Source organism: Seriola aureovittata, chromosome 23, assembly GCF_021018895.1.
Source record: "Seriola aureovittata isolate HTS-2021-v1 ecotype China chromosome 23, ASM2101889v1, whole genome shotgun sequence".
Lineage (NCBI taxonomy): Eukaryota > Metazoa > Chordata > Actinopteri > Carangiformes > Carangidae > Seriola > Seriola aureovittata.
Window position 1 is genome coordinate 14,080,283 of NC_079386.1, and position 279,855 is coordinate 14,360,137.

The 279,855-nt window shown below is 38.7% G+C and overlaps 22 protein-coding genes across 46 annotated transcripts; 19 read left to right on the top strand and 3 right to left on the bottom strand.

The window, feature by feature from the left end:
- Positions 1–13,495: 13,495 nt before the first annotated feature.
- Positions 13,496–34,360, bottom strand: arhgef11 (Rho guanine nucleotide exchange factor (GEF) 11). Of its 7 annotated transcripts, XM_056368586.1 has the most exons (42): positions 32,301–34,359; positions 30,565–30,579; positions 30,174–30,265; positions 29,977–30,081; positions 29,550–29,599; positions 29,385–29,442; positions 29,071–29,270; positions 28,908–28,979; positions 28,528–28,635; positions 28,361–28,409; positions 27,984–28,021; positions 27,734–27,826; positions 26,851–26,919; positions 26,605–26,709; positions 26,279–26,377; positions 25,957–25,999; positions 25,641–25,737; positions 25,356–25,478; positions 24,830–24,853; positions 24,488–24,614; positions 24,055–24,148; positions 23,544–23,573; positions 23,239–23,365; positions 22,897–23,103; positions 22,587–22,634; positions 22,150–22,298; positions 21,884–22,024; positions 21,262–21,338; positions 21,018–21,143; positions 20,503–20,620; positions 20,263–20,411; positions 20,049–20,124; positions 19,779–19,961; positions 19,565–19,646; positions 19,387–19,467; positions 19,123–19,178; positions 18,864–19,016; positions 18,469–18,702; positions 17,911–18,012; positions 17,469–17,776; positions 17,076–17,208; positions 13,496–16,980 (listed from the first exon to the last, which is right to left on the bottom strand). In XM_056368586.1, exons 1-42 carry the CDS (start codon positions 32,333–32,335, stop codon positions 16,931–16,933), a joined length of 4,326 nt encoding a protein of 1,441 aa, XP_056224561.1. In that variant the 5' UTR covers positions 32,336–34,359; the 3' UTR covers positions 13,496–16,930. The 7 variants fall into 7 exon arrangements, with proteins under 7 accessions (XP_056224561.1, XP_056224565.1, XP_056224562.1 ...); XM_056368590.1 differs by lacking the exon at positions 27,734–27,826 and having other exon boundaries at positions 32,301–34,360; XM_056368587.1 differs by lacking the exon at positions 30,565–30,579.
- A 511-nt stretch (positions 34,361–34,871) lies between these two features.
- myadma (myeloid associated differentiation marker a) lies at positions 34,872–39,069 on the top strand. Of its 2 annotated transcripts, none has more exons than XM_056369959.1 (2): positions 34,872–35,088; positions 37,444–39,069. In XM_056369959.1, the coding sequence occupies exon 2, from the start codon at positions 37,581–37,583 to the stop codon at positions 38,430–38,432; it is 852 nt and encodes a 283-aa protein (XP_056225934.1). In that variant the 5' UTR covers positions 34,872–35,088; positions 37,444–37,580; the 3' UTR covers positions 38,433–39,069. The 2 variants fall into 2 exon arrangements, with proteins under 2 accessions (XP_056225934.1, XP_056225935.1); XM_056369960.1 differs by lacking the exon at positions 34,872–35,088 and adding an exon at positions 35,438–35,614.
- A 1,859-nt stretch (positions 39,070–40,928) lies between these two features.
- Positions 40,929–46,012, top strand: LOC130164767 (GTPase IMAP family member 7-like). The gene is made up of 2 exons (XM_056369714.1): positions 40,929–41,555; positions 44,156–46,012. Exons 1-2 carry the CDS (start codon positions 41,549–41,551, stop codon positions 45,241–45,243), a joined length of 1,095 nt encoding a protein of 364 aa, XP_056225689.1. The 5' UTR covers positions 40,929–41,548; the 3' UTR covers positions 45,244–46,012.
- A 51-nt stretch (positions 46,013–46,063) lies between these two features.
- Positions 46,064–49,519, top strand: LOC130164765 (GTPase IMAP family member 4-like). The gene is made up of 2 exons (XM_056369712.1): positions 46,064–46,482; positions 47,710–49,519. Exons 1-2 carry the CDS (start codon positions 46,476–46,478, stop codon positions 48,978–48,980), a joined length of 1,278 nt encoding a protein of 425 aa, XP_056225687.1. The 5' UTR covers positions 46,064–46,475; the 3' UTR covers positions 48,981–49,519.
- Positions 49,520–50,057: 538 nt separating this feature from the next.
- On the top strand, positions 50,058–56,824 carry LOC130164764 (GTPase IMAP family member 1-like). Its single transcript, XM_056369711.1, has 2 exons — positions 50,058–50,168; positions 54,135–56,824. The coding sequence occupies exons 1-2, from the start codon at positions 50,162–50,164 to the stop codon at positions 55,577–55,579; spliced, it is 1,452 nt and encodes a 483-aa protein (XP_056225686.1). The 5' UTR covers positions 50,058–50,161; the 3' UTR covers positions 55,580–56,824.
- A 2,084-nt stretch (positions 56,825–58,908) lies between these two features.
- Positions 58,909–62,600, top strand: LOC130164768 (GTPase IMAP family member 7-like). Of its 3 annotated transcripts, XM_056369717.1 has the most exons (5): positions 58,909–59,062; positions 59,601–59,840; positions 60,323–60,446; positions 60,869–61,326; positions 61,699–62,600. In XM_056369717.1, exons 3-5 carry the CDS (start codon positions 60,440–60,442, stop codon positions 61,912–61,914), a joined length of 681 nt encoding a protein of 226 aa, XP_056225692.1. In that variant the 5' UTR covers positions 58,909–59,062; positions 59,601–59,840; positions 60,323–60,439; the 3' UTR covers positions 61,915–62,600. The 3 variants fall into 3 exon arrangements, with proteins under 3 accessions (XP_056225692.1, XP_056225690.1, XP_056225691.1); XM_056369715.1 differs by having other exon boundaries at positions 58,913–59,062; positions 60,869–62,600; XM_056369716.1 differs by having other exon boundaries at positions 58,913–59,062; positions 59,601–59,835; positions 60,869–62,600.
- A 1,597-nt stretch (positions 62,601–64,197) lies between these two features.
- Positions 64,198–74,942, top strand: LOC130164411 (E3 ubiquitin-protein ligase TRIM47-like). Of its 2 annotated transcripts, none has more exons than XM_056369138.1 (7): positions 64,198–64,437; positions 66,213–66,587; positions 66,708–66,803; positions 67,311–67,544; positions 67,867–68,029; positions 73,153–73,212; positions 73,319–74,942. In XM_056369138.1, the coding sequence occupies exons 1-7, from the start codon at positions 64,201–64,203 to the stop codon at positions 73,771–73,773; spliced, it is 1,620 nt and encodes a 539-aa protein (XP_056225113.1). In that variant the 5' UTR covers positions 64,198–64,200; the 3' UTR covers positions 73,774–74,942. The 2 variants fall into 2 exon arrangements, with proteins under 2 accessions (XP_056225113.1, XP_056225112.1); XM_056369137.1 differs by lacking the exons at positions 73,153–73,212; positions 73,319–74,942 and adding exons at positions 68,117–68,176; positions 68,283–69,578.
- Positions 70,375–89,642, top strand: LOC130164410 (E3 ubiquitin-protein ligase TRIM47-like). Of its 2 annotated transcripts, none has more exons than XM_056369136.1 (7): positions 70,375–70,664; positions 86,041–86,415; positions 86,602–86,697; positions 87,187–87,420; positions 87,743–87,899; positions 87,991–88,050; positions 88,152–89,642. In XM_056369136.1, the coding sequence occupies exons 1-7, from the start codon at positions 70,428–70,430 to the stop codon at positions 88,682–88,684; spliced, it is 1,692 nt and encodes a 563-aa protein (XP_056225111.1). In that variant the 5' UTR covers positions 70,375–70,427; the 3' UTR covers positions 88,685–89,642. The 2 variants fall into 2 exon arrangements, with proteins under 2 accessions (XP_056225111.1, XP_056225110.1); XM_056369135.1 differs by lacking the exon at positions 70,375–70,664 and adding an exon at positions 84,895–85,220.
- Positions 76,766–83,488, top strand: LOC130164409 (protein mono-ADP-ribosyltransferase PARP14-like). The gene is made up of 7 exons (XM_056369134.1): positions 76,766–77,049; positions 77,753–77,892; positions 78,026–80,035; positions 80,337–80,573; positions 80,701–80,916; positions 81,131–81,173; positions 81,463–83,488. Exons 1-7 carry the CDS (start codon positions 76,875–76,877, stop codon positions 82,569–82,571), a joined length of 3,930 nt encoding a protein of 1,309 aa, XP_056225109.1. The 5' UTR covers positions 76,766–76,874; the 3' UTR covers positions 82,572–83,488.
- Positions 89,643–90,460: 818 nt separating the features above from the next.
- On the top strand, positions 90,461–96,432 carry LOC130163991 (leukotriene B4 receptor 1-like). Its single transcript, XM_056368332.1, has 5 exons — positions 90,461–90,555; positions 92,913–93,458; positions 94,869–95,069; positions 95,223–95,266; positions 96,115–96,432. Exons 2-5 carry the CDS (start codon positions 92,922–92,924, stop codon positions 96,416–96,418), a joined length of 1,086 nt encoding a protein of 361 aa, XP_056224307.1. The 5' UTR covers positions 90,461–90,555; positions 92,913–92,921; the 3' UTR covers positions 96,419–96,432.
- A 23-nt stretch (positions 96,433–96,455) lies between these two features.
- On the top strand, positions 96,456–101,593 carry ltb4r (leukotriene B4 receptor). 3 transcript variants are annotated; one of them, XM_056368329.1, is made up of 4 exons: positions 96,456–96,756; positions 99,176–99,723; positions 100,293–100,572; positions 100,702–101,593. In XM_056368329.1, exons 1-4 carry the CDS (start codon positions 96,715–96,717, stop codon positions 101,065–101,067), a joined length of 1,236 nt encoding a protein of 411 aa, XP_056224304.1. In that variant the 5' UTR covers positions 96,456–96,714; the 3' UTR covers positions 101,068–101,593. The 3 variants fall into 3 exon arrangements, with proteins under 3 accessions (XP_056224304.1, XP_056224305.1, XP_056224306.1); XM_056368330.1 differs by lacking the exon at positions 96,456–96,756 and adding an exon at positions 96,865–98,574; XM_056368331.1 differs by lacking the exon at positions 96,456–96,756 and adding an exon at positions 96,865–98,301.
- A 7,126-nt stretch (positions 101,594–108,719) lies between these two features.
- Positions 108,720–123,194, top strand: LOC130164513 (solute carrier family 12 member 3-like). Its single transcript, XM_056369296.1, has 27 exons — positions 108,720–108,906; positions 109,115–109,271; positions 109,797–109,934; positions 110,081–110,156; positions 110,944–111,039; positions 111,623–111,762; positions 112,182–112,292; positions 112,408–112,519; positions 112,805–112,935; positions 113,032–113,116; positions 113,846–114,003; positions 114,155–114,262; positions 114,511–114,634; positions 114,855–114,956; positions 115,562–115,717; positions 115,876–115,975; positions 116,244–116,355; positions 116,456–116,590; positions 116,891–116,997; positions 117,192–117,274; positions 117,402–117,470; positions 118,473–118,577; positions 118,821–118,932; positions 119,349–119,435; positions 119,980–120,115; positions 120,277–120,344; positions 121,392–123,194. The coding sequence occupies exons 1-27, from the start codon at positions 108,725–108,727 to the stop codon at positions 121,528–121,530; spliced, it is 3,129 nt and encodes a 1,042-aa protein (XP_056225271.1). The 5' UTR covers positions 108,720–108,724; the 3' UTR covers positions 121,531–123,194.
- Positions 123,195–124,936: 1,742 nt separating this feature from the next.
- On the top strand, positions 124,937–127,851 carry LOC130164885 (C-type mannose receptor 2-like). Its single transcript, XM_056369878.1, has 3 exons — positions 124,937–125,351; positions 125,916–126,257; positions 126,705–127,851. The coding sequence occupies exons 1-3, from the start codon at positions 124,937–124,939 to the stop codon at positions 127,049–127,051; spliced, it is 1,104 nt and encodes a 367-aa protein (XP_056225853.1). The 3' UTR covers positions 127,052–127,851.
- Positions 127,852–128,192: 341 nt separating this feature from the next.
- On the top strand, positions 128,193–144,427 carry LOC130164886 (macrophage mannose receptor 1-like). Its single transcript, XM_056369879.1, has 14 exons — positions 128,193–128,499; positions 133,603–133,651; positions 134,326–134,366; positions 134,727–135,101; positions 135,666–136,007; positions 136,455–136,798; positions 138,596–138,857; positions 139,029–139,306; positions 141,487–141,657; positions 142,167–142,242; positions 142,455–142,832; positions 143,079–143,411; positions 143,631–143,943; positions 144,221–144,427. Exons 2-14 carry the CDS (start codon positions 133,632–133,634, stop codon positions 144,261–144,263), a joined length of 2,976 nt encoding a protein of 991 aa, XP_056225854.1. The 5' UTR covers positions 128,193–128,499; positions 133,603–133,631; the 3' UTR covers positions 144,264–144,427.
- A 520-nt stretch (positions 144,428–144,947) lies between these two features.
- Positions 144,948–148,194, top strand: LOC130164637 (secretory phospholipase A2 receptor-like). The gene is made up of 5 exons (XM_056369494.1): positions 144,948–145,241; positions 146,080–146,118; positions 146,324–146,701; positions 146,948–147,280; positions 147,500–148,194. The coding sequence occupies exons 2-5, from the start codon at positions 146,085–146,087 to the stop codon at positions 147,835–147,837; spliced, it is 1,083 nt and encodes a 360-aa protein (XP_056225469.1). The 5' UTR covers positions 144,948–145,241; positions 146,080–146,084; the 3' UTR covers positions 147,838–148,194.
- Positions 148,195–149,926: 1,732 nt separating this feature from the next.
- On the top strand, positions 149,927–159,760 carry LOC130164496 (protein mono-ADP-ribosyltransferase PARP14-like). Its single transcript, XM_056369272.1, has 15 exons — positions 149,927–150,200; positions 151,126–151,289; positions 151,585–153,708; positions 153,833–154,069; positions 154,206–154,430; positions 154,695–154,761; positions 155,268–155,414; positions 155,571–155,630; positions 155,921–156,097; positions 156,553–156,691; positions 156,828–156,883; positions 157,773–158,489; positions 158,601–158,734; positions 158,837–159,014; positions 159,189–159,760. The coding sequence occupies exons 1-15, from the start codon at positions 150,026–150,028 to the stop codon at positions 159,467–159,469; spliced, it is 4,881 nt and encodes a 1,626-aa protein (XP_056225247.1). The 5' UTR covers positions 149,927–150,025; the 3' UTR covers positions 159,470–159,760.
- A 1,599-nt stretch (positions 159,761–161,359) lies between these two features.
- si:ch211-63p21.8 (kelch-like protein 33) lies at positions 161,360–167,251 on the top strand. The gene is made up of 4 exons (XM_056369273.1): positions 161,360–163,238; positions 163,340–164,288; positions 164,413–164,583; positions 165,844–167,251. Exons 1-4 carry the CDS (start codon positions 162,416–162,418, stop codon positions 166,361–166,363), a joined length of 2,463 nt encoding a protein of 820 aa, XP_056225248.1. The 5' UTR covers positions 161,360–162,415; the 3' UTR covers positions 166,364–167,251.
- A 3,501-nt stretch (positions 167,252–170,752) lies between these two features.
- LOC130164988 (uncharacterized) lies at positions 170,753–176,621 on the bottom strand. Its single transcript, XM_056370012.1, has 4 exons — positions 174,141–176,621; positions 173,100–174,039; positions 172,841–173,008; positions 170,753–172,417 (listed from the first exon to the last, which is right to left on the bottom strand). Exons 1-4 carry the CDS (start codon positions 176,287–176,289, stop codon positions 171,895–171,897), a joined length of 3,780 nt encoding a protein of 1,259 aa, XP_056225987.1. The 5' UTR covers positions 176,290–176,621; the 3' UTR covers positions 170,753–171,894.
- Positions 176,622–179,295: 2,674 nt separating this feature from the next.
- si:ch211-63p21.1 (uncharacterized) lies at positions 179,296–185,899 on the bottom strand. Its single transcript, XM_056368387.1, has 7 exons — positions 185,663–185,899; positions 184,296–184,397; positions 183,629–183,718; positions 183,273–183,347; positions 182,218–182,288; positions 181,943–182,114; positions 179,296–180,960 (listed from the first exon to the last, which is right to left on the bottom strand). Exons 2-7 carry the CDS (start codon positions 184,362–184,364, stop codon positions 180,751–180,753), a joined length of 687 nt encoding a protein of 228 aa, XP_056224362.1. The 5' UTR covers positions 184,365–184,397; positions 185,663–185,899; the 3' UTR covers positions 179,296–180,750.
- A 2,828-nt stretch (positions 185,900–188,727) lies between these two features.
- On the top strand, positions 188,728–192,861 carry si:ch211-63p21.2 (FH1/FH2 domain-containing protein 1). The gene is made up of 9 exons (XM_056369073.1): positions 188,728–189,794; positions 190,151–190,291; positions 190,441–190,623; positions 190,957–191,076; positions 191,176–191,337; positions 191,576–191,829; positions 191,937–192,159; positions 192,282–192,399; positions 192,516–192,861. The coding sequence occupies exons 1-9, from the start codon at positions 189,318–189,320 to the stop codon at positions 192,542–192,544; spliced, it is 1,707 nt and encodes a 568-aa protein (XP_056225048.1). The 5' UTR covers positions 188,728–189,317; the 3' UTR covers positions 192,545–192,861.
- Positions 192,862–193,469: 608 nt separating this feature from the next.
- LOC130164389 (heterogeneous nuclear ribonucleoprotein C) lies at positions 193,470–203,619 on the top strand. 12 transcript variants are annotated; one of them, XM_056369079.1, is made up of 11 exons: positions 193,482–193,586; positions 194,088–194,172; positions 195,622–195,655; positions 198,667–198,915; positions 199,762–200,054; positions 200,991–201,063; positions 201,156–201,203; positions 201,559–201,722; positions 201,850–201,963; positions 202,367–202,518; positions 202,656–203,619. In XM_056369079.1, the coding sequence occupies exons 4-11, from the start codon at positions 198,911–198,913 to the stop codon at positions 202,746–202,748; spliced, it is 942 nt and encodes a 313-aa protein (XP_056225054.1). In that variant the 5' UTR covers positions 193,482–193,586; positions 194,088–194,172; positions 195,622–195,655; positions 198,667–198,910; the 3' UTR covers positions 202,749–203,619. The 12 variants fall into 12 exon arrangements, with proteins under 12 accessions (XP_056225050.1, XP_056225052.1, XP_056225049.1 ...); XM_056369082.1 differs by having other exon boundaries at positions 198,866–198,915; XM_056369075.1 differs by having other exon boundaries at positions 193,470–194,172.
- A 16,677-nt stretch (positions 203,620–220,296) lies between these two features.
- Positions 220,297–250,450, top strand: ndrg2 (NDRG family member 2). Its single transcript, XM_056369338.1, has 16 exons — positions 220,297–220,745; positions 240,450–240,535; positions 242,455–242,496; positions 242,574–242,679; positions 242,779–242,899; positions 243,599–243,661; positions 243,940–244,000; positions 244,249–244,335; positions 244,623–244,679; positions 244,824–244,927; positions 245,018–245,056; positions 245,156–245,207; positions 245,325–245,372; positions 245,453–245,488; positions 246,377–246,428; positions 247,211–250,450. Exons 2-16 carry the CDS (start codon positions 240,461–240,463, stop codon positions 247,372–247,374), a joined length of 1,107 nt encoding a protein of 368 aa, XP_056225313.1. The 5' UTR covers positions 220,297–220,745; positions 240,450–240,460; the 3' UTR covers positions 247,375–250,450.
- The last annotated feature ends 29,405 nt before the right edge of the window (positions 250,451–279,855 follow it).

The following is a 279,855-nucleotide window of genomic DNA, read 5'->3' on the forward strand; positions in this document are numbered from 1 at the left end:
AGTATGGCAAGGAAACAAAAAACAAAGTAAAGTAAGTCATAAAAATAACAAAAAACGTCATAGTGTAGTATGGCATAAAAATGCCAAAAAACGTCATAGTATACTATGGCATAAAATGTCAAAAAAAACATCATAGTATATTAATGCATTAAAGGTCATAATAACATCATAGTATGGCAAGGAAACAAAAAACAAAGTAAAGTAAGTCATAAAAATGCAGAAAAACGTCATAGTATAGTATGGCATAAAAATGCCAAAAAACGTCATAGTATAGTATGGCATAAAATGTCAAAAAAACTTCATAGTATATTAATGCATTAAAGGTCATAATAACGTCATAGAATGGCAAGGAAACAAAAAAAAAAGTAAAGCAAGTCATAAAAATGCCAAAAAACATCATAGTATAGTATGGCATAAAATGTCAAAAAAACGTCATAGTATATTAATGCATTAAAGGTCATAATAACGTCAAAGTATGGCAAGGAAACAAAAAACAAAGTAAAGTAAGTCATAAAAATACCAAAAAACATCATTGTATAGTATGGCATAAAAATGCCAAAAAACGTCATAGTATAGTATGGCATAAAATGTCAAAAAAACTTCATAGTATATTAATGCATTAAAGGTCATCATAAGGTCATAGTATGGCAAGGAAACAAAAAACAAAGTAAAGTAAGTCATAAAAATGCCAAAAAACATCATAGTATATTATGGCATAAAATGTCAAAAAAAACGTCATGGTATATTAATGCATTAAAGGTCATAATAAGGTCATAGTATGGCAAGGAAACAAAAAACAAAGTAAAGTAAGTCATAAAAATGCCGAAAAACGTCATAGTGTAGTATGGCATAAAAATACCAAAAAACGTCATAGTATACTATGGCATAAAAATGCCAAAAAACATCATAGTATATTAATGCATTAAAGGTCATAATAACATCATAGTATGGCAAGGAAACAAAAAACAAAGTAAAGTAAGTTATAAAAATGCCAAAAAACGTCATAGTATAGTATGGCATAAAACGTCAAAAAAACTTCATAGTATATTAATGCATTAAAGGTCATAATAAGGTCATAGTATGGCAAGGAAACAAAAAACAAAGTAAAGTAAGTCATAAAAATGCCAAAAAACATCATAGTATAGTATGGCATAAAATGTCAAAAAAACGTCATAGTATATTAATGCATTAAAGGTCATTATAACGTCATAGTATGGCAAGGAAACAAAAAACAAAGTAAAGTAAGTCATAAAAATGCCAAAAAATGTCATAGTGTAGTATGGCATAAAAAGGCAAAAAAACGTCATAGTATAGTATGGCATAAAATGTCAAAAAACGTCATAGTATATTAATGCATTAAAGGTCATAATAACGTCATAGTATTATATTAGGAGTATAGTATGGCAAGGAAACAAAAAACAAAGTAAAGTAAGTCATAAAAATAACAAAAAACGTCATAGTGTAGTATGGCATAAAAATGCCAAAAAACGTCATAGTATACTATGGCATAAAATGTCAAAAAAACATCATAGTATATTAATGCATTAAAGGTCATAATAACATCATAGTATGGCAAGGAAACAAAAAACAAAGTAAAGTAAGTCATAAAAATGCAGAAAAACGTCATAGTATAGTATGGCATAAAAATACCAAAAAACGTCATAGTATACTATGGCATAAAATGTCAAAAAAACATCATAGTATATTAATGCATTAAAGGTCATAATAACATCATAGTATGGCAAGGAAACAAAAAAAAAAAAAAAAAAAAACAAAGTAAAGTAAGTCATAAAAATGCCAAAAAACGTCATAGTATAGTATGGCATAAAACGTCAAAAAAACTTCATAGTATATTAATGCATTAAAGGTCATAATAAGGTCATAGTATGGCAAGGAAACAAAAAACAAAGTAAAGTAAGTCATAAAAATGCCAAAAAACATCATAGTATAGTATGGCATAAAATGTCAAAAAAACGTCATAGTATATTAATGCATTAAAGGTCATTATAACGTCATAGTATGGCAAGGAAACAAAAAACAAAGTAAAGTAAGTCATAAAAATGCCAAAAAATGTCATAGTGTAGTATGGCATAAAAAGGCAAAAAAACGTCATAGTATAGTATGGCATAAAATGTCAAAAAAACGTCATAGTATATTAATGCATTAAAGGTCATAATAACGTCATAGTATTATATTAGTAGTATAGTATGGCAAGGAAACAAAAAACAAAGTAAAGTAAGTCATAAAAATAACAAAAAACGTCATAGTGTAGTATGGCATAAAAATGCCAAAAAACGTCATAGTATACTATGGCATAAAATGTCAAAAAAACATCATAGTATATTAATGCATTAAAGGTCATAATAACATCATAGTATGGCAAGGAAACAAAAAACAAAGTAAAGTAAGTCATAAAAATGCAGAAAAACGTCATAGTATAGTATGGCATAAAAATGCCAAAAAACGTCATAGTATAGTATGGCATAAAATGTCAAAAAAACTTCATAGTATATTAATGCATTAAAGGTCATAATAACGTCATAGAATGGCAAGGAAACAAAAAAAAAAGTAAAGTAAGTCATAAAAATGCCAAAAAACGTCATAGTATAGTATGGCATAAAATGTCAAAAAAACGTCATAGTATATTAATGCATTAAAGGTCATAATAACGTCAAAGTATGGCAAGGAAACAAAAAACAAAGTAAAGTAAGTCATAAAAATACCAAAAAACATCATTGTATAGTATGGCATAAAAATGCCAAAAAACGTCATAGTATAGTATGGCATAAAATGTCAAAAAAACTTCATAGTATATTAATGCATTAAAGGTCATCATAAGGTCATAGTATGGCAAGGAAACAAAAAACAAAGTAAAGTAAGTCATAAAAATGCCAAAAAGCATCATAGTATATTATGGCATAAAATGTCAAAAAAAACGTCATGGTATATTAATGCATTAAAGGTCATTATAACGTCATAGTATGGCAAGGAAACAAAAAACAAAGTAAAGTAAGTCATAAAAATGCCAAAAAATGTCGTAGTGTAGTATGGCATAAAAATGCCAAAAAACGTCATAGTATAGTATGGCATAAAATGTCAAAAAAACGTCATAGTATATTAATGCATTAAAGGTCATAATAACGTCAAAGTATGGCAAGGAAACAAAAAACAAAGTAAAGTAAGTCATAAAAATACCAAAAAACATCATTGTATAGTATGGCATAAAAATGCCAAAAAACGTCATAGTATAGTATGGCATAAAATGTCAAAAAAACTTCATAGTATATTAATGCATTAAAGGTCATCATAAGGTCATAGTATGGCAAGGAAACAAAAAACAAAGTAAAGTAAGTCATAAAAATGCCAAAAAACATCATAGTATATTATGGCATAAAATGTCAAAAAAAACGTCATGGTATATTAATGCATTAAAGGTCATTATAACGTCATAGTATGGCAAGGAAACAAAAAACAAAGTAAAGTAAGTCATAAAAATGCCAAAAAATGTCATAGTGTAGTATGGCATAAAAATGCCAAAAAACGTCATAGTATAGTATGGCATAAAATGTCAAAAAAACGTCATAGTATATTAATGCATTAAAGGTCATAATAACGTCAAAGTATGGCAAGGAAACAAAAAACAAAGTAAAGTAAGTCATAAAAATACCAAAAAACATCATTGTATAGTATGGCATAAAAATGCCAAAAAACGTCATAGTATAGTATGGCATAAAATGTCAAAAAAACTTCATAGTATATTAATGCATTAAAGGTCATCATAAGGTCATAGTATGGCAAGGAAACAAAAAACAAAATAAAGTAAGTCATAAAAATGCCAAAAAACATCATAGTATATTATGGCATAAAATGTCAAAAAAAACGTCATGGTATATTAATGCATTAAAGGTCATTATAACGTCATAGTATGGCAAGGAAACAAAAAACAAAGTAAAGTAAGTCATAAAAATGCCAAAAAATGTCATAGTGTAGTATGGCATAAAATGTCAAAAAAACGTCATAGTATAATAATGCATTAAAGGTCATAATAAGGTCATAGTATGGCAAGGAAACAAAAAACAAAGTAAAGTAAGTCATAAAAATAACAAAAAACGTCATAGTTTAGTATGGCATAAAAATGCCAAAAAACGTCATAGTATAGTATGGCATAAAATGTCAAAAAAACGTCATAGTATATTAATGCATTAAAGGTCATAATAAGGTCATAGTATGGCAAGGAAACAAAAAACAAAGTAAAGTAAGTCATAAAAATACCAAAAAACGTCATAGTATAGTATGGCATAAAAATGCCAAAAAACGTCATAGTATACTATGGCATAAAATGTCAAAAAAACATCATAGTATATTAATGCATTAAAGGTCATAATAACATCATAGTATGGCAAGGTAACAAAAAACAAAGTAAAGTAAGTTATAAAAATGCCGAAAAACGTCATAGTATAGTATGGCATAAAAATGCCAAAAAACGTCATAGTATAGTATGGCATAAAATGTCAAAAAAACTTCATAGTATATTAATGCATTAAAGGTCATAATAAGGTCATAGTATGGCAAGGAAACAAAAAACAAAGTAAAGTAAGTCATAAAAATGCCGAAAAACGTCATAGTGTAGTATGGCATAAAAATACCAAAAAACGTCATAGTATACTATGGCATAAAATGTCAAAAAAAAGTCATAGTATAATAATACATTAAAGGTCATAATAACATCATAGTATGGCAAGGACACAAAAAACAAAGTAAAGTAAGTCATAAAAATGCCAAAAAATGTCATAGTGTAGTATGGCACAAAAATGCCAAAAAACGTCATAGTATACTATGGCATAAAATGTCAAAAAAACATCATAGTATATTAATGCATTAAAGGTCATAATAACATCATAGTATGGCAAGGAAACAAAAAACAAAGTAAAGTAAGTTATAAAAATGCCGAAAAACGTCATAGTGTAGTATGGCATAAAAATACCAAAAAACGTCATAGTATACTATGGCATAAAATGTCAAAAAAACATCATAGTATATTAATGCATTAAAGGTCATAATAACATCATAGTATGGCAAGGAAACAAAAAACAAAGTGCAGTAAGTCATAAAAATACCGAAAAACGTCATAGTATAGTATGGCATAAAAATGCCAAAAAACGTCATAGTATAGTATGGCATAAAACGTCAAAAAAACTTCATAGTATATTAATGCATTAAAGGTCATAATAAGGTCATAGTATGGCAAGGAAACAAAAAACAAAGTAAAGTAAGTCATAAAAATGCCAAAAAACATCATAGTATAGTATGGCATAAAATGTCAAAAAAACGTCATAGTATATTAATGCATTAAAGGTCATTATAACGTCATAGTATGGCAAGGAAACAAAAAACAAAGTAAAGTAAGTCATAAAAATGCCAAAAAATGTCATAGTGTAGTATGGCATAAAAAGGCAAAAAAACGTCATAGTATAGTATGGCATAAAATGTCAAAAACGTCATAGTATATTAATGCATTAAAGGTCATAATAACGTCATAGTATTATTTTAGTAGTATAGTATGGCAAGGAAACAAAAAACAAAGTAAAGTAAGTCATAAAAATAACAAAAAACGTCATAGTGTAGTATGGCATAAAAATGCCAAAAAACGTCATAGTATACTATGGCATAAAATGTCAAAAAAAACATCATAGTATATTAATGCATTAAAGGTCATAATAACATCATAGTATGGAAAGGAAACAAAAAACAAAGTAAAGTAAGTCATAAAAATGCCGAAAAACGTCATTGTATAGTATGGCATAAAAATGCCAAAAAACGTCATAGTATAGTATGGCATAAAATGTCAAAAAAACTTCATAGTATATTAATGCATTAAAGGTCATCATAAGGTCATAGTATGGCAAGGAAACAAAAAACAAAGTAAAGCAAGTCATAAAAATGCCAAAAAACATCATAGTATATTATGGCATAAAATGTCAAAAAAAACGTCATAGTATATTAATGCATTAAAGGTCATTATAACGTCATAGTATGGCAAGGAAACAAAAAACAAAGTAAAGTAAGTCATAAAAATGCCAAAAAATGTCATAGTGTAGTATGGCATAAAAATGCCAAAAAACGTCATAGTATAGTATGGCATAAAATGTCAAAAAAACTTCATAGTATATTAATGCATTAAAGGTCATAATAACATCATAGTATGGAAAGGAAACAAAAAACAAAGTAAAGTAAGTCATAAAAATGCCAAAAAACGTCATAGTATAGTATGGCATAAAATGTCAAAAAAACGTCATAGTATAATAATGCATTAAAGGTCATAATAAGGTCATAGTATGGCAAGGAAACAAAAAACAAAGTAAAGTAAGTCATAAAAATAACAAAAAACGTCATAGTTTAGTATGGCATAAAAATGCCAAAAAACGTCATAGTATAGTATGGCATAAAATGTCAAAAAAACGTCATAGTATATTAATGCATTAAAGGTCATAATAAGGTCATAGTATGGCAAGGAAACAAAAAACAAAGTAAAGTAAGTCATAAAAATGCCAAAAAATGTCATAGTGTAGTATGGCACAAAAATACCAAAAAACGTCATAGTGTAGTATGGCATAAAAATGCCAAAAAACGTCATAGTGTATTAAGGCATGAAAGGTCATAAAAACGTCATAGTATGGTATGGCATGACATAGTATAGTAAGGCATAAAAATGTAAAAAAACGTCATAGTATATTAATGCATTAAAGGTCATAATAACGTCATAGTATGGCAAGGAAACAAAAAACAAAGTAAAGTAAGTCATAAAAATACCAAAAAACGTCATAGTTTAGTATGGCATAAAAATGCCAAAAAACGTCATAGTATACTATGGCATAAAATGTCAAAAAAACATCATAGTATATTAATGCATTAAAGGTCATAATAACATCATAGTATGGCAAGGTAACAAAAAACAAAGTAAAGTAAGTTATAAAAATGCCGAAAAACGTCATAGTATAGTATGGCATAAAAATGCCAAAAAACGTCATAGTATAGTATGGCATAAAATGTCAAAAAAACTTCATAGTATATTAATGCATTAAAGGTCATAATAAGGTCATAGTATGGCAAGGAAACAAAAAACAAAGTAAAGTAAGTCATAAAAATGCCGAAAAACGTCATAGTGTAGTATGGCATAAAAATACCAAAAAACGTCATAGTATACTATGGCATAAAATGTCAAAAAAACATCATAGTATATTAATGCATTAAAGGTCATAATAACATCATAGTATGGTAAGGCATAAAAATGCCAAAAAATGTCATAGTGTAGTATGGCACAAAAATACCAAAAAACGTCATAGTATAGTATGGCATAAAATGTCAAAAAAACGTCATAGTATAATAATGCATTAAAGGTCATAATAACATCATAGTATGGCAAGGAAACAAAAAACAAAGTAAAGTAAGTCATAAAAATGCCAAAAAATGTCATAGTGTAGTATGGCATAAAAATGCCAAAAAACGTCATAGTATAGTATGGCATAAAATGTAAAAAAACGTCATAGTATATTAATGCATTAAAGGTCATAATAACGTCATAGTATGGCAAGGAAACAAAAAACAAAGTAAAGTAAGTCATAAAAATACCAAAAAACGTCATAGTTTAGTATGGCATAAAAATGCCAAAAAACGTCATAGTATACTATGGCATAAAATGTCAAAAAAACATCATAGTATATTAATGCATTAAAGTTCATAATAAGGTCATAGTATGGCAAGGAAACAAAAAACAAAGTAAAGTAAGTCATAAAAATGCCAAAAAACGTCATAGTGTAGTATGGCATAAAAATACCAAAAAACGTCATAGTGTATTAAGGCATGAAAGGTCATAAAAACGTCATAGTATGGTATGGCATGACATAGTATAGTAAGGCATAAAAATGTAAAAAAACGTCATAGTTTAGTATGGCACAAAAATGCCAAAAAAACGTCATAGTATAGTATGGCACAAAATGTCAAGATAACATCACCGTATATTAAGGCATAAAAGGTCATAAAAATGTCATAGTATGGTAAGGCATAAGATGAGATAATATAGTAACGCGTAAAAATGCCAAAAAACGTCATAGTTTAGTATGTCATTAAAATGTCAAAAAACGTCATAGTATAGTATGGCATAAATTGTCAAAAAAACCTCATAGTACATTAAGGCATAAAAGGTCATAAAAACGTCATAGTATGGTAAGGCACAAAACGATGTATTATCATAAGGCATAAAAATGCCAAAAAATGTCATAGTTTAGTATGGCACAAAACGTCAAAACAACAATATAGTATATTAAGTCATAAAACGTCATAGTGTGGTGAGAAATGAAAAGACATAGTATAGTGAGGCATAATACATCATAGTAAAATAAATCATAAAAATGTCATGTGATAGTAAGGCATAAAAACATCAAAAGACATCATAGTATGGATTAATCACACTTTGCAATTATGTGCTTTGTATGACCTAGCTTTTTACAACCCAAGGATTAAATCTGTCTTTACACGTATGCATCCTCTTCTATTATTGCCTGGTACGAACTAAGGAGTTTCTTCTCATTGACCACAAAGATATTTCTCTTTGACAGGTAAACACTTTTGATGGCACCCAGAATTGCTCACACAGACACACATCTTGACCCTGTCTCCTTCATTCCTTTTTCTATAAAGTGCTCCTTGTTCAACATCAGTCTGCAATTACACTCTGTTGTGACTGTAGCCTGATCTTTTGCAAAGATCTTATTAAAATACACAAAGACATCTTGATCATTTTGTCAACTTTTTATTTTCAGATTTCCACCACAACATTGAGGCATAAAATTTCATAAAAATATCATAGTATATTAAGCGATAATACAACATAGTATAGTAAGGCATAAAAATGCCAAAAAAGTCATAGTATAGTATGGCATAAAAATTTCAAAAAACGTTATAGTATAGTATGGCTTAAAACGTCAAACAAACATCATAATATATTAAGGTATAAATAGTCACAAAAATGTCATAGTATGGTAAGGCACAAGATGACATAGTATAGTATGTTATAAAAATGTCAAAAAACCCTATAGTATATTATGACAGAAAATGTCGTAAAAACATTGCAGTATATTAAGGCATAAAGGATCATAAAAACATCATAGCATGGTAAGGAATAAAACAACATAGTATAGTAAGGCATAAAAATGCCAAGAAACATCATAGCATAGTATGGCATAAAATGTCAAAAAAACATCATAGTGTATTAATGTATAAAAGGTCATTAAAACATCATAGTGTAGTAAAGCATAATACGTAATTAAAACATCATAGTATGGTAAATCATAAAAATATTGTGTGACAGTAAGGATTAAAAACATCAAAAGACGTCATGGTATAGTTTAATAGAACAATCACACTTTGTAATTTTATACTTTGTATGACCTAGCTTTATACAACCCAGGGTATAAATCTGTCCTTACACGTATGCTCCTCTTCTGGTATTGCCTGTTGTTCACACACACACATCCTGACCAGGCCTCCTTGATTCGTTTCTCTATAAAGTGCATGGCCACTCTTTGTTCAACATCAGTCTGCAATTACACTCAGTTGTGACTGTAGCTTGATCTTTGCAAAGATCTTATTAAAATACATAAAGACAACTTGATTAGTCTGTCAACTTTTTATTTTCAGATTTCCATCACAATATTGAGGCATAAAAATGTCAAAAGATGTCAAAGGCATATGGCATAAGAAGTAAAAAAAAAAAAAAAGTCAAAGTAAGGCATAAAACGTCACAAAAAACATCATAGTATATTAAGGTATAAAAGGTCATAAAAACGTCATAGTATGGTAAAGCATAAAACAACATAGTATAGTAAGACATAAAAATGCCAAAAAATGTCATAGTATAGTATGGCATAAAACGCCAAAAACATCATATTATATTAAAGCATAAAAGGTCATAAAAACATCATATTATGGTAAAGCATGGAACGACATAGTATAGTAAGGTATAAAAATGCCAAAATATGTCATAGTATAGTATGGCATAAAATGTCAAAAAAAACATTATTGTATATTAAGGCATAAAAGGTCATAAAAACGTCATAGTATGGTAACGCATGAAACGAAATAGTATATTAAGGCATAAAATGTCAAAAAAACGTCATGGTATGGTAAGGCACGAGACGAAATAGTATGGTAAGGCATAAAAATGCCAAAAAACGTCATAGTATAATATGGTTTAAAACGTCAAAAAACATCATAGTATATTAAAGCATAAAAGGTCATAAAAACGTCATAGTATGGTAACGCATAAAACTAAATAGTATATTAAGACATAAAACGTCAAAGAAAAGTCATAGTATAGTATGACACAAAATGTCAAAAAATGTCATAGTATAGTATGGCATAAAAATGTCATAAAAACATAACCGTATATTAAGGCATAAAAGGTCATTAAAATGTTATAGTATGGTAAGGAATAAAAGGATGTAGTATAGTAAGGCATAAAATGCCAAAAAATGTCATAGTATAGTATGACATAAAAATGTCATAAAAACATAATCGTATATTAAGGCATTAAAGGTCATAAAAACGTCATAGTATGGTAACGCATGAAACGAAATAGTACATTAAGGCATAAAACGTCAAAAAAACGTCATAGTATGGTAAGGTACAAGACGACAAAGGATAGTAAGGCATAAAAATGCCAAAAAATGTCATAGTATAGTATGGCATAAAAATGTCATAAAAACATAATTGTATATTAAAGCATAAAAGGTCATAAAAACGTCACAGTATGGTGAAGCATAAAATGACATAGTATAGTAAGGAATAAAAATTCCAAAAAACGTCATGGTATATTAAGGCATAAAATGTCAAAAAACATTATTGTATATTAAGGCATAAAAGGTCATAAAAACGTCATAGTATGGTAACGCATGAAACGAAATAGTATATTAAGGCATAAAACGTCAAAAAAACATCATAGTTTAGTATGGCATAAAACGTCAAAAACATTTTAGTATATTAAAGCATAAAAGGTCATAAAAACGTCATAGTATGGTAAGGAATAAAATGACGTAGTATAGTAAGGCATTAAAACGTCACAAAACCTTATAGTTTAGTATGGCATAAAACGCCAAAAACATCATACTATGGTAAAGCATTAAAAGACATAGTTTACTAAGGCATAACAATGCCAAAAGACGTCATAGTATAATATGGCTTAAAACGTCAAAAAACATCATTGTATATTAAAGCATAAAAGGTCATAAAAACGTCATAGTATGGTAACGCATAAAACAAAATAGTGTATTAAGACACAAAATGTCCAAAAAAACGTCATAGTATGGTATGGTACAAGACGACAAAGTATTGTATGGCATAAAAATGTCATAAAAACATAACCGTATATTAAGACAAAAAAGGCAATCGAAACATCATAGTATAGTAAGGCATAAAAATGCCAAAAAATGTCATAGATGGCACAAAATGTAAAAAAAAACATTATTGTATATTAAGGCATAAAAGGTCATAAAAACGTCATAATATGGTAATGCATGAAACGAAATAGTATATTAAGGCATAAAAATGCCAAAAAACATCTTAGTATATTATGTCAAAAAACGTCATAAAAATGTCATAGTATGGTAACGCATGAAACGAATTAGTATATTAAGGCATAAAACGTCAAAAAACGTCAAAGTATAGTATGATGTAAAATGTCAAAAAAACGTCATATTATAGTATGGCATAAAATTGTCAAAAAAGACCTCATAGTACATTAAGGCACAAAAGGTCATAAAAACATCATAGTATTAAGACAAAATAGTATATTAAGGCATAAAAATGCCCAAAAATGTCATAGTAAAGTATGGCATAAAAATGTCATAAAAACATAATCGTATATTAAAGCATAAAAGGTCATTAAAAAGGTCATATTATGGTATGTTACAAGGCGACAAAGTATAGTAAGGCATAAAAATGCCAAAAAATTTCATAGTGTAATATGTCATTCAAATGTCAAAAAACGTCATAGTATAGTATGGCATAATTTTTCAAAAAAATATCATAGTATATTAAAGCATAAAAGGTCATAAAAACGTCATATTATGGTATGGTACAAGACCACAAAGTATAGTTAGGCATAAAAATGCCAAAAAAACATAATCATATATTAGGCATTAAAGGTCATAAAAACATCATAGTATGGTAACGCATGAAACGAAATAATAATGTCACGTTAATGTATGGCATAAAAATGCCAAAAAAAACGTCATAGTATAGTATGACATAAAAATGCTAAAAAACATCATAGTATATTATGGCATAAAAATGTCAAAAAACGTCATAGTATATTAAAGCATAAAAGGTCATAAAAACGTCATAGTACGGTAAGGAATAAAATTACGTAGTATAGTAAGGCATTAAAACGTCACAAAACCTTATAGTTTAGTATGGCATAAAACGCCAAAAACATCATACTATGGTAAAGCATAAAACGACATAGTATAGTAAGGCATAAAAATGCCAAAAAACCATCATAGTATAGTATGACATAAAAGGTCATAAAAAAAGTCATAGTATGGTAAGGCATAAAACAAAATTGTATATTAAGGCATAAAAATGCCAAAAAAGGTCATAGTTTACTATGGCATAAAACGCCAAAAAACATCATAGTATATTAAAGCATAAAAGGTCATAAAAACGTCATAGTACGGTAAGGAATAAAATGACGTAGTATAGTAAGGCATAAAAACAAAAACGTCATTGTATTGCATGTCATTAAAACGTTGAAAAACATCATCAGCATAAAAATGCCCTGGCATAATAAGGCATAAAAAAGTCATAGTATTGATATTGACATTGTCATGGGATTTTTTGACGGAAATTAAACTCTAAATTTATGTTTACTCCTGCTAGCAACCTTACTCCAAACAGTCCGAACAAGTTCACTCGAATATTGGTAGGGACAATTCTGTCCTCCCAAAATATTGGTAGGGACATATTTCTACCGTCCATATGCAAACCTCATGTTTTAGTATGATTTGGCTTATATACATAATTTGATTAAGTTCTACTTCATGCTTGGGTTGAGACATGGTGATTTCATTCAGCACAGTGGATGATTGTAATAGTTATACTTATAGCAAAAAGGATTTTAAAATGCATGAGGCTGAACCAGAGCCAGTCTAGCCTTTCCGGTGGGCTGCTCGCCTGGAGGACTATCAACCAGTTCTGTCAGTCTCTTTAATGGAAACCGTGATCAGTGTGTGTTACAGATATGGGCTCACTGACAAATCACAATCAAGTTTCAACCCCAGAGGGTGGGGTATGTTGTGAAGTGGCTGATACAATATATGCATTGAAGACTTTGAAGGAATACAAATTAAGTATTATTTTAAGTGTAGAAACTCTTGAGATGTGGCCAAAAACATGTCTTGTCATACATACAGTGAAATAATCAAGAATCACAATTAACAAGTATTTTTTCTTTATCCAGTTTCTTTTAATCTCACAAAAACACATGAATCTTAAACATGAGCTCGCTCCTCTTTGCTTCTGTGCAGCTAACAATCTCACCAATTTTAAAAACAAGGGCAAAGAAAATAATTTATACATCCTTTTTTTTTTAATCATATCTACAAAAATAAAATCAAATACAAGGACTAAGGCTTTACAGAAAAAATTAACATATATAAAACAAGTGGGTCTGATTTCTCTATATTACATGAGTGAACACGATTTTTTTTTTTTTTTTTTTAAAACAAAATAAAAAGACAATGAGATGAAAGTTAAAGATGTGTGTATGCATACAGTAGTTTGCACTGTGCAGGGAAGTTTTATTTGTGCAATATTACAAAAAAAGGGAAATCAGTTATAGCTTCTTTACAGCCGGTTAGGGCCAAACGCTGATGTCAATGTATGAGATAAATGTAAAAAAGAAAAGAAAAATGAAAAAAGGAGATAATTGAAGATACAAAGAAACTGAGGTGTAGAGGTAGAAATTGGGGATGAAAATTCTGTAGTTAGAGGTGAGTGAAAAGAAAAGGAGATGCACAGATAGATTTTTAGAGAGAGATTGTAATTTTGATTCAACCGGCTCAGACCAAGTGATAATCCGATACTCCTAATTTCTTTTGTGAAACTATGGCCAAAAACTAATATTGCATGTGAGGACATGGAAGAATGTTAATATTTAGGAATATTTTTCTTTTCAGAGAGAAAACTTCAGTTTCCTGGTCTGAGATGCTTGAAAAACAGCAGCCAAAATCTGACTACAAAAAAACAGTTCCCTTCAACACCTCTGAAAAGATATTTCACTTTGGTAGAACATTTTTACATTTTAGCACAAATTCTTCTGCGAGTTCATACAGGTTCAGCTGTGAAAATCAGCCATCCTGTCGTTCAGTAGCACTGTTGTTTTTTTTGTTTTTTTTGTTTACATCTGTACATATGTGAAAGTCACACCTCTTGATGAACTCCTCCTCCTTAGGGTGTGCTGGCTAAAGAGTGAAAACCTTCCTCCAGGCAGTGAAACATCATTTTAGTAGCAGACTCAGTGGCTGATAGTGTAGTTCAGTTTGGTGGTGTAGTGTCAGGTCTGATGCTGGTAAAGAGGCCGGCTAACTAACTATAGCCCTCCCCAATTAGTATTTGAAACCAGCTCAAATAAAATTCAGTTCAGTTTGATTCTGCCCAGCTTGATTAGAGAGAGAGAAAGAAGCTATAAACAAATTTAAAAAAAAACATTTTAACTGGTACAAGCCAGAACTTCTCATTAAGATGTTCTTTCCTTGTAGATGTTTAAATACATATTTTCTATCAAGTGTGTATTTAGATCCATAGAGATGGACTTTGGGAAAAAAAAAAGATCAGAGACAAACTTGGCTTAAGTGTCAGTTTTTGCTGGTTATACATGCCTAAACCAAGGCATAAACAAAACATTTCTCAATGTCAAGGACGATAAACACCTTACATATGATCCGAAAATAGTAAGAAGAATAGTTCGACATTTTGGGAAATACGCTAATTCGATTTCATGCCAAGAGTTAGACGAGGAGATCAATGCTACTCTCATGTCTGTGTATTAAGTACAGAGCTGAAGCCAGCAGCATGTAAGCTTAGCTCTGCCTAAACACTGGAAACAGGGGGAAGAAGCTTTGTCTGGCTCTTTTCAAAGTGACAAACTCCACCTGCCAGCACCTATAAAGCTGACTAATTAACAAATTTCATCTCGTTTTGTCTAATCTATACAAACAAGATGTAACATATTATTTAGCGAGCTTTAGAGGCAGGTTGGCCGTTTCCTTTTGCTTCCATTGTTTACGTTCAGCTAAGCTAACCAGCTGCTGGCTGGAAAACTCTTGGCAGGAAAGCAGTTAAACTCATTTATCAAAATGTTGAGCTCTTTCTTTAAATGCATTTTTGCTTCGTCAACTGAGAGGTGACCTTGATGTGAAATTTAATAATTTTTACAAAGCCTTTCATATCTTTGAATAAATGTAAGTTGTTCAGTTCAGGGAGGTCTCACATTGCAAAGCTACTTGGTAAAGGGTCATGGCTTGAGGGTTATATATAAACACTGTATGGCATGACCACTGGATGGGAGAGGGGAGAAGATGCTGGTTCACAGTATTTCCTGTGGTTTTTCCACGCACGATACACTGGAGACAGGCAATGTCAGCGGTATTAATTGGCAGCAATGTAATTGAGTAACAAACAGGTTTTCACTGAAAATTCAAGTTTCTATGTTTGAATCTGTCATTGTCTTGTTTCCTCACACTCGTTGCCCGTCTTAAAACAGCCCAAAAGCATCCAAAATCTCCCAAATGTTTAACCTTAACAACTCTACATGTTCAAAACAGCTGTGTGAATCCGCTGAGCTTGTTATTTGAATCGCTGAGATCCCTGTACGCCTCTGAAGCAGCGCTGAAAATAAAACCTGCCAGCATTTCAGTAGTAAACAGCGCAGTAGTGTTTCCAGAACTTAAAAAACAATCAATACCAAACATGTAATGATCAATACGTTGCATTGATGGATAGCCATCTTGTAGCTTAAAAAAAAAAAGGCTTAAGGATAAGACAGCATGCCTGCAACTGTTCCCATAGATAATAACTACCGTTTCTCCCACAGTGGGGGGACATGAACATCTGAGATGAATAATAAGGTTAAAGGATGCTTGTGTGTTTGTGATATTGGTTTCCTTACCCAGTGCAAATAACCTGAATTATATAGACACAGTCCTTCGGCCTAAGTGGCAGGTGAACTCAGTGTAAAGCAACCAGTGGAAGGGGGGAGGGGACCCCCAGAGGCCATCTTTGCTTAAGTGTCGGCCCCTAAATGAAGCCCAAGGCATGTCCAGTCCCTGATCTGTCCACTGTAGAAGATGTACATGACAGAGGGATGCATTGTGGGTAAAGTGCTGGGGTGATGGGTCCCTCGGATTTTTCCTTAAATTAACATTTCAACACTTTTCTGCTCCGTTCCTTCAACCAGCTCTTAAAAGCAAGACATACAAATCACTTTCCTTCACAAATATCCAACTTGGTCATTTTTCCAGCTCTTCCAACTTTTCCTTTTCTCTTCACTAGTCAACTTGTCTTCTGCCTTTTTGTTCCTTCATACTTTTGTCCTCACTTGCCCTGGACTCCTCCTCATGCTCTGGTAGAAATCAGAGGTTGCGTTGACCTCAGAAATCCTGATGAGTCCGACCAGTTTTTTGGTATCCCAGGGAACCAGAAAAACAAAAACGGCTACAGTCCTTAGGCTCTGCTCCACTGGTCGGTGCATGCAGGGATGTGGGGCAAGGGGAGGCGGGGCTACAGTGCCCGAGTCTGACAATAGGTACATATGGGTGTGTTCATATGCCATCAATCAAGACTGAATGACTGCAAGTAAATCCACTACAGAGCGACATCAGAATCCAGTTGACTGAATCTTGGGTTCTGCTGGACTTCCTTCTTTACCTGGAGGTGTTCCAGGAAAAAAAAAATTAGTATGCAAAACAATTAAAACTGCATTGTCAGCCATTATTGCAAATGATAATTCAGTGCCCACTCACCGTCTCCTGAGCCGCGATCCAGAGATGGCGTCCTGGAGACAGTTGCCGAGTGATTCTTTTGGTCGCCTGATTCCTGATTGACAGAGGGCTCTGTGAGGGTTTTCAAAAGCTTGTGATGAGCCTTCTCTATTTCCTGTAAAGGGATAAAGATGCAGAAGAGACAGATTTAAAAATTAGAGTAGGACATCAATAATAAATATGCTAACTTCATGGGTTAAATCACAACAGTATACTGCTGCTTAGAAACGGTTCTCCCAGTCAATCACTTTATTGATTGTTTTTGGGGACAATTTTCCTGAAACACAAGACGACCTCCAATTTTTTAAACCTAATTCCCAGAAAAACAATGAGGGGGATTCTCTGAGGTATGGATGGACACAAATAGATAATCACCTTCAGCTGGCGCAACTTGCTCATCAACCCCTCGATTGTGTGGAAAATCTCATCCACATTTTTGATCACGTGACTCTGGTGCCCAGCCTGTGATTGACCCGTTTCTTCTTCCTGTTCCGGTTGCATAGCCTCTGATTGGTTGGACTCTGAACCGCAGGCTGGCGTCTCCTCCGCAGGCTGCGTCTGCGGTGCCATCACTTCCTCCGGAGGCTGAGGGAAGTGGCTGGCGGTGGGGGTAGGAGGGTCGTTGAGGTCATCAGTGACGCTCTCTCCCTGCTCTGTCGGCATTACCAAGTAGAAAGTGTTCCCTACAGCAGAGAGGTGATGACAAACACAATTTGTATGGTGAGTGATTCCACAGAGAAAAGTAACAGCAACCCTACGATTATAGATTATAGATTATAGTTTGTATACAGCTCTTGACTAAATTGGTCATCATTACCCTGCGTAGTGGCCTCGCCTCTCGGCTTGGATGATTGGTCGGGGGCGACATCATCAGTGATGCCATCAGGGACAGAAGAAGAAGAAGGACCCGCAACCACAGCTATGCACAGAGGACAGATGTGTGACAAAGAAAAGAGTGTGTGGAAGTGGAGTGAAAGAAGAGTGTGAGGGAGTGAGGGAAGAAGTTGATCCAGGAGCCAGTGTAGAATCAGTTTGTCGTTGTGTTGTGCAGGGCAAGCACACGAAAGAAGAAGAGAGGATAAAGTGTGTAAGAAATAAAATAAATGAATCACAGAGTGCAGAGAAACATGCAAAGGAACGCCACCATCAAAGGTTTGATCCATAAACAGACAGAAAGCACAGTCAGCTGAATTCACCATCAGTTCAAGCAACACCACATACACCGGTGAGTTTATGCTTAATAACTGCAGTATCTTGAAAATTATGGTTTCAAATTTGAAATGATCTGAGAATTGAATGAACTCAGAGTGATCAGCCAACATGAGAAAGAGTTTAAGATAATATCTTGAAAATTTTTCTCAATCTGATCCGTTACCTTTCCTTATGACCTGAACGCTGGGCTGTTCAGTGTCTGAGGGCGGAACCTCCTCAGGTTCAGCCTCCAGGTCGTTGGTGCTGAAGTTGAGGATGGTCTCCAAAGACTCCGGCCGCTGTCTGTCAGAGAACGAGCTCCCCTCATTGGCCGTCTCGTTGGTGGGTGTGTCATCTGAGTCGTGGCTCCATCCGTCCTCTTCCAGGTCTCGTGATATGAGCCGCCGAAGTGTTTCAACTGTAGAGGTGTGAAAACAACAGAGAAATTATGATCTTTAAATTTTGCAAGGATTAATGGCTGATTCCTCACAGGAGAAAAAAAGCCATTCATTTTAAGCTTTTTGGTCAAACATCCAGAAGTTTGTAGAGGTGATGCTGCAGTTTCTGCTCTTTTCTCACCATCTTGTAAAGCGGCTTCTGCCACACCAACTGCTTGCCTTTCACCACAGATAAAAGCGCCTGATTGGTCCACAGGTGTGTTGTCAGAGAGCACAATGTCGTTGTTGGAGGAATGAGTCTCCATGGAATCTGACTGCTCTGTCATCGAGTTGTCTGGAAGGTTTAAAATAGTTGGAGAGTCTTTAAACGTGCAGTTAGGTGACGAACATTTACTGAAAGTTTACATATTGAAGCTAAATAATTATAATGCGGTTATTACCTGCATCGACATTGCTGCCAGTTGACACTGGGGAAGCGCTGCGTATACTGGGGGAACTATAGAAAATTCACACAAACACAACACACACTAAGCAAAGTACCATCCAGTTTATGACTTCTTGAGATCCTTTAAATTTCTATGAGGATCAAAGTAAATGTATAAAAAGAATACACATCTAATAGAATAATGCACAGCCTGACCTGCAGGTAAAGGATTCCTAACACATTCCTTAATTCATTATTCATGGACAGCAAATTTACTCACGGTAGTGGCATGGATCCATGATTGATCAGGGGTGATGAGCCATCCGCTGACGAGACAGTCTTCTCAAGTAAATCTTTCCAGCTGTTTAACCAAAATCCGGACAAAACATCTTTAAAAATGTACAGTAATGGGAAATGTATGTTCCTGTGGTAAATATGGACTCTATAAAAGAGCTTACGTGTTTTTTTCTGATGATGTTCCGGCCACCAGCTCGTAGATCTGCCTCTCTGTGGTGCTGATGACGTACAGGGCTTTATTGTCTATAGAGAAATTTGATCAGATACACAAAAAAGCAGAAGAGTGGTAAATGCCATGTCACGTATCACAATTATTCACATGATTAAAAGCCGCAATTTTACATTTTGCTTCTCTAAAAGACACTACAGCTGTACCTGTAGCTACTGAGCGGACCAGCAGTGAGTCCAGCTTCACCAGAGGGCTGAAGGAGGTCTTGCTGTCTCCGCTGCCTCCTCCGCCTCCACCCAGCCAGCGGGATGGATATCGCAGCTGCAGCCGGTCATCTGGACCCCTCTGAAGGAGGACCAGGCAATCTGACAGCAGCAGCGCTTGGATCTCTGATGGATGTATACAGAGACATGTGTTTAGACGGTATGAAACCACACTGATCAGCTAGTACGTGTCATACACAGACTGATACTGACCTATCTGCTTATCTTTGCTCACTTTCCAGGTGAGAGGACCTTCATGAATCATTCTCTTTGTGGTCAGGTCCAGACTCTGTGAGAAAGAAAAGTAAAACAAAACAAAATTTGATTAAAAAAAGAATAGTTGGCAGCCTTCATTACAATATGAACAAAAAAACAAAACAAAACAAAAAAAAACAGGTGAAGCAATTAAACTAAACTATTCTGTCACCTTGAATTGAGGGGCAGCATCTAGTCTGCGTTGGTATTGGCTGAGACGTTGCCGATGTTCTGTTTCCCTGACGTCCTCGTTGACAGCCTGCAGTATCCCTCGGCAACAAGCCTGGGCCCGCTGGAGTGAGGGGAGGTCCGACGAACCAGCTGAAGGAAAAAAACAAGAATATGTCTTGAAAGTTGCGTCACAGAAAACTTAACAAACACGACCATCCAACACGAAGTAAACACTCCTCACCCTCTGTGTGTTTAATGATGTTGTCCAGCAGCAGAGGGTACTTGGTGAGTCTCTGCATCTCCGACACCAGCAGGTCTTTCAGCTGCAGCCTCCGACAGTGAGGACTCGCCTCACACTCCTGAGCAAAAGTCAAGCAGGTCAACATGTTGAAAACAAGACTGTGGAACTATCAGGGCAAAGATAAACATACAACGAACACGCTTTAAGCCTTTTCCTTCACTTTTTTATAGTGGATCATCGACTCTCAAACAGATGGTGGCAAAAACTAAAACAAATCAAGTTGGGGGAAAAAAAGGCAGCTACAACACAACTAAGACTATTATTATTTATAACTAATAATTATAACAAATACTATTATAATGCTCATCTTGTAAAACCAGAACATCCACAACAGAAATTACTGCTAAAAAACGTGCTGTCTGCATGAGGCCATAAAAGGCACACGGAGCATGCAAGCATAGGTTTTATGAAAGTTAAATATGTACCAGTAGGTGTGTGTGTGTGTGTGTGTGTACCTGGATGATGTGAGCGAAGCGAGGGTCTTTACGTTGTTTGTTCTTGATGAGCTCCAGAGCCTGAGACTGCTGACTGCACAGCTGGGATGCCTGTTCCTGAAACTCGTCTCCAGCTGCACCTTCAAACTACAAACGCACACCACAGTTTACCTACTAAATACAGTGTACTGCACATAAACACATTGCCATAGAGATGAGAGGACGAAAATGGAGACAAACTGATGGCATTGATTATTAATCTCACCCTGGCCAGCATCACGTCCCCGATGTCCTGAACGATGGGAGTTTCTCTTCGCTTCTTCATCGCCTCACACAGACTTGCTGCAAAGACAGAGGCAACAAAAACTTGGCATTAAAATAACCTTAATCTCAATACCAAGTAATTATGTAATCTGCTAAAATCAGCCTTAACTGGATGTTCAAACTGACATTAATCATAAATTCAGTTCATCCACTAATATGGCTAAAACACAAAGAAAATGAATGATATGCCTAGTCGAGTAGGATGGTAATGTGACACCATGTACCTCCTTGGCTGAAAATTAAGGCCCAGAACACATATTGACACAGTGAATCTGCGGGCTGAGATTACACATAACAGTTATCACCCTTGCTTAGTATTTGCTTCACTTATTATTATTTACCTAGCAACATACAGCCCTGAAGACACGCTGACTGCAAGTACAACTCACTGTGCAAACAGAAATACCGGTAGAAGAAGCCACAAGCAGTGACACTTTTTTTTGTAATTGATGAACTGAGGCTGAGAGATTCTCATTTTTGATTCATTTCTGTACTGCACAAAAATTTTGACTTTCCACACATATGAAACCCTCTGACACACACAGACACACACACACACACACCGTGGAGTTCGTAGACCTGGGGCAGGTTGGGGAAGATGCAGGCCAGCTCATCAGAGTTCAGCACAGACCTCATCTTCTGGAAAAAGACCTGGTCCAGGACCCGCAAGGTGCGCAGGTGGGACACCTCGGTGGTGAACAGCTCTGAAGAGGAGGATATACAGGTGAGCAAATGAAGAATGTAATCAGTTAACATACTGTTGAACACAGGCAGACATTTTTAAATATTTTATTCATCATGATTGATCGTTTGTGAATTTAACTCGTACCATATATAACAGCCTGTCTGTCCACCTCCCTCGGGCTGAGTGTGGCGAGCAGCTGAGGAGGCACCGTGTCCTGCCAGTTCTGACCGTCACACACCTCCTCTTCCAGCGCCGCGGCGTCCGGTAGCAGGGCAAGGGGTGAGTCCACGCTCCTGTAAAATCACACACATGCATAAACGCGCATGGGCAGATGGAGGGATGTACAGGCAGCAAAAGAAAAGAGATGCATATGGATGGAGTGACAAACAAAGAAACATGTCCAGGATGATTAAATATCTACCGACATCTTTAGATCTGGTTTTAAATGTGAAACTTCTGTTCAGTTATGCATGTGGGAAAGAGGTCAAGCATTTTTATTTCTATTCTCTATCAGACAATTATTTACTGATTACTGATTATTCTACTACATCAATCACCTGTGGGGCAACATGGAAACTCACCTGCGTCTAGACCGAGGGGTGTATGGGGGTGTAGGGTTCTCTAGAGACCTGAGTTTGAGAGAGAGTGGAGAGAGAGATGGCATGAGGTGAAAACCTACACTTCCAGGGGTAACGCTGGGGTGTTTATGTTGTCTGGGGTTTAAATCCTTCACTAAGGGGGTGAATCTTTTATTTAAAGGGATGCATTTTTAGTATCCTTAAGGTATCTGACGATCATCTCTGAGAAATTAGAAGAATCTGTGTGCAAATGTTATCAACACTATCAGGAGGCAATAAAAGTTGTGGCTCGTGTAGTTCACAGAATCATTACCGCGCAGAGCTGCTGGACGCAGACGATGAGGCGCTGTGCTGCAGCAGCCTGAGGCCAGGCCCCTCCCTCTCCTCCCCGCAGTCCTCCATGTCCACATCACTACGAGAGCGGGGGACAGACTCCGTTCCTGAGGCAACACCCCGCCGCCGCCCTTCTCCCTGAGCCTTCAACGACTCGCTGCGTGCCAGACGCACCGAGACTGTAGGGCTGCAAAAAGAAAGCATACACTTAGCATACACAGCATCAAACACTTTCAGCTGCACCATCCAGGTGCTGTTAACTGGTATTGAGTATATACTACAGGTGATAATGCAGTGGAAGAGAGGAGAACATCAGAGCTACCTGTCCATGCTGTCTTCTCCCAGGCTGCTGGAGGAGAGCCTCTGGGCGTCGTCACCTCCGTCCTCTCCTGTCGTCTCCGTGTGATTCTCAAACTGCTGAATGATGTTCCTCACACTGCCAGGACGGACTGCACACACACAGATATCATTCAATAGTACACATACTTTCAGCAGAAAGGGCTAATGTGTATAAATTGAGGTGGAACACAAGCAATGTTCAAACTACTAGATTTCATTAAGAATAATTTAGTCAGGTACGTTTGATGAAAAGGAAAATATAGGAGTAAAAACAAAAGTGCGATGTACCTTCGTTGGGTGATAACGGGACATGGAATGCTACAAAACCAAAATGAACCAAAAAGAAACAATGAAATCAGAACAATAATAATAAAAATAACACAATGAAAACTCCATAAATCAATAAACAAACCTGCAGTAACAATAAAAGGGCAAACAAAGGACAAAAAGAAATCAATGGTATATAATGAGTGAGAGCGTGTCATCATGTGAGCGTGTGTTTATTTGCGTGCTTCTAATGTGGTGTGACGGCAGACCAATACTGTCAGCTGATAATGACCTTTGAGAGATAAGACTCACATTTGCAGTTTAAATGCTAATAATAAAAACATGAGTTTTAGAAAACTCACATTTCAGCATCTGTGCTGCTTTTTAGCGTTGAGACCATGATTATTCTTTACAGACAAATAAAAATATCTCTAAATTAAACCAGTAGCATGAGTCATCATTTTATATTAATTTTCACATTTCCTTCCCCAGCTTTATCCCTGAATATAAGTGTGTGTGTGTTTGTATTTACTGGACTGCGATGTGGTTCGTGGCTTGCCGATGTACTTCAGGATGGGATTTCTCTTTTTATCCTCTCCATCTTTCTCTTTCTTGGTACCACTCAGCTGCGGAGACAGGAACCATAAAAGTCGTGTCATGCAATCAATGCATATACCTGATTCTTCTTTACCCTTCATTTCTTTTCATCTTCATTACGAGCTGCAACATTTCATTTTTGTTTACCCAAACCTTCTGCTAAAGAGTTACGTTTAAATGGCATGAAGAAAAGGTTTTAGAGTTTTGGTTATCATCTCTATGTAAAAACACACAGATCATTGCAGCTACAAACATTTACTAAAAATTGGTTTGTTGAAGTGCAGTTTCAAAATAACAGTAGACTTCATTATTTAGATAATCACTTGTCAGATCACTCCCAGAGGAAAAACAGAGGCTGCCAGTCTTACCTTTTTCGTCTTTAAGAAAGCAAGCCACTTCTCCTTCTCTGTACTCAGACCAGGGAATACCTTGGAGTCTCTTAGTTTAATACCAGAATGACGCAGGTATAGGAGGACCGCTGATGCCAGAGGAGAACTGTGGTAAGACAAGCGAAGGGGTGGAGACGGAGAGAAGCAGACGGAACAAATATGGTGGTGGAGTGGGGGGGGTGAGGAGAAGAGAATCACAGGGGGAAAGGTGGGAAACAAACAAAGGGAAGATGTGAAGAATAAGTAAACAAATCACCAAGATGGGTGTTGCTGTTAAATGGCATTTCACTCCAAAAGACAAGACCGATATTTTCTTTTTACCTTCTGTCCTCTTCGTGCTTTGATCTGGAGTGGGGACAGAGAGAGAGACATAAAAAGGCTGTTAACTCCCTCCACAACAGATAGCAGGCGTTCAAATAGATATCCGAGAGACTTCTTTGAGATAAATCCAGTTCATTAAGGTGCAAACACCGGTCTAAGAAAGTGAATGTAGTGCTACAATCATGTGACGGGAAGCCGGCTGTGTGTGTATAAAGTCAAAGGAGTGAACGTCATGTGGTTTACAGGGTTTGCGGCTTTGGTAATGACCTTTGTTATTATAGCCTGGGTGAGCTACATCTGTCACTTTGTAATAACAATTTTATTGGGCCCCTAACAACAGCTCCTGTTGCTCAGCAGGAAAACAAAACTGATCTTCTCTATTTTGTTGTTATTTAGATAAAGACCACCATAGCCTGAAAATGAACCCTTGCCCTCACCATGAACCAAATTTCTTGGGATTTTTACAGTTTTACAGTTGCAGTCTGCAACAGGAAAAACCTGATGAAACAGCAGAATCAGTACTCACAATATCTCCCAGAGGGCAGTGACCTGTCTGTCCACCACCTGTCTCTCTTTCACTGGGTCTCCATCAAGGTGCTGCAGATCTCCTTCTCCAAACAGAGAGCCAAGACCCATCATCTGCTTGTTCCTGTGAAACACAGAAAGACACGCTGAACAGGTTAATGTGAGCTCAAGGAAAACTTAAATGGGAGACAAACCTTAACTTAAGATACTTTAGCTGAATACGTCCCACAGTTAATGATCATCAATGTTATCATTGTTACACAGAGGAATATCTGAATGTGTGTACCTGTAGTCCTGTATCTGGTCCTGAATGTCCGGCAGCACCTGCTGCTGCAGCTCAGACAGGGGTCCTCTGATGTCCTCCTGGGCGTGTAATCGACTCTCTGATGGAGAGGACATGGCCCGACAACATTTAGTCAGTGGATACAAACCCTCTCAAACAAACAGAAGAGCAACAGTGCTGCCACCTGGCCACGTTTTACAATAAATCATCAACAAAATGTCTTATCACAGCTCAAAATTTCAGTTGACAGATTTTTAGTCTCACGTGAACAAAACTATAATACACATGTAATAACTCAACTAGCAATTAGACTTCTTACCGATATCTGTGAGATACTCCTCTCGTACTTTGATTTTCAAGGGCTGTAAGAAAAATAATTGATTTTTTTTTCACGTTTCAGATACTGAGAATGTGATTTGTTACTGCATGACCCTACAGGATATATGGTAACAGTGGCATCTGAGATAAGTCATATTACTTTAACTAAGGATTAGAAGAAAGTTTATCCTTTAGTTTCTGTAATGCAAAATTTTTAAAAGTATCAATGTGACTGCAGTGATTAAACAAATCTGTAGCCAATAATGGAATATAAGAGATAGAAGAACGTAAAAATAAAATTATTAAGTAATATTGGTACATACAGCATCTGGGTCCAGGTAATGCGAGCAGATCTGAGGTGCAAGTGCTCGGGCATCTTTAGGACTGGAGCCCAGGTAGGCCTCCACCGAGAGGTAAAACAGCTATTGTAGACACACACACAACAATGAATGTGAGAGAGCAAACCAAGATAAACACATTGTACTGTTTAAACTCAGTGCTTGTGATCAGAAAAGCTTTAATACAAAAAGATAAAGATATAGATACGATTTTTGAGTATCTGCATTTACTATAGATGACGATGTTATCCAAAATATCTTTGTTTGATTATATGTGTTTAAATCTAGCACAGACTATAACTTAGACTGACCAGAGGGTTGGGGTCAAGAAGCTGAGTGAAGACATATCTCATGAACACTGTCATGTGTGCTGGTCGTGATTTCAGCAACTCAATGTCCTGGAATGGACCATCCATCTGAGATTACGACAGAGGAAAAGAGGAAAATGTGAATAATTGTGCAGATGGAGGAAACAGCAAAATGTAGAAAGCGAAGAGAAATACAAAGAAAAACAGCTGAGAATCACAGATATGAGAGGCACTAAATGTCCTTCTCACCTCATTAAATGCATAGCCGTCATCTTCTTCGTCTTCTTCCTCAGGGCCAATGATCTGGGCCTTTCCGCCCTTTGAACACAGACGCACACACACGCAGATTTCAAGAAATGTAAAGCACTCTGTCGCACACTGGAGGACACTGACAGCAGGTCCAAGCATATCTGCTATTTTCACTCGTATGCTGTGCATGCAGTGATCGGTGCAAAGGAACTGGATGATGTAAAATATGAACTGAGGGTTGTGGTGATAAATGATCTTTTCATTCTCGCCGCTTCGTCTCATACGTCTTAAGACAACTTTGCAAGTCACATTGGTGCATGGCAGGAATGGAGAGGAGCAGGTGAAGAGGAGAGAACAGAGCTGCTTCTCTGAACAGGCAAAGTGATACGCCATAAATATGTAGCTGGTGCTGCAGGCTTTGTCTGTGCATAAACTAAAAATACACTGAAAATTTAGTCGACATAATATTTGCAGTTACTGAATCCTGTAAAATCTGAACAGTGGAAGTACAAAAATTAAAAATAAATACAAGTACTTTGCAGATTTCCTTGTGGTTCAACTAAGGTTGAATTCAATTAGATTTGGTAACGTTCACGTTACAATAATCTCTTTCAGTGTGTGTGTGTCACTCACTCTCTCTCTCTCTTCCTCCCTCTCAGAAATAATCTGTACATATTACTGTATGTATTTATACCAGTGTGAATACATCCAAAGTTTTGTCAGGAAACAGTTTTTGTCACCGTGATCGAGGAGACAAAAAGTCACTATCAGACTCCGAATAACTCCTTTGACTGTTAGTCAACGATAGGGTTCTGTGTGTTCAGTATAACCTCGACAAAAACGTCTATCTTAAAGTGAATGCAAGTGCGTGTGTCCATCTCACCGAGTCGGAGAGGGTGTGTGTATCGGAGCTCTGCCGTCGGTGTAGGGGGGTCCTGAAGGAGGATGAGGGGGAGGAGTGGGGACTCTCAAAGGCCTGGGGAGGAGGAGGAGGAGCAGGAGCAGGAGGAGGAGGAGGAGGAGGAGCAGGAGGAGGACGAGGGGGGACGGGATGAGTGGGACCATCACATACACAAACACACGACATACACAATCTCACCGGTTTATGAAAAAAAGAAGATGTGCAGGCCTACCTCCATGTCCCCTTCGCTTGAGTCCACTGATAGTCGACCTGATAAAGCACAGGGCAGTTTTAAACCACTTATACTATGACGAACGGTTAAAGTTTAAGTGTATATGGCATTAGAGGTCAGTAACCATTGACCTAGGATGGACGGATTTAAAGAAAAAAGGGGCAGATAATTTAGGGTAGTTAAGTGTGATATTGAAGTGTTGTTTTCAAATCACAACTTGTACTAATATATGATATATAATATGACTTATGAGATCTGCCTTCATTCTACAAAAATTTCAGTGTAATTTTGGCTGATCTGCTGACTAATTAAACCAGAAGCTACAGTATGCCTTTGTTGTACTGAGAATTAAATAGAAAAAATAAGGAGATACAAACCTTCTCCAGCTATGACGTAGCTTGTGATAGATTCTGATCGCGTTCCCTCCTGGACAAGAAGCATCAGTTAATTTTCAGTAAAATCAAACAAAAGGTTAAATACACAGTGAAGATATCCGTGAGTGTTGAGAATCTGTAAATGAGAAAAACAGCCACGTCCTCCTCACCAGATCTTGCTGAATCTTGACCCTGACTTGGTGAGCTCTCCTCTTCGCGCTTTCTATCCGCTCCTCCAGTGACGGCGACGGGTTCCTCAACCGCTCCTCCATCAAGTCCTGTAAATTAGCCAGGTCTGGTTATCAGCAGCAGATTTTAGCTACAAGACATCATCGTCACTAATTACACAGGCAGTATGACACAACAAGGTGGTCAGGTAGAACACCACAGTATATAACATGTCAGATAATATGGATCTTTACATGGACGTTTTCTATTTTATTTGCATCTACGGAAAAAGATCAGGAAGTGGTCTGCTGTGTACAGTTTCATTTCCAAGAAGTTATCTAAATACTGGAACAGCTCATTTGTTTATATACGAGTGTATCACCTGCAGTTCAGCTTCTTCCTGCTCCAGCATTTTCCTGAGTATCTGAGTGGCATGTTTTTGTACTTCTGGGTCCTAAAAGACATGTTAACAACAGAAACTGTAAATTATTTTGATGATGTACACTTGAACAAGTACTATATATATATTATACAATTTCACTCACCTGTAGTGGTTTAGGTCCAGTGATTCTTTGGGAAGGGTTGCTGCTCAGTCCAGAGGGCAAGGGTGGAGGAGGAGGGGGTGGAGCCTCCCCGCCCAGAGACGTTCTTTGATTGGGTGTGAGGTCAGTGGGGAGGGGCTCTAAGGGCAAGGAAGCAGCTGATGGGGGAGGTCCTTGTAGTGTCAAAGCTACATATGTTCCAGCTATCAATCAATAAAAAAGGGCATGGTATGATGTTATCAGGAAGACAAACATAGAAAGCACATTAAATATAAAGAGGCACTTCAATTCACCAATTACACTTATTTAAAACTCACATTTGATGAGCTTCACCACCTCCTGATGGGACATGGAGGACACCAGCGAGCCGTTCACCTGAGAGAGAAAGGTAGATGGGAGAAAGAAGAAAATCAGCAACATGGAAAACAGGGAGAAACCAACAACTCGCAGATTCAGTCTCTTCAACGTAAAGTAGTAAAAACCTTTATGATCCGGTCCCCCTCTTGGACCCCGGCCTTGACTGCTGCACCACCTGTAAGGAGTGAAACTGTATGACTATCCATGTCATCGGGGTCACATATTTGAAAAACAATGTCCAAAATAAGATGCTATTAAAGTGTGTAATTTGACAGTGGACCTTCAAATCAATAAAATGTGTAGTCGTGTGAACTGGGAGAAAATAATATTTATTTTTCTTCAGTTTTGCTGAGGTTGGGTTTGATTCTTTTTCAATGGGAATAGACTTTAACTTTCTAAATGTATGGACACTGTATCAAAACACAAACTCTGTCAATTTAAATGTATGAAATGAATAAAGCAGGAAAAACAACTACACTGCTTTACACAGTATCTGTGTAAAAAAACAGGGTAATATTTAAAAAAAAACAAAAAACAGTGCATGTGTCTCACCTGGTCGGACATTCTGCACTAGCTTGACTCTCTCTCCACACACTGTGAAGCCAAAACCGAGCTGGTCCTTCTGCACGACCACACATCTCTGAACAAGACCAGGACCTGGGAGAGGATGACAGGAGAATAATGAGGATGTTTGGGGAATATTAAAGGACTTAAATTGTAGTGCAATCCTACATCAGTCCTGCAATCACCTGTGCTCTCAGCGGGGATATCGGCCGTTGGCTCCCTCTGCTGGGTGGCAGAGGATTTGCGATCCGAGTCCCCGATGGTCAGACTGCTGAGCCTGGGTTTGAGGGATATGAGAGAGACACTTAGCCTGAAAAAATATATAACATCTGATGTGAAACAATGAACAGAGGGAGGATCACTGAGAGAGAGAAATATATAAAAAGTGATGGAACAGGCCAGAGTGAAAGAAGGGACGCTTACGATGGGACACAGACCAATGATAGAGGAAGGGGGGGGGGCTCAGGAGAAGATTCAAGGGAAGTGCGGGGTCAGAAGTGGGTTAGAAAGAGCAAGAGGATGAGTATATCATAACAAATAGGAAGCAACAAGAAAGCAGTCGACAGGAAAACTCACCAAGCAGCAAAAGGGCTGAAAGCGAAGCATGACGGAAAAGAGGGAAAAAACAGATAGAGAGGAAAAAGGGACAGAGAAAAAAGAGAGAGGAAACTCAGAATGAAGCCCAGTCCTGATACAAAAGGGCAAAGAGAAACTGACCAAAAGGAAATAGCCTGAAGTTCAAACGATCCCCACGCCCTTTATACTCTTACAGATTGTAAACACTGAGCGCAGCCATGACTTCCAAGAATATATTTATCTAAGGGTGAATGGCACAAGAATTCAAAGTGTAAACACTTAAATGATTTTGTATTATTCCAGACGTCGAGTGACTGTTGGGCTTTAAGGAAAAAAAAAACTTCACCCAAAACACAATGAAACTTCTTTTAAATATGACTCAGAGTGTAATTAATCCATCCAGATTGACTTGTTGTGATTTACTAAAATCCAGAGATAATTAGCTCTTGTACCTGCACAGCCAATTCATGCTACAATGATTTGTCAACTAATGGAAAAGTACATTGATAGACAACAAAACAGATGGTTGAGTTGTCAAATAAAAATGTGGATCTTTTCCTGGTTCTTGAATGTGAGGATTTGCTCCTCATATTCAGTACTTTTGGGGTTTGGACTTTCTGGTCTGAAAAAAAACAAGCAATTAGAAGACTCAACCTTAGATTCTGGGAAACTAAGATTAATCAAAAAATTAATTAAAAGATGAAATGATCATGAAAATGATTAAATGTAGCTCTATACCCATCTAAATGGATGGATATACTCTGAGTAAATGGCAAATGTGATTTGAATGTGTTTTTTGCTTCAGAATAAAGCTGAGCTTGTAAGTGCACTCAACACTTTATATAATACAAGAAACTAGGAATGCACCAAATCCAATCCGTCAGTATCAATATCAATGCCAATATTGACCCGATTAAGTGGATAAGGTAACAATCATAATTGAACATATACATATGACCTGCATTTTATATGTATACGAAATTGTTTCTCACGCAAGCGCATGAGAGACAACTGTGCCTGCACATCAAGTCAAAGTGCCCTGAAATAACAAGAGCAGCCACTGAGAAACTTCCTGCCACAGCTGTACAATCTGTAGGTGTCAAACCCCCCCCCCCAAAAAAAAAAACCTTGACACAAGCTCTTACTGGACAGCTGTCCTACCTGAACAGGTGTGCGTTTTTCTTATTGGCTGCCCTGCTGTCACATGACACACAAAGACAGTGGTGGGCACGTGCACAAAAACATACACACGGAAAAAGAGTTGACAGCAGGAGAAACAGGAAAGACAAATGATCAAGACAAAGAGGCATCAGACAAACGATCACAGAAGCACAGTGTAGGGCTATGTGGTCAATATGGTGATGAACAAAACTAACAAACAGGATGAACTACAGTACGTCAAGTGTTTTAGGCGAGGTAGAAGCTAGACACAACAGGTGAAGAGTCACAACATGACATTCAGGCAACAGACAGACACTGAAACTTACTATGAAATATCTACACGATTGTGAAATCTTTTGCATACAGCATTTTGCCCTCCCTTTGCTTGTTTTTTTTTTTTTTAAATCACCTCCCAGTAAACAGCCTGTCTGACTCGTTTTTAACTGACCAGACTGGGAAGTGAAATAAAGACATATCTATTGGCTGATCTGGAAGCCCTACATTTTTGAGCAAGCCTTTGAGGTGTACCACAGAAACAGAGACTGTCTGGGTGTATGGGTTTGTGTGGCTCCTACCTGTCCAGTGTAGAGGTGGGTTGGCGAAGACTCATGTCTGCAGCCTTGTGACAACTCCTCTGCTTCCTGGTGCGGGATCAACGCTGTCACTGGGCCTCTTTTATCATCATCCCCATCACCATCGTCATCTCGTTCCTCCTCAGTTCTTAGTCCACACAATGGGGCTGTCTGTTGTGCTTTGATCAGATCTTCTAGCTACTTGGAAGCTGGTTCAGATCAGACAGAGCGCTCCTCATGTTCCCATCCACCCATGAGGTTCCAGTTAGGTGTCAGTAGGATTATAAAAGAAAGTGCTGCTAAAACTAACATTCAAAACTGACTATCTCCTCAGTACCCAGGTTGCATTAGTGGTTCAAAATAAATACTAAAACAAAGGAAGTTAGTGGTTTGGTGCAGTGGTTCAGTCGTAGTGGAAAATGGATAAAGGATAGCCTGCTTCCTCACAGGTCATCAATCATGAATGAATGACTGATGTGTCTCGCTGTGCTGCAGGAAGACAACAACAGCCATGCGTTTTAGTGTCTGTGTAAAGCTAATTCATTGAAGATAAGCTCAAAGTAACAGAGATTATTTGATGTCAACTTGCAATGAAATACTACCTTGTTTACATGTGTGGCTTCAACAGCTGTGCCAACCTAACTAATCCCGTACAAGCTAAGCACTACCTCAATGTCGTTCGTTTCTCAGTCATATGCTTGCATAGATTATTTTAAAACCTAACATGGATGTTCAAAGTGATTTTCATAGAGATATTGTCCGTATTGGTGTGGCTAGCTAATGCAAAGTAGTCCACACACAAATAAGCCGTACCTCAGCTTGATATGTAAAAAAAAAAAAAAAAAAAAAAAAGACCACTCCAACACGCTCCCAGGCTAACTGTAACTGGCATTAATTTACATGCTATCACACTGTAAACAACAACCAACCCAGACGCTATCGTTGGCTTTGCATTGCTCCCTAACGAACTAGCTAGCTAATTAGCAGGTTACCCGGCATTAGCTAGTTCTGTCGGCTGCTGAGTTTATAAAAATGGAAGCACAGTGCAGGGTGAAAGCTAAATGTGCTTTTCTATTTGAGTTGTGACTTATCTAATAAAATGACTAGGGAATGATAACGACCATCTGAAGCGGCCTGCTGTGTCCATCTAGCGTTAGCTTGCTGAAGTTAGCTCTACGAACAGGCCGATTTCAATCCGCGGCATGGCGTTGGTGCTCAAGCCGACCGAAAGCGCAGCGTATTCGGCTTTCAGCTGTGCCAGCGAGTCGGTTCTTCCGAGCTAGCTAGATAACCAGATAGATGTGCAAGACGAAAGGCCAGTATAACTTAAACTGCATGCGAATAGATGGAGATTAAAGTGGTTGAGATGATGGAAGTCCGTGCAAATTCCAGCTCGATATATCCCAGTTTTCGTGCAAATTCAGACACTAAAGCTGCATGTTAGCCAGCTAGCTAGAAGGCAATACGATTCCAGTAGAGCTCCACCTCAGGGTCTTCTTTCCAAAACAAGTCACAGAATTTGGATTTGCTTCTCTCTCTCGTGGTCCGCCAGAAGACTCGGAATTTAATCACAATCTTCGTTGCATATTTTTATTGCCTTTTTGGCCCCGGTTCTCATAATAATGATCTCTGCTGTGTTGTTATTCCTGCTGTCTTGACTGGCTGCTGATCCACCACCATGTCCTCAAAAGATCATACGGACAAACACGACGCAACACCGCCCTCGTCTGGCTGGACTGCGGTATTGCAGGTAGTTCGCCCCCACCGCAGTGTCGATGCTAGTGGCCTCCAGGGGTCCATGCAGGCAACCGTAAACTGGAAAGTAAAATGACTTATGCTAAAACTATACACGATATACAAAATGCAACAATACAAGTAAAAGGTAAAGTTGTAAAATTTTATCTAAAAGAGAGAAACTTGAGAGTTCATTAAGAAATAAATGTCCTTTTAAACCTTGTTTGTTTTTCATCAAATAAAAATACTAATATTGCGTGTGTACTTATTGTATTGTCTTATTCTTATATATAATATAATATAATGTAATGTAATATAATGTCATTTATAATATAATTTTTTTTTTTTTTTTTTTTTTTTTTTTTTTTTTTTACAATAATTCTGCTTACTTTTTGAACTATAAAATCTCTCCAGACACGATAGGGGCTAGTGCTCCCAATATTTTCTTTCTGGACTTTGCCATATACTTTTTAATGCATTTTCAGATCAGACTTTATGACCTTTTGGAGTTAGTTTGGACTGGAAAAAAAATGCTAGACTTCGAATCACATCTATTTTCCATATTTTATATAAAAATGAATTATCACTATTAACTATATAACAGTAGATAGTTTAGTAAAGGCCAACACTTAAGACAACAACAAAAAAAAAATCACTTCAGTCTGGTAATACTACTCTTCCAGGTCCTGTGAATCCCAAGTACAAACAGATGTGGGGAAAAGTGGGCGAAACCAAAAAAAGTCAGTCCAACATCTTTACCCAAAAGATCTTTCTGGTTTTGCATTTGACACAGCCTCACGAGTATAGTTTTCTTTTTATACTTAGCTTTATATGAAAAGCACTTGAGAAGAGGAATTGCCATGACCTCACTGAGGCTTGGAGAATGTTTCAACTCTTTACCAAATATGGCCAGTGCGGGGCGTGGGAGACGTTGTGCTGGGAGGTATCGGTGGATGAGATGAGGGGGATGCGCCGCCAACTACGCACTCCGTTACAGGAACTTTAAGCTTATTGAAGAAAAAAAAAAGATGAACGATAACACTGAGCCAAGAAATAGGTAAGATCAATCTTCGGATCAAACTTTTATTTTTCTCGCAGAGAGTTTTTGTGGAAGGTACCAACTAGCGTTAATCATGGACTATTTTTGGCTTTGAGCTGGGCGCGGTATGTCCGCTATTTGGGGACGGAAAACCTCTTCATCACACACTTATTATGCCAATTTTAATGTGTCTGTTTGTACAGAGAAGTAAACATACCGCCTCTGGCTTCATTATAATGCTGCTGTGTCTGCTTTGCAGCCTTGATTTTGTGATACAACAGAATGTATAAAGATTCATTGGGTCTAGTTAGTTTTAAAAAGCTTTCTCTGTTGCTATGTCCTCATTTCATACCAGTATAACATTGAAGTTCTGTACAGTGATGTGCAGTGTAGCACTCAGGTTTGTTTATTTTAAAAGCCAGCTGGTAGGTATGCATGGTATGTGTAGGCTATACTCTCAAACCAAATCTTGGTTTCCTGTCAGCGGCAGGGGCAGAGACCTCGTGTACCACACAACCACATCTCTCTCTGTGTGCTACAACAGGTTTGTGTCCCTTATTTATAGCTCAGACTAAGCATGAGCAGCATGTTAATACTAACAGTTTTCAGCAGAAACTTAAAGATGGGCCTTATGGATTAAAGCTTGCTTCTGTTATCAACTGAGAATCTGACTCAAGGCTTGATTCCCATTATGTCAAGACAAAGTGATGAAGTGCTCATTTGGTTTGTGTTGCTTGTGTGGGTTCCTGCAGACGTGCCATTAGCTACTCGGAGCTGCTTCCTGTGTTCTCATTACACAGAACAGGAAGTGACTAATGAAGTTAAGAAAATGTCAGGGTTTCATTGGTCAAGGGAGGGAACATGTTTTTCTCTTTGAGTGATGCTTTCATGAAAGATGCACCATCCCTCGACCTGTTAGAGTAACAGTCATGGTCTTTCTTTGTGAAATGAAAAGTTTCTGACCTGTAATCATAGCATCTGCTGCTACCGTACAACAGATCATTATCTGTTTAATTTAGTCAAACACCAAAAATGCAATTTAAAATACATAAAGTCTGCATGTTTTGAGAAAAAAAATTAGACAGTTCCGGTGACAAAAGGTGCATTTCCTCGCTTCAATGACAGTCTGTTTGACTGTGGAGATGCTCGCTCTGCTCACTCTACCTTAAAACCACCTGATGCAGTTCATCGTTGTGCTCTGCATTCACAGGAAATACTCTTTGTTCTCGTCACTGCACACTATATGAGAAAGTAGGCTGGCCCTCACAAGGAAAAAGAAGAGAATTACATGCAGCCATTTTTCATTATAAACGTCTCCTGCAAAAACTGCCTCAGCTTATCATCAAATTTAAAACCACTTCATGAAACCAGATCTCAGTTCTGTTAAACTCTTGTTAGCCGTCTAGGAAATACTGACCTTGGCAGGACCCCTTTCCTCTATTTTGTGTTTTATAACTGGAATGAATTACAGAGGATTTTAAAAGTTGAATGTCTCATCCTACTGGCTGATTTCAAAATATCAAATCTATGTATTTACTTTAAAAAAAAAAAAAAAAACAAATTTGCCTTTGTTTCTTTTTATCTGCTGTGCTGTGTCTCTTTTGCAAAAGAATCCTGACTATCGATGAGATTACTTGATGAGATCAAGGTCATATATGTATCTAGAGGGTGTCATATGTTGTCAAGCTCTCTGAGGCAAATTTGTGATTTGCTTTTGGCTTCATAAAAGAAAACCTGCCTTGAGTTAAAAACCATCAACGTTTGGACACTAGAAGGCGCCAATGTCAAAATTTCTAGTGCAGCCTGGATTTAGACATGTACTCTAGAGCAGGGGACTTTCCAACTCCTTCAAGCTTCCGCAGGCAAACTTCAACTTCCCCAATACCTACCCTGCACAGGTCACAGCTTGAACAGCCAATCGAGATTCATCACACATTCCTTGGTCCTTACACAATTTTACCTTTGAGCCTAGACATGTCAGTCAGGGATGAAGCACTTAAAAACCACTTTAATTAGCATCCATGCTGTTGCAGTTTCTCACCATTTGACATTGTATAAAGCCTATTAAAAGCCTGTTTATAACATTTAGCAAATCATCTGACTCCACTATGACATGTCTTTAACAAACTGGTCACTGGCCAGCTGTGATGTAAAGCATGCATCATTAAATCAGGGCTACTGCATTTTGTAAGAAAGAGAATAAGCTGACTCTCTGCTTAAGAAGTAAAGTTCCATAGGATGTTTCAGTGATATACTGTACAGTATTACTTTGCTTGCATTTTGCATCTAAATATTCCAAAATCACATTATAATTTCACCAAACTCTGCATCTATTTCTCCTGATTACTCTCTTTGATTTTCATCTTTTTGCAGAATAAGTGAAAAACATCAACAGAGTATGTGACAAGCTGCCAACACAGGATCTCACATTCCGTTTTAAAGACTTTATCTTGACCCTCGCTGGACCACAGAAGCCGCTTTCAACTCCTGACTGACTGTGATATCCCATCATGCCACTGATCATATTTCCCACCTCCCAGCTGCTATGGGTGCGTGTAGCTGCCCTGTTGTTCACCTGCGTGGCTTTCAGTGTTGCAGCACACGGAGCCAACGTCGACGGAGGCATGGCCGACTGGTGCATCTTCTGCTGGGCGTTCAGCTTCGCCTGCACCCTGCTGGTCCTGCTGGTGGAGCAATTTGGCCTCCAGGCCCGAGCACCAGTGTCCTGGTCAAACTTCCCCATCACCATAGCTTGCTACGCCACCCTCCTTTGCCTCTCTGCTTCTGTTATCTTCCCGCTCTATTTCCTCAAGTACCAGCAACATAGGAGTGATGCTGCTCGTGACCATCGCATTGTCTCCACCGTCTTCTCCTGCCTGGCGACGGTGGCCTACATGGGGGAGGTGAGCCTGTCTAGAGCGAGGCCAGGGGAGGTGGCAGGTTACATGGCTACAGCTCCGGGCTTGTTGAAGGTGTGCCAGACCTTTGTGGCCTGCGTCATCTTCATCCTGGTTAGCAACCCTGTGTTATACGACAGTCATGCAGCTCTCAAGTGGTGCATGGCCGTGTACTGCATCTGCTTCATCCTATCCATGGCTGTGGTGGTGCTGTGTGTGGGAGAGTGCACCGGCTGCCTCCCCATCCCGTTCTCCAAGTTCCTGTCGGCATACGGGCTGCTGGCGGTTATCATGTACTTGACCGCTACCATCATCTGGCCTGTGTTTCAGTTTGACAAACAGTACCATGGTAGAAGTTATGGGTCGTCAAACCTGATCACCGTGGCCGTGCTCACTGCCCTCAACTTCCTGCTTTACCTCGCTGACCTGGCCTACACTGCCAGACTAGTGTTTGTCACTGTCTGAGAAGAAGAAATGAAGGAGGGAGAGGCACTGAGTGATGAAGAGAATAAATAAACTAGCTTGAGTGGCTTTGCAGAGAAGTGTAGCTGATTTTGAATTTCTGACAAAAAAGACATGACTTTAACCTTTTGCTGCCTAATTGTAAAATGCTGGAATTAAATGTCCTGATACATGGAAAGCCCAATAAATCAAAAGCTCCTTTACATCACATGTGTATGTATATGTATGCACAGTACAAGTTTGTATATTTCCAGATATCTGCAATGACAGTAATTAACATCCAGTGTGACTTTTGTTAAGTAGAAGGTGAAAGATCTAAGTGTGACACAATTAAAACAAGATGAGGTCTGTTCAAATCCAATGAAGTCAAACACACTGAACGAAACCAAAAGTGAAAAGGAAATGTTGCTTTTTTTATTTTTAATGTTTAATCTATTTTTTATTGGACAGAATGTATTTATCCGAGACACACATACACAACCTACCAAAAAGATTTTGTTCCATATGATTCTTATTATCTTTTGTTAATAAGGTTTTGGGAGAAAAAAAATACTTCCAAAGTATCAGTATTGAAACAAGAATGTAATTTGAGCACATTAAGCTTTTAGTGAAAACAATAAATATTTTGTGTTGAAAGGAATGTGTGACTCAGGCAACTGTCATTCTGCTTTGTTTACTAATTACTGATATTGTGGACTAATGAATGAATTAAGGTTACCTCCTACCCATCTGAAGAAAAACATATATTCATTTGAGACTTAATTTGAAACTCTAAATTATCCTGAGAATATTGCCTTCAACCATACTTTTACTGTCTCTACAGTATAGTCACAAAGGAAAGAGGATTAGATGACAGGAAACATATTCTCATGTGAAGTCAAAAACAGCAAAGGAGGCAGCAAGATGAGGCAGTCTTAGACAATATGGACATTTCCATATAAATATATGAGATCAAAAACTATTCATAGAGGATCTGTTTAGTCCAGTGCATGTTTTAGACTGATGCCTTAAACTAACACTGGATGCTCATCATTGGTGTCTAGAAGGCACCAGCAAACCTGTATCTTTATTTATAAGGCCTTGCTATGAGATATTTAACATCCTTTGTTGAGTTCAGAAATAATAACCATGACACCAGATTATGAGATCACTCACAATATATTTTTCTACTAACATACACTAATAGGTTATTGTCAGGACTCTGGACATCTATCAACCAGAAGCTCAACCCAAAATAGATCTATATCTACAGGATGTACATTGACAAGAAATGTTTTATTTCCTGTTCTTGGCTCCTCTTGGTGTCAGAGTTTGAAGTGAACTGGATGTCTTTCTGAAATGCATCAACAATGACACTTACACTTTTATTCTTTTAAGAGTTTCACCCATTGTTGCCCATATTTACCTGCATCGTCTGGTTAAACCAAAGAAAGGATTATTTCACAAGGCACAAAATGTGTGTGTGTGTGAGTGTTTGTGTGTGTGTGTGTTTCTCTCTCTCGCTTTGCACTTCTCCACAGGATCAACAAACCAGTTCTCAAAGATGAGTGGTGAAGCAGTTGAAGTTGATCCAGACACTGGGGGAGATGAGGAACCGGACAGCAGCAGTGAGTTATTAAAGCCATTAAGCACAATTAAATCCCATGATTCATTCTGACAGTTACAATTAAAGGACAAAATAACTCCAAATAATAAGCCAAGCTAAAGTTAAACATTTAAGTTGCCTTAATTAGCAGTAATAGAAGCTAACTTAAAAGTATTGTCCATCTTTATTGTGATTTCTGACTGTGTGCATAAAGTATATTTCTATAACGCACACCTATATCAGTAATAAGTAAGCAATACGCAATAAAGAGCAAAAGAAATAATGTAGGTCCAATATCATTATTCTTTTCTAGAATCAGACACGAGGATCATCCTACTGGGAAAAACTGGAGCTGGGAAAAGCAGTTTGTGCAACACCATATTTGGAGAAGAGGTGTTCAAGATAAACCACACTGCAAACTCTGAAACAACAAAATGTCAGACAGCAACCAAATCTGTTAATGAGAAAAGAATCACTTTGATCGACACTCCAGGTTTATTTGACACAAATGGACCTGAGGAGGAGCTGAAGCCTGAGATAGTGAGCTGTATCACAGAATGCGCTACTGGGCCTCATGCTTTTCTCATTCTGCTTAAAGTGGAGAAAATCTCAGAGCAAGAGCAGGCTGTCATTGACAAAATCCACAAATCTTTCTCTGAGGAAGCTTTCAAACATGTTGTAGTTGTCTTCACTCATGGTGACCAGCTCCCTGAAGGAATGAAGATTGAGGAATTTTTCAAAGACAGTAAAGGTCTCTGTGATTTGGTGAAGAAGTGCGGCGGTCGCTGCCACATCATTGATAATAAATGCTGCAGGAGGTGCAGCTGGATTAGGTGTATGTGCAGGAGTCGCTGCAGCAGCAGGAGCACTAGTAGGAGGTTGTATTGGATATAAAGAAGCTGATCAAACAGGCTCAGTAATTGAGGCAGCAGTGAACACAGTTAAGGCCGTCTTTGACAAAGCTAAAAACATACTGAATAACAAAAAGCACAAGGAAAGTGAGGAGAAATAATCTCTTCTTGAACACTGTTGAAACACATGGGCTTCATTTTGACTTTTATTATGGCTTCTAGTCTTTTACAGCTTTAGATATTTTAGAAATCTAAAGCATCTCATCTAAGGCAAAAATCTATTTAAAATGCACAGCAAAAAGATGACAGCAGAGGGTGCCAAGTTGCAAGAATACAAAACCACAGTATGAGACTGCTGGTTCTGCCAAATGACAGGTCAAGCCTACATTTTAAAAAACTAACAGGAACCAGACTAAATGTCAGACTGAACTACTGAGGAGTAACACATCTTCTGGCCAAATTTAAGTATTTCACTTAACATACAGTGGCTCAGAATTGTTGTTGCCACAAATTAAACATGGTGCAGCCCACATGTGAAGATCAAGAAGAATGAGATATGAGAGATAGCAAATCTTTTCTCTGGCATAAAAACCCGTTGCTGGTTGTAGTATGTTGAGGCAGTGCCTTTAAAGACAGAAATAGAAACAGAAAGCAGAATAGAAGCGGAGCTCATTTTTAACATCATGGAAGGTGAGTTAAAATAAATTAAGTTATTCTGTGTAGGTCTATGTTCCATGTTATGTGTGAACTGTATTCAAAGATTAATCACTGAAAACGTACATGTATATTCAAAGTTTAAATAGTTCAATGATATATTACAAACTACTGTCAGTAAAACTTATGTGATCCATGAAGCAAACTCAACTAAAGACATTTTGAGGTGATTGAATACAAAAGAGTAAAAATAATGCTGCCTGCATGTATTTTTTTGATGTTCATACATAGATATGCAAAATATTCAGTGCTTTTTGCCAGTGTTCATACTGAATATATTTGTAAAAAATTCACTGCCAACATTTTTTTTTGAGTTGCATTATAACCTTTTATTGTTTTATTTTTTTCTATTAATGCTCATTACTTGTTGATAGATCTGACAGAACTGTTTTCATGCGTATTTTTTGTTTTTTACTACGATGATGCGCACTTGACTTTAAAGCTGCCCTGGTAACAAATCACAGGATGAGACCTATGGTTCTGCCAAAGACAGGTCAAGTCTACATTTTAAAAAACAAAAATTAGACTTAATGTCAGACTGAACTACTGAGGAGTAACACATCTACTGGCCGTACTTCAGGACATTTTTAACTATTTAACCATTTAAATCCAGTGGCTCAAAATTTTGTTGTAACAAAAAAAAAAAACAATTCAAAGAACTTTTCTTGCACCTGAATTTCCCATCCACTGTCATCCATCCATTAATTAAGCAGGTACCCCATCACCTCTGCAGTGGTGTGTGCATGAAAGATTGATGGCAACATGATACTTACGAATACATAAGTACAATGTCAATGTTTTGGTAGTTAAATAAAAATAAAAGTAAACAAAACAAAAAACTACAGTGTACAGCATGATGGCATTTTCATTACCTCAGGTTAATAAGCAAACATCTTGATTTGTGAGTTACATATTTATTGTAGTGGACCCTGTGACTGCCACCCAGTTTGTCTAATACCAAGATTGTGTTCTCTGGAAAAAACCTTTTCTCTGACCAGATGATTACAATCATTGGTGGCATAAACAAGGAACCTATAATCAAATTGGATCAATGCAGCTGCACGCCACACTGATTCATATCTCGATAGGCACGCAGACCTGGTGCATATATCCCCTTTTTTACACACCTGCGAAGGTTTGCAGATGTCTACTAAGCCCTGCAGATCTAATTATGTTAATATTTACTTTAAACTGCTGATACGATAAAATTGTCACTGTTGCTACAAAAAAAAAAAAAAAAAAAAAAACATTTCTGTCCACCACTGCTTAACTCTCTGAGAAAACACTCTAAAATGATATGAAAATGTGAAGCTGCCTCCCTCTGACTCACAGAAAAGACAGAAAAGGTCAAATGTGACAGAAATTGGTAATCCAGATATTCAGGACATTTTTGATATTCCTGACTATAGCAGCTTGATGTAAGAAGCACTTTTGCTTTTACTGTAAGTATAATGAATGTGTTTGGAATGACTGAATGAATGTCATTTGCACAGACAACAAAAACCAAAAGTAAAAACACAGACATTTGCTATAAAAGGCAACACAGAAAACCTATTTGACATTCAAGTGAGTCAGGCTTATTCAAAGTCTATAGTGCTTAAACTACCTCTATGGCAGTCTATCAGTATTTGTTATGTTCAAAATGAAGCATCAAGGACAATGAAAAACATCAATGATGAAAATATAACATGCAAAGAGCTACAGTGTCACACATGCTGAACAAAATACTACACATCCATAGATTTTAAGCTTTGAGCTGAGATAGAACCACTGAGAGCAAAAGCCGAAAAAATTATTGCAAATTCACTTCAAATCATTTTTATATAAATTAAAAATACTCAAATTTATATAATTACATAATTGAATCTCAAGCAAGACATAACTGTGGTTGACTATGTAATGAAGTGTTTTAACTTTCAGAAGTAGTTTAAAAACAACCTCAAACCTCACAGAAACTTGAAGATCAAGAACAATGAGATATGAGAAGTATGGAAACATTTCTCCAGATTAAAAAGTCTTTGCTGGTTATACGTCATAGGTTGTTGACAATATGTTCATACTTACATAACTGAACGTGTGTGTGTGTGTGTGTGTGTGTGTGTGTGTGTGTGTGTGTGGGTGGGTGTTTCTCTCTCTCACTTTGCAAGTTAGACCCTGGAGAAGTTATTAAGCACAATTAAATCCCATGATTCATTCTGACAGTTACACTTAAAGGAGATTAGAAACCTCTTTTCGCAGCCTATTAACCAGGAAATACTTGAATTCCCTCTAATGACATACAGTAATATACAATTTTGCAAAGAATATGGACAACTATCAACAAGTGCAACAGATGTTTTATCTCATTTAAACTTTTAGACTAATTGTTTCTACCAGATGTTGTCCATATTTACCCACATCGTCTGGTTAAACCAAATAAATGATTATTTCACAAGGCTCCAAATAATAAGCCAAGCTAATATAAAACATAAAGTATATTTCTATAACTCACACCTATACCACAGTGTAATCAGTAAGCAATACACAATAACAAGCAAAACAAATAATGTAGGTCCATTATCATTATTCTTTTCCAGGGTCGGACTTGAGGATCGTGCTACTGGGAAAAACTGGAGCTGGGAAAAGCAGTTTGTGCAACACCATATTTAAAGAAGATTTGTTCCAGATAAGCCACACTGCAAACTCTGAAACAACAAAATGTCAGAAAGAAACCAAATCTGTTAAAAAAAGAAGAATCACTTTGATCGACACTCCTGGTTTCTTTGACCCAGACAGATCTGAGGAGGAGCTGAAGTCTGAGATAGTGAGCTGTATCACAGAGTGCGCTCCTGGGCCTCATGTTTTTCTCATTGTGCTCAAAGTGGAGAAATTCTCAGAGCAAGAAAACCAGGTTATCGATAAGATAAAAGACTGTTTTACTGAGGAAGCTTTCAAACATGCTGTAGTTGTCTTCACTCATGGTGAACAGCTTCCTGAAGGAATGAAGATTGAGGAGTTTGTCAGTCAGAATAGGAATCTGAGTGATCTGGTGCAGAAGTGCGGCGGTCGCTGCCACGTGGTTGATAATAAATACTGGAAGAACAAATGGTTGAACAAATACAGGAACAACAAGCACCAGGTGACACAGCTACTCAACACAATAAAAGCGATGGTGGACAAAGGAGAATACTACACCAATGAAATGATACAAGTGGTGGAGAGAGAAATACAACAAGCGGAGGAGGAGATCAGACAGTCATCACCAGACATGTCAAAGAAAGAAATCAGAGAGAAGGCAAAGAGAATTGTCTCAAATCTTCTCAAGAAAATAGTTGGTGTTACCACAGGAGCGCTGTTAGGGGCTTTGCTTGGTGTGCCAGTGATGGTTTTTGCTGTTGTTAAAGCCCTGATGGAGATGAAAACAAAGGCAATACCAGTGGAGGCAGTGGTGGCAGTAGCAGTAGCTGGAGTTCCAGCAGTTGGATTTGGATTAGGTGCATGTGCAGGAGTCGCTACAGCAGCAGGAGCAGTAGCAGGAGGTTATATTGGATATAATGAAGCTGATCAAGCAGACGGAGTAAGGGAGGCAGCAGAGAACACAGCTAATGCTGTCATTGACAAAGCTAAAAACATGCTGAAAAACAAAAGGCACAAGCAAAGTGAAGAGGCATCACCTCTTCTTTAACTCTGTTGAAGAAAATGGGCTTATTCTGGTCTTTTATTATGTCTATGCGCCTAAAAGACTTTTGGGGATCCTACTTGAGAAAGTCTTTTACAGCTTTAGAAACTGTTGTTGATATTTTAGAAATCTCTCATAGTGCTCATCTACAGCAAAAATCTATTTAAACTGCACAGCAAAAAGATGACAGCAGAGGGCGCCAAATGTAAATGTAGAATTCTAAGATCTACTAAATAGACTGAGTGACATATGCATCTTGGATCAAAAGGAGGTGAAGAGGAGAAACAAAACAATTGTAAACAAAACATGCACCAATAATGAGGAAACAAACATTCTCACACACAGGTCATGTCCTTGCTTTTTTGAAACCATGGACAGAAAGTTCCTTTTAATTCCCTTATTGTATCTGTCAGCAGAAGACAGAAAGCGAAATGAAACTTCTGGCCCAGCACATGCCAGGGTCATTGGTCCGAGTCTGGCCCATATTCTTCCACATATAGGCAGATTACAGCTGTCATCATTGTCCAGTGTTGACTGACAGCTGAAAGATTTTCTGTGTGATCGCCAGAATTGGTCCAGATGTGGAAGTAGCATCTGACAATCACACTACATGTGGGCCAGACTTTAAACAGGGATGCAAATGCAGATACTTTGATTAAGAGAATTGCTTTATGGAATCCACTATCTCCCTGTCTGTCACAAAGTCCACTACAATAAAGATTTTGAAAGCTTTTACTGTTCTCTCTTTTTAAAAGAAGTGATATAACGTGCTTGGCTAAATATCACATTAAAACCAAAAGGTAAATCTTAGATCAGCTGTATAAATCTTTCTTGTGTCACTTTTTGGATAATGTATTTAACTATTTAATGAAGATCCTTTTAGTGTGTTATGAAGTGAATAGAGTGAGCTGATGAGGTGAATTGTAGTTAACATAAGGTGAGGGTTCTTACTGTATCTGGTTTTCTAATAATCCAGGTCAATGTTTGTATGTTTTATTACCTACATCTGAGTGATTGTTGACCGGACAACCCAGATACTGTTGCTGATATATTACAGATAGTGTCTTGTGTAACACGATCATTCAGCAGACAGCAGAGAAAGACGCGTGTGGTTTAACATGTGTATTTTCAATGGTTAGCGGCAAACCAGAGTGAGAGCAAATAAGATACAGAACAGAGATCAGAGTATCTGATCAACTCTGACTACGCTGATTGGATTTTTTTTCTTTTTTGACAACATGGCTGGTGAGTTCAGATTATTTTCTCTATTATTATTCTGTCAGGGCTACTATTGACTATTTTCTCCATGCTCCTTTCAATTATTTTCTATCCACACTGAGCAATATTCATTAACTCAAACAAATACATTGTTAAGTGATACAAAAAGGTGTCTTGGTACAAATAATACTTCTCTTATGCAGCATTAAAATATAACAAATATTGTTTTATTTGCATTGCAATACAAATCAATTTTTCATTTGGATTCCTGTCAATAAAATTCTGAAATCAGTCATTAAAAAAGTAACTTCCTAAACTTTTCTTTTCCACAGCATTAATGCTTAGTTTTTGTTGTTTGTCACTTAGCCTATAGTTAGTTAGTTACTGTATAATGTTAGGTGACCTTCTCATGTGATCTGATATGTATCTCATAATATAATTCATATCAATCCAGATCAATCATTCATAGTGAGGTAGACAATGTAAGGTAAGCTGTTTGTGAATAAAAAAGAATAAGTGTTGAGAAGCCTCCCTAAAAAAAAAAAAAAAAGCAATATTATCTCAGTTTTAATTTCAAGCCCTGAATGTGAAAAATGTTGGTTTCTTTTGGAGAACCGTGATTCCTGCATCAGTGGAATGCAGCTACAATTAGCATTTAAAAGTAGTTTCCTTTCTTGCTGTTGCTCTATAACTTCTGTAACTGATTGCAGTTCATCAATAAATGTTCTTACTGGTTTACATAACATACTGTATATGGTGAAATATATATGTACAGGTACACTTAACTAAAACTAATGCAGTCTAATACAACAGTCCTGCAATGAGTCGTCCATCATGACGGTTTGTTGAAACCGTGTTAAAGAGGTGTTGATTCAACTGGATGGTCATTTTTGAAGCTGTACATGTCCATGGTGCTGTTGAATTGTGTTGTATTATGCTGAAAGGTTTTCCTATTATTTTGTCCAACCCATTTAAATTACTCTAATGAGGGCATGTTTAGCAACTGACACACCTCTTTATTTCAATTTACTGTTCAGAGCTGCCTTTGGCCAAAGTCCGCCATCATTCTTGATTGAGGCTGAGATTACAAAGCATGTCTGCAGAGTGCAGCGCTACATACTGTGCAATATTCTGTCCCTGCTATGACAGGAAAGGTGACTAATCAGAATACTGACTGAACACAAGTGACAAACTAAGAGAAACTAAATGTATGTTAGAGAAATAAAGTTAATCTGAGACATTATTCTTTTCCAGTGCCACCAACAAGGAGGATTATCCTCCTTGGGAAAACTGGAGCTGGGAAAAGCAGCCTTGGCAACACCATATTTGGAGAGACCGTGTTCAAGACAAACCAGTTGCCTGTCTCACAAAAAAGTGTTTGCCGAGCAGAGTCAAAACTCGTCAAGGGAAGAAACGTAACTTTGATTGACACACCAGGATTCTTTGACACAGGCACATCAGAGGAGGCCATGCAGTCTGAAATACTTCAGTGTATCGTGGAGAGTGCTCCCGGGCCTCATGCTTTTGTCCTTGTGCTTAAAGTGGAGCAAGTCACAGATCACGAGAAGGAAGTCATCTCAAAAATGAGCCAGTACTTCTCAGAGGAGGCTTTACGATACACTGCAATTGTCTTCACTCATGGCGACCAGCTGCCTGAAGGAATGAAGATTGAAGAGTTCGTCAGTCAGAGCGAAGGTCTGATTGATCTTGTTAAAAAGTGCGGCGGCCGTTGTCATGTCATTGATAACAAATACTGGAACCGTCAACCACAGAGTGAATACAGGAGCAACCAGTTCCAGGTGGAAGAGCTACTCAACACTATTGACAAGATAGTGACGGACAACAAAGGTGGTCACTACACAAATGAGTTACTACAGGCAATGGAGACGGAAATGAATGAAGAGGAAGAACGACTTAGACAGGAAGGAAATGTATGTCAGAAAGACACCAGAGAGAAAAGTAAAACTGCTGTCTATAAGAAGAATATTGCCAAATTCGCAGGCATCGCAGGTAAAGGGCTGATGGTGGGGGCACTGCTTGGACCAGAGGCTGCCATTTTAATCAGTGCCATAAAAGGTGTGAGCGCAATTAGACAAGAAGCGACAAAAGAGGGACCAGGAACAGAGAAGGCATCAAACGAAGAAACAGCTGCAGAGGGAAAAGGTGCAGTAGAGGAACAAACAGCAGAAACACCAGGTAAAAGAGTACTGACAGCAGTGGTGAAAGGAGCAGAGATGGCAAAAACAGCAACTGGTTACCTCTCTTTAATGAAAGTACTTGGAGCAAAAGATGCACAGGCAGAAGAAACCGCAGAGGGGGAAGAAGCAGCACAACAAGGTGAAACAGCAGCAGAGGCAGTGGATGGAGCAGCAGTGACAACAGCAGTAGAGGGAATAGCAGAAGCATCAGTTGAAGGAGCAGCAGAGGTGGCAGCAGCAGCAGAGGGGTTTGCAGAAGGAAGTGACGCCATGGCAACAGTGGTGGCAGCGGCAGAGGCAGCAGCAGAAGCCTGTTGCCTTCAGTGAATGAACCCACTGCTGACAGACACATGGTGTTGACCTGCTGATAAGGGCATCACATCAGAAGTTGCTTTTATATGTTGTTGTAGAAGAAATGACTGAATGCAATACGTGTCCAGACTGTGAGCAAAAAAAAGAATCAGTAACATGATAATTTCATAGCTCAAGGACTAATTAAATGGAAATATTAACTATTCTCTTTATATGTTTCACTTATTACATCCTGAAATTGTAATTAACCACTTTGTAATTTATTTTATATTTCTGTCAGTTAATCAGATATAGTCTCTGAACAAGTCCTCAGTGATCAGGCAGGACACATTCAAGACGACAAGTTAATACTCCTACAAGTTTCTAGTAATATAGTAGGAAAAAAATATTCATCATATCTAACTAAAAAAGGTTCATCAGTAATAGATACATGATCAAATGAGTTTTAGGTATTGAATTAAGAAGATGAGTTTCTGTTCTTTATGTCTTTGCTGTGCTAATGTATGTGTTCCATGATTGTTTTTCATATAAATAATAAAAGATATGATTGTTCACATATTTCTTTTTCTTTTAATAAATCCTTTAACACTGGCTGTTGATGATGTTACTCTGTCAAATCACAGGATGTAAACTGTTCATGTGCTTAGTGCAGTATATTTAAATCACAGGATGCTCCATGTACTGACACAATGATCACACACTGTATACAGTATAGTATAACCCACCCTTCATCTCCTAAAAGGTTATTGTTGCTGTTTCTCTGGTGTCCTCAGAAACCACAAAAAGATACATAATAAAGAAAAACTTATGAGAGTAAAAGCCGTGAAATATTTTGAGTTTGTGTTTCGCGTCTGAAAATGAAAAGACGTTAAAGCTCAATCAACAATAATGCGCAAATACGAAAATACTCTTCAAACAAACACCATTTTCAAAGTAATCCTAAACCTTATCAACGAACATCAGCAAACTGCTGGTAAAAGTTTCCACTCCTAACGTGCGTCTTGTAAAAGAGCCCTGCCTTGTTTTCAGTGAGTGGAAGTTCACCACAAAGTCACTTGCAGAGCAGCCACGTCAAACAGAAACCGAAACTATTTCAAACCAAGCACGAGTGAGAAACGGGAAAGGAGTCACAGAGTGAAGACGCAGAGTTCGTGCGAGTCTAAACTTCACACCGAGTCGATTTCTGTTTTCACAACATGGATGGTGAGTTACATTGACTTGTTTAAATCATTTTGTGACAACACTGAACTTTGGTTGGACACACACAGAAATGTAAAGGAAAAACTTTACGGTGCTAAAAGTGTTAATTTCACTGCAACAAACTTTTCATGACCTCTCTCTGTCTGACTCTCACTCACTCACGGTTTTAACCTCGCTGTGGTTTCTGGTAAAATAGTGCTGCAGAATCAGAATGAGAATCAGAAACAAACAGAGGCTTTAAAGAATCGTTCTAATCAAGGATCTAGTTAATCTGTGTCATGATTACTTTCCTCTTTGCTGAAATAGTTTTCCTAAAGTTGGGCTGTTTCCTATAACTGAAACATGATCCCAACACACATACACATACTCCAGCTGGCGTAAAAGGTCCTCTCTCGCTCTCTCTCCCTCTCACTCTCTCAAATTACTTCATGCAACCACCCACCCAAATTCACCAGCCGCTTAATAATAACACAGATACTTTCGATACTTCCTTATTGTTTAAAACTAGGCCAAATGAATCATTATACAACATGACCTAACAGACAAACAACCCAGTACCACACCTGCAGAGGCTGTAGACAATCACAGTCTCATCTGCTCAGGTAAGGTTAACCTCTTATGGCTGCTGTCTGTGGTGCTTATTTTCTGTGTATAAACTCATACACAATCTCAATAAAATAACCACTTCAGTGGACTGATTAAATGACAATAAATACATAAAATGCACATGGTTACATGGGCACTTCAGTTAAACAGTAAAGCCACAGAGACAGAAGGGGCTGTGCATTTCACCTACCCTATTAGAAGAGGAAGGACATTCTCCTGTCTCATGGTGGTGAGGTAGTCGGTAACTATGTCATAGAATTTCAGACTTGTATTTGGGTCCTCAACAACAACAGTCAATGAACAACTTGACATGTCTGTCCTGCTTGGAGAGTGTGCCCTGTAGATCATCCACTTCTACAGCAATGATATGCGACATGTTTAGTGAAGCGTAGTTTAGTGTCAAACTCTGCAAATGTGTGTAGCAGCTCCACAGAATTGGTCTTGTTTGAGGTGCGCTCGGACTCATTCTATCCTGTGAGTGCCTGTTCTTGGCGGATAAGATACAAAGCCGCAACACTGAGTCCCTGTTGTACTTCTTTGTTGTGCTTCTTGCCAAGTCCAGAGCCTTGTCATTCCTTAATTGATTTAATTGCCCATGACCATCACCCAGTCGCCCATAACAGGTTGGCAAATGATGAATCCTGGAATACGCCAAGGATTTTTCAGTGAGCACGAATCCTTGTGAGAAAGTCTAGCAAAATAACTACAGAAGTTTAGCTCTACCAGCTAGCCGCTCCTTGCAGACATGATTTTCCTCATTCAAAGTCACAGGTTGTGTCCAAAATCATTCACTCATTCACTATACTCCCAATTCACTATCCAGGGAGTTCTATGTAGAGGACTATATAGTGAGCTCATCTGTAAAATGAAAAGATGTATTATGTGATACTATGAGACCACTATTTAGGATAATTTGCACAATCCTTTTTTCCTCTCAGTATGTAGTTCTAGTTTTGCTGTGGGCCTGCTGTCAGATTTAATTTAAAAGTTCCTGATGTAATGGTAGTTCAGTAAAATTATTATTTTTTTACTATAAATCTGCTGCCTCCATAACTACATTTGCTAATGTTAAAGGTGGACTAGCACAGCAAAGAAGTTACTGCTATTCCTGTTATTATTTCTTTACACTCTATATTTCCTGCACATCACAGTTAATAGGTCAGACATTTTTAGGGACCATACGTCATGAAAAAAGAGCAAGAAAGAGACAGTACTGATAGTGATTATTTTCTCCTAGTGCAAAACCCATGGAGGATCGTCCTGCTTGGAAAAACTGGAGCTGGGAAGAGCAGCCTTGCTAACACCATATTTGGAAAAGATGTATTCAAAGTCACTCATTCTCTCAACTCAGGAGCAAGTATTTGTCAAGCAAAGTCTGGATCTGTCAAAGGAAGAAGCATCACTTTGATCGACACTCCTGGTTTCATCAATCCAGACAGGTCTGAGGAAAAGCTGAAGCCTGATATACTTGGGTGCATCACAGAGTGCGCTCCTGGGCCTCATGCTTTTCTTATTGTGGTTAAAGTAGAGAAATTCACAGAGCAGGAGAAGGAAGTCATCACTAAAATATGTCAATACTTCTCTGAGGAAGCTTTAAAATATGCTGCAGTTGTCTTCACACATGGTGACCAGCTCCCTGAAGGAATGAAAATTGAGGAGTTTGTCAACCAGAATGATGATCTGAGTGATCTGATGAAGAAGTGCAGCGGTCGGTGCCGTGTTGTTGACAATAAATACTGGAAACACAACCAGCATGATGAATACAGGAGCAACCAGTTCCAGGTGTCGGAGCTGCTCAATACGATAGAGAGGATGATGACGGAAAACAAGGGAGTCTGCTACACTGCTAAGATGCTGAAGGAATGGCAGGCACAACAAGATGAGCGCATTAAACCATCATCACCGTTTTTACACAGCATCTTAAAGTATTTGATGAAATGTGCAAGAAGGAGATCAGTGAGAGCTGCTGCTGCAGTGATCTTAGGCGTGCTGTTCATCTCAAAACTGATGAAAAACCAAGCAGCAGCAAAGGGAGCAGAAACACACACTTCCCTGTAGCAGGCAGAGTAACTGAAGGTTTTAAAGTTTCTGTAAACCACCGTCACTGCCACTAGATGTCGCACTAGACCACCAGCATCTCAGAGCAAAACAAACGCTTCATCAGCCACACCTCCGGCCTCCCCTCATAAAAACTAGATCTAGGATGCAGGTTCTCACTTGTAAACATTTTTAGGTGCAGGTATTCACTTTCTGAGTTTTAGGAGTCTGCTTACTTTGTATTGTTCGTTGAGTACAAAAAATGTAAACTGAAAAATAAGATTAGTAGATAAATTTAGCAATTCAACATTTTTCTGTGCAGTTTCAGAAAAAAGCAAATCTTTGGATGAAGATGTCCATGTCTAAACCATAATCCTGTAATTTTCTATGTGTAAGATGATGACTGAAATCAATGATTAAAGTGATTGAGAATTTGAAATCCTCTACAAGTTAATGAGAGGTTCTGGATTTCCCATGCTTGACTTACATGTTCTACAATGTCTGCTGAAAGATTTATTAAGCAATTAATCAACAAATAAAAAAGTTACAGTAAGATACAGTAAGTCTTTTGAGTGATTCTTTTTAAATATAAACCTTTCTCAACATATGGCTGGTTTTACTTTTATTTTTGCTTTAATTTTATCCATCTTAATACATTTTTTGAGCAATTTGTCAAAAAATGTCTCATGAAATGAGACTTTAAGAATATCAATATCATTGTAGGCCACAAAATGTATTAATCAGTTGAGGCAGCAGGCTTCACTTACAATTTTCTTGTGTAATACTTGAGACCGATTGTTGGTTTTTTTCTGATGTACTGTAACTATGCTCCATACTTTCTTTATGTCTTCATGTTTTGTTGCGCTGGCGTGCAGCTGTCCACACAGTTAATTGTACATTTTAACATTTTGTTGGTTCCTTTCTATCCATGTAAATTTCATCATAAATGTTCACAGAGAATTGTGGCTATTATCTACAATCAGCCACAGCCACAATCTAGCCACACACTGTTGACTATATAACAAATGTCCATGTAAACAAGTCCTCCAACCTGAACAACCACATTCTCAACCCTCTGATACGATGAGTGTCTCCTGAAATAAGGCCCCTATTGAGAATGGCGTGCCTACTTTTGTCGCCATAGTTACTTTAATAAAGGTCAGGGTTTGGTTAGGTTCAGAAACAAAAACTACTTGGTCAGGTTTAGGAAAAGATTGTGATTTGGGTGAAAATAAATACTCCCTCAACATTAGATGATCTCAGCTGTTCATAATGTTTTGTGTCTTCATTCACACAGTCTTATTTATGGAATTTTTTCTCTTTTAGAGTTAAACACAAGGAGAATTGTCATCTTGGGAAAAACTGGAGTTGGGAAAAGCAGCCTGGCCAACACCATATTTGGAGAGAACGTGTTCAACACCTACCCTGGTCTCAACTCTGGAACAAGAAAATGTGAAGCACAAACCAGATCTGTCAAAGGAAGAAACCTCACTTTGATCGACACCCCTGGTTTCTTTGACACAGACAGAGCAGAGGAGGACATGAAGGCTGAGATACTGAGGTGTATCACAGAGTGCGCTCCTGGGCCTCATGCTTTTCTCATTGTGCTTAAAGCTGAGAGGTATACAGAGCATGAGAAGTCTGTCATTGAGAAAGTACGAGACTATTTCTCAGAGGAAGCTTTGAAATATGCAACAGTTCTCTTCACTCACGGTGACCAGCTTGAAGGAATGAACATTGAGAAGTTAGTCAACCAGAATGACGCTATGAAAGATCTAGTTAAGAAGTGTGGCAATCGGTGCCATGTCATTGATAATAAATACTGGAATGAAAACCTAAAAGATAAATACAGAAACAACCAGTTCCAGGTGGAGGAGCTACTTAAAACAATAGACAAGATTATGCTGGCAAACAATGGAAGCTGCTACACCAATGCGTTGCTACAAGGAGTGCAAGAAAAAATAAAACGAGAGGAGGAGGAGATTAGAAAGTCATCAGGAAACATGTCTGGGGAAGAGATCAGAAAGAAGGCTAAAGCCAGTGTACTTAAGAGTTTTTGGATCAAATTGGCAGGTGTTACAACAGGTGCATTGATCGGAGCTCTTTGTGGCGTAGCTGTGATGGTTGGATTAGTTTATACAGTTTTACTGATGCGTGCAGAGGGAAAACTTTTAAAACAAGCTATAGAAATGACAATTGGAGCAGCAGCAGGAGGAGCAGGAGCAGCAGCAGCAGGATCAGCAGCAGCTGGATCAGCAGCAGCAGCAGCAGCAGCAGGAGGATCAGCAGCAGCAGCAGGATCAGCAGCAGCAGGAGCAGCAGCAGGAGCAGGAGGATCAGCAGCAGCAGCAGGATCAGCAGCAGCAGGAGCAGCAGCAGCAGGATCAGCAGCAGCTGGATCAGCAGCAGCAGGAGGATCAGCAGCAGCAGCAGGATCAGCAGCAGCAGGATCAGCAGCAGCAGCAGGGGGATCAGCAGCAGCAGCAGGAGGATCAGCAGCAGCAGGAGTAGGAGGAGCAGGAGCAGCAGCAGGGGGATCAGCAGCAGGAACAGCTGTAGGGACACTTACAGTGGTAGTTGCTGGAGTAGGAGCTGTGGCTGGTGGCATTAGAGGCTATGTTGCAGCTGAGGAGGCAGACACACCATGGGAAGCAGTAAAGATGGCAGCAGGGGCTGTCAAAGATGACGCCATATCTTTCTCTGATAATACGGCTGGGTTGTTAAACAGACTAATACATCCACATTCAGGTCGGGATGGAAAACCAAACTGAGTGTAGACTGAGAGTAGACTGCATGGAAAACTCTCAACTCGGTCTGATTTAGTTTACTCATAAATATTTACTGTATATGTGAGAAAAAGAACAAAAAAAGATATAGGTTTAAAGAAATATGTGAAATATTTTGTTTCAACTAACACTATGCAAGGTTTAAACTTTTGTTCTTTTGTTTTTGTGTCTGTTTTAAAAACTGACCATAGAGTGTCAGAGTTTGATGCGCTGTCTAGTGCATGAACTGTTAACAACCCAAAAACTTCTGACATCATCAATGACAGTTTTTAACTTTATTCATGAATCTGAATTGTTGAATATAATTGAAACTAGTGTTCAAACCATTTAAAATATGTCATTATATTAACAGCAAACAAAATCACATTTTGTTTTGTCCTGCAGATATAATGTAAATTGTGACTTATATCTAAAAAGATATAATACATAATAATAATAATAATGAACTTGAGGTTTGTGATGTCCTTCAGAAACAATGTCAAAGACTAACTGTAAAAATTTACTTTTGACAATCATTTCATACCAGAAGAAGGTTAAGATATTCACTAAGATATTGTAGAAAACAAAATTTAATTTAATCAACTGTTTTTATTCTTTCATCCACTTTCATTCACTCATGACAGGAAGGTGATTGTAACAAGGAAAACGTCTGAACTGGAAATAGCTTCTGTACTATCCATTTGTTTTCTTCTTTAGAACAGATATAAATTAATAAATGTTGACTGTATTTGAGAGACCACTTTAACTTCAGGTCTACCGATGACAGTCTCTGCTCAGTTGTCATTTTCTTTAATTTAGTAATTGATGGCACTTGTTGACTTTAACCTGTTTATCTTATATGACCTACTTTTTCCTTTTATCTAACTGCATTTTAAAACAAACAATTCCACTTTTACTTTAAATAATTTATTTGAAGTAACAGTACTTTTGCGTAAGTAAAATATTCTACTCCTCTTCCCATTCCTGGTTGCTATTTTATTATTACTAATTTTGATTAATGCATGCATACATATACAGTACAGACGGATGACAGTGCAGAGAAACAATGAAGGGGAGTGAGGAAGATTTTGCTGGATGGTAAACTGTTCAATGACATGAAATAATCTGAAATTGGTGGATAGACTATGACAATGTGATTTTTTTCTTTCTTTATTAATCTTTTGTCATCTGAATATTACTACATGAAATGTAAAAATGTAATCAAACAATAAAACAATTCATCATCCTAAAGTCTTTTCTGGCAGTTTTATTCACAGACACCTACTATAGAGCTGAAGCCTGAGAGGAGATATGAACTATAACTAACAAACCTGCAGAAAAACTGTCCTGCAATGTAAACACTGCAACTGCATCAACTGCCCACTAGAGAGCAGTTTAATATAATATGGGTTAATAGATGAATAAAAGAAACGTATGTTACGTATATATTTGATACAGTTTAAGAAACAAGAAATAAATGGAAATATTTCTGACATTCCTGACCAATGGTACAAGATTTTAAGTATACGAATCAACTCGTACTACACCGCTGTATTACTCTTGGACTCGCAAAGATAACAAAAACCAAAAGTAAAAAGGCAGCAGTGTTTACTATAAATGGAAACATTGAAAATCTGGTCCAGCAAGTTCGGCTACTTTTAAGTCAGGTGAAAATTATCATATCAGCCTTATGTGTCAGCACTGAACAATATAAGGAGGTAAAAGATAAATGCAGTACATACTGTAACTATAGGAACTTTAATTAACAAAGAAACAAGACGACCCAACTTTAATTTAAGGAGGAGGACAAGGACAAAGGAACAACAGGCTCACACTTTTGGGTCATTATCAGTTATTTTCAGTCATTTTCCTCTCTCTTGCTACGTGGAAGGAAAAAACAAAAGCACATTCAGGGTAGCAAATTTAGATATTACCATTCCATCTTGTTGTTCAATGAGCTGGATTCAGAGCAAGGTATATTTTCTACTTTTCCAAAAATGGATATCTAAAAAATAACAAGGAAAGTACAAACAGCAATGAATTGATAACGATAACAATATCAAATTAGAAATTATTCATAACCTTAATTAAAAATATTATTGGAAATGTATCATTTGGTTTGAGTACGATAACCCTCTTTTATCATTTTTTTTAAGTTTATTTATTTATTTTTCATAAATGCTCATTACTTGCTGATGAATGATTTACTTTTTTTCTGGTCAAAGAAAAACTTCTGCTTTTACTGTACGTATAATGAACGTGTGAAGAATGACTGAATCAGTGTCATTTACACAGATAATCCCAACCAAAAATAAAAAAAGAGACATTTACTGTAAATGGCAACAAGGAAACCCTGTTTGGTATTCCAGGAAGTCAGGCTTATTCTAAATGTAAAAGTGCCACGCCACACCTGTGTGTATCAGTGGTTGTTTTGTAAAAATGAAACAGCAAGGCAAATGAAATATCAATGATAGATATCAATGATTTAAATATAATACGGAGTGTCACACATGCATAATGAAATACTACATATCCATGTGTCCTACACATGCCGCTGGTATGACATGTACTACTGAGGGGAGAAGCCAAAACATAATGGCAAGTACGCTTTTAAATATTTTGTTATTAAAAAATGCACCAACAATCTCAAGCAAGACCTGACCTTGGTTGACTGTGTGATGCAGTGTTTTCACTTTCGAAAGTAGTTGAACAATAACCTCAAACAGGGTGCAGCCCTCACAGAAACTTGACTGACCAAGCTTCAATCAACAACTGTCAGTGCACAGGCTGGTAACAAAAACGAGACAAACAAGGAAAAGCATCGTATGATTATGCTTCCTCCAACCAAGGAGCGTTTCAGAAAGCAGGTCCTCCCTCTCTCAAACTGCTTTTGAGAGGGTTATACACAACCATTGCATCTAGACTAGTGTACCTCACTGTTTTCTGGGTTATCCAACGCCTTCAGTAAGCACAAAAAATGGCTGCTACGCTCTTGACAAATTAAAAAAATAAGAGTGCATCTCAGATCATCCGGCAGGGTTCTTCCAGCTAAAGTCCGAGCTAAAGGTGACCAGGCTTTTTCAGTCAGAGCCCATCAGCTCTGGAAAGGTTTTTATTCTGCTGAATTGTTTTATCTGGATTCACCTCTGTGAAAATGTGAGGAAAACCAGAAAACTTATTTATATATTTTTTCTTATTTAAATAAGACAAAAATGAATCAAAATGAATTACCACTGTCTCTATTATCGATGCTAATAGATTTACTAAAATAGTTTCTGTATGTCTGTATTTTGACTGGGTATGTTAAATTATTTAACAGAAGGAAAGTAGCTATGAGTATGTATTTGACAAGCAACAGAGGCTGAGCTTATTAGTACTCTTGAATAAAAACAGGAGTGCACTCTGTGACATGTTCATTCCATTAACTTGCCACCAAGAAACAAGACAGAGGTGGAGGAACAAAGCAAACCAGAGTTCAAAGCATGAGTGGTAAGTCTTGTTATTTTTTCTTTTTTACTGTGTCTTAATAGTGAGCACACATAGAAAGAACCATCAAAGAATAAACTGAATATATCCATCCAAACCAAAATTAACAATATGTTTGTTTGTCATATGTATCATTAAATTATGTGCATTTTATAAAAGATACAATCAGTAACAGTATTTTAATTAAGGGTCATGTCACAGCATGGCCCAATTATTAGATTAAAGCAAGTCAACTTTATCCACTTCACACAAAATTATGTTGTGTCAATAAATGTAGCTTTATAAAGATCAGGTTTACGCTGCAAAATACATGCAACGCATGCAGGTCTACTTCCAATTATGTAGATGTAAACCTAATCTGAATACTAGGCGGTAGCCAGTTTTACTTACATTTAAAGTTGAGCAAAGCAGTGCATCATTAGAAAGTTGATATCCTCAGAAAACTTTAATTACTTTTGAGCTTTACATTTTATATTTCCTGCAACACAAGACACAAAACAGAGTAATATATCACTGACACAGAGTCATAATTGTCTTACAGAGTTAAAAGACAACAGAAGGATTGTGGTCCTGGGAAAAACTGGAGCTGGGAAGAGCAGCCTGGCCAACACCATATTTGGAGAGAATGCATTTCTGATAAATCATTTACCCAAATCTGGAACAAGTAAATGTCAAGCAGAGCGCAAATGTATCAATGGACAGTGGTGGTTATCTGGATCGACACTCCTGGTTTCTTTGACACGGACAGACCAGAGGAGGACATAAAGGCTGATATAGTGAGGTGTATCACAAAGTTCCTGGGCCTCATGCTTTTCTTATTGTGCTTAAAGTGGAGAAATACACACAGCAGGAGAAGGATGTTATAAAGACACTGCTCCAAAAACTTCTCAAAGGAAGCTTTAAAATATGCTGTGATTGTCTTCACTCATGGTGACCAGCTTCCTGCATCAGGATGCTGGATTTCAATTGCCTTTAGAATTGACTTAATCATTTTTTGATAACATTTAGTTCTAATGATTTGTATTACTGAGAAAATTACTGTACATTACAACATCAAGCAAACTACAAATAGTGCTTTAAAAAAATGAATGAGTGACATAATAGTATCTGATTTAATACCATGAATTTGACTATATGTTATTTTTTATGCATGATTTGTTTTTTGCTTATACTTTAAAGAACCAAAGATTTGTGTGGAACAAATTTGACTATCTTGACACCTGTATCAGGCACTCTGATGTGACACATTGTTCCATTGTTCAGGCACAGCCCAACCAACGGCTCAAACTGGTAGAAAACGAAAGTATAGTCAAATCACAGCAAGAGAGCCAGAGGAAAAACACACGCAGCAAGGCCTGCTCCAGGTGATTTTATAGCAACATGGACGGTGAGTTGAGCTTATTTCAGATCAGCGTCAATGAGTTATTATTCCTCCACACACAGAACCTTAAAAGAAAGAAACAGATATTTAAATTCAGATTCAAATGGCTGTTATCAAGGTTTTGTTTAAATAATGACATTTTAACAACGCCTTAATTAATTGGATATATATTTGGTTGATGATAATTATGATTGAGTTTGCTGCTATACGACAACTAATATGCAGTAATAACAATTTAAACTTTCATTCTTTTTCACATTTTTCTGATATACGAATGGTTAATTGGTTAAATATGAAAATAATTTGCAGGATAATCCATTTAAAAGGTGTTTGTTGCAACCCTGTATGCAAAGTCCAAAAGAACAAGCTACTAGAACAAGTAAAAGTGAAATGTAGCTCACTGATGCAGAGTCATTGTTTTCTTCTAGTGCTGACTAGGAGGATTGTCCTACTGGGAAAAACTGGAGCTGGGAAGAGCAGCCTGGCCAACACTATATTGGGAGAGGATGTGTTCAAGATAAGCCATTCTCCCACATCAGAAATAAGTCTTACTCATTCAGAAACCAAATACGTCAATGGGAAAAGCATCACTTTGATCGACACTCACAGTTTTTTTGACACATCTGAGATAGAATCTGAGATTTCACTCAAGTCTGACATACTGAGGTGTATCACAGAGTGCGCTCCAGGGCCTCATGCATTTCTCATTGTGCTTAAAGTGGAGAAATTCACACAGCAGGAGAAGGAAGTCATCAAGAAAATATGCCAACATTTCTCTGAAGACGCTCTGAAATATGCTGCAGTTGTCTTCACTCATGGCGACCAACTCCATGAAGGAATGAAGATTGAGGAGTTTGTCACTCAGAATGAAGGACTGGACGATCTGGTGAGGAAGTGCGGAGGCCGTTGCCATGTTGTTGATAATAAATACTGGAAGGACAACAAAGAGGACGACTATAGAAATAACCAGTTCCAGGTGGCGCAGATACTCAACACAATAGACATGATAAATAAGGCAAACAAAGGAAGCTGTTACACCAATGAGATGCTACAAGACGTGAAAAGAGACATACAGAGAGAGCAAGAGAAAATTAGACAGTCATCAGGGAACATGTCACTGGAAGAGATTAGAAATAGAGCGATAATGAATGTATCTGAAGACATTTTGATCAGATTAACAGGTCTAGCAACAGGTGTATTGTTAGGAGCTCTTTTTGGTGTTGCAGAGATGGTTACAAAAATGGTTGTAAATTTACAGGTGCCTTCAAATTCTACAGCTCTAGCATCAACAGCAAGAACAACAGTTGCATTGGCCGCTCTAAGAGGGGGAGTAAGGGGCAGTCAGATAGGATATGATGCAGCGGAAGGAGCAGAAAATCCAACAGAAGCTGTGCAGAGAGCGGCAAAGGCTATGTGGGACTCTGCCAGATCAGGTTTCGGAGCAGGGGCTGCATCAGATCAAAACAGTAAATAAAGCACAGACAATAAGGAGATGCAAAACGTTGGGCAGCATTGATGTTGATGTTAAATTTAATCATGTTGAGACCAACTATAGGCAACAATGGATACTTATTTTAAAGATAGATAAGATATGTATATGAACTTCCCATAGCTCTGAGATGCTGAATATTGTTATTTGTTTCAACAAGTAAACATGTGTGTTGTGTCTTTTGTTGTTGTTTTTTTTTTCTCTTTGCTGTGTCATCTCCAATTACAGTAATGATAAGACTTTTTTTTTTTTTAAACTTTTCTACAATTCCATAAGTTAATGAATAAATAGGGTAATCAATCAATCAATCAATCAATCAATCAATCAAAAAAGAAATTCTAGCTTGGAAATATGAAAGACATGTCTTATGATATTGTAATGGTATTTTTGAAAGATTAAAACACCTGATGACTTAACTTTTTATTTTACACTGTACACAACTTTGAGTTGCTTAAAGATACTGTTGATTGATATCTTTATGTTTTTTATTTAACGTATTGCTTGTGTCATAAATTACTTAACAATTAAACAGTTGTGTGATTTAAAGGGTTTTCCAGTGTCTGTTTGGTAATGTTATAATAAATTCTACAACCCCAGAGAACAATATATGCGTGTCTGCTTCTTGTCCTCAACATGTTTTTGGTACCGGATTCGGCAATCGAGTGAAAAACAAAAATGACGAACAGGTAGGAAGTTTCAGTAACTTCTCTGTGGGAACGGAGCGTCAGCGAGGAGAAGGGCTGGGGGAGGTTCAACATCTGTGTTATGGCACACACTTTTACTGAAACTGAAACTATGAGTTTGGAGTGTCTGTAGACACACCTAAGACATATATTAATGTGGAAAATACATAGAAAAAAGCATTTTGCATAGTAAGTTCAATTTAAAACTTCACTAAATCAGTTGTAGCTCAATAACCTTCCATTTTATATAAGAGTAAATACTATATATTTATCTAGTTTTTAATGTCAATTATTTGTGCTGTTTTTTGGTTCCAGATTATTTTTATCTTCCCAGTACCTATTCAGAAACCTGAACTTGTGTATCAGCATTTACCAAGTAAAGGGTCTGAAAAATTATTTTAACTGTACACTGCTGCTGTTTACTATTAACCATGTATGGAAGTGATATGAGTGCTGTCATTGTTGCATGACATGGCTCAAGTTAAACCCTTTGTAAGACATAAACAGATACATGATTACCACAATTTCTACACCAGTTGTCCTAACGCTGGTGCCACCTTTTGTCTGGTGGGACATAACATATTATCAAATTGCTTACGTTTTATTAGAGGGCTAATGTTACACTATTTACCGTAAATCAATTCTTCGCCACTCTATAACACTAGTTGCGACTTGCCAGTAGCTGCACAGTGCAACTGCTTGTGTAGGCTTCACTCATTTCTAGCCTAACTTGCACACTGCTGCCACTTTGCCTTGAAAAGAGCTAAACCTTATCTGATTCCCAAAAATATTAAGGGGCATAAATTCACGTAAAAACACAATATCCACAACGCAAATCAATTTAGAGAACATAGATATTCAAGCCACAGACGAAGGGAACCTGCCGACATGGTAATATCTGTATTTTCAAACACAAATGCATAGGAATAAAAGTAGCAATAAAGTGTAAGATTTTCAGGCCTACCTTCAGGTCTTCTCTGCAAGTCTCCAAAAGGAATCGCTTCCTGGGTCCATGTCTGCTTCTTCTGCAATGGCTGTCACAAGTCAGGAGTCAAGTAGCTAGCGATCCAGAAGGCTAAACAACCGGACTGAAAGATGCTAACTTTAGCAACTAGCCAACTACCTTGCAAAGGAAACTATGCTTATCTTTCTCAAATTCAATTAAGTGTGTATTTTCACACGTTTGAAAAGGGAATTGAATCACGGCAGCGATACACCGTTGGCCTACAGGGCCGACATTAGTGCGCAATAGAGTGCGACATAATTGCCTACCTGCTGTACACCTGCGTCAGGGTACCTGCCGGTTTCATCCGGTAACTTTTGGAAGAAACCAATGGGGAAAGGGGGGGGGGTGAGACTTTTGAGGTATAATCTATGACATAAGTAGAAGAATACATTTGTCTCATAATAAAAATATTCATAACCAGATTTTATGAAATATAATAGCAATAAAATATAATATAAAATAAAATCATTAAAAAATCTAGAGATTTAAAATCTGGTGGGGCTCGTGCCCTCCCTTGCTTGAATGTGCGTCAGGCGTTTGATTAAATGAGCGTTCTTCTCTGCACGTGTGAAATTCACCAGAATGGCTGAACAGCAGAAGGAGCATGCCGTGGAGTTGGACCGCAGTCAGTTTTGCTGTGCAGTATGTCTGGACCTGCTGAAAGAGCCAGTCACCATCCACTGTGGACACAGTTACTGCACAAGCTGTATTAAGGGATGCTGGGACCATGAGGAGGAAAGGGGAAAGTACAGTTGCCCTCAGTGCAGGGAGACCTTCAATCCAAGGCCTGCTCTGCGGAGGAACAACATGCTGGCTGAGGTAGGGGTGATAGTTGGAGAGTTTTTGAGCCACAGTTGAAACTATATCAATCAAGTAATCAATACAATCCCTGACACCACTGAAACATATCACTTATAGCTGGTTAGAAATTGTAATTATATTGGTGATAGAAAAGAGGAGGTCATCATGGCCTTTTGGTTCTTCAAAGCATGTGTTATGTAATCTGGTAACATGTACAACATTGTAAGGGGAGATTTCTGTGGAATGAAGGATTAACACATGGGTGTTTTTCTAGAAAGAGTTGTAACTCACTGCGGACATGTTATTAATTAATTCAAAAACCTGAATGAGTGGAGAAACATGACTAATGCAGATGCTTCCACGCAGGTGCACTGCAAGTGGTCTAAAGATGGCAGCTTCAGTCACAAAGATCATTCAAATGGCTACAGTGTTTCACTATAGGAACAGTGACTATGGAAATCAATGGGAAAGACATCAGTAAACGGGGTTGGAAACTGTGGTTGACACAGTATGCACGCAAGTGATGATTGTGATGGATCGTTCGTCAAATAAGATGTAGTCAAGGAAAGGGGTTTGTGTGTCTGTTTAAGTTTGCCTACCCAAAACTAAGGCCTTTTTAAAATATTTTTTTCAATTCAGATATATTTTTTTATTTCTACAGTTTCAAAAACACCACCTCTGAGAAGCCATGTTGGTTTTTGTATTTTTCCTATTCTCATCAAACTTTGTCGGAGAGACAAACATCAATATCAGTTTACCTGAACCATGAGAAGTTGGTACTGTGTATTTTCTGAACAGACCTAGATTTGGAAACGTGTGAAATTCCTAATCAAGAGTGCTATTAAGTGTAAGAAACCCATTTATTTGCACCTATATGATATCAATCATTTCCTTTTTAAATACAATCTTTAATTGATTTTTGAGCCAATATTTAAGGTCTAATGAACATGAAGATATTAAAAATAAAATAAGGTGTGGAAGCATCTTTCAGTCATTTTCATAGGACCATGTATGTAGGGTAGCTAGAAGGAATGTGGAAGTGGCTTTATGTATGGTCATTTAGTGTATGAAGTTCCAGTGTCCTTCCATGTTCCCTTCATAGATAAATACATAGTTAAAGGCATTGTTTTACCTCTAGGAAAAGAAACATCCACATTGAAGAAGCAGGTTCTCTTGTCTCTACTTATATAGGCCTACATATATACTTGATGTGGTGCTAATCTAATACCTTGTGTACAATTTAGATAACTGTGTACTATAAATTACATGTGATAAACTATTATCCTTAAACCATATAACCTCAGGACTGAATTGTTTGCATGCTTGGTGCTTCCTTGATGACATGTAAGGGCATATACTGATGATTTAACTGTGTGGACATGTTTCAGCATGCATATCGGTACATACCACAGATGCAATACCCATGTCAAATGCCCTCTTTTCCAGTGAGCATCCTGAAAACATGTTTATCCTTTTAGTCCTTGCAACTACCATGAGACAGGAATTCATTAATCATTGAGATACTGAGGCAAAAAATATAATCCTATAATGCATGATTTTCTGCCACGGGTAAAATATGTCTCAAATCTGTGTCTATTTTGAAGGTAAAACAGAGAGGACATTGGCACTTTGTAACATTTAATAAAAGTATATCAAGCAATATAGCATTTTTATGTGCCTACCTGTTACCCCACATCCTATGAAAATGGCTAATCAATGTCACCAAGTCCTGCAAGTCATGTCACCTACAGTATTTCTCACTGCCTTCTTTTTTTTTTTTTTATCATCCCCAGGTTGTGGAGAAGCTGAAGATGACGAGCACCCAGCAGGATTCTCCCTCTGCTGCTCTGGCCTGTGCAGGTTCAGCAGATGTTGCCTGTGATTTCTGCTGTGGGACCAAACCTAAGAAAGCCACCATGTCCTGCCTGACGTGCTTGGCGTCTTACTGTCCAGCTCACCTCCAGCCTCACTACACCGTTCCTGTGCTGAAGACGCACCAGCTGGTCTCGGCTACAATCCCACTGCAGGACAAGATGTGTACCAAGCACAACAAGCTGATGGAGGCCTACTGTAAGACGGACAAGAGGTGCATCTGCTATCTGTGCAGTATAGATGAACATAAGTGCCACAGGATCATCTCAGCAACAGCAGAGAGGGCTACGGAACAGGTAGAAACAAAACTGCTAACAAAAACTGTAGACCGAGGCCTGCAGTTAAACATCTTTTTTCTAGTTTTTATTACAAGTAGTGATATGTTAACACAATGTTCCACTAACAATTTCTTATAGGAAATGCTGATTGTGAGACTAAAGAAAGTCCAGGAGAGAGAAAAGGAGAGAGAAAAGGAGCTGAATGAGCTGAGTCGAGCTGTGAACCATTTCAAGGTGTGGAATCTGTACATCGATCCCCACAACATTAAAACCTCACCCGTTTTATTAAATAATCTTTCAGTCGTAGTTAGAGGGTCATGCACAGTATGTATGCATAAGTTGTATATACAGTACCAGTCAAAGGTTTGAACACACTTTGCCATTCACTTGAATGTATATCTCACCATCTTCCTTGTTATCACTTGAATGGGAAAGTGTGTCCAAACTTTTGACCAGTACAGTATATATGTGTATATATACTGTATATGTGTACTTGTTGTTTCAGTTTGTCGTGTCACTGAATCTGTTTAAAAGGGGAAATAAGTCACATGTACAGGATCTAGATTTTTGTGTTGGGCCACTGGCTTTCTGTCTGAGAGGCTACTGACTAGCAGAGATGCATATTTCAGCCAGGTAACTCTTGTAACTTGTCATACTCCAGGAAGACTAGCTGCCAAGGACTTTGCCACACAGAGAGCATATTTTAAAAGAAATCTTGTTGTTTTTTCTTTGTATAAACAGAGTTGTACCCAGACTACAGTGAAGTCCTGTGATAAGATCTTTGATGATCTGATCTCCTCCATAAAGAAAAGACGCACTTTGATGAGGATGCTAATCAAATTCCGGGAGAAGACTGCAGTGGCTCAGGCTGAAGAGCTGCAGCTGCAGCTCGAGGAGGAGGTCACCAAGCTGAAGAGGAGAGACGCCGACCTGGAGGAGCTTTCTCATACAGACGACGACATTCATTTCATTCAGGTACCAGACGCTGTCAGTGTGGTGGCGAGCAACTTCATGGTTTTTTTGTTTGTTTGTTTGTTTGTTTGTTTATTTATTTCACATTGTATACTTTTTTACTTATGTCGGTTCCACGTGGCTGAGTAATTGTTGCTGTACAGCCAAAGCTCCTCCATCTGTAACTGTGAAACTCATTTTTCTCAGCGACATGGCTGGATGCATTGCCCTAAAGTGACATCTGTTGGCAACATTTTGACATTACAATGTATGATGACTGTACTGGAATATCTTGATTGATTTTTTTGTCTTTCCTCTGGTGTCTGACTTACTGAACTTCCTTCAGACTTTCCAGTCTCTCTCCACCTCCTGTGAATCTCCAGATTTGCCAGCTGGAGCTGTTGTTCTTCCTCAGCGTTCGATCGGAGCTGTGACTGACCGCGTGTCTGAGCTGAGAGAAAACATGGAGAAGCTCCTGAAGGACACATGGCCTGTGATCTCTGCCACAGGTACAAGACAGAAACATAAAAGCAGTTACATGGTGTTTGTATTCAGGTCTGATGATATTTAGGTTTGTTGTTTTTCCTTTTTGTTAGTGGGTGCTGCAGATGTTGTACTGCCGCCTGTGCCAAAGAAGAGAAATGAGTTTTTACTCTGTGAGTAAAAGATTTAATCCTCTGCAGTTTCACAATACACTGATGCATTGATAATGAACTGGATATCACAAGGTTAATGTTAATATTACCTTTGCTCTTCCATCAGATTGCCGTCCTTTAACACTGGATCAAAACTCAGTCTACAAATACTTGTCCCTTTCACAAAAAAACAGGCGGGTGACTCGTGAACACTTTGAGAAATATTATTCTGCTCACCCAGACAGGTTTACAAATGTCATGCAGGTGTTGTGCAGGGAGGGATTGTCAGAGCGATGCTACTGGGAGGTCAGTTGGAGTGGTGGCACTTGGTCAGTGGCAGTGTCGTACAAAGACATCAGCAGAACATATGAGTCCGAGTTTGGAAAGAACAACAAGTCATGGAGTTTAGTGTGTTCACTAGGCTGTTATGTTTTCCGACACAACACAAAAATTGAGTTGGTGTCAGGTCCTAACTCCTCCAGGATCGGAGTGTTCCTGGATTATAAAGCAGGTACTCTGTCTTTTTACAGCATCTCTGACACGATGACTCTGCTCCACACAGTCCACAACACGTTCACTCAGCCTCTTTATCCTGGCCTCGGGCTGAAGAGTGCTGGATCTAGTGTTGGACATTATGCAGAACTGATGAAGTTATGGTGATCAGATTTATATTGAGGCGGGGGTTTTTGCTGCAATTGGCCCTCCAATATAACTGGATACCATGTGATAGATGAGAGGATGTGATTTTACAGGAGTGACCCTGATTTTCTGATCCTGCTAAAGCGCTTAAATATAGTTTTTGCCTTTTGTTGCAGAGTTTAGTCTGTAGCTTTCAGTAGCAACAAGAAATGCTGCAAGAATTGACTAATATTTAGATGAAAGTTGGTAAAACTCTGCAGCTTCAGTCTAGCACTTTGAGTAACAAAAGGCCCAAATAAACCAGTCTCCTCGTTGCAACAGCTCAAACAGTTGAGGTAAAATGGTAGAGAGGTGTGTGTTGGTAAACACATGAGTTAACTGAGTTTTTCCTCTCACTTTTGCTTTCTCAATTGAAACTCCTCGCTCCTTGGGGTTTTCAGATATTTCACATTAGCTTTGCTGAATTTTAAAAATGGACTTTTAAACTATGTGTTTGTTTTGTTTGTTAAATATGTTTGGTTGACTTATTTCACTGTTTTGCTTTTTATTTGTTCTATTTTGATTGCCTGCTTTTAAAATACTTAGTTTAAGATCAAATATCTTGCTCAGAAATGGTGACACTGTCATGAATCAGTTTGTCATCAGTTACTTCAAGCTATATGAGCTAGGCTACAACTTTAATTGATATTTTGTCTTAAGTTATTAACATTATCTGGCACATGTATATGCAGAAGATTATGTTGATCTTTTTTTAAATAAATGATTGATTGAATAAATAAATGCATACACACAACTTAAAATGTATGGTTTACATTTGTGTCTGTTCTGTGGCAGAGAAACCTAAAAGAGAGGATTATTTATTTATTTATTTTTTTAAGTGTAAAGTTTTGAAGTTTTTACAAGGAAAGGCTCAAGTACTGTAAAACTTCTCAACAATTGTCCAAATTATTTGCCACATTTTGCCATTCAAATTAAACGTTTAATTTTTCTGCAGGGCTGTATTATTAGTGCAAAGCTCAGTGTAGTGGTTGTCTTCTGTTCGTGTTGAATGAACAGTCACTTAAAGAGTTTAAAATCTGCCAAGAAAGCAAGCAGCAGTTTGAGGGCGCGTTACTTCCTGGAAAATAATAAGAATTGACAACAGAAGTAAATGCAAACTGGGTCATAAAAATGAAATAGAAGAGAAATGTTACACTGGCAAGACGTTAATATAATGTCAAATGATAAGGGCTATCGTTTTTCGATATTTCAGTGTAGCCTAATATGTGGGCAGAATACAGCGTCCATCGTTTGTAGCACTGAAGACGGGGATTCCCTGAAGGTGCCTTTAGCTGAACTGTGTCACACAGTCTTGACTGAGCTTGTAACACTAATGCGGATATACTGTCGTTGATATGACTCAGTTAGTTTGGTAAAATATAAAAGTTAAATAGATGAAAGAAGGTGAAAGTTTTAATAGTTGTCGGACTTAATGTGAACACGCATAAGGATGAGTTGGGGCAGTACCACTTGACTGAAAAGCCCCGCCTCACTTAGTTCCCTTTTCCGTTCTCAGTTTTTTTTTTTTTTTTTTTTTTTTAAGAAAAAACGAAACTTATGAGCGTTTTTCTCTGCACGTCCGAAACTCAACAGAATGGCCGCACAGCAGCCGGAGCGCGGAGTGGAGTTGGACAACAGTCAGTTCTGCTGTGCGGTGTGTCTGGAACTGCTGAAAGAGCCCGTCACCATCCACTGCGGACACAGTTACTGCAGAAGCTGCATTGAGGGATGCTGGGACCAGGAAAAGAAAAAGGGAAAGTACAGCTGCCCTCAGTGCAGGGAGACGTTCAACTCAAGGCCTGCCCTGCGGAGGAACAACATGCTGGCTGAGGTAATGGCGCGCAAAGTAAAAGTGCCGCGAAAACAGTATGTTTAGATCATTTTAGTTTTTCGTACAATTCTAAGAAAGAGCTCAATCATACAGCTGTCTTTATGAATACACTCCATCCCTGTAGGCAGAAGGCAGTGTGGGATTATGAGGTTTAGAAAATATGCCATGAAAGAGGCTTGGCACTGCATTCTGAGTGCAGACTCTGCATGTTTTCTGTTCTGTACTCTGTTATCTGAAGGATGAAAGCTGTGTTACACACAGACTCTTTGATTTGGTCCCTATGAACCTAGTGGTGGATATTAAATACAAATATTAAAGACTGAAGAAGATACAAAAAACTCTGGAGCAGGTTTAGCTACGACATCATTATGATGCCAAGCTTGGTTGCAGTAAAACAACTGGTGTAAAGACTGATACAGTCCATCGGTTCAGCTATTACTATTAGTTTTTTTTTTTTATTTTTGAATGGCAAGAATTACTCAATATTTTGGCTCCTAACACCTGGAATCTATAGAAGAAAAATGTGCCTTTTTTTTTTTTTCATTGCATGTGCTGCCAGCATGAACCACACCTATTGTGAAGCCTGAGTGGACGCACACTCTATCTGAGGGAAATCAGTATTTCTCACCACCTCCTTTTTTTTTTTTATCATCCCCAGGTTGTGGAGAAGCTGAAGATGACGAGCACCCAGCAGGATTCTCCCTCTGCTGCTCTGGCCTGTGCAGGTCCAGCAGATGTTGCCTGTGATTTCTGCTGTGGGACCAAACCTAAGAAAGCCACCATGTCCTGCCTGACGTGCTTGGTGTCTTACTGTCCAGCTCACCTCAAGCCTCACTACAGCGTTGCTGTTCTGAAGACGCACCAGCTGGTCTCGGCTACAATCCCACTGCAGGACAAGATGTGTACCAAGCACAACAAGCTGATGGAGGCCTACTGTAAGACGGACAAGATGTGCATCTGCTATCTGTGCACTATAGATGAACATCAGAGACACTGTATGAGCTCAGCTGCAGCAGAGAGGGCTACTGAACAGGTAGAAACAAAAACTGTCGTCAGACTTTTAAAAGAGGCCTGCACTGAAACACATGGACATGTTTGTTATTTGTAGTATTTATCCAGTTTTTATTATCAGTGGTGCTTTGTTGTTATGATGTGACTGAAACATTCACAATGTTGCACCGACGATTTCTTTCAGAAACAGCTGATTGTGATTCAAAAGAGAGTCCAGGAAAGATTCCAGGAGAGAGAAAAGGAGCTGAATGAGCTGAGTCAAGCCCTGAAGGATTTTAAGGTATGGAGTCAGTAATATGATCCTCTGTGTGTATTGACCACTACAGTATGGGGGAAGTCTTGTCCAGGTGTTTTGATATGTGGCAGGTGACACTGACCTCCTTTGTCTTCCTTAGTGGACAACATTGTCTGCATCAAAAAACCGTCATAGAAATATTACATATTAATATCATTTTCCACTTTCACTGATTTTTTTTTTAATTCAACATCAGTATTGATCATAAGTACCAAATATTCAATCATTTTCAGGATTTTTAACCCTTTAAATGCCAGTTTGCATAAAGTCACTGTTTTTATGGGAATTTTTTTTTTTTAATTCAACATCAGTATTGATCATAAGTACCAAATATTCAATCATTTTCAGGATTTTTAACCCTTTAAATGCCAGTTTGCATAAAGTCACTGTTTTTACGGGGAAAAAAAAGTATAATAAATAAAAGTTGATATTTTTTTATAATATCAGTCTGGGATAGGTCAAAGATTAGCAACAACATTCATTTTGATACATTATTATTTATTATGCAGTAACATATTCGTTTTTTTATTTATTAGTATTTTGTGTACTCTGCGTATTATAGACATATTACAGGAGGGTGAAATTCCAAAATTGCCCAAAAATACACACACTTGGAAAAATGAAAAGATGATGGAAAAAAAATGTCCATAAGAATGCATACGGGTCAATAACGTACACTGAAATATTGTCTGACATTAATCCCTATATTAACTCCAGTCCATCAGTTTAAAAGTGAATGCTGTTTCCAGTCTAAATGTCATGGCTACCTTTTATTTGTACATAGTGGTAAATGGATTGTGCCTTTTTAATTTTATTACCCTAATCACCTCTATAGATGTCTGTATTTAACTTGTTGATTCAGAATGAGAATGGATGAGATGAGAAGTAAAATTATTGTACAATGACATGTACAAGGTCCAAAAACAAAATCTTGTTGTTTTTTCTTTGTATAAACAGAGTTGTACCCAGACTACAGTGAAGTCCTGTGATAAGATCTTTGATGATCTGACCTCCTCCATAAAGAAAAGACGCACTTTGATGAAGCAGCTAATCAAAGCCCGGGAGAAGACTGCAGTGGCTCAGGCTGAAGAGCTGCAGCTGCACAGAAACATAAAAGCAGTTACATGGTGTTTTTATTCAGGTCCGATGATATTTAGGTTTGTTGTTTTTCCTTTTTGTTAGTGGGTGCTGCAGATGTTGTACTGCCACCTGTGCCAAAGAAGAGAAATGAGTTTTTACTCTGTGAGTAAAAGATTTAATCCTCTGCAGTTTCACAATACACTGATGCATTAATAATGAACTGGATATCACAAGGTTAATGTTAATATTACCTTTGCTCTTCCATCAGATTGCCGTCCTTTAACACTGGATCAGAACTCAGTCTACAGATGCTTGTCCCTTTCAGAAGAAAACAGGCGGGTGACTCGTGAATACCATGAGAAATATTATTCTGCTCACCCAGACAGGTTTACAAATGTCATGCAGGTGTTGTGCATAGAGGGATTGTCAGAGCGATGCTACTGGGAGGTCAGTTGGAGTGGTGGTACATGGTCAGTGGCAGTGTCGTACAAAGACATCAGCAGAACATATGAGTCCGAGTTTGGAAAGAACAACAAGTCATGGAGTTTAGAGTGTTCACCAGGTGGTTATGTCGTACAACACAACACAAAAATTGAGTTTGTGTCAGGTCCTAACTCCTCCAGGATCGGAGTGTTCCTGGATTATAAAGCAGGTACTCTGTCTTTTTACAGCATCTCTGACACGATGACTCTGCTCCACACAGTCCACAACACGTTCACTTAGCCTCTCTATCCTGGCCTCGGGCTGAAGAGTGCTGGATCTAGCACTGGACATTATGCAGAACTGATGAAGTTATGGTGATCAGATTTATATTGAGGCGGGGGTTTTTGCTGCAAGTGGCCCTCCAATATAGCTGGATACCATGTGATAGATGAGAGGATGTGATTTTATATTTTGACCCTAAATTTCTGAACCTGTTAAAGCACTTCAAATATCTTTGTAGTTTGAGTAACACCTTCCAAAGTCGCAAATAAACCATTTCCTCGTTGCAACAGTCCAAGCAGTTAAGGTAAAAGGGTGGAGAGGTGTGTGTTGTTAGACACAGGAGTTGTTAACTGGTTTGGAGTTTCTTTCTCTCACTTTTGCTTTTCCAGTTGAAACTAACTCATTGCTCCTTGGTGTTTACAGATGTGTCACATTAGCTCAAATGTTAGTCTTTGCTGGCGGTTTACTAAATTTTAAAACAGGACTTTTAAAAAGTGTTTTTGTTGGTGAATGTGTTTCAGAGTATTATGGACCTCAGTGGTTATGGTCGATTTATTGAACTTAATATGACATGCATGTTACATGGTTTGCTTTCATTTGTTCTGTTTGGATTGTCAACTTTTTGAAACCCTTACAGGTTAAAATGTGTTTCTCAGAAATGGTGACACTGTCGTGTATATGCAGAAGATTGTTTTGGTTAATTTTGATAATTTTTTTTTTAAAAGAAAGAAATGAATCAATAAATGCAATCACACAACCTGTAAATTTCTGGTTTGCATTTCTCTCTGTTATGTAGCAGAGTCTGAACAGTCTGAAATCTATTACTTGAATATCAAATTTAATAAGTACATCTACAGTATCTTTTGCGGCGTAGTGTCTTTTAGCATCGGGGTGTCCGGAGTTACTTGCTGTGTCTGAATCAACTGAATAATTAGATGAAGGAATTCTGTGTAGGGGGAGGAACGCGGTGTCTCATTACTCTCCTTACCACCAGTTTATGTCTGACTGAAACAAATGCAATATAACACCACAGCATAAATAGAGAGGAGTCATTAGAATATTAATAATCCTCCTCATTTAGGTTTTAAGTGTAAAGTTGATTCAACTCTGCGGTCAGGTTGGATGCTGCAGTTTGTGCTGCTGTTGAAGCCTACACTATGTTCAAGTTCACACGTTTGACTCAAAGAGCTTTACAGTCTGTACAGCATCCGAAATTCATCTCACGTCTTAGCTTCATGAATAGCAGCGTGTGAGTGATGTGCACAGTTTGACCACAAGAGGGCAACTGTGTCTCACTATGTAGGCTGTTACCGCCTGTCTGCTGTTCCTTATTGTTTGGATAAACAACTCAAATACAGTATGAGTCACTGCACAGGTTTCACCCATTAGTCACTAATAAAACAGGCAGGTGTGGTTCTGACTGTGCTGAATTTGTCTTGACACACAAGGACACTTTATGAAAAACAACTGCATCAGTGTAATAGACAGATAATGTGGGCTGAAATGTTTTGACCTTATTTTTATGCATTATTCCTCAAAGAAGACAAACTTTATTTAGTATGACTCCTGAAATGAATATTAGTTATTGTATTTAAACCTGAGGATTATTAATATTATTAAGTGTAAAGTTTTTGTGTTTTTACAATGACAGGCATAAAACTTCTGAACCATTCTCCAAATGATGTGTCACCCAAATTAAAGTGTTTAATTTCCTGCAGGGCTGTATCATTGTTCTTAGCTTTAGGCTCACAGTGTAGCATACACCCACAAACCTATAGAACAGGTTAGTAGAGAGGGTGAGCAGCAAGAATATCATGCTATGAATATTCCATGCTTTGTCAATGAGCTCAGTATTTATTTTTAAAGCAGGTTTGGCAGAGCACATCTCTGAATGTGATCCAATATTCATCAGGCTAGGAGGTGCTTTAATAGGACTGAAGCCACCATGCAGGGCCTGATAATAAGCTGTTCCACCCAGATAAAGTTTGGGTTCTTGGAAGCTTTCTCAGAGTTCCTCATGCCCCAAATAATGGAAGCTACTTTACTCAACAATTTTGGACCTGCAGCACTTCAGTCTTGTCTCTGTAAGTCAATGGAGAAAGTCTTAGTGAATCTACCTGCTTCTAGTCCCACTAAGCTCAGGCGCTGCCCGACGCATGTCTTGACGTCAACATTGGTCTTATTATGATGAGAGATTTCCTTTCCAACACGCCACACACCCTCAATACTGATGGGTGTGTTTTTTTTTTGTTTTGTTTTGTTTTGTTTTACTTATTTTCTATGTGAATATGTCAGACATGATAAAAACTGAATAGGGAATGGTCTTTGCTGACCTTTCCTATTCTGCGCAATGTGACTGGAGAAGTGGTGTACCTGCAGCGCGTGACTCCCCGGTGTGTTGTTGTGTCAGCAAAGTGAACTGCAAAGTGAAAAAAAACTGATTCTGCTCCAGACAGTTGAAACATAAGATAACTTTATTATGCAATAATATTCCTATATTGTTAAACAGTTTCAAAGGTCAACTATGAATATTTTTTTCAAAAATGTATGCAACAGTTGTCTTTGGATTTCTGTGACTGGACTTTTATAATTGTTTGGTCAGAAGAGGTCCAGCAGGGAGTTTGTCACAACTAACATCATATGCAGGATAAAATATTGTACCTTTCTTTGTCTCTGAAGGACTTTTTGGTAAACAAAATGTATATTTATTTGCTCCTATATAAAAAAACTATTGTCAGAAAACAAAAGGGTTAAGATCGTTTCTTATTCGCTGTGTATCATATTTTTTTTTTCATGCTGTCAGTGTTTTCATGGTGTGTGTGTGTGTGTGTGTGTGTGTGTGTGTGTGTGTGTGTTAATGTTTACTGCTACAATTTGAATAAAATCAACAGTATCTCTTGAGTTCTACGGTGTTGTTGTAATCTGTGCTTTAATGAAATGCATTATGTAAGTATGTTGACGTGACACCGATGCTATCTCTTGATGTGGCACATTTCCTCCTGCAGGAGAACGGAGAGAGCAGTCCTCCTCGATCAGAAGACTGATACAGTCGTATCGCACACTGCGCTCTTCAGATTGCATATTACACATGTTTGTCTTCATCTTTTCGCGGTAGGACGATGGCTGATATTCACCATTATCCCGTTTTCTTTGAGTGCCGCAGCCTGCGCGCGGAGCAGAGGAAGGCAATAGAGACATATTTCCGTATTCGTCGCCGATCAGGTGGAGGTGACTGCGGACCACTGAGGAGTGTGGACGATAAGGTCTACAGTATTGCTTTCAGATATGAGAGAGGTAGGTTCAACGACATTAATCCATTAATCAGTATTCATCATTAATATGATCGTGGACTGTCTTGTAATGGTCAGCGCCGTGTATCAAATAATACATTTATTTTGATTTTCGATTAGAGGATTTAGCACAGTTGGGGTCTAAAGAAGAAAGATTTTGGACTGTAAGTTTAAACCAAATGTCCAAAGGTCCACGATTCCACTGATGCAAATGGAAATTTGTGAGATAGGATTCTGAACAGCGAAATCATTTAGTTTCACTTTCAGCGGAAAACGAAACTTAACAAACAGCTGCCAGAGATGAGGCTTTTAATAGTAATCATAAACAATTCATCTTCTGCAAAAGACAAGTCAAATACCATTTTTCATTCAGCTGACTGAATGTACAGTGGCTACACGAGGAAGTAAAATCAGCTGTGGTCCATAAAACGTCATTGCATGATAAGCAAACAAATGACTTGTTGAAGTGGTGCACGCTGTGGGAGACGGGTTTAAACAGCAGCATTGTTAACTGTAGCCCACTTGCATAAATGGAAAGTAGGAGATTTGAGAGAAATCTGAAAATAAGGAAAGACAGAGGACAAAATAAACCCATTTTTTTCTTCAATTTGTTATTTTCTAACAATAAGTGAAAAGCCTGTGGTTTATGTCAAAGAGGAACAATTGTATTATTTAAAGCTCATGATAATTTCACTTTTCCTTCATAGATCAGCAAAAAGTCCTGGAGAGAGGCGAGCATGTTGTGCAGCTCGCAGATGGTCCTCTGGTGTTCACTGTCCGAGGCAGCCTGGACCCTCACACCCCATCTCCCATCACTCCAAGACAGGATACAACAGCTTCAGCACAGGTTAGTAAAACAAAGTCACTGTCAGTCAGTCAAGGTTGTCTATTCAAAAAGCACCTTTAAAAAATAATACAAATAAAATACAACATTAAACTGCTGTTATCATTATTTGAATGCATCTTTCCTTTTAACACAGATCCCACAGTCTATTCCTGCCTCAACTCCTCCACCAAGTGGTGAAGAATATGAACTACGACCTGATACTTACCTCCTACGTTACCTAAAGGAATGTCCCGAGGCCGGGGAAGAACTAGAGAAAGAACTTGCTTCTGTGGCCTGCTCTGCGCAGCTTTACCCAGAGGAGAGCATGGTTTTAGTCAAGAGTTTAGCCCAACCTGGTGTTGTAGATGAAGGTAGAAACTGGAAAGCTGAGGTAGACAAACTCTTTGATGCCTACCTGTGCCACTATGAGGTGGACCCTCACAAAGTCAAAGCTTTGCTTCAGTCCTGTAGTTCTCATCAGACCACAGATGAGGTGAAGGTGTACAGTGAGGGTGGGCTGGTTGTTGTGGTTGGGAAACGTTCTCAGGTGAATGCGAGGTTGATGGATGTGGAGGAATCAACTGTTAAACATCGAGGGACACACTCAATTAAGAGGCAAACCAGCATTTGTAGACTGGGTGAGGCCAAACTCCGCCTCCTCTGGAAAGAGATTGAGCATGGTGTGGGACGAAATTTTCCAGGAGTTAAGGTCACACAGGGAGATGCAGGTCAGGTAGCTTTGGAAGGTTCTGTGGAGGATATTCTTAAGGCTGGAGATTGGATTTCTGAGAAGGAGAATCTGGTGTTAGAAAGGACAGTTTCTAACATGAGCCCACATCTTCTGGCCTTCCTACGGAAGGCTTATGGAGGTCCAAGGATGCTAGGTGACTTTTTAGGGGTTGGTGACAAGGTGGAAATAGAATTACGAGACACAGAGCTATGTGTCTTCTCCCACTCTGCTGATAAACTGGATGATGCAAAAAAAGCACTGCAGGGTGAGTTCAAGGAAGTAAAGATTAATCTACCTACCTGCTCTGCTGTGCCATCTGAGCTTCGGGAAAAGCTTATGTCCAAGAAGAATGAAATGAACAAAGGGCAATGTAGGGCTCAGGTCTTTTTTGGCTCAGACAGCGCAGTGTGCTTACTGGGTCATGCCAGAGAGGTTGAAGAGCTGGGTGAAACTGTTAAACAGTTTCCTTTGCAAAGCACAGTCCATCTCCCTTTCCCAGAGTTAGCACAAGAGTTACCAGAATTTCTGCAGCAGCATGGTTTTGACTATTCAGGGGTTACCGTCCATCCTTTAACCTCCTCCTCTGGACCCATGGTGGTACTGGAAGGTCCATCCAGCAAGGTGACTGAGGTCAGGGACAGGCTGGGTCTATTTCTAGACTCCCTTGTTGAGGATAGAGTCACCACTGACCTATTGCCATCTTTGAGTTTGAGTGGAGGTAACACATTAGTTGCCAGCTACAGCCTTTGTGATGGGCTCCAGGTGCTGGTGTGTCAGGGTGACATCACCAAGCAGGATGCTGATGCCCTGGTTAATGCTGCTAATGAAGATCTGGACCATTGTGGAGGTGTTGCTGCTGCACTGAGTAAAGCAGGCGGTCCTGAAATACAGAGGGAGAGCAATGCCGTAGTAAAGTATATTGGGAAAATTCCTACAGGTGATGTGGTAGTGACCACAGGGGGGAAGCTTAACTGCAAGACACTGCTGCATGCTGTTGGACCTGCAGCTGGAAGAGCAGGTGGCAGGGAAAGGTTCTTACTTGAAAAAACTGTCCAGTCTGCTCTGAATTTGTCAGAAATCATGGAGTTGACGTCTATTGCCATGCCCTGTATCAGCTCAGGTGTGTTTGGCGTTCCTCTCACTGTGTGCTCTGAGGCTATTGTAACTGCTGTAAAAAGGTTTGGTAGTCAGGGAGGGCGGAGTCTGCGCAGAATAATCCTGATAGATAACAGAGGAGAGGTGGTGAGGGCCATGCAGGAGGCATGTGACAGGCTTCTCCAAGGGATAAGTTCTGGAAACACTACACCAAGTGAGAATGTGGAATACCTGATGGGTGCTGCTGCCGCCCAAGACACAGCGAAAGAAGCCAATGCTGGAGATCCCCGAGATGGTGTCCATGTTCAGATTGTTCAGGGAACCATTGAAACCCAGGAGGTGAAAAACTTTTCTGAAATTTTAAGAAAATTAATCAAACCAACTATTCAGACTAGAGACTTAGCTGTTAATTGAACAACAAAGCTCAGCTGAAGATAGAGCCCAGTATGGCTTGTCTACACAACAGGCATTTCAACCTCATTTTTAGCCTCAACCATGGTGCTATTTTTAAAGGGGAAAATATTTATTCCTTCCTTTGAGTGAGTAAAATGTGAAAGAATGAAAAACTTAGATAATTTACATAAATTGAAAAAAAAACTATAGAGATCAAGCCTCAACACATCTCCTGCTCTCCTCCTAGGTGGATGCCGTGGTGTCTCCTATGGTTGGCCATAATCCTCTTTCTACCCGTGTTGGAAACACTTTGTTCGAAATGGTTGGATCCCAGCTGACTGCTAGGTTTAGAGAGGAAGCAGGAGAAGATACGCTGCCTGGTGATGCAGTTCTGGTTGAGAGCTTGTCTGGACTTCCATCTAATGCAGTGTTCTTCCTCAACCTCGCTCCCTGGGACAATGACCCAGAAGGAACTGCAGTCGAGGTGAAACAGCAGAGGACTGTTTTTATTTGTGTCCAAACTTTTGCTGTCTCTATCTGAGAACACTTTGTCAGCAACTGATTCCCAGTGTTTCCTGCATCTAGCCTCATTGTATTCTGACCTTTTACAGATTCTGAGACTGGGCATCAACACGATCCTAACTTCTTGTGAGAGTAGAGGATTTGCATCGGTCACTCTCCCTGTACTCGGAGCTGGGATTGCCCTGCGTTTTCCTAACAGTGTGGTAGCCAGGATTCTACAGGAGGAAGTTCAAGCATTTATACAGAACCGAGCCAGTAGAACGCCATTCCTGGTCCGAATTGCCATCCACCCAAATGACACAGAGGTTAGTGAGGGAATGGAAAGCAGCAGTGCAAATATTTACATATATTATATAATATACAGAATGATTACAGGCTTCTCTGATTCATTTTGAAGAAATTAGTTTTTCTTCTATTTTAAAACCATTGAGCTATAAACATCAGCTCAACATCTTTTTCTGCATCAGATGAGCATAAACTGGAATTGGTATTAAACGCTATAGGTCTTTGTCTCTGCAGGCCTTCAAAGAATTCACAAATGATATTCATCAACCAGACCAAGGTGGGTATAGATATAATGTGAAAATTTTCAATTCAGTCCTATGGCAGCCGTTGTTGGTGTTTTTCTTCTCTGGTGACTCAACTTTTATTTGCTGATTTATTCGGTCAGTGTTATAAAATGTCTGCAACTGCTGTAATGACTAATTCTACGTGCTCTATACAAATACTATCACTAAAAGTTTTTTATTTTTAAATATTTTATTTATTATATCTTTTATTTTCCAAATAACTTAAAATAAAGCAAACAAGCAAAGACAAATGTACTTAACAGGGTCATTATTCTCCTCTAGTGTCGACTACAAAGAGGATTGTCCTGCTGGGAAAAACTGGATCTGGGAAAAGCAGCCTAGCTAACACCATAATAGGAGAGGAAGAAACGTTCACCACAAACCATTCTCCCAACTCTGGAACAATTATATGCCAAACAGAGACCAGATCTGTCAATGGAAGAAGCATCAATTTGATCGACACCCCTGGTTTCTTTGATGCAAACAGGTCTGAGGAGGACATGAAGCCTGAGATATTGAGTTGTATCACAGAGTGCGCTCCTGGGCCTCATGCTTTTCTCATTGTGCTCAAAGTGGATAAATTCTCAGAGCAGGAGCAGGATGTCATCAGAAAAATACTTCAGTATTTCTCTGAAGATGCTCTGAAGTATGCCGTGATTGTCTTCACTCATGGTGACCAGCTCCCTAAAGGGAAGACAATTCAAGAGTTTGTCAGCCAGAATAAGAATCTGAGTGATCTGGTGAAGAAGTGCGGCGGCCGCTGCCACGTCTTTGACAATAAATACTGGAAGAACAAACAGCAGAAGAACTACAGGAACAACCAGTCCCAGGTAGAGGATCTTCTTAACACAATAGACAAGTTGGTGATGGAAAACAATGGAGGCTACTACACCAACAAGATGCTGCAAACAGTGGAGGAGGAAATAAATATAGAAGCGGGCCACATTAAACTGTCATCAGGACACCTGTCACCGGAAGAGGTCAGAAAACAGGCTAAAACTATTGTGTCTGATAGGTTTTTGGTCAGACTGGCAGGGACTGCAACAGGAGCATTATTAGGAGCTTTTTTTGGTCTGGCAGGGATGGTTGGATTAGTTATCACAGCTGTGAAAAACATTACGTCACCCCTGAACTTAATGAAAAACATTCCAGCATTGAGAGGGACAGCCACAACAGCAGCGGCAGTAGGAGGAGGTGAGGTAGCAATAGCAGCTGGAGCAGTGGTAGGAACAGCCTGTGTTACAGCAGGTGGAATAATTGGTGGTAAGATTGGACTTGATGCTGCTGAGGGAGCGAAAACACCAGGTGAGGCAGCACAGATGGCATATGAGGCTGTTGTGGACAAGGCAAAAGCCACTTGGACGCAGATCGAACAGATGAAAAAACATTAGTATCACATATTATTACTTTGTTATTAGGTTGGTATGTTACAGTTATACCTATGTACACATCTACAAGACAATAAGCAACATTAGCATTAATTTGTCTTGTTTCTGGCCACCTGGCAAATGTTTATTCAGCATTCACTCTCCTTTTAGCTCTGTTTTTGATTCCACCTACTACGGAGGAAAATATTCTGCTCTTTATTTGCTAAATGCGCCACTATGTTCACCAGCTCGCCGCTATCATTGTCCGTCTGTGAGACCGCTGCAGAAACAAAGTTGACATGCATTCGCGGCACCAGAAAACCTAAACAATAACCTTTAAAGAGACTCAAAAGGCTCCACAGAACTGAGGGGAACTGCACGGTTGGGTGATGATGCTTTGTGGGTTTGTTTCAGATCATGTATACACAACCGATCCATTGTTAGTTATAAAAAAAAAAAAAAAAAAAAGATCAGTGCAGCTCTAAAGGGACTAATTTTTGAGGGCTGCGAACTACAACAGAATGAAAACTGAAAATGGTGGAGGGAAATGTTAACGCTTTAAAATCAAATCTCTGTTATTTCTACTTTTGTAAATGACTTGTAAACTTTTGTAATTGTCATTTTAATTGACTTTTGTAATGCCATCTTTATAAATTGATAATGTATAACAAATATCAATATGTTGTAAGCAAGACCTGATGTATGATTTGTTCATTATTAACAGGTTCATGCAGTTAATGATTTATCATTATATGACAGTGATTGTTTTATAAAATGTACTCTAACTTCAAGGTGTTGGATTAGGATTCTTTTTTTCCACTCAGCTCTTATATTAAGTAAGCCATTGTTTATTTGTTATAAATCAGATTTTCAACAATAAACGCAATGATTGTTTTTCTCATTTGTTCATTTTGTTGTTATTAAAGTGTCGAGCTAATTTACCTATTTATTATGGGATTTTTTTTTAAACTGCACCGGTGAGCTCTGTTCACAAGGGGGCTCCCTAAAAACCAAACACAAAACAGTTTAATCAGCAATAGCATTTATTAACACCTTATACACTGGATGCCGTTGTGGGTGAGTTTGTAATGTAATACCATCTCTGATTCCACAAGGGGGCACCAGAGGTCAAGCTACAGTGCTTGACATTTTGTATTTTCATTCCCTTTACAACTGTCAGGATCAACTACTGTCCGCTCTCACTGACTTTGAAGACATTAACATGGTTTCCTGATAAGTCTGTAGCACTCCTCGGCTCCTTCATGGACTTTTATGTCCTTTTAATGCAGATTTGTGTAAGTTCATTGTAGATTTGTAGATTTTACCTAAGAGGATTTTCCACAGTTGGTTAATAAAGTGGTCCGGCAGTCCTTGAGGGGGTTCCAGGGGGTCCCCAACAAAAAGGGGAATCATTTATTTTCACTAGGATTCCATCCATAAGTAACACAATGACAGAATATATGACTAATGTGATCATGGGTTTCAATCACTTTGACATCTAAAAGCAAAAGTCTTATCAGTTGGGGGTCCGTGGTCTAATTTGTGCTTGACGTGAAAAAGTGGGTTAATATATGAGAGCAAAGTTCATTCTTATTCAGAGAAAATGTTCTTAAGCTCACGGACTTTGATTCTTTTAAATTTGTGATTACCCCAGATTTATGGTGTTTGTATTTGTGAACCCTGGACGTGAGCTGATGCCTTTGTGGAGATAGATAAAGTAGGCTAACTATAACTGACAACAACAACAAGAAGTTTACATTCAGCAGCAGTTCAAAGGTCATATAATTGTAGAATTAAGATAACAGCTTGTAAAAAGCTATCAACAAGCTGTTATTAAACTACATATAAAATATGACCTTTGTTTTACAGCCTCAAACACAGATAACGTGTATTTTTACAAAATCCTGTCCTTTTCCTTATTTTACCATTTTGACCCTTTGCACCCACAATAAAGTTGCTAGAAATTTAATAAAAAGAAAAAAAAGAATGATTAAAATCCAAACAGAAAGAGGTCTTTTAATCTTTTGTATGGATTAGGCTCCAAACACTTCCCATCATTGTGTATATGACTGGTCCCACAACTCGTGACAGAGGCTTTCTGTTAAGGAGTCGACATCCCAGACCTAATTCAAGATAATCCTAATGACATTACTTTGACATAATCAAGGTTATTTTAAATATTCCCCTCAGAGTCACAGAAGGCGTTATACAATTGTCTCCAAAGGCTGATTAGCACTAACCATGATCTTGGTGTGTGAAACTGCTGTGTGACCCTTTAACTAAAGTTATTGGACACTGAACCTCCCACTGCTCTATTTAGCCACGCCTCTTCTGGGCAAATCAGGAAGTCACTCCTTCCCCCCCAAGTGATTCAGACACAAATAAACTCAGGAACCCTCCTGTCTCCATGTGCTGCTGCTCGTCTGTAAAATGGCTGACAAACAAGAACGAAGGCAGCATGGAGACGAGCTGGACCAAGAGCAGTTCTGCTGTTCAGTATGTCTGGATCTCCTAAAGGAGCCGGTTACTATCAACTGTGGACACAGTTACTGCAGGGGCTGCATTGAGGGTTACTGGGACCAGGAGAAGGAGAAGGGAGGGTACAGCTGCCCTCTGTGCAGGGAGACCTTCAATCCCAGGCCTCTTCTGAAGAGAAACAACATGCTGGTTCAGGTGATGGGGGAATGATCGTACAGACAGACTTTACATTGTTTTACGTTTGTTACATAAACGCTATATACTTTTTATGTAAACGTACATGTACTTAAACCGATGGTGTTTGGTGTAATGGTGTTTTTTCTCCCGTTTTTCTGTTGCCCCATATGTGTCTTCACAAATTAAATCCTGGCAGTTATTTCTTGTTTGTGTTGAAAAACCTATTTGTACTCAATTTGGTAAAAGAACCATTTTTTTTGTTTTTTTTTAATGAGCAGGATATTTCAAAAGTTAACATATTTCAATTAAATAACAACGGTTTCCTTTTTTGGTGTCAATCAAGTGATATTTGTAGGACAGTTTTAGACAATCTCACCTTCTTTTTCCATAAATTAAGAAAACAAACTTTCATATTTATATTTTGACGCAGATTAAAGACTGATACATCCTCTGGGCCGGGAGAGGACAAAAACAAAATTCAGGCCGGGAATGTGACTCCATCCCAGGCCACCCTCACAAACAATCCGACCGCTACTTCTGCTGGCTAAAATTACATGTTAATAATAAATAAGAGGTATCAGACTAGTTGCACATTACTCAACTGATCTGGGCCACTGTTACGCTGATATTAGCCTTTTGCACATATATCAATATCGGTGTATTTGTTGAAAAACGAACCATGAAAATGTCTAGAGATGCCGAATTTGAGGTCATTAAAAGGAACAAACAATGTTACTTTATATTATGTGTAAAGTGTTACTTAATCCAAATATCTACAGTGGGAATGTACTTTTTCTTGGTCTTGGTTATTCATGACTGCCCTCACTCCTTTCCCCAGGTTGTGGAGAAGCTGAAGATGACGAGCACCCAGCAGGCTTCTCCCTCTGCTGCTCTGGCCTGTGCAGGTTCAGCAGATGTTGCCTGTGATTTCTGCTGTGGGACCAAACCTAAGAAAGCCACCATGTCCTGCCTGACGTGCTTGGCGTCTTACTGTCCAGCTCACCTCCAGCCTCACTACAGGGTTGCTGTGCTGAAGACGCACCAGCTGGTCTCGGCTACGATCCCACTGCAGGACAAGATGTGTACCAAGCACAACAAGCTGATGGAGGCCTACTGTAAGACAGACAAGCAGCTTGTTTGCGCTCTGTGCACCATAGAGGAGCATCGGGACCACAAAGTGGTTTCTGTTTCAGTACAGAAGGCTGAAACAGAGGTAGAAACAAAATCTCTCTGACTAAAGCCTGTAAATCTGACGCCTCTGTACTTGCCTTTTCGTATTTGTACTCTCTCCTTGAGCTGCTCCTGACATGGCAAATGTAGTCTTAATTATCTTAATTATTCTGATTGAGCATGAGCTCCTCGAGTCTCACTGGAAATAATCATGCTTTCCTCTTTGCAGAATCTTCTTAATTGGAGCCGTAAGAAAGTCCAGGAGACGTCCCAGCAGAGAGCGAAGGAGCTGAAGGAGCTGATCCAAGCGGAGAACGATCTCAAGGTGTGAGAAAACAAAGAGTTTGGGAGTACACGAGGGAGTAGCAAGTTGTGAACACAGCATTGACATATTATCACCTTTCTAAGTTCATATGCTCATTTTGTAGCAAATAGTTGCTTGGTTACACACCTAGAGTCCAATAGTCACTTTCTTTTAGCTCTGTTTTTGGTCTCCATCAACTTTTGAGGGGAACATCTGGTTTGTTAGCTGCTAAATGCTCCACAAGCAGTGAGAATGAACCAAAAGAATTCAGCTGGAAAGAGCTTTTACGTTTGTTTCACATTTTCATTTCATTGTTATAATGTTGATTAAAGTCCATTTTGCTCAAAGGAATTCTCTATAATCTAATATCAAAAGTTCCTGCTCGTGAATGAATAAATAATCAGTGGCATTTGACTGAAAATGATTGCAAGGTCAAAGGTCAGCACCAGTTTCCGCACTGGTTTTATCATGTTGAGTAACTTTTAAATCAAAAGCTTTGTGTTGCAACAGATCTCTACCCAAGAGGCGCTGAAGGACTGCGACAGCATCTTTGCCAAGATGATCTCCTCCATGAAGAGAAGACGTAGTGAGGTGAAGCAGCTGATTGAAGGGCAGGAGAAAACGGTGGCGGTGCAGGCTGAGGCGATTCGGCTGCAGCTGGAGGAGGAGATCGCCAAGCTGAGGAGGAGAGACGGCGAACTGGAGCGGCTGTCGCATGCTGACGACCACATCCATTTGATACAGGTACAGGACGCTTCTCAGTGGCGTTGTTGTTGTTGTTGTGTGATTTACAACTTTATGATTAATATGATTTGAATAAAGAGTTTCCTGGAACAGTTCATCTTCACTGTGGGAAAGGGCCTGCTGAAAATGGCTCTATCTACTGGCTGGCTTTTTAATAACAGGTGACAATGCTTAAAATGAAAGTAAAATTAATCTTAAGTAGAAGCCAGGGTGTTAAGATCACTTCCCACTTCTCAAGTGAAACATATGCTTTTGGACAAAATAGTATGTTTTCTGACAATAACTACATCTTGGCAATGTTGTTTGTCTCGTTTCTCCTCAGATCTTCCAGTCTCTCTCCACTTCCTGTGACTCTTCAGACTTTCCACCTGCTGCTGTTCCTCCACGTTCCCTCAGAGAAGTGACGGACTGTGTGTCTGAGCTGAGAGATAAACTAGAGATTGCCCTGGAGGAAACATGGCCCAGGATCTCTGCCACAGGTAACATAAGCAAATATGAAGCAAATGACTTTAAATCAGATAATCGGTTGAAGTCATGAAATGGAAATGACTCTCTGTTTCTTTCTGACAGTCTCTTATGTTGATTTCTCACTGCCACCGGCACCAAACACCAGAGAAGAGTTTTTACACTGTAAGACATTCAGTTGAACTCTTTCTACTTCCACGCAATAATCTTTATTTCCATTTTGGCAGGGGGGTTGATTGTTCATACTGACCTTGTTTTCCCGGCAGATTGCCGTCCCCTCACACTGGATGTGACCTCAAACTACGCGTATCTCCACCTGATGAGCGACTATCGCATGATGAAGCCTTCACCCAGCCCCTACTCTGCTCAGCCAGAGAGGTTTACTAAGTTCCCGCAGGTGCTGTGCAGAGAGGGATTGTCTGAGCGGTGTTACTGGGAGGTGGAGTGGCACGCTCGCACGCTCTCTGCAGCGGTGGCGTACAAAGACATCGCCCGAGCGTCGGATGACTCACGGTTTGGAAACAATGACAAGTCGTGGAGTTTGGAGTGCTCAGCGAATGGTTACTCGTTCCGGCACAATAATGTAGAAACGGCAGTGTCAGGCCCCCACTGCTATAAGATCGGAGTGTTCTTGGATTATAAAGCAGGAACTCTGAGTTTTTATCACGTCTCTGATCTGATGGTTCTGCTCCACAGAGTTCACACCACGTTCACCCAGCCTCTTTATCCTGGGCTCGGGCTGAACTATGAATGGTATGATATTGGCGTGTTTGCACAGCTTGTCAAGTTAAGGAAGTAGATGTTTGTGTGTGTGTGTGTGTGTGTGTGTGTGTGTGTGTTCTGCACTGCAACATCAATTACCACTGACATTTTGACAGTCTAAAAAACTGTATTTGAACTATTTAGCACATAGCTCCAGAGGAGACATAGAGGGGAAATATTATAGATGTGATGGAAGTAAAAAGATGGCAAATGTTTTGCACATAAAAAATCTTTTATACAATAAAATATTTACTTCTGTTAACTGCTCTGTCAGTGTAAAGAGGAAGTAATGTATTATCTAATCTAATTAACACTCTCTCAAAAACAGATTTGTTTTCTTCCTCTCCCATACATAGTCATTTCCTTCATGTGCCTTGCACAGCTTTGTAATACTGATATATTGGTATTAGAAAATTTGCCACCTGTCTGTTTTTGTAGATCAGATGTAAACACCTGTGATTAAAGGCTGAGTCCATGCACTTCCACACTTTGTTTTACAGCAACACGGATTTGTTTGCTTTTGCCGGACGGTTGAGCGTGATCTGTAAAGATGTTTATCCGGAGGGTTTTCATTGGTAGCAAGAAAGAACGGAACAGCTTGCAAGTTATTACAAGAGATCAATCACTGAAGTGTTTTGGAATATGTGGAAATTTTACTTGGAATCTGGTCAAACTGACACATGCAACATCAGCACAAATGATCAGATGCTGTCAGCTTCGGTTACTGTAGCTGCCTATGGACAATGATTGACAGGACTGAATGGTTTACCTGTGAATTGAATTGGATGGAAGCAATGCATGTTGGTGGCTGCAGGTGGGATGGTGCAATGTTATTTATTGTTTATATTGAAGATTTTTTTCTGGTTTATTTTCACGCTGTACTTTGCACTGTAATCCTAAACAGAGAGAGTCTTGGTTTGAAGTTACTGTGTGAAAGAGAGACCACCAAAATAAGAAGCCAAACAATAATAAAAATAAAGAGAATTCTAAAGAAAGATATTCATGTCTGTTTGTGAAACACACATATTTGTGTCTGAATGTTAAATGTTTAAAGGGTTATTTCATCCAACACATAAACTATTCTATATACTATATATTTTTCACTTGCCCTACTTACAAAGATACACATGACTGAGACTGGTTTGTATTGATTGGGCTCAGCCCCTCAGTCTTAATGCTATAGTGTGTTAGATGACAGTGTGTTTCTTGCTTTGTGGGAGCGGGAGATGGAAGGCGCTTTCCTGTTTGAACATAACAATGCCTCCAAGCATATAAAAATTGGTCTGAATACTTTGGTGTGGCAGAACTTGATTGGCCTGCACAGATTCCTGACGTCCACCCCATTCAAAACCTGACAGACGAACTTGAACTGGAACTGGAGTCAACTGAGAGCGAGGCCCAACATCATTGCCCCTACCTCACTAATAATCTTGTAGCTGGACGGCAGCAAATCCCTGTAGCACCGGTTCTGAAACCTTGTGGGAAGCCTTTGCAGAATAGTGGTGGATGTTTTAGCTGCAGATTCATGCTCATATTTGTTTGTTTTTTTATGACTTCTTCAAGGGAAAGGAAAGAAATCATTCTGTACTTTGGGTGAAATAACCCTTTACGTCGACTTTACGCAGATGGAATTCTTCGGTCAACATGTGAGGATGTCGACAGGCTGCAGGCAAGCCAGGTAAAGAGGGGCACGCCTTCCCCTCTCACTGCACTACATGTTACAGCAAGCATGACAAATCAATAGAGAACGCGAGAGAGAGAGAGCGCAAGTGGGTGGGTGGAAAATGTGGGGGGGGAAAGAAAGAGTAAAAAGAAGAGGAAGAAAACACAAGTGCAACATCTCCAGACTTCTCTTCCAGCTCTTGGTGTCCTCTTTTCTTCTGGTGGGATTTCCATTCGGTGTCTTTGGTGAGTCTGTCTCTCATTCATGAGCGTGTATCGGCTTCTGTCAGTAGCAACACTGTGTTTACATCTGCAACAAATCACTGCATTCAATCAAAGCTTTGCTGCTACTGTTGAAGGAGGAAATTGGAACATTTGTTTTTCTTCTTGAGGATTTTCAGGAGTTTTTTTCTGCAATCTGTTGCTGTATATAAGAATATACATAAGTGTTTTCATGTGCCCTGAGACATATTTTAAGGTTCATTTGACAACTGTGATTTATTCAAATATGACCAGGTCAGTCTGTGCAACTAAATATGTGTAGTTATGTTATTATTCTGCGTGTTGTACAATTTCTGTATGCATTGGCAGAACGGGAGTGTTTTAGCAGGCATGTGCGTGAGTCACAGAATACACACATACACACCTTTTGAGTGAGTCAGTTTTTATAGTGCGTGATGTGGTCACTTGTTTTACAGGTTCTGTTTGTACAAATGATCATAAAAATGGGAAGAAAGAGAGAAACAGACAGCCACAAGAGGAACAAAAAAAAGAAAATTCAAAAAGGCAATGACATCAAAAAGCTCTTTGTAGCTGGTATGTGTTACTGTTGGGGCCTTGCACAATATGACACAGTTTCACCGCCTGCTGCTGCTGCTTTGATGCCACTGTCAATGTGGTTTGACCGGCTTTCTGTAAACATTGGCCATGTGGTTTCACGTCTTTGTCCCTATCTTCTTGTGAAATCTTGAAAGCACACTTTGTCTACAACAGTATTTTATTTGAAAACTGTAGGAGCGTCTACAATACTCTTGAAACACTAGGCTGCGAGAAGCGGAAAAAAGTAAAGACTTTTACATTATTTGCTTAAATTTAATGTTTACTTTCAAACGAAAATAGTGTATGTATTCCTAGCAATTCTATATTATTTTTATCTATTCTAATTGATCAAATTATTTTTTCAATTTCTATTGGTCAACATTAATAGATTAAAATGTGCACTATAAATAAACTGAATTAATCTGGCTCCATTATAATCTATTTATCAGGATATAAATCTTCTGATGAACTATTATTTAAATGATGAATTTAGATTTACTTTAGCTTCCTCACACAGCTTGTACTGTACTCTCTCTATATATGCTTGGCTATAGGAGCTGTACTAAGATAAAATGTCTTCAAAACACAGCAAATGATAGAATGCAATCATTAGCTCTGCTGTTTGTACCTCTCATATCACCCGTTGTGCTCTCACCCACCACTAGACCCAATTACACACTGATTTACCCTGTAATGATCTATAATTACAGCGCAAGTTGCTAACAGATATCAAACAGGTTGGGTTAGCAGGTTTGGGTGTGAATATCTGATTACAAGTAAAGGGCACTGACACTGAGCGGCAGTCTTCAGGGTGTGCTCTTAATAGTCAAAATATGTCAAACAAGTGATGACATGTCATTTTTTTGAAACCTGTTCCAGGAACTCAAAATGGCTATAACACATAATGTTGCCTAGCAGCAGCCTACAGGATAAACACATGACCATTGCCTGTTGTATGAGTGCTGATGGTTAATTCAGATTTCTGAACTCATATTCAATCCAACTTGTTTCTGTTAATAGGTCATTTCTTTAAAAAGAGGGTTACAGCTAATTTCCTGAAGTGGACTTAATGTATTTTTCTTTATTTTTGTTGTAGACTATTTGCATTTTACATCATGTCATTCTACCTTAAATGACCTCTTCATTATATTTCTAAATATTCTAAAACATTTCTAAAACATCTTAAATTTGATGCTTTTGTGTCTGGATGGTACTACAAATAAATTTACCCTGTCAGGCCAAAAGAGAAAGAGAGAGAGAGAATATCATTGCTCAAATACTGGCACCAACATTGTGACTGTTGTTCTCCACTCGTGTCTGGTCTCGTTGTTCAGGAATTAAGAATCCTCGTTAAAACCTGTTACACTTGCACCACACTCCCACGCTTTCATGAAGAAATACATACTTATATTTTCAAAAGTGAGGCTTGTGCCAGATAAAACATGGCATAGGCTTCATAGCTGACATGCTTTATTTGTCAGAAAATCTCTGAGTCACTTTGTGATGCAGTGGGTTAGTTTCAGGAGAGATATTCTACTAACGTTTTAGGGAAACCGCTATGTAAACACTATCTTACATTGATTTTGAATTTCAAAAACAACCCTCTTGTTTTCCAGACCGTCTTGTCATGTTCCGATACCGAGTCACTGTCGTGCCCTGGTTACCCTGAAGAAGTATTGCTGCTCTGAATTTTTTTCTGTTTTTCTGTCCCTTAAAAGGTAGAAATAAATGCACTGAGTGAAATCTTTGAAGAAAATCATTCACCAATATTTTCCCTTTGGCAGGTAAGAAAGATGACTCCGGCCAACATCACCGGTGTATCAAATGACACCGTCGTGGATAACAAAACTGCCACCACTATAGGCGCCCTCATCCTGAGCCTTGTCTTTCTCTTGGGCTTCCCTGGAAATGTCTTTGTCATCTGGAGCATCCTGGCGCGTGCTCGAAAGCAGTCCGTCACCACTCTCCTCATCGTCAACCTAGCTTTTGCTGATGGCTCTCTGATGGCTCTCACCCCGTTCTTCATTATTTACCTTATTATGAAGAATTGGGTATTTAAAGAAGTGATGTGTAAGATCCTGTTTTACCTGTGTCTGGCCAACATGTATGCCTCCATCCATCTCATTATGCTGATGAGCCTCTACAGGCTGCTGGCAGTCTTGTGGCCGCAGCGCATCAGCGCTATCAACGGCCGGAGGACTGTACTGCGGATGCTGGCAGTGGTGTGGGTGCTTGTGATGGTCGCCTCTGTTCCTGCAATTATCTACAGAGACGTGAAGAAGTTTGGGAATACCACGGTGTGCGAATCATTCCATTCTTCAGAAAACCATGTGAGTGAACAAGATCCTCTATTGTCTTCATACTGTCAATAACTACAACACACTCACCGCCAAGGCTGCACAGTCCTCCAAATTTGAATACAAAAGAATGATGGTTTTTATTCTGCATCAGTATGAGCTTAAACACAATCATAGGAACGCTGCACATCTGGGAACAGGCTTTGAACAAGGTTGAATCGAACAAAGAGTCAGAACTCATTACCACTTAACCACATTTTGCTGTTTAACTTTACCATATTGCTGTAGTAGCTGCAGAAATGTTACATCCTGTGGGCTGATATTTTATCATCAAAATATGGTTGCCCAAAGTGTTCAAGACATTTAGTAAAATGGAAAATGCCTCCAAGAATTTAGGAACCAACAATCGCAAATTGGGAAAATAGTCTAATTTGCTAAAGTAATCAGTTATTCAGGTCCAGAGTTGGGCAGAAGTAAGGCCTTACAGTAATGTGATTTTTAGTAAGGCGTAGTGTCAGGGATTAAAACATGAAATTCAGTAAAGTTTTCAGCAGTCAATCAGTCTCTTCTTCCAATAGATAAACTGTTCTGGGACTAGTTTGGTGGCCCGGCTGCAGGTGGGAGGAAGAAGGTAGCCTCTACTTAGAGAAATGGTTTGCTAATATTAGCCATGGGTATGTCTATTTACAGGAGTCACCTAGTTTTGTCTAGAGTTGGAGGGTGTGTGAACCGTGCAGCTGAGGTCGAGGCTTCTGCAGAGCTGTGTGCAGTCTCTGAGGCTAAGTTAGCTACTGGATATGCAATGAGTTCCTCTAAATTGTAGGGATGCTTGCTTTTTGAATCTTAATGTCTCATTTTCTGTTTTCTCAAGTGTAAAGTATTACCTTTGATACTAAATAATTAGTAATGTAATTACTTTTTCAGTGACTAATGTGTAATGAGTAATTGATCAAGTAACTTGCACAATAGGTCACAGCCCAGGTCACAGGATACGTAGAACTGCGAGACTCAAAGACAACTGGACTTGCCTTAGATTGCTTGAACATGTTTTCCTTTTCCTTTGAAAAGTGAACAAGGGAGAACAAGGGGGGAAGAGGGAATGGAGCGATTAGACATCAGACCATATTCCGACCCTGTCCAGAGGCAAAGCGTGGTTTCAGATGCTGTTAAATAATCTGATAGCACTTTGTTTCAAACACACCGATGCCCTGCCTGTCAGGGAATCTCAGACATTTAGGGGCATGCTAGCTATTTCCACACTATAATTCACACTTCATGCTAAGCTAAGTCCTTTTCAGACATATGTAGTGTTGCTGGCTCTTTCTTCTCCTGTCTTTTAATCTTTTTTTTTATTTTGCCCTTTTGGGGCCAGATTGTGATTTCACATAATACATGTCAGTCAATTCTATGTCCCTCTATGCTCATCATATGTCTTCATCACAGGTGGTCTTCCAGTACACGCTGGAGCTTGTGTTGGGGTTTTTAATTCCCTATAGCGTCATTATAGTCAGCTACATCTGTATCTTGCGTCGGATCAGACAGACCAAATTCCGCCGCCGAATTCGCAGTGAGAAGCTCATCCTGGCCATCGTGTTGACTTTCTGCCTCTTGTGGTTGCCCTACCACATCATCAACATAGTGCAGGTATGTCACACGTATCATAGATATGGAGCATAATACAGTCTTTAAATCCATTCCGCTTGCATGCAGGTTTAATATCATTTATAAAAGCATAAAGAGTTGCTGATCATTACATTTTTTATTGTTATGAACTAAACTATTTTGTATTGCCCTCAGGTTACATGGGCTTTGTGTCCAGATGGTTCAGGAAAAAAACAGACGTAAGTGATGACTCAACAATTTGAATGCATCTTACTTTTATAGCTAATATTAAGATTTTGATGTCTTCCTGTTCACAGTCTACAGGTCAGAGAAGAAATGAGTCAAATGCAGTTCAACATTTCGGAGTTAGATTGGAAGACTGATTCTACTCTTAGGCGTGTACATTAAGTGATAGGAGATAGGAGACAATTAGCTTAGCTTCGCATCCTGGAAGCAGCTGGAAACTGCTAGTCTGACCTTCTCCAAAGTAAAAAAAACAACAAAAAAAAAAAAAAAAAAAACAAAAAAAAAAAATATATATATATATATTTATGTATGTCATGTTTTTTAAACTCTACACAAAAACTACAAGTGGTTTTACTGAGAATTGCGTGCTGTATCTGTTTGCAAATGACAGCTGGTCTTGTTGCTGAAGAACACAAGTCCTGGGCACATGGATAAAGTGTTGTTCATTAAAAATAAACAACAATAAGTGCTAGTAGGTGTAGTGTTTAGCTTAAGAGCCAGACTAGTTGTTTCCTCCTGTTTCCAGTCTTTCTGCTAAACTAAGCTAATCGCCTACTGGCTTAAAATTACAGACCTGATATCAATGTTTTACCTAACTCCCACAAAGAAAGTGAATGACTGTATTTCCCATAATGAAAGATTATTTCTTTAAATTGAATTTAAAATTATAGTATGCAACTTGTGCATTGCCAGACACCACTAATGGTTCGTAGGCTAAAGCTAGTAATATATTTGTCTGTGACCTTTTCATGTGCATTTTGATAAAAATCAAACATGTTTTACATTTTGCTGTAGTTTCATCTCTCTAATAAAATGCTCTGCTCACTTCCCCACCCTTCAGGCTGCGTAAAATATGGCAAAGCAGTCGTGCTGTCACTTCCTCCATAGCCTTCATCAGCAGCTGTGTGAACCCGGTGCTGTACTTCTTCGCAGGAAAGTCTTACATCCGGCGAGAAGGGTTGGCGTTCATGGCCCGTTTGTTTGAGGGCACGGGGCTGGACTCCGCCACCAGGAAGAGCCGACAGAACAGCCAGAACAGCCGCGAAAAAGACAGAGATATTGATGCAGTTATGCTAAAGGACAAAGATCCGGACTCTGTCACCAACTCCAGCACCAATAACAAACCAGTGAAGAATGGCAAGTAGAGGACAACAGGTGGCAGCAGGTCTGATGCTGATGTTGTTGCCCTGGAGGGAAAAATGAAAGCGCTCAGGCCTTGCTTGCTTGCTCTGTCCAGTCACAAGCAACTTTTAATTTTAACAAGATTTACGGGTTCATCGTGCTCAGCTGGGTCCTGCCAGTCAAGAAGAGATTCAGCTGTTGCATAATGTGAATCCAGCTGCCAGATGAGACTGTTACAAACTTTGAAAGGGATGTGACTTGGCATACTGCTCCTGGAACAGCCTGCTGCCGGAGGCGTCCTGAAGTTACATTTTTGTGCATGAGGTGTTGCTTCAACCTCACAACAATCATTTACAATGAGGTATGAGCCTTGTTAACTGTTTCATAAAGACATTGTGGAGTATTATCCAGGATGCTTCACCACCACAAAAAACCTGTTAAACACAACATTCATCCAAAGAGAGTGTTTCCTGTTCATGTTCACTGTAAATTTGCAAGATTTGTCTGTGTAATTTTCTTTATGCGATGTTTTACTTGTAAAAATGCCTGACAAGCACAGAAACGTTATAAACGGACTGGAACAGCGAATACTGTTATACCTCAGTGATGAGCTGAGAGGTGAGTAGAGTGAAGTTGAGAGTTCAGGTTCGACAGAGGCACTTCATTTTGTATCCACAACATTCAGATTCATGAATATGTGCTGCAAGATTCTGCAATTTTTCTCATCTTTTACTGTCATTAAAGCTGCATGAATGTATTTTTCTCAACCAACTCCTGTGAGAAACATATGACTCTTAAGCTGCTAAACGCTCCACTTCGTTCACCAGCTAGCCGCTAACTTCGTCTTCCTGCTGTTTGGTACTGAGTAGGTAGTGGGTTTCACTGCAAGCTGCTCCTCTGTGTGACTAGCAACGAGATTTGTTGAGAGTGATGAAAGTGAACCAAACCACAAAGTGTGCTTCAATGGCGTTGATGGGAACTCCAGACTTCGGTGATTAATCTCTGTGTGTCGTCACTGCAAGGGAGCCCTTAAGCAGTCATTTGGTCCATTGTTGACATGAAAATATTGATTAGCCCTGAACTGGAATTTCACTGTGAGCATGCCGACAGTTAAAAAATGAAATACAGGAAAAATACAAAATGGATTGAACAATCTTTTCCTGAAACATCACAAATTCGTTAAGCAATTGAATACATCCTGTACCTCATAAGCAACTTGAGACATGTGGAAAGAGGATTATGATGTAAATCACTCAAAAAAAGTCTGGTGCAAGAAAGAAGACAATGTACACAACAGACGTATGAATAAAAGTCATGTATCAACAAGGGCCTGTCTTTTTACCGGAATATTCACCCCCTCACTTATTCACCCTCATGACTGTATCTTGTGCTGTTCGTTCCTGCTTTTCCTTAAAAAATGACACCATCAGTTTCACAACATTTAATGACTGTATGATCTCTGCTGTTGTCTGTTTCACACTGTCGGTGTCAGTTAGCTTCACAGTTGCTTAGTCAAAACATTTTACAGTCGTTATGTCTTTTCTTCTGAATGACCGCAGAGCTAATGAATCTCCTCAAGGAGCAGCAGATGCCGTGTCAACAAAAAGGGGGCACGCATAGCTGTATCACCTATTTTTTTTATGCAACACTCTGCAGCTGTAGAATACAAAAGTGTGAGATGTGTAGGAGGAAGGACGGCAAAACCCAGTCGACTGGCTTCCTGTGGTCAGGTTTCCCCTCACATGATCCCTCTTACGCAATAATTTTTCTCTCCACACACAGCCTTCAAAGTAAAGAGAGAAACCTATCATAGCAGTAAATCAGATACAGTGTAAGATAACTGGAACTTGGTAAACTTTTGGTGTGAATTTACTGTGTTGGATTTTAAAGAGATGTACAGTTGAAGGTCAGTTTGTGAGTTTTATACAATTCAGCTTATCACAATACTCTAATAGCAAAACTTTGGTTGTTTGAGAAAAATATTTAGATCTTTTTTTCACATTTAATTTTGTCAATATGAATTTTTGTAAAATAAAGGAGGCAATGCGAAAAGTCTGAAACAAATATTTAAATGTAATATTTAAATACAGCTCATGAACATTTCACCTGACTATTTGAGGATTATATATTTTTTGTAACACAAAGCTTTCTGCAAAACATGTGTTTTAAAAACTTTATGGTGAGTTTTTTTGTTTCTTTTTTGTTTGTTTGTTTGTTTGTTTGTTTTTTGGTCTTTTTGTGCTGTAAAACAGATTTAACACTTATGACCTCTCTGTTGCAAGATTTATTATGACTCGTAGGTATATGAAAGAAAGGGAAAGCTGAATTTTGACATCCCAAAAGGAAATGTCAAGCTTTCCTCTCCTTTATGAATTTATTTGTAAGAAAAGAACCAATAAAGACAAAATTCTGGCGATAAAAAATAAGTAAATAGATTGTTTGTTGGATGGTGCTTAATTGCTTGCTGCATTTCAATGCCACTAAATTTAATGTTCCATTTGTTTGCTGCAGAAATCTTGCACAATAAACATTGATCATGCTATCAGATATTAAGTGATACAGTGTTGTTTCCTACCATCTAACCTTTGACCTCCCTTGAGCTTGTCTGATTATTTGAGAAAAATTCCTTAACTCTGTTAACTCTGAGATACAGTCATACAGATATAAAAAAAAAAAAGGAAAAAAAAGCCAATTGTGCAACGTTATGCAGCACTGACACGCATTTACGTGTCACAAACCTTAATACGACATATCCTTCCTGTCTGTTTGTCTTTTCAAAGGCTGACTCAATCTCACAGTTGTCAAAGCCAAACTCAGAGTCTTCAGAGGTGTTCCCGATGGCATCCAATATCACTACCATGCAGCAGTCCTCCATGGCTCCCTTTTCTTTACCCATCAGCATCTCAGCCCAGGTTGGCATCGTTATCCTGACCCTGGCATTTGTGCTGGGCTTCCCGGGGAACCTGTTTGTGGTTTGGTCGGTGTTCTGCCAGGTGAAGAAGCGCTCAGTGACTTGTTTGTTGGTGCTGAACCTGGCTCTGGCGGACGCTTTCGTGCTGCTCAGTGCCCCTCTTTTCCTGCGGTACCTGGCTGGAGGCCGGGGCTGGGAGTTTGGCACAGCAGCATGCAAGCTGGTTCATTACCTGTCCAGTGTTAACATGTACGTTTCCATCTACCTCATCTGCCTGATGAGCATGGACCGCTGGTTGGCTGTTTCACGGCCTTTTCTGTCCCAGAGGATGAGGACCAAGCGCTCCCTGCTGGTTCTCCTGCTGGTGGTCTGGGTGACGGCGTTCATCCTGTCACTGCCGATGCCTTTTTACCGCAGGTAAGACTTAATTTTCCTTCGTACCTTTGAGCCTACTAAGATCATAATTGTTGTGTTGTTTTTGCGTTTTGCCTTATTGTCATTTTTTTAACATTTCACTAAGTGCTACACAGATTCAGAATCAGCACAACCTCATCTAATCAATGTCACTCAATAAAGACTTCTGTACACTGTAAAAGGGGATAGTAGCCCATAAAACAACAAATGGATCTTGAATTTTTCCTTATTTTATACATAAAAGTTGCAAACCATAAAAAAAACAAAAAAAAAACAAACTTCAACACAGAAAGTTGCACACATTTGTTTGGGTTGTGCCAGAGGTGATTTGAAGTTTCTGTCTTTACGTTTTGAGCAGCATTCATGGATGTTTGTTTTTTTCTTGAGCTCTGCTGCAAGGCAAGTTTGCACGAGACATGGGAATTTAGCAACAACAAAACTAGGAAGCACAAGTGGTGTCAGATTAAAGGCACTTAAAGCATCCAAACTGAGTCAACGCAGTATTTGGCTATGTGTGTGTATCCTCACACTCACTTTCTATGTGTGTTTTTCCTCATCTGCTTCTCCCACAGTAATCTGAAGAAGACCTTCTTATCACACAACGTCACTTTGAACTTTTGTATCCCGTACCACTGGGAGAGCATGGGTCATCAGGTCTTCCAGTACATTTTTGAGACCGTCATGGGCTGCCTGGTGCCCTTCTCCCTCATCAACACCTGTTACGCCTCCGTCATCTGCCGCCTGAGAAGTGCTATGTTCCACCGCAGAGGACAAGGCAGCCGTCTGATCCTGATGATCATTTGTGCCTTTGCAATCTTCTGGCTGCCCTATCACATCGTCAACATCATAGAGGTGACTTGATTGAACTTTTTGTTGGAAATGCATGCATGTTCAGATGCATTGTTTCTGCCATGAAAAGTAGTGATTAATGAGTGTGAATTCACCGTCTCCCTGTTTCCTTCTTTCCTCCCCCTCCCTCAGGTGGCTGGTATGTTGCAAGGCAGCAAATCAGTGACGGACGCTGCTCGTACAGCCCGCCCAAATGTCACAGCCTTCGCCTATTTCAGCAGTGCTGTCAACCCCATCCTCTACGTGTTCGCCGGCAGCTCCCACATCCGCCAGGCCGGCCTCAGCTTCATGGGCAAACTGTTTGAGGCCACCAACTCTGAGAGCAGAAGCACGTCCTTCACCCGCAGTGGCCGCGGCAGCTCCCCGGACGAGAGCTCTGCCCTGCACGCGCTGTCAGTCAAACTTGGGAAGCCTTTCAAAAGCAAGAGCAAGGACAGGAGCTACAGCGAGGCGGGAAAAGAGGCCGAGACTCTGGGCAGTGTACAGCAGCTAGATTAGCGCTTAAGCCATTTTCCTTGGACTACCTTTGTGAATGAATGAATTAGATACAAACTACCTTGACTCATGATTTTGTATTTTTGAGCTTTTCGGCCCATAAGCTTTATTACATTAAGTATTCAACTGAACAATGTTGTTTATCAAGGGATAAAACAGCATCAGGAGAGGGATCAGCACCGTAATGGCAACAACTAAAGCTATAATAATATATGGTGATAATTCCTGAATCATTATCATTTGTTTTTATATTTCATATATTTCCAGTCATATTTTTTTCCAGTCATTTAAAAAAAAAAAAAAAAAAATGTTTGGTTTTCTATAGCAGTGACTTTATGTACATTATCGTTTATAATGTAAATTATCACATATATATTTTTTAAAATGTTATGCCATGGTTTTAACACCTAGCACCTTTATTTAAATCATTTTGTTATGTCTTGTGTAACTGGCCTCAAAATGTTTTTGTTTTTATGTAATAGTAATGTGTATGGCCACTTTGTAGTCAAAAAATAAATAAAATTTGTCAAATGAACAAAGCTGTTGTTTCTTCTGTTGTGTCAACACAAAGCACTGGCTTGCAAAAGTCATTGTCCTTTTTGCTGATATGTGACATTACTGTACACCGTTAGTTATGCAATGTTCAGCACATTGAATAGAACATTGCTTCAGAAACATTTCACCAAAGTTGTCCCTCCCTTCACTGTTTTGTGGATCACTCTGTCCACTGTTTCGTAACATCTGTCTTAAATGGCCTAGTTACCACCTCCTCCTCCATCTCCTCTACGGTTCTGAGTGTCACTGAACAAATGAGAAGAATGGAACTTCACAGGACACAAGTCACATTTATAGCCAGTATAGACAGTGAATGGAAATCTAGAGAGCTTAGCATCGTATCACATACTGGAGACCAGGGTGTGACTTCCTCATCACTGTTAACTGGTTGCTGAGTGATAGTGTAAACATCTTACTTAGCAAACGGAAGGCCTAATGCTGCAAGAGCCGCCAACCAGTGTACATTAAACGACGTTACAAACTTTCATTTGTATCCTCATATAGCTGCTGCAGGACATCACAAACCATCATAAAATGGATGAAATTATATGATGGTGAATTATCAGGGAGATTTTGTTCTAGGGTTGCATGATGATCTTTTTTTTTTTTTTAGTCTTTGCAATTCTTTTTCTTCCTTTTTTTGATTGTTACGTCTTGTAGTTTCAGCATTTTTGTAGATGTTGATTTCATTTGCATGTTGGCACTGTGGTTTGGTTAGATTTTGATCTGAGGTGGATATGGAGGTGGAAACTAAAAATGGGGGGGGGTATGGTGTCAAAACACACACACACACACACACACACACACACACGAGAAACTATAATCTCTCAAATATGGAACGCAAAAATCAAGTGAGTTACCATTATTTGCAATGTCAGAAGGATATGGACGATTGAGACATCATGAATGATGGTATCAGTTTGCAAATTTCCTTCCTGCCCTGTTTTATCTTCCTCCCTTCCTCTCTCTCTTTGTGACTCTAAAGATCAAATTCCCAATTTATGTAACCATCATGTTCAAATAATGCTACTTTACTCACATAAAAGCGGAACAAAAAAGTTAGAAACCACCCTCTGACGTTTGCAGATCTGAAAGCATTTCCCGCTTAGTGATGAAATGGAAGACACTCAGATCTAACTGTAGCCCACTTCTGATTGATGACAGGAAGCTGTTTGTGAACGCACCGCTTTATTAACTGATATGTAGGACAAATCTGTTGAGCAAAGCAGAAGATTATTTGTTGTGGGTTGGGTGGCCTCATTTAGCATCATTTTGGACAGAAGTGGTTGACTGAAGATTAAACATTATTTCACTTACTCAGAATTTTTTTACACTAATGTCAGAGTGACAAATTGATTTCATGTGACTTTGCTTTTTGTTTATACTTGACAAGGAATTTTTATTCAGACCCTGAAGATTAAAAGCTTTTTCCAAACCATCATAATTTATATTTTTATTGACCCGCTGATAAGTGTTCACAGCTTGAGACAATACCTTTAAATAGATTTGACTTTAAAAGTTAACCAGTAAAACAGAGTAGGAGACACACACTGCAAACATAATGAAAAGTATTCAAACCCACACACACAAAAACAACCCTAAATATGGTAAATATGGGTCTAGGACAGTGACATTAAATCTTAGTATTGAAAATAATATTTGGCACTGAAAACAAAGCCTGAAAGCCTTTTTTCACTTTTTAGTATGTATGAAAAGGATATGGGGTGATTTTTTTTCAACATGTAGGGAACACTACAGCATTATAAAACGTATTTATGGTTATGTTTAGTTACTTAACTTGGTTAAGGTTAGGGAAAGATTGTGTTGCATGGAAAAAACTTCACCTGGACTTCAAAACCATAATGGTCTTCTTCCACCCAGCTCACTACTGTCCTGAAGACCAAGTATGAGACACTAAAATTCAGAGTCCCCACATTATTAGTTAGAGTATCATAGTTTGCTATGAATGGAGAATAAAATGGTCAATACAGCACATATCAGAATAAAACTGGGTTCCAATAAAAAATTTGATCCCAATGTAAAACATATGATCATGTTTCATGAGTAGACAAAGTGTAATATAGTCAGTAATAGAGTATTTCAGGTTAAGTGTTTAAAAATGAAAAATGTAGGAAAATCCTCTCATTTGAGAGGATGGACTGCCACGTGCTTGATGTCTGCCATAGTGTTGTTCACGATACTACCACCAGATGGCGCCAAAGCAAAAGTGAGACATTACACCAAGAATCAAAAGAGGATGACTTACCCACATAAGTGAGATAATACTCAATTCTCTATACACAATGATTCCTTCACATGCAGCCTGTCCAGGAGAGGACAGGGTACATCCTTAAAGTCCTCTCCTGCAGAGCCCAAGCTGGACAAGCTTAGTTCTGCCAGGACCAGAACATCCAGATAAGAGCGTGCATCCATTCTGTCCTGCAGAAAGTCGATGCTGTATCACTCTATTCTGGGCTGATCCCTGTAGATGAAATCTAGTATGGATTCATTGACCAAGGATGCTATGTCTAGAAGGCACACAATGTCCTCACTGGACTTCTGTAATCCTCCAGGAAATAGTGCCCACCTCCTGCTAACAGAGAGGAGATAAAGGTGTGGAAAAGACAAAGAGTCATGGGGAAGAAAACTGAAGGCTGCCGCATAAGAACTACCCAATAAATGACAGTGGATGACAGTCTGAAATCTATATGTGTTATGAGACTTTATGCAGGGCTGGGCGATACCACAGACTATGACTCCGCCCAATGACACCCTCCTGAAAAATGTATTTCCATCTTAATCAACAGAATATCTCATACAGCAGCTTTTTTTCCATTTTGGGACAGAATCTCTTGAATGTCTTCTCTTCATGTGATACTGTCACATAATCGTAATTTCCTTGGACTTACAACAGCAGTGCATGTTGGGTAAGCATGTCATTGTGTGAGGGTTTTCAACATAACACAAAACATCCGTTGTAGAGTGCGTAAAGGAGTGACTCACTATGACTGGAAAAACTCTGACTGTCACTGACACTACTTTCTCCTCCTACCCACAAAACTAACAGCTGATAGCAACATGTTTATGAAATATTCTAGTAAAGGGAAACTGGGAAATGTAGGAAATCAGGTGGAAGTAGCCTTTTTACAAATACATACCCCTACCAGGTACGCTTGTATCACTTTGCTTCAGCAAACTTACGTACCCACATTTGTTTATTACAAATGGCACCATTTTAAACCACCAGCATGAATGTTGATGTCAAATACAGTGTTCCTTTGTTACAACCCTGATTTTTGTTATTTTGAGCCAACAAATCTTTTGGGGCTTTGACAAGCAGCCACCAGCACTAGCCTATGAGCTTTGAAGGAGCTGCCTTGGAGGGGAAAGGTGCAGCTCAGGAGTATTTCTTTCTCCTGAAGTCTATGTAGGCGAGTGGAGATGGTGTCGGAGTATGAGGCGATGATGTGAGAGAAGAGATGTGTATCCTTTGGGAGATGAAAGAAGGTGGTGATGAATTTTAGCGTCTGAAATATGATGTAGATAGTAAAGTGAAAATTCTGGCCCAACATATGCCTGGCTCCTTGGCCCGAGACTTGCCCATATATCTCCACATCTGGGCAGATTCCGGCTGTTATCCACAGTCCTGTGTGTGTGCCGGCATTGGTTCAGGTGTGGAAGTAGCATCTGACTATCAAGCTGTATAAGGGCCAGATTTGGGCCGTGGAAGCGGGTGTATGCAAGGCCAGAAGATAACTAACACATGATCCAAGAATGGAACTGGATTTATTTTTCTGTTTCTGTATAACTTGGTTTTGGAGTAGAGTTCTTGGGATTCCTTTATGCTAAACACCGTCCATACTTTCTCTATTGCTTCAATCTCTTCATCTTCTCATGCCTAAAATTCTTCATCCTGCTTTTTGTGTCTCTCTATAATTTGTTGCTGCAACTATTGTCACCTGGCCCACCCTCTTGTCACATGCTTGTCAGAGTACAATGTGCAAACAAAGGCAGGACAAAAAGGGAGAGCCAAGATAAGGGAAGAACTGGGGCAGTATAGGGAGGAACAGTGTGAGTGCTACGTTCCTGGAAATGTCACATACATAGTCACTCCACTTATTTAGTTTGACATCAAACATCCATTGAGTGCCCTTGTGACCCCTGAGGGTTTTTTTTCCGTTTATAAACATAACTTCTCCTAGAAAATTAACTATCAACCGTGTCATTACTGTATGACTGACTGCTCCCAAGTTCACCAGTTGTTACATGCATGATAGTCACTCTCTTTAGCAATGCTGTAAGAGCTGAATGTGTCAACACATTTCTGTTTTGAAATCCTGAATGTCTGCATCACCTTGTACTCGACAGAGGTCAGAGTATAATGAGTCCTATCCGATTTGGAGAAACATATTTGAAAAGCACCAATATTTCTACAATCAAATAGCTTGGAAATATCCAACACACTGTCAACACAGAGTGTTAAACTGTTGTAATAGGAGTCCCTTTTTAGAAAAGTCTCTGTGTAGACACCAACCTTAGTGATTCCTCTACCAGTGTGGGTGTAACAAGTGACTCTAACCAGGGCACAATGGCATTGTGAACATGTAGGGTTCAAGGCAGTAGAGCAGGTTCAATTATAGCAGGGTACCAGCACTATGAAGAACACACTGCAAGAAGTTTCCACCTTAGAGAGTCCAGCTCTGAAATGTTGTTTTTCTTAAACCAAAGGGAAAATGTGACTGTGGGGACTTTTTGAATTCAAATTGAAATTTAACAGACAATGTTTTGCCATTAAAGGCCTAGCTAGCTAGATTTTGAGGTATTGTATTTTCAGGACACCTACCAAATCAAGTTGTAGTGTGTTAGTGATCAAGGCTGGATTATCAACTGGGCAAACTGTATAACTGCCCAGGGTCACTCCGTATCATTTGGGTCTACATAATTTCATTAAAACCAAAGTAGTCTAACTTAATGGTCTTGTTCTAGTTTGAAGAACTTCATTCTTTGAGTTTCTATTGACCTTTCAGATCCACCTGCTCACCTGCCTCCCATACTCTATCAACTGATCTTCCCCCACCTACGTTCACACCTGTTCCTGTTTCACCTGTTCCAGCTCTCATCCGCCGGTCTTCTGCGTGATTGCTTATGTAGCTTAGCTTTGTTGTACCTGTAACCTGTTCCTGTTTCTCTTCTTGGTCTTGATCCGGTTCAAGTCGCCTTGTCTTTGACCTTCTGCCTGTTTACAACATGTCTACCAGCGTAGCACTATGGATTTGCATGCCGGAATTACCTGTAAGCGCTCTCATATTTGACTTTTTTAAGAGACCACTACTGAACCAGCCCAAATGTGTGTGTATCTTTAAGTTGTGCTTCATCAAATTGGTTTTATTTTTGGGCCTGTCATACCTTGATCAAGGTAGTATTATGCAACCAACGTGGGGGCGGAGGATGTTATGCTATTTTTAAAGCTGAGGAGTCTCTTCCTGTGCATTAGTAAACACTACTATGTCATGTGTCAACATCTTGAGTCAGCCAACAAAATTACCTGAACATTTAGGATTATTATTGCTGAGTCAAAAAAAAAAGGCAGGAATAATAATTTCTCAAGATCATTTTAAATCAAGAGATAAACTTTTATCTTGGGAAATATAGAAACAATAATGACTTTAGGACAGTGAAACACCAGAATGAATGAAAATAACTAATATTTTGAACAATTAATAAATTTTGCTGACATGTGTGAATTTGTTTGTTTGTTTTCTCCCTAGTTAAATTGTGTAGAACATACACTCTCCCTGCTCTATGAAACAATAATTACAGATTAATCCTTTATAATCCATCCAAAATAGATTTTTTTTGTTCAATCTTTGGTATAGAGACCTATTATGAGGGAATAATATGAAAGGTCACAGTATGAACAGGGTGAAAAGGTGTATCATCGTTCAAAAATCGTATTTTGATTCTAAAATGTGAAAATTATCATTTGAAGATAAGTGCTTCAAGGTTCAATAGCCTACAAAAGTACTGGTTTCTGAAAAAAAAAAATAAGGGCATCAGAAAGATGCTAAACTATCCTTTCTGAGGTTAGCTACCATTTTTTTCAGTGTAGATGAAAAGATGATTGTGTGTACGTGTGAGGAAGGGAGGACTATGGGAGGGGGTGTCATCTACCTCATCAATGATATAAATACAAAGAGTCACACTGTGAAATGCAACAAAAAGGAACATATAGTATTTCATGAGAGCTGCGTATTCATCTGGAACAGACAACACCTGTGTGAGTACTTAACACTTGTTTTTCCACTAATTTTCTACTAATTTTCTGCTAGATATAATAGAAATTACATGTTTTCATTAGGCGGTTTAATCACTTTTAAAATGTGTTGATAAACTTTGGGTTATTGCTGTGAGTTTTTATCACTGTAATTTTAATTTTCTCTTCTGCTGTTTATCACCTTCCCTTTGTCTTTTGCCACATCTATCTCATCACTGGAACTCCCTGATCAATACATGAATACAAATTTATTTTAGTTTACTGATGCCATATGCTGACTTTTATCATCAGATTGTACTGGTAAGAAAAGAAAGGAAAATTCTCACATAATTAAATTAAATTAAATTATGATCTAGCTGTAATACTTGCACATTCATTTTTTTTAAGCAATTGCATCGTATGAAAGAAGCCTCCCACACACTGGACTCCCAATTGAATCACTTTGCATCAGTAATTAGTCAGACAATAGTTCCTTTTAAGAGTATGAATCATCATCATAAGTAAAATGAAACATTTACCAGCCATATGTATAATAGACCTGCAGGATTACAGTGGAGAGTGTTACACTGTATTTAAGCTTTTATCTGACAGGGGAACTTCACTGATTTTACACGTTAAAGTCAGTTTACAGGTCTTGGGGTTGGGGATGTTTTGCCTTCAGAGGGAGCAATGCAAAATCTGATTAATTGCCTTAAGTGATGTCACACCTTGGTTGAATCCAAGTGAGACCCAAGATCACTTAGTAATGCGTAGGCAGCATCACTGAATCTGACTTCCTCAGCCATTTTTTTTCCCCTCACACTTTTACACAGGAATTAGTAAGACGTGCCGATGGGGCAGTTCACATCCAAACGTGATGGGCAAGTCCCTGGCTTTCTCTCTCGGGTTCGTTTCTCAGCCAATGAGGAAGGACCTTCCAGGTACACTTCACAGCAGTTTGATGCCAGCAGCCAACAGCAAGATGCTAACCTCCAAATTCCTCCCACCATTGTTGTGTCTGATGTGGATGCGAGGTTTGTGTAGTTAACTTCTTTTTTTTTTTTTACTTAAACAGGGTCCCCTTAACCAAAGTAAAAACTGATGACTGTTAAACCACAACTAGATAATGTTAACAATGAAAATGACAGTCTGTGCCATTAAAGGAATTGCAGCTCATAACAACTACAATGTAACTTCAGTATTTACTGTAAAACACTTTTGCTTGGACCTCTTGTCTAACAGTGCATCAGAGAGCCGGGGCTCAAGCATGGACCTGCGGAGATCTTCCTTCTACAGCACCTTAGACCTGGTGCCACAGCTGGAAAATTATGCCAGCACCCTGCCACACCAGAAGTCAAGGAGCCGACCTTCTCTGGAGGCTCTCCGCAAGGCATTTGATGTACGTTTTTCAACCTCTGGAAACCACATCTCACAGCAACTTGTGAACATCATGTAACTTGGCAGAACCTTTCGCTAAATTCTTTAAAAGCAATCAGTCACTACAGATCACTGTAAAAAGCAGGCCATTCAAAAACATTTAATTAGACCAAGTTCGAAGAAATAGCACAGAATATTAAGGGTCAAAGCTCATTAGTTTTTATATGAAAAAAAACCCTGATTGTTATTCAGTATATGTGTAATCACAATTAGTTTTTACCTAGTCAGACCAATGAGTCAAGTCCAGAGGTTTTTGAATATTTGCTGTAGAGACTAAATTATTTTCACCATCATTATCATTACAGAGACATAAATGTGTCATTCAAATATATGCCAAGCTAGAGCGAAGATGGACAGTAGTGTGAACCTTAATTTTGAGAAGTTGGCTAACAAGATATATACTGAAGTATAGACTAAACAACACAGTGTAGCGTAGAGCACAATAATGTTTATGTTTCCCTCTTTGTTGAAATTGTATTTTTCTCAGGAGGTGGAGGCAGGTATGGAGGTAACAAAAACCACCACCGACTCAGTCAGCAGTCTCGTCACTGACAGTGGACACGAAGAATCACAAGGTCCACAGGAGAAAGCTCCTGTTCGATTTGGCTGGGTGACTGGAGTTATGGTGAGTGAGGGTGTGTGTGTGTGTGTGTGTGTGTGTGTGTGTGTATTTGAGTCTGGAACATGCACCTTTATATATGAAACAATCTTACAAACATTTCATATAAAACACCCACAGAGCTGTTTTTTTTTAATTGAACTTCACCACAGATGCGTTGCATGCTGAATATCTGGGGAGTCATTCTGTTTCTCCGCCTGACGTGGATCATTTCTCAGGCGGGCATCTGTGAGTTATTACTTCATTCAGTCCATCCCATTTATTCTCTTATTTGTCGCTGTAACAGTCCTTGCTCCACTCTTGATCATGCCTTGTACTGATCTACCTGGTAATAGTGATTTAAGGTTGACAGGGAAAAACAAAGACATGAACTGTAATATGCAGCATAGTGCCATTATCCTTCTGACTATAAGTGATTCATAAACTTACTTACAAAACATGGTACACTAGAGGCCTATCAACTCTTGATCTTGGGACTTTTTGTTGAAAACTGATGACAAATCATATACATTTGAATCCTTGTAATAACCTTAATGGCACCATAAAGGATGAGCTCTCTAGAAGCATGACAAGACTAGGTCAAAACCTAGTATATGGCTGGACCGTTTATTATTACTGGTAACTCTCTTCTAAGTAGCGATGGTTTTGTCCAAAAAGCGACAAATGTGCTAAATCTGCAAGATTGCAGGCTGCCAATTAATTTTGAAACTACAAGATCATCATGATCAATCAGTCAGTCAGTCAGTCAGTCAGTCAGTCAGTCACAGACATTGGCAATTATAGGGCTGTCCCTGCTGTTGAGGTCCAGGCAAAAATAAATAAGAACTCTCTAGAACTAAAACACCTCAAAACATCAGCAGCAAGAAGAGAGCATGTAAGTAATGTGAAGATGCACAGTACATCCATAGTATGTAGCTCAGACATCTAAGGGGACCCTATTTTAAACATGAAAATCCAAAAGTATTGACACTAGTCTCGCAATAATGATTAATACCTTTCTTTCTTTTCATGTCAGTGTTAACCTGCCTAATTATCCTGATGTCTGTGACGGTGACCTCAGTAACTGCCCTCTCCATCTCTGCCATCGCCACCAACGGCAGGGTGATCTCAGGTCAGTCACTTCCTGTGTCTCCAGATTGATGTAAAAGTCATGTATGTGGAGGTTTTTCAACATTGCAAGTGTACAAGTCAAAAGGTTTTCCATAGTTTATATGTCACAGATAAGGTGTAGCAGACTCAATAGCACAGATCAGAGACACTGGTAAATGTTCAAAACAGACAGGCAGATAAATCCAAAAACAGACAGATAGTCTTAACCAGGCAAGCAAAAACATAAAGAAGGGTGGGGAAGCTATGTCATGGAAAGCATTATGAACAGACAGTCTGGCAGAGAATGAGTGGAAATGGGCCGTTATTAATACTAAGACTTGATTAGGGATTTGGGAACAGGTGAGTAGGTGGGCAGGGAAGAGTCAGGTGGACAGGAGGGAAAGTTGGGGCTACTGCATAACAGGAGGGTGTGGCAGGGTCTAAGTAACACAAGAGTAAGTCAGTTGTAAAAAGGCAGAATGAATGTATGCATGAATGAACTGTGACACCTCAGAGTTTTTTTTTTGCTTTAAATACTTTTAGCATCGATTCTAATGATAACAACCTAATTTCTGTGTGACTCTGTCTTGAAAATGCATTTTCAGGTGGGGCTTATTTCATGATCTCCCGTTCCCTGGGTCCTGAAATTGGTGGACCAATTGGGATGGTCTTTTCCTTTGCCAATGCTCTGGCTTGTGCTCTCAATACTGTTGGCTTTGCGGAGGTGGTCAGAGATCTAATGGAGGTACTTATAATGCTACAGTACTTTACGAATGAATGAATTTGTTTTACATGGTTTCAATTATTTGAACTCTTTACTGAAATTTCATTTCAGATCATGACGTGCGGCTTTGACTTGAACATAATATTCTTCTTTGTGAACTGCCTAGATGAATTTGAGAATCTGAAATTAATAAACTAGTATTGTAAAGCCATGCATCAATGTGACTGTACACTCACAGTCCTAAGATGATTCCAGACTTGTTGTTTACCCAAAGTTCACTCTATATAGGTATATTTCCATAGTTATTTTAACTGAAATGGATTGAGACAAATAGTATGCCCTGTGAAGCTCTGTAAAATAACTTACATACCAGAATGTTATGCAACTGAGCGCCATTTTTGGTTTCTTATGTATTGTGAATAATTTGTTGATGTATGCAGGAGTTTGGTGTCGTCATGGTTGATTCAGTCAATGATCTCCGTATTGTGGGTGTGATCACGGTGACTGTTCTTCTGTTCATTTCACTGGCTGGAATGGAGTGGGAGTCCAAGGTAAGCACCTGCGGGCTCTCTGATCTTGGTTTGCTTGCATGTAGTGGCCCATAAATCTCCTTATGTCTTACTAAGTTTTCCTCTCTATCATATCTTTTTTGTTTCTGTCTCTCAGGCCCAGATTTTGTTCTTCACAGTTCTCATGGTTTCTTTTTCCAACTACTTTGTGGGCACATTCATTCCTGCCAGTCTAGAGAAACAGGCCCAGGGCATCTTTGGATACCACAGTGAGTTTTTTTAATATAGCAATTTTGTTGATAATTCAACTTAACTTCAGTTATCTTCAGAAGCTCAAATATTCTGCAGTTTCTTCCAGTGATGCGGAGCAGGATAAGGTGCCTCTCAGGGACAGCAAAATTCAAAAGGTTGAATCTGATGAAGCACAGTTAAAGGGAACATAAATCTGTTTCTGCAACAATATGAAACGGGTTACCAGGGATGAAGCATTAGTAGTTGCACCTGTAACAAGAAAGTAGAGAATAGTGGACTGTTTTTTTATTACCTGTCACCAGGTGAAATCTTCATGTCAAACCTAAAACCAGACTGGAGAGGACCTGAAAACAACTTTTTCCAGATGTTTGCCATTTTCTTCCCCTCCGCCATCGGCATTCTGTCTGGAGCCAACATCTCTGGAGACCTCAAAGTATGATAGGAAAGAAGAGCTATAGTGATATTCTTACACTACAGCTGACAACAAGAACTACATGAATGTTGAAATGTATATTGTTTCCTTTTGCAGGACCCTGCTACTGCTATCCCCAAAGGCACCCTCATGGCCATTTTCTGGACTACAATCAGCTATATAGCTATTTCTGTAACTGCTGGTAAGCTACTCATTTAACATGCTTTTATTTAGTATTTATTTGCCTGTGATTTGATTGGGTAATTATCTGAACCAGTGGGAGTTATTTGGAGTGTAGGGGGTGAGACAGGAGGCATTGGGAATGAGGGTTTATCACTTATATCAAGGGCAGTGTCGTCAGCATACTGCATGAGCGTGAGATGGCTGGTAGCTCAGAACAGTAGTAAAAATAGAAATGTGATAGACTTTGACATCAAAATTTCATGACATCACACTTCATGTGTCATCTTCATGAATCATGAGGATCATGATATAAACTACCTCTAGCCAGGACTAAGACTTCCAAAAAACAATTCATTCCAGTTTTCAGAAAAGGAGAGACCTGAATTGAAAAGGACCCAAGTAAGCCAGATCCTATCCAAGGAGACCCAAAATGTTGTCAACTTGAATAACCACAAAAGAGAAAGAACATCATCATTGGCAGTAGCAATCACCAATAATATCACAAGCAGCTGTTGTCGAAAAGAGCAGCAATACTGGCCCCAGGTTTGGTCTTGGATGCCAGTAACCTAGGGACCCATGAAACCTCTTAGTTTGTACTTGTAAGCCATATCAAAAACAAATTTTATCAACCTTTATGGTAGGGAATCACTCAGAAAAAAATTATAAAAAGGGTGCTGCGGCTTCACCTACAGTCTGAAATATCACATTACACTGTTACTATAATATTTGGATCTTCCTTTTGCTTCAGGGTCATGTGTCATACGGGATGCTTCTGGAAATATAAGTGACATTCTGAGTGGGAACATCACTGATGGGTGTGTGGGTCAAGGATGTAAACTGGGCTGGAACTTCACAGAGTGCATTGAGTCAAACTCTTGTATTTATGGTCTGGCCAACAGTTCAAAGGTACCATTCAATTTAGTTGCAATAAGCCCTCTGTTTATAATGAAATTAACATTTGACATCTTTTTTTATCCCATAAGTCTCAGTGGATTAGTACAATGGGACATGTGATAATATAAAATCCTTGATTCTTTATGATGACTATTCCAACCAGGTTCTGGGCCAAGTTTCAGGTCTGTCCCACCTTATCACTGCTGGTGTGTTTGCAGCCAGCTTGTCATCTGCTCTTGGCTTCCTTGTCTCCGCTCCTAAAGTCTTTCAGGTGAGAAACCACAGGCAAGACCCAGCGTGAAACTCTCTGATACATCTATGAAAATGCCACTTTTGTTAGTAATAAAAATCAAATACAAAGCAATGAAATATAAATATGGTGCATTGTTCTGTATTGTAGAGTATCTTGAGATTTATGACATTGTTGGATGGCCAGGGGAGACACCATATTTAGTATGTATAAATGTAGTGAAGTCTAACACACATTTTAAGCTGAATATCTTCTGCTTTATGTTCCAGTGTCTGTGCAGAGACAATATATATCCGTACATTGGATTCTTTGCAAAGGGTTATGGGAAAAATGATGAGCCACTCCGGGCCTATATCCTCTGCTACATTATTGCTGTGGCCTTCATTCTCATTGGTGGGTGTGATCTAATTCTGTCGTAATTTTTGTTACTGGAATTATTGTTGCACACATTTGTTATATGCCAGTCCCTTTACTAAATTTTTGTTCTTGTTATAATGATTGAATACTTAAGTAAAGAGAGAATAGTTTAAAGAGATTTCATGAGTTTGTTAATACCTTTATATATCTCTGGATTTGAATGTGTTTTTGATTTCTCCCTTCTGTGTCATTATAGGTGAGCTGAACATCATCGCATCCTTGATCTCCAACTTCTTCCTGTGTTCCTACTGTCTCATTAACTTCAGCTGCTTTCACGCTTCAATCACCAACTCCCCTGGTGAGTGTCCTTCTCACACACCACCCCACTACACACAAGACTAGACACAAGTGTTCCTTCTTTCATTGTTACCTTACCTGTAGACACAGACCGTGTTGGTGTCACAAATCTGCTAGCACATTAGCACACAGTTCATGATCAGTCCACTGAACCCCTCGGCCATGAGGTCACTCCATACCTGTGAATTTTACCAAAGACTTTGTTTAAATTTCCTGATTATTCCCTAGAAAACCATAATGTAATAATCCTGAAAGCTGTACCTGGATCGCGGCCTCATTAACATAACAAGGACAGTTGAAAGTAAAAAATGTTTCCCACCTCTTTGCATTGATATACAGGTGATCATAGGGAATGGAGCTTTACGAAATCAATCTTTTTTCTGTATTCCCACTGCTTGCTGGGATAGGTCTCTTGCCACCCTTTATCAGACACAGAAAATGAATTAGTGGAGGCAGAGGCAGGTCATTTCAATTTCCGAATCTACTGAATGGCGAAAAGTCTCAAAATCTAATTTGATGGACATCATGATCTGAATGTATATGAGATTAGAGATTCTGTGTTATGGTACCTAAGAGTCCTCTATTTCTCACTGTCACTCCCTTTAGGTTGGAGGCCATCATTTCACTACTACAGTAAATGGACGGCTTTGTTCGGAGCAGTGATCTCTGTAGTTCTGATGTTCCTGTTGACCTGGTGGGCTGCTCTCATCACCTTCAGTATCATCTTCTTCCTGTTTGGATACGTCAACTACAACAAGCCAAGTAAGTCAAAAAAAAAAAAAAAAAAGCAAATTCTTGAAATTCATCTGATCAGACTAATGTGGCCTGGATCAAAGATTGAAATAAGTGTGGCTTCTATGATGTGCTCACAGTGAGTTGATACCGCCATCACTTGTGTGTGTTGTTTTTTTTAATCATAGAGGTAAACTGGGGATCATCAGTCCAGGCAGGTACATACAACATGGCTTTGTCATACTCTGTCTCTCTGTCTGGTGTGGAGGATCACGTCAAGAACTTTAGGTGAGTGAAAATCTCAATTTATTTATGTATCAATTATCCTCAACTCTCATGTCAGTTAATTATTGTATGAGAACGCGGCCAATGAGTGTAAAACACCAAACCAATTCTCTCTGATAGTATTTGTCCATTAATCCATTTCCTCATTCTCATTTAGTAGAACAGCGCTGTATTTACATTCTGTCTTTTACAGGTGATCATCAGTGGTGAAAGCAAAGATTAAAACAGTTATCTTTGACTTTGATTTCTTCTCTCTTATGTGTTCTCTCAGACCCCAGTGTCTTGTCCTGACTGGACCCCCAAACCAGCGGCCTGCACTGGTGGACTTTGTTGGCTCCTTCACCAAGCATATAAGCCTCATGATCTGCGGCGATATAATCACGGTCAGTCGCTCAGTCTCAATGACTTTGTTCCAAAAGTTTATGTCTTTGGTTACATTGAGTTGTTATCTAAAGATGTGGTTGAATTCGCGGCCTCCTTTAGGAACAGGAGAGGCAGACTCGGCCGCCGGATGCCACAGAGTGGTTGGTAAAGTGGATGAACAAGAGAAAGGTGCGCTCGTTTTATACTCCTTTCAGTGCACACAGTCTCAGAGGTGGAGCTCGGCACTTGCTACAGGTACAACTTCCATTATCTTTAATTACAGCTTTAAATGTACAAAACTCATCTACAAGGGAATGTACTGTATGTGGCAACATCTTAAAATCATTTTTGGGCCGTGAATAACTTGCGTCCTTTATTTTATCTCTCATCTTCATTTTTCATTTGTTTCTCACAACATATCATCTATTGGATTCTTTCAGAAGAACGGTTAATCATAGTATATCTGCACAAACAAATATATCTACCTACAGTATGTTTCTCGTTTTATGCTTTTATTCTGAAACTTGACAAATCATTTTTGTTGTCATTTGCAAGGCTTCTGGTCTCGGAAAGCTGAAGCCCAACACTCTGGTCCTGGGCTTCAAGACAAACTGGAGGGACAGTTCTTCTGAAAGCATTGAAGATTACATCAACACCATATAGTAAGTTGGTCATTATCATTTGTGCATTTAAGCAGCTTTGCTTGTTTTTCATGGTTTTATTGACACCAAAAGATTTCATAGCTCTGCATGGTGTGACAAATTTTTGCAGACTGAAAAAGTTTACTGTTGCAGAAACTAAAAATGTGATTCAAATGTAATGTCAATGTGGTTACGGTTGCTGTTCTTGTCTCTAGTGATACCTTTGACTCCAACTACTGTTTGTGTATCCTGAGGATGATGGACGGGCTGGATATCTTTGACCAGTTTGAAAGTGAAGGTTAAAAATCCATACATTAATTTGAGTTTACTCTGTGTGATTTCCTGCAATATGACATGTCTGTGCAATTTGAAAAAGAAAAAAAAAACAAACAAAACCGTTTGAGGATGTAATATCTTTCCTCCAGTGAACCACAGCTTTGAGCCTGACAGATCTGATGAAAATGACGACCAGCAGTCTCCTGAGAGGGTATCAGGTGAGCACTCACTGTATGCACACATAAACACTGGATTACAGTATTTTGAAAACATATTGACTCACAATAATTCCCTGGTGCATCACCTAAACCCATAAATTAGAATCGATCCAAGTGACTAACTGCAACTGATATAGGATCTTAAACATTTTTAGTTCTTTTAATGAAACTATTTGTAAGTTTTGCTTTTGCTGCACAGCAATCGTTAGCATTAGCAGCTGATTACTTACCAGTCTAGGGGAAGCATTACAAGTTCAGCTTTAAACTTCATCGCTTCACTCACCAAGAGTGGTCTCCAGCAGTGGAAAGAAACTCTTTTGTTTTGATTCTGTTTTTGTCGCTGTAGCTTCAAGTCTGCCTTGGAGAAGCAGTGCTGCTCAGAGGGTGTATTATAACGTCTTGTCTCACAAACACGACTGAAGCTCTTGCCAAGACAGCTGTTAGCACAAGCTATGAAGCAATAGCAAAACTTACATATTGCTCCTTTTAATGAAACTGCATTTAAAACAAATCTGTTCTTTTGTAGATAAGCTGTCCAGTCTGTTGGTGTGTGTTCTAAAACTGACCCAAAATGTCGCTTCTTTGTCAAACACAAAGTGTCCTCCTCATAGTTCATCTCATCTTTCAGGACTTAAATATTGCTGGGACAAATTATTGAAATTTCCCATAAGAAAGAAGATTTTCATTTTTATTTTATTTTTGGCTACGTTTGTTAAAATGCAAAAACCTGTCTGAGTTTCCACATAAATTTCAGTGTTTGACAGTCATTACCTTGTACCTTGTTCACTAAATTGCTCTAATGATTGCACCATCATGCTTTATACTATGTTTCCATTCAAACTTTAACTGTAGGAAAAACTGAATCCAAACATTTATCAAGAGAATAACTCTGTAAACACAGCAGGGAGTTCAATATTGCTTCCTAATATTACTTGAATAAATAAGTAGGTAAAATCTAATTACTGCCCCCACACCTCACTCTTCCTCCCCTTGCTGTTACAGTCGACGACATCTCCGATAAATGTGACAGTGATCAGATCAAGACGGTGTTTCAGAATGACCAGGGGAAGAAGACCATTGACGTCTACTGGATAGCTGATGATGGAGGTGAGCCCAAAGACAGGTTACATCTGACAAAACAAGCACAATACACAAGTTATATGTGGATATATGTACAACATCGAATTCACATAAAATAATATGGATGAGATGATAATCAGTATAAACATCTCAGTTTTAAAATAAACAGTAGGCGTGTCACCTTCTACCTTCAGCCATATCTTCATCCTTCCCCTTTGAGTTGGCTCCTCTTCCTTAGCTGCTGTCTCTCTCTTCTTTGTTTCTTTTAAGGTCTGACTCTGCTGGTGCCTTACCTGCTCACCAGGAGGAAACACTGGCGCAGCAGTAAGGTCAGGGTCTTCATCGTGGGAGATGAACAAAACATGGAGGAAGGCCGCAACGAGTAGGTTTCCTCCATTTTACCATCACACACCAACCACTTAGAAAGAATACGTTTTTGGTCACGTCCCTGTATGTTTTCCACTTCCTGAGCTGCAAAATCAATTCACAATGCAACCTGTTTGGAATGGAACATGCATACTCCATATACGGTCAGGTCATTTTGGAAAAAAGAGAAGAATTCAAAGTAAAGCCTGCAACTAATAATGAATGAATGATTTCCCCATAAAACATCCAAGATTGTATAACAAATGTGTTGAAATTGATGAATACATAAGCTGATGATGACATGATTGGGTCTTGCATTGGTCTGCATTTCTACACCTGTATCTTCGACTGCAAGCTGTTGGCAGTGTAAAGTTTTAAATGCATCTTTCTGCAATTCGTGAACATTTTTATTTATCTATTTTTTCGTTTTAGGATGGTCGCTCTGCTGAAGAGGTTCCGTCTGGATTTTAATGACGTTATCGTCATGACAGACAGCGAGAAGCGTCCGCACGCCAAGAAGTATGTCCACAAAACCCAATTACATTCATTTCATTTTTCAAAGTTACATTCACAAGAAAATTTAACAGTTGTAGCCTAGATAGCAAAATGAACATTCTGGCCCAAAATATGCCTGGGTTGCCTGCATCTGGCCTATACACTTCCACATCTGGGCAGAGTCCAGCTGTTATCCTCCAGTACTGTCTGACAGCCGGAACATTTTCTGTGTGTGCGTCAGAATTGGTCCAGATATGTAGCATCTGACAGTCATGCTGTATATTGGCCAAATTCTTGTCGTGGTATCGGGTGCATACTGGCTCAGAAGAAAAAAAAGCATGTGGCCCAAGTATAGGATGGATTTGCTTTGTTATTTGGGAGGCTACTGAGGAAAAAAATCACCTTGTGCATGTCTGAGTTTGACTCACCTAAATGCTACTTTCAAGCCTCACACCCCAAATGACTGAATGAAACTGGATTTCTGTTGTTATGTTTTAATTTCATTGAATTTAATCTCTGCCCAATATGCCAAACTGACCCCTGTCCTCCTGTTCTTGTTGCCTCTCAGCCTGAGTAGGTTTGTGGACAGTGTCGCCCCCTTCAGGCTACACGATGAACAGCAGGATGGCATCTCAGTCGAAGATTTGAGACAAAGCGCCCCATGGAAAATATCTGACAAAGAGTTCGAGGCCTTCAAACTTAAGGTGTGTGTGCGCGTGTGTATCCGCGTGTGAGTGTATACATAATTCACTTCCTTCATTTGAGACAACATGCTGTCCCTTTTAATGTCATCCACTCGGTCAAATGTATGTGCGTTTCAACGCATTATTAGTCAGTGTCTCACTTTCATCTCCTCCTCCCACAGTCTGAGAGAAAAGTGAGGCTGAATGAAATCATCCGCAGGAATTCACAACATGCTGCTCTCGTGCTTGTGTGAGTACAGTTTACATTATAAGTTCAGTTTTGCATATGGCAGGTTTCCTGAAAACATTACATCAAGCCTCATTTGATTTACTGCAAATAGAGCACATTTAATGCACATGGCGTTTGTTTAGCTTTCCTTTGAGGTCCGTCACCTCTGATGTAGATGGAGAAGGTAGGATCTCTCTTAAAGAGGGCAGTTAGTAATTTCCCCATTTCTCAAAGCGGCATCTCCATGGCGTCACTTCCTCCCACCTCCATCCTTATATTCTCATCTTCTGTGTCAGAATTAATTACTCTTACTTATCATTTACAAGCTTTACAAATGGTTCATATCACACTATAATGTAGGTTTAAGCAGATATAAGTGATTATCAATGTATTTTTTAACAACTATAACTCCTCCTATGGGCACACATACATATAATATATCATGAGTTAAATACCAGTTTTAATTCCGATTCAGAAAGTCCCACCAGCTTCAACAGTGAAATTACTCTATATGGCCAAATGTATTTGGACTGTGTAATTCATCCACAAAACCATTAGTCGTTATATTAAACAGGAAAGGGACTTCAACAAACTGTTGCCACGCAGTTAGAAACACACTATTATCAAAAATATCACAGTATCCTGAAGCATTCAGATTTCTCTTTATTGGAACTAATGATCATTTAGCTCATTAAAGATTCAAAATTACAAGAGAAAAGTATGAATTTCTGACATGTAGTGTGGATATTGTTCTGCAGTATCAGTGTGTGGGATGATATAGGTGAAACGTGTATACAGGCCTCTCAGATAAAAACAATGCATTCACTGATGTTTAAAAGGATGCAAAATTATGCACAAAGAGCCCTCAGTCCTTGGCTATTTCCATGGCAGTCTTGTTCAGAGACACGGGAAAGATTAGGTATCTTTGTTATTGTTGCAAACCACAGCGTACACTATATTTGACTTGTACAATGCTTTGGTCAAAGGTAAAATACAAGCAGCATTTGTTCTTGTTGTTCTGTTATGTTATATGTAAATGTGCTGGGTTTTTTTTGTTTTTTTTCCAAGGAGCCTCCCTGTTCCGCAGAGTGACTGCCCCAGGGCTCTGTACATGGCCTGGCTGGATACTCTGACCTGTGGCCTCCACTGCCCTGCGGTGCTGATACGGGGAAACCAGCAGAACGTCCTCACTTTCTACTGCCAGTAAAATCCTGCATTAGATAGATGGACAAGTCTTACAAGGATGGATATTTTCAGACATGAAATCAAAACAAAGACCTTGGTAAAAAAAAAAAACCCACATAAGTGATATAAGTTTTAAAAAAAAAAAGGGTGTCCAAGATATGCAATTGGTGCCAAGGATGAGTTAACAAACGTAACAATATTTGAAGATGTACTTATGCAGTGTATCATCATGGGCAGGGATGGAAAATAACACCAATGCAGTTACTTGCATCACTGATATCAAGATCATCTTCAGGATCATGTGGATGCCAGCACCATCTTAAATGCTTTCCAATGGCAACAGCTGACAGCGCAAGCAAAGAGAGGGGAGGAGTTGAGGTTCCTGCAGATGCTGCTCCTGGAACAACACTGTGATGGTTAGGGTTGTTCAACAAAAGTACTGAGAAGCATTCTTCCAAAATATACTCCCTTATATGGTGGTTTGATAATGGTGATGGAGATCGCTGTCTAACATGTCGCTGCAAAAATTTCCTATTGATCTTCATTTGGGCTGAGATGTCGTGACTGTTAAGGCCTTCAACTCCAAGTCAAGGCGTTTATTGTCACATGCACAGTGTAAAAGTTTCCCTGCACAAGGTCATTCTTCCTTTGCCCTCCACTCTGAATGCCATTTATCAATAAGGAAACATGAAGTATACATGTGTTATTTTATGTATAGATACATGAAACTAAAATAAAATAAATAAAATATCAGAAGAGATAAAAGAAAATTAATCAAATATCAAAAAATACTATGTACAATATACAAAATACAACAACCTATAACCTAGCCTGTTTAATTGTGTTATTTAATATACCCTTATAGAAGCTTGTGCAACGTATGGAATCTTAACTTAACGCCACTTGTTTTTCCTTGAAATCTACTGTACATACGATAGGATAGTCCTTTATTGGTCCTGCAGTGGAGAACTTTGCAAATAAATACATTTTATAGGAAGCTGTGCAAGATTTTGAAAACTGATAATATGGTGTGTCAAAAACCACTCTATTTACTATATTGTATGTATATGTAATTTATTACAAGCCCTTGTTAGGACTAGACGAATCGTTGTTTTTGTAAGATTAGTGCTATGTACGGACCTTGAGCTTCTAGTGTAATTACTAAATAACAGTAGGCCTATGAATTACTATATGTCATAAATGTCCACCATTTTATTTCATTTTTTATTTGCACTCAAAAGTTCCCAGAAGTAAAAAGTAGCATCAAATAGAAACACTCAAGTAAAGTACAAGTATCTCAAATGTTTACTTAAGTACATCATCTGAGTAAATGTACTTAGGTACATTTCATCACTGTGGCATACCGTGGTTTTCCAGGATAAGTCCTTTAGGTTAAACTTGTACTGTACAACCGATGACTTCATTCATTGCTTTAATTTGATTGTCAAATAAATAGAGTGAAACTAGGTTTAATTTCACTGTAGAAGTATGTGATTGTTCACATTGCCTATAGTTGTTTTTATAAATTTTATTCATGCCAGTATATATGTGAGCTGTGTCTGAAAGAGGAATCTAAATGAAATGAAATTACATCAGCAACAAAGCTCAAATATTGCGTAATATGTACAGTAAATTCTACATTTTCTCCAACAGGTGGTTTTGTGACTCTATTTCTTTCAAATTTTATTATTGTGCACTATTTTTACCGACTGTGTTTGATGACATTTTTATCTTCTTAAAACTGTGATATGTTTGTTTTCTATAATATTAAATTAAATTATGAATCTCCTAAAGGACAATGAGTTATTAGTGTCAACGGTAAACACTTTCCTGGGCACGATAAAACCTCAATGTTATAATATTCAATCCATGGATTAAAATCATAATAACACTAATACCTCAATAACTCAGGGAGTAAATGTTATCTTTGAATTTTCCAAGTTGAATTTTGGACAATGCGAAAATCAGGCGTCTTTTTAAGTAGTTAACATGAATTAAATACATTTTTCTTATTAGTGGATATTGTAAAATAGCATCTTTGTTCCTGCATGTTGGGCAGTCGACAGGGAAGTATGGCCCACTTCTGTTTTTTTTTTTTAAAGTTACATTATGTAAACTATGTTCGTGACATCCATGTATAATTTCTTCGTCATGATAGAGATCTGAGTCCTCTGTATTTGAATATTGAAATGCTGGTAGCCTATTAAGGTATAAGACAGCACCTACCAGGTCAATATTTGAGTAGTCGTCATCACCTCATCAAGGAGAGACATCAGACTGAAGGTGCTGGGAGAGGGAATCAGGCCATGTAAGTTATGATTCTGTTGTGTAACCTTGATATATCATTTACTGTGTGTGCAGAGGTGGACAGTACAGCGAGCGTTGTTGATTTCCTTCAGTATATATTTTACTTAATCTAAAATCAAACTGGCAAATTGTCTGTATTAATCAACTAATGATTAACAGGGATGTGAAAACCCACTTTATTGTGGGCTCAATGCTTGGTGAACAGCAGCGAGGGTGTGGTTGGTATTTCTTGGCCCTGGGTTTCGCCTCTCAGGCTCTGGTGATTTTCATCTCTTTGTTGATGGATGCAGCCTGCTCTGCGGTCAGGGCTGGAAAAAACAACCCCAAAAAAAACAAAACACACTTGCATTCTTCTGTGTGATTTGAAAAAATAAATGTAAGATCCATATATTGTTATATTGGTGACTCTGTGTCACTATAATTAAAAAAAAGATGCAAGAATTGAACATTAATTAAAATTGGGGTGACAGAGGGCATGTAGTTTATTTTACTTTTTGTGGGCATTGTGGTGTAGACTGAGATCATCTCCAATTACTAAATTGCTAAATATAATTTTAAGCAAAGTTAGGATTTTGTTAGATCTTTTCATGGTTTGATCATAGTTTGCATGTTTGCCTCTAAGCATTACTTTGCTTCCTGGAGAGGGTGGTACACTTTGCTTGTGTTTCTTAACCGCACATTTTCTTTAAACTGCCACAATCTGTATCAGAATCACTGTGTCTGGTTTGCTGCACACTAAAATATCAGTTTCCCCCAACAGAGCAAAGATGCAGTGGAGTCTGTTTCTACTCGTTCTGATGGGTAAGGGAATTATCTTACCAGATATCGGGCAATATTACTGCTGCAATTCTTTTTTTAAATACTTGTATCTACAATTTGATGTTTATATGTCACTGATCATTACTGAAGTGAAAGTTTATTCAAAGTCAAATAGTCCAGTGGGCTCCTTAACCTTTTCTGTAATTTCCCTTTTTGTTACATTGTTGTGTTGAGGATCACTACAGTTTATGCTGGGTCGATAAAAATAAATCAAGTAATTAGACTGGGCACTGAGCCACATTTAAATTAAGGTGGCAAGGTGTACAAACAAAATGTGGAGCTTATGATTTTAGATGCGTGTCATGCTAGTAGCTCTAACACTACAGTATTTTCTCTCTGTAGGTCATTGTCCCTTCTCCACATGTCACTTCTATGAGTACCACTTCATTGAAGAGACTAAGACCTGGGATGAAGCTAAGTCGTACTGTAGAGAGAAGTATACTGACCTGGCGACAGTGTATAACATGACAGACATAAAGAGACTCCGTAACTTAGCGGCTCAAACTAAAGCCTGGATTGGGTTGTACAACAACAAAACAGGAGAAAAGGAGTGGCACTGGTCTCTACCTGGAGTGGAGTACAATGAAACACACACACTATGGAAAGAAGGGGAGCCGAATGATGTCAAGGGTAGTGAGAACTGTGTTTCGATGAACACTGCGCTTAAATTGTACGATTTTCCATGTAAACAGGCAAAGTCATTCATCTGCTACGATGGTGAGCATATGTGGTTAATATTCTTACTGTCATGAGTAGCCTATTCTATCACGTGTGTTCAGCACGTCATCCTGTCTAATAATTGTTTTCCACGTGGACATACACCTCATTTATTCATATGGACGAAGTAAAACCCTGGGTGATGTTAAAAAAATGATTCATCTAATACATGGTAAATGGACTGCACGAATGTGGCGATGTTGTAGTCTTGTGTGCTTCACACTACCAGCCACATTCACCAGTTCACTCATCTGTTCATAGAGGGCTTTTACTTTGCCTTCAGCACTTTTCTAACACACTGATGATACATCGGGGGCAATTTTGGGGTTCATTTTCTTGTCCAGGGACACTTTAACATGCAAACCGCAGGAGCCGACCCTCTGATTAGCTCCTGATCCGATCTAGCTCCTGAGCCACATTTAACTACTGTTTAATCAAGGACTTATTTTTGCTGTTGTTGTTTCATCTGTCGGAAAAAAATTGAATTTTCTAAGACTAGCCAAATTGTAAAAAATAAAAAAGAGGGCATTTCTTATGATGCTTGTTTGTCTGTTCACTCCACAGAAAGCTCAAGTGATAAATACCATTTGATTAATAAGGATAAAAAATGGACACAGGCTCAGAGCTACTGCAGAGAATATCACACAGACCTGGTCAGTGGAGAACGCCAGTTACAAGATGTTGAACTAACAGAAGAAAAGAACATGACCAAAGAAAAACAATTGTGGATCGGCTTGTTCAGAGACACCTGGACTTGGTCAGATGGGAGCATTTTCTCTTTCAGACACTGGGATCATGAGTCATTTAGAGATGGAAAAGGTCCAAACAAATGTGTTCTTTTAAAGACATCAGGAAAATGGGGCACTGATCAATGTCATGAAAGAAAACCCTTCTTCTGCTATAAAGGTGAGTTTTTCAAAGATCTGTTTTGACCCACTGAGTTTACAATTATTATCTGTTTAGTTATTTTTTTATGCATGCATGAATGTCCTTCAGTGGTTTTTTTTCTAGATGGGTTTAACCAAAATATTATAATGATTTATTTCTTTGATCATAGTCTGTATTAATTCTTATGTGCTGAAATGTTAACAGTTGATGACGATGACCGACCTATGTGAAGGAACTGCTCCTCTAACAATGCCATTAGTTTAGGTGTGAATGTAGACTGACACAACAGCTGCTCTCGAAGTGTTTTGTTTTTTTTTCTTATTGGAACAAAGTGTGACTTGAACAATAAAAGTTTTGATATTTATCAGAATTGTTATTTGATACTTTCTTTTCTGTTTTCATCTTTATGCTGTTCACCCATTGTTTTAAAGATTTTTTTTAAGGTCCTGTGTTTGTTCATTACAGACAAATTGATCCTGATCCAACAAAACAAGACCTGGGTGGAGGCCTTCGATTACTGCAGAGAGAAACACCGAGACCTGGTCTCCATCACTGACGTTCACCAGCAGAGATGGGTCCAACAGAGAGCCAAGAACGCCTCATCTCCTTTTGTCTGGCTGGGAATGCGCTACACCTGCACTCTGGGTTTCTGGTTCTGGGTGAGTGACGAGACAGCTGACTATTCGAACTGGGAGTCAGAAGAAAAGACAGATGACTGTGACCTTTCTGGAGCCATGGAGACAGGAGGACAATATAAGTGGATCAAAAAAATGGATAGCGAGAAGTTTAATTTCATCTGTTCTGATTTTTAAAACTCACTCCACTCACTTAAAATTTAAAATTCATTTCCTCCATTTGTTCTTGTTGGTGCTGAAGAAGCTTCCACTTTATATGTTTTCTGGGTTTATTGAAGGGCTTTCTGGGAACTGTAGGAATCACAATCTTGGGAGGACAGACACAAAATTACTAACTTACTAAATTCATTGAAGATTGCAAATAAAAATAAAATTCAATTACAAAGCAATTGATGACTAGGGAGATTTACAACTATAATTCCATCTGAAATAATCATGTAAACATATTTTTCACTGTCTTTGTCACACCTGGTGAAATTACATTGATCGTTTGTATATATTACTTATTTCCATAAGTGTTCTTCTCTTTCTTGCTATTTCAGGTTCAATTTTTATCCTATTTCAATTTTATTTAATTTTTTAATATAGCACTGAATACTGGTTATAATATTTTTTAAAGAGACTCACCGTTCCCCTACGAGCAAGCACTTGCAAACAGTGGCAAGAAGAAACTCTTTCTGATAGGTAGAAACCTTGAGCAGAACCAGGCACATCGTGGGCAGCCGTCTGTCTCGACTGTAATCTAAAACTTTGTTTTAAATTTAGTCATTTAAAACTTAGTTTTCTCTCACATCAGTATATAAGGTAATCTGCTTACAAGAGACAACAGGAATGAAACACCAGTCTATATTCATGTTTTATTTTTTGATGTTGTGCTTAAGATCCAGTAACATCATGTAAAATCACATTATGTTATCATAGCAGTTTTTGGAGTTTTGTTTAAATGGATAAGTGATTTCTCTGCTGTTGAAACTGTTAAACAATAAACTGTTAAACAATGGAGTGATCCCGTCTACTTCCACAGGCATGATCTAACATACATTTTACATGTATACATTTCAAATATATAATATTGTAAAAAAAAATATATGAGCTTTTGATTCAATTTTCAGAACTTGTTATAGCAGCATGAATTTCCATGCCATGTTTAAAATCTATACATAACTCACATACGAAAAAAAGTGAAACACATTGCATTTCAGTGTGAACAGCAGATGGCAGTATAGATCTACCAACACTAAATGCTATGAATCGTTTTCATGAAGAGGTGCGAGCAGAAGGATAAAAATAAAATCCAATCCTGTTTGGGGGCGGTAATTTTCCTCATAACTCTGCAGCACAGACAAGACTGTATCAGCCTGCTTTGGTCTCTGACAACAGTTTTGGGGGGTGTGAAACATTTATATATCCTACTTACCTGTAACTGTCAATATTACATTATATTCCGCATACTCACGCCTGGAAGAATCTTGTACTACCAATTCAGACACCCCTAAAGTGGACCGTACCATTTCGTAACTCTGATGTTACCTGAACAGCCCCTCTGCTTGCCTTACTCCAAACAGTGTGTAGCGTCTCTGGACCTGTGTGTGTTGCACAAGCAAATTGAAACACTGTTGGAAAATGTAAGTAGCAGTAGCGAACTTTCTAGCTTGTTCAATGCACTTTACTTTCTTACCTTCAGAGTTTCTAAATTAGACTGTGCCAAGTATCTATGGATGGGCGCTATTGTTAGCTAGTTTCTAACTTTAGCCTGAAGTTACAGTTTAGCTCACTGATGTTAGCTAGCTGCCTGCTAGCACACCTTTTCATTCCCAATGTTGGCCTGGCTTTAATTACCAATATAAAAGGTCATATATGATGTAATTTTAGCAAACAGTGCAGCTCAGTCATGAGCGCTGAGATAATGGAGGATTGTAGATATACTTTCATCAATACAGAGTTTACTACTTCATTCTTCAGTCTTTTGTGTGACTCTAGTGGTTTAGATAGTCTTTTACCTTTTTCATATTAGCTTCTATAATAGCCACCCCTTTGTTTTCACTCAGTAATTAATTAGTTTTACTTGTTGGGTCATTGAAGAGTATTAAAATCCATTAGTGTTGAAGTTATATGCAGTGGTTTAGCTTTATTTAAACAAGCAAGATACTGTAAGGACTGTAACACTTCAGTTCACTGAAGCACACACCTGCACTGTACTGGGTTTCCTTTTGCCCTGGAGAAAAAGTTTTGTTTAGTACATCGTGAGTCGGCTTTGTTTCCTAACTGTAATGTGGGAAAACTGACCTGAGGTAAGCAACTAAAAACAACTTGTCTCACTTGAACTTGTAGTCCACTAATCAGTCTGGTGCCAGTGAGGGATAGCAAAACTCACATTTGTTTACACATCTTATTTAATGTTTAAAGCATGTTATTCTAATATTCTTTAAACTTACATTTTAATATGTTTTCAGGTCTTGTATTTGAAATATTGTTTTTTTTTATTGTATTATAGGTGAGGCAAAGGTTGTAAACAACTGAGTACTGTTGATTAGTCATGTTCAAGGATACTGAATACATGGATGACATAAATTTGCGTGTTTATTTCCCTGTAAAATCATGCAGTGCATTACATTTCCTGTTATGGTTGTCAGGCGATGCGACAGCTGTGACATTTGAATCCATATAAAACACAAAATCATGATTATAATATCCACCATGAATGGAAGCTGTCAGTTTTTATCTGGGCTTTGATCAATAACAAGAGTCTTAAAAAAAATAAAAATAAAAAATTGTACCAAGAGGGTAAAGTTTATCTTCAAATTTTACACTTTAATTTTTATTTTTTTTTTTATGTGAAATTATCTTCAAACTAAATCTCGAATATTGACTTTTAAGTGTGAATTCTATTTTCAGAACATCACCTTCTAGACAGAAACATTCTGGGTTGTTGTAGCCTTTGATATACAGTAAGTGTTTGTATGCATTTCACTGAACAGCCTGTGTGTTTTGGTTACTGCACACCAAAATATTAGCAAAGATCAATAGCAAATTACTACAGCTTAATCTGAGGGGAAATAACAGTCAGACTTTTGTCAAATAAAGTTTAAAATAAACAAGCGACTGCACTCAACTGCACTATTTTCTTTCTGTGTGTAGGTCTATCTAGCTTGTTCAATGCACTTTACTTTCTTACCTTCAGAGTTTCTAAATTAGACTGTGCCAAGTATCTATGGATGGGCGCTATTGGTAGCTAGTTTCTAACTTTAGCCTGAAGTTACAGTTTAGCTCACTGATGTTAGCTAGCTGCCTGATAGCACACCTTTTCATTCCCAATGTTGGCCTGGCTTTAATTACCAATATAAAAGGTCATATTTGATCTAATTTTAGCAAACACTGCAGCTCAGTCATGAGCAGCGAGATAATGGAGGATTGTAGAGATACTTTCATCAATACAGAGTTTACTACTTCATTCTTCAGTCTTTTGTGTGACTAGTGGTTTAGATAGTCTTTTACCTTTTTCATATTAGCTTCTATAATAGCCACCCCTTTGTTTTCACTCAGTAATTAATTAGTTTTACTTGTTGGGTCATTGAACAGTATTAAAATCCATTAGTGTTGAAGTTATATGCAGTGGTGGAAAGTCATTAAGTACATTTACTCTAACTACTGTATTTCCATACAATTTTGAGGTACTTCCTTTTCATGCTACTTTATATTTCCTCTCCTACATGTCAGAGGGAAATATTGTTCTTCTGTAAGGACTGTAACACTTCAGTTCACTGAAGCACACACCTGCACTGTACTGGGTTTCCTTTTGCCCTGGAGAAAAAGTTCTGTTTAGTACATCGTGAGTCGGCTTTGTTTCCTAACTGTAATGTGGGAAAACTGACCTGAGGTAAGCAACTAAAAACAACTTGTCTCACTTGAACTTGTAGTCCACTAATCAGTCTGGTGCCAGTGAGGGATAGCAAAACTCACATTTGTTTACACATCTTATTTAATGTTTAAAGCATGTTATTCTAATATTCTTTAAACTTACATTTTAATATGTTTTCAGGTCTTGTATTTGAAATATTGTTTTTTTTATTGTATTATAGGTGAGGCAAAGGTTGTAAACAACTGAGTACTGTTGATTAGTCATGTTCAAGGATACTGAATACATGGATGACATAAATTTGCGTGTTTATTTCCCTGTAAAATCATGCAGCAAAGGACAATGAGTTATTACAACCATAACATTTCCTGTTATGGTTGTCAGGCGATGCGACAGCTGTGACATTTGAATCCATATAAAACACAAAATCATGATTATAATATCCACAATGAATGGAAGCTGTCAGTTTTTATCTGGGCTTTGATCAATAACAAGAGTCTTAAAAAAAATAAAAATAAAAAATTGTACCAAGAGGGTAAAGTTTATCTTCAAATTTTACACTTTAATTTTAATTTTTTTTTTATGTGAAATTATCTTCAAACTAAATCTCGAATATTGACTTTTAAGTGTGAATTCTATTTTCAGAACATCACCTTCTAGACAGAAACATTCTGGGTTGTTGTAGCCTTTGATATACAGTAAGTGTTTGTATGCATTTCACTGAACAGCCTGTGTGTTTCGGTTACTGCACACCAAAATATTAGCAAAGATCAATAGCAAATTACTACAGCTTAATCTGAGGGGAAATAACAGTCAGACTTTTGTCAAATAAAGTTTAAAATAAACAAGCGACTGCACTCAACTGCACTATTTTCTTTCTGTGTGTAGGTCTATCTAGCTTGTTCAATGCACTTTACTTTCTTACCTTCAGAGTTTCTAAATTAGACTGTGCCAAGTATCTATGGATGGGCGCTATTGTTAGCTAGTTTCTAACTTTAGCCTGAAGTTACAGTTTAGCTCACTGATGTTAGCTAGCTGCCTGCTAGCACACCTTTTCATTCCCAATGTTGGCCTGGCTTTAATTACCAATATAAAAGGTCATATTTGATCTAATTTTAGCAAACAGTGCAGCTCAGTCATGAGCGCTGAGATAATGGAGGATTGTAGAGATACTTTCATCAATACAGAGTTTACTACTTCATTCTTGATATTATTTTGCATGGCTCTAGTGATTTAGTTAGTCCTTTACTTTCTTTGTATTAGCTTCTATAATAGTTACCCTTTTTGTTTTCACTCAGGAATTAATTACTTATATTACTTAATTACTTACCATTTCATTTCATTTTTGATTTGCACTCAAAAGTTCCCACAAGTAGAAAGTAGCATCAAATAGAAACACTCAAGTAAAGTACAAGTATCTCAAATGTTTACTTAAGTACATCATCTGAGTAAATGTACTTGGGTACATTTCATCACTGTGGCATACCGTGGTTTTCCAGGATAAGTCCTTTAGGTTAAACTTGTACTGTACAACCGATGACTTCATTCATTGCTTTAAATTGATTGTCAAATAAATAGACTGAAACTAGGTTTTATTTCACTGTAGAAATATGTGATTGTTCACATTGCCTATAGTTGTTTTTATAAATTTTATTCATGCCAGTATATATGTGAGCTGTGTCTGAAAGAGGAATCTAAATGAAATGAAATTACATCAGCAACAAAGCTCAAATATTGCGTAATATGTACAGTAAATTCTACATTTTCTCCAACAGGTGGCTTTTGTGACTCTATTTCTTTCAAATTTTATTATTGTGCACTATTTTTACCGACTGTGTTTGATGTCATTTTTATCTTCTTAAAACTGTGATATGTTTGTTTTCTATAATATTAAATTAAATTGTGAATCTCCTAAAGGACAATGAGTTATTAGTGTCAACGGTAAACACTTTCCTGAGCACGATAAAACCTCAATGTTATAATATGCAATCCTGACATCAGTTACAGTATATGTAAATGCAATAAATAGAATGACACCAAAAATGGATTAAAATCATAGTAACATTAATACCTCAATAACTCAGGGAGTAAATGTTATCTTTGAATTTTCCAAGTTGAATTTTGGACAATGCGAAAATCAGGCGTCTTTTTAAGTAGTTAACATGAATTAAATACATTTTTCTTATTAGTGGATATTGTAAAATAGCATCTTTGTTCCTGCATGTTGGGCAGTGGACAGGGAAGTATGTCCCACTTCTGTTTTTTTGTTTTATTTAAGTTACATTATGTAAACTATGTTTCTGAAATCCATTGACAATTTCTTCGTCATGATAGAGATCTGAGTCCTCTGTATTTGAATATTGAAATGCTGGTAGCCTATTAAGGTATAAGACAGCACCTACCAGGTCAATATTTGAGTAGTCGTCATCACCTCATCAAGGAGAGACATCAGACTGAAGGTGCTGGGAGAGGGAATCAGGCCATGTAAGTTATGATTCTGTTGTGTAACCTAGATATATCATTTACTGTGTGTGCAGAGGTGGACAGTACAGCGAGCGTTGTTGTTTTCCTTCATTACTCCTTCATACTAAATATAATTTTAAGCAAAGTTAGGGCAGTGTTTCCTCTACATTCATTTGGCAGTGGCAGCCTGCCACTGAGTTAATTACCTGCGAGAGCGCGGCCTTGAAAGTGACGTCACGTCAGGCACCAGGTGAGAGTCAGAGAAGTGTAGCCATGAGGAATAAGGCAGCGAATTACCGGAGAAAAGGTAGACGTATTAGCCAACTCAGTGACGCTAACTTAAACTAATTGTTAGCATTAAGCTAATATCTACACATCATTATGTATTAACCGCTGACTGCATTTTCAGATACTTCTCTAAGAAGAGAAAGACAACAGATGAAGAAGACGCTAGTCAGGTAGCCTATCATAAGCCTTTACTGACTCGTAAATGATGATGGTTAGGTAAAAAATAGTATTTTAATGTTCACACTTGCACCCGAGCCTGGGTGCAAACTTTGCCACTGACTCTACAGCCCCATCTAGCTGATCTTTATATGTTTATTTATTATTTTTATTTATTTAATGTTATTGTTTTATTTATTTTTTACTTTTTACATTTTCAACTGGTTAAAGTTGAAGGAACATTTATTTTTCACAAACCAAAGGTATTTATTTTTCTTGACATTGTATATGGCTGAGATATATATTGTAAAAGTTCAATGGTAGCGATAAAAACAATTTTCAACTGGCCAGCCAATAAATAGGCGTTGAAAGTAAAATCTGCTGTCAACTGCTCATTTGGTCATTTGTGTATGCCTGCCCCCACCCCCCCACTACAACCACCACCCAGAGAGCATGCCCCCCACTGCTGAAAAAAATCCTAGAGGAAACACTGTAGGGTTTTGTTAGATCTTTTCATGGTTTGATCATAGTTTGCATGTTTGCCTTTAAGCATTACTTTGCTTCCTGGAGAGGGTGGTACACTTTGCTTGTGTTTCTTAACCGCACATTTTCTTTAAACTGCCACAATCTATATCAGAATCACTGTGACTGGTTTGCTGCACACTAAAATATCAGTTTCCCCCAACAGAGCAAAGATGCAGTGGAGTCTGTTTCTACTCGTTCTGATGGGTAAGGGAATTATCTTACCAGATATCGGGCAGTATTACTGCTGCAATTCTTTTTTTAAACACATGTAACTACAGCTTGATGTTTATATGTCACTGATCATTACTGAAGTGAAAGTTTATTCAAAGTCAAATAGTCCAGTGGGCTCTTTAACCTTTTCTGTAATTTCCCTTTTTGTTACATTGTTGTGTTGAGGATCACTACAGTTTATGCTGGGTCGATAAAAATAAATCAAGTAATTAGACTGGGCACTGAGCCACATTTAAATTAAGGTGGCAAGGTGTACAAACGAAATGTGGAGCTTATGATTTTAGATGCGTGTCATGCTAGTAGCTCTAACACTACAGTATTTTCTCTCTGTAGGTCATTGTCCTTTCTCCACATGTCACTTCTATGAGTACCACTTCATTGAAGAGACTAAGAACTGGGATGAAGCTAAGTCGTACTGTAGACAGAAGTATACTGACCTGGCCACAGTGTATAACATGACAGACATAAAGAGACTCCGTAACTTAGAGGCTCAAACTAAAGCCTGGATTGGGTTGCACAACAACAACACAGGAGAAAGGGAGTGGCACTGGTCTCTACCTGGAGTGGAGTACAATGAAACACACACACTATGGGATGAAGACGAGCCGAATGATGTCAAGGGTCATGAGAACTGTGTTTCGATGAACACTGCACTTAAATTGTACGATCTAGTTTGTGATCAGGCAAAGTCATTCATCTGCTACGATGGTGAGCATATGTGGTTAATATTCTTACTGTCATGAGTAGCCTATTCTATCACGTGTGTTCAGCACGTCATCCTGTCTAATAATTGTTTTCCACGTGGACATACACCTCATTTATTCATATGGACGAAGTAAAACCCTGGGTGATGTTAAAAAAATGATTCATCTAATACATGGTAAATGGACTGCACGAATGTGGCGATGTTGTAGTCTTGTGTGCTTCACACTACCAGCCACATTCACCAGTTCACTCATCTGTTCATAGAGGGCTTTTACTTTGCCTTCAGCACTTTTCTAACACACTGATGATACATCGGGGGCAATTTTGGGGTTCATTTTCTTGCCCAGGGACACTTTAACATGCAAACTGCAGGAGCCGACCCTCTGATTAGCTCCTGATCCGATCTAGCTCCTGAGCCACATTTAACTACTGTTGAATCAAGGACTTATTTTTGCTGTTGTTGTTTCATCTGTCGGAAAAAAATTGAATTTTCTAAGACTAGCCAAATTGTAAAAAATAAAAAAGAGGGCATTTCTTATGATGCTTGTTTGTCTGTTCACTCCACAGAAAGCTCAATTGTTAAATACCATTTGATTTATAAGGATAAGAACTGGACACAGGCTCAGAGCTACTGCAGAGAAAATCACACAGACCTGGTCAGTGGAGAACGCCAGTTACAAGATGTTGAACTGAAGAAAGAAATGAACATGACCAAAGAAAAACAATTGTGGATCGGCTTGTTCAGAGACACCTGGACTTGGTCAGATGGGAGCATTTTCTCTTTCAGACACTGGGATCATGAGTCATTTAGAGGTGGAAAAGGTCCAAACAAATGTGTTCTTTTAAAGACATCAGGAAAATGGGGCACTGATCAATGTCATGAAAGAAAACCCTTCTTCTGCTATAAAGGTGAGTTTTTCAAAGATCTGTTTTGACCCACTGAGTTTACAATTATTATCTGTTTAGTTATTTTTTTATGCATGCATGAATCTCCTTCAGTGGTTTTTTTTCTAGATGGGTTTAACCAAAATATTATAATGATTTATTTCTTTGATCATAGTCTGTATTAATTCTTATGTGCTGAAATGTTAACAGTTGATGACGATGACCGACCTATGTGAAGGAACTGCTCCTCTAACAATGCCATTAGTTTAGGTGTGAATGTAGACTGACACAACAGCTGCTCTCGAAGTGTTTTGTTTTTTTTTCTTATTGGAACAAAGTGTGACTTGAACAATAAAAGTTTTGATATTTATCAGAATTGTTATTTGATACTTTCTTTTCTGTTTTCATTTTTATGCTGTTCACCCATTGTTTTAAGGATTTTTTTTAAGGTCCTGTGTTTGTTCATTACAGACAAATTGATCCTGATCCAACAAAACAAGACCTGGGTGGAGGCCTTCGATTACTGCAGAGAGAAACACCGAGACCTGGTCTCCATCACTGACGTTCACCAGCAGAGATGGGTCCAACAGAGAGCCAAGAACGCCTCATCTCCTTTTGTCTGGCTGGGAATGCGCTACACCTGCACTCTGGGTTTCTGGTTCTGGGTGAGTGACGAGACAGCTGACTATTCGAACTGGGAGTCAGAAGAAAAGACAGATGACTGTGACCTTTCTGGAGCCATGGAGACAGGAGGACAATATAAGTGGATCAAAAAAATGGATAGCGAGAAGTTTAATTTCATCTGTTCTGATTTTTAAAACTCACTCCACTCACTTAAAATTTAAAATTCATTTCCTCCATTTGTTCTTGTTGGTGCTGAAGAAACTTCCACTTTATATGCTTTCTGGGTTTATTGAAGGGCTTTCTGGGAACTGTAGGAATCACAATCTTGGGAGGACAGACACAAAATTACTAACTTACTAAATTCATTGAAGATTGCAAATAAAAATAAAATTCAATTACAAAGCAATTGATGACTAGGGAGATTTACAACTATAATTCCATCTGAAATAATCATGTAAACATATTTTTCACTGTCTTTGTCACACCTGGTGAAATTACACTGATCGTTTGTATATATTACTTATTTCCATAAGTGTTCTTCTCTTTCTTGCTATTTCATGTTCAATTTTTTTCCTATTTCAATTTTATTAAATTTTTTAATATAGCACTGAATACTGGTTATAATATTTTTTAAAGAGACTCACCGTTCCCCGATGAGCAAGCACTTGCCAACAGTGGCAAGAAGAAACTCTTTCTGATAGGTAGAAACCTTGAGCAGAACCAGGCACATCGTGGGCAGCCGTCTGTCTCGACTGTAATCTAAAACTTTGTTTTAAATTTAGTCATTTAAAACTTAGTTTTCTCTCACGTCAGTATATAAGGTAATCTGCTTACAAGAGACAACAGGAATGAAACACCAGTCTATATTCATGTTTTACTTTTTGATGTTGTGCTTAAGATCCAGCAACATCATGTAAAATCACATTTATGTTATTATTACAGTTTTTGGAGTTTTGTTTAAATGGATAAGTGATTTCTCTGCTGTTGAAACTGTTAAACAATAAACTGTTAAACAATGGAGTGATCCCGTCTACTTCCACAGGCATGATCTAACATACATTTTACATGTATACATTTCAAATATATAATATTGTAAAAAAAAAAAAAAAAAAGAACTTTTGATTCAATTTTCAGACATTTGAGTTGAAAAAAAAGACAACTTGTTATAGCAGCATGAATTTCCATGCCATGTTTAAAATCTATACATAACTCACACACGAAAAAAAGTGAAACACGTTTCATTTCAGTGTGAACAGCAGATGGCAGTATAGATCTACCAACACTAAATGCTATGAATCGTTTTCATGAAGAGGTGCGAGCAGAAGGATAAAAATAAAATCCAATCCTGTTTGGGGGCGGTAATTTTCCTCATAACTCTGCAGCACAGACAAGTTTGCACATGGTCAGGAAGAGCAGGAGTTGTGGAGTCTGACAGCTGCTGGAATGAAGGACCTGTGGAACCTCTCCTTCTTACAGCGAGGATGTAAAAGTCTGCTGCTGAAGAAGCTACTCAGAGACCCTACAGTGTCATGCAGAGGGTGAGAGGTATTGTTCATGATGGATGTCAGCTTAGGTAACATCCTCCTGTCACCTACTTCCTCAATGGAGTCTAGGGGGCAGCCCAGGACAGAGCTCGCTTTCCAGATCAGTTTGTTGAGCCTCTGCCTATCCCTGTCAGTGCTGCCCCCTCTCCAGCAGACCACAGCGAAGTAGATGGCTGAGGCCACCATAGAGTCATAGAAGGTCCTGAGGAGAGCCCCACACACGCCAAAGGACCTCAGTCTCCTCAGCAGGTGAAGGCGACTCTGACCCTTCTTGTAGAGAGCGTGGGCGTTGGTGGACCAGTCCAGTTTGTTGTTTAGGTGAACCCACAGGAACTTGTAGTTATCCACCACCTCGATGTCCAGTCCCTGGATGTTCACTGGTGTGAAGTGGGATGTCTTCCGCCTGGGGTTCACAATCATCTCCTTTGTTTTGCTGGCATTAAGCTGAAGCTGGTTGATCTTGCACCAGCTGACAAAGTCCCTGATGACTGTCCTGTATTCAAGTTCATTTCCCTCCGAAACACACCCAACAATGGCTGTGTCGTCAGAGAACTTCTGGACGTGGCAGTGTGTGGTGTTGTGTGTGAAGTCCGAGGTGTACAGGGTGAAGAGAAAAGGGGAGAGCACCGTACCCTGGGGGGCACCTGTACTGCAGAGCACCACATCAGACACACTGTGACGAAGCCTCACGTCCTGTGGTCTGTTGGTGAGGTAGTCTATCATCAATGCAGCCAGGTAATGGTCCACTCCCACACTTTCCAACTTCACTCTGAGCAGTGACGGCAGGATTGTGTTGAAAGCACTAAAAAAGTAAAAAAACATGATCCTCACAGTGCTCCCACTGTCCTCCAGGCGTGGCAGTGATCTATGCATGTAGATCACTGCATCGTCCACACCAGCACTAGGCCGGTAAGCAAACTGCAGGGGGTCCAGCTGTGTGCTCACCAGTGGTCTCAGGTGACTCAGGATGATCCTCTCCAAAGTCTTCATCAGGTGAGAGGTCAAGACAACAGGCCCGAAATGGTTAGGCTCCTTGGGGCGCTGGGTTTTAGGTACCGGGACCACACAGGAGGTCTTCCAAAGGGCCGATACTTTCTCCAGGCTCAGGCTCAGATTAAACAAGTGCATGAGCACACCACAGAGCTGATCTGCACAGTAATCTGGGGCTGATGCCATCTGGGCCTTCCTTGTCTTGATCTTCTTAAATTGACACCTCATCTGATCAACTGTTATGGAGAAGGGGGACATCTCTGGTGTTATTCTGCACTAGCCGCTCTTCCAGTTTCTGTCTGTAACAGTCCTTCCCTTTCCTGATTTTCTGTTTGAGTTCCTTCTGGACTCTGCGCAGCTCCTCCTTGTCCCCCGATCGAAAGACCCTCTTCTTCTCGTTCAGCAGGGCCTTAATCTCGGAGGTCACCCAGAGTTTATTGTTGGCGAAATAGCATACTGACTTGGAGGGCACAGTGTTCTCCATACAGAAATTAATATAGTCTGTGATGCAGTGGGTCATGGTGTCGATGTCGCCATCGTGGGGGGTGCAGAGTGCTTCCCAGTCTGTTATTTCAAAGCAATCTCTGAGTCTGGCACTGGTCTCCTCGCACCACACCTTCACAGACCTCTTCTTAGGTGGTTGTTTATTCACCAGAGGGGTGTAGTCTGTGATCAGGTGGACAAGGTTGTGATCTGAGCGTCCCAGCGGGGGGAGGGGGGATGAGGTGTAAGCATTCCTGATATTAGCATACAACAAGTCCGAAGTTTTATTGTCCCTGGTGTGACCCCACATACTAGGTGAAGGTAGGAAGAGCAGAGGACAGGGACGTGTGGTTGAAGTCCCCAGAGATGAGGAGGAGGGAATGGGGGTGCTGGTTTAGGAGTTGAGAGACAACACTATGGATCTGGTCTGTGGCTGCAGCGGCGACGGCCGAGGGGGGGATGTACACAGTCACCGCAATGACATGTGAAAACTCTCTCGGGAGATAGTACGGCCGCATGCTAACCGCTAGCAGCTCCAAGTCTCTAGTGCAGAGTTTTTCCTTGACACTGATGTGTCCAGGGTGGCACCATCTCTCATTAACGAACGAACACATACTTACATACAATTTTGAGGTACTTCCTTTTCATGCTACTTTATATTTCCTCTCCTACATTTCAGAGGGAAATATTGTTCTTTTTACTTTACTACATTTATTTACTTTAGATTTAGTTAAACAAGCAAGATACTGTAAGGACTGTAACACTTCAGTTCACTGAAGCACACACCTGCACTGTACTGGGTTTCCTTTTGCCCTGGAGAAAAAGTTCTGTTTAGTACATCGTGAGTCGGCTTTGTTTCCTAACTGTAATGTGGGAAAACTGACCTGAGGTAAGCAACTAAAAACAACTTGTCTCACTTGAACTGTAGTCCACTAATCAGTCTGGTGCCAGTGAGGGATAGCAAAACTCACATTTGTTTACACATCTTATTTAATGTTTAAAGCATGTTATTCTAATATTCTTTAAACTTACACTGTAATATGTTTTCAGGTCTTGTATTTGAAATATTGTTTTTTTTATTATATTATAGGTGAGGCAAAGGTTGTAAACAACTGAGTACTGTTGATTAGTCATGTTCAAGGATACTGAATACATGGATGACATAAATTTGCGTGTTTATTTCCCTGTAAAATCATGCAGTGCATTACATTTCCTGTTATGGTTGTCAGGAGATGCGACAGCTGTGACATTTGAATCCATATAAAACACAAAATCATGATTATAATATCCACCATGAATGGAAGCTGTCAGTTTTTATCTGGGCTTTGATCAATAACAAGAGTCTTAAAAAAAATAAAAATAAAAAATTGTACCAAGAGGGTAAAGTTTATCTTCAAATTTTACACTTTAATTTTTTTTTTTTTTTTTTATGTTAAATTATCTTCAAACTAAATCTCGAATATTGACTTTTAAGTGTGAATTCTATTTTCAGAACATCACCTTCTAGACAGAAACATTCTGGGTTGTTGTAGCCTTTGATATACAGTAAGTGTTTGTATGCATTTCACTGAACAGCCTGTGTGTTTCGGTTACTGCACACCAAAATATTAGCAAAGATCAATAGCAAATTACTACAGCTTAATCTGAGGGGAAATAACAGTCAGACTCTTTTCAAATAAAGTTTAAAATAAACAAGCGACTGCACTGAATTGCACAATTTTCTTTTCTGTGTGTAGGTCATTGTTCTTCCTTCACATCGTCTCTATGAGAACCACCTTATTGGGGACAGTAAGACCTGGGATGAAGCCCAGAGAGACATGTACAGCCCTGGCAACAGTTTATGACACTTTTTGTTTTCTTAGTTGGAGAGTCAAAAGTTAATATTTCCCTTTTGTTTGTTTTTTGGTTGTATTATGCAAATCACTTCTCTCATAACTCATATGTGTGGAGCATGTAATATTTTACAGAGCAGCTTCCGTCAGCACATGAGAGAGACACACATCAGAGTAAAGCACAGACAGAAGAAACCATATGTAAGTAAAGTTGCTGCTGTGTATGTGTATATATGTGTGTGTGTGTGTGTGTGTGTGTGTGTGTGTGTGTGTGTGTAAAACAAACTTGATGTAATAATTTATAATTGCAACTTATAATTTTCTTAAGTAATCATTATATAAATTTATATCATTTATGAGTTTTTAAAAATGGTCAACACAATAACAAATGCCTGACAATATAATGTAATCAATTAAAATATGCCTACTATAGATACGACTTTTGTTAAGCTGACTATACAATGTTGAGCTTTTGGTAACACTGCGTCAAGTTGTCTTCTTCCTATTTTGTGTATCACCCTGTGATGACAGTGATGGCGATCGTAACACTACATTCTAGTGTATCTACTATACAGAAGGATTTGTTGAAGGCTGTTGTATTGCACGTCACGTTTACTGTTGGAGCATTTTCTCTTTCTTTTTAATATATAGGCCTGCTTTTTTCTGCCATGTTTTTTTTGTATGAATTCCCTCAAACACGGACGAGGAAGATGTTGAAAATCATTGTATTCGGTTTATCTGACAGAGCGAAGATGCAGTGGAGTCTGTTTCTGCTCATTTTGATGGGTAAGTAAATGATGTTGGCTCTACACCGGAGCGATGACTTCCCTTTTTTTAGCTACACTACACAACTTAATCTGGATTCATATAACAGTTACACTACTCATGGTGCTTATCCAATAATCACACTCCGAGTCCCGTATGAATTAAGTGGCGTGGTGTAAGCAGTGACTTTGTTCAGCATCAATACGTAAATAATATTCTTTCTCTGTGTGTAGGTCAGTGTTCCTTCTTCACATGTCGTCACTATGAGTACCACTTTATTGGAGAGAATAAGACCTGGAAAGAAGCTCAGTCATTCTGTAGAGAGAATTATACTGACCTGGCCAAAGTGTATGACATGACAGACATGAAGAGACTCCTTGACTCTGTAAAGAATCAAACCGAAGCCTGGATTGGGTTGTACAGTGAACCAGGAAATAAAAGGATGTGGCACTGGTCTCTACCTGGAGTGGAGTACAATGAAAGTGAGGCAAAATGGGAAAATAGAGATCTGAACGATGAACACCGTAAGAACTGTGTGCGGATGAAAATCAGGGATCAGAAATGGAAGACATCGAAGTGTCATGAAGAAAAACAATTTGTCTGCTACAATGGTGAGAACATGCAGCTCATATTCTTACTGTTTTGTGTGTTCTGTTACGCGTGTTCAGCATGTCAGCATGTCTAATAATTGTTTTCTATGTGGACGTACACCTCATTTATTTATATAGAATCATGTAAAAACTTGGCTGATGTGATTAAAAAATGATGAATAATAATAATAATTATTATTGTTTCACTTGTAAGAAAAATCGAATTTTCTGAGACTAGATTTCATGTTTTGTCTGTTCACTCCACAGAAAGCTCCAGTGATAAATTCTGTTTTAAAAAGGAGAAAAAAAACTGGACAGAGGCTCAGAGATTCTGCAGAGAACATCACACAGACCTGGTCAGTGGAGATCAGTTAGAAGATGACAAACTAAAGCAAGAAATAGCGGATCGCGATGAATTTTGGATCGGCTTGTTCAGAGACACCTGGACTTGCTCAGATGGGAGCAATTTCTCTTTCAGACACTGGGATCAGGAGCCATTTAGAGATGGACAAGGTGAAAAGAACTGTACTTTTGTAAAGACATCAGGAGAATGGGACACTGATCAATGTATGACTAAAAAACCCTTCTTCTGCTATAAAGGTGAGTTTTTCAAAGATCTATCAGTTTTTTTTCTTGTTTAAAAATCTTAACATTTGATGATGGTTAACATTTACTGTCACATAAACTGTTCTTGAAGTTGACTTGACTTGCAGTGACTTGAACATAGAAGTTTTGTGATCAGTATCAGCATTTGACGGTCCTCACTATAACATGACGTTCTGATAATTGAACTGAACTTCCTGTGTTTGTTCTTGACAGAAAAACTGATCCTGATCCAAGAGCACAAGACCTGGGACGAAGCCTTGGATTACTGCAGAGAGCACCACCGTGACCTGGTCTCCATCACTAACGTCTACCAGCAGAGATGGGTCCAACAGAGAGCCAAGAACGCCTCATCTCCTTTTGTCTGGCTGGGACTGCGCTACACCTGCGTTCTGGATTTGTGGTTCTGGGTCAATGATCATCTAGTCTGCTATGACAACTGGGGCCCAGGGCAAGAGCCTGACGCCTGTTTCCATTCTGCTGCCATGGCGAGCGACGGACAGTGGGTCAAAAAGGCTGATACTGAGAAGTATGATTTCATCTGTGCTGTATAGGAAATGTTAAAAACCCACCCAGACCCAGTGCTGACAGGCTTTATATTTCTGGTGTATATTTCTTTAGTGCAACAAGCTTATACCATGTAATCACGGTTTTGTGGCTTTATTGCACAGCAGTATGAAAATGTAGAGATCACAAACTGACGGGCAGAGAAACAGAGTTACCAAGAGTCTGGTTTAGTGCAGTTTAGACATTTAAAGTGGCTACACTAACAAACATATTTTTCTGTCTCCATTGTCCTGATTCAGGAACATCAGCCTTTCTTCATTATGGCTGCATGGTACCAGATAACAGCGATCATGTTTTTTTGTTTGTATCTTTTGGAGGTAGTTTTTGCTTTGCTTGGAAATGTTACTGTCTATATTGTGGGAATTGCATGTTTTCACTGAGCACAAATGAAATACTTTAGGCTGAATGTATTGATATTCAACAGTTTAATAAATGTGATAACAATATATCAGCTGGTACTCATTTTATTTCCAAAAAAAACCAAACATGAATATAACCTAAGGATAGGCAGTTTTATAAAAACAGTTTAAACTCAGGATATTTACTGAGAAACACATTTTACTGTTACAAAACATAAACTTTGGACTCCAGTGGTTAAATAGTGTGTTTATTGGCCTACAACCAGCACAACTACGCCTCCGTGTGGCTCTCATGCATTTGTATGTTCAGTTGACCTGCTGTGCACCAACTGAAAGACACTGTGCTGTGGGTTCATTGGAATGAATTAACTGACAGCTCACTGGTTGAACATCATCTCTGTTTTTCTTTCAATTCAAACCAAATTATATATTTACATGGAAATCAGCAATGAAAGTCGTGTTTTGTCTAAGGTTAGGTTTATTAAAATAAACAAAAATAGAAATTGGAGGAAAATCATTGTTGAAATGACAGTAATTCTACCTCGGCAGGTAAAGTTTATGACTTTTCAGAATGTAAAAATTTGGCATCTTCAAAGTGCCACTCACATATTCAATAGTATACATGAATGCATTCTCTCCCTCTGTCCATGTTTCCCTTGTTTGTTTTCCACTGTACTATGTAAATCACCTTTGTTTGGGACTTCTCTTTATCAGCGGTAGGGACAGAGAGCTGAAGCTTGTGTATTTTAATATTTAAATCAGACGTTAAGGTGACTACAAGAGGTCACTGCGTGTGTGGAGCATGTGATATCTTACCAGGAGCAGCGTTCATCAGCACATCAGAGAGAGAGGGAGAGAGAGAGACATCAGATTGAAGCACAGAGAGAAGACATCACCAGATGTAAGTTAAGTTAAATCACTGTTGTGTCATTTGAGATTTCATATATACACTTATCCTCAGTTGACAGTTTATTAGGAACATCTATCTAAAACTATTGCAGTCATAATAAATCCTCCCTTCATGAAGGTTACGATGTTCAGTTTGTGTTGAAACTGTGTTAAAGAGATGTTTCTTCAACCATATGATCATTGTGGAGGTTTGCAGTTTGTGCCACTGTTTGTGTTTCCATTGTTTTGCTCACCCTGTTTATATCAGTGAGGGTAGGCTAGATAGTAGAAACATCACTCCATTTCATGCAATACAGAAATACACAAACGGCAGCCTCTAAAATGATCGTACAGCTGGATCAGCACCACTGCAAAACAGCTGGAATACAAACCTAACTTTATAACCTTCATGTAGGAGGATTTATTGCAGGGCTGTTGTATTAGACTGCATTAGTTTTAGCTAGGTGTTCCTAATAAACTGACATGAAGCTGTTTGTTTTTCAGTAATGGAATCAAACATTTTGCATATAGAATCAAATGAATATTTTGAATTTAGCAGTTTCATTTAACAAACTTGATTGAATCATTTTGTATAGTTGTAAGTGTAACTTCAACTTTGCATTTTATTGTGTTACCCTTTCATTTTTCTAGATTTCACAAATGTGAACACAATAACAAACCGCCTGACATTATGATGTAATCTTTGCTAGTTTGCTTACAATGAACGAGCTGACTGCGCAATGTCGAGTCTTTGTTTCAGAGGCATTTGAAATGACTGGTACATTTTCAGTGCGGACTGTATGTTGTAAGGCGTTCCTCTAACTTTGTGTATCACTTGTCATCTGACACAGTGAAGATGCAGTGGAGTCTGTTTCTGCTCCTTCTGTCGGGTACGTGATTCGTCTTACCAGCTCCACACCACAGAGAATGCTAAAGATCATTGTACAAATGAATCTGGGTTCATATAACAGTTACACTACTCATGGTGCTTATCCAATAATCACACTCTGAGTCCCGTATGAATTAAGTGGCGTGGTGTAAGCAGTGATTTTGTTCAGCATCAATATGTAAATAATATTCTTTCTCTGTGTGTAGGTCAGTGTTCCTTCTTCACATGTCGTCACTATGAGTACCACTTTATTGGAGAGAATAAGACCTGGAAAGAAGCTCAGTCATTCTGTAGAGAGAATTATACTGACCTGGCCAAAGTGTATGACATGACAGACATGAAGAGACTCCTTGACTCTGTAAAGAATCAAACCGAAGCCTGGATTGGGTTGTACAGTGAACCAGGAAATAAAAGGATGTGGCACTGGTCTCTACCTGGAGTGGAGTACAATGAAAGCGAGGCAAAATGGGAAAATAGAGATCTGAACGATGAACACCGTAAGAACTGTGTGCAGATGAACAGGGATCAGAAATGGAAGACATCGAAGTGTCATGAAGAAAAAATCAAATTTGTCTGCTACAATGGTGAGAACATGCAGCTCATATTCTTACTGTTTTGTGTGTTCTGTTACGCGTGTTCAGCATGTCAGCATGTCTAATAATTGTTTTCTATGTGGACGTACACCTCATTTATTTATATAGAATCATGTAAAAACTTGGCTGATGTGATTAAAAAATGATGAATAATAATAATAATTATTATTGTTTCACTTGTAAGAAAAATCGAATTTTCTGAGACTAGATTTCATGTTTTGTCTGTTCACTCCACAGAAAGCTCCAGTGATAAATTCTGTTTTAAAAAGGAGAAAAAAAAGTGGACAGAGGCTCAGAGATTCTGCAGAGAACATCACACAGACCTGGTCAGTGGAGATCAGTTAGAAGATGACAAACTAAAGCAAGAAATAGCGGATCGCGATGAATTTTGGATCGGCTTGTTCAGAGACACCTGGACTTGGTCAGATGGGAGCAATTTCTCTTTCAGACACTGGGATCAGGAGCCATTTAGAGATGGACAAGGTGAAAAGAACTGTACTTTTGTAAAGACATCAGGAGAATGGGACACTGATCAATGTATGACTAAAAAACCCTTCTTCTGCTATAAAGGTGAGTTTTTCAAAGATCTATCAGTTTTTTTTCTTGTTTAAAAATCTTAACATTTGATGATGGTTAACATTTACTGTCACATAAACTGTTCTTGAAGTTGACTTGACTTGCAGTGACTTGAACATAGAAGTTTTGTGATCAGTATCAGCATTTGACGGTCCTCACTATAACATGATGCTCTGATAATTGAACCGAACTTCCTGTGTTTGTTCATGACAGAAAAACTGATCCTGATCCAACAAAACAAGACCTGGGACGAAGCCTTGGATTACTGCAGAGAGCACCACCATGACCTGGTCTCCATCACTAACGTCCACCAGCAGAGATGGGTCCAACAGAGAGCCAAGAACGCCTCAACTGATTATGTCTGGCTGGGACTGCGCTACACCTGCGTTCTGGATTTGTGGTTCTGGGTCAATGATCATCTAGTCTGCTATGACAACTGGGGCCCAGGGCAAGAGCCTGTCTCCTGTTTCCATTCTGCTGCCATGGCGAGCGACGGACAGTGGGTCAAAAAGGCTGATACTAATACGTTTGATTTCATCTGTGCTGTATAGGAAATGTTAAAATCCACCCAGACCCAGTGGTGACAGGCTTTATATTTCTGGTGTATATTTCTTTAGTGCAACAAGCTTATACCATGTAATCACGGCTTTGTGGCTTTATTGAACAGCAGTATGAAAATGTAGAGATCACAAACTGACGGGCAGAGAAACAGAGTTACCAACAGTCTAGTCAATTAAGTATAAAGATCTATAATGTTTTGCTGCTTATACTCATAAAATATTCTCTTTGGTAAACATCTGGTGATGGTTATGATATGTGAAACCATAATTCTATCCGTTCGCATGTTGGGTCTTTTATATCAATTAATAATAAATTCTTGTGAAGCTGAATAAAGTTTTAAACCATGATCCTCTTGCCCTTGTTTCATTGTAGCTTAACATTTGCATGAGTGGTGCTTTCATAATGTGTGAAGGGACTCAAAGGGAAATATCTGAATTTAATAGAATTTAATGGAAATCAACATTCAAGTTAGAAAAATGGCTTCCTGCTGACATTGGAAACAGCCATAATGAGCCTGCGAGAGTAATGCTTCAAGTTACTGGTCTTTATAATGCAAATGATTTCCTGTTAATGTTCTAGAAAGCTACCCACTATCTAATGTCATACTTTTTGCAGGAAAAGGAATTTCCTGGAGAGAAAATAAATTAACTTCACTGTCCATTTGTTGAATTGTATGCATGCCCTTAGAAAAAACAATCATATTTTTGCAATGGCCTGGTCATTATCTTCGAGGCCAATCCCAAAATTAATATTCAACAGTTTAATGAATCTGATAATGATGCTGTATATCAGCTGACTATATTTTTTAACATAAGCACATATCGTATTACATATAAGACATGGATCCATTTGGCAGTTTGATTTAAAAGTTTAAATTTTTCGGTACAGCTATATTTGCAATAAACTTATATCAGCCAATATATCAACCTTTATCCATCTTGCTCTAATACTCCCAATACCGATTTAAACTGTTTGAACCTGTTTTTAAAAAGAGGCTCAGGTAGAGTCAGTAAGAGAGTAACTTAAAATAATTTCTCTTTTAACATTAACTAATCTTCACTGTTTGTACAGAGTCCAATTCATGTAATGTTTGTTTTAATATAAGCTTAATACTCTGCCATCTTTGTTTTCCATAATATTAAAATACCTCTGCCCTACAGCACAAGCAGTTATTTTTGTCAACAAAGGACCCTTTCCTGGCCATGATAAAGATCTGAAACCTCAGTGTTTTAATATTCAAATGCTGACATCAGCGTTTTATCATTTGACGTCCAGTATTGCATGTGAACTCAACAACAAGAACACAGTTTGTTAAGGTTAGGGCTGAGGGGTGATTTGAATTCACTGTAACAGATATTTTGTTGTGAACTATTTTCATTGAAACACATAAGGAACATGAAGTCTGGATTGTGCCATTTGAATGATTATACACATTAACACTTTAAATGTAATCAACTAATAAAATTGACTTACTTAAAAAAATTATTATAAATTAATCAAAAAATTAATTTCAGTGATGTATGGGACACAATGTAATTAAAATAACAAAAATATTATCAAAATTGCTAATCAATAACCCTATTTTCTTATTTTATTTTTAAATGTACTAATGTAATGCAATGCAATGTAATTTTGGAACTGAAAAATAATATTTAAAATTAAAAAAAATTAATTTCAACTTTTGTTATTCCATCTATCTGCCTATCATATTCCATCTCACAAGTTATTTATATTATCTCCTGCTCTAATATTTACAGTGGTGTCCAATTCGTAATGGTGTTCATTCATCACAGCCATCTGCTTTGTGCTGTTTTTTTTTTATTGTTTATTGTTTTTATATAATACATTACCATTGTATTTATGTTGTTATCATCATCATTTCTTGTTATCAAAGTTTATCTAATTTGACCTCTATATGTTTTTGAATTGAGCTACATAAATTACATAATAAATAAATCCCACCTCGTCCAAACCATCAGGAAGTAGCAAGTGCTCTGTTTACTGGAAGTCACGTGTGTAGTTGTTTTTGACGTCTTACCCATGAATGAACACCAGAGGGCGCAGCTGAGCCGGCAGTTGGCAAGACACCACTGAACACGGCGCCACCAGCACGTCGCTCCAACTTCCAACCTCATCGGACAAATGTTTGATTTTTAAATCAGTTCAAGTGTTTGCACTATGGGGGATCCTTACCAGTATCCCGTGTTCTTCGAGTGCCCCAGTCTGGATGGAGAGCAATTGAAGAGGATAGAAAATTATTTCCATATTCGCCGAAAATCAGGAGGAGGAGAGTGCGGTTCAGTGACAAAAACAAATGATAAAGTTTACAGCATTGCTTTTAAAGAGCGAGAAGGTGAGATACGTGATTTTAAATATCTGCTGCATTTGGGTGATTTCTTAAATTGGTTTGTCTTGTTCTGGTGAAGGTGAAAGTGAAAGTAATCTATGTCTGCCTTATATCATGTTGATCTCACTCACTCACATTATTTTCACTTATTTATTTGTTTATTTAATACAATAAACCAATTTTACTGTTTGCAGACCAAGATCCAAACAGGTTTAGTGTCGATGTTAATTTTTTTTCAAATTGAGAATTATGTTATATCTGTCAAATTTAGAAACATATTCTAGTTTCACTTTGGCTGTGCTCAGACTGCTCTTTAAACAGTACAAGATGAATCTTATTCCTATCTCATTGATCCGGTATTTGATATTTGTGTCATATCAACATCTCAACATGAGCCGTATAGGTTTGCAAATTATGTTAAATTATAAGGAATTCTATAGGTGCAATCCATTGTCTTGCTCTAATAAAAGAAAAAATGCATGTCATAGTCGCAAGTTACGTAAGAGTCTAGAGAGCGTGTGTCAGTGAAAACACCAGCTCCTGGGCAGGGATAGAGACCTGTCACTCCTTCTACACTGGAGCAAAACATCCAGACTGAAAGAAACACATAATATTTCTGAAGGTGCTTTGTGTCTCTCTGTAGTTCTTTTACACCACTTCATGGCCATTTTGTGTCTCCTTGTGTTTGTTTTGCATCTCTTTGTAATTATTTCGCAACCCTGAGATCATTTTGCATCTCATAGCTGTTTTCTATTTCTTTGTAGTTGTTTTGTGTCACACACCTTTTTTAATGCACAGAGTCAAGGAAGAATTTTGGTTTCAACATTTTACACATTTCATTTCAAAAACACAGATGGAGGGGCAACAAAACTGAAAAATGGTTCTAAAAGACCAAGTACCTAACAAGCAATGTCCACTTATTCTGCCTCAGCTCAGCAAAGAGTCCTGGAGATATGTGAACACATGTTGGAGTTCGCAGGTGGGTCTCTGGTACTGACTGTAAGAGGAAGCCCCGGACCTCGCAGCTCCTTCCCCACCACTACGTCGACTCCAGGCCAGGCAGTTAGTGCAAAACTGGACTTAACCTCATCACAGGTTAGTGTGGAAAACCTCCAAAAATAATGTTGCACATTAGACATAGAAACAAAATATGATTCAGAGTGAATACAGAGAGGTGTTTCTGTTATTTAGCCTACTTTCACTGATTTGAATTGGGTGGACAAAATGATAGAAATACCTGTCAACATAACATAATACAATTAACCAGCCCCCCAAATTGCAGAATCCACAAAAAAATGATTTATTGCAGGGCTGTTGTATTAGATTGCATTCGTTTTAGCGAGATGTACCTAATAAACTGACAACTGAGTGTATATCTTTCCAACAACAGAAACAGCAGTCTGTTCCGGCCTCAACTCCTTCACCAAGTGGTGAAGAATATGAACTACGACCTGATACTTACCTCCTACGTTACCTAAAGGAATGTCCCGAGGCCGGGGAAGAACTAGAGAAAGAATTTGCTTCTGTGGCCTGCTCTGCGCAGCTTTACCCAGAGGAGAGCATGGTTTTAGTCAAGAGTTTAGCCCAACCTGGTGTTGTAGATGAAGGTAGAAACTGGAAAGCTGAGGTAGACAAACTCTTTGATGCCTACCTGTGCCACTATGAGGTGGACCCTCACAAAGTCAAAGCTTTGCTTCAGTCCTGTAGTTCTCATCAGACCACAGATGAGGTGAAGGTGTACAGTGAGGGTGGGCTGGTTGTTGTGGTTGGGAAACGTTCTCAGGTGAATGCGAGGTTGATGGATGTGGAGGAATCAACTGTTAAACATCGAGCGACACACTTAATTAAGAGGCAAACCAGCATTCGTCGACTGGGTGAGGCCAAACTCCGCCTCCTCTGGAAAGAGATTGAGCATGGTGTGGGACGAAATTTTCCAGGAGTTAAGGTCACACAGGGAGATGCAGGTCAGGTAGTTTTGGAAGGTTCTGTGGAGGATATTCTTAAGGCTGGAGATTGGATTTCTGAGAAGGAGAATCTGGTGTTAGAAAGGACAGTTTCTAACATGAGCCCACATCTTCTGGCCTTCCTACGGAAGGCTTATGGAGGTCCAAGGATGCTAGGTGACTTTTTAGGGGTTGGTGACAAGGTGGAAATAGAATTACGAGACACAGAGCTACGTGTCTTCTCCCTCTCTGCTGATAAACTGGATGATGCAGAAAAAGCACTGCAGGGTGAGTTCAAGGAAGTAAAGATTAATCTACCTACCTGCTCTGCTGTGCCATCTGAGCTTCGGGAAAAGCTTATGGCCAAGAAGAATCAGATGAACAAAGGGCAATGTAGGGCTCGGGTTGTGTTTGGCTCAGGCAGTGCAGTGTGCTTACTGGGTCACACCAGAGAAGTTGAAGAGCTGGGTGAAGCTGTAACACAGTTTATCTTGGACCACACGTGCATTGAAGGTAAAGTCATTCTCCAATTCCCAGAGTTAGTACAATTCTTACCAGACTTGCTGCAGCTGCACAAGTTTGACTATTCAGGGGTTACCTTCCATCCTTTAACCTCCTCTTCTAGGCCTATGGTGGTACTGGAAGGTCCATCCAGCAAGGTGACTGAGGTCAGAAACAGGCTGGGTCCATTTCTAGACTCCCTTGTTCAGGGCACAGTCACCATAAACCTGCCAGGGGCTGTAAGGTATTTTGAAAGCCCCTCTGGAAGAGAGAGCATTTTAAGTGTTGCTCATTCTCAGAAGTGTCTCATACAGTGTCAAGAACAGAATTTAGCATCTGGTACAAGACTGAGTAACAGAGGGACATTAGTTGCCAGCTACAGCCTTTGTGATGGGCTCCAGGTGCTGGTGTGTCAGGGTGACATCACCAAGCAGGATGCTGATGCCCTGGTTAATGCTGCCAATGAAGATCTGGACCATTGTGGAGGTGTTGCTGCTGCACTGAGTAAAGCAGGCGGTCCTGAAATACAGAGGGAGAGCAATGCCTTAGTAAAGCAGATTGGGAAAATTCCTACAGGTGATGTGGTAGTGACCACAGGGGGGAAGCTTAACTGCAAGACACTGCTGCATGCTGTTGGACCTGCAGCTGGAAGAGCAGGTGGCAGGGAAAGGTTCTTACTTGAAAAAACTGTCCAGTCTGCTCTGAATATGGCAGAAATCATGGAGTTCAAGTCTATTGCCATGCCCTGTATCAGCTCAGGTGTGTTTGGCGTTCCTCTCACTGTGTGCTCTGAGGCTATTGTAACTGCTGTAAAAAGGTTTGGTAGTCAGGGAGGGCGAAGTCTGAGCAGAATCATCCTGATTGATAACAGAGGAGAGGTGGTGAGGGCCATGCAGGAGGCATGTGACAGGCTTCTCCAAGGGATAAGTTCTGGAAACACTACACTGAGTGATTTGGAGTACCTGATGGGTGCTGCTGCTGCCCAAGACACAGCAAGAGGAGCCACTGCCGGAGCTCCTGGAGAGGGTGTCCATTTTGAGGTTGTTCAGGGAACCATCGAGACCCAGCAGGTGAGAAACTTTGCTTAGATGCTGATGCTGCATTGATATAAATTTTGCTACTTGATTGAGTAGGATCATTTAAGTGTCAACTCGAATGATTAGATGGATAGATTATTTTTCTTCTCTTTCGTAGGTGGATGCCCTGGTATCTCCGATGGCTGGCCATGACCCTCTCACTACCCGTGTTGGAAACATTTTGTCCAGTGTGGTAGGATCTCAGCTGATTGAAAAGTTTTATAAAGATGCAGGAGGAGCAACACTGCCTGGTGAGATAGTACTGGTGGAGGGTTTGTCTGCACTGCAGTCTAAGGCAGTGATCTTCCTCAATCTACTCTCCTGGGATAATGACCAAAACGGAACTGCAGTCCAGGTGACTTGGTGTATTTTCATAGATTTTTGTGCTACCAGCATTTTCTTATCTTTCTCTGCTTTATTTTTTTCTACTCTTGAAACATTACTTAAAAACTATGGGGTCTAGTAATCTTGATAATCCTTGAATCTTCTAGGTTCTGAGAAAAAGCATAAGACAAATTCTGGCTTCCTGTGGGATCAGAGGCTTCACCTCAGTTGCCCTCCCCATGCTTGGGACCGGTGCTGTCCTGCGTTTTCCTCACAGTGTGGCATCCAGGGTTCTTCTGGAGGAGGTCCAGGCATTTGAAAAGAAAAGAATCAGCACATCATCTTTCCGAGTCCGTGTTGTGATTCACCCCAACGACAAAGAATCTAGCAAGGTAAAGGAAGGAAGTACAGTTGCCATTCCTTGCAACAAAAAAAGAGTCCTACAAAATTTACTGCAATATATAGAATGAGTCTATTTATTCTGTAAATGCTGATGTTATAAGTGCAAAGAACTATTATTGTTCATTTATTGTGTCACAACTGCTCAAACTATTGACTATTGTAATCATTAGAAAACAACAACCCGATTGCATTTTGTTTTTTGTATAGCATGTGATCATGAAACTGGAATGAAACGCTTCATTTTGTCTCTACAGACCTTCCAATCTGCTCAGGAAACTTTGCGTCTAAGAGGATTCACAAATGATGCTAACCCAGATCAAGGTTAGTGTGAATATTTTCTTTTTAGTTGCAGGTTGATCAACAATTTGTTAAATTACTTTACTAAATCCTTAAGGCAGCATTAATTCTTTTAAGGCCACAATGGATGCTCACAAAAAGATAACACTATATTAACCCCTTTTGAAGTTAGGGCCTATATACCAGAATACTATTAGCTATATGCACATCCAGCAAATGAGAGCATTGTTATTCATTTGGAGTTAAATTTCAGTCTCTATTCAAGTTTGATTTGGTCTGCTGTAAGCCTGAGTAAAAAAAAACTGGGTCTTAATTTATTGAAGTGTCATCCTCAGTCATTTGCTATTTTGGAGAGATTTTGTGGTGAAATTCTGCCATCATGCATGTGTAAATCCAAAACACTACAAACTTTAATTGTATCACTATCAGCGACCCTTAACACAGAGCCATAAGATATTACTTCAGATTTGATTGAAACTATTAAGCCTTTATCATACCTTTTTTTTCTTCTTTTATTGCTGTGTCTTTAGCTTCCTTTTACCGCCATGTCTCAGTAACTACTGATGAGGTCACAGCCATGCTGGGCAGAGTCAAACTTCAGATGGTCCATGGTGACATTGTAAATGAGGCCACTGATATCATTGTCAACACAACTGACTTCACCAATAACCAATCTGGTATGAACTAAATGTTTTTGATTGACCTTAGATATATATGTGGAGCACCACTCCTCTATTAAGCTATATACAGTATACTATCATAGGTTTGAAAATAATGTATTATATAATGTATTGTATAATGTATTGTATGTAATGTATTCATGAACTCCACAGGTGTTTCCAAAGCTATTCTGACTGCCGCAGGGCCTGTTGTTCAAGCAGAGTTAGCACGAGGTAAGTCTTAGGGATGGCCTGAAAAATATTGTAAACACACTTTTATGAGATTTCAGGGATGTGCATAATGCTGTCTTTGCTATTTGATTAAAAAAAAACAAGGATACTAAAGAAGGTAAACCTTAAATCTTGTAATGTGCAATTCCAACCTTGTGTTTTATGTGCATTTTCAATTTGTGCATTTAAAAACTTGAGTTAACTTGACTTAAGTCACATTCTACTATGCAACTTCACCACCACCCATCTTGACATGATGTTTTTTTTTTTCCAATGTTGCTTTTTTTCATCAGTGGGCATTCCAACAGACTTAATGTGCACCACAGGACCCGGGTTACTTGGCTGTAGAGAAATCATCCATGCTAGTTTCAAGTGTGACCCTCAGTTGATTCGGAAGAACTGCAAAAAGATATTGAAGCAGTGTGAGAGCAAAGGCTACCACTCAGTAGCCCTCCCAGCCATCAACACTGGTTTGTACTGTATGCATATGGGTGTGACTGGGTGTGTATATTAGGGGTTGTGTGTACTTCTGCATTCTGTCAATGGATAATTTGTTTGTGTGCTAATCAAACTCAGGGTTTTATTTTTTTTTGTGAAAAACCATATGTAAAACATAATAACATATGAAAAATAAAGGTAAAACAACTTGTTAAGGTAAAACTGCTAATAGATCAATAAATTGATAGATGAATGTATGCCTTTAGTGGTGGGTCAGTAATTTTCTGTAAATGTAGTATAGACTGTAAAATGATAAATCAGAAAATACACTGATAAAAAACCAATAAGAAATAGTACCACTTGAAGATAGTGAATTAACTGCAGGACCAAAATAAAGCTTACAACCTGTCACTGTCACAATGTAAATAGCATCATCAGTATGGCATCTCCATGTGGATTCACAACCATTGTCTTTCTGTCCCGTTAGGTGTGGCTGGTATGGACTCTGTTAAAGCATGTAAAGCCATACTGGACGGCATAGCTACAGCTATTAGGGACTTGAAACTGAATTCACTCGCACTCATCCGCATTGTCATCCTGCAGCAGCCGGTCTTCCAGGCTTTCAGGTCAGAGATGAATCTTGTCCATACATCACCAAGCAATAGAAGGGAAACTTACAGACAGTTTTAGAATAGATGCAGTCTTTGCCCAGTCAGATTTGGTTGGTTTAACTTACCTGTCCTCTATAATATGCTTTTGCAGATCAGAGCTGGAGAATCGCTTTGGACAAACCGTCCCTTGCCGCTTCAACCTGAGAGGTTTGTTTTCATGTACAAAGCTTGGAAATTGTGTACTCTGTGCCACTTAAACAGTAGTCCATCTTTTTCAGTGCAGAAACTGATTGGGCATCGAGAAATTAAAGTCTGACCCATGGATTATAATCAAAGGCGCTAAGCACTTTTTTTGCTACCATTTGCTATTTAGCAATAAACACAAAGACCTTTGGGAATTTTGTTAGTTTTGCAGATATTTGGCAAAAAAAAAAGTCGGTAGATTAGAAAGTCAGAGGGTCACCAAGGTTATTAGAATTTATCTTTTAGGGAACTTGAACATCTGTAGCAACTTTCATAGCATCGATCCATCCAGTTCACTCACTGAACCACAAATCTCAACTACATGCTAGCACTACACAAAAACCAGTGGATAACCAAAGTCAATAGGCTTTATTCTAGAGGAACCATGACTGTGACTACTACACACTGGTAGTATGGCATAGTATTCATACTTGTCTGTTTTGAACGTTTATCTCAAGTCATGCAGTTTACCTTTGCGCCACAAGATGATGCCAAAGCATTAGCTATGATGATGATACTCACCCAAAGAGTCAAACCAAACAGATAAGTAAATTACATAGGATCTTACACAGTACTATTGTCCATTGTTGATGTTCATGATTAATTAAAATTCCTCAACATGGAAACACAAAAGTTGTTCCTATTAACTGATATAAGTAGTGTATAAAACGTTATTATGAAATGCATTATTTGGATATAATGTTAAAAATCTTTTTTAATTGTGTCAGATCAGCAACCAGGAGGGATGTTTGATGGGTCAGATTAACAATATTCTACATTAAGTGGATAATTGATATTGTGGACATCACACAAATTCCAAGACTGACAGTCTCTTTTTTCTTTTATTTTTTAGAAAAAGCTAAACAGAAGCTCAAGGAGTGGCAAGAGAAGTACTCAAAAACCCCAGCAGCAGCAACACAAGGAGAAACCTTCATCTCCTCAAAGCCACAGCCGGCTGTATTAACTGTGATTTGTAATGGTTCGGATATCATCACGACCGTCAAGAGTGATTTGGAGGGGATCCTGCAGAAGCAGCTGGTAGACAGAGTGGTAAATGTGCATGATTTTTCCAGCCTTGATGCCATGGAGCTGGAAGCGGTGCTAGCAAAAGTCAGAGTCTTAGGAATAAGTCTGGAACAAAGGAGACGTCAAAGTTCAACAAGCGTGGATGGCAACAGAGCAGGAATCACAGCTAGAGCTGAAGCTAGAGCTCACTCAGGGTCAGGAGAAGAAGTCTATGTGCTGAGAGGCCTAAAAGAGGACGTTTTGAGTGTCACTGAACTTGTAAACACAGCAGTCCACAAAGCACTTATTGAAGACCTCCAAGACAAAAAAGAAGCAATGTTGGCTCTTACTGTCCAATGGTCGATTCAGGACATGGATGGAGCCTGGCAAGAGCTGAGCCTGCATGACAACTACGTGCTGGAGAACGCTCACATTAATAAACAAGTGTCTGCAGATGTGACGGCACCAGACAGAATGATTGCGAAGGTAAACCTGAAGTCGAGAGAAGCCAAAAACTGGCAAACAGGGATCACATACAGAGTGAGAAGGAGTGAGACCGGAGCAAGTATGTCACAATTTGCAGTTTTCAATTTTTACTTAACTCACGTTAAACTTGGCTTATGTTCAAACCATCCTCTTTTTTGAACAACATTAAGTTGTATGACTTCTACTTCAGCCTTAGAGTTGCCGGCACAATGGGAACCTATGCACGAAGAAGTCTTCAAAAAGGTTGAGCTACAAATTAACTCACAAGAGTATCAGGACGTAGCTCAGGGTTTCCTCAAAACGGCTAAATACAATATTCAAAAGGTCAGTATACTAACACAAAAAATGTACATTTCCCATAGCTTTTTAAGCATTAAAAACCTGGAGTACAGAATAAGTAATTGGTTTATTGTCTTCTGATCTCAGATTGAGCGTGTGCAAAACCTCTACCTGTGGCATGCCTATACTGTGTGTAGGCAGCGAATACTTGGCAAAAATGGGCGAGCAGAACTCGGGGAGAAGTCCCTCTACCATGGCACATCAGCAGAGTCATGCAACTGCATTGAAAGGGACAGATTTGACAGGAGTTTTGCAGGAGCACATGGTAAGGAGTTTTGTCATATGTTGCTATATCAAAACCATTGAAATGAATGTTTCTATGAAAATAAAAGCAAAAATTTAATTAGCTAATCGATCATGTCAACCTCTTGGCAAGAAAGTAAAGTCCCATAATGTTGAATTTTTGCTCAAAAGTTGATATGTATCTTTTCTATCACAGCTGCCATGTATGGAAAAGGAGTTTACTTCGCGGTCAATGCAGACTATTCTGCCAGTAGATATTCCCCAGCAGACACGTCAGGCCTGAGGCGGCTGTATGTTGCTCGGGTCCTGACCGGCCGATACACAGTCGGTAATTCTTCCATGAAAGCACCCCCTCCTCGTGGCAGCGATCCCACTGACTGCTTCGACAGTTTGGTGAACAACCAGCAGCAGCCCTCCATGTTTGTCATCTTCCACGATGACCAGGCCTACCCAGAATACCTCATCACTTTCAACTGAAAAGAAAAAAGGATAAGGAACAAGAAAAGTCATGGTTCCTGTGGTGCAACCATGATCCTTTTTAAGTACAAAAATAGTGATTGCTGTCTACTTTCAGTTAATGATTTTTGTCCTGATCTGATTTTCAGCTAGAAGCACTTCATAGTACAACAAAACAACCAGATGTGGTGACATCTTAACGACACTGTATTGAACATCCTAATGGACAATGCTATACCACAGAAGCACTCCACTTTTCTTTTTTCTTGTAAAATAATTAAGTTGTGTGCAATAAATTTAGCAAAGAGTGCACTTAATTTATTTTATCTCACTGAATAATGGAACTACCAAGCTATGATAACAATTATAAGTATATTTTAAGAAATATCTCTAGTTTTTTCACATTACTAATGCAGTTAACTTACTTTTTAATTTTTAGGGATGATGTATGATGTCAAGTATTATGTATAAAACTGACACAAACTTTAATAGTATGTAGACCAATATACATATAAGCAAACATACATTTTACTCAATGAAGATTTTGTGACAGAATAATCCAAGTAATTTTGGCTCTTATAATTTAGAGAGGATTTCTCTTCAACGGTGCAGGAGAATACTGACTTAATATGAGTGTCTCTGTTTTTGACAAACATTTAAATAATATTTACATATGGCTAAGGAAAAAATAACACAATTACTCAAAAGTCAAAGTTACTTACATATCTTTATTAACAGTTTTAGAAGAACAATAAGATAATAAAATGATGATTTGTAGCTGAGATTTTGATTGTGGTACATTCTTATCATTAAGGGGTATCAGAATGGTCATCATATGATAAAAGCATTTTTGATTTTTAGAAACATTTATAAGGTTATAAGTAAGAAGATCAAAACAAAGTAAAAGCTTAATTTTACATATCATTAAGGAGTACAGAGGACTTATTTATTTTAACATGAAATATCTACCTATAAAAAAAAGTATTCATATTCAAGTCTTATGATTAACCCCTGTGTGCTCCAACATACAGCAATTAAGAAGGAAAAATAGTATTAAGACAGCAGATGAAGTGTTGAGGCTATCCTGTAAAAAAATAACCCTAAAGGTCATGTGTAAGCAGGTTATTATGAGCCATATTCTTTGTCTTGTTGGGCGACCTCTAGTGGCAGTAGTCATTATGATGAGATCAAAAGAGGAAGTTGTTTTGTAGTATATAGAGCTACAAAGTCCAAGGGTAAAGTTGTGGGACAGTCATGGATAAGAGAAACGATTGGTAAAGTCCTACGTTTTTTACTTCAACTGCATGTTTATTATTGTAACCATGACAACAAGGGTCCTCTAAGGAAGTGTTTATAAACCTTGATCTGCCTGTTAACCTAACCTAAGTTGTTTTTGTGTCTAAGCATAACCAAACAGTGACCGCTCCATGAGGTTGTTGTAACCCTGACAATGAAGGTCCAGTACACCTGTCGATACCACTTCCTACAGGTTGTATTATCATAACCATGATAACAAAGGTCAGATCAGAGGGTAGAGATAAAAAGCCTATTGGGTCATTTAGGTTAGCAACTCACTGGAGGTGTTATAAGTACAAAAAGAAGAAATCACATTTTGTAATTTTCTGACCAATATTACAAGATTGATGTATTTGAAAGCAGTGAACGTTTCTATTCACTTTACACAGGGAAAAGCAAAAATCCACTGAATGAGGAGTACTTATTAACATTATCACTGATCCTCATATTCGGCCAAAGACGAACATTTATCTTGTCGCCAACTTGTAGCTGCAAGATAGCGCTGTTAGATCCAGAGGTTGGGTGGTTTGGAGTATGACCATACCACGACACTACCTTGTGTCCATTTTGGTACAGACTGCAAGACAGTTTTCATTAATAGTTTGTCTCCTGGAAGTTCATCTGCTCAGTGTTAAACATTGCTAACACCATCAAATTTTTTGTGGTGGTTACAAGAGAAACTTCACCTAACTATGCAAAACCATGGTTTAGTTTACGTTATTACCTTCACTTAGTTCAGTCACCGTGCTGTTAAGTGCAGACAACCTCATCTCAGTGACCTCCAGCTTTTTGTTTGTTTCCTCCAGTGCCTTCACAGTAGCTGCAAACCTTTCACTAAGAGCCCCCAGCTCCTCCAGCACCGAGTAGATGAGTGGTTCACAGCTTTGGTGGGTTGCTGTTGTTTTTGTCATCAAAATGCCATTATTCTCCACCTTGGTGTCTGTCAGCTCTTCATGTGTCAGCTCAGTGATCTGGATCTCATTGCCCTCGCCTTTGGCCTGGCCGCCAGACAGACCAGCAAGCAAACACATAAGCATCATTATTGATAATCTCCCCATTTTTCAGCTTGGAAATGATTGTTGACTGACAGTGAAAGAAATCTATTTATAAGGAAGGCCAGGTTAATTATTGATTCTACTAAAAAACATCAGTTAAGAAGATCATAAACGTAAGCCTTATATTATTATGGTGCATAAACTTCAGTATCCCTGTGGCTCCTTGGCAGTTGTGTTAATCACTCTTCAAGCCAAGGCCATAGTTAAACTAGGTGCATTGTGGGGAAATATTTTGCCTGACTCATTCATTTACAGTTCAATAGACTCTTAAAACTTAAATAATAAGTTACACATCTTATCTTATCATAAAGACTAAAGTTCATCTCAATTTCTTTCCTTGATAATTACAATGAAGGGCATGCCAAGATTCAGTGGAAACTGAATCTCTGTGACCCAGTGGCTATGAATAGCTGCTTGTTTATGCAGTGAGGAAAGTTAAGTCTCAGAGAGAGAGAGAGGAATTGAGGGTGAGAGAAAGATTCGGGAAGGTAGAAAAAGTAACCATGAGAAACAGCAGCTAATTGACGGCAAGCGTGTTAGGTTTTGCTGAATGACATCAATGATAAGAAAACACCACAGAAAGTAGTTTAAAAGAAAGTTAGGTCTAGTCACTGACATGGAGTTCACCAGGTGTTACCTGCCAATGGAATGGGAAGAGAGGTGGAGGAGAGAGAAGGAGAGGAGGAAAAGGAAAATTGAAGAAGGCGGAGAAGGGATAGAACAGGACAACCGTGAGCTGAGGAGGATTGTGGCTTACAATGACTCCAGTATGGGCCTATCAAGTGGGAGTAGTAAGAAAGAGGGGTCAGAGGTCATAATGGGTAGTACTTCTCAGCAGGGGATCCAGGAGCCTATGAGTGAGTATTTGGGGGATGAAGGACTTGGGGATGACGTCCACACATTAAGCAGTAAAACCGCTCCTACTGAGATATTCAGGGCCCTGAAGGAACTCTGGGATTCGTCTCTTCTCACAGATCTGACTCTGACTACTGAGAATGGGAGCAGCTACCATGTGCACTCCCCTATCCTGGCTGCTGTCAGCTCCCTCATGCTGGAGAGACTTAGGGAAAGGAGTGGAGAACGATCAGACGGTAATAGGGATGTGGGATTCCACAGGTGGTCAGTGTCTATGGGTACTGAGATTGATCATGTAGGGCTTCAGGCAGTTGTGGAGTTTGCCTATACTGGGGTTGTATTTTCTTTAAACAAAGACACCATGGCCCAGATCAAGGCTACAGCTCAACTGCTGGGGGTCCCCAGAGTGCTGGATATCTGCAACAAAGAGGAAACAATGAAGGGGGATGGAAGTACTAAGACGAAAGAGCAAAAGATCTCTGCTCTAGAGCAAATGAAGATTACTCTTCAGTCCATTGAACAGCTGTGGACAGACAAAGTGGGATGTGATGTGATTTTGGATGTGGATGGGACTTTATTCCATGGTTAGTAGACATTATGTCCTTCTCATGACTGCAATCTTTAGGTATCTTGATGATTATTTGATAGTGGTCAAAGTGTGAACTCTTCTTTTGTCTGTCTCCAGTTCACAGAGTTATCCTGGCGGCAAGCAGTGACTATTTCCGTGGCATGTTCACCTGCGGGATGAGGGAATCCCATCAGACCTGTGTTTCCCTTCCCTTCCTGTTAGCATCTGAGTTAGAGGCTCTTATAGGCTGCTCCTACAGTGGGACCCTTTCACTCAGCTGGGACTGCGTCTTCGAGATCACCTGCACAGCCCTGCAGCTTCAGTTCCAGTCCGCCCTCTCGCTTTGCCTTGACTTCATGCGACAGGAAATAGAGGCAAGTTCCTGCCTGGATATTGCGTCTTTTGCTGAAGCATATGGAATGTCAGAGCTCCTTGAAGAAGCTAATGACTTTGTACTAAGGAATTTCTGGGAGGTGTCATCCACAGCAAAATTTCAGGACCTACCTGTAGAGAAGCTTCTAGACTTCCTCCGCTGTGATGGTCTGTGCGTGCCCACAGAGTTGGCTGTATTTCGAGCTGTAATCTCATGGATTGAGGCAGATCCTGAGGAGAGATTGGGCCAAGCTGATTTACTGATGGCCGCAGTCCGCTTCCCCCTCATGACCTTTCGAGAGTTCAGGGAGGTCAGGGCCATTAACCTGCGCATGGAGTGCTTTGGAAACAAGGAAGTGGAACTGTATGGTTCAGCACTCAAGGAATTTGCTTTCAGCCTTCCAAAAACCCAAGATCAGTGTCGCGTCAGACGACCCAAAGATGCTCTGGTTCTGGTCGGGGGAGACCAGCTAAACCCTGATATGGGTCAGCGTATACCAAGCAGGGAACTGTGGTTCGCAAACTCCCTGCGCAGTGGCACAGGTTTGGTGAAGGAGATAGAGTGGCGTAAACTGGGTGAGATACCAGACAAGCCAAAGTTCAGGCATGGACTAACAGCAATGGACGGGAAGCTATATGTGTTTGGAGGATGCTACTTCTATGCTAATGATAACATAATGAAATCTGTCTACAGGTAAACGGAGGCAGTCAATGCACAAATATCTTCTCACATTCAGTAACCAAGAATGTCTCACAGTTGCTCATTTGTAATCTCACTTTTTCCATCTTTACCTTTACCTTCATGGCATATATGCTAGTTATGATCCCGTACAGGACAGCTGGAAGAGGCTGGCTGACATGCAGGAGCTTAGAAGTAACTTCTCAGTGGTGGCACATAAGGAACGCCTTTACGCCATTGGTGGAGATGAGGAGATCAACACCAATGTAGACAGCGTTGAGATGTACAACCCATACACTGACTCCTGGAGGTAAGATTAGTGATGTAACAGCTAAAGCAGACTATTCAACACAGTATTGACCTTTCAAAGGAGAAGAACAGAGGCAAGATGAATTGAGGTCCAGTTTTAGCATGCCCAAATGTATTAGGGATGTGTGATGTTGGTTTTTGAATAAAAGACATCCTTGTCAAAGACTAAGATTATTAAAAGTAGTTAATGCTTATAATATACAATGATATTTCAAGGATGAAAGGTGAGTTCACTTGCTGTTTGACCCTAAATCCTTCCATGCAAATGCAATGCCAAAGGTTGACCAGCAGATGTCATCATTTTGACTGCTTCAAACAATTTGACAGAGTGGTTCATTGCTTTGAAAAGCTTTGTTTCCCCCATCAGGAGGCAAAATGGAAAATTCCAGGAGTAGGAGGTTGACTTTACATTTCCATACCAAAAATGTCTAATGTCTGAATTACAGTTTTTTGTTTGTTTGTTTTTTCTCTTTTCTTTTTTTTAACATTTGCATTCCAAACCAGTAGGAGGCAGTGTCACAGTTATGGTGGTGGCTTTCACAATTATACAATATATTACACCTGTGCAGTTGAGGCTCTGTTTGGATGGCATGAGGAGCAGTTCTTACAAACTCAATCAAGAAAAAGAAAATTCAACAGCTGTAATATTGTCCATCTTGTCAGACACCAAATAATCTGTGCAAAGGCCAAAACACAAGCCGAACCATTCAACACCTGTTAGCTTAGCTGCTAAACTTTTGGACTGTTTGTTGCCATTTAGGCATCCACTACATTACTGTTAGTAACAACATCTCTACATAAGAAAATTGAAATGTAAGTCAACAATATGGAGTGGAAAAATGTAAGTTCACAATATATGAGTTGATGAATTGCATGTCTATGTTGGTTTGTAAGGTCTTGCTGTTGTATCTGAATCTTCTCCTGAAGCTTTGATAATAATTATGTTCATATAGGTTTCTAGCCATTTTTTGTGACCCTCCCTTGTCTTGCCACACACACACACACACACACATAGACCTACACTATATTTCGTTTGCAATATTGCAGGAGGTTGCAGAGGATTGCTCAGCTTTTTTGTTTTTTAGCTGTGTGTCCTGGACTTAAAATGCTATTATAGTTGACAAAAATATATAGCTCATCAACCGACTAATTGTACCTCTTGTCTAGTTAGGACTGAAAACTGTGGGATATAGAGGCTACGTTTATTATTTTATTCCTCCTTTACATTCCTGTCTGATACCTTTTGTTTCATTTTTCCCAGCTTCGTCCATCCCCTGGACCAGGCTCTGAGTGGCTACGCTGTCACTGCTTTAGATGGAGGAATCTTCATTTCTGGAGGTTTCAACTGTAAGTATGTGTGTCTGGTGTCCATGCTCCTGTACCACCCAGAGAGAGGAACCACATACCTGGCAGACATGGCCAATGATCGAGCCCAGCATTGCATGGAGGCCCTGCGAGGCCATCTTTATGTCAGCGGTGGGGTGTGTAACCTGAGGAAATTTTACAATGATCAACAAGCCTGTGAGGTGTATGATCCTGTGACTGATTCCTGGACTGCTTTTGCATCACTGTCTGTGCCCCATGTGGGTGCCGCCTCAGCTGTCCTGGAAGAGAAGATCTATATACTGGGTGGATACTGCCAGGACGACTACAGTGAGTCTGGACTGGTCCACCGGTTTGATCCCAGCACACAGCGATGGGAGAACATGGGCAGACTGCCTGGGGCTGTTACTGACATTCGTGCATGTGTGCTCCGATTGCCTGAACACTTGAGACAGTAACTTTGTGGTGAAATAATCAAATGTATTAAATACAAAAATGTGGCAAAATATAAAAATAATAGCAACTTTTAGAATACACTGACTTAATCTATGCGGGATTGGATTATTAGCAAATCTGATTTAGGTATACATCTAGTACTGCTTTTTGTACTGACAAAGATATAGTTTATATTAAGGAATTCGAGTCTAGAACTGTTCTGTAAATGCCAGATGATTTTTGTCTTACCATCTTCCTATGTTAAATTTATAGTATCCCCAAGAGTAGAATATATAAACTCAAGAACTAGTAACTCTATTAAAGATAAAAAATATTTTATAGTTTTACTTTGTTGCTGAGTGACAAAGGTTGCGAGTTGAGAAAAAAAGATTATACCCAAGAGTATATTACAAATTTAAAAAAAATATATCTTTTTGAAGAAGTGGGAATATAAACTATGATAATATCACTTTCAATTCAACTTTGTGTGATGTTTTATTAAATATCCAGGTGGATCATTTTGTATGTTTAAAAAATGGAGTTGACTACAAAGGATATAATGATGCTACATTTAACAAACTATGTTTAGACTTAATATACAGTGCAGTTTTTGTTTGTGTAAGTTTGTTTTTTTTGATGATGATTTAAAGTAAATGTTTATATATTCACTTCAGTTTTTAAAACATTTTTTATCAAATATTTGTCTCATGCACATACAGGTACCCCCAAAGAAATGCTACTGTAGTGATTAAACAGTTTAAAAGGAACCTAACATTCCACATATAACTTTATATTGCAAACTAATTCATTTATATTCTCTTTACAGCTGTACAGATGTGCCTCCCTTCATAAAATACAAAATAATCATCAATCGTCATATAATGAGCAATAAAGCATGAAAATGAACTTCAGTTTGACTTAAAGCATGTACCAAACACAGCCTTCCTCTCCAGAGACATTTTCCAGATAGTTTCTATGGCTAGTAGTAAGTATTCTATAGCCATGCAATGAGTATGGTACAATCTGGTATTTAAGCGCTTAAACAATGTTTACATTATAAGTTCCAGGCCCAGCACCACATTTTGGATTTGACAAAGGTGTCTTAACAAATTAATTCAGTCTTTAAAGAAAGAAGAAGAAAAAGATGTCCCTAAAAAAACTGATAAAATAAAAGCATCTTGTTCACATGCCTAACCCTTAAAAATCTATGATGTTGGGAAGACAAAGAACCCACTTAAGACACTTGAATAGATTTTTCCACCTTTCCACAGGATGAGGTTGACGCAGTCGCTGGCATTCAATTCAAGAATCACTGTGTTGCTGGTGGTGTCGCTGATGTCTACTCCTTTGAATTCCCAGGTACTCACTTGCAAGTGCCCATTCTTCACCAAGATTGCTTCTGAAGTGTGGCTGTTGTAGCCAAAAGTCATGAAGGAAAAGTGGTAAACTCCTTTCAGTGGAGCAGTGAAGACACCTGCAAAAGAGAAAAATTTATTGATTTCATATGATTTGATGAGGTTACAATACAGTCTTAGCGTAAAGATTGACAACAGGGAAAAATAACCTGATTAGCTCTGTCCAAAAGTAACAGAATCCACCCACTAACACCTCTAAAACTCACAAATTAACTTGTAATACTTGTACTTGTAATGAAAATCTGCTAGGCAACCACCAGAAACTCCATGAAGTTAGGCCTTTAGCTTTAGCAAACAAAACAGATGTAACATGTTAATAAGTAGCTTTAGAGATGCTAGCTCTAAAATGTTTAAAACATGATCACAATTTTTTTTTTGTTTTCCTGCTTTTGTTAGGTAGGGTCAAATTCCCATTCTGAGCTTTACACGGACCCAGTGGATCAAACCCAAACATGTGCCGTGAATTACACAAACATCGAACACCTCAACATGATTCATAGAGAATTAATTAAGACACATGAAACTTCTGTAAAATTGAATAGAAACTTGAAAGAAAAAGTGGAGAGAAAGAAAACCAAGTTTGAAAATAATCTCCATCATAGCCATTTCTGGTACAGGAAAGCTAATTGAATTTATATAGTCTATTTTTAAAAGGAAACTTGACTATATAAAAAGAAAAAAAAAGGTTTATCTCTGAAAGGTCATCACTGTGCATCATCAGTTTTTTAGAGATGACTTCTTAAATGGATTAAGTATGATGGATCATGTACCCTCAGGACTAGTGACTCTGACATTTGTATGAAGTCCTGTAGATGACCTTGCAGGGTCATTTTTCAGTTATGGGGTATTACGAAATATCTGAAACAGGGTCTACTGAAAAAAACTGTTTTTTGGGGGTGTCAAGCTTTCCATACTCCTCATAGTTCACACTGGGAATGGTGGTGGATTTACCGCTCAGAATTAGCAATCATTTTTGAAACAATGGGTCCTTGAGATCAGACAGAGGGGGACAAAAACCAGGCGCCTCATTTTCAGCTGACAATCTTCAACTGAATTGTCACTGGCAGATTTTATCAGTTGAAGCTAGCAAGCTAATTAAGCAACCACCAGCAGCACCACAAGTTGGTTGAAAACCTTTCTGTGGCTGACTTTAAGTTTTCCAGCTGACACACACACACACATATATATATATATAAAAGAACATGTTATACATGTTAGTGTTAAAACACAGGCAAAAGGACATGCTATTGTGCAGGAGTGTTTTTACGTAACACATAATAGCACAAAATAATGTGGAACATTTATTCCCACATTTGCATTGCATAAAATGTACAATAATGTAGCATAGTTACATTCCCTGTTGATGTTTTACTGGCAGTTTTACTGTTAGGCTTACAAAATCCTAACTGGTAGGCCTGTTGGGACACGGCTAGAACGGGGGCCCCTCAGGGCCTGAACACTGCTTACTCAGAGCAGGTATATAAGCCACTGAGGAAAAACCACCCTCAACAGACCGCGAGGAAAACATTTAAGAGGTCACACATTTCCGACTGAGGAAATGGAGTTCAGGGCTTCGCTTCTGCTGACACTCCTGGGCTTCTTGTTTGTGAAGCCAGGGTTTGGACAAAGCAATGACATGGACATTAGAGACACTATTGAGAAGTTGATAAAGAATTTGCAGGACAAACTGAAAGATGTAGAAACTAGGCAGAATGACTTTGAAGCTCTGGAGGCCAGGCTCAATGCGACTGTAGACGAGCTGACGAGACAGAAAGCTGAAATGGAAAGTCTGAAGAAAGAGAATGAAGGTACGAGATGATGTGTGAATTATTACCACATACAGTAAAAAAAAATTTGAGTAATACATTTGTTTTGTTCTGGGGTTTTTTTTGCTTTTTTTGTCATTAATTGTTTTTTATAAACTTGTGCAGGCCTGCAAACGAGACTGAACGCCTCAGAGGGGGAGATTGATAAGCTCAAACAGAGTAGTGGTAAAGGTAAGACAGATTAATAGTATTTCCTCCCAATCATCTGTGATTATTTAAGTTTGTATGTTAAGAGAGTTCAATATTTTACACCAGAAAATGTTACGTGATCACACTGATATAAGTCTAAAACAAATTTCTCATGTGATATTAAATGATACAACTGTGAAGAATCCTAAAATCTGCTGTCTGTGAGTGTTCATTTCTAAATGTGAGGTATGGTTCAGTATCACTAGTCCGTGACTCACATCTTTTAATATTATCTATATATTATCTTTATAACATTTACAATTTTTTTCTGCCCACAGCTGCTCCTCAGATTGCATTCTCTGTCTCTTTGGCAAACTTTGGAGAGATTTACAGAGGACCCTGCACTGACAAGACTCTAGTTTTTAAAAGGATCTTATCGAACACCGGCAATGCTTACGATCAAAATACAGGTACTGTTCGATCTTACACTGTGAGTTTGTGTTTAGTAGTCTATGTTTAGAACATTGTTACTTTTTTTTTCATTTCTAAGGGTTTGTCAGAGAAAATTGTAAATATCATAGAACTATTTTCTATTTTCAAACACCTGCTTCTGGTATTTCAAACAAGATACTGATATCACATGACTCAGGTCTGTAGTGTTTCCTAGTGGTGATTGTAGTGCTATGGGGAAATTAAAGCTGCACTAATCAATATTTTACATTAAAAAATATTTAATTGTAATGTAAAATGGGTGACAAAAACTTTACAGAGCATTTTAGTCTATTTTACATCATTGTTTTGGTTTACCAACTCGCTACTTTGCTGTAACTGGTGAACATAGAGGAGCATTTAACAACCCAAAAGCCAGATATTTCCTTCCAGAGTTAGAAAAAAACCCCAAATATGTTAATTAATGATACTTCAAGTAGCATTTGATATAGTGTCATTGGTTGAATCAAACTTAAATTATTGAGGCCAATTAATCATGAATTATAGTAACACTGGATTTACAGTCAATAAAAGAAACACATCACCGCTTACATTTCAGTTGTAATACTTTATTTTTGAGTTCCCTGTTAGTTAACCCAGGTCCTGAAAAGCCATAATTCATTGGGTTCTCCCCGCAATGTTTTCCTCCAGTAGCTCTTCTCTCAGAAATATTTAAGAAGTAAATCATAAATCTATTTGTGATTTCAGTGATTCATCTTGCATCTGCTTGTCTTTGGTGTGTTACAGGCATCTTCACAGCACCAGTAAATGGTCTCTACTACTTTAGCTTCAGTTCCTATGGCTACAACACTCATATAGTGGGGGCCATATTAATGAAGAATGCTGTCCGTCAGATTTCAACCTATGATGACCCTTCAGTAGACGGCTCAGACAGTAGCAGTAACGCTGTTGTTCTGCAGCTGGCTGCTGGAGATACTGTGCACATGGAGCTGTGGGATAACGGCAGAGTGTTTGATAACCTGAATGGACACACAACCTTCAGTGGGTTTCTCCTCTTCCCAATGTAGATGATCAGACATATATTTGTATTTTGGTTCTATCCAAAACTAGAGTGGCTCGATACATGTTTTAAATGTTTAGGTAAATTTTTATTAGAAGTATGTATGTGTGAACCTTCAGAATAATTAATGCAAAACAATAAACTCAATACATTGTCTATTTTCCTCTCTCGGATGTCTCTGTCTGCACCTTCAGCAATGACAAATGTGTTCACCAGCCTTTCACTAAAACTATGGCAACTATGAACACAAGTGGGACAGCTCTCTCCTGTGGTCATATTTGGTTATTGCAGTAATGAGTACATACACTAATAACTACATAAAATACTAAATATAATATGTTTTATTAAGGAATTAATTATCACTCCATCCCTAACTAAAACTTATAAAATTTAATTACAGCACATTTAACAGTTTAGTTAAATTAATAGCACCAAAAATACACTACAATTCATAGATATCCTACATTTGGCATCCCTAAAATAAAAGATACATTTATCTCAATCAAGATATTGTGAGACATGATTATTGTACATACCTATCCGTCCCTCATCTACAATGGAAGAATGTTTGCAAAATTACAAAAATAATGCTGTAATTAACATGGATTAAGTAACATGAAATTCAGCATCATTAAACCTTAAAAACTATAAGTGACATACTGGATCTCTTCACATCACAATCGGAAATGTGATGGCAAACACAGCAGAGCTGCTCGTATGTCACTGTTTGGCCCAGGCATCTTGCCCATATTCTCCCATCTCTCTGTGGCGGGATCATAACGGTGGACCATTTTAGTGTCACTGTAGTCCTCCTGGCTGTATCCACCCAGCACATAAAACTTTCCCTCCAAAACTGCACTTCCTGCTCCAACATGTGGCACATTTAGACATGCTAAGGCAGTCCAGGAGTCAGCTGAAGGATTGTACACCTCGCAGGCTAGCTGGTCAACAATGGTGTTGTTATTATCTGTGGTGATTCCACCTGCTACATAAAGACGGTCACCCAGGGCCTCCATGCAGTGATGAGCCCGAGGTTTAGTCATGTCTGCCAGATAGGTGCTCCCGGTCTCTGGGTGGTAGAGAAACATGGATGCAAGACAACGGTAGTCGCTGTTCAGCCCTCCTGAGACAAAGATCTGTCCTTGTAAAATTTTTGCAACATGCCCGCCGAGAGGCAGATCTATGGGCCAGGTAAAGCTGAAAGAAAAGAGATTTTTTTTTATATATCTAAGTATATACATTGAGTTTATACGTATATTGCTCATTCTGTTTAGTCAACACAAGACATCCCTGACTTTAAGACATTTCTCTGTTGGGCCATGATTCTCTTACTTACACAGTTAGCATCAAGTATCCTTCAATTTAACCCATTCTCATTGGCAACATTAGATTTCTCAACAGAATCCAAAAGACACAATTTTGCGATTGCATTTGATATATATTTATTTTTTAAGTAGTTTTTGCTCCAAAATCATAGTGTCTGGTCAGACAACCATACAGATCTGGCCTAACCATAGCAAGTCAATATGGCACAAGCTACTGAGCTAGTAGATGGTGGCTGGTTCGCAAATTTTATATAGCACGCATTGCTTTGAAAAATTAATATCCCTTCCAACATACCTCCAAGAGTTTGCAGTGGGGCAGTATCGTTCCACACTATCAATATACTCAGGGTCACAGTGTCCACCGATGGCATATATCTTTCCATCTAGCACAACCACAGAGAAAGCGCATCTCTTTTCGTGCATTTCAGCCAGGCTCTCCCAGCTGTTTTGATGGAGGTCATACCTACAGATGTGGGGACAGAAACAGTGATACATATGTTGATACGTAAACTGTACTCCATTTTCTTGAATGACCCAAGTGTACCCTCTCTTACCTGTAAACAGAATTCAGGGTGTCACCAACTCCATAATACCTCTTCCCACCAAACACGTACAGTTGTCCTTTGAGCACCGCCACCTCATGACCGAACCTCGCGGGCTCTGGCATTTCTCCCAACTTTCTCCACTCCATGTTCTTTTTTATCCCTGTATGGTTCCTCAGGGAATTCCCAAACCAGAGTTCTTTGCTGATGCTGCGGCTACCCAGATCTTCAGAGATCCGGTCACCTCCAATCAGGACCAGACTCTCTTTTGGCAGGTAGATGCGGCACTGACTCTGTGGTGCTGTGTCATTGGAGCAGAAATCCTCAAAAACTGCTTCATAGAGCTCGACCAGGCTGTGATCCGACCACATATTCAGAGACTGAACCTCTTTGAATTCCTTGAATGTCATCAAGGGAAAGTGAATAGTTTTCATCAATTCCTTAGCAAGTTTAAGCCTTTTCTTGGGCTTAGCTTGAATCCATGCCACCACTGCTTTGAATACAACAAGTTCAGATGGAACACAGAGTGAGTGACTGTTCAAGTACCTGAGGAGGTTTTTGGCTGGCAGGTCCTTGAACTTTAAGGTGCATGCTACCTTTTGGAACTGTCGCAAGACAAAATCATCCGCAACTTCGAGAAGCTGCACCATCTCGTAAGCCTGAGCAAAAGATGCCACATCCAGGCAGGAGTGGGGATTAATTTCTTGTTGCATGAAGTTTAGGCACAAGGAGAGGGCAGGTTGGTACTGGAGTTGGAGAGTGGTACTAGTGATCTCAAAGACACACCTCCAGCTGAGGGGCAGAGTCCCGCTGTAGGAGCAGCCGATCAGAACCTCCAGCTCTGAGGCCAAGAGGAAGGGGAGAGTCACACAAGTCTGATGCGACTCCCTCATCCCCAACGTGAACATGCCACGGAAGTAGTCACTACTTGCGGCTAGGATTACTCTGTGGACTAGAGGGAGAATGGTGATGAGATACTAGCCTCTACCTCCCAAAACATAACAGGACATATATGAAACTTTATATAAATTCACTAATTGGTTGTCTACTCACCATGCAGCGAGTCTCCAATAGCTTCCAAAATAACATCACAGCCCACCTTGTCCATCCACAACTGTTTGATGGACTGAAGACTGATCATCATTTGTTCTGCAGCAGAGATCCTTTCTTTGTTCTTCTGACCTTCAGTTTTTGTGGACTCTTCCTCGGTGCAGAGATCCAGCACCCTGGGAACGCCAAGCTTTTGAGCTGCTGCCTTTATCTGTTCCACGGTGTCCTTGGTCAGACAAGATATAAGTCCAGAATAGGCAAACTCCACAACTGCCTCTAATCCAACATGATCTACCGCTGAACCCAGGGACAGTGACCACGTATTGGTTCCAACTCTTGTGCCATCATCTTTTCTTTCATCAACTCTATCATTTTCTATATTGTTTCTACTCAGGCCTTCCCAGATAAAGGAGCTGACAGCAGCCAGAACAGGGGAATGGACATGGAAACTCTTCCCATCTTCTGTGCTCAAAGTTAGGTCGGTGAGAAGGGAAGAGTCCCTAAACTCTTTCAGAGTGCAGAATATGTCCGTAGGGTAATCATCTTTGCAGTAAATCTTTACCACATCTTCATTACTATCCACATCTTCATACATTGAATATTCTGCATCTTCGTCATCTGTAGAGTCTTCCTCTTCCTCTTGAAGTTTTTCTTGACAGTCTTGAAACTCTTCTACGTGAGTTGTCAAAGATTCTGCAACTGTTTCTTCCTCATATGTAGGCTTCTCACTCTCGTCTTCCTCTTGTCGTCTTTCCTTCGAAGTCCACGCTCCTAATGTGCTATTTTCATTCCTCGTTGACTTTTCATCAAGATTGTCCAGTTCCCTGGGATCATTGCATTGTTCTTCAGTAGCTCTCTCTTCGTTCTTTCTCTCTGACTTGAAGCTTTCATCCTCAGATTCCATCCAGTCAGAATCTTCATCATCGGGCTCGACTGAATCTGAAAAAATGTCTTCTTCTTTTACTGTTCCATCTTCTTGTGCTACGCTCTCTCGGTTTTGCTGAGCATGTTCGTCCTCAATCCCCCTTTCGTTTATGTATTCTCTAAACTGCATTCTAGGGTCGTAATGTTCAATTTGCTCCTGCTCCGGTTGCTCGTCTTTCCCATCATCATCTTCCCCTACCTGCTCTTGTTCTGTCACTTCCCTGTCTTCATCCTCCTCCTCCTCCTCCTCCTCCTCCTTGTTCACCTTAATCTCTACCTCTTCCTCTGATTCTCCATCTTCCTCCCATTGCTCTGATTCTGTGTCCCCCCTCTCTCTCTCAACCATCTCCTCATTCTCCCTAACCTCCCCCTCAACCCCAATCGCAACAATTTCTCCTTGCATCACTTCCTTCCCTTCCTCATCTTCCACTTCCTCATTCTCATTGACCTCCCTATCAAACTCATTTTCTTTACCTTTCTTCCCTTCCTCTAGTTCCTCAACTTCCTTCACTTCCCTCTCCTCCTCCTCCACCTCCTCCTCCTCCTCCACCTCCACCTCCATGTTCACCTTAACCTCTCTCTCTACCTCATTTTCCCCCACTTCTTCCCCTTCCTCCAGTTTCTCCACTTCCTTCACTTCCTCCTCATTCACCTCCTTGTTGACCTTAACCTCTCTCTCTACCTCATTTTCTCCCACTTCCTCCCCTTCATCCAGTTCCTCTGCTTCCCTCACCCTCTTCTCCTCCACCTCCTCCCTCTTTAACATTTTCTCTTCCCCTTCCTCCATTTCCTCTGCCTCCGTCACCTCCCTCTCCGCCTCTGAATCCATTTCCTTGTTCTCCTTAACATTCCTCTCTCTTTCATTTTCTCCCTTTTCCTCCTCTTTCTCTGTGTTGTGTGCTTCCTTCGCCTTGTCCTTTTTTTCCCTGTTTATTTTCTTCTCCTGCCCTTCTTCTTCCTGTTCACTCCCTTCCTCCAGCTTTTCCTCTTTTTCTCCCTTCCAACCAGCTTCATTTTCCTCCTCCCTCTCCTCTTCACTCACTTCCTCACTGTCTGTGTCCTCCTCGTTTTCTTTCCCATCATCCTCCTCTTCTTCCTCCTCCTCCTCATTCACCTCCACTTTTCCCCAAAGATTCACCCTCTCCCTCCATTTCCTCCTCCTTTTTTCCTGCGTATCTTTCTTCCATTCATCCCACTCCTTCTGTAGGCAGGGATTAGCTACTGCCATACTGTCAAGTATAACTTTAATCTCTACTAATCCTTTCAATCCCCCCTTTCCTAAACACTCAACACATTAACACCTCTTGATTGCCAAAAGATTGTAGGTCACTTACTTTTTGCACATCTCGTGCAAGAATGCACAGAGAAAATCATGTATGTCCAATGTCAGTCCACTGTTTGGATGTTGCTGTTATTGTTGCAAGCAGCTCTACCTCTTGTCCCGTCTGCAGACACCAGCTGTGTTGTCTGTTTGTTACTGTCCTGCCTCTCTCTCTCTCTCCTGTATATGAAGGTTCAACAGTGGCACAAGTGCTCACGATTCCTGATATAACCAAACATGCTGCTAAATAGTGTAATATGTCACGAGGTAATTGAAATTCTAAACTGTTTGGGGTGTCAACCTGAGACCTGACAAAGATTTTTTTGGGGGTTTATGCACTAAATGTTTGGTTATATTTCTACTATATTAATGTTAAATTGTTTTGTTCCTTTTCATGTTTCCTCAATTTGTTATTATTACCTTTTATTGGTTATTATATCATGTGTGTTTAGAGGTCATGCATTTTATTTTCATGTTCTTGAATAATTCAACATTGCACTCCAGTACTGTACTGATCATGTTCTACTGTTCTTGAATTTATACTGTAAATATTTGGCCCCAGCAAGAAATAAATAAGAGAATAATCTAGACCTGGAGGCAGCTGGTTCTCTGCCTGCATGAATCTGTGCACCAAGACATCTTGGGGGCCTTGGCAAGCATCTTTATTCAGGGCCATATGACTCAGGGATCAGGATTAAATGCCTAGAGGGTCATCAGTGGAATCACATTGCTCCTCCACGGCCAAACACAGTGGTATCTGGGTCAAGTATCGAGAGGCACGAGGGTAGATAAGAGGCCAAGGGGACAACAAAACACAACAAAACACAATTTATATGTATCGGCTTTTGTGCCGACAGAGAAAACAAACAGCTGGGTCACACTGTAACCTTGAGTTGAAAAATAGCTTCACAGGTCACAAGCAGCTGACAATGGACTCTCACAAATATGCTCTCTCCTTGTGTTACCACATTGTTAGAAATGGCAACTGCTTTGGGATGCTTTTGTTACCTTAAGTTTTATTAGTGTAATTTGATTTAGTAAGATAGACGGACTTTAGGACGGTCTTTAAACAAACTTTGTGATGAGTTTCTGAATATGTCTTAGCCAGAAACAGTGATGTATTTTGTCTGATCCTAACAGCAAGTCACTGTAGCATCTCAAATTAACAGCTATCAGAAATTACAGTGTTAGTTATAACAGTGTTAGTTATAAGTCAATTTGTCCTTTTTGTAGCTTGATGTTGTCTTATATTTGTGAAACTAAATTTAAATTCTTCCAGGTTTAATCTCAGAAGTCAAGCTCCTCTGAACTAGCTTGTGCTCACGGACACTTAAACTAGCCTGATAATTATATGGAAATGGTATTTCATTGTTGTTTATTGTTCATGGTAGCTGATTTCTTGTTGGGAAAAGGAGGTTAGTTTTGTTTTTGTTTTGTTTTTTGTTTTTTTGCTCAGTAGATCAGTAGAAAGCGATGTATCCGTCCCGCTGACATCATGTCTGTTGATATGGAAGCTGCAATAGCACTGGCTAGGAGCAGTTTACTTTTTTTTATATTGATCGAATAAATATGTTGATTCAAGATTTGTTATTTCTGTAAGATGACTTACAACAACTTGTACAGCTGTGTCAATCTCATCCATCCTTCTCACCAGCCTTCTGTTGCTAGGTATCTAGCTAGCTGTCCACATTAGGGGCTGCAGGTCAGAGGACTGGAACCAGAGAAGCACTTGAGCAGGGCTGTCACTTACTCTTGTGCAAAACAAACCCAGTAACCCTGATTAAAGGTCTTTTCTCTTTAACGTCGACGCAATCTTAAGATGACTGGCGCAACAGCACACAGACTGAATTCTTACTGAAATTCTATCTACTGAAATGCTTTGAAGTTGAAGCACTCTGAGTGGGTGTGCTGGAAATGAAACTGGTGGGCAACATCTCGCTTTAAAACACACTCCTACCTGAGGACACAATAACTCTGGTCTTTCACAGCCACTCACGTGTGAGGGATCACACACACATACACACACACACACACACACACACACACAAGCATATCTACTCACGCATATCTACTGTACATACACACAGGGAGGTTTAAACAAGCAGACAAGTGAGTCAGGCTATTAATGAAACCTACGCAAGAAGGGAAGTTGAATGCATTTAAATAAACTGAAAACTTCAGCTAAATATTTTGCATTTTGAAAACATTCATGAGGTAAAGCATTTCTCTCCAGACTGAATATGTGTGTTGTGTGTAAGCATTCAAATGTGTGCAAGCTTCTTTCAACCCAAAGAAGGCTGTCGTGGAGCATGTTTTTAGGATAAAATAAATTATATTATACCAACAACTTTTCTATAAATGCCACAGTGTAGTAGAGCAGATTTTCATTACCAAGTTAAACATCATGTAACACAGCAGATGTGCAGATGTGCAGATGTTGCTCTATTCACATCATCACCTAAAGCGAGTGTTTGGCTCTGGGCAGCAGCTTACAGTCTACTTATGAAAAGTCTGTTTCCTCTGCAGTCCTGATTGTTACCATGACGACACACGCAGCGAGAGGAGGAGTGAAGAGTGCTAACCTCGTTATGGGACCCTCCCCCTCAGGCCCTTTCCTCAAGTTCAGCAAACACTGCTGGGAAATGAGGCTAAAACTCTTCTTCTTCTTCTTAACATCAGCAGAAGTAGAAGAAGTGCAAGAACAGGTATTGCCTCCACTTATCAAAGCATTCACTCCTATTCTGTAAAGCTGTGTGAAAGGAAAACATACACTCACTAATGAACATTTGTTTTGTTTCGTTTTTTTTAACCCTTACAAAAACTGACGTATAAAACTGACAAAATCTGACAAAACCACAACTTGTTGTCTTACACTGCTGGTATATACAAAAAAGAAGCTTTTTTTTGTCAAAATACAATCTAGTTTTATTGAACTTCTATGGCTCAATGAAATAGAGGTCAACATACACATGGAAATATAATTTAACATGTAAAACAGGCAATACAATGGCTGGGAGAGGAAAAAGGTCTTTAACATTAATCAAATTAGCTCATACAGTACAATTTGATCTTAATTGAGAAACAAACATTTCTCTACAGGGATGCAAGCAACTTCAGTGTGGTGTTAAAAAAAATTATAATCATGGCTTTGAAAGCATTCGAAAACAAGGTAACGTCAAACGTACAGTACAGAGAAGCCACGGCAAAATGGCTTTTTCCAGTTATTTCAGCTTGAAATTAGCAGCATGACCGATTGTCAAGCTCACTTTTCGTCTTAAATAATAATTCATAAACATAGACATGACATGGATGTTATTAAACACGATAGTAATGTTTCAAATGCAAGACTGTGAAATACTTTAAAGTGTTTAAATTGCTTTAACATAATTAAGTTTCACTAAAGCTCGTTTTATTTTGAGGTCAGCTTATTTTACTAAAAACATACAAGTGTAGCCAGGAGAAGAAGAAGAATAAGAAGATGGAGAAGACGGAGAAAAGAAGAAGCAGAAGAAGAAGAAGAAGTAGGATCCACCTGTTTCTAAATCAGTCTGCAACAAGTAAAACACTACATGTAATCCCTCCATTAAAATAACAGATGTACTGCAGATCATACATGGTGGGAGCTATATCAGATCTCTCCTGCTATTGCTTTTTAAATTGGGTCATGCTCTATTTTAGAACCATAAGTCCCTGCATTCATAAAGTATATTCATCAGAGAGAAAAGGGGCCAAGAAGGTGACGACAATGCCAAGGACATAGTAGACGTTCTTTGACAGCAGTTGGGATGCCGCGGTAGGAGCAGAGGTATTGCATAGTTCAGCAGCATCGTCTTTTACATGTTTTCCTTTTTTGAATGTACCTGCGCAGCCCTGAAACACACCCCCCCCCCGACATATCGCCCCTGTGGCTCGTTAGAATAAGGAGCGAGAGGAGAGGTCTATTTTTACAAATGAGGGGGTGAGGAAGTGAGACGGAAGGTGAGATTGTATGAGGCAGAAGCAAGCGCAGAGTTTATGTTGTTTTCATCAGTGACCAGACTCCGGATGTAAATGCACAGACAGTGGTTTTAACAGGTGCAGCATGAAAAATTGTAATATTTGAACCTGTGTCTTTGTGGTTTTAATGGAGCCCAAAGGCCAACAATGTCCCCCCAAAAACAAGATGTTTAAAATCCTTCCAAAAATGTATTTTTAATATTTTCTGGAAGGGAAAAAAAACCATCAGAATTAAAGATTTCTAAAATATTAGTTTGTTTAAAAGACCCAATACATATTTCTTTCCAGTTTGTGCTATCCACTACATTTCAGGAGTTGGTGGAACTTTGTGTAGTTGTTGGAATGAACCTATTGATGTACAGAAATGTCGGGTCAAGCGCTGGCCCACGGTAGGAGGAAAGACACGATAACAATGACGAGGGAGAGGGAGAGGGGCAGCGAGAGGAGGAGGATAAGAGGAAAAGAGAGGGACGACGGCCACAGAGACATCAGCTTGGAGCCTCGGGGCAGCTCGACTGGACTCGTCTGCCTCTCCGTGGTTGGCCGGCAGATGATCAGCGGCCTGACCTGTGATATGCTCTCCTGGAAGACAGGAAGGAGGAGAAATGTAGGTCTTTGAATACACATATTCTTCATTTTCTCTCATGCAAATAATAATAAAATCCCCTGTCTTATGTACAGTCTTGTATTTGGTTCACTTAGGTTTATATTAGGGTCCACCGATTCATATTTCAATCCATAAACTGAGCCTTTAAAGGTGCTGTGTGGAGTTTTCTTGTGAACAAACAAAAGTTAAGTTTACATTTAGTGTTTCCTCACCAGAATGCCTTGTGTGCAGCCTTGAGGTTTAACAAACATGTTAAATGAATTTCCTTCCCCTTGAAACATTTGCATTCGTTGGCGCATTGCTACATGTCTTGGCACATCACTGCCACCCACTGTTGATCCGAGTGAAGAAGCAGCAGCACCGTGTATTACATCACTAACAGGATAAAAATAAAAAGGTGACCCACTCATAAAAACACTGCTCTATAGCACTCCCAGTGGTAAAAAAAAAGACTCTCCTGTTTTTATTGGTTCCAATTATCCAACATGAGACCTTTATTGCATGTTATCCCACTTGTTCTCTGCCCTTACATTTCCTGTCCGATTCTGATGCAATTATGCCCATAAGCATATATTTTGAAAAAATTTTATTGGTAAAGACATGGTTAGCAAACTCAGAATTTATAGCAATATAGGAACTAAACACAAGAGAGTATTAAAACCCTGTATATCAACACATGCACCACTTAAATACAAATTACACTTCATTGAAAGCAGTAATACCCAACCGTTTCTCCCTACTGTATGCCTTTTTTCTTCTTCTTGTTAAGACAGATTTCGCTTTCCCTCCAACACCCGTATCAACACAATCATTTCAATTAACCAAATAAATAATATCTGTGGATTTAAACTAGCAACAATGAGCTTTTTCTCAAGCCTGTGTGTTTTGTTGAAATGGCGGTACAGCACAACTAATCCGACTTCACATTACTGTGTTGTGTTTTCTTTTTTTTTTTACCTCCAGTATGGTTCTGCTGTGTGCTCTGTCAGGACTGAGCCTGAGGTTCCAGCGATGGGATCTGTGACTCCTCCCACCATCGTCTTCACTCTCTGTGGTGTCTTGCCGCGCTACCCGTGGACGCTTGCGTCTCCGCGAGCTGATTCGCTGGAGAGATCCCGGCTCCTGGAGTCTGAACCAATCAGGTAAACGGCACAAGGTTAGACACTTACAAAGGGAAGAAGTACAAGCAAAGGTAGACTGTGTGTGAATGTGAGTGTGAGTGCACATCAAACCTGCAATCTGTATCCTCTATATCAGCATCTGCATCACTCTCCCCCTGAGGGTCAGATAATACACACTCCTCCTGCAGAGGAATAAAACGTATAAAAGACACAATATGTAATTAAAAACAAAAATGTGTATGCATAAAGACAAATATACAGATAATATGCTTGAAGCTGTTACATTAAGACAAACATTTTCCATTTGAGAAAAAGCTGAAAGCCCTTTTCAACACAGCCTCCGCATCCACTCTAGAAGGGATTTTATTTTGCAGTTGTTGGATGAAACACCTAACAGCCCCGGTGAATCATCAGCGACCGCCACTATTTGTAAACCGAAAACAACACTTGACGATGGCATTTTGTCTGTGGGACTGTTCTTCATGCGTCACTTTTTATTACCACCATCATTATTATTATCATGCATGAATCAGCTAACACATCTACACATGACTAATGAGCTCAAAAGGCTTTTAATCTGGTGGTTGTTCCTCATCTCCTGATTTTACTTGATGGCTAACATGCAAATATAAAGACTGGCAGCTAATTGATATGTACTGCGTAGATACTTAACCTGGTTCCAAAGCTGCTCTCTAATTCACTATTCTCCACATAAAATTGTCTGGACACATTTACTGATATTGATTTAAATCAAAAATGTATTTCGTTTTGTTAAATATCCATGACTGCTTGCGTTTCGATTGCATTTGAGAAGTTTGGCTTAAATGAAGAAGGTAAAAGAAAAAGAAAACACATGTTTACACTCCTCAAAATATGGTATTATTAATAATCAGGTATAATTTTGTTAGTGGTTGTTTTTAAATTTAAGCTACTGAAAATCCACATTACAAATATAGTGTAATAATATCCCTATCGGTTTTGGGCTTCTGTACATGTATTAGTAGCAACCTAGAAACAGCCTTATAAGACTGCCAGCTACCTGCCAAAGTAAAGACCGCACACATATGAAAACAAGGTGTTGCATTTGCAGACACATGCAGACGAGACTCTTCAGTGTCTGAAGTAGTTATACTGTGTGCACACATGGGCTCACACTCACACTTTACCTCTGTGCCGTATCCCTCAGAGTACCTGGTTAACATTACTCTGTTTTTTCCACAGTGTTCACACAGCAGTGTGTCCTGAGAACAAGAGAGAACGAGAAGAGAGCGGAGACTGACTGACTGATTGACTTCAACAGATACGAACTGACACCTGTGAAACAGTTCCTTTAAAATATACAGTAAAAGATGAAAAAAAAACAAAGAGGGAGAGAGAGAGAGAGCAACAGAGAGAGAGAGAGGGGTCGGCAGGAAGTTAAAGCCATGTATTTAGAGCACAATTACAGATGAAGTAACACTTTGTGATCTGAGCAGGTTGAGCGATGGCCGCAGACACTTAAGTGGGAAGACTGAGCACTCACCGGCGTAGGCGTGTGTGCTTCTGAATAAAGTGTACAGGGACCGGCCTCGCACAGACACACTTCATCTACCTCTCCACAGCTCGCCCCCATCTGAGACAGAAGAGACAAAGACAGACAGGATAAACAACTGTGATCTGTAAGTTGACTTACTGTATTTGAGGCTTGTTGTTCCTTTTATCGTGACGCTTTGACGGACACGAGTTTATACAACGCGTGACAGTTACCATGTAGAATGGACTTGAAGATAAGCAGTTGTTAAATATCGCCAGCTTAAGTTTTAATATCCTGAATCCCTGTCAGTGGCTCAGTGATGAGATTTCTGGATTTCAACCTTTCCCACCTACTCGCATTTTAAACTGCTCAAAAGTGGAGGACGGCTGACTGGCAGCGTCAGATATTTGAGTTATGAGTCCTGATGAATCCATGTGATTCAGACAAAGAAGAAAATAACATCAGAGCTATATTTACAGTATGTGTTCCATTACCTTATTATTGATTACTCAGTTGGATATACAGTATAGTTTCATCACTGCTGTAGACTATTCATTGTTACATTGTCAATTGGCAATGTAGCGATGTGATACTAAGTGCGCTTTAATGTCTCATTCTGATTCGTGAGCTCTATACTGTGACGCTAACAGGTAGGCCTATAAATAAACAGCCTCACCTCACAGTCATTGTCAGACGTCTCTCCGGAGGAAAAGAGGCCGTGTGAGTCAGATTCCCTCCGCAGCATGACCTCTGACCTGGCTCACACACTCACATAGACCTGTTGGCACACATGCACAGCACACAATCTGGTTAAATAACTTAGAAATAAATAAAGGGTTCTTCTGTCTTAACAGTGTGGTGCTCTCTGAAATTTTCAGTTTATTGATTTTCATTTATTGTATCATGGTGATTTGACGACATCCTTCTGTCCAAATTAATGACGCCAAGCAAGTTGTAATTTAAAAAAACTTTAAAAAATATGGAATTGTTTTAGGGGAGTTTTGCAGTTTTGCCAGATGTAAATCATAATAGTTAACTCCATTAAACATCAATGTGATTATTTTACATGTGATTTTGCCTACATCTGCCTTATCATGATATATGTCGATATCAGAAAAATATGCAATACAACTTTTCTAATATGGCACCCTTTATAAATAAAGGGCTTTAGATAAGCTAAAGACATTATTAAAGAGCAATAATAAGGAATAAGGAAGCAATTCATTACAACTTATAAACCCTTTAGAGAAGATGTCCTATTGAAAAGTGGTTACAAATAGTATTGGGATATAGATTTTTTTCCATATTGCCGAGCCCTGTTGACTGTAAGTACATACTCTTAAGTGTAATTAAATATATAATAAAATCATTTAAAAAATATAGTCTTTGTTTTGTTGCTATGAACAGTATGTTCCATAACTGTCAGCTAGTCAGTGAAGCCACCACTGATTTAAACGCTGAATATAGATTTTGATGATAAATATACAAGTACAAAATTGTTTAAATAGTCTATGGACTTTCAGGATGCCTGTTTTATTCAAGTTTAAAGTAACTGAGTCATAGCCTATTTTAGAGTCTTTATGTTCCATTGATAATATATAGGCTTAATATTCCTACAATTTCCATAGTAATGCATTTTTTTTCTAAAGTGTGGAGGATTAAAATAATAGCTGGACCAATAATAAAGTATATTTTTTTCCTTACAGTGAATCAGTGAGGAAACGAGTGTTGCCAAAAGAAAAAAAAAGTGTACACATGGAGCTGTGTAAAGCTGAGGGGTCTGCTACCAGAGATTTGTCATTACAGCACCTCACTGTAACATCTGTTCAGCAGTGTCCGCACTCCCATTACGTAATAGCCTACGACAGTGAATGTTGGTGCCGGACAACTTTTCACATAAAGATGAGAGGGGAAAAGATGCTGTCAACATTAAGAGATTGTGATGTTGAAACATAAAATGATTTTTCATACAGACAATTATGGGAAAACGTAAATAATTCTGTAATTATGATAATAAAGAAATAACAGAGTGACCGATCTTACCTCAAACGCATCCTGTCCGGGAACATGGAATAAACCCATAAAAAGATGAATGGAGTTTTGTATTTAGAGAATGAGCAGGAGAACGCGGCGATGCTTCTCATTGTGGCGCGGGGAAGCCATGAGCTCGCGCTGCTGGTGGATGTTTGACATTGTGGCGAATCCTCTGTGTGATGTCAGCCCCAGCGATGACAGGCAGCTACAGCCCGGGAAGCGCGCGCTCACCGGGAAACCGAATGTTCCCAAAACAACGCGGGAGCGCGACAAGCGGCAGGAGGGACTTCCGTTCAAGACCTTCTAAATAAAAGCAATAGAGAGGAACATGAAGGGCTTGTAGGCCTATATGCGCACACATATACAACCCCTGTAATGTTTCTCTCAAATAAATAAATACATAAAAACAAAAACCTAAAAACATTAATTATAATATTAACACGTGTATAAGTAATGATGAACGAATAAAAATAAATGACTAGATAACAGGGTATATGCATAGAAATAACTCTGTTCAGTTCTTTTCATATTCGGGGGCTTTTAACACCAAAACAATACAATCTAAGTTGAAATGAATTTAATAAAATCAAAATCATAGTTTGAGCACAGTTTATACATACATGTATTGTATCTGTTTCTTTGATAGTTTTAGAAAATAATGGATGCAGAAAAGGTCAATTAATCCAGTTCATGTTTGTATTCTCCAGAATGTCTTCTGGAGATATATTCATATATTCACATTCATATTCATACATATATATTCATATCCATCTATATTTGTTTAAGATGCTATTGGGCTGATAAACATGTGTCATGGGTAAGTGTTTGTGACCTTCATACAGTAGTGTGTATAATGAACATACTAAGTAGGTTTTTCATAGAAAGTGCCAGTTAAATGTCAGTTAAAGGGGTGATAACTAAAACTCCAACCTGTATAAGATCCTGGGAAAAAAATTGAGCTTGCTGGGCCCCTGCCAACCACCATTTCTCCCACTTTGTGTGCAATGTGTGCAATTTTTAAATGATGGAATATTAGCCGAGAGCCTGAAGGGCCTCGAGATTACAGAAATCAGGACCCAATCACGGGTGCTGAGACCTATGGTTGCTGCTTTGGTGAATATTCCCAAATTTTCGATTAGCTCAAATAAGTTGATATGCCATAGGCCTGAAGTTTTCAAGAGCCCTGGGGTTCTTCATACCCTTTTAGAAAAGACAGACTTCTTGTTTATCTTATTTAATCTTTATTCTTTATATATCATTGTACCTATGGCTGGATTCTCACCCTATATTATAATCTGCAAGTGGTTTTGTGAACCCACCAATGATCAGGTGTAAAGAAGGCATCCCACGCTCAGACGATCGAAATCATGACTGCCAATGCATTGTTGCAGTGAATGTGTGGTGCATAGCAGTGTGGTACACCGGTATGTAATTGTCTTTGAGGAAATTATATGTTTAGTTGCCTAAAAGAAAATTATGCACATTCACAGGCAAAACTGTTGCATCATAATAAGTCATAATTTGTATTAGCGTCATTAAATATCTAAAAAAGTCATCTGATTATTATGCCCTAACCCACCTGAATCTTACAAAAATGCCTGTGTGCCAGTGTAAAATTGATCCCTTTTGTTAGAAGGATTTAAAAGTATTAAACTCTCAGTTCAAAATGACCTTTACATGATGAAATTCAAGGTCTGGTTCCTGAGCCTGACAATTAAAAACCGTTAATATTCTCCAAGCAAACTGGAAGTGATTACACATAATGTTTTCCCTGATCTTAATCTTGTGCCGTCAAGGCCCTGAGAGAGTTGAGATACATTCATTAGTCGCGGTGGGACAGACAGAGAAACGGTTGAAAAGAGATGCACACATTTGTATATTCAACCACACACACACAAACAGAAACTTGGAAGTTCCAGGGCAGTTTCATCAAAGGAAAACACCCGGATATTGTGTGTTCCCATGGGGAATCTGTCTGTTTCACATGATCTGCACCACACCATCATCAAAATATTGTGACTAGTAGTTGGATCTTGGTCAAATCCATTTCAATCATCATTTTCAAGTATTTGACGACATTGATTTTAAAAACGCCTATTACTATAGTACAGTTGTGACCTGATTTTTTGAGGTTAAAGAAGTATAAAGAGTGACTATTAAGAAATAAGATGCTTAAAAAGAGCATGTTGTCTTTCATAGCTCTGGAAAACTGTTGGTAAATAACTATGAAAAAGAGCCTAAGCTTTCCAAATCGAGCTCATTTTGGCCTAAATGTCCCATGAGCCCCACTGCCGCCTCAAAACAGCAGGGCCACTGAACGAGATAAAGTGTAATTATGGGAGACCTAATGGCCGAGGGCGGGATCCTCATTAAGGCTGCATGTCGACCATGCAAATGACCCGTGTGAGTATGTACTGCACCATCAGTAATGTGGCAGACACTGCATCAACTTTATAGACCCTTCAGGATTGATAGATATTTTCTCAGATTGTTTTTGATTATAATTCGTTTCAACCAGTTATGCTGCAATGTTTTTGCACTTGTGTGCTCTCACGCTAATGTTCAAGCAGAGAATACTTCTTCCTTTTAAGATGTTGTTCAGCACAGCTGTCCATAATCTTTCTCTGTGCTGTGTAATGAGCTCTTTTAGAATCGTAAAAATTCACAAACACACACACACCGAAACGTTATAACATGTCTCATCAAGGCAGCTTTGGTGATTGCAGTCACTATATGCTGAAATGACATCCACAGTGTTGCATGTAACAAAAAAAGAAAAAAGGATGCAGGGCAAAATAGTCAATCATGCTCTTTTATGCACTCACAAGGGAGAAGGGGGGGGCAGAAGAGGAGGGAAGTAACAGATCTTCAGAGGGAGATTGAGAGGTTTGTGTATACACAAGTAGCAATACAAACAGGAGATGAAGGCTCGATAAGGAAATTAAGGGAAAGGGTGCAACTCAAATAAACCAAAACTGATGCACCAACGGACCAATGCACCTCTCTCCCTCTCTCGTTTGCTCTTGGAAACTCACTGTCACTTACAGAAAGAGAGAGAGAGAGAGAGAGGGAGAGAGAGAGAGGAGGATATGAAAGTCAAGGGATAGCTGCAGAGGCACGTCATTTGGATATTCTGGAAGCTCTGCAGAAAAGCGTTCCCTGCATTTCTTTTTTTTTTTTTTTTCAGCAGAATTGGATGCAGGACTAAACACAACCCTTCAAAACACACATAAAGTGTTTCTCTTTGACTGAGGTCGCAGGTCTCTGGCACACAAGCGGGAGAAGAACAGTCAACCTCTGGATCAAACACGACTCCTCATTTTTTGATTTCAGGGACAAAACACTGCACCCAAGACAATTGCAGGTTACGGTGAAGTGAGAACACACAGTGGTGGTTCGAAGATTGTGATTTGGTTGTGTGAGTTATGTGCTTCTGTGGTGAACAAGTGAGACGGAGCATCCACAGACACTCAGAGGGATATACAGAGTCTGTGAGCTCAGTGAGAGGAGGAAAAAAGGAACGACGCAAGTCTCCTTCTGATCTGAATTACGTTTTTCTACCATGAAGAAGAGGTGCAGTTTTTGGATAACCTTCTTTGTCTTGGTAATTCTATTGAATATCAACAAAACTTTCTTTTGAGTCACAGACATCACTGAAGGACCAATGAAGGAGTCAGATAAAAACAAGGATAACCCCCTGACATGGGACTTTGACCGGCCCTGGGGTTCAATCCTCCAACCTGCTGCACGTCTTTGTCTCAACACCTTGGATTTCTCCGACCTCTGGGATGAGGAAGACAGTACAGAGGACGAGGGAACCAATTCAATCAATGAATCATCAACATGTCTCCAAGCCCCTCCAGCACCCCCTCCTCTTCCTCCTCCTCTTCCTCCTCCTCCTCCTCCTCTTGCGCCGGCTTTGCCTTCGGCCTCCCTTAAAGGTAAAAACATTAAATGTCACACCTTAAAGCTCCACTGGAGGGAACTGCAGAGTTTGGGTCCCCTTCCTCGGATGACCCGCTTTGGGACTCAGACTATTTGGGCCGGCCTTGAGCCGGTCCATTTGGATACAAACCGACTGGAGTACTTGTTTGAGTCTAAGGGCAGTAGCACCTGCTTTAATGTGGCTTCTGCGCGACAGGTAGGCAACCACAGTTTTATCACATTCGGTCAATTTGTGTGGTTCTCTAGTTTTTCTTCAAATGTAAACCTTTGGGGAAGTGGTGGCAAAGTCATTTAATTGAACTTTGTCAAATTCCGACAAAAGATGCAGGAATGAAGGAGTTGAAACCACATTTTAAACCATATGAAATCTCTTGCATTTTTAGGGATTCACTACTAGGGCCTGAATACATGAATGTAGTCGCAGAAGATTTTACCTATCTGACCTTAAAACACTTGCTCAGCAGGCTAAAAGCAATCCTAAAATGCACTTACAAATATACTTTTAGTATCTTGAAGAAACTGTTTCATATAATCCTCTGTATCTCAACACAGAAGCAGCCATCAGTCTCAGTGCTGGGGATGAAGCGAAGTAACATCATAACCATTGCACTGAGCAGCCTGCCCCCTCCCCGCCTCCTCCCCCCTGCTATATACAGCATGGACAGCAGCGTGCTGGACAGAGAGGACGTTCAGGTACAGTAGAGGTCACGTCCTCCAGAATTTGAGCGTCAGCATTTCATTAACCTCTAAAGTTTGCTTTTGTTGGCTATAGGCAGTGGGAGAGCAGAGACAGCAGAGAGTCCCATTCGACCTAATCTCTTTTCACATTCCTTCTAAATCAGAGGCTTCAAGCATTGATCCCAACAGAAGAGGAACTATGTCTGATCAAGGATGCCAAGGCCCAGAACCCCCACTCTCATCTGGCCCAGGCCGAGCTCTGCCTCCTCACTTTAGGGGAAATCTCTCACCTGAGCTCCAGGCTTCAGCTGTGGGCCTTCGCTCTGGACTACGACTCCTTAGAGAGGGTAAGTACAATAAACATGCAACAGCATGAGATGGAAAATCGTTTTTTTGCACTTAAATTGTATTTAAAAATATGTCCTAAAAAAAGAATATAGGTAGTTAGCATGACCATTTTCTTGACCACCATGGTGCCTCCCACAAAAGCTCATCAAAAAACCCACCATCACAGTATTGTTTGATTGGCAAGTAGCCAAATCCCTATAGGAGGGAAGTAGAAAAACACCACCTCAATCTGATTTCCTATCACCAAAAATGTCACCAAACTGAAAATAAAACATAGATTTGGCTCATCTAGTCAGTACATTGTCCTCTAAATGTGTCCCTCCTCTTAAAAGGAAATTGCTGAGCCTCTCTTCCATCTGAAACTGGCCATGGAACAGCTAGCAGCCAGCCAGACCTTTAGATGTATCCTGGCAACAGTGTTAGCGATCGGTAACTTCCTGAATGGATGCAAGGTGGGTGCAGTACAATCCTAAACTTTTATGCTATCAATCCTTAATGCAGTTTGCAGTGTTAGTGAGTCTTTTTTTCCCCCCACACTTTAATATTCCAAGGCCCGGGGTTTTGAGCTGAGTTACCTGGGCAAGCTGTCCCAGGTGAGGGATACACACTCCCGCCAGCCCCTGCTGCACCACGTCTGTGTCCTACTGCTGCAGCTCTACCCACAATCCTCTGATCTCTACTCTGACATCAGTGCTGTTACTAAAGCTGGCAAGGTGTGTTGTTGCATCTATGCGTATGTGTGTGTGTTTCCTGAGTGTGTATGTTATGCTTTCATTTGAGTATGATATGACAAAAACCTTGAGATTCCAAACCAAGTAAAAACTGGAACAAAAATAAATATAATCTTATTTCAAACAGACAATCAAAAATGTTAATATATTCAAAATTAAGTAGTAATCCACTGTGACGCCACTTCAAAATGCACAAACTTCTTTTTTCTCATTTTTGCAGTGTGATTACTCCCAAGTCCAGTCCAACCTTTCTCAGCTAGAGGCCCTGTGCAAAGCATCGTGGGAGCAGCTGAAGGCACTGGATAAGGCTGAGGAGAAGAGGAAAGGAGGAAAGGGGGAGAAGAAGAGGGGAGGGGGAGGAGATGAGTCCCTGGCCCCAGACGGTTCACTCCGTCACCGGCTGCCGAAGATTTTGAAAGAGTTTGAGGAGAGGCTTAAGGTCCTAAGAGCTGTCCATCGTCGGGTTATCAACAGGTTATTTAATACAACAAATAAAACCAAAATGGCTTCCCAAATTTTAAATTGTTAACATTAAGATATTCCTAAAACTTTCTGTTTGCTCTTCATTTTTGATTCTCCAGGTTCCACTCTTTCCTCTTATTCCTCGGCTACTCCCGAGCTATGGTGAGAGACACAAAAGCAGAGGACTTCTGTAAAACCATCAGTAACTTTTCTCTGGAGTACAGGACCACACGGCAAGGCATCCTGCTGCAGAGAGAGCGGGAACGACAAAAAAGTGGAACGGAAAGCCCGGGCCCCAACACTCCCATAGGCAGGAGGAAACGTCTTCAAACTCCCACACAGGTTTTCATTTAAAGATGCTTTTACATACAACTACACAAGTATGATTCTGCACAAAATTAAGGGACAGAGTTACATATCATAGTATCACTCAGATTTTAACTGAATACCTGCTGATTCACCAGGAGAGTGACAGGAGTGAGGAGCAGTGTAAGCTGGAGGAGGTGCTGAGAACACCCGAGTCCACCTTGAGGCTGGATGCAACACTGCCTCGAAACCGCAGGAGGACGTCTGACATACAAGGTGCCTTATGTGATAAACACATTGTTGAAGCCCAAACTGCTTCTCTTGATCTATGTTTCTTAATCCCTTTATCTATCAAATGTGTTACACTGAAACCATATTTGTTTACTTCTCAGGTTCATTCTCTCAGAAGTTGAAGTGGTGAATCTGTGGGGATACTTTCAAAAGCCATTCCATCCCTGAGTCACTTGTATATTAGGAAGAAACTGTGACATTGTTACAGACAGTTCGGCTGTTTTGCTGAGCGATATGGAAATGGACAGGTGCCTTACATATCATGTGCCATTCAATTTTTAATTATGCTTTTGTTTAAAAGTGAAGATGCATTAAAATCTGTTTTGATAGCAAATATATCAAACTCCTATAAGCATGTGTGTGTGTGCGTGCGTGTGTGTGTGCTTTAATAAAAGACAACAAAATGAAATGTAAAAATGTGTAAAAAAATAAATGATGATGATGATGTCCTCTTTAGAATTCTAACATTAAGTTACACTGTATTCTGAATTCTTACATTATGTTAAAAGCTGTTACATTGTATCACATTACATTCTATTCTTCGCAACATTCTATTCCACCTTACTTTGTATTCTAGAATGCATAACTATTGTAGCAGTGAGGGTCAGTTTGTGACATCACTCACTATGTCTCTTTTCTCCAACAGCTGTTGCTCACGCGCGCGCGCCGAAGCACGCGCTTGGTTACAGCGCGTGGACATCTCGCTCCCAGACAGAGCAAACAGCTGCACGCTATAGCTGGGTCTGCTTATGTGTAAAATCTCTAAGTCTGTGGAAAATAATGGAAACTTTCCAAATCCGTAAAATAAAGAGTGTAACGAGAGTATGTGGATCTCGCGCCCGGACATTAGCAGTCTTTGAGTTAAGCTATAATGATTAAGTGCAATGAAAATCAGGCGTGTACACTGTACGGCTGTCGTCATTCATGAGCCGAACTGGCACGCGTATCAACCAATCTTTAAAGTGTGCCTTCACACGGGGGCGGTTTCAATGTCCAATCATAGACTGGGATGCAGCAGTAGGCGTGACCCTTCTGCTGCGTGTGGTGTCGACGCCATTTCATATCCACTGGTTTCAAGGTGATACAATCAGCCTGCAGAGCCCTAAGCGGATCGTTACCCTCTCAAGTAAAAACAGCGTTGACTTTTACTCATTTTTAGTAGTAAGCTCCTGGTGAGTATTTTTAACCGAGAGATTTTTTTCTTATTTTTTTTTAAATTTTTTTCCAGACTTTCAACCGTCTTTGGGACTTTTTGTTTTTATTTTTAATGCATTTTTCCTGGCTGGTATTCCTGAGACTGTGTTGGTTTTATAGTGGCGTACATTTTGTGATGGCAGTATGAGCTGCGCAGAAACTAGTTTTAAGTAGCTTCCACAGCAAGATTTTTGCCTTTATTTTTCGAATAAGACATTTTAAAACCTCCATTTTTCAGGGCTGCTGTGTTACCTTATTGTTTATCTGATTGTGGTCGTATTTTCGCGGAGAGAAAGATGGAAGACTATTCCAGTCTTTTCTGGACAGTGTTCAAAACGGGTCTCCCTTTTTCTGGAAATATGTTTTTAAAACGCTTTTTATTCCCCTCCTGTGTTTTGCCCCCACCTGTAACTTGATTTGCAGTGGTTGACATTGACTCTTAAGACTTGTTTTTCCTGTTTTCTCTGTGATTTTGGCAGTGCTGAGACAGTATATTTTCTGCAGCAAATCTCTGAGGAATGATGTAATTTTTCAGGCAAGATGTTTTTCCCCAAGGAGAAGTGGGTGCGTTTTTTACGGAACATTAACACAACGGTGTTTTGATGTACTGTGCAGTCATGTACCTGGGAATTCTGTAGCATTGGTTCGACATAACTTGTGCATTTAGTAATTCTGGTATAATCATTAAAGTTTATTTGCATATTGAGAAACCTATTCATTCAGTAGCAGTTTATTCTGCATTGTGGAGCTGCTTAGACCCGGGAGGAGGGCCTACAGAGGGGCCTGCAATGAGCTGTAGTCAGGCCAACACCTCAAAATTGCTCTGATCCTTTCTTGAATTTTAGTGCTTTCTGACTGATCAGTTGTATTCATGTCTGTAAAAAGCTCCTAATCTAATCTGCCACAAAGTTTTCAGTGGGAAGGCAGGGTAGACTTCCAGTTGATGATGGCCCCCCCAAACTGTAAGTTCCCTGTTTTACCCCCTACTGTACCTCCCCCCCCCCACACACACCTCTGTGTGGTAAACCCTACACCGTCCTCTGGAAGTGTTGAAGTGTCCTTGAGCAGGAGTCCCTCCAGGCTCCAGGGGCGCTGTTCTGCAGCCGACCCTTTACTCTGGCCTGTCACAAGGAGGGCAGGCAGGAGGAAAGAGTGGGCTGGCCACCTATTCCCCCAGACTGATGCTCTGCTGTGCACTGACACCAATGTCTGATAGTCTTCTGCTTATACTGTTTAATTTCAGTTTTCATATCTGTAGAGGTCAGAGACAAATAAGCAGGTAGAGGTTTATAGACAAACTCTTGATACTTACATCCATTCCATTTGTTCCTCTTGCTTAACTATTTGAATGGGTATTCGAGCCCCTAGCAGTGCTATACAATATCAACTGAGCTGGCAAAAGACACGGCATTAGTGGTTTCATTTTTAAAAGTAAAACCAAATTTGTAGTTTAAATATCAATAACTAAATAATCAAATAGTAATAACTATCAGTTCTAGCATTAGAGGTAAAACAAACCAGTACAAGAATAGTATGATACAATGTGACCACCAACCGTTAATTATTCATTTAGTTTTAAGTGTTTGTTCCCCGAAACACTTATAACTTCAGTGTTGAAAACATTCTTATTTATTAACTTTTACTTTTTTTGAATCGGTTGGGCCAAACAAAAAACGATTTCATTTTATTTCATCAGTTTGTAAATTCAATTTCAAACAATTTTTCTATTCTTTTACTGTTTGAGTTGAAAATGAATAAACATTTTAGCGATGTGAAGTAGACCCTGCCAAAATAAGATCTGACCTATAACTCGATACTTAGCAGTGATTTCTTAGAGAGCAGGTCATAGTGGGAGTGTGCTAGGGGATTTATAATTGGGAAGTCTTTCGTTTTTTTTACTTAGTTTTCATACTTTGCCCTCCCAGTTCCTCCCCTGCTTGTTGTAATAACAGTCCTAGTTCATTTTAGAAGGGTTTCTTTTCTAATATTACCTTTTTGTTTCCCCCTGTTTAGTTTTTGAAGCCACTTTTTTGAACAGCGGCAAATCGTAAGTTGGTCTCAACCTTTTTTTGGTTTATTTTTCACCTCAACTTTTGCATCATCTTTTTTTTTTTTTTTTTTTTAATAGTCCACCTCTGTTTTCACCCCTTTGTGATTTAGCCCATTTCTCCCCCTTTGGATTTCATAGAGCAAGTAGCATGTAGTGTTTTTTTTTTTTTTTTTTTCATTTTTATTTATTTATTTATTTATTTTATTTTATTTATTGTGCTGTGAAACTAGAAAATCAACTGCTTTATTTTCAGACTGTTTGGCACTAGTGGCCTCTTGTATGAACTTCCAAACATGTTCCTGATTTTATGATTATTAAAAACATAACGTTCATTATTGATTATTAGAGGCCTGATTTGTAGCTAATTGCTGAACAACCTGAGCGTTCTCCTGCGCACAGTCCTTGGATGAAGGACTGACACTGACAAAGGCAAAAAGTCCAGATTTTTTTTTTCTTTTTTTTCTGCCTTTGCTTTGCAATATGATTTATTTATTTTTGTTTCTTTTGTGAGTGTGCATGTCATTTGATGGAGTCAGATCTGGTCCATTACTCACATGAAAACAATGTTACCTGCACTTTAAGAGGCGTTGCTCTCTATTATAACAGTAATGCCACTATTATTACAACCTGTAGTAAGTTTGTGCCCATTAAATCAGCATGCCTACTGAATACCATTCATTACTAACTTACTCAGTAATCACTAATAAGAATATTTAGTGATGATGTGTATCCCTTTATGAAATGCAAACAAGTTTTTTGTTCTTTTCACATCCATCTTAGTTACACTGAGATTTTTTTTTTACCACTAAGTTTAAGATCATATTCCTATTTGCATCTTTGTCTTCATTTTTACATCTGAAATCTGTATCGAAACATATAGACTAATCTATGCACAGCTGCACACATGTGACACATCTGTTCCCACTGCGAAGGTGCTCTGCCAGTCATTTTATCTTGTCTGTCTTCAAACATGAAGCTGCAGCTGCAGTGTCTTTCACAGTTTAAGCACAGAAAACTGACTTTATCTCACATAACTGATCTGTTGTTATGATCCCACGAGGCAAAATGAAACTAAATTTCCAGTAAAGATCATTATAAGCATCTCACTGTAAGGCCCGGATGAGGCAGAGGATAGGAAATGTTTCTGCTGCTATAAAATGTAAATATCATGACATCGACATCATTTAGCCCCTAACTGAGACTTTACAGTATAACTCTATTCAAAATAATAGCCCTGCTACAAACACCACCTCGGTGAAGCTTATATTGTTCAATTTCTTGAGGTTATTGTTATTCCAGGAAGTTGCCTAAAAAAATGAATAAAAAAAAAAACTCCACAATGAACATGGTGAATGCCAAACTCTTACTAAAGCTGATGCATACTGTCAAGTGGTGCCAAATCATTTCATATAGCACTGAGAGAAGTCCCAAGAAGCTGGGGGCATGTGCCAAACACAGAAAAATGACATTACCTAAACAGCAACTAGTGTTTACAAGTCAATGATAATCAGTGGCTATGGGTTAGCCAGAGTATTAACTGAGCAACTTTCTAAACTAGACTAGACTAGCCTCAGAAATGACCAGTCACAGTTCACACCTCTATACAAACAGCATGAGCCTCACCAGTTTTGTTACCCACAGGGATGCTATATATCAGGTGTTACTGTTATCCTCGCCACCCTGTGTGTAAGTGTTCAGTAATACCAGACTCTCAAATAAAAATGTTTTTCTATTACTGCCCAACAGCAACATATCACACGGAGTGTATGTGCATAAAGTCTGGATGTTCCCCCCACATGCCACAATGATTTAGAAACATTTGCTAAGCAGCCTGTGATGGCGCCCCCACCCCCACCCTCTTGCCTCCTGAATACACTCGGCGTTGTAGACACCCTGTCAGCTTGCCAAGCAACAGAAACGTCCCGGCCAAATCATGTAGAGGAGAGCAGAGCATTAAGCTTTTGGCCAGCCATTCTGCTGCAAGCCATGTAATCCCCTGCTAGTTGCTTCTGGCCAGAGAGGGAGAGGCTGCTGCCGGGTTACAGTTTACGCTGCGTTTTTTGGCAGCTGAGACACGGCTTGGTAATGGCCGAGAGGGAATTAGCAACAACACACAAGGTAGACGCACAAAAGGTCAATGAGAAAAGCCAGTGTTTACCTGTGGTGGGGTTTATGTTTCTTGACACTTCCACAAAGTTAGCAAAAGAAAACAGGGAGGGTGGAACACAAAACAATAAATTGATGGTCATTTATTTGTAATGTCACAGTCACTGGCCTCATTTAACAAATATGCAATAAAAGCGTCCCTGTGTTTGGCACTTGCTGTGATAATCTTGTGAGGCTGCAATGTTACGTAACTTTGCAGTGTTGTAGACTTGACGCAACAGCAATTCAGCGACAGTCTGAGGCCTCTCTGTGCTCGTATTAAAAGCTGACACACTTTACGCTGCTAATTGTATGACACGCTAATGCGATTCGCTCCTGATGCTGCTTTTAGTAATTGCGATTTACAACAAGCGCCGCCTGATTTGCTGTTGCGTCACTCTCGACTGATGTAGAGCAACAAGGAAGAAAAGTCACGGCGATGAAACACAAACAACAAGATCCAAAAGCAGATCTGTAAAGATTTCCAAGGAGATTCCAAGGAGATCAAAATAAAAAGTGTGTCATCGTACCAGTAGGTTCAGGAACTATTGCATAATATTGATACGAGCCTCCAGGTATACAATGATACCACTGTTGATGTTGTCGTCATGTGACTTCTGCACTCATCAGCACCCATGCAAATGTCATTCACTAAGCAAATCTATATTTAATATTGGCAAAAAAAACAAAACCTGAACATTATAAGCTTCATCCAAGTGGTGCTACTGCAAGGACACTGTTGGTGTTTCTTATTTTCCTAGTTATTACATTTACACATGCTCATGAGTGAATCATTTAAAAGTAAGAAAAAGTCTAAATGCACTATTTGTTTTTGTCATAACAATCCACCATTTATCCCACAGGTTTTTATTTTTATTTTTATTTTTTTTTTTTATGGCCACCTCCAATTTTTGAAACATTTTATCTACCACCTCCTGACCTGCAGCCACTCCCCCCAACTTTTAAGCAGCTCTTGGGTTCCCCCAGAAACCCAAGTGTGTCTCCCCACAGTCACTGACTCCATCTCTCATAGTTCCTCGACGACCCTCTTCTCTCCAACAGAGTCAGACAGGCAGGCAGAGCTCCACCGACCCGAGTACAGACACAATGGAGTGAGTGCTGGCAGCTTCATGACCCGATCACACTGTCTATTCTGCTCTCATGTCTGCTCTTAGAGGCTCCTGTCTCCCTTCAGAAAGTGCAAACACTCATTTAGTGTGCGTAAAATATACAGTAGCACCCCCATTGACTGAATCCACCTGCACCGTTAGAGTTAGTGTAGAGTTACTGTACATCTGTGCACATCAACAGCATTTAGTTAATAAAAGGATGAGTGCAAGGTGGTGTTTTGTATTCGTGAGGTGTGTTTGCACAATTAGCTTTGACCTGTCATTAGTGCCTAAATGGTTAGGTGATTAATCGGTAGTTGATCAACAGATAAACTGATTTAAGGAAAAACATTTGCTGGTTCCAGTTTCTTAATTGTGAGGATTTTCTGCTTTTCGCTGTTTTATATCATTGTAAATTGGAGATCTTTGGCTTTTGGGCTGCTAGTCGATATTATTTGCAGCCCTCTTGCACCTCTTAAAGACCCTCTTATCTGGGATACCAGTTTAAATCTTAGGCATAAAAAGTCAAGCTATTACACCATGTGACACTCACACAGTCACAGTATTTAGCGAGAAAAAGGATTTATTTATCTTGGTGCGGAGATAATCCGCACATTAGAGAGTTTCCAAGCATGTGTGTAGCTCTTAAATGTAAAGTAAGAGACAAGAATATAGATATCGCTATGTGCTTATCAACTCATTCTTTTTCTTCTGCCACTTCTTGTCTCCCTAAACATCAATAACCTCCACCTTTTCTGCCCAATCACATGTCTGTTTTCTCCCCTTTCTTCTCCCTTCCCATCCTCCATGCCCACCTCTCTGCACCTGGCTCCTCTCCCTCCTGTCCAGTTGGTCGTCGTCCTCCACCTCCAGCCTGATGGCCAGCAGCAACGTGACCAACAAGACCGACCCCCGCTCCCTCAACTCCCGCGTCTTCATCGGCAACCTCAACACCCTGCTGGTCACCAAGGCCGACGTGGAGGCCATCTTCTCCAAGTACGGCAAGATCGTCGGCTGCTCCGTCCACAAGGGCTACGCCTTTGTGCAGTACGCCAATGAGAGGAACGCCCGGGCCGCCGTGGCCAGCGAGGACGGCCGCATGATCGTGGGACAGGTCCTAGGTGAGGTGGAGGGGGTTATGGGTATGTAGCTTTTGTGACTCAAGATTTACACACCGCTTTTCTATCACACATGCATATCCACGCAAGTGGGGGCAATTGTGGGGTTCAGTATTTTGCCCAAGGGCACTTCAGAATGCAGACTTCATGTCATGATGCTCAGAGCACCAAGTGAGTGCGATTTTGTCCAGGTCAAGGTCAAGGTTGTGTTTATTGTCTCTCCTAAAGGAGTAGTTTGACCTGACCTGGCCAGCATGGCAACATCATGGTAACAACTACAAGTCATTTTTACACTTTGTGCATTTGTACACATTAAAAAAAATATATATATATCACATGTTAATTGGTGGATCAGAGGTGCTTGGCATCACCACCGACTCGCTCTACTTGCCTAAACTTAAACAAATAGTTCCAATATTTTGGTAAATATGCTTATATTTTCTCCTGCCAAGACTTAAATGGAAAGATCGATAGCTCTCTCGTGTCTGTGCAGAAAAACATGAAGTTACAGCAGTGAATAATCATGTTAATTGAATGGAGTGATTTCTTATGCTTGCTTGTTTCTGCTCAGGGTCACAGCAGTGCTGGAGCCACAGCTGAGCCATGTGCTGCCCCCTAGTGCTAAAAAGAGAGATTTAACAACAGCATTTCAGTGGGTTTTTTTTAGAGTGTTTTAAAGGATTATTTTGAGGAGTGAAACTTAAAGAAACTAATAGAGAAAAAAAAAAGCTGTTTCTGGTTCTAAATCTGTTCGATGCTCCAAGTAGATTAAAAATAAACGTGAGCAACTGTCTGATTTGCAATGCCTGTCGTTAGTCTTGCAAAATAACCAAACGTCAGGTGGAGGGGTGGCAGTGATAGAATGTGTTAATTGAAATTTCATAACATGTTTCAGGCTCTTTCTCCCACTCCTGACAACTCTGGCTCCCTCCTTTGACTTCGGTGTCTTTCCACCCGCAGATATCAACCTGGCAGGAGAGCCGAAGCCTCACAGATCCAAGACTGTGAAGCGTTCGGCGGGAGACATGTACAGGTGTGTACACACTGCGCTACACAGGTCAGATGTCGTGTCAAAATGAAGTTGCTGAAGTTAATCTTTCTGCTCCATCCCCGCTCTTTCCACAGTTCGTCTTTCGATTTGGACTATGACTTTCAAAGAGATTACTATGATAGGTAAGGCGTCTTTAGAATAATTGCTCATATTTTTATCAATGTATCTATCACCTAACAGCTTATTGTTATAAAGGTTATTGTTCAGACTCAATGTTTAATAATTCTTATGGTTTAGGTGTAAAAAGTGTTGGAAGGGAAAAGACAGTATGGTTCCCACAAATGTAATGTTGAAATTAAGCTTGAATGAACAAATATACAAATGAAAAACAGATACGTAGGTTAATGCAAAACAATTATTTGAGGTCTCCATGTTTTAATTAGCATGTGTTGTCAATAAATCCAAAAAGGGAAAATATCTTGTTGAAACAAAGTTGTTCATAATGAAGGAATATTCTTCTTTGTGGCTCTACCTCAGGATGTACTCCTACCAGTCCCGGGTGCCTCCTCCTCCTCCGCCGCTGTCCCGCGCCGTCATCCCCTCAAAGCGCCCCAGGGTCAGTCTGAGCGGCGGAGGGAGCCGACGAACCAAAGCCAGCTTCTCCTCCTCCTCCAAAAGCAGCCAGAGGAACTCACGTACGAGTAAGTCCCATATTGTCATGTACAAATATGTCGTGGACCCCCCCCCCCCATCCCCCATACTGAGTTCTCTGTCAGCGTTCTCATGTCTTGTTCCTGTCTTGTCTCATGTCTGTTCCTGTCTCCACAGTGAAGGTAGACGATCTGCAGACCATCAAGAGAGAGCTCACACAGATCAAACACAAGGTGGACTACCTGCTGGAGAGCTTGGAGCGCATGGAGAAGGACCACGGCAAGAAGTCCGGTGAGCCTGAGATCATAATGATGCCAGAAAATTATATAAACACAAAGATGCTGGATTTTCTTATGAGTGCAGAGGTAAAGATAAATCAGAAAAAAGTTTTGTTAATAAGCTTTGTGGTTACTGTTTGAACAAAGGAAGTAAAATACATCACACTAAATGCCAAATGTATAACAGGAGTTACATTTTTGGATATTTTTCTCACTCTTTTCACAAGTCACAATATCTTCTCTGTGACTCACACCGCTTCATGAGTCATGAAGGGGCATATGCGGATTTCAAAAATATGAATTTCATCCAATAAAACATACTGTATTTATTTATTTTAGATAGACCTACAGGTTTATCAAGATATATAGGAGAAGCATTCACCTACAATATCTTATTTTTCCCACCGTCTACTCAGACATGAAGAGCTCCAAACCAGAGCCCGGTGAAGTGTCCCCGCTCCACTCATCTACCTCCAGCAAGAAGGAGGACAGCCTGAAACGGGACAGAGAGAGCCAGGAGCTGAACGACTCCGAGGACGAGGGAGATCTGCTGGAGGACGAAAATGAGGTGAGGAGTGGGGATGAGGAGATAGAGAGAGAGAGACAGAGAGAGAGAGAGAGAGAGAGGGAAGCAGAGCAGAAGCAGAGCAAGAGCTAAGAAGTCAGTGACTTGTGTTTTGCTTGTCCACTTTTCCTTCTGCGCAGATGAAAAGCAGAGGGAGACACGAGGATGAGGAGGAAGGCGAGCAGGAGGAAGGAGAGGACGACGGTGATAGCGCCAACGGAGACGAGTCATAAACACTACACAGGCAGGCTGACACACATGCACAAAACTATTGTGTGTGATTGTGTTTCCACATCAGACTTGTACACAATGGTCAATGTGCTCATATCTGCTGAATTGACTGGACATTTATATACAGTGTATTGTAGACATTTCCCTCTGTCACATAGATTCACAAAATCATAACTATGTCAAGTTGTTTCCGGATTTAGTAAATAACTTTTCTTTACTTTTTTTCTTCTGTTTTATTTTATTTGAATTTTAACATTTAACATTTTCTGACACTGGATAAAAACAAAATGTGTTACATTTAGACAAAATGTCAGTTCAGTTAACCTGTTTTACATTTCCAGTATAAACAAATTGAAGGAATGTGAACCAAGCCCGTATCATTTATTGATTTTAGATTAGTGTGTTGAATTGTTACCAAAAACTGAACAAACTATTATTTGGCAGAAGCTGATATTTAAACAAAACTGGAAAAAAAAAATTTGCTCAGGTGCAACGGTTTGATCAAAGCTCAGTCTTGAAAAAAATGTCAAATATATTCCCGATCCAGCTGCTGTACAGCTGCCTCCTAACCAGCAGATGGCAGTGTGTCATAGAGAGAACATAATAACTTACTTCTGTCCTTCACAGAAAATCCTCACCCTCTGCTTGTCAGATAACACGAGCATGTTGAAAATACCATGTCGGACTGCGCAAATGCTCCGACAAAAACCCTCATTACTCTGAAAATACTTTTGTCTGTTGCAGAGGTGTTACGACCTTAATCGACCTTGACTTGTGTAATGCAGTGCTACTCCATGTTTGTCTGTTTCTGTTGATGTTCTGTTTGTCATTCAGCTGCACTGGTGAAAGTGAATAAACATATTTTCCAAGTTGGATCTTGTATGGGATTTTGGTACAACATTCATGGATGTGTTCAGGTGCAGTGAAAGGCTTGTGTGTCATTAAGGTGGAGCTTTATAAAAAAGGTGGTGAGAAATTATGGGTTGTGTAACAGGAGCAGAGTGTGGATGTTGAGTCTGTGTAGCTTTTAAATGCAGAGCAGACAGGTTGAGGCTGGATTGGACATGAAGTATTTTTATTGCCTTGTAAAAAACTCTTGCTGGATCACTTTCTCCCTGCCTTTACATTCACCTAAGCATGTAATATTACTTTTATTTCTTCAAGTTTTTATTAATCTTTAATGGTTTTGTTAATGTAAAAAAAAAAAAAAAAATTGTAACATCAAAAATTTTCATAGTAATGGATTTTCATTCCTATCATTGTTTCTCTTACTTTGATTGTAGGAATAACCATATTCTAAATTTTGGAACTAAAGTTCCCATAATGCTTTAGAAAATCAAAACAGGAAACACTATGTTGCCATGGATTCAGTGTGTGCTACAAGTGGAACCCTTTATAGTTTAGCTTATATTTGTTTACAGTCTGACAAAGTGGCACCATCAAAAGTACGCGCGAAATAGCTAATAGTATTTCCTGTTCGCAGCGCGCCATTGGATTTACAGACGTATCGCTGGATTATTTTGATACTGAAGAAAAAACGTGATTATTCCTGGGCGAGAAAGAGCGCATTTTTTTGTGTGATTTCGAACCAGTTTTACGGACGTTTATTCGCGATGGACATCGGATATAACGATGCCCTCGGAAACGGTAAGTCATACCGAATTCAAAAATATGTGTATAGCGTCTGTGTCTTAAGATCTGACTGAGTTATTTCTCAGGAAAGGAATATGCAATTTGACGTAATTTGAGGCAATTGGCTACAAGAGTTTTAAGTACCTTTCACCTCAGCAGTTCAGTTTGCTGTACGTCTTTCCCTCCGTGCAACCCACCCCGTTAAACCTCCTCACAGTTTGTAATTCTCTGTCTCCAAACACAGACCCAGACCAAAACAATCTGCATGACTGAATATCACCCGAGGTAAGTGAGTTACTTCTTAAATCTGACAAAATACACATTGGAAGAGTGAGCGATTCAGTCCACAAGCTAGACATGGAAAGGAAGAATGAAAATAAATCTAAGCGGACAAGCTTGTTAGTCTGCAATTTCATTACCAGTGACCAAACTGCATCAATACACAGCTTCCTTATTAATATACATTATCCTGCTGGAGGTCTGCTGAGGCCTTGGAGCTCGGTAATGAAAGCAAGTACAAAGAGCTGGCAGGACTAAAGAGGAATGCAAAGAGAAGAGAGGGATAACTAATCAATAAGCAGCAGTCTTCATGGTGAACTGTGATTAAGGAGGGGACGACAGACAGGCAGAGGGGCATGGATGATAATGAGAGTATGGATGGATGGCTGAACAGGCCGCAGAAGACGGGAGACAGATGGAAGAAAAGCTGACAGATGGAGAGATGACAGGAAGAGCGGAAAAGATTTTGTGGTGTGCACTGGAGGGGATGAAGAATGTGTGGCAGTTAAAGTGAGTGATTGCAGCACAAGTACCTTTAGTTAAAACATCGTCTGAGCGCTGGTGGTTCTTACGCAACAGCTTCACTGGAAGAACATCTTTTATTGCCTTCTTAGAAAATACTGGAAATGTGTACATTTTGAGCTTATCAGACCTGCTTCCCTTTATTTTATTAGCATCACATTTGAGGTTTTCACTGATAGATTCCACGCCTCCAAGAGACTGTGTGGATAGGCATGCTTTTTGATTATCAAATGAACATCAAGCCACATTCCACAACAGGCCTGAAACACTACCGTTCTTATTCTCTGCAATGAATGACAGCATTTTCAAGGGAGCCATAAAACTCCCTGCGGAAGTCGGGACAATGAGTCGCTTTCTCATTTCTAACACAGATCATATAAGTGGTGTGAATGCAAACTCTTGGCTCACATAGTTGTGTAACGCATTATTGTATATGGAAAGGCATAGTCTTTAAATCAATTAAAGTTTTGAAGTTAAAGCGTGAACCCACATGACCGCATGGGGCGTTAGTTAGAGAGGCAGGCCTGAAATCAAAAGGTCATTGAATTGAACCATCAAAATGACTGACATGCTCCTATTTTAGCTCATTTATATCAGCAAAGCACTTAACTTCTAACTGCTCAGATAAAGCAGTGAAGCAAGATGTGTACAACAAATTAAGTCTGAAATAGTCCTTCCTCGTTTTGGTCATTTTGTCTTGTCACAACAGGAAAAAGCTTTAATAACATTAACAATGGCTGCATTCCATTTCAGTGTGCCAGCTGGGCCGGCTGTGTGCATGCTGGCTCAGCTGGCACAAGTAAATGTGGCTAAGCCATTAATAATGTTATTAGTTACACCTGTGTGGCTAATAACATCACCAATGGCCTTGTTGTGGTTTTCTCTGCTGTGACAAGTCTAAATGTGAGAGCAGCTTGTCAGAATAACAAAAAAATTGTCATCACTTTAACATCAATTTTGTTTCCCTGAAATTGCATGATATCATATTTAGTAAATACTTTGTGCATGAGAAGTCTTTCTCTAAACATTAAAAGAACGAGAAATAAACATGTTGTGATTTTGGTACTTTTACTGGTAGCTCCACCATCTTGGTTTCAGAACCTAAACTTAACCCAGCAGAACCCAAATTAGCCCTCACCATAGGCATTCTCCAACTTTAAAGGAGCTATTTGTAAGCTTTGCTATTGCTACATTAGCGTTGTAGCTCTTCTTTATGAGTAACTTCATTCCTTAACTCACAAAGAGCTGTCTCCAGTGGCGGAATGCAATTCCCTTTATTTCTATCACTTCTTTTTTTCTACTGAAATTAGCATGCTAACCAGCTAGCCCAGGCCCGGTTGGACTGTCTCATCACTTTCTGATACCGAGTCACTGTAGCGTCCAGTCTGCGCCAAAGAAGTAGTGCTGCTGAGAGGACATAACCTGTAACAGCTGTTAATGCTATCACTGGCTCTGTACCAATAACAAAACTTACAAATAGCTTTACCTAAAGTTTTAAAAACCAAAACTTAGTAATGATTCAAAATTTTTTCTAAACGCTTACTCGCTTTCTTGCTGTGAGTCATGTCTGTGCTGTAAATGAATGAAGCTATGCATGAAGCTGCAGCCGGCTGCCTGTTAGCATAGCTTAGCACAAATATTGGAAACAGAGTCACAGCTATTTAAAAAATTATATTTCAGCATGAAACGGGTCCTAACTACTGTAAATGTTCATGTGAAAGCATTAAAAATGTTGAAACAATGGCAAAGCACTAGTGATGTAGTTTTGTACCGTAAACCTGCTTAACATAAAGAAATGGATGGTGAATCTTAGTTTCTGCAACAGTCCAAACATCAGATGTAAAAATAAAAATGAACAGATGATGAACATGAACGATGCAGGTGGGTGAAGACTGAGGTGAAGGTGGGATGGAAAATAAAAGCGACGCAATAATCTGAGCCAACGAGAGGTCACGGCTCGAGACGGAGGGAGAGGAATTGGAGAGCGAGGGATGAGAGGGGTGTGAAAGAGGAAGGGGAGGAGGGAGATGAAAGCAAAGGAGTACTGCAGGGCTGCAAAGAGGTCGAGAGGCAGGGAGAGGAAGGAGGGGAGAGGTGACGAGGAGAGATAGAGGAATGGAGCTGTAAGCCTCCGGGGTGATCAGCGCCGCTGGGAGCTCATTGTGTGAATGAGTGTGTCTGTGAGGAAGACGGAGGGTGAAACAAAGACACGATGAAAGAGACCTATAAAAGTAGCTGAGCCTATGTGAGTGTGAGTCTCAGAAGAATCTGAGCGTGTTCATATGAGTGTGTGTGTGTGTAACGGAGAGAGAGGGAGAGAGAGAGTTGGGTAAACACAATGAAATACGAGTTAAACATAGGAAGAGAAAAGTTGGCTGCCTGCAGATGTATTTCAGTGTAGTTTCAAACAAAGCATCCGACTGTACGTGTGTGTGTGTGTGTGTGTGTGTGTGGATGGATACCTGTGGATGTGTGTAAAACAAGCAGCAATACCAAGAATGAAATTCATACCTGATTTAATGTCAATTTACACTTAATTCCCCGTCTGTTAACTGTAGTAATTACTGATGTGCTGTCAGCTGACACCGTGTCGTGGAGGGGTTACAGTGTAAAACTGGGGATCCTATGGTTACAAGCTGGTTTCGGTTTGGAGGCGCTTGTGTTCATGGTATCTTAGAGAAACACTCCCACATGCTGTAGTGACCTGCATCTCTCTGTCTTTTATCTCTCTGTCAAGTTGAAAATCAATATTGTTACTGGGAATGCAAATTCTAAACAATTTCCTTAATCAATAGCCATGTTAACAATCAATAGTCAGTTGTTAAAAACTTATGAAATATAGTCTTTTTACATAATAAAAGCTAAAATTGACATGATCTACAGTATGTTCCTCGCAAAATCAGAATAATACTTATAATTAAAGAACAGATTGAATAAACACCAAGTTATGGCTTCATTAATAATTGTAAAGCTTTTACTACGGCTAACTGTCGGTTAACTGACCAGATTCTTCTATCACAGCCTGAGCGCTCAGCGGTGTCGGGCTGATGTTGGCCCACTGTTGGCACAGACCAACCAACACGTGTGTGCCTGCTCTGGCCAGTGCTGCTGGATTTCGGTTTTGTTGCTGTGATGCAAACGTGGAGTTCAGCACCAGATGGCTGCACTTGAGCCACAGTAGCTTTGGGACAGTGTTGGTAGAAGTTCACCTGATATGCGGTGAATAATGGTGAGGTCGGTTTTTGTGGATGTGGCATGGAAATCGGACATGTGTCATTCGCATGCCCTCGCGCCGGCAACAGCCGGCCAGGGCTGGAAGCATATTGATTTCGAGTTGTCCGTCCATATGTACGTGCGTCCCATTCTTGTGAACGTGATATCTACATATCGCCTTGAGAGATTTTCTTCACATTTGGTAGAAATGTTCACCTGGACTTCAGGATGAACTGATTTGATTTTGGTGGTCAAAGGTCAAGATCAGTGTGACCGCACAAAACACTTTTTTAGCCGCAACTCAAGCCTTCACACAGCAATTATGACAGAATTTCATACAGACGGTTTATACTTTGTATGATTCTGGATAAAGGTGAGGTGCTAATACTAGTTTTCATGAATTATTAGTTTCATTTAGTCAATAAAATGTGATAAAATCCCCCAAAAAAGAGTCCCAAACCAAAGATTTGTCATTTACAATAATGAAAAACAAAGAAAAATAGAAAATCCCCAAGTTTGTTGCCAGTGGTTTCCAGTGTTGCTCGATAATGGAGCAAACAATTAATAACAGGCTTTTTTTTTTTTCCTGTGTTGATTAACTGATCTATTCACTGAGTAAGCTTTTCATCGGTCACTGCTGAGCAAAACAAATTTAGTTTTTGCAGTGCATACAGAATGTGGAAGCTGAACACACGACAAAAACTGCCCCCCCGCTGCCACAACATTTAACACAGACCGGACTGAGACAATGGAAAGTCCTTCTTCTCTGGGTTCAGCCTGTCGTGGCTGCACTTGGCTGCACTTAATTTAGCCTCACAAAGAGGAGCCCGACTGTACCAGTGTGTGTTTGCGGGAGTGTGTGTGTGTGTGTGTGTGTGTGTGTGTGTGTGTGTGCGTGTGTGTGTGTGTGTGTGTGTTTTGAACAGTATTGTGCAGTGGTTGCCCTGTGACTAGCCCCATAGCTGGTGTGAATATAAATGAGAGAGAAAGAGGGTTTTCCACCGCACACAAAGAGGGAAGAGAAGAAGAAGAGGAGGAGGAGGACGAGAGGAGGAATTGTCGCTTGAGGCTGTTTTGCCTGCTGCTTTTTTTTTTTTCTCCCATTGGCCATGTTCAGCAAAAGTTGGATTATCTCCCTCCCTCTCTTTTCTCTTTGACTACACCCCTCTCTCTGTTTCCCTTTATCTTCTTTAATCTGTGAAACCTTTGAACATCTCCTCTCTATTTACTCTCCCTCTGTTTTTTAATGCTCTTGCCCTCCATGCCTCCATCATTCTTCACCCTTCCTCCCTGTGTCCCACCATCGTTTAATTTTCCCCACACTGCGTTGCTTCCCTCGTATCTCCTTCCATCTCTGTCGCCCTGTCTCCCGTCTCTCTTTAACCATTAAACGCTATCACCCTCTTTTCCCTCCATCCCTCCTTCCGTCCCTCTCACTGCGGAGCGATTGTAGCCTGATGTGACTGTAGCCTCAGATATGAAGCGACCCTGCGGTGATCAGTCCTCGCCGTCGCTGTTTCTCACAGATAATCTGCTTGTGTTCAGCAACATAAAATCTGCCGATAGATCTGTTTTTCACCGTAATACGTTTATACACCACACTGATGCTGCTGCTGTCTGAGAGCGCACATACACACACACACACACACACACACAAATACAGACAGAAACACAAATCCTCAAAATCTTTCTTCAAAGCGAATAAGCATATTGCTGGAAATAACTTTATTCTTGTAATGTCAATGTTTGCTCTGCTCTCATGCAAAATGGACGTTTACCATATATACATTATATAACAGGATCAGAGGTAGTGACGCTTTAAAATGTAAGCTGCCTTTGAATGTTACAACTTGGTCAAAGTGGGGATTTACAGATCAATAGATATCTGTTTTTTTTTTAGGTATATAAATTAGCCTAGATGTCTCATATATTTAGTATAGCACACTAGCTCTAACTGCAAGAGGACTGGACTCAGGTTCTACACACACCTAGAAGCAAAGTAGAAGTTGCATGGAGAAAGGAAAACATCTAAAGAGGCCAAAACTTTTCAAATACACTGCAATCACCCTACAGACGTTAAAGCATCTTTCATGACTTGTAATTGTTTTAATCAGCTCTATTTGCCTGATTGTTTGTTGTCTGCATGCTGATTGCGAGCTTGCCTGACTGTAATTGTTTTTTGTTTTTTTTAGCTCCAGGCTGTCTCTTGGAAAAGGAGACCTTGATTACCTTGAAGACTGCCTGATAAAATAAAGCATTTAAAAGACCTACACGGGGCTTTTTTCACAAAAGCTCCTGCTCCTCTTACATGTAGATGTTTACAGATCAGTGTGTGAGTCCCACACAGCTCTTGCATGATCGCGCGTGTTGGGAATTAAGATATTTCTTCGGATCAGTGAAATGTGTCGAAACGAACGCGGAAGGAAATGATTTGATGATGTAAATTTAGTTGAACTGCCACCTTTTTTCAACATCCAGTGTGGCTTCACCCACACATCTAAAACCTGTCGCGTTTCAACCACATGTAGCCAAGTTTTAACACTTCCCTTCCCTTCCTTATATTTTCATGCCCTGATGAAATTTTATACAGTCACTATATAGCATAACTGTAAATATGCATCATGAATTTATTATGTAAACTCAATTGGCAATACATATCGACCGACTGAAAGTCACCAACTCGCTGTACTGGATTACAATCAGTCACAGTACTAGAATATGCTCACACTGTCACTTTACTAGATTGTTTTAAGTCATTGTTCTTGATTATAAGTTAAATAAACAGTCATCTACTCACAGTTTTATCATCCTTATCATCTGCACATGTGTACTGAGTGCACCACGTTATATTAGTAACTTCACTGAATTTTCCCACAGCACAAGATTGTGTTTGGATACAGTTTGCATTGGCAATGTGTTTGGTATTTTTTTGCGTTCATCCCTGTACATATGCAAATATTATATGTGCTAAAAATAATAATAACAACAACAAAAATAATAACACCAAGGACAGCACTGAATCTCTCAGTTCTCTGGTCCCACAGAGCTTCTCTGTCCATATGGCGGAAGCCTGCCGTCTCGTTTTGTCATGTCATCAGGGCCAGAGCCGCTTTCCAACACATTAATATTCATCAATATAGCTTTAATCTCTAGAAATTGGGTTATTGGCGATGGTAGATGATTCTGCCTCTTTGCTCTCTCTCTCATTCTCTCTCTCACGCACCTTGTTGACTCTTTTCCTGTGCGTTTGCCTCTGTATAATGACGGGGAAAAGGAGATGATGAATGTTTAAAAAAAAAAAAAAATTTTAAAAAGGAGAAGAAAATGGGGATTGGAAAGAAGGGAGAGAAACGACCAAGATGGAAAGAGACAGAGAGAAAGGAATTGTATAAGAAGAGGGGGCAGAGAAAAGAGAGACAGAGCCAAAGAGACAGCTGTGACGTCACGGCCACTTTAAGTAGGTCAGGCACGAAGTTGTGATGTCACTTACACTGGAATCGGTCCACTGGGCCAATCGCATGCAGGGACACACCCCCTTTTTCCACTGCCACAGGAAAATAAACTGCACCCCCTCCTCTCTTAGCACCCTCCCACCCCACCCCTTCTCTGCAGCTGTCTCAAATCCCCCCACAAACATGCACATACCCAGTCATGAACACACGCATAAATTCTTGCTGCTATAATCAGTGAAATTGACAGTGAACAGTGGACTACTATAATCCCAGAGGAGATGCACTAACTTTTACTGGTCCCCCCCCTCCTCTTCATCCCCCCCCCCCCCCTCTGCTTCTTTTCACAAACATCAACTCTCACCAAAGCCTCTTTACTCGCTCAGACGGCGCTAAAGAGGAACGTCTGTGCTGAACGCTACAGTGGAGCTATTTTTGATCTTCTTTTGATTTCTGAGCATCAAACAAATCCACTTGTCCTTCATCAACACTTCATAGCGGTGCATTCAAGTCAGAGCTTGTGTATAAGATTGTGTGTGTGTGTGTGTGTGTGTGTGTGTGTGTGTGTGTGAGCCAGTGGTAGGCAGGTTTATACAGACCCGGGGGCTGAGGCGAGGGAGGGTTGTAAAATGAGAATAATGTGTTAGAAGAGAAAACTTTAGACGTTTAGACGCTTCTTGTGACAATAACTTCATGACGCCAAAGTAAAAGATGAAAATAATAATGATCCAGACGCCAGTTAGTTCCATCAGCTGAGGTCCAATTAGCAAGAACGCTGGCTTCAGTACATCTCAGATGACAGAAGAAATAATGAGACAGTGACTGTGAACTTAGTTATCACCTCAAATGCACAGCGGAGTTGATCTGTGCTCTCGGTAAACAGATAGAAAATAAGCATCTTCACCTTTTCACCTCATATACTCAAAGTGCAAATTAATCAGAATAATGAACCAACATGTGGCACATAAAGGTGCAATAATCAGAGTGCCATCGTCCAATTAATTGCACCGCCCTTGCAGTAAGAACTGTAAATAAATGAGACGGTGTTTATTTAAGTGGACTGATTGGAAATGAAAACCACATTTTCAACAAACCCCATTGTTTCCAGTCTGAAGGAACATGTACTTTGCTCTTGTTCTCGAATATTTTACTTGGCAAAGTGATTTCTAGAACTTGGACTTCAGTTTTCCAAGATATAAAACATGGCTCACACGGAGGAGAGCCGAGAGGCGGAGAGGTACTGTTCTGGTTTCCAGTAATGTTGACAAGTCCATAAAGTAGATGAAGACCAGATGCGGATTATCAAATACTTTTTACAGCAAGTTGTAAAAGGTTCATTTATGGAACTGAGAGGAAACAGTCGCCTGAGGTTGTAAAGTTCTTTTATATTTTGCTGTCATGATAGTCAAATTAGATGAGGCACCTGTAAGACTTTATTGAGCCTACAAGTAAAATCAAATGTGTACAAGGCTGTGAACTAAAACACATGCTACTACATAATTCACATACTGTATACTCTTTATAAAATATGTGTGTGTGTGCGTGTGCATTTTTTTGTAAGTGAAAACGAGGTGTGCAAACCACAAACACAGAAAACCACAGCTCATAATATTAACATGAGTAATTCACTGCAAATTCTGCCTGTTACATAAGAATGCAGTTAAAGCATTTGTGGGTCCCTGTTATTTATTGCAATTCACAGAAACACCTGGAATGTACTTGTGCACATGTGTCTTACTACTACTTACTACTCTACTTATCTTTATACTTTTCTCTTTATTATTTCCTCTTGGATTGTTTCCTTTGTTTTTGTGTCAGGTAAAGTTGAGAGGAAAGACCTCCACCAGAGTTTTAAGCCCAAATGGAGTGTTTAACGCTCTGGGGTAATAACACAGTGAGAGATGGGCGGTAGCCTCTGTCGGTGTTGTTGGTGTGCTCAGAGTCCCCCGTCTCAATATCAGGTGACAGGATCGATGAGAGAACAGAACAAGGTGTCCATCAGGGGACTACGTGCCAAGTCAAAGTGACCTTCAGGAACACAATGATTATCTCCCATCTCAGTGGCTGCTTCTGTGTCTATTTCTGGTTCCCCTATAAAGCAAGTACATGACGGTGGCGGAAGAGCTTCTCAGATCCTAACTAACTAACCGAAAACTAACTAACTTGTGAGATGATCAATGGGATGGAAGAGAAGGAAAAACTCAATTCTGATACACAAATCTGCTCTATTTTTTTTTTCTCTTTTCTTTGCTTCTTTATATAAAGTGTTGTCAGGTTTGACCTTTTTGGGCCTCAGACAAGCACTTCAATCGAACCGAGTGAGAAGAGGGGAAAGGTGTTTTTGGTGGAACTGCTAACAACACATGGGCCCCAAGTAGGGGGGGCTGCTTTTTTATAAAGACAGAAAAGTTTCCTATTAACACCTTTCCTAATAATATGCTCTAGCTTTCTCTATGGGGTTCTGAACAGCTTTTATGCACCAAAATGAAAAGGAAATCCTTCTGGATAATCTGAAACGTGCAAATCACTGAAACCACAGATCCAAGGTTTTTCGCCCGATAACGACAATATGCTGCTGCAATTACACTCACTCTGGCTAAGAGCATAATCTCACCAGCATAATCATAGTGTGGTGTGCGCACGGGCGCGGGCTGGCCTAAATGTAGGTCTGTAAATGTGGACAACGTTAATCACTGTGGATAAGTGTGTCAGCCTGAAAGGCAAAGGTTATAGTGTAGTAAAGTGTCTGTTAGAGGGCGTCATTGATGGTGAAAATGAGGGTTTTCAAAGACGGATTTAAGACAAAAAAAAACTCACACCTTGATTTCTCCTCAGAGCTTCTTCACTCCTTTCTGTGGAGCACATTGTATGGCCTGGCCATGTGTTAGCTGTTATATGCATCAAGTGAGAGTTAAATCATACTTACTAGAAAACAGACTTGCTTTGGAACATTAGTGTTGAGGTTTTCTTCCACTCTGATCTTTTTTTTTTTTTTTTTCCAGCCATCAGCATTAACCCTGGTGGACTGCTGCCAGCAGGAGGTCAGCTGTGGTGGGTAAAAGAGGGGGAGGAGGACCTGGGTGTGTGATTGTACATGTGCATATAAAGGGCAGATGGGGTCATGGGGTCAACTACAGTGATTAAAAGGAGCTTGGTTTAGCCGACGAGGGCCACATAGTGACCAACTGGAGCTGCAGCACTATCATCCAGTCTGTTTTAAACTCATCGAGAGAAGAGGAAGAGACGGGCGGATCAAAGAAACTATTCACAAAGAGCTTTATACGAAACAAGGGCGGATGGAGGACAAAAGGAACAGAACTGCTGAAGAGGAGCTAAAATGGAGGAGATGACGGTGGAGGAGATATAAGTTTGTGTGGTTCAAGATCCCTACAACAGCCAGGATGGAGGAGACACACACTTACAGCCGGCTAAATTTTGTGACCTGAAGATACAGGCGTTTGATTGGACGGTTAAAATCTGAAAATTCTGAGGATCGAAGGCTTCGGTGTCGCTGATTGTTCTTCCTATCACTCCCAAAAAAAGTATGAAAAATTTAAAAGTAATGGAACCAAACTGAAGTCTTTCATCTTTGGGTTATGCAATTGTTAACCTGTAAAGAGCGCAGGGCATCTGCAACACTGCTCAAGAAGATCAGTAGATGATGATGATGATGATGAAGGTGATCGTCACCCTGAGGCCGAGGGTGTTGCTGATTGTGGTGTGGAACAGGAACAGCGAGTTCACAGATTTTGAGCTAGCTGTGATCGTGTGAGGAGGACTAAGAGTTTATTACATTGGCCCTGCCATGAACGCAGCACGGACTTTAACAGAGCGGATTCTTCTCGAATAATGAGCTTCAGGTTTTTTTTTTTGGAGACGCCTGCTTCAGTTCTTTGGATAAATCCTACGAGATGAAGGCCTGGGAGCACATGCTGGACTCATCGGCATCCATCTGTCTTAGCACAAAGGAAGAAACATCTTTGCAGCAGCTGCCTTGTTAATAAATAGACATGAAGGATACATGGTCGTTTCTATGGAGAGGTCAGGAATGTTTCTGGTGTTAATAACATGAGTGGGACATTACGTTCTACTCTTTCTAGGGCTCATTCAGTTTTGTTTTTTCTTAATTTGATTACAAAGAGACTTTTTGAAATTGCAGTTTTTGTCATTTACGGAGATAAATATTTACATAACCTTATTATTCTTAACATTTTCATTACATTATACATCCATCTTTTGTCATTCAGTCACTCTCTGTTCAAATATTACCTCTCAGTATAATAGTGTTGATTGTTAGTGGCGAGGTCCACCATTCCTGTCCTAAAGAATTATATGAGCTGTACGGACACTTGTAGCATCTTTCAGCTAATTGTTTTCATTTTCTGGCCCCAAGCTTTACAGTTTTGATAAATTTCTCACCGAACTCAACAGTGCTGTGTTTTTGGATGCAGTCGTTTACGGGTGAAGAATCACAAAACGCTCCGCTGTACACTTCCAGTTCATCGCCAAATGGCCATCAGACAAAGTTAGCTTGATCGCAGTGGAGCATTTATCTGCTAAAGAGCCAGATAGCTCCCGCAGGACTCGGTAGAGAGAAAAAACTGAGCTAAACGGTTAGTAAATATTAGATTTACATTCATCAGGTGGCCAGAAACATGAATCCAAATGAATGCTAATGTTGCTCTGTATCTTTTAGTTGAGTAAATTCACCAAATTCAAATGTCTGTGTTTCGTTTACTGATTGTTTCTGCTGCCTCCAAGTGGCCAAACAGCTGTTTTGCAGGTTTAAACTGTTGTATTAAAACATATACTATAAAAAAAACCAAACTGAAGCTTTAAGTTTTTACTTTTGATAGCTCGTCAAATGCTTTGGTGGATGGATTTCTCTGAAACCGAGAAACTCCTGAGTTGAGAGCAAAGTGGATCCCGTGAGACAGACCGAGCAGTAAATGTTCAGACCTGGAACTCGTTCAGAATTTGTCTCTGAAATGAAACATGTGACAGATACTTTACCCTGCCCCGTGGTTGATTACATGAGCGGCTACCTGAACGTCCCACGGCTCTCTCTTCAATTATGATTTAAGCTCGAATTTCATCATCTTAACAGCACTATAGTGAATTACACCACACAGGCGGGCTTTTGACTGACACAGTGGGTGAACATGATTATAATGGAAGGGTGAGTGAAAGCAGCACCCTGCACAATCAACCGTCCAAATGAGAAGTAAACAGTTTTTCAAAATGCAATACTTAGAATACAAATTTCTAACGCTGGGTGCCACGGGAGCTACTGGATCCTCTGTCATTTTTTTTAATATAATATTGCATGAAACGCCAGTACAAGTCATATCCTGCTCGGCATGTAGCTGTTGGCTTGTCTTTGTAGCTCTGCAGCCAATATTTTATCAGAAAACAAACAAAAACATTTCCAGGCTGATTGTTCTCTGCATGTCATGTGATTGATTGTTTGTCAAACATATTGTTTTAGTATGGAACTACAGTAGGTGGGCATAATTTCTTCCTCTCGCTAACCTTTTTACTGGCAGCCGAACAAAACAAAGTCCTGTTCTCCGCTAACTGACATGTTTACACTTGAAGGTATTTGTCAGTTGACTGACCCAAAGCGTGCCATAAAACCCCACAGACCACACACACACACACACGTTTTATATTCAGGACTGGTAGATGTAATAGATGTGGAGAGGGGGAAAAGTTTTCATCAACCATTCAACCTGCCATGACCTCACCGACAGACATATTGTTTGGTAGAGTACTGCGGCTCCATCGCTGCCTCCTGCTGCATCAGAGTGATTGTTCACACAGTAGCCTTGGCCCAGGTCTTATTTAAAGTCCAAAGATCACACAGAGGTCAGGACAGATGGGGGGGGGGGCTCTCCCTCACTGTACCTTGTCAAACGGATTTCAGCTGTCTGGCGATGATAGCACGGCCCTTTGTGGTTTTGAGAAATGTGGCTGACACGAACTTTTGATGGAGGTGAATATACGCGTGAATAGGCAACCACAGTTGTTATTACAAATAATCCCCATACGCACATCTTAATCTCAACAGGTTTCTATAGACAGATAGATAGAAATGCAAACTGATTGGATACCCCCGTTTTCATGAAGTTCGAAATTGGCAACAAACTTGACAGCAAACGCCAGTTGAGGATGCTGAATCACGTGTTGTCCACAACAACAATCTGATGTTCCAGCGTGGCCACCAGAGGGTGTGTTACGTCACCTGAAAGCCCTTTAATCGAGCCAGGCTGCACAGCTGGCGGGCCAAGATAAGCAGTGACCACTGATACATAACTGTTACTACTGTAGCAGTTGCCACAGAGCGATGTATGCAACTCTCACTGCACATACTCCCTTTTAATGGTGCAAGTAATGTAACAGATCATTTCAGATGGAGTCTGCTGAACAAAAACCACAGACCTTTCTGAGATGGAGTTTCAGCATGTTCGTCAGTTTTTAATCCAGTGAAGTGTGACGGCATTCGCAGTGTATGTGTTCATTTAGACTGAATTCACAGTGACACAGTAACTTGTTTAAAAATGTGCGTCAGTGTGCTCGGGTGGAAGAGATGTCTGGCTCACCACAGCATGACGGGAGCACGGTCTGGAGGATCATTATGTAAGGTGGTTAATTTAGAGCCGCAGAGAGAGATTTTAAACTGCCAGCTATGATGCAGATAACGTATTGAGCGTGTTTTAATTCCAAATCCAGCCACTGCAAAAAAAAAAAAAAAAAAAATGCAGCCTTTTCCACAGGAAATAGTTTGCTGGCTAAAAATTTTGGAAAGCCATCATGATTTGTAGCATTTAGACAACTTTTCGACAAAATCCTCATTGCAAATGTGGTACCAGCATATTTTCTGGTAGGATTAAAAAAATTAATGCATTCACAAAAGCTGTAAGAAATCCTTTACAACAAAATGTTTGCAGTCTAAAAATAAGGCCTCTGCAATAACTGCTATAGATAGAATATTTCAGTCATATTGTTGTCTTTTCCCATTCTAAATGCAGCTGGGAAGCACATACAGGAAATTGTGTGGTCATCCAATTTGCAATACAGATGTGTGTCTATGTGTGTCACTTGGGGAAACTATGACCTGACTTGCATAACCACAGAGCTGATGAGTGGTGTTCTGGTTCTCAGCAGCTCTGCCCTGGGTTTGCTGTACAGTACTTTACAGTTTCAGCTGGGATTACATGTGTCATGTTTATTTTTCCCTCTGCTCCTGTGAAAGAGCTCATTATGTATTCTGGCACAGAAAACAGAATTATGCAAGTTGGCTGCTTCGTGGTTAATGTGGAAGAATTGGTGCTGGATATACAGAGAATAAAATGTTTATAGATACTTAAGCTTTTACGTGTATGTCTCATATTACAGTATTAGGATACTTTAAATTTACTCTATATATATCACATTAACTTTCCACATCTGTTCAGCCACATTTAAGTAAATATTAAGACTTCAAAAGTCTAAATAAAGCTTGAGTTTCTTTTAACTTTTGCCAAAGTGGAGGAGCAAGTTGGATGGAAAGCATATCCACAAACTCAAACAATACAATTCACTGAATAGTTGTTTAAATGTATTAAACATCAAAACGACATACAAGTCAACAATAAATCCCAGTAGAAAAACTATTCAATAACTTGATGAACACAGATGCCTATTTTTGCCTGATGAAACCTAATATTAAACATAATATTTAGTTTAATCTGAAAACTGATCACAATATAAGTCAGTGACAGCGATGCGGATAGCAGGTTATATCTGCATATATGCAAAGAAAATTACCATTTTCAACCTCTTTCATTATCAATCAATCTTTATTTCAGTCTGATATTCAAGTTGTGTTTCAACAAATTAGCGCAGACAAGCTGGGACCAGCAGCACTGGTCGGTTTCATGGTCTCAGTGAGCATAGAGTTAATGAAGCTTAAAAATGTAAATTCATGTAGCACATTCTTTTTTATTTCTAATAGTTTCTTTTCAAATGACACATGTTCGATTTTATCCCATTTCATCACCTTGCTTAGTTTTCCACCTGCTTCCCTCCACATAGACCTAAATAAATCCAGCAGGAAGACACGATACACAGGCATTTTGAGATGGTGAAGTTTGTGAAGGTGAAGTGAAACTCGGATCCCTCCAGGGGAGCCGGGGACTTCAGACCACCAGACCTCTGCAGGATGGAGGTCTCGGTGTTGAGCTCCGTGCGGTCGAAACGTCCCCCACCTTCCCGCTCTTCTTCCTCTTCCTGACAGAATTTTAACTCCAGGTGTGTTTATTTACCTGTTGGCTCGGGCCCAGGCGGGAAAGAAAGCTCGCGCGTTAGGCTCGGCTCTACAAGCTCAACAAGAGTGGACCGTACCAACGTGAAATCTGGGAGGGGATGAGGGAGGGGGGACGAGAAAGAGAGACACGCTACTTTCTACCGATTTCGCGTCAGCATTTAGTCTGGTTCAAACAGTGGCCGTGTCAAGGTGAGTTAAACACAACCCAGCACCTGTTTGGACTAAAACAAACCTGTTTTACCATTTCCTGGTGGTTTATTGGGCGATAACTTTTTTTATTACCCCTAAAAACTCCATCGCTCCATCTTGCCTTTTGATTGACCGCTCCATATTCTTTTCACTGTGCTGAATTTTCCTCCTGCTGGAGAAGGAGAGAAAACAACACAGGGGAAAAAAGAGGGGAAGAAGGAACAGCGGAAAATAAAGGCGGTGGAGGAAAAAGTGAAATAACAGGAGATTAGCGGGAAGACTGGAGGGACAGGCTGGGAAGAGAGCTGAGAAGACATTGCGCAAGTGGAGAGCGAGACTTGCCATATATTTTTAGAGATCTCTGCTTTTGTGTGAAGATTTTTTCATTCCCATCTGCAGACTGAAAGGTGAGTTTATCCTTTATCCTCATTATTATTATTATTATTATTTTTAAGTGCTTAAGCTCTTTATGTCCTGGAAAAAGTCGGAAGTAGGCTGTATAGATTTGTCATTGTTCATTCAACAGTCGTGAGGGGGGGGGGTTGATTTGTTTTTCTCGGTGGAGTTGTGTATGTGCAGGGATGCAAGGTGGACCCTCCTGTTTAATAATGCATAATACAAACCCATGTCAAAGTAATCAGTGACCCCCCAGCCCGTGTTTTCCTCCTTGATTGAATCCTGAAACACGCTGCTCGGTTCGCCTGTCAACAAAAAAAATAAAGAAATAAAGAAATAAATAGAGAATAGATCCAGCTCAAGGCATTAGCATTTAGATATCTGCTTGCACGCACAAATAGAAGAAAAAAAAACTTTTTCTTCTTTTTATTGCGTGCACGTGAGTCCGTTGAGAGAGTATGTGTGAGTGAGGGGAGTGCGAGTTATTGACGCTCACATGTGGCATCGCCAGCGGGTCTTTGTTCCGCTCCCCCCCCTCCTCCTCCTCCTCCTCCTCCCCCACACCTCCCTCCTGCTACCCAGGCATGACAGCTCAATGGCACGGCTCAGATCTCCCGCAGACAGAATGTAGGCCAGTATTGACATCCCCGTGCTGCATGAACTTGAATCATAGTGTGTACGAACCTGACCCCCCACCCCCCCTTCCCTCCGTGCTCCATCCGTGTCTTGTCTCTCAGCCGACAGGCGCATCTTTGCTTTTCCTTTGTGCTGTTTAAAACTGTTCTCCTCACTGCTGCAGCAGTGGTATTTTCATGGTTTCAAAGAAAGGTTGCTTTTTTTTGTCTCTTCCTGGGAGAAAGAGGTAGTTAGATTTGTGGGGGTGGGGGGGGGGGGGTATTTGGGTATTTGGGCTCTTGGTGCACCAGAGAAGGGTGCATAATGTTTGTCAATGTCAAATGGAGGTGTGTCCCCTTGTGTGTGCGTTCAATGGCCCTGTGCTGGCTCGGATAAAACATGCCCTGAAAAGATGCTTTCTTAAGACTCTCCCTTATGGAATATCTTATTGGCGCGCGAGGGGAAATGTTTTGACTCAGTGTGTCGTGCCAGACCAAGGACACACACACACACACGTACGCACACGCACACCTCTCCCTAGTCTACACACAGCTCCACTAAGAGGTTTTCACTACTGCTGCAAGCTGCACGCACGCACTCCAGCAAGCCCGCGCGCAGATCCTGTGAGTCATACCGCATTTGGAGACTCTTGGCCTCACTGCTCTTTGAGTGAAGTGGAGCCCCTGCTGATAACGCGCGCGCACATGCACTCACGCACGCGTAGACCTAAGCGCTTGTGAATCGTGCATTGAGATGTAGCAATAGCCTACAAATGAATGCGCGCACTCGAGCTATGTCAGAAAACACAGACTGTGCAGACATGTAGACACACACACAGAAACACACACAAAAAACACACACAATGTATTGTTTGTCCTTCTTGGTTGGAAGTGTAGATGGGTGTGGTGTTACCAGCGGTCCTGTGTCCATATTTTTTTATGGCTGTTTATTTCAAATGGATTTTCAGTATTGTACCACAGTAAATGACAACACAAAGAATAACTTGAATGCTGGTGTGAAGGATTTGTTTTTGCAGCTTCAGTTTGTCCAATTTTTTCCCGTGCACATGCTTTTGGTTTTATCTGCTGAGGTTTTGAGATGTCTGCCCCTGAGATTTATGCCTTTACTGCTGCTCAAAGCAATGAAAGGTGATATTTGAGAATCTCGCAAGCATGTGTCTTTCCAGAAAGCGTCACGTTTACTCACTGTGGACAGCTTCCTGTGGGACTTTTTCTTGGGCGAAGTATTCTCTAGTTTCACAATGTCATTTTTCACTGCTCTGAGCAGCACAAACAAAATAGCAGTCGCCTCTATTGTACTGGAGGGGAGAGACGGGTATCTCAAAACCTCAGCAGATAAAACCCAAACAATGTGCAAGGCTACACGACTATGCCCAAGTACGCTTTATGTCATTTAGGCGAACTCTTCAACAGCAACTTTAGGGCTGTTAGTGAAGCTGGACTCAGAGGTAAATTCTGGTATTTTCATAATTGTGGCCATTCTGACTGCGAGTGATGCTAACTATGCACTTGCTACCCCCATTGTAGAGATAACAAAGTATATCATAGCTGTTCCTTCCCTTACATCTCTAAAATTGCCCAAACATCTCTGTTGTCTGAGTGTGTGTGTGTGAGCCGATCATGTTGGTGGGGAGACAATTCTGTAGACTTGAAAGGCCGTCTGTCCCTCTAATCTGTTCTACCATCAGAAATGAAAAATTACCGGATATTTATAGTGGTCACAAGAACAAATTGTTCTGCTGTGCATTTTAATTTGATTAGTATCACACAGATGTTGAGCTGCAGAACCAATCTTGTGTTAGACTGACTCGCCACTAAAGCCCATTCTTCATGTTGACTTAGTGATGTTGTCTGCATAGGCTAAAAGAATAAATAAATCAATCAATCCATAAAAACATTTTAAACCATTAAACCATTATTCAATGAATACATTAGGCAGATAGAATTTAATGTAATTTTGAAATTAGTCCGTTTACAGCTTTGGGCTTTTCAAATTAAAAAGCAGACACATTTGTAATATAACAGACTTATTGATCAAATGAGTCAAACAGTTTAACAGATATTCAATAGATTAGTCAATAAAATAATACAGTAAGATGTCAATGTTGTACATTATTATACTTCAATGTTTGCATGTGAAATTGAACTGAAAAAGAACAATTACATCACTTTATCACCAGATTTCTTTCCATCAGCTTAGGAAAATGACATCTTAAGGCTCAGCATTAGACCCAACCAATGTGACCGCCACTGGCTGCTAGTGCTCTGTACCTTCCAGCTTGACCCAGCTTGTAGTGAAGACAGTGTTACTGTTGAATGAGCTGGGCTGTTGATGTGCCACAGCGTTGATTTGTTGGGTTTGTGGAGTTTATCTGGAGTCGTGTCATACGCGTCTGTCAGGGCCAAAAATAAACTCTTCTACTGGAACAGTCGCCTGCATCCCCGATTGTTTGTGTCCTGGCCAGACTAATAATCCAAAGAGATCAACTTGTTGACATCATTAAACCATGGCACAGTTTGGTTCAGTCCTCTATGATGGTGTTTGTAGACACTTGTGAACCCTCTGACAGAACAGAAACACCCAGAAATGACGACTTAAAAGCTAAAGTTTGTATTTATATTCTGCATTCCAGATCTTTTTCTGCAAAAACAGTAGACGGTTAGTTCGTCAAACCAAGTAGCCATGTTTCATTGTCTCTGCACCACTGAACTTGTTGCTATGGTGGCTATTGACCAACCTGACCTCATTACAGACAAGTTGTGTCATCACTGGCTGTGTCCTGTGTTCATTTGGACTGTCAGTGACAGTTTGACCTTCTGCACTCCATGCAGAGTCAACTCAAACGCACACAGGGTTCCCAACACATTTTTTTTCCCTCTGACACAAGGTTTGCTAGAATTTATAAACGCTCATGGCGAAAAGACGATTTTAAAGCTGCTACACCCGTACACAGTCTGGTATGACCATTAGCTTACGGTGGCTAAAGCTAGCTAATGTTAGCAAACTTTAGAGAGGTATTATTGTTGAGTTACTGCCATTATGATCAGGAGTAGCCCTAATATTACATCAGTTATCAGCTTTCTTCTTTGGTGTTTTGGTGAGCTGTATTTCATATATGAAAGATGCTAAATAAATAAAGTTTATTATTATCATAATTATTTCAATTGTTTTATCACTGTAGTAAAATGGCAGGTGACACATTTCCACAAAACTTGCAACATGTGTGGGTGAAACAAAAGTAAAGGGTGGAGAATATGACACTGTAGCTGATTAAAAATAGTTATAGCTTATAGCAGAAGTGCTGTAATACATCAAAACATAACATTTAAAGTTGCAGTTGCATATTTGCTCCATTTGGCAAAGCAGACATGCACTTCCTTGGCTGTTGTTATTAGAGGGAAATGACTTAAGCATATTCAGACTGTCACCTTGCCTGTTGACTCTACCAATATTAACATTTACTCCCGCGGTGTTTGCTAATCCATCAGCGTTGGCTTCAGTGGAAAGATGATTTGCTTGACCTGTTAAAGTGGTCATGGTTGTGCAGTGGTGAAGCATTGAAGTTCAAATTACAGTTTCTTTCTGTCCTTGAGTGTTGAAGACTCACATCTGGATGTTTCGTTGCAAAACGGACACCTCTTACCTAATGATTACTGATATGAAACCATAGCATATCATTATTCGTCATTAATAAATCAACTCAGATTTTCGCAATAAGACAGTTTGTTATTTAAAAATATTGAATGATGGAGTTAGTTCCTTGACTTTAAACGAGCTACAATCGTAAACTGACCAAATATTGGATGTGTTGTTAGATTGCATGGCACTAAGGGTTGATAGTTGCTATGAAATAGAAGACACTGAGAATAGTGTTGAAAGGTAGATGACTGTGTGGATATGCAACAAACTAGGCCAGTAAACAGCTATAATTGGACTCCAGGTATTGCCTCAGAGGTGGATTCACGTCCCAGAATATCAGCGAAGTAAATGCTGCTGTCATCTCGAGCGCTCGGAAACAGTCTTAGTCCTTATGTTGAGGTGTTGATGACACGTCAGCTGCTGGGTGTACACAGCCCTGTCAGTGTTGCATTACAAGCACTGCATCATAGTGTAGCTGCGATGCCAAGCCACTGATTAAATGTGAAGTATCGTCGTAGTAAGTGGGTTGTGTTTGTGTTTGATTGTGCTTCGGGGCTGATGGTGCTATGGAGCTGATGTTCATGTCTGTGGCTGTAATTGCCTCTTTGGAGTTTGAGTTTTGTTTACCGCTCGGTTTGAGAATCACTGCTCATTTATAGCAGAGGTAATCAGAAGTGTTGCAGGGCTGATGGCCAGTTTAATTTGTTTGCCACAGGAACAATAACATAGACATGAGACGGATGGGAATTTATTAAAGCTTCACGAACCAATATTTTTATATTAACAATAAATGCAATTACTTCACGTGATGTGAGTTTTGCTCACAAGACACAAGAAATTCTAACCCAACTCTACAGTTCTCTTCAGTTCCACAGAGCAGTTCAGTTTGGATTCACGTCTCGCTACTCCACTCTCATCAATCGCATTTCCAGCATGAAAGGACAGACAGGCAAAGCTCGCGACTAGTATATGAACACCGGAGCATTTAGCTGCTAAAGAGCCAGATATTTTCATCAGGGGACGGTGGAGACCAGAATATTGGCTCTATATAAATGCTAATGTTGATGCATGTTTGCTGGATGGGTAAATAGTCAAGTGTTTTCTGACACATTCATTAACAGTATGTCAGATGTTTTCAGCTTGTTTGCCGCCAAAAAAATGTGTGAATGCGGCATTAAATCCTGCAGTAGCAACACTTGATGCTTCTCTTTTATCATATATGATTGCAAACCGAATATCTTTGAGTTGTTGGACTGTTGAAGACGTCGTAGTTGAACTCTGCCATTTTTCACCATTTTCTGACATTTTATAAACGCAATGATTAGCCAAGGAGATGATTGGGAGAAAATAATGACAATAATTGTGAGTTGAGGCTTAAGTTCACATTATAAATTGTGGTTTGTAATAAAAAACATAATCTAGATATATTAAAATGGTTTGATGAGTTGTATCTATGAAGAGAAATCCCCCCTGTCCTGTATTTCCTCGATCCAGTTGTATCCTGTATGGCCCAACCGAGTGCAGCTACTGTAAGTAACGTTGTCTAATGTTGCACTTCTGCCTGCTAGTACCAACAGACACATCGATTCTTCTGTGTTGACAGTAGATTCAGCTCAGTGTGTTAAAAACCCCGGCCAACATGACACGAGAGAGCACTGAAAATGAAAAACACTGGGATTTGTGCTCACGGGGCCACTGAAAATGAATCGTTTTGGATGGAAACCAAAGCACACCGAACACAACTGAAACGCTTTTCCCATTTTCTTATTTTTTTGTTGTTTTTTTTCCAGGCCAGAAATTGGCGAAAATACCCTTTTACCACTTCGTTAGATAGATTGGATGCCTAGATATTAGCCGGTTATCGGGATATAAAACTACTTCTGTGTTTAAACATGTAACTGAGATAGGTCAGTTATTTTGATTTGACTCCCAGTATTTCTGTTTGGCAGTAGAGCACAATAGTACGGGTTTTTGTAACATGAGCGCAGATGTGTTTTTATAGTCTGTACAGTGAAGAAGAGCACATTAGCTGCTGACTGAGACTGGAACAACGCTCACTGCGTAGGTGTCTGAGACCAGTCTAGTCTGAATAAATTCTGACCATGTGCGACCAACATTTTTGTGCGTTTCTCATCTGAATTGATCTCATCAGAGTCTGGGCCAGTGCATATAATAATAGTGCATATTAGTCAAGGTTTGTGTAAGAATATGGATTTTTATTTTTTTATACCCTGCGTAGGTGTACGTGAGCAAAAGAGTCTCAGCATCTGGGTCAGTGCGTATGGATTTTATGCTGTGTAGGTGTTTGAGATTACAGCAGTCTTCATATGCTGGCATCTAGGCCAGTGTGTGTTTGTGTGTGTTTGTGTGTGTGTTTGTGGGGGGTGGGGGGGGACTGCTCAGTCCTTTGCCTGATGGATAGAGGCCAGGTACAGATAGGCCAGGCAGCACAATGCCCTGTCTGTTCCCACGAGTCCAAACAGCCCTTCACAACACCCTATTTATAGACAAACGCTCTGCCCAAACTCCATTCAAATTTCTCAGGTTGGATGTGTGGAGTAGAGTGGGTAGATGTACCAGTTTTTTTTTTTTTTTTTTTTCTAAAAAAATGTTCTGTGCAAAATTGACAGTCTGTCTCTGGGATTTTGAACAGAAGTGATCTAAATGTGTCCAAATGTGCATCCAGTCTGGTGCTGTCAGAGGCGATGGTGTGTGTGTGCGTGTGTGTGCGTGTGTGTGCGTGTGTGTGTGTGTGTGTGTGTGTGTGGTGAGCATTCCACAGCACACGGTTACATAATCAGGAATGTTTGTCAATAGATGCACAGGCAGAGGAAGAGCATGAGTGCCTTCAGAAAATAAACGGCAAAAGCATGTTTAGTAGAGGGAGCATTCCTCGCCTGCTGGTACGCAACAATATCCAAGTGTGTTTATATGGAGTAGATAGTCAGCGGTTGTGTCACAGATCTCCTAGCAACAGGCGCCGGCTGCCATGATGGAGGTCCACTGAACAAATGGGTGTAGGGCAGTATCGGATAAATATTTAACAATAGAAAAACAGCTACCTAACAGCTAGTGTTGAGCTGTAAAAGGAATAAAAGTGAGTCGCTATAGAAATGATTATTTGGTGATAATTAAAAAAGCATTAACTGAAATGTCTTCAACAATAATCACAGGTATTAATGATACTAATAATTATTATTATTATTATCATGGATGACTGGACCAAATTTAACATTAAAAGTAAAAGCGTGCAGCATCTCGTAAATATCTGTGTAATTAAACGTAAAATAGCTACAACAATCAGTTACCAGTCAACCAGTCTAAATGTGAAACATTCTCTGGTTCCAGCTTCTTAAATATAATGATTTGCCACATTTCTTCGTTTTATATCACTGTAGAGAGTTGATCAGATGTCACATTGCATTCTGGGAAATTGCAAATGGGCATTTTACACTAGTTTCTAACATTTCATAGAGAAAATGATTGATCTTGACAACTGTATATAAAGTAACATTGACTAATTTCTGCTTGTATATTTTCCTGTTTGATAACTGTTTGGAGAATACAGTAACATATGATAAGATCACGACCCATAATCATTTACTCCACATCACTTCATTTGTGTCTGCTCTAAGCTCTGAGAGTGTCAGACATTGTTCCAGTGAGGAGGAGACATTTAGTGGCCATTTAGCATTTGAGTGTGGACATCCACTTCATATTTCATTCATACATCTTTAATTTATCTGCATAATCAACCACCAACATGGTAATCCCCTCATTACATATCGGGATTCATAACAGCAGCTGTTAGTGATGTTTCTGCAACAGCTTCTGCAATAATGAAGCAACTGTTGAAATAATGTTTTTAAGAAGCAGGATAATATTTTCTTCTCATAACCATCAGTTATTACTGTTTGATTATAGGCACAGAGAAAGTGGGAACAAAGGGTCATGTGACTCATTTAATGCGCAATATCCATGGGATCAGTGTGACGCACAGGTAGTAGATAAGGTACACATGTTCTGTTAATATGGTTTTCTCAGTTTGGTGTGAAAGAACTTGACTGACCTCAACCCCGTCCAACATCCGGCACCTTTTGGGATTTACTGGAACATGGAGGGGGATCAGGTCTCGTCACCCAACATGAGGGTATGAGTGCACTAATGCTGCTGTGGCTGAATGGGAGCAAATCCCTGCAGCCAGGTTCCAAAATACCGTGGAAAACCTCTGCAGAAGAGTGGAGGCTGAGATTAACGCCCACGGTTTTGGAATGAAATGTTGAGTATCAATGATATGAGTATCAAGTTTGGCTGTCCACATACTTTTGGCCATGTAGCGTATGATGTATTCATTAAGTTCAGGTTTGGGACTGTTAGTGGAACAGCTTTTTTTTTGTTGACATTTTATAGGTTAAACAATTTAACAAAATTAGACAATAACATATTTATACATAGAAGTCAAGCAAACACAATGAATGAGCCCTTGAGCAAGGCATTAAAGCTGCACCCAGCTGCACCCAGCTGCTCCAGCGAGACCTCCCCTGTGGCCAGAAATTGGAGATTAAGGGACTGAGAAGCTGATAAGAGTGTAAACCATGGCTAAATAAGATTTGTTGGGTAAATAAGATTATATGGAAGTAAAGATAAGGTTTTCTCAATGTACCTTCATAACTTTCTAAATATAAGAAAATAATACGTAACTACGTGTATGTCATGTATGTTACGTAGTGTTTTGAAAGGTGGTCCCTTAAGAAAAGCTGTTCTGCGTTTGGCTTCAGCAGCAATCAGCCCATTTATCTCTATCAGCCCGAGGCCAATGTCTCCAACATATCAGTTTACCCTAGCTTGAAGGTCAATTAGTGAATGTGTGTGCGCAGTAGCATGGGACTCTGTGTGTCTGTGATCATGTGCTCGTCTGTTGGCCTATAACCTGAATTGAAACAATTGATTGAGCCATCTGAGCATCTCTCTCCCTCTCTTTGTTTTTTAAATGTAGCTGTATAAGCGCTCACAGATCTGACCCGAATGAAACAAACCGCTGTCTTTTATACCATTCACATAATTAGTCAAGGTAATTTCTGGTTCACTTCATGCTCCACTCTGATATATTTCCCACAGCTATTGAGCGAACAAACGAAAAGCCAATCTGCCGGCTGCCGTCAGACGCTTAATGGGCGAATGTCACTGAAGGAGAGAGAATTTGAATTTCACAGATAAACAGAGAGACCGGGGCAGAAAGCAAACACATGCTGTTCATTATCACCTACACCATTTGTTTTTCTATTCTGTGCATTAGACGTGTTTGAAGTTCACGTTTGTGCTGCGCATGGTCGCCACTGGATTCAGTAAGAAATGAATGCCATTGTTGAAAATGATTAGAAAACATTACAAACCTCACTAGCTTTAATTATTTTCTGTCTTCAAAACATCGAAAAATATAGTGTAGAGTAAAACTCACAATCTAATATACTTCCATAATGATATTTACATGAGGATGCAATGGACTATCTGCTGCTCAAGTGAATAACCTTTGTCAGAGAGTAGTCTCACCTTTCCAGACAGACAGACAGACAGACAGACAGAGAGACTGGATGTCTGAATGGAGGTGAGGTCATGATGGAGGGAATAATAGGCGGCCTGAAAATGAAAAGAAGAGCTGGGTTGAGCCGCTGAGTGATGGGCGACAGAGGATTTGAGAAGACAAGGGGCCAAAATGATGCGCTGAGAGACAGAGAGAAAAAACAGGCTTTTCTAAGCTGCTCTTTTATTTGTGTATGTGTCGTCTGGAGAGCCAAGGTGATCAACATGTGCCCATCCAACACCGTGGGAAGCAGCACGGGACGTTTAAAGAGGGGAGAGTGAGCGCAGGCTTGGCTCAAAGAGGAGACGAGGGGAGCTTTGGCTCCTCTCTGGGTCTCCATGGTGGCTGCTGTTGTGCTTTTTTTCTCTCCGGACATTTGTCGCTCATTTTTCTCTCTCATTTTCTGCTCTGGGACGACTGTGTTTTGTCCAGCAGACCTAGCAACAATCCGCCCCAACAAAAGAAAAACCCCACAAATAGTCAAACTGACTGCAGGAAGACTGGATGGCCTTAGAAATATACAGTAGGAGTTGTTGATGCAGTGTGAGCTAAAACTTGTCTCTTCTTCCTGTAAAGCCTCTGGCAGCATCACCCTGGTGGTGTATTGATCAGCTCTACTGCCTCCTAAGATAAGCTGGTGATGAATCCTTATTGATCTCCACTACTAAAGCATGAAATCCAATCAAAAATCATCAATATGAAAGCGTTCAAAAGTGTTCAACACTATTTTAAAATGTAAAAGTGTTGATGGTGCAAACATGCAAACTGGAAGAGTGAACTAATGTGGGATAGACGGAGCAGCGGCTTTCGACTCTGTATTTTGTTCATGCTCGTTCTCTTTTTTTTTTTTTTTGAATCACAGATTAATCTTTGTTTGCTTGCTGGCAGCCTGGTCGTCCCCGATAACAAATCTGATTAATTGATTTTTTGGAGGTTTGTTTTTGTCAACTCTTGCTTTATGTATGAGTTTATTTGAACTTTGTTGAAGGGCGAAAAGACTTCAGGAATTCAGATTCACTTTGATCAGAACCAGGCTAGTTGTTTCCCCCTGTTTATGCAAAGCTACGCTAACTGTTATAGTTTTACATTTAACGGACACGTGGAAGTGGTATTGACCTTCATATTGAGCTCTTGGCAAGTGAGCAAATTTCCCAAACTGTTTGTTAGTTGTATTTTATATTTGTAAGTTTTACTATTGCTACATAGCCTGTGTTAGCATTAACAGCTGTTTAGCTACCGGTCTAGAAGAAATGTTCGGAGTTCAAACTTCCTTTACTCACCATCTCAGCTGTCTCTAGCTGTAGAAGGCAACACCAGTGTTAACTCTTGTCTCTATCATGTCTTTTCTTCTATTGAAGTTAGCACGCTTGTTAGAAAGCCCCGGCCCGTTCAGTCACTTTCTGATAGCGACTCACTGTAGCCTCCAATCTGTCCTCAAGACATAGCGCTGCTCAGATGGCGTATTATAACCTCTGCTAAACGCAACAATGGCCAAAGCTTTTGTCAAGCCACAATCACCACCACCTGCTCCCGGCAAGAAACCACGTTTGGTGGAAGAGAAAAGTAGTGCTTTAACAAGCGTGCAGAGAAAACTGGTTTCATTTGTATTTTCCGTCCATGAATCACAGTGCTGAGTTGTAAAAAAAATAATAAATTCAGCCTCAGCAGTCTGTATGTAGACTTCAGGCAGGGCTGCACATCACTGTGATGTGCATGTAAGACTGACATAGTGGTACCCAGGTGTGACAGCATTGAGGGACTGCAGTCCAACATTACTTGCTTCAGGACAGAGAACAGATTCGGTCCTGAGTGTGTTTGTCCTCAACACCCAGATCTCTCCATTGTGTGTGTGTCAGCAGGGTGATAAATGTGGTTCAGAGGCAATTGCATGCCTGCACTGTTGTAAAGTGAAAATCATAAATCTCCAGTGACTTTAGTTCGGAAAAGAAACTGCCTGACTTTCCCTATCAAACTTTTGTGTGTGTGTGTCCTTTGAAGTTGGCATCACAGCTGGGTGGGGCCTATTTTACTTATGCTTTACTTGCTCGGATTGTATTGCATTATTTTATAGTATAGCTTGAAGTTCTAGTACACAGGAACTGGAGAGAACAGGTAATCACAAGGTAGATTATTATTAAGCTGCACTTATCAATATTTTTATATTTGCAATAGAGCGAATGGCTCTGTGTGATGTGAACGGTGTCACTCAAATTACAAAAGTTACCTTAGCTTAACAAAGCACTTTAGCCTCTTTCAGCTCATTGTTTTGATTTTGCAGCCCTGTAGTTTTTAGCAACAAAGCTCTGATATACGCACACAGTTAGCTACATGCTAGTGAACACAGAGGAGCATTTAGCTGCTAAAGAGTCCAGAAAAAGCGCTAATGAATGCTATGTTGTTCTGTGCCTGCTGGTTTTTTATACAACAAACTGTTTGCTAACACATTTGTGTCGTCTTTATAAGGTGATAACATGTCAGTGTTGTGTTTAATGCTCGTTGTTCTGTCCCCACGGGGCAGAAATCTGAGTTACTGCAGGTTTACATGGGAGAAAAAATGTTTTAAAACTCAAGTTTCATATCGGCACCGACATAAAAAATTCTGATATCAGACTGACAGGGAGTTTTGAGAGAAGGGGGGAATGACATGAAAAAGGGTTGGGTGATAAGGTCAAATGTTTAAAACTCAACCTTCGATAACATTTGCTTAGGGTTTTGACAGCAGTTTTCTAAAATGACATTTGGCCCCATGACGATGATACGAATGATACAAACGATAATAACAGCGTCCTGACTCACACTGTTTCCCAGAATGTGAGATGTGTCTTGATGATTGACATGGTTGTAAGAGATTTAAATAGGAATGATGTATCAAGGGCCCCCTCCTCCCCTGGTTTCCTTCCATCCGCTCATGTTGCGCAGCTTTAAACACCTCGATATCAACGCGTTTTAGATGTCGAAGCAGCCGTGCATGTCCCCTGGAATGCCACAGGTTTAACCTTTCAGCCTTCAGCCTAAATTCTCAATATAGGTGACCTTAATGCTCAGTGCCCCACTTTAGCGCTGTTTATTTGTCTGTGTGTGTGTATCTGAGTGTCTGGGGCGCGCCTCTTTGTTCAGAGCTGCAAATACTGGTGGCAGCATAGAGAGAGAGAGAGAGAGAGAGAGAGAGAGAGAGAGCAAATGAAAGAAAGGAGTCTGCCAGCTGAACTGTTTGCCCATTTTTTCTTTCACTTGTGTTAGGTGGAGAAAAAGAAAAGGGGGGGGGGGCAGAAAGAGGATGGTAGAAATGAGACAAAGACCAGCTCTGAGACAGAGAAGGAGGAGCAGTGACTGGCAGAAATCGAGAGAGACGTGAATGAAAAGTCAGCAGCTGGACAAAAGATGGACAGAGAGGGAAGGGAAGGGCTGTGACAGAGAGAGAGAAAGAGATTATAATAAATACGTGGAGCGCAGATAGACGGTGACAAAGTCTTGTTTGACAGCAGATTGTTATATCAGCTCTGCGAACAGCAATCTAGTGGCTGATTAAAGAAAATTACAGGTTCCATTTGAAGTTGAAGCACTTTTTATTTCTGTCTCTGATGAGTTTTTCTTACAATTTTCCAGTCTGTGCAATTTTCCGAGTTGTTTTTCTTACTGTGCAAGAAAATATACAACAGATTCTTCTTCTGATGGCAGGAATACAAGCTCTGCTGGCAACAGAGTCTGTAGCCAAAAATGAAAGATACTTTTTTTCTTGCCTTCTCTCTCTTTGAGTCTCCTGCTGCTGAAGTTTCTTTAAGCAACACACCGAACGCCCGTTCTTTTTTTTTTTTGGTTAGTTTTTTTGTTTACTCATCAGCTGCTGTGTCAATGGAGCGTCAATGTAATTAAATGTAAAGCAGAGAAGCAGCAGAAACGACCTAACCCGACCTCGGGCCGAGCGGCAGCCTCAGTTATCGCCGAAGAGCTTTTATTCAGTCCATTCAGAAAGGTCTGATTCTCTGCAGATCTTCCCGTCTGATAACTGTCATTCTGGTCCGTTACATGTCAGAAGCAGTGGGGATGAAATGTGCTGACAGAAAGCACAGCACTGAAGATATAAGAAAAACGTTTGCTCCAAGGGTTGGCACTATTAATGTAACTCTGTATTATTTTAAACGATACAATATTGATATTTATTATGATTAGGGCTGTCACGGTATCAGATTTTACCTGCACAATTATCGTGGCCAAAAGAAACCACAGCAATGATATTTATAGAAAAATTTGTAGAATAATAATCACAATGGTATCAATCAAATTCATCTTTATCTTTGTTAATTGTGCTTTTTGCTTCTTTTTTTGGCGAATGAATTGGACTGAAATAGGCGTGTAGGGAGGTGGAGAGAGAGTCTGTTACCAGAACTGCACAAAAGCCTTCAAAAAGAACAATTACACCGAATGGATAGTGAGAAGGAAACCAGATGGACTGATAAACAAAAGATCCACAAGTTATATTGTCATATGTGTATTATTAAACAACAGAAACAGTTTATAGGTAAAATTAGGAGGTGATAATGACAACTCTAGTCTCATCCAGTGATTTAAACCCCTAAAAAGTAAAGGCTCATGAGGTTATGCCAAAATCTTCTGTAAAATTAGTTATTCTTGGCTTGTATCGCTCATCTCTTATAGCTAAGGTTGGCCCTGCGCGTGTGAGCCAGTCACCAGCCGACACTGCGTGAAGCGAGCTGAACTTTGTCACACACTTCTGTATTCGAGTGGGTTTGTAACACTATATAAGGATGTAGTGGTTCCATTTGGATCGCTGCCACTACAAAAGTGGAGTAGGTGGGATAAGGCCAGTTGTGGCTGTGGCTATTTCCTGGAAGCAAAGCTCACAAGTACGTACCAAACTTGAAAAAGTCTAGAAGAGATTCTTTCATTGCCTTCACCGTGGAGGTTATATTTTCACTGTAGTCTGTTTGTTTGTTTACCAAGCACAAGTACTGAACCTATTTGCACCAAACTTGGTGGAGGGATGGGGCCTGGGACGAACCCATTACATTTTAATGTGGATCCGGTTGAAGGGGCAGATCCAGGAATTCTTTTAATCACTTTCCCACTTTCGACAGTTTCTCTGGAAATACTGTTTGGATCTTGATGTAAAAAATCTGGCATATTTATGGTGTTGAGATCTAGGAGTTTGTACAATTTGGTCCAGATAATAGTCTGGACCCGACAGCCGTGTGTAGGATTGTTTGGCCTTGGCGGAGGGATACGCTCGACTTGAGTGCCATTCTAGTTAGAAAGTGCTATCTACTTCTACTCGCTCTCATTTTCAAAAGTCACCCTCACAGTAAAACCACAACCACAACTTTCGATGTTTATCAACACAGACACATCAGCTGGAGTCAGACTTAAGCATCATCAGCCAGCAGCAGCCAATCCCAGCCTGACTTTTCCACGAAACCTCAGCCGACCTGCAGCTCGCCGTCTTACGCAGCTCTAATCAGCTTCTGGAGAGTTCAGTGTGGCTGTTGGCAGCCTGAATCCAGAGTTACTGTTTGGTGACATCGCATTGCATCAAAGGATAAAGAGACGGAGTAAGAGTGACAGAGCAAGTGGGGGTGAAGGGGGTTGGGGGGTGGGGGGGTGGGGGTGGGGGGGTGACAGGAAGGATTGACGAAAACAGATTGCGACATGTTGGAATGAGCCGGCCTGCTAACAGCGGGCGAGAGAAATGCCACCGCTCTGCATGATTATGAATTTGCCGAAAACAGGCATGGATTGATTTAGCCGGAGCAATTCTGCGATGCAGCCTGATAGCTGAGACACGAAACCTGTTTGGTGCAACAGATGAACTGAACAACTGTTGTCTGACAGCTGAAATGTGGAAGTAGCGTATAGGCAAATGACAAGCAAGGCCTGCTTTTTTATTTTCTCTTTTTTTTTCTCCTTTTCACAGCTAGCAGTACGTTCTCCCTGCCTGGCTTTCAGTCGCCCTCCCTCCTTTGCTCTTCATGCAAATCTGTCTTTTTCTCTCCATCTCTCTGTTTCTCTTTCCATGGTGACAGACGGTGCCTCCTGTGCAGTTTAACAGTTATTACTCGCTCCGAAACACACTGACTCAGAGAGAGAGAGAGAGAGAGAGAGAGAGAGAGAGAGAGGCAGAGGTAGAGGTAGAGAAAGATGGGTGATGGAGGAAGTTTGGCTGATTAACAATGTTGAAGTATCTAGAAACTGTATGTGGAAGAGAGAGAGAGTATATGTTTCTGAAAGGGAGAGAGAGAGAGAGAGCAGATTAAGTAACTCACAGTCTTCATCAGTAAATTGAGCTTGCTCAGTTATCATCACGACTTAACTTTTAGTTCACTCTCACTCTTTTTTCACCATTTTCTGACATTTTAAACAATTAATTGGCTAATTGAAAAGAAATAAATGAATCATCAATTACAGCCCTAATATATACTATACGTAGTTTTGTGAGGTTATTTTTTTTTGTATATTGTGTATCAGTTGTGTTTTTATTAAGAATTTCATTGTACAGATTCCTCTTGGAAATGCTGCAGACGACCTGTTGAACTTTCCCTTCCAAACACCCGAATGGAGAAACGCCAGGGAGCTATTAATATACGCAGAGGAGCATATAAACAAATTTACTCTGTAGTCATATCACAAGCCAGATCTATAAAAAATAGTGGGGGCAGAGCTGTGGCATAGGATCAGTCGTATCAGAGAGAGACTGACTGTCAATCAGAGGCAATACATGTCAACAAGCAGCTGCTCCGGCCTCCGGAAGTGTCTCTGAGTAAGATACTGAAGTCCCGCCAGCTCTAGATGTGCTCTGTCGTTGCTCCTGCGATTGACTACCGGCCTTGGCGTCAAGGTGGGATAAAAAAGTATGTGTCAGGAGACAACATGAGTGCACACTGAAGCCGTGCTCTTTCAGAGTTTCCTTCAGGCTTGTTTGCTGTTAAATCTTTCAAACATCATTTCAAGCTCGCTATCTCCAAACTTTACTCAACCTAGATAAGAACTTAGAGCTTTCAAATAGCACTTGCACAAACACACACATACTCTTTCTCCTCTGTCATTCAGCTCAGTCACAAAGGTTTTAGTAATGCCCAGTGAAGTCAATATATACTGTATGCAGCTGTGTGTGCATGTGTGGGTATCTTGTGGAAGTGCTTGCATGTGCATTGATGCTCGCACCCTGCATTTGCATCGGTGCGTATGTGAAAGTGTTAGATGCTGAAGGCATAGCCCACCGGTTAAGGAGGAGGGCGAGTTTTGGACTGTTGGTCAAATAAAACAAGCAATCTGAAGGCCTGGGTTTCACATCTGATTAACGTGAGCATGTGGCATTGGGGTGGGTGGGTGGTGTTCCAGAGTGAATGAGCACCAAATGTGGATATGGTGTGTATATAGCGAGTGGACGTACAAGGTCGGACGGTATATGGAGTATGTGACCGGGCAAAGACTTCCATGACCGCCTGAACCACAGCCAGGCTCCATTCAGCTGATTGGTTGATAATGAAATAATAGTTGCACTAAAATGGATTTGTACGGACCTGATGGACTGATATCCGTTGGTTCATGATCCTGAATATTAAATCTTTGGCTGCAGTCTGGCTGCAGGATTTCCGCCAGTAAACGATTAGCTTTATGTTTTTAACTAGGAACCAACATGTCTCAGTTCTGTGCTCATGGGAAGGAGCAACATCATGACGTCCTCATGCTTTTTCCTCTGAAAACTGAACCCTGAAGAAGATTAACACAAGAAAAATCTGTGTTCCAGAAAACTGCAGCTATTCACAAGTTGGAAAATAACTGAGTGTTAGTGGAGGCTTTCTATCTACTGAGTGCTTTCTAGTTTGAGTTTGACATTGAGTGAAATAAAAGCAGGGAGAGACACTGGCAGAGATAAAAAGAAAATGATTAAGTGATAGAGAGAGGAATATGTGCTAGACCAATAAAGAGATGTATATAGAGGGAGGCCTGATGCATGAGAGCAATGAGTGAGTGTGTGTGAGTGCATGTGTGTATTGGTGGGGGATGGGGGTCACTTTGGTGACTAATCATTTCCGTTTGAAACCCAGAGACAGAGGCCCCCAGGGGCAGCAGTTCATTTTCTGATGAGTGCACACACACACACACACACACACACACACACACACACACACACACACACACACACAAACATCCACACCAACTCGCCTCATTCCCCCCTTTGATGCAATCTGCAGATAGGATACAGTCATCGGTTTATGAGAGCATGAATTGTGCACAGGCATGTAGGCGCTCACACACACACACACACATACACACACACACACACACACACACACACACACACACACAGTGATGTCAAATGGTCTCATATATTTCAGGTTTGTCAGACGGAGCATGACGCTGTCAGATAGATACAATAACAACCTGTGCCCGCTCACTTACTTTTAATTCTCCCTTTTAGCCTTAATACAACTAATAATTCTGTTGTATGACAAGTCTGATTCTTCAAATAACGCTTTGATTGGATGCATTCAAATCTGGTGTTTCTTTTTTGTGCACAGCTTACATGATCAGACAATGAAAACATGACCCAAATACAAAATAACAGCGCTGTAAGAGAGAAATGCAACATTTAGAAAACAGGATGACGAAGTAGCGGAAGGCTGTATGCAAAACAGTGGGAAGGAAGATCAGTGACAATAGTGATACAAAGAAGGTCTGGGTTCATTAGAGGGCAAGTCCACTGATTTATAGGGTTACTGCTGCATAGTGTATGTGCAAAAAGTTCTGGGAAAAACATCTGGGATGTCTGGAGTTGGAAAGAAGTGAGCTTATCAGACCTCTGTAGCCTGCTACTAGCATAACACACCTGAATCTCCCGACTGAACTGTTGAACGGTCGAGTTGCATTGTGGTTAATGTCGGCGCCAGATTTTGACAGAGTCGAAAAATGCATGGGATTAAAAAAAAAAAAAAGACAGTATCTCCGGATCTGCTGCACTGAACAACACTGAAGTTAATTCTTCGACCGCCATATTAATTCCGCAGGGTGTTTTTAGGAAGCACTTGAACATGTAAAGACCTGCATGTGTGAAAGCCTTCAGTTTGACTTCCCAGACCTGTGCAGAGATCAGTATGGGAAAATGAAATGAACTTACCTTTGAACAACCACCTTTGCGATGCCCTTGGGCGCCGCGTTTAACTGCCAGCTGCTCCAGTGGATTCACAGTAACACACACTAAAGGTGTGAAGGCGTCTGAGAATAAGTAGCATGCCTGACTAACCGTCCTCATGTGAAAGAAATGTCATGAAAAGTCTTTTTTTCCCCCTCTTTTCATCCTCATCAGTCACTTCTTTGTCACAGTCCTCCCCTCAGGCGACTGTCATTTCTCCCAACCATGTCTCGCACCTTTTCCCTCGTACTAATGAAATCACACCCTTCTGTGCCCCCCCCCATCTTCCTTTTTCTTTTCTCACTGTTCAGTCTACTAATAAATAAAAATGTCCATCTACTTATCGACACCTCCTCTTCTCTTCTAGCCCCTTCTCTCTCTGTCCCACAATCCTTTTCTGCTCATCTCTGCTGCAGCTAATCACTAATTAACTTTCATAAGGTCCCACAGCTCAAACAAAGTCCCAGAGGGGAAACAGCTACATACAGTATTTAATCACTGGGTGTGTACAGGCATACATCCACATTTCAGCCTCTGTGTGCGTGTGCGTGTGTGTGTGTGTGTGTGTGTGTGTGTGTGTTGCACAGCTGTTTCCCCCATTACAGAGTCAAGTGTTTGTGTGAGGATCACAATAGAAATAAGATGAATGCAACAGCCGCAGACGCCGCAGTCAACAGATTCTTAATGCTCCGCTTTCTTTCATGTGCACAGGAAGTGACACCATGACAACAGAAATGCAGGAGATCGCCATCACGGAGGAGAAGCCTTTACTCACGGGTCAGCCTGACACCGCCAAGGTCAGAGATGGTGCTGCACACACACACACACACACACACACACACACACACACACACACACACATAAACAAAGCCTACAGAGACATGTACACACATCATAAATTTCACACACACATGCTGCATGTGAATACACACATGTAGGCTGATTTTGCTTGCAAATTCAAGCATGGAGAAACACACATGAGAACACATCAGTGCATTAATTGCATGGTTGTCATTGTGTAACGTACATGATCTGAAACCACAGATAAATGGCAGAATGTGTGTGTGTTTATGTGTGTGTGTCTGTGTGTCAATTGTGTCTGTGTCCCAGGAGACAGAAAAACAAGGGCTGGTTTGTGTGTGAGTGTGTTGAGCATGTGTGTCCTTGCTGTGCATATGTGAATGAATGCGAGTGTGTGCGCTTTTGAGTCTGAGCAAAGCCTACATGTGACAGCATGTGTTTCAAACACATGTGCGCACAACTGTGTTTGTAAATCCACATATATGTGTGTGTGTGTGTGTGTGTGTATTCGTGCACAGCTGCAGCACTGGCTCACATCAGCCGGGCTGACGTCAAAGCCCCTGAGGGAGCGCGAGCAGCTCCTCTGCTCTGCTGCGCTGATGTTGCCGTGCAGATGCAGCGCTGCAGAACACAGGAGTTTGTTGCTCGCCGCTGACACCTGGTGGGCAAAGAGGAAGCGACAGCTCTGAAACATCTACAAAAACAACAGCCACAGATTTACAAAAGGCAGAAATTACAGGATTTAATGTGTTTAACTGACATCCAGCAGCCTTCTGACAGAACTCAAAGACTGTTCCTGTTTGCAGATGAAAAACATTCGAGTGAACAACTTTCACTTGTATTGGAGTGATGTTTGACCAGGAGGATCTATACATTGACTCAAGAAATGAAGTTGTGTGCATTGTCCACCTCTGTTAATTAGTTGCTTCCACAGAGAGCCATGTTGTCCTTCAGTTGTAGTTGTAGTAAATGTGAAGATGATGAACCAATCAATCTGGGCTGTGACTGTGAAAAAATACTCATATGGGGTCATCAGTCTTGCCTGAAGCATGGGCTCCAGCGTGACTCAGTGAGCTGAGTAATTCTGAGTAGGAAATCTAATGAAGATTGGGAGGTTGTAGGTTACATCCAACCCTCCATTGTTCCCTGGGACCTCCTGCCTCCGCCCACACGTGTTACCATCCATCCTGAGCCAGTGAACGCATGTGCAGCTCTGTGATCGAGTCTTAATATGATTTCTATGGATTGAACTAGTGACCTTTATAATCCAGCCACGGGCCGTCTCTCCGATCACCAAACCTCCAGGACTCTCCGTTTTCTCCTCAGCGATGATGCCCGTCTCCACTTCAGCCTCGCAAACTGCTAATTTTCTAAGAGCTTGTGATGTTAGTAATTCATTAGCGGGGTAAATGGATCTAGGGTTGCAAATGAACAGCCCCATTTAAAACCTCCCACTGACAGATTTCCTCCGTATAATCTCAGACATCCAATAACCACCTGCGCCTCTGAAGAGGTTCTCTGCTGCTTTATCGGGAGTGTAATGCCGCCCCTCCCGCCTGTGTGGGTGTTAATTAGGAAGCAAGGCCTCCCAAAAAAGCTGAGAATTTTCTCTTGTATGTGCTATTTCTGTTCATCTCAGATTCCTTGTGTGTAGAGTGTCTCAGGCCCCAAACATCAGAACATTTTTTTTTAATACTCAAGTGTGATTTTGTGTTTTTTGGAAATTAATCTATTTCCCTCTAAAAACACACCTAAACCCACCCATGATCAAAAGCGCCCATGAGGTTGCCATCTGTTGTCAGTGAATGAACCATAAGACTCAGAAGTAAAATGACCACTTCTATAAAAAAAACAAGTCTGAAGATCGCACAAACAGCTTCAAGTTTGACTTCCCCTCTTCCCTTATTTGTTACAGGATGCTGAGCTGGCTGCGAGGATACTCCTGGACCAAGGACAGGTAAGACCACTCATCAACAACATCCATCCCAAAATGTCAGTATCAGGCTTAAAACCTGTTTCTCTCGCTCTCTCCAGGAGCACAGTGTCGAGACCCCACATGGCGTTCTGCACGTGACCCTCCACGGCACACGAACCACCCGCAGGCCCGCCATCCTCACCTTCCACGATGTGGGTCTGGAGAGTGAGTAGCGTTTTGTTTCCCCCCCCGTCAGTTCTGACTCACATAATCTTTCACCTGTTCGTGATTTCATTTGTTTTATCCTCTGTTTCTTTCCGGCAGGTAAGAGCTGCTTCTCCACTCTGTTCAAGTTCGAGGAGATGCAGGAGATTGTCAAGAACTTCACCCTGATTCATATTGATGCTCCGGGGCAAGAGGAGGGGGCTGCTGCCTACCCCACAGGGTACGAGAAATACTGTGTGTACATCAGTGTGTTGACATGCTGGTATTCCCTCAGTGTCCTGCAGTAACCTTGTTTTTTTCTTTAAAAGAAAAAGTAATCTTCTCAGAAATGGAAACAGTCTTCTGTGCCGGGCTTAGACCTAATCTCTTCCAAAAAATACTTAAAAATTCCCATCGCTCACATCTCCCGCCTCTGGTCTCTAATACACTCGTGTCAGAGGTTTAAAGAAAATCCGTCTTTTTCTCTCTCTCTCTCTCTCTCTCTCTCTCTCTCTCTCTCTCTCTCTCTCTCTCTCTCTCTCTCTCTCTCTCTCTCTCTCTCTCTCTCTCTCTGCACTAAGTATTTCTTTCCCCTGGCACTTCTCTATCACCTCTCTCTCCCTGGAGAAGAGACCCTTAGCTCCTGATGCTGATTCTAGAAACTGAAGCTCAGTCTCTTTTTGGTCTCATTTCAAATCCCTGCAGATAAACGTGTCAGCCACCGTATGCGCTTAATAAGTAGAACCTGAAAATCCTCATGTATCGTGAATGTTGTTTGGTCAATTACTACAAATGGTTTTGGTGAGATCTTCGGGTCAGAAAACTCCCCCCACCCGAGACAGTATTGTTCATTTTTGCACATTGAATGTTGCCGTGTGTGTTTTTGCTTTCATGTTGTGATGCTCCATCAGACTGACATCATGTGTGTTTGCTGTTGCAGGTACCAGTATCCCTCCATGGAGACCATAGCAGAGATGATCCCGGCCGTGCTGCAGTTTTTCAAGTGAGTCAACTTATTTATTTTGTTATGGATATAATATTAAAATATGGTTCCAGTTTTAAATCGATACAAGGTGTAAGAACTTGTACCACTCTGCACAACCATCATGAATTTAAAAATATTACCTAGAAAACCTGAATGCTACAGTAGCCATGAGCACTTCCACTTCATATATATCATATATATATATATATATATATTATTTTTTTTTTTTTTAACTAAACCTATATCTTCAGTAAAAAAATATGATTGTTAAATGAGTGTGTGTCTCCTTCTGGCAGCTTCCGTACTGTCATCGGAGTGGGTGTGGGAGCAGGAGCGTACATCCTCTCCAAGTTCACAGTGAGTGTCTTTTGTTGTCCTATAAGTGCAATAACAATAGTAATATGACAATAACATATTCAAAAACCAAAGAGGATTATATAGCTGATGAGAACAGAACAGAAACAAAGTAAAGAGGATGGAAAATCTGTGATAATACTACTGCGTTCATAGCAATAATGCAGGTGTATTCATGTATGTGTATAATTTGAGATTTGAAATTCTTTTTTTTGTGGTTTATCTGTTTGTTGCTTCCTCTCTCTCTTCAGCTCGCAAACCCAGATTCAGTGGAGGGTCTGGTTCTGGTCAACATCGACACTAACGCCCGCGGATGGATAGACTGGGCCGCTCAGAAGGTACCGTATGTCTATTTGTTCTTTCTTTCTTTCTGTCTCTCTCTCTCCCTCTCTCTCTCTGTCTCTCTCGGGACTTCATCGTCTGATACACAGAAACATGGTATTTTAATCTAGTTAGTCCTAATGCGACTTCTCCATCGATTTAACTTTAGCTGGGATCATGAAGTGATGTGACTGCATGTGTCCTCTGTCCCTGAGCAGCATTGATTATGTCATTGTTTAAGTTATTAAACTTACTAAATGATGACGAATCGTATTGATTTCTCTCTCTTCCTCTGCCTCTCCAGCTCAGCTCTGTGACGTCCTCCCTCACAGAGCAGATCCTGTCCCACCTCTTCAGTCAGGTACCAGGACAACATGTCTATAATAATGTGTTTTAAAAGTCTATATTCAAATGATGTTTTCTATCACAACATAAAATAAATGTCTAAACTTAGCATATGTCACCTGGTCACTTAAATCATTTTGTCTTTTGTTTTCTCTTGTAGGAGGAGCTGTCATCAAACACAGATCTAGTGCAGTCTCACAGAGACCGTATCTCCAAAGCTCCTAATCTGGTCAACATAGAGCTCCTGTGGAAGACTTACAACAGGTGAACACGCTCACATATTCTCACATAAACACAAATATCCCCCACGCCAAGCAACAACCAACATATTCTTCTCTTTTCACTCCCATCCAGTCGCAGAGACTTGAACATTGACCGCAACAGCACCTTCAAGTAAACAACCTTTTTAACTTTAATATTTGCACATTTTATTATGTACTGACTTAAAAAAGAAACACAAACCCTTCTCTGTTCTAATCTCTACTTCCTCAGGTGTCCAGTAATGTTGGTGGTGGGTGATCAAGCTCCATATGAGGACGCTGCTGTAAGTTTCAGCCGCCCTCTTTTTCAAGTTTCAGATGTTCTTAGTTTAGTTCTTAGTTTGCCATAACTGTTCATCGTATGTCAGAGACTGATTGTTTTTTCCCTGTGTGACCACCAGGTGGAGTGCAACAGCAAACTGGACCCAACGACAACCTCATTCCTAAAGGTAACCGACCCTCCTGTGTTTTTATGTAGTGCCTCTCTCTCTGTCATTCACTCTTACTCATGTCTCATGTCCCTCCACAGATGGCTGATGCTGGTGGTCTCCCACAGCTGACCCAGGTAACAACACGCTGACCGACACTTTCTGATAGTCAAAACATGGAAATCAATTATTATTGGGGTGGCAACTAAAAAAAACAATTATTTCCTCAATTAATTCATTAATCGTTCGAAAAATTTCCCTGAAGACCAAGTTCAAATCAACCGACAGTAAAGAGTCAAATCCTCATATTTAAGAGGCTGGAAGCTGCAAGTTTTGGCATCTTTGCTTGAAAAATTACTAAAACTATTGATAATTAATAAATTACTTAAAGAGGGTGGGTAGGGTATTTGCCGTTGCACTCCTCAACTGTGGAATAATCTCCCATGCAGTATTAGAGAGGCTACCTCAGTGTCCTCCTTTAAAACTCTTTAAAAAAAGGGTTTTTATGTCTGGGAAGCACTTTGTAAACTTGTTTTTCGAAAAGTGCTACACAAATAAATGATCATTATTATTATTATTATTGTTACTGATTCATTTTCTCAAAAGTAACTTATGTGTTTGCTGAACAATCACAAGGTGGGGGCTTCAACAGAGAAAAACATCCCATCATCCAAACTTCTGCACACTGTTTGCCAAAATTAATGCATGAAAAATTCTTTATTCACATGAATTGATGCATTAAAACATAAGAAAAGAAAGACACAATCACTCCATCGATTCAAGAGTGACATCTTGACCTGCTGTTTAACTGATATTTTCGGTGCCTCAACCCCAAAAAACACAACAAAGAAATGCAACTGCTCTAAATGTGGACGTTTCCTGTAACTGAAAGTCCTTTAACTTAACACTGTTACGCTCGGCTGCCACATGAGGTCGCCAAATTGCACACTTACCTACTTCAGCTAATAATTAGTGATTATATAAACAGAATGTGAAACACTTGTGTCTTGTCTTTGTGTTTGCAGCCTGCTAAACTGACTGAGGCTTTCAAGTATTTCATCCAAGGCATGGGCTACAGTAAGTACACTTCAATACAATAGAAATATTTTTGTGAACAGATTACACATAGTGCAGTGATACGTAAGGTAATAATTGCCAAGGTGCTCCTCTTTATTGGATTTCATTACGTACAGTACTATGTGTAATTTTTTTGCTCACCATGTCGCATTGCTTGACGCTGAAAACACGTATCACCAACCTGAACAGACAAAGCTGGTGATTTTTTTTATATTTTTCTCATTGTCAACAAATCCCATACAAAGACCAAAACCAACAATGAATATATCCTATTAACAAGTACTGTCTGTGTAGCCAAATCCTGATATAGCTTAATCCCTCTGTGCCATAGAGCTCCATTGTCGTCTCAAGGCTATAAAAAAAAAAAACACATCAGTGAGGCGCCTCACCGCACTGGATGACAGGCTGCGGCTTATTTTCAGTCAATCCCACATAAACCGGCCTGCTGCCAAAAACACTCACTGCGCCTTATGTGTATTTATCCGCAGCTGAAAATAGTCCCTAGTACCATTTGTGAAAAACAACAGTGCCTCGCTGTTCTTAGAAATATTTTGAATCTTTTTTGAAAATTTAAGCCGTACGCCTGGCTGAGAGCCACAGACAGGGTCGTGAAAGTATTGAGAGATGAGCTAGTACGTTGTTGGTTTCGCTATTTAATTGGGTTTTGTCGACAATAAGTAAAATACAAGAATAATACGAGTCTTATCCTTAGCTTTAGTGTACTGTTTCCAATTTGTGAGTCTAATCTTGCCGTCCATTTCTTTCTATCCATCTCTCTGCAGTGGCTTCATCTTGCATGACCCGCCTGTCCCGCTCCCGCACCACCTCCCTCTCCTCCTCCTACTCCATGGATGGATCCCGCTCTCGCTCCCGCACCCTGTCCCAGGGCTCGCAGGGTGGCCAGATGCCACCGAGCCCCTCCCAAACGATGGAGGTGTCTTGCTGAAGAAGTTAAAGAAAGAGAGAGAGAGAGCGACAGAGAGAGAGAGAGAAAAAGCAAAAGAGAGAGAGAGAGTGTGAGTGAGAAAGAGAAGAGGAAGGAAAGGAAGGCGAAAGGAAGGGAGAGGTGGTAGCATGACAGTAATACAGGAACAAGACGAATTTTGTCACTAAACAACTCCCATCATTCCCCACGAAAGCAGAATAGGAATAGAGACAGGGATGAGGGAGGGAGAAAGAGAAACCTCCACATTTTGCACCACATACAAGCCCAATCCTTCTCCTCACATCCCCCCTTCCAGTTGAAAGCAAAGTGGATTGAGTTGTCCTACAATGAATATAAGAAGTATAGGCAAGAAGAGATTAATAAAAAATAAAAAAACGGGGGAGGTGGGGAAAGAATGGCGACCAGTCCTCTCTCCCTCCCTCTATTGGAACCTCTGTCAGCCAATAGAGCCCTTTATTCTAGATGAGGGGTGTGTCCTATAGAGACCACACACCTTTGCGTTAACCAATAGTAATAATTCTGAAAATGGTATTGTTGTTGATGCTGATGATTATGTTGTTGATGATGATATTGAAGCTAATGATGAAGATAATGTAATAGAAAAAAAACAGTTAACACTTTTCTCTTTATTACGCAAGGAGTTTAAAAATGACAAAAAAAAACCAACAAAAAAAGCATACTATAGCAGAGATACTTATAACAATGTGTGTCTACTACTTTTTAAGCTAGTTTTTATTGTGTTATTTTTATTTCTTTAATTGGATTTTATTTTCTTATTTGTAACCTGCCTCAGCGAGGGGCTGAAGCTACTGATTGGTTGACCCGTCACGTGGTAACAGCCAATGAGAGCCATTATAGTGACTACTTCCTCCTTGATGTTGCCAGGTTGTTTATGTCTTCCATTTGCCCTGTCTTTAAGTGACTGTTTTGTTTTCCCATTTGGATTTGAGGAGGTGGGCAGGAAGCTTTTACTGTTTTTCGTTTTTTGTTGTTTTTGTTTGTTTGTTTTGTTTAGTTTTTTTTTCTTTTTCTGGACTGTTTGGAAGTTGCATGCCTGGTATCAGCCCATGTGAATACTGACAGGATAATATTTTTCTTTTATATTCTGCTGATGAGTTGTGTGGATTTGTGTGTGTGTGTGTGTGTGTGTGTGTGTGTTGTTTGCTTGGAGTGTTGATGGCAGGTAAGCATAGGCGAGACTGAGGGTGTTTGTGCGCTTTAGCTAGCTCGCACCCTATTGTTTACACTAGACGCACACTAAATAGTGCTTCCAACATCGCTGGCAGTCTTGCACTGGATGTTCCTAATATCTACACTCAGTGTGCTACTGACCAGGGAGCTTTACATCACTCAGTAGCATGCTAGTATGGATATTGCATTTCGGTGTTAGACGTGGCCAGAAGGGATCACTGTGTTCATCATCTGGGTTGTAATCTCTTAGCCTTGCCCACGCATGGATACCTCCTAACAAACCCAGCTAGCATACTTGAGTTTATGTGCGATGTGAGGTAAAATGAACACACGCTCCTCTCTGGCAACAAGCGGCTGTATTCAAGCAATGGGGTCAAGAGAATTGTGCAAGTGATTGTTGTGTGTGTGTGTGTGTGTGTGTGTGTGTGTGTGTGTGTGTGTGTGTGTCCAAGAAAGTAAGTGTCAGGTGTATGGAAGTGTCCTGTAAGCACAATTAATTAACGCAGCAAAGAAACAGGCCAGGGTCCTATAGAGAAGCATCCATTTTGAGACCAACAAAACCCCCCTGTGATTTATTGATGACAATGAACCAGCCCCGCCACTGCCACAGAGGAAACGATACAGGAATGTTGCCACCAAGGTTTCACCTCTCTGGTGCAGCCCCAGTCATAAGAGGCAAAGGATTTTGCGTTTTCTGTTTTTGAGAGTGAAAGCTGATCAGCGAATATCTGCACCTTGAGACAACCAGTCTTTAATTGCAGCCAATAAGCAATCTTACTGCCAAAACTAAGAGCTCCAAAATACTAGGGATATTTTTTTGGTCAAAATCCTGTCATCAGAAACGGTGTGAGCTAAATTACACCTTATAGCATCAGTTCTGTCTCTAAAACTGAATCCGAATTCCTTCTACGTTGTTAATATTTCAGCAGCAGATGAACACAAAGCTTACCACTGCCCTGTGATGTGTAGCCATTGGACTGTATTTTTAAAGGACCCTTATTTGGACCCAATCCTATAATATCCTTGGAGCACGTGCATTTTTAAGTGTGTCACCCCTGTGCACACATTTTGTTCTTTGATGCAACTTTGGTTTTCTTTTTTTTTCTTTTTATATGAGTCAGTTTGGAGGTTGTCTGTTTCTTTCACATGCTGTCCGGTGCTCCTTTCCCAAACCTGTTTGATGATGTGACGATGATGGAGCAGAGATTTTGATGACAGCGACAGGAAAGTCATTGGAGGGTCTCAGATTTGAGCTTTAAACTGAAACTTGGGAGATATTAATAATGGTGGTCAAGAATGTGCTGAGATGCCAATATGTTTTAGGCGCTGTCCAGAGGACTGAAGTGTAGAATGTAAATGTATGGCTCTTCCCACACTGATATTAAAACTCAAACAATCGGGCATGGGAACCTCTACCAAATAATGGGTAAGGGGTGGAGCCTAGGAAAAAAAGTTGCCAAATAAGGAAAAAGGAGTGGTATGTCTTTGTGGAGAGTTGAGCAGGGCTGTGTGATTGTAAATGCTTGTCCATTTTGTCTTTGTCTGTCTCTTAATTTTTGCTTCAATCATGTTTTTCTTTCCCCTCTGTGTTTTGGAATTTTACTTTATTTTTATTTTTTTGTTTGTTTGTTTTATCTCTGTGAAGTGTTAGTTTACCGTCCTGATGTGCTCACAAGATAGTTAACTGTGTGATAGTTCTTGTGTAACTTTTTTAGCATTAGCGCTGATAAAGGAGAATAATATAATTAACAATAAAAAAAAGAAAAAAAAAAGATTAAAGGTAAAGAGAATACAATCAAATTTACTTGTGTGGCTAATTTCTCTGTGTAACACAATGAACATCCTAAAAGCAAACTTAAATATTATTAAAAGCTCAAGAAAAATATCCTGTCTCCTGTCTTTTCATTTTCATGTGAAAAAAAACTGTGGATGTTATATACATTTTGCCTTTGCAGTATTTCTAGTCAATGAGGAAGACAGAGGGGCACACCAGCAATATGTGTCCAGGCTGAGTCCTGGCCTGGGTTTGAATCCAGCCTGGGTCCTTTGTTGAGTGTCATTCCTTCTCTCTCCCCTGTCTTCCCCGTCTATCTCATCACTGTCTGTCAATAAAGTAGTAAAATGGACAAAAATAAATCTTAAAAAATAGGACCATCTTGAATGTGATAAAAGGGGGTAGGTTTGCATACGGTCGGTAGGGACTTGTCCATACCAATATTATAGGACAGAATTGTCTAGGCAGTGTTTGAGTGAACTCATTCACACTATGTTTGGAGTGAGGTTATATTAGATAATTCCAAGAGGCATATCCAACACAACTGATTTAGGAATGCTAGTGCTTGATTGTAAGGGCAGGGGCTATCTCTAGGCTCACGTCATGTGAGAATATCACAGTGGTCCACAGCAGGAGGAAACTTTTCATATCTATTCAGTGAGGCAGGTGCGTAGGAGCAGGTTTAAAACATGACATACTAAAAAATCCAAACAATTTAATAGAAATGTTTCGGTCTTAGACCTTCAAAGTCACAGTGGTATCTCAGTGGTACCTAACGTCACAAGGAAAATGTCAACTGATGTTGTTTAACCATGTTAACTAACGTTAACTAGCATGCTTACCCTGGTTTCTGTTTTCTGTAGGCTAGCAGTCAGGTTGCTAGCAGGAATAAACATGACATGGTGGATATATAAAAGTATTGGTTTAATTTCTTTCGAAAAATCCCATGAAAATGTCAACATGAATAGTATGACTTTTTTTATGCCTTACTATACCATGACATTTTGATGCCTTGCTCTGCCATGGAGAGTTTTGGTGTTATGGTGGTTTGAACAGTCGCTTCACAGTGAAAAGGTTCTGGGTTTGAATCCCAGGCCTCAGGCCCTTCTGTGTGGAGTTTGCATTTCCTCCCCATGCCTGCGTGGTTTGTGTCCAGATAATTCAGCTTCTTTCCGCGGTCCAAAGAAATGAACAGTAGCTTAACTGGCAACTCTGAAATTTTTATACTTTGTTATAATAATTTTTATGTTTTACTATACTATGATGATTTTATGACGTTTAATGGCATACTATGATGTTTTTATGAAATTTTTATGTCTTACATAAAAACATCATAGTATGCCATTAAACGTCATAAAATCATCATAGTATAGTAAAACATAAAAATTATTATGACAAAGTATAAAAATGACGATGACACAATGACGTTTTTTGACAAATATGCCTTACTATATTATGACCTTTTTATGACATTTCGTGCCCCTTACTCTACTTTGACGTTTTATGCCATACCATACTGTGGCGTTTTTTGACATTTTTATGCCTTACTATACAATAAAGTTTTTGGCATTTTTATGCCTTACTATACTATGTTGTTTTATTCCTTATTATACTATGACGTTTTTATGACCTTTTATGCCTTAATTTACTTTGATGTTTTTTTTACTTTTTATGCAATAGTATACTATGACATTTTTTGACATTATTGTGCCTTACAATACTATGTTGTTTCATTCCTCACCATACTACGGCGTTTTTATGACCTTTTATAGCATAATATACCATGACATTTTTTGCCATTTTTGTGCCATAGTATACTATGACATTTCATGGCATTTTTATGCCTTACTATACTATGTCATTAAATTCCTTAACATACTAAGGCGTTTTTATGACCTTTTATGCCTTAATTTACTATAAAGTTTTTGGCATTTTTATGCCTTTCTATATTATGTTATTTCATTCCTTACCATATTAAGACGTTTTTATGACCTTTTATACCATAATATACTATGATGTTTTTTTGACATTTTTGTGCGATACTATACTAATACATTTTATTGCATTTTGATACCTAATTCTACTATGTTGTTTTATTCCTTACCAACGCGTTTTTTGAAATTATTATTTATACTATGACGTTTTTATGCCTTAAAATTACATAAGCTTTTGACTGACCGGGATTGTAGTACAATGGTTAAGCCTGATACTTCACACTGAGAAGGTTGAGGGTTCAATGTCAGGTTAGATCTTTCAGTTTTAACGCCTTACTATTCTATGACGTTTTTTGGCATTTTTATACCCTCCTATCCTATGTCATTTCATTCTTTACCATACTATGGCATTTTTATAAACTTTAATGCTCTAATATACTAAGATGTTTTTTTGATATTTCATGCCATACTGTACTATGGTGTTTTTTGATATTTTTATACCATATTATACTTAAAAGTTTTCTGGCATTTTTTTTGCCTTACTTTACTATGTCGTTTTATTCCTTACCATACTAAGGTGTTTTTATGACCTTTTAAACAATAATATACTATGATGTTTTTTTGACGTTTAATGCCATACTATACTAAGATACTTTTTGAAATTTTTATGCCATACTATACTATGACAATTTATGGCATTTTTATGCCTTACAATACTATGTTGTTTCATTCCTCGCCATACTAAGTCGTTTTTATGACCTTTTATACCATACCATACTAAGACATTTTTGGACATTTTTGTGCCATACCATACTATGACATTTTATGGCATTTTTATGCCGTACTATACTATGTCATATTATTCCTTACCATGCTAAGACATTTTTATGACATTTTACACCATAATATACTATGATGTTTTTTCAACGTTTAATGCCATGCTATACTATGCCATTTTTTAACAATTTTATGCCATACTAAACTATAAAGTTTTTGGCATTTTTATGCCTTCCTACACTATGTCATTTCATTTCCTACCATTCTATGGCGTTTTTATGACCTTTTATGCCTCAATTTACGATGATGTTTTTTGACGTTTTATACCATACTACACTATGACATTTTCTTAAATTTTTGTGCCATACTATACAATGACATTTTATGGCATTTTTATGCCTTACTATACTATGTCGTTTTATTCCTTACCATACTAAGGCGTTTTTATGACCTTTTATGCCATACTATACTATAAAGTTTTTGGCATTTTTATGCCTTAATATACAATGGCATTTCATTCCTTACCATACTAAGGCGTTTTTATGACCTTTTATACCGTAATATACTATGATGTTTTTTTGACGTTTTATGCCATACTATACTAAGACATTTTTTGACATTTTTGTGCCATACCATACTATAAAGTTTTTGGCATTTTTATGCCTTCCTACATTATGTCATTTCATTTCCTACCATACTATGGCGTTTTTATGACCTTTTATGCCTTAATTTACGATGATGTTTTTTGACGTTTTATGCCATACTATACTATGACATTTTTTGACATTTTTTGACATTTTTGTGCCATACTATACTATGACATTTTATGGCATTTTTATGCCTTAATATACAATGGCATTTCATTTCCTACCATACTATGGCGTTTTTATGACCTTTTATGCCTTAATTTACGATTATGTTTTTTGATGTTTTATGCCATACTATACTATGTCATTTTTTGACATTTTTGTGCCATACCATATTATAAAGTTTTTGGCATTTTTATGCCTTAATATACTATGGCATTTCATTCCTTACCATACTAAGGCGTTTTTATGACCTTTTATACCGTAATATACTATGATGTTTTTTTGACGTTTTATGCCATTTTTGTGCCATACCATACTATGACATTTTATGGCATTTTTATGCCTTAATATACTATGGCATTTCATTCCTTACCATACCAAGGCGTTTTTATGACCTTTTATACCGTAATATACTATGATGTTTTTTTGACGTTTTATGCCATAATATACTATGACATTTTTTGACATTTTTATGCCATACTATAATATAAAGTTTTTGGCATTTTTATGCCTTAATATACTATGGCATTTCATTCCTTACCATACTAAGGCGTTTTTATGACCTTTTATACCGTAATATACTATGATGTTTTTTTGACATTTTTATGCCATACTATACTATGACATTTTTTGACATTTTTATGCCATACTATACTATAAAGTTTTTGGCATTTTTTTGCCTTAATATACTATGGCATTTCATTCCTTACCATACCAAGGCGTTTTTATGACCTTTTATACCGTAATAAACTATGATGTTTTTTTTACGTTTTATGCCATACTATACTATGACATTTTTTGACATTTTTATGCCATACTATACTATTAAGTTTTTGGCATTTTTATGCCTTAATATACTATGGCATTTCATTCCTTACCATACTAAGGCGTTTTTATGACCTTTTATACCGTAATATACTATGATGTTTTTTTGACGTTTTATGCCATACTATACTATAAAGTTTTTGGCATTTTTATGCCTTAATATACTATGGCATTTCATTCCTTACCATACTAAGGCGTTTTTATGACCTTTTATACCGTAATATACTATGATGTTTTTTTGACGTTTTATGCCATTTTTGTGCCATACCATACTATGACATTTTATGGCATTTTTATGCCTTAATATACAATGGCATTTCGTTTCCTACCATACTATGGCGTTTTTATGACCTTTTATGCCTTAATTTACGATGATGTTTTTTGACGTTTTATGCCATTTTTGTGCCATACCATACTATGACATTTTATGGCATTTTTATGCCGTACTATATTATGTTGTTTTATTCCTTACCATAATATGAGGTTTTTATTTTGACATTTTTGTGCCATACTATACTAATACATTTCATGGCATTTTGATACCTAATTCAACTATGTTGTTTTATTCCTTACCATACTATGATATTTATGCCTTAATATACCTTTTATGCCTCAATATAGTATGATGTTTTTTTTACATTTTATGCCATTCTATACTATGACGATTTTTTTTTATTTTCATGCCATACTATACAATAAAGTTTTGGGCATTTTTATGTCATACTATACTTTGCCGTTTTTTGAAATCATTATTTATACTATGACGTTTTTTTAGCTTACTATTACATAAGCTTGTGAATGACTGGGATTGTAGTACAATGGTTAAGCCTGATACTTCCCAATGAGAAGGTTGAGGGTTCAATACCAAGTCAGATCTTTCAGTTTTTATGCTTTACTATGCTATGACGTTTTTTGGCATTTTTATGCCCTCCTATCCTATGTCATTTCATTATTTACCATACTATGGCATTTTTATAAACTTTAATGCTCTAATATACTAAGATGTTTTTTGATGTTTTATGCCATACTATACTATGACATTTTTTGACATTTTTATGCCATACTATACTATAAAGTTTTAGGCATTTTTATGCCTTAATATACTATGTCATTTCATTCCTTACCATACTAAGACGTTTTTATGACCTCTTACACCGTAATATACTATGATGTTTTTTTGACGTTTTATGCCATACTATACTATGACATTTTTTGACATTTTTGTGCCTTAATATACTATGGCATTTCATTCCCTACCATACTATGGCGTTTTTATGACCTTTTATGCCTTAATATACTATGATGTTTTTTTTACGTTTTATGCCATACTATACTATGACATTTTTTGACATTTTTATGCCATACTATACTATTAAGTTTTTGGCATTTTTATGCCTTACTATACTATGGCGTTTTTTGATATTTTTATACCATATTATACTTAGAGGTTTTCTGGCATTTTTATGCCTTAATATACTATGGCATTTCATTCCTTACCATACTAAGGTGTTTTTATGAACTTTTATACCGTAATATACTATGATGTTTTTTTGACGTTTTATGCCATACTATACTAAGACATTTTTTGACATTTTTGTGCCATACCATACTATGACATTTTATGGCATTTTTATGCCGTACTATACTATGATGTTTTTTTGACATTTTTATGCCATACTATACTATGAAGTTTTTGGCATTTTTATGCCTTAATATACTATGGCATTTCATTCCTTACCATACTAAGGCGTTTTTATGACCTTTTATACCGTAATATACTATGATGTTTTTTTGACGTTTTATGCCATTTTTGTGCCATACCATACTATGACATTTTATGGCATTTTTATGCCTTAATATACAATGGCATTTCGTTTCCTACCATACTATGGCGTTTTTATGACCTTTTATGCCTTAATTTACGATGATGTTTTTTGACGTTTTATGCCATTTTTGTGCCATACCATACTATGACATTTTATGGCATTTTTATGCCGTACTATATTATGTTGTTTTATTCCTTACCATAATATGAGGTTTTTATTTTGACATTTTTGTGCCATACTATACTAATACATTTCATGGCATTTTGATACCTAATTCAACTATGTTGTTTTATTCCTTACCATACTATGATATTTATGCCTTAATATACCTTTTATGCCTCAATATAGTATGATGTTTTTTTTACATTTTATGCCATGCTATACTATGACGATTTTTTTTTATTTTCATGCCATACTATACAATAAAGTTTTGGGCATTTTTATGTCATACTATACTTTGCCGTTTTTTGAAATCATTATTTATACTATGACGTTTTTTTAGCTTACTATTACATAAGCTTGTGAATGACTGGGATTGTAGTACAATGGTTAAGCCTGATACTTCCCAATGAGAAGGTTGAGGGTTCAATACCAAGTCAGATCTTTCAGTTTTTATGCTTTACTATGCTATGACGTTTTTTGGCATTTTTATGCCCTCCTATCCTATGTCATTTCATTATTTACCATACTATGGCATTTTTATAAACTTTAATGCTCTAATATACTAAGATGTTTTTTTGATATTTTATGCCATACCATACTATGGCGTTTTTATGACCTTTTATGCCTTAATTTACTATGATGTTTTTTTGACGTTTTATGCCATTTTTGTGCCATACCATACTATGACATTTTATGGCATTTTTATGCCGTACTATATTATGTTGTTTTATTCCTTACCATAATATGAGGTTTTTATTTTGACATTTTTGTGCCATACTATACTAATACATTTCATGGCATTTTGATACCTAATTCAACTATGTTGTTTTATTCTTTACCATACTATGGCATTTTTATGCCTTAATATACCTTTTATGCCTTAATATACTATGATGTTTTTTTTACATTTTATGCCATACTATACTATGACGATTTTTTTTTATTTTCATGCCATACTATACTATAAAGTTTTTGGCATTTTTATGCCATACTATACTTTGCCGTTTTTTGAAATCATTATTTATACTATGACGTTTTTTTACCTTACTATTACATAAGCTTGTGAATGACTGGGATTGTAGTACAATGGTTAAGCCTGATACTTCCCAATGAGAAGGTTGAGGGTTCAATACCAAGTCAGATCTTTCAGTTTTTATGCTTTACTATGCTATGACGTTTTTTGGCATTTTTATGCCCTCCTATCCTATGTCATTTCATTATTTACCATACTATGGCATTTTTATAAACTTTAATGCTCTAATATACTATGGCGTTTTTTGATATTTTTATACCATATTATACTTAGAGGTTTTCTGGCATTTTTATGCCTTAATATACTATGGCATTTCATTCCTTACCATACTAAGGTGTTTTTATGAACTTTTATACCGTAATATACTATGATGTTTTTTTGACGTTTTATGCCATACTATACTAAGACATTTTTTGACATTTTTGTGCCATACCATACTATGACATTTTATGGCATTTTTATGCCTTACTATACTATGTCCTTTTATTCCTTACCATACTAAGACGTTTTTATGACCTCTTACACCGTAATATACTATGATGTTTTTTGACGTTTAATGCCATACTATACTAAGACATTTTTTGACATTTTTATGCCATACTATACTATGACATTTTATGGCATTTTTATGCCTTACAATACTATGTTGTTTCATTCCTCGCCATACTAAGTCGTTTTTATGACCTTTTATACCATACCATACTATAAAGTTTTTGGCATTTTTATGCCTTAATATACTATGGCATTTCATTCCTTACCATACTAAGGCGTTTTTATGACCTTTTATGCCTTAATTTACGATGATGTTTTTTGACGTTTTATGCCATACTATACTATGACATTTTTTGACATTTTTGTGCCATACTATACTATGACATTTTATGGCATTTTTATGCCTTAATATACAATGGCATTTCATTTCCTACCATACTATGGCGTTTTTATGACCTCTTACACCGTAATATACTATGATGTTTTTTGACGTTTTATGCCATACTATACTATGACATTTTTTGACATTTTTGTGCCATACCATACTATACTATGACGTTTTTTGGCATTTTTATGCCTTAATATACTATGGCATTTCATTCCTTACCATACCAAGGCGTTTTTATGACCTTTTATACCGTAATATACTATGATGTTTTTTTGACGTTTTATGCCATACTATACTATGACATTTTTTGACATTTTTATGCCATACTATACTATAAGTTTTTGGCATTTTTTTGCCTTAATATACTATGGCATTTCATTCCTTACCATACTAAGGCGTTTTTATGACCTTTTATACCGTAATATACTATGATGTTTTTTTTACGTTTTATGCCATACTATACTATGACATTTTTTGACATTTTTATGCCATACTATACTATTAAGTTTTTGGCATTTTTATGCCTTAATATACTATGGCATTTCATTCCTTACCATACTAAGGCGTTTTTATGACCTTTTATACCGTAATATACTATGATGTTTTTTGACGTTTTATGCCATACTATACTAAGACATTTTTTGACATTTTTGTGCCATACCATACTATGACATTTTATGGCATTTTTATGCCTTAATATAGAATGGCATTTCATTTCCTACCATACTAAGGCGTTTTTATGACCTCTTACACCGTAATATACGATGATGTTTTTTGACGTTTTATGCCATACTATACTATGACATTTTTTGACATTTTTGTGCCATACCATACTATAAAGTTTTTGGCATTTTTTTGCCTTAATATACTATGGCATTTCATTCCTTACCATACCAAGGCGTTTTTATGACCTTTTATACCGTAATATACTATGATGTTTTTTTTACGTTTTATGCCATACTATACTATGACATTTTTTGACATTTTTATGCCATACTATACTATTAAGTTTTTGGCATTTTTATGCCTTAATATACTATGGCATTTCATTCCTTACCATACTAAGGCGTTTTTATGACCTTTTATACCGTAATATACTATGATGTTTTTTGACGTTTTATGCCATACTATACTATAAAGTTTTTGGCATTTTTATGCCTTAATATACTATGGCATTTCATTCCTTACCATACTAAGGCGTTTTTATGACCTTTTATACCGTAATATACTATGATGTTTTTTGACGTTTTATGCCATTTTTGTGCCATACCATACTATGACATTTTATGGCATTTTTATGCCTTAATATACTATGGCATTTCTTTCCTTACCATACTATGGCGTTTTTATGACCTTTTATACCGTAATATACTATGATGTTTTTTGACGTTTTATGCCATTTTTGTGCCATACCATACTATGACATTTTATGGCATTTTTATGCCGTACTATATTATGTTGTTTTATTCCTTACCATAATATGAGGTTTTTATTTTGACATTTTTGTGCCATACTATACTAATACATTTCATGGCATTTTGATACCTAATTCAACTATGTTGTTTTATTCCTTACCATACTATGGCATTTTTATGCCTTAATATACCTTTTATGCCTCAATATAGTATGATGTTTTTTTTACATTTTATGCCATTCTATACTATGACGATTTTTTTTTATTTTCATGCCATACTATACAATAAAGTTTTGGGCATTTTTATGTCATACTATACTTTGCCGTTTTTTGAAATCATTATTTATACTATGACGTTTTTTTACCTTACTATTACATAAGCTTGTGAATGACTGGGATTGTAGTACAATGGTTAAGCCTGATACTTCCCAATGAGAAGGTTGAGGGTTCAATACCAAGTCAGATCTTTCAGTTTTTATGCTTTACTATGCTATGACGTTTTTTGGCATTTTTATGCCTTAATATACTATGGCATTTCATTCCTTACCATACTATGGCATTTTTATAAACTTTAATGCTCTAATATACTATGATGTTTTTTTGACGTTTTATGCCATACTATACTATGACATTTTTTGACATTTTTATGCCATACTATACTATAAAGTTTTTGGCATTTTTATGCCTTAATATACTATGGCATTTCATTCCTTACCATACTAAGGTGTTTTTATGAACTTTTATACCGTAATATACTATGATGTTTTTTTGACGTTTTATGCCATACTATACTAAGACATTTTTTGACATTTTTGTGCCATACCATACTATGACATTTTATGGCATTTTTATGCCGTACTATACTATGTCCTTTTATTCCTTACCATGCTAAGACGTTTTTATGACATTTTACACCATAATATACTATGATGTTTTTTCGACGTTTAATGCCATACTATACTATGCCATTTTTTGACATTTTTATGCCATACTAAACTATAAAGTTTTTGGCATTTTTATGCCTTAATATACGATGGTTTTTCATTTCCTACCATTCTATGGCGTTTTTATGACCTTTTATGCCTTAATTTACGATGATGTTTTTTGACGTTTTATGCCATACTATACTATGACATTTTTGTGCCATACCATACTATAAAGTTTTTGGCATTTTTATGCCTTAATATACTATGGCATTTCATTCCTTACCATACTAAGGCGTTTTTATGACCTTTTATACCGTAATATACTATGATGTTTTTTTGACGTTTTATGCCATACTATACTAAGACATTTTTTGACATTTTTGTGCCATACCATACTATGACATTTTATGGCATTTTTATGCCTTAATATAGAATGGCATTTCATTTCCTACCATACTAAGGCGTTTTTATGACCTCTTACACCGTAATATACTATGATGTTTTTTTGACGTTTTATGCCATACTATACTATGACATTTTTTGACATTTTTGTGCCATACCATACTATAAAGTTTTTGGCATTTTTTTGCCTTAATATACTATGGCATTTCATTCCTTACCATACCAAGGCGTTTTTATGACCTTTTATACCGTAATATACTATGACGTTTTTTTGACGTTTTATGCCATACTATACTATGACATTTTTTGACATTTTTATGCCATACTATACTATTAAGTTTTTGGCATTTTTTTGCCTTAATATACTATGGCATTTCATTCCTTACCATACCAAGGCGTTTTTATGACCTTTTATACCGTAATATACTATGATGTTTTTTCAACGTTTAATGCCATACTATACTATGACATTTTTTGACATTTTTATGCCATACTATACTATTAAGTTTTTGGCATTTTTATGCCTTAATATACTATGGCATTTCATTCCTTACCATACTAAGGCGTTTTTATGACCTTTTATACCGTAATATACTATGATGTTTTTTTGACGTTTTATGCCATACTATACTATAAAGTTTTTGGCATTTTTATGCCTTAATATACTATGGCATTTCTTTCCTTACCATACTAAGGCGTTTTTATGACCTTTTATACCGTAATATACTATGATGTTTTTTTGACGTTTTATGCCATACTATACTAAGACATTTTTTGACATTTTTGTGCCATACCATACTATGACATTTTATGGCATTTTTATGCCGTACTATACTATGTCCTTTTATTCCTTACCATGCTAAGACGTTTTTATGACATTTTACACCATAATATACTATGATGTTTTTTCAACGTTTAATGCCATACTATACTATGCCATTTTTTGACATTTTTATGCCATACTAAACTATAAAGTTTTTGGCATTTTTATGCCTTCCTACACTATGTCATTTCATTTCCTACCATTCTATGGCGTTTTTATGACCTTTTATGCCTTAATTTACGATGATGTTTTTTGACGTTTTATGCCATACTATACTATGACATTTTTGTGCCATACCATACTATAAAGTTTTTGGCATTTTTATGCCTTAATATACTATGGCATTTCATTCCTTACCATACTAAGGCGTTTTTATGACCTTTTATACCGTAATATACTATGATGTTTTTTTGACGTTTTATGCCATACTATACTAAGACATTTTTTGACATTTTTGTGCCATACCATACTATGACATTTTATGGCATTTTTATGCCTTAATATAGAATGGCATTTCATTTCCTACCATACTAAGGCGTTTTTATGACCTCTTACACCGTAATATACTATGATGTTTTTTTGACGTTTTATGCCATACTATACTATGACATTTTTTGACATTTTTGTGCCATACCATACTATAAAGTTTTTGGCATTTTTTTGCCTTAATATACTATGGCATTTCCTTCCTTACCATACCAAGGCGTTTTTATGACCTTTTATACCGTAATATACTATGATGTTTTTTTGACGTTTTATGCCATACTATACTATGACATTTTTTGACATTTTTATGCCATACTATACTATAAAGTTTTTGGCATTTTTATGCCTTAATATACTATGGCATTTCATTCCTTACCATACTAAGGCGTTTTTATGACCTTTTATACCGTAATATACTATGATGTTTTTTTGACGTTTTATGCCATTTTTGTGCCATACCATACTATGACATTTTATGGCATTTTTATGCCGTACTATATTATGTTGTTTTATTCCTTACCATAATATGAGGTTTTTATTTTGACATTTTTGTGCCATACTATACTAATACATTTCATGGCATTTTGATACCTAATTCAACTATGTTGTTTTATTCCTTACCATACTATGATATTCATGCCTTAATATACCTTTTATGCCTCAATATAGTATGATGTTTTTTTTACATTTTATGCCATACTATACTATGACGATTTTTTTTTATTTTCATGCCATACTATACAATAAAGTTTTGGGCATTTTTATGTCATACTATACTTTGCCGTTTTTTGAAATCATTATTTATACTATGACGTTTTTTTACCTTACTATTACATAAGCTTGTGAATGACTGGGATTGTAGTACAATGGTTAAGCCTGATACTTCCCACTGAGAAGGTTGAGGGTTCAATACCAAGTCAGATCTTTCAGTTTTTATGCTTTACTATGCTTTGACGTTTTTTGGCATTTTTATGCCCTCCTATCCTATGTCATTTCATTATTTACCATACTATGGCATTTTTATAAACTTTAATGCTCTAATATACTAAGATGTTTTTTTGATATTTTATGCCATACTATACTATGGCGTTTTTTGATATTTTTATACCATATTATACTTAGAGGTTTTCTGGCATTTTTATGCCTTAATATACTATGGCATTTCATTCCTTACCATACTAAGGTGTTTTTATGAACTTTTATACCGTAATATACTATGATGTTTTTTTGACGTTTTATGCCATACTATACTAAGACATTTTTTGACATTTTTGTGCCATACCATACTATGACATTTTATGGCATTTTTATGCCGTACTATACTATGTCCTTTTATTCCTTACCATGCTAAGACGTTTTTATGACATTTTACACCATAATATACTATGATGTTTTTTCAACGTTTAATGCCATACTATACTATGCCATTTTTTGACATTTTTATGCCATACTAAACTATAAAGTTTTTGGCATTTTTATGCCTTCCTACACTATGTCATTTCATTTCCTACCATTCTATGGCGTTTTTATGACCTTTTATGCCTTAATTTACGATGATGTTTTTTGACGTTTTATGCCATACTATACTATGACATTTTTGTGCCATACCATACTATAAAGTTTTTGGCATTTTTATGCCTTAATATACTATGGCATTTCATTCCTTACCATACTAAGGCGTTTTTATGACCTTTTATACCGTAATATACTATGATGTTTTTTTGACGTTTTATGCCATACTATACTAAGACATTTTTTGACATTTTTGTGCCATACCATACTATGACATTTTATGGCATTTTTATGCCTTAATATAGAATGGCATTTCATTTCCTACCATACTAAGGCGTTTTTATGACCTCTTACACCGTAATATACTATGATGTTTTTTTGACGTTTTATGCCATACTATACTATGACATTTTTTGACATTTTTGTGCCATACCATACTATAAAGTTTTTGGCATTTTTTTGCCTTAATATACTATGGCATTTCCTTCCTTACCATACCAAGGCGTTTTTATGACCTTTTATACCGTAATATACTATGACGTTTTTTTGACGTTTTATGCCATACTATACTATGACATTTTTTGACATTTTTATGCCATACTATACTATAAAGTTTTTGGCATTTTTATGCCTTAATATACTATGGCATTTCATTCCTTACCATACTAAGGCGTTTTTATGACCTTTTATACCGTAATATACTATGATGTTTTTTTGACGTTTTATGCCATTTTTGTGCCATACCATACTATGACATTTTATGGCATTTTTATGCCTTAATATACAATGGCATTTCGTTTCCTACCATACTATGGCGTTTTTATGACCTTTTATGCCTTAATTTACGATGATGTTTTTTGACGTTTTATGCCATTTTTGTGCCATACCATACTATGACATTTTATGGCATTTTTATGCCGTACTATATTATGTTGTTTTATTCCTTACCATAATATGAGGTTTTTATTTTGACATTTTTGTGCCATACTATACTAATACATTTCATGGCATTTTGATACCTAATTCAACTATGTTGTTTTATTCCTTACCATACTATGATATTTATGCCTTAATATACCTTTTATGCCTCAATATAGTATGATGTTTTTTTTTACATTTTATGCCATTCTATACTATGACGATTTTTTTTTATTTTCATGCCATACTATACAATAAAGTTTTGGGCATTTTTATGTCATACTATACTTTGCCGTTTTTTGAAATCATTATTTATACTATGACGTTTTTTTACCTTACTATTACATAAGCTTGTGAATGACTGGGATTGTAGTACAATGGTTAAGCCTGATACTTCCCACTGAGAAGGTTGAGGGTTCAATACCAAGTCAGATCTTTCAGTTTTTATGCTTTACTATGCTATGACGTTTTTTGGCATTTTTATGCCCTCCTATCCTATGTCATTTCATTATTTACCATTCTATGGCATTTTTATAAACTTTAATGCTCTAATATACTAAGATGTTTTTTTGATATTTTATGCCATACTATACTATGGCGTTTTTTGATATTTTTATACCATATTATACTTAGAGGTTTTCTGGCATTTTTATGCCTTAATATACTATGGCATTTCATTCCTTACCATACCAAGGTGTTTTTATGAACTTTTATACCGTAATATACTATGATGTTTTTTGACGTTTTATGCCATACTATACTAAGACATTTTTTGACATTTTTGTGCCATACCATACTATGACATTTTATGGCATTTTTATGCCGTACTATACTATGTCCTTTTATTCCTTACCATGCTAAGACGTTTTTATGACATTTTACACCATAATATACTATGATGTTTTTTCAACGTTTAATGCCATACTATACTATGCCATTTTTTGACATTTTTGTGCCATACCATACTATAAAGTTCTTGGCATTTTTTTGCCTTAATATACTATGGCATTTCATTCCTTACCATACTAAGGCGTTTTTATGACCTTTTATACCGTAATATACTATGATGTTTTTTTGACGTTTTATGCCATACTATACTATGACATTTTTTGACATTTTTATGCCATACTATACTATAAAGTTTTTGGCATTTTTATGCCTTAATATACTATGGCATTTCATTCCTTACCATACTAAGGCGTTTTTATGACCTTTTATACCGTAATATACTATGATGTTTTTTGACATCTTATTCCATACTATACTATGACATTTTTTGACATTTTTATGCCATACTATACTATTAAGTTTTTGGCATTTTTTTGCCTTAATATACTATGGCATTTCATTCCTTACCATACCAAGGCGTTTTTATGACCTTTTATACCGTAATATACTATGATGTTTTTTTTACGTTTTATGCCATACTATACTATGACATTTTTTGACATTTTTATGCCATACTATACTATTAAGTTTTTGGCATTTTTATGCCTTAATATACTATGGCATTTCATTCCTTACCATACTAAGGCGTTTTTATGACCTTTTATACCGTAATATACTATGATGTTTTTTTGACGTTTTATGCCATACTATACTATAAAGTTTTTGGCATTTTTATGCCTTAATATACTATGGCATTTCATTCCTTACCATACTAAGGCGTTTTTATGACCTTTTATACCGTAATATACTATGATGTTTTTTTGACGTTTTATGCCATACTATACTATGACATTTTTTGACATTTTTGTGCCATACCATACTATAAAGTTTTTGGCATTTTTATGCCTTAATATACTATGGCATTTCATTCCTTACCATACTAAGGCGTTTTTATGACCTTTTATACCGTAATATACTATGATGTTTTTTTGACGTTTTATGCCATACTATACTAAGACATTTTTTGACATTTTTGTGCCATACCATACTATGACATTTTATGGCATTTTTATGCCGTACTATACTATGTCCTTTTATTCCTTACCATGCTAAGACGTTTTTATGACATTTTACACCATAATATACTATGATGTTTTTTCAACGTTTAATGCCATACTATACTATGCCATTTTTTGACATTTTTATGCCATACTAAACTATAAAGTTTTTGGCATTTTTATGCCTTCCTACACTATGTCATTTCATTTCCTACCATTCTATGGCGTTTTTATGACCTTTTATGCCTTAATTTACGATGATGTTTTTTGACGTTTTATGCCATACTACACTATAACATTTTTTGACATTTTTATGCCATAATATACTATAAAGTTTTTGGCATTTTTATGCCTTAATATACTATGTCATTTCATTCCTTACCATACTAAGGCGTTTTTATGACCTCTTACACCGTAATATAGTATGATGTTTTTTTGACGTTTTATGCCATACTATACTATGACATTTTTTGACATTTTTGTGCCATACCATACTATAAAGTTTTTGGCATTTTTTTGCCTTAATATACTATGGCATTTCATTCTTTACCATACCAAGGCGTTTTTATGACCTTTTATACCGTAATATACTATGATGTTTTTTTGACGTTTTATGCCATACTATACTATGACATTTTTTGACATTTTTATGCCATACTATACTATAAAGTTTTTGGCATTTTTATGCCTTAATATACTATGGCATTTCATTCCTTACCATACTAAGGCATTTTTATGACCTTTTATACCATAATATACTATGATGTTTTTTTGACGTTTTATGCCATACCATACTATGACATTTTATGGCATTTTTATGCCTTAATATACAATGGCATTTCATTTCCTACCATACTATGGCATTTTTATGACCTTTTATGCCTTAATTTACGATGATGTTTTTTGACATTTTATGCCATACTATACTATGACATTTTTATGCCATACTATACTATAAAGTTTTTGGCATTTTTATGCCTTAATATACTATGGCATTTCATTCCTTACCATACTAAAGCGTTTTTATGACCTTTTATACCGTAATATACTATGATGTTTTTTGACGTTTTATGCCATACTGTGGCGTCTGTTGACATTTTTGTGCCTCACTATACTATAAAGTTTTTGGCATTTTTATGCCTTAATATACTATGGCATTTCATTCCTTACCATACTAAGACGTTTTTATGACCTTTTATACCGTAATATACTATGATGTTTTTTTGACGTTTTATGCCATACTATACTATGACATTTTTTGACATTTTTGTGCCATACCATACTATGACATTTTATGGCATTTTTATGCCTTAATATACAATGGCATTTCATTTCCTACCATACTATGGCGTTTTTATGACCTTTTATGCCTTAATTTACGATGATGTTTTTTGACGTTTTATGCCATACTATACTATGACATTTTTATGCCATACTATACTATAAAGTTTTTGGCATTTTTATGCCTTAATATACTATGGCATTTCATTCCTTACCATACTAAAGCGTTTTTATGACCTTTTATACCGTAATATACTATGATGTTTTTTTGACGTTTTATGCCATACTGTGGCGTTTGTTGACATTTTTGTGCCTCACTATACTATAAAGTTTTTGGCATTTTTATGCCTTAATATACTATGGCATTTCATTCCTTACCATACTAAGACGTTTTTATGACCTTTTATACCGTAATATACTATGATGTTTTTTTGACGTTTTATGCCATACTATACTATGACATTTTTTGAAATTTTTGTGCCATACCATACTATGAAATTTTATGGCATTTTTATGCCTTAATATACAATGGCATTTCATTTCCTACCATACTATGGCGTTTTTATGACCTTTTATGCCTTAATTTACGATGATGTTTTTTTGACATTTTATGCCATACTATACTATGACATTTTTATGCCATACTATACTATAAAGTTTTTGGCATTTTTATGCCTTAATATACTATGGTATTTCATTCCTTACCATACTAAGGCGTTTTTATGACCTTTTATACCGTAATATACTATGATTTTTTTTGACGTTTTATGCCATACTGTGGCGTTTGTTGACATTTTTGTGCCTCACTATACTATACATTTTTTGGCATTTTTATGCCTTAATATACTATGTCATTTCATTCCTTACCATACTATGGCATTTTTATTACCTTGTATGCCTTAATATACTATGATGTTTTTTCGACGTTTTATGCCATACTATACTGCGGCGTTTTTTGATATTCTTATTCCATATTAAACTAAGGGGTTTTCTGGCATTTTTTTTGCCTTACTATACTATGTCGTTTTATTCCTTATCATGCTAAGCCGCTTAAATGACATTTTACACCATAATATAACATGATGTTTTTTTGACGTTTTTTGCCATACTATACTATGACATTTCTTGACATTTTTCTGCCATATCATATTATGACATTTTATGGCATTTTTATGCTGTACTATACTATGTCGTTTTATTCCTTACCATGCTAAGCCGCTTAAATGACATTTTACACTATAATATAATACAATGTTTTTTTGACGTTTTTTGCCATACTATACTATAAAGTTTTTGTCATTTTTATGCCTTAATATACTATGGCATTGCATTCCTTACCATACTAAGACGTTTTTATGACCTTTTATACCGTAATATACTATGATTTTTTTTTACTTTTTATGCCATACTATACTATGACAATTTATGGCATTTTTATCCCTTACAATACTATGTTGTTTTATTCCTTACCATGCTAAGCCGTTTTTATGACATTTTACACCATAATATACTATGATGTTTTTCAACGTTTAATGCCATACTGTACTATAGCGTTTTTTGATATTTTTATACCATATTATACTAAGGTTTTCTGGCATTTTTTTGCCTTAATATACTATGTCATTTCATTCCTTACTATGCTATGACGTTTTATTCCTTACCATGCTAAGCCGCTTAAATGACATTTTACACCATAATATAATACGATGTTTTTTTGACGTTTTCTGCCATACTATACTATGACATTTTTTGACATTTTTATGCCATACTATACTATAAAGTTTTTGGCATTTTTATGCCTTAATATACTATGGCATTTCATTCCTTACCATACTAAGACGTTTTTATGACTTTTTATGCCTTACTATACTATGGCGTTTTTATGACTTTTTATGCCTTACTATACTATGACATTTTTTGACATTTTTGTGCCATACCATACTATGAAATTTTATGGCATTTTTATGCCTTAATATACTATGGCATTTTTATGCCTTTCTATACTATGTCATTTCATTCCTTACCATACTATGGCGTTTTTATGACCTTTTATGCCTTAATTTACGATGATGTTTTTTTGACATTTTTATGCCATACTATACTATGACATTTTTATGCCATACTATACTATAAAGTTTTTGGCATTTTTATGCCTTAATATACTATGGCATTTCATTCCTTACCATACTAAGGCGTTTTTATGACCTTTTATACCGTAATATACTATGATTTTTTTTGACGTTTTATGCCATACTGTGGCGTTTGTTGACATTTTTGTGCCTCACTATACTATACATTTTTTGGCATTTTTATGCCTTTCTATACTATGTCATTTCATTCCTTACCATACTATGGCATTTTTATTACCTTGTATGCCTTAATATACTATGATGTTTTTTCGACGTTTTATGCCATACTATACTGCGGCGTTTTTTGATATTCTTATTCCATATTAAACTAAGGGGTTTTCTGGCATTTTTTTTGCCTTACTATACTATGTCGTTTTATTCCTTATCATGCTAAGCCGCTTAAATGACATTTTACACCATAATATAACATGATGTTTTTTTGACGTTTTTTGCCATACTATACTATGACATTTCTTGACATTTTTCTGCCATATCATATTATGACATTTTATGGCATTTTTATGCTGTACTATACTATGTCGTTTTATTCCTTACCATGCTAAGCCGCTTAAATGACATTTTACACTATAATATAATACAATGTTTTTTTGACGTTTTTTGCCATACTATACTATAAAGTTTTTGGCATTTTTATGCCTTAATATACTATGGCATTGCATTCCTTACCATACTAAGACGTTTTTATGACCTTTTATACCGTAATATACTATGATTTTTTTTTACTTTTTATGCCATACTATACTATGACAATTTATGGCATTTTTATCCCTTACAATACTATGTTGTTTTATTCCTTACCATGCTAAGCCGTTTTTATGACATTTTACACCATAATATACTATGATGTTTTTTCGACGTTTTTATGCCATACTGTACTATAGCGTTTTTTGATATTTTTATACCATATTATACTAAGGTTTTCTGGCATTTTTTTTACATTACTATGCTATGACGTTTTATTCCTTACCATGCTAAGCCGCTTAAATGACATTTTACACCATAATATAATACGATGTTTTTTTGACGTTTTTTGCCATACTATACTATGACATTTTTTGACATTTTTATGCCATACTATACTATAAAGTTTTTGGCATTTTTATGCCTTAATATACTATGGCATTTCATTCCTTACCATACTAAGGCGTTTTTATGACTTTTTATGCCTTAATTTACTTTGATGTTTTTTTTTTATCTTTTATGCCATACTATACTATGACATTTCTTGACATTTTTGTGCCATACCATACTATGAAATTTTATGGCATTTCTATGCTGTACTATACTATGTCGTTTTATTCCTTACCATGCTAAGCCGTTTTTATGACATTTTACACCATAATATACTATGATGTTTTTTTTTACGTTTTATGCCATACTATACTATGACATTTTATGGCATTTTTATGCTGTACTATACTATGTCGTTTTATTCCTTACCATGCTAAGCCGCTTAAATGACATTTTACACTATAATATAATACAATGTTTTTTTGACGTTTTTTGCCATACTATACTATAAAGTTTTTGGCATTTTTATGCCTTAATATACTATGGCATTGCATTCCTTACCATACTAAGACGTTTTTATGACCTTTTATACCGTAATATACTATGATTTTTTTTTACTTTTTATGCCATACTATACTATGACAATTTATGGCATTTTTATCCCTTACAATACTATGTTGTTTTATTCCTTACCATGCTAAGCCGTTTTTATGACATTTTACACCATAATATACTATGATGTTTTTACAACGTTTAATGCCATACTGTACTATAGCGTTTTTTGATATTTTTATACCATATTATACTAAGGTTTTCTGGCATTTTTTTTACATTACTATGCTATGACGTTTTATTCCTTACCATGCTAAGCCGCTTAAATGACATTTTACACCATAATATAATACGATGTTTTTTTGACGTTTTCTGCCATACTATACTATGACATTTTTTGACATTTTTGTGCCATACCATACTATGACATTTTTATGCCATACTATACTATGACATTTTATGGCATTTTTATTACCTTGTATGCCTTAATATACTATGGCATTTCATTCCTTACCATACTAAGGCGTTTTTATGACTTTTTATGCCTTAATTTACTTTGATATTTTTTTTTATCTTTTATGCCATACTATACTATGACATTTCTTGACATTTTTGTGCCATACCATACTATGACATTTTATGGCATTTCTATGCTGTACTATACTATGTCGTTTTATTCCTTACCATGCTAAGCCGCTTTTATGACATTTTACACCATAATATAATATGATGTTTTTTTTTACGTTTTATGCCATACTATACTATGACATTTTATGTCATTTTGATGCCTAACTCTACTATGTTGTTTTATTCCTTACCATACTATGACATTTTTATAACCTTTTATGCCTTAATATACTATTATGTTTTATTGATATTTTCATGCCATACTATACAATAAAGTTTTGGGCATTTTCATGTCATACTATACTATGGCGTTTTTCGAAATTATTATTCATACTATGACGTTTTTATGCCTTACAATTACATAAGCTTGTGATAGACCAGGATTGTAGTGCAATGGTTAAGCCTGTTGCCTCACACTGAGAAGGTTGAGAGTTTAATACCAGATCAGATCTTTCAGTTTTTATGCCTTACTATACTATGGCGTTTTGTTCCTTACCATACTATGATGTTTTTATGACCTTTTATGCCTTAATTTACTTTGATGTTTTCTGACGTTTTCATGCCTTACTATTTTATGACATTTCATTCCTTACTATGCTATGACATTTTTAATTCTTACAATACTACTACATTTTCATGACATTTGATGCCTTACTTCGACATTTTTATGCCTGAATATACTATAACATTTCCATGCCTAAGCATCTACTTATATGAAAGTCCTTTCTTTAAATTTGGTTTTTATTGTTATTACTACATATATAAATGAAGTACAGTAAAAGGCATTTCAAATAACTACTCAGTAACCAACAGGCCTTAGTGTGGTGATAAAAGTTTGATTTTTATTAAATAGAATCAGAATTGAACAAAAACTACAGTATATGTCATTTTATTGTTAAAAAAACACAAGCCTTCAGTGAATAAAACTATATTACTTCAAAACATCCTAATTGTATTAACCAACAATAATTTTGTAAATACATTTTACATATAAACATACAACATAATATATACAAAATAAATAAATTAACAGATAAAGTAAATCTCATAAAGTTCAAAACCAAAACGTAGTAAAAGGTTATAAAATGGAACAGAAAACCTTTAAAATGGCATTCATATAAGTGTTTTGTTGCTCTGGTCTTTGACAGTAATAAATTGATGATTGTTTTATCATATCAAACAGAACAAAATGTATTTCAATTTATTAACAAATCTTTTAGTAAAAAGTATAGAGAAAACTGGTTTTGTAAATTTCAAAACCACCAGTCACTTTAAGTCAATAAAATCATAACAAAGATATGCACAAAAACAAACACACGCTTTCATTTGCAATCACAATTCTGAATGTGGACCTCAAAAACAACAAACAACAAACAAAAAAACATGAGTTCTGTAAAAAAAAATTAAGTAGTCTGTACCAGCAATGACTACTGTAATGTTGAATCACTCACTGTTATTCAACTGTGTCTGCACTCAAATTCCTACCACCAGCCAGGGTTAGGAAAACTGTCCATCCTGCTTCTCAGGATTAAGATAATGAAGATGACATTTAAGATAAACACAAAGCTTGTGCTACAGAAAATGGACCAGACTCAGTGAATAGCTCCCTAAGCTTAATATGTCCTATGATAACTATTAATTTAGCTGTACAGACTAATGAGCAGTGATAACTAACATGTCTTTGGGGTCATCAGGTGGGAACCTCCTTTCACCAGTGTTTCGTCTAGTTGGTCCCACAACACCTCCAGGAGGCTAGACAGTGATCACTGGCGTCCCAGAGTCACTCCCCTAATGCCAGCCATCACTGCTCCTCACACCATGACTATTTTCTTTATCTTGCCTATGCTACCACAAACAACACCATCATCAACTCTGACAAAACACACTAGCAGATTCAGCAAACAAACTCCCCTAAACAGTTGGAGAAAGTGGCGGCCATTTTGAAGGAGGCAGAGTCAAGGAGAGAAGCCTTTTTGAGCTAAACTCTCCCCCGCCGGATTAGGCTGTGCTCTTGCCCCCCCCCACCCCCCCCCCACTTCTCCAAGACAATGAGGGATGTAGAGTCAGGGAGAGGGGCCTTTTTAGGCTGGCTCTCCCCCGCCGGATTAGGCTGTGCTCTACACCCCTCATACTCTAACACCACACCATGCAACTCACCTAAAACAAACAAACTCACCTAAACAGCCACAGACACACTACAAACCAATTCGATACAAGCAAACAATACAGGCCACCTCACCTTGCCTAACCGCATGGTCTCAAAGAGGCTCACACAGGCCACACCCCCACTTAAAAACACTTCCTCTTCCTGGATTTCTTCCTTGCTTCTCCTAAGAGTCTATCTATCCTAAGTGCTCCCCCTGCTGGGCCCCCAGCTACCATTACTCCTTCTCATCCAAATCCACTGACTGGATCTAGCTGCCTCATCTGACATGTCCTTTACAATTTTCCTCACACTCTGTCCACTTGCTCCTAACTCCCTCACCAAAGAGACAACAGACCTTGCTACAAATCCTCTACATCCTACTTCCACTGGACAAATCCTAACTTTCCATCCTCGCTGCTCTGCTTCTGCTCCTAACTCTGCATACCTGAGCTTTTTCCTTTCATATGCTTCCTCAACTAAGGCCTCCCATGGAACAGTCAGCTCTATGAAATATACTTTCATTCTACTCCTAGACCACAAGACTATATCAGGCCTTAGCTTTGTAATGGCTATTTCCTGGGGAACAAGAAGCTTTCCTCCTAAATCTACCTGCATTTCCCAATCACAAGCACCTTCTAAGCTGCCTTGCCTTCTTGTTGTCTTACCAACTTTCTCTCCCTCTTGAACAAACTTGATTGCACCTTTCTTTGTTTTAGGTCCTCCTATATTTGCCTGCCTCCGTAACTCTTTAATTCTTGCAGCTAAGCTTTTTAGAACCTGGTTATGTCGCCACGTATACCTGCCTTGCGACAGACTAACCTTACACCCTGACAAAATGTGCTTTAAAGTTGCCGTACCTGAACACAATGAACATAGTGGGTCTCCATTTACCCAGAGTTTTAGGTTCTGGGGAGTTGGCAGTACATCATAAGTTGCCCCTATCAAGAATCTAATACTACTTTCCTCCATGCTCCAGAGTTCTTTCCAGCTAAGCTTTTTCTTATCTACACCTTCCCAATTCACCCACTGTCCCTGCTTAGCCTGGGCCACTGCCTTAGCACCCCTTAATAATTCCTCCTGTCTACGAACCTGCTCCACAACTAGCTTTCTCTTCTCCTTGGGACCTGCTCTACTCCACACCGGTTTGCCTGGGCCAAGCCCCAAGCCTCCCCGGCCTATTTGGACATTACCCACAATCTCTGTATGCCTAAGCGTTGCTTCTGCCTCCTGCACTGCGATTCTTGGATTCCACTTTCTCCCCTTGATTGGGTTTGGAACCACCTTACTAACTACCGCATCTTTGCTCCCAGATAACAGGAGCTCTGTCCTAACCTTAGTGCATTTAAACTCCTCCACTAGACTAGTTACTGGGAGCTGAAGTATGCCTTTCCCATACAGTGCCACTGTGCTTAAACATCTAGGAACACCTAGCCACTTCCTAATGTAAAAGCTAACTAATTTTTCCATTTTTTCTGCAGTGGATATTGGAATCTCATATACAGACAGTGGCCACATCAGCCTGGGAAATAACCCAAACTGCAGACACCACAATTTCAACTTTCCTGGCAGCCCTGATTTATCTATTCTATCCAGTCCCTCAGCAACATCCTTCCGAAACTGCACTACCTGTTCTCCGTCATTCAAGTCTGCCTTGTACCACCTACCTAGACTCTTTACTGATTTTTCCCTAATTATTGGAATTTCCTCTTCATCTATTACAAACTTCCTATCACTTAACTTCCCTCTGCTTATTGAGATACTTCTAGACTTACTAGGCTTGATTTTCATACTAGCCCACTTTAAGTTTTTATTAAGTCTCTCAAGTATTCTTTTCATACATGGCACCGTTGTAGTTATCAACGTCATGTCATCCATGTAGGCCCTAATTGGTGTAAGGCGCACCCCACAAGATATGATGAATAGTGGAGATGAGGGCGGACGATGATGAAGATCCAGATCAAGATCAGATAGTGAGAAGATGGTTCTTTCCACTGACTTTAGTTGGAAGCTGACTAAACGCAGAAGCAACGGGGTGCTGACCCCTTGCAAACAGTGACTGTATTGAGCATTCCGATGAGTTAGTTGATAGATAATTAGCAAACTAGCACATGAATCTTAATACTTTATTAAAACAATGTTTTAAGTTATGATTTACCACAACTAGCGCCCCACCCATGGGCCAGTGCTGATCCAGTTTTTAATGGCTAAAAGCTGCCAGCAACTAAAGAAGTTTGAGCTGATCACATCTGTTTGAGTAAATAGTTTTTAACTGTTCAGATGTTGGTACCTAAACTTAATTTATCTTTTTTTACATTTGAAGACAGAGCTGCTCTTTATTTTTTCCCCACGTTTCTTATGTCTTATCAGGAAAATCAAGCTATTCACCTTGAGGACTCCTCCAGTTCTGAAAGCTTAGATGACAGCACCATAGAGAGACATGTAAGACATTAAGGAAATCTCCTAACTGTCTTGAATGATATTTTTCAAATTCTGTTTATTTTTCCAATTCCTTAAATGAACCTAGGCAAACGTTTTTGCCGTAGATCACCTATTAAAATAAGACAGCTATTAACAGTGACTGACTCTTTATTCATTGTGCTTTTGATTTTACTGCTGTACAAAGGGATGGTGATACAAATGTAACAATAAAAAAAACGCCAATCAAGTCAATCAAGCATGTAATACATTTTTTAGCCCAGTAATCATAAACATTCTACACATATTGGCTCAGTTTGCAGCCTCACAGACTTGTGACTGGTATACTGACAGTGACGGCAGCTGCATACTTATAAAAGGTGTGTGGTTACAGGATAGCCTTTATTTATAGCCAATTTCCTCATATCTATCTTCATTTCCTGTTGGCAATTGCATCTCCCACATGACAACACAAGTCAATAGTAACTAGGTGATTAAATAATTAAGCGCAATGGAAAATTAAATCTACATTTTAATAATCTACCTGCTATAGCCACCATAGCCTATGTGGACAGAAATGTAGGTGCATTTACCAAAAAATTGGCTAAAATAAAAGTGGCTCATACATATATGGGTGGAATCCAAATCCTAATAAGACATGTTTAAAAGGGATGGAGCTTAATTCCTGATTCAGGTCAGCCGTATGCCGTATGCTGTGTGCAGTAGCTTCATAGTGGAACTAGATTGTGTATGGCGCAACCTGTTCTTGGATGTTGCCCTGTTTTTTCCTCTTTAATATTACAAAATGTCAATAGTTAAGTTATTATTATAAAGTCTATCACAATAAGGAAAAGCCATAGGAGTCTGCTGTAGACTAAACAAATGGGATTTCACCCTAGGTAATTATCCCACATTTATCCCTCTAGAAGGTGATAAAACATAAAACCATTTTTTTAATTTCTGGTAAAGAGAAAAAGAAAAAGGATTTTTCCTCCATGTTGTATACAGGATAATTTTGGCCAAGAAAACTGCACACTAACATTTTTATATTAGGTGTATACATTGGAAATGTTTTATGGCAAAAAAAGAATTGTTACATCTTTAACTTTGGACAAAAGATGTAACAAGGTAAAAGCTTCAAATGTTATATGGCAGTAAGGTGGGATTGTCAGACTAGTAATTCTCTAACAGCTCATTAAAAATTCAGTCCAACAAATTGTGAACGGTGTGTGGCACGTCTCTGTTGTAGGAGGCCGTTGAAGTTCTGATGCTCCAAATGGCTGAAGTACCAGTGCCCAGTGAAGGAACAATCCTGGACCCTCTAGAAGTATGCTCATTTTTAGTGCTTTTTTTATGACATTGTTTCACATGATTCTGCACATACAGAATTATTCCAATTGTTCATTTCCAGGATGAAAAAGGCCTTTTGGCATGGTGGAGAGCAATAGAAGGTATGTTCAATATTGACATGTTTTTTTGATTTACTGGTGACCCTGCTTATTGCAGTTGAAACTTGTAGTTGTAATTTTTTGTTTTCTGTCCGTTAGGATGGGATGAATGGAATGAGGCAACCCAGAATGACGAAGCGGAAGAGTAAGTAAATATTTAGTGAAGTTATTAGTTTGCTTGTAGAATTAATATTTTCTAACGCTTTAATGTAGTGTTGGCCAATAATAACAACATTTTAAGCTAATTATTAAACACTCATTGGAATTACATGCATGAAAGACAACAATGTTGAAAAACAATCCTGTGTCTATGGTTTTCAATCATCATTATTCCCATGAGGCTGCACGGTGGTGCAGTGGTTAGCGCTGTCGCCTCACAGCAAGAAGGTTCCGGGTTCGAGTCCCGGCTCGGCCGTGGGATCTTTATGTGTGGAGTTTGCATGTTCTCCCCGTGCCTGTGTGGGTTCTCTCCGGGTACTCCCACAGTCCAAAGACATGCAAAATGGGGACTAGGCTAATCGGAGACTCTAAATTGACCATAGGTGTGGCTGTGAGTGTGAATGGTTGTCTGTCTCTATGTGTTTGCCATGCGATGGACTGGCGACCTGTCCAGGGCGTACCCCGCCTCTCTCCTGAAAATATGCTGGGATAGGCTCCAGCCCCCCCCCGCGACCCTACTAGAGGATAAGCGGTAGAAAATGAATGAATTATTCCAATGAAGTGAAGGCCAGAAAAAAACAAAGGTTGAGCAACAAAAGATGGGATGACTTGTCGGGGACTGTTCATCCAAGCAGCAACCTCAAAGGCTGGCCGTCGCCATCTTGACGCCACCAAACTCCTGGCTAATCCAAAAATAGGTAATGTAAAGTTGGACATTTTAAAATGGGAGTCTATGGGGATAGACTTGCTTTTGGAGCCAGCCTCAAGTGGCCATTCAAGGAGTTGCAGTTTTTGGTAATCCATGTTGGCTTAATTTTTCAGCCTTGGAGGTTGCAGCTGGTGAAAAACATGAAATAAAAGCTATTCCCTCACATAATTGTCACTGTGAAACAATGTCTGTGGTACTTCCATGTAAAAACCCACCTTAAAATTCTCTTTTAGGGTGGGTTTGGTTACTTACCAGATGTCTAAGATAATAATGATACTTCCTTGACTTCCATAACCCTACAACACCAGTTTTTCTAGAAGTGTATCTGCCAATTCACAGGAAACA

Excerpts from the sequence above, each read along its gene's own strand:
- arhgef11 (XM_056368586.1), bottom strand. The coding sequence starts at position 32,335 with ATGAGTCTTCGCCAACCCACCTCTACACTGGACAG. Across the intron at positions 27,827-27,983 it reads CAAGCGAAGGGGACATGGAG|GCCTTTGAGAGTCCCCACTC; the intron begins GTAGGCCTGCAC and ends CCTCCTCCCCAG. Across the intron at positions 19,962-20,048 it reads GAGCAAAGATAAGCAGATAG|AGATCCAAGCGCTGCTGCTG; the intron begins GTCAGTATCAGT and ends TACATCCATCAG.
- LOC130164389 (XM_056369074.1), top strand. Across the intron at positions 200,055-200,990 it reads TGAGGTGGAGGGGGTTATGG|ATATCAACCTGGCAGGAGAG; the intron begins GTATGTAGCTTT and ends TTCCACCCGCAG. Across the intron at positions 201,723-201,849 it reads CCAGAGGAACTCACGTACGA|TGAAGGTAGACGATCTGCAG; the intron begins GTAAGTCCCATA and ends CTGTCTCCACAG.
- ndrg2 (XM_056369338.1), top strand. The coding sequence starts at position 240,461 with ATGACAACAGAAATGCAGGAGATCGCCATCACGGAGGAGAAGCCTTTA. Across the intron at positions 244,336-244,622 it reads TAGACTGGGCCGCTCAGAAG|CTCAGCTCTGTGACGTCCTC; the intron begins GTACCGTATGTC and ends CTGCCTCTCCAG. Across the intron at positions 245,489-246,376 it reads GTCTCCCACAGCTGACCCAG|CCTGCTAAACTGACTGAGGC; the intron begins GTAACAACACGC and ends TTGTGTTTGCAG.
- LOC130164637 (XM_056369494.1), top strand. The coding sequence starts at position 146,085 with ATGCAGTGGAGTCTGTTTCTGCTCCTTCTGTCGG. Across the intron at positions 146,702-146,947 it reads CAAATTTGTCTGCTACAATG|AAAGCTCCAGTGATAAATTC; the intron begins GTGAGAACATGC and ends TTCACTCCACAG. Across the intron at positions 147,281-147,499 it reads ACCCTTCTTCTGCTATAAAG|AAAAACTGATCCTGATCCAA; the intron begins GTGAGTTTTTCA and ends TGTTCATGACAG.
- LOC130163991 (XM_056368332.1), top strand. The coding sequence starts at position 92,922 with ATGACTCCGGCCAACATCACCGGTGTATCAAATGACACCGTCGTGGAT. Across the intron at positions 93,459-94,868 it reads TCCATTCTTCAGAAAACCAT|GTGGTCTTCCAGTACACGCT; the intron begins GTGAGTGAACAA and ends TCTTCATCACAG. Across the intron at positions 95,070-95,222 it reads ACATCATCAACATAGTGCAG|GTTACATGGGCTTTGTGTCC; the intron begins GTATGTCACACG and ends TATTGCCCTCAG.
- ltb4r (XM_056368329.1), top strand. The coding sequence starts at position 96,715 with ATGAGGTGTTGCTTCAACCTCACAACAATCATTTACAATGAG. Across the intron at positions 99,724-100,292 it reads CCGATGCCTTTTTACCGCAG|TAATCTGAAGAAGACCTTCT; the intron begins GTAAGACTTAAT and ends CTTCTCCCACAG. Across the intron at positions 100,573-100,701 it reads ACATCGTCAACATCATAGAG|GTGGCTGGTATGTTGCAAGG; the intron begins GTGACTTGATTG and ends CCCCTCCCTCAG.
- si:ch211-63p21.8 (XM_056369273.1), top strand. The coding sequence starts at position 162,416 with ATGGAGTTCACCAGGTGTTACCTGCCAATGGAATGGGAAGAGAGGTGG. Across the intron at positions 164,289-164,412 it reads ATAATGAAATCTGTCTACAG|TTATGATCCCGTACAGGACA; the intron begins GTAAACGGAGGC and ends CATATATGCTAG. Across the intron at positions 164,584-165,843 it reads CCATACACTGACTCCTGGAG|CTTCGTCCATCCCCTGGACC; the intron begins GTAAGATTAGTG and ends CATTTTTCCCAG.
- LOC130164988 (XM_056370012.1), bottom strand. The coding sequence starts at position 176,289 with ATGGCAGTAGCTAATCCCTGCCTACAGAAGGAGTGGGATGAATGGAAG. Across the intron at positions 174,040-174,140 it reads TATTGGAGACTCGCTGCATG|TCCACAGAGTAATCCTAGCC; the intron begins GTGAGTAGACAA and ends TTCTCCCTCTAG. Across the intron at positions 173,009-173,099 it reads ACCCTGAATTCTGTTTACAG|GTATGACCTCCATCAAAACA; the intron begins GTAAGAGAGGGT and ends CCACATCTGTAG.
- LOC130164409 (XM_056369134.1), top strand. The coding sequence starts at position 76,875 with ATGGCTGATATTCACCATTATCCCGTTTTCTTTGAGTGCCGCAGCCTG. Across the intron at positions 77,893-78,025 it reads ATACAACAGCTTCAGCACAG|ATCCCACAGTCTATTCCTGC; the intron begins GTTAGTAAAACA and ends CTTTTAACACAG. Across the intron at positions 81,174-81,462 it reads TATTCATCAACCAGACCAAG|TGTCGACTACAAAGAGGATT; the intron begins GTGGGTATAGAT and ends ATTCTCCTCTAG.
- LOC130164886 (XM_056369879.1), top strand. The coding sequence starts at position 133,632 with ATGAAGAAGACGCTAGTCAG. Across the intron at positions 139,307-141,486 it reads CCACAGAGCTGATCTGCACA|TTGGAGAGTCAAAAGTTAAT; the intron begins GTAATCTGGGGC and ends TTGTTTTCTTAG. Across the intron at positions 143,412-143,630 it reads ACCCTTCTTCTGCTATAAAG|AAAAACTGATCCTGATCCAA; the intron begins GTGAGTTTTTCA and ends TGTTCTTGACAG.
- LOC130164410 (XM_056369135.1), top strand. The coding sequence starts at position 84,978 with ATGGCTGACAAACAAGAACGAAGGCAGCATGGAGACGAGCTGGACCAA. Across the intron at positions 86,698-87,186 it reads AAGCGGAGAACGATCTCAAG|ATCTCTACCCAAGAGGCGCT; the intron begins GTGTGAGAAAAC and ends GTGTTGCAACAG. Across the intron at positions 87,900-87,990 it reads GCCCAGGATCTCTGCCACAG|TCTCTTATGTTGATTTCTCA; the intron begins GTAACATAAGCA and ends TCTTTCTGACAG.
- LOC130164885 (XM_056369878.1), top strand. The coding sequence starts at position 124,937 with ATGCTAGTAGCTCTAACACTACAGTATTTTCTCTCTGTAGGTCATTGT. Across the intron at positions 125,352-125,915 it reads GTCATTCATCTGCTACGATG|AAAGCTCAAGTGATAAATAC; the intron begins GTGAGCATATGT and ends TTCACTCCACAG. Across the intron at positions 126,258-126,704 it reads ACCCTTCTTCTGCTATAAAG|ACAAATTGATCCTGATCCAA; the intron begins GTGAGTTTTTCA and ends TGTTCATTACAG.
- myadma (XM_056369959.1), top strand. The coding sequence starts at position 37,581 with ATGCCACTGATCATATTTCCCACCTCCCAGCTGCTATGGGTGCGTGTA.
- si:ch211-63p21.1 (XM_056368387.1), bottom strand. The coding sequence starts at position 184,364 with ATGCTGCGGAGGGAATCTGACTCACACGGCCTCTTTTCCTCCGGAGAG. Across the intron at positions 183,719-184,295 it reads CGTCTGACAATGACTGTGAG|ATGGGGGCGAGCTGTGGAGA; the intron begins GTGAGGCTGTTT and ends CTTCTGTCTCAG. Across the intron at positions 182,289-183,272 it reads CTGAGGGATACGGCACAGAG|GAGGAGTGTGTATTATCTGA; the intron begins GTAAAGTGTGAG and ends ATTCCTCTGCAG.
- si:ch211-63p21.2 (XM_056369073.1), top strand. The coding sequence starts at position 189,318 with ATGAAGGAGTCAGATAAAAACAAGGATAACCCCCTGACATGGGACTTT. Across the intron at positions 190,624-190,956 it reads ACTACGACTCCTTAGAGAGG|GAAATTGCTGAGCCTCTCTT; the intron begins GTAAGTACAATA and ends TCCTCTTAAAAG. Across the intron at positions 191,077-191,175 it reads ACTTCCTGAATGGATGCAAG|GCCCGGGGTTTTGAGCTGAG; the intron begins GTGGGTGCAGTA and ends TAATATTCCAAG.
- LOC130164496 (XM_056369272.1), top strand. The coding sequence starts at position 150,026 with ATGGGGGATCCTTACCAGTATCCCGTGTTCTTCGAGTGCCCCAGTCTG. Across the intron at positions 154,762-155,267 it reads TGATGCTAACCCAGATCAAG|CTTCCTTTTACCGCCATGTC; the intron begins GTTAGTGTGAAT and ends CTGTGTCTTTAG. Across the intron at positions 155,631-155,920 it reads TCAAGCAGAGTTAGCACGAG|TGGGCATTCCAACAGACTTA; the intron begins GTAAGTCTTAGG and ends TTTTTTCATCAG.
- LOC130164411 (XM_056369137.1), top strand. The coding sequence starts at position 64,201 with ATGGCTGAACAGCAGAAGGAGCATGCCGTGGAGTTGGACCGCAGTCAG. Across the intron at positions 64,438-66,212 it reads GGAACAACATGCTGGCTGAG|GTTGTGGAGAAGCTGAAGAT; the intron begins GTAGGGGTGATA and ends TATCATCCCCAG. Across the intron at positions 68,177-68,282 it reads GAGAAATGAGTTTTTACTCT|ATTGCCGTCCTTTAACACTG; the intron begins GTGAGTAAAAGA and ends CTCTTCCATCAG.
- LOC130164513 (XM_056369296.1), top strand. The coding sequence starts at position 108,725 with ATGGGGCAGTTCACATCCAAACGTGATGGGCAAGTCCCTGGCTTTCTC. Across the intron at positions 114,635-114,854 it reads TGTGGCCTTCATTCTCATTG|GTGAGCTGAACATCATCGCA; the intron begins GTGGGTGTGATC and ends GTGTCATTATAG. Across the intron at positions 120,345-121,391 it reads CATGCTGCTCTCGTGCTTGT|GAGCCTCCCTGTTCCGCAGA; the intron begins GTGAGTACAGTT and ends TTTTTTTCCAAG.